The sequence below is a fragment of the Alternaria arbusti genome (genome assembly GCF_024043155.1).
Source record: "Alternaria arbusti strain BMP 1465 chromosome Unknown scaffold_22, whole genome shotgun sequence".
Classification (NCBI taxonomy): Eukaryota; Fungi; Ascomycota; class Dothideomycetes; order Pleosporales; family Pleosporaceae; genus Alternaria; species Alternaria arbusti.
This window is the reverse complement of record NW_026249962.1, coordinates 1-268,444: the sequence shown is the minus strand read 5'-3', so window position 1 is coordinate 268,444 and position 268,444 is coordinate 1. Positions and strand designations below refer to the sequence as shown.

Genomic DNA, 268,444 nt, shown 5'->3' with positions numbered 1-268,444 from the left:
GAAGCATTGACCAGGCTGCAGAAAGTGAGCCTGCCGTCTACATTAGCAGACTGAGCTGTAGCTTGTCCGCTTGCAACATTCTAGCCGACGGCTATGTAAAAAAGAAAGCGCAACGAGAGCTTAGGATGCGCAGTGCGGGTGTTTCCAATGCACGCGCATATAAACCACTCATTACGATCTTATCACTTCCTCTCTGTACTCCTTCTCACGAGATACCGAAAAACAAAATTTTGGAAGCTCCCATTGATGGCTGCTTTCGCCCTGCCAGCTTACTGGTTACCGGTGTCATGGCAGTCATTAAAATCAGAGTACGAACCACTTATCAATGAGACTGACGTCTTGCTCGAAGTCTTAAAAACAATGCCTGCTTCGTGATGTGCAGAAAGAAGTCCTAAAGTTCGGGATGGCTCCACACATCTTGTGTATATAAATTACAGCTTTCGACTTTTCTTCCGCTCCATACTTCTCCTTCTCAAACACCAAAAACCGATCTCAACTCGACCATGTCTGTCCTTTTCTCCTCGCAGAAAGATACCGGTTACGATTGTCACGACGAGCGCCAAAACACGATAGGAAAGAAGTTCACGGGTAGAAACGCTTTTTCGCCTAAGATCTCGGAAAAGGGAGACGATTGCTTCTATATCCATAGGCTGGCGTTGCTCTCAGCGATGGAGCTACGCATTTTGTGTATAAAATGTCAACTCCTGGCTTCTCTTCTACTCCACACTGCTTATTTTCCAAGTATCAGAACCCGAACCCCGAGCATGCTATGTCTGTTCTTTCCTCCTCCCCGAAAAATAACATGGCGCCGAATCTATGACCAGCGCCGAAACTTGAAAGCATAGTTCGCATGAGTAAAAAGACTCTAACGCTTGCAAATACGAAAAGCAGAAATGCAGGCTTCTATGTGGAGAATCTGGAGTTATTCGCTGAGATGAAGATGATGCCATCTGCGTATAAAACGCGAGATCCACGACTGTTATTGTTCTTCTCACTATCATTCGCACTCCTACTGCGAACTTCCAAAATGGCTCGCAGCAGATTTCATGGGTGTGCCCTTCTGTTCCAAAAAGACAAAGCAATCACTGACGACTGAAGTCGGAAGAGATTCAATTTATGAGCGAGATCATGGGTCCGGTCGATAACAGTCGCGAATTCGAAAAGCCAAACACTGCCCACGATGTGCTGAAACCATGTACAAAATCAGAAATGAGCACTGGGGAGTTGGCCAGCTCTGCGTATAAATACTCGGTCCTGGTACTTGTCTTCCTCTTTCTACCACTTTCAGTACTTCCCTCCGCCAAATTTCCAAAATGCATGGAGTTACTATACATGGCTGTGTGCTTCTCTTCCTTATCCAAAACCAATGTGATCGGAATTTATGGCCAGCATCAGAAACATAACCATGAGAGCCGAATGCATGAGGTGAGCGACTGGTTTTTAAAGTACCGAGATGAACGACCAAGTATCAAATGTGCGAACCAAAAGTACAAGAAGATTGTTGGCCATGAGCACTGGGCAGTACCGCGCCCGTTGTTTATATGAACGCTGCTGTGCAGCTTGTCTTCTTTACAACACCCGTCTACACTTCTTCCTGTCTTCTACCAAAATTAGCTGCGCGAGTATGAATGGCTGTGTTCGTTTTCGAAGGCCACTCTAGTACCTATGCATGATCGTCACAAAAGACGTTAGCAGCGCCTGCATGAGTGAGATCGCCTCCTTCTTCTCAACATCTCCAAACGCCCACCTTTTTGGCTATGCGGGAGCAAAAATGACTTCTCTCATTTCCATGAGCACTGAGTTGGTCCGCGCTGAGTATGCATATAAAGTCCGCTGTCGGCGCGTGCTCTTCACTACACCTATCCTTACCTCCTTCTTGTGCTTACCAAAACGTAGAGAAGTACGAGCGATGGCTGTGCCAGTCTTTCAAAATTCAATCACATGAACACATGATCAGCACTCGAAAGGTAGCTGCAAGTGTGGCATGAAAAAGACCGACCCCTCGCTTCTATCCTCCAAGACTTTCAACTCCGAAAGCACATGTGGACGCAAAGGCAGTATGATCTTCCGCGATGGGGATGACGTGGGGCCTTGGCGGATGTATATAAACACCTTCGGCGGCTCGTCTTCTTCTCGCATATTCCACACTTCTTTCTCTGTACTTTCAAAACGTCGGCCTTACAATACCATGGCTGTGCGACTCTTTCTCCTCTTTCGAGAACTAAAGTGAACGATGTCATGATCGGCATCCGAAACTAGGCAATGAGATTGCCATGAGATTGCCATGAGAGAGACTGACTTCTCGCGCCCACCCACCAAAAAGCATGGATATTAGCATACATGCACATCAAACATGCCGCATGATCTCTCTATGAGCGCCGCACCGGCTCCGAGCGGACGTGTATATATAAGCATCTACTGCGACTCATCTTCTTCTCTCAAACTCCGCACTTCTTCCTTTGGGCCTTCAAAAAGCGAAATGTTCAGATCTTATGGCTGTTCGCTCCTCCTCTGCTTTCCAAAAACCTGTCAGTTCGATGATCATGACCACTTGGGCGATCTTCGAAAAACGCCAGGCGTTCAAGACCATGAGCGCGCCGCTGTCTCTGTCGCAATAACATGACGAACACCGTCATGTCTGTTCTTCCCGACCTTGCTCGCAAAAGATCATAAAACTTTGCTCGTTGCTCTGTATGATCGTTCCTCCTCCGAGCTTCTCCTACCGACAGTTCAAAACTCTGAACACCATTACTATGACTTCCTCCGTCTTCCAAACCCCAACTTTATCCGCACATGATTTGCTCCAAAACTCGCATCCTCACAGCGGATGAGAAGAACTGGTCTTCTCCTCGCATCCGCCACCTACAAAAAACACGTATCTTCTCCAGCCACACTCAGATCGATCATACAATCGCTAGCTTAATGCTTCATGCTCGTCCCTCTTCCGTGCGTCTTCTGACGATATCAGCAAAAATAACAAAGCCGACCTCGAATGACTGTTTCTCTGCTCTCTCCCAAAAACCTGTTCTTTTCGGTTCCATGACTGAGCACCGAAAGCGATCGAGTATTTGGCAATGAAAAGGCTGCGGTGGTCGGCTCGTATTCTCATGTCCAAAAAGTCGACGTTTTTCTGTAGGATGATGTTCTAAAAGATTATCAAAATGCTGGTATAACACTCAGATGTCTGTTCCTCTTCTCCACTGCTTCAAGTACAAACTCAAAAAACGCGACAAGAAAGATAGGAATGGCTGCGTCTCTTCTTCCCCCAAAAATACGGAATTTCGGTGTGATGACCAGCACTCAAGTGTCCTCACCTTCGCCAAATGAAAGTCCTGCCGTCACCTTCTTCCCAATTCCCAACCTCCCAGACTCGAAAACGAGCAGAGAGTGACGCATGAGAAGAACCACTGTAAAAAACTATGGTGTTGCATGATATGTCCTTCTCCCGATCGATCAACTTCACATTGATTAAAAGCCACCAAAGGCACTTTTTCGTTTGCTCAACCACGTTCTGCCGACCTAGTACGAAACAACTCTTATGGTTTCCACAGTAAGCTTGGGTTTCCTCAGTTTCAAAATCGAAATGCAAGAGGCGATGAAAGAGGCTGGAAATGGATGTGTATGGAAGATAGTATATTTGTTTGCTGTCCTGCTATGGTATCCCTCTATACCCTGCTGCAGGCCGCCAGTCCAAGCTAAGCTCGTAGAGCAGTGTAGATAGCGCCATGTAGTTTAGCCTTGGAGTGAGGCTGTGTACATGAATGTGGGGCGGGGAGCGTCGGGGGTGCATGGTAGCTCGGCTGCTCCCGGTGTGCTCGAAGCTTGTGTGTATGTCGGGCCTCGTTCGTGGGGTCGACATATCGCGTGCGGAGTTCTCGGTGGTTGTGTGCGATGCTACCAAACATGTGGCTGAAGTGGAGGGTGACCGCTGCTCGATATCTTGTAGCTGTATCATTCAAGACACGTGGCCGACTTCCTAGATCCTCAATAAGCTGCATACTATGCTTTGAGCCCGAAGCTGCTCTCGCTATTGTTTGTCCAATTGAGGTATCGTGTTCATACTGGTAGAACCGCGGTGATGAAGGCCTCTAACCCCCGCTCGAACAGCTCATTCGCAACGCCAATGCCGCCAGGGTGCTCCGTTGGCGCAAGCGGGTTCTTGACCACGTATTCCACATACAGATTCGCCCAGATCTGGTGCAAATACTGTCTTAGGTTGATAACCTTTGTATCGGTGAGCATGACAAACTTCATGCGCGTAGGCGTCTCGTAGTAGTGTAGCTTGTACTCGCCGGTGCGATAGGAGAGAAATGTGTCGTCGGCACCACCTAGCTTGGTGACGAGGTTACGGAGGGAGAAGACCAGGCCAAAGACGAGCTTCTCGTCGTCGGAATGCGACATGCCTTTGCGAACGGCAGCAACCACGTCGCCATTACTCGCGATGGAGGCGCCAGACGGCGGGCGGGCGGCAGCTTTGGACGAGGACGAGGTTGGGCGGGCGGGCGTCCAGCGGCGCGAGTAGATGCACTCGGCTGCACGTGCGGTCAGCGCGTGTACAAAGCGGTGATCGCAACTTCACATGACGACTTACTGTGCCGATCGAAGATGTAGAAGCTGTAGAGGACCATTGCGGGAGTATGACGTCGTGGAGGATGCGACAATGGGGCGAGGTTATTGGTATGCGTGGTGTTATGCTTGTGGTGTTGGAGATAGGGAAGCGGGTGTGGTGACCGTGCCAATTGAGCGTCGCGATATGGCGGCCAAGATAGGAACGTGTTTATTGAGCTGTGCCCAGGAGTGTATACGCAATTCACTAGCCGAGTGGGTAACAGAGAGCCTAGACGGTGGGGACAGCGTGCGCCAAGTGCGGTGGGTGGATGGGGGTGATGTGATTGCCCGTCAACGGGTGAGGCTGAAAGAAATGTCAGGAAAGGCCCCCTCTCTGCTGCATCGCTCCCCTCTTAGTCGGGCCCCAGAGCAAAAGACATCCTGGGCTGTCGGAACGTCGTAGTCCAGCGCCCCGAACTTCCCCATATTATTTCTCCCTAGCCGTCTCCTAGGCCCGTGTCCATCTTATCAACTACGTACTTAGCATCTGCCGTGCCCTCGACTGCGAGGTAGTTATGTCACACCCGCCCACGCCCTCGTCCACACCTCCCCCCAAGCGCCCATCCGAGTCCGACCTGCGCATCTACACATCGCAACCCTCCCTAGAAGTCCCAGCTGTCAGCGAGGCCGGACGACCGCCCCCCGTCAAGTTTATGTGCGTGTTGCCCGGGGATATGCCATGGCTACCCCGCGGAGGTGCTGGTCCTGGCCGGAGCTGATGCTAGACAAGGTCAACACCCGCATACCAGAGCCCGTTACGACACCACAAGCGCGCCGCTTCCTCGACGAGACGTGTGAAGGTGCGACCCACTGAATGCAGAAGCTGCGACCCTGAGCCACCTCTAACAGCACAGGAAACATTCAATGCGCGCTCCGAGTACAGCAACAGCGAAGATGACGGCAGCGCCCAACACCGCATCAACCAGTACCTAGTCAAGCAGGAGATTGGCCGCGGCTCCTTTGGCGCCGTCCATCTCGCTGTCGACCAGTATGGCCAAGAATATGTGAGGATACCAGCTCTCTCGACATCTCCACCGGAAAGAGAAGGCACCACCCGGGCGCATGCCCCCAATAAGACGATGCGGGTTCCCTCGAGGTACAGGCATTGGCTCTCGCTGACGCATCAACGCGCAGGCTGTGAAGGAATTCTCCAAATCCCGACTGCGGAAACGCGCTCAGTCCAACCTCCTACGCCGACCGACCGCCGCGAAACGAATGCGCGCGCTCCCTGCTGGCATAGGCTTCAATTCACCGCTGCACCGGCATTCAGTTACCGAAGAGAACAATGCTTTCGAGCTGATCAAGGAAGAGATTGCCATCATGAAGAAGCTACACCACCCGAACCTGGTCACATTGATCGAGGTGCTGGACGACCCAGAGGAGGACTCGCTGTACATGGTCATGGAGATGTGCAAGAAAGGCGTCGTCATGCAAGTTGGTCTCGAGGAGCGCGCCGACCCCTACAGCGAAGAGCAGTGTCGGTGTTGGTTCAGAGACATGATACTGGGTCTTGAGTACCGTACGTGAAGTTAGATCATTCGCGAGACAATGCTAATATGTGTCAGTCCACGCCCAGGGTATTATCCATCGAGACATCAAGCCCGACAACTGCCTAATCACCGAAGAGGACGTGCTGAAGATTGTTGATTTCGGCGTCTCAGAAATGTTCGACAAGGAAGGCGAGATGAAGACGGCCAAGTCAGCGGGCTCGCCAGCGTTTATGCCGCCGGAGCTGTGCGTTGCCAAACATGGCCATGTTTCTGGAAGAGCCGCCGACATATGGTCCATGGGCTGCACATTATACTGTCTTCTTTTTGGCCGTATACCATTCGAAAAGCACGGTATGATCGAGCTTTACCAATCAATACGGATGGACCCATTGGAATTTGAGACTGAATGCAATCCCGAGCTGAAGGATCTTCTGGTGAGGCTCATGGACAAGGACCCCAAAAAGAGGATAACCATGGAAGAGATCAGAGTGAGTTGACTGCCCATCTTCATCGCGTAAGACTGACTTTCCAGGAACACCCGTGGGTCACGCGACAAGGGACGGACCCTTTGTTAGCAAAGTCGGAGAACGTCGCCATTATCATTGATCCGCCTACCGATGAGGAAGTCAATGCTGCCATCACGGGCAACATGGGTCACTTGGTAACAGTGGTAGGTGCACGTCTTCCCTATCGCATGCGAAAGCATTGGTATCAAAGTATCGTAGCCATTCTTGAGCTAACAACTGCATAGGTACGGGCAGTGAAGCGGTTCAAGCAGCTGCTCTTCAGACGGCGACCGGACCGCATAGAGAGTATACTGGGCAGTGCCTCGCGAATCGTTCAGCCGCCCATGTCCATGCGACCATCAGCACTACGCAAATCAAAATCACAAGACACACACGACCGCCGACCAGTTGAGAGCGCACTCTCCTCCGAGGGTGTACACCATCAGATCAAAATCGACGAAAAGGGCCAGAGACTTCCCCATAACATGGACGACATGGCATACACCAAACCTGGTCTCCGACCTGAGGTGGCAGGGAAGCGTTCAGCCAGCAAGGGATCTACTTCTGGCAGTCCGACGACGCCGACGGCTCCAGGTCTCAGTGAAGCCAAGATCATCCACGAGAACATGTCAATCCGGCCCGCGCCCATACATTCCATCTCAACTCCCGGGGGCCTCGCCCCCTCATCATCAGCGCCAACCACACCTCTCGGCAAAGGCCACGCACACAACCCACTAGAAGACACACTCTTCCTCAACATCGGCACAGGCGAAGACTTCCTCCCCGAACCCGAAGACGGCTGCATCGTCTCCGAATCCCCCTCCAACGTCGACATCAACGTCTACGAGACCGCCTACGAAGAAGAAGTCCAACGCATCATCGCCCAACGCCGCGAACAATTCGCCGCCGCCGCCTCCGCCGCCGCCCGTCGCCCCACCCTGTACCTTACCCGCCGCGTCGAAAACGTCAAATCCATCCGCGACAGCGACGCCATCTTCGACGAAGGCCAGGACTTGCGTCAGAATATCAAAGTCAGCCTCAAGTCTTTCGTTACTAAGACTAAAGAAGATATCGAAGCGAGAGGTGAACTGCAGAAGATCCAAGATGGCAAAGAGGGCAAGCTTAGTAGGACTATGCGCAATGTACGCGAGGCTAAGCGTCTTGTCGAGGAAGCAAGGGAGCGAGTTAAAACCGAAGAGAGGGATCGCGAGAGAGAGCGCAGTAGGAGTGCAACGCCAGTACTTCGGACTAATAGTTCGGCTAGTGTGCTTAGTCGGAGTGGGACGCCTGTGGGGAGTTGAGTGTGATATTTCAGTGTGAGTGAATGTGAAGGAGAGAGATGACGGAGTGTATTTGTGGGGGATGTGCGTGTTTCAATGGGCGTTTGGATGTATACATAAAGGGTTCTCTATTGTTTTTCTCCTTGAGGGGATGGGCCTGGTGCTCGAGATTATTCATACTGGTATTTGATGGAATGGATTTGTTGGATTGAAGATGTGAGGTGAGAACGGTGATGTCGTGAGGGCTCTTCAGTTCGTCGTCGCCTTTGCTAGTGTTGGATGCGAGGGTTTAAGCAGTAGTTTTGTTGTCGCCGGAATTGTGACTTGTGAGTAGCTCGTCGTCAATGGTCTTCCGGATGACCGCGGCAGCTAGATCGTAGAGTAGGTATGTTGGTGATGGATTCTTGATGTCGTTGATGGATGGTTCATAGCATCGGTGACGTCGGTTATCGTTGATCAATCGTTGCATGCCGTTGACGAATGGTTACTTTCATTGATTGATCGTGATCGCATACAATCCTGATATCGTTGGCGTCGTTGCTGGATCGTTACTTCCCTTAATCGATCGTGGATAGCGTTGGCGACGGTGACATCGTGAGCAGAGATGAGGAACTTGCCATGATATCTTCGCGTAATTAGGTCAGTAAGCTTTTAGCTTTGTTACTGTACTCCGGTCCGCTAACGATAGGAGAGTTCATGTCACTCTTAGACTCGGCGTAATTCAGAGCCCGCAGGCACAGCAACGTCATCACGTATTGAACCGGGTATCTTGAAACAACCATAGTCGAACAATCAAGGTAGTTGTAACTAAATTACTACTAGAAGACTGCGAACACAAGAACTGTCACTTTCATGTCTGCCTTGCGACGTGCAGGGCGCAACCTAGCTAGCCGAGAGATGTCCCTGAATCTAGCTGTTTTGGGATTAGTGACGAAGTACACAGCCTCACATCGTGCTGGGGAACCCAATCCTTCCCTTGACCGTCTCACGCTCCTGGATACGATTGCACGACAGCACGCGATCTTGGTGTTCACCTCTATGCTATCGAATCTTCGGAATCTCCCAGTGAGGTCTACAAAACACTGAAGTTTCACAGCGGAAGAACGTTCTGCAGGATGAAAGCGAAGAGGAGTTCTCTCCGTGCTTGCGCGCAGGTATTGGAATTTCCCGGGTGAACTACCTGTAGCTTGGGCACATGCATCCATGCAGCGAAGCGGCCAAGCGACGACGAACGAAGCTTAGCCCGGGGTAATTCCGCTCAGGCATCCCGCGACGCGTAGGTCTCGCCGAATATCTTTTGTTCGACGCTTCTCCCTTTTCTCGAGACGAATGCGAACTGCGGACCTGTGGGCTGCCTAACTACCTCCCTGGCCTCCCTTCGCCACCACCGTCCTCGCTTCTTCGACACCGAGTTGCGCATACGAATGCACTAACCGCGATCTCGCGTCGCCTTCGCTGGCATTGATACGAGATGGCGGCGTTGGGATACGATGATAAGAAGGCTTTGGCTGCGGAAGAGGAGGACATTAAAGTTGCGTGTACGTCTGTCAACTCGACGCAAGAATCGTTTTCGGAAGGAAAGACAGCAATACAGCAAGAACGCGTCAAGACCTGGGGTAATGATAGTGTGCATGAGGCAACATGCACACCGCGAGGTTGGCCGTCGAAACCGCGATGGAAAGTACGCTGGACCTGGATGTTGCACGACGCCTGTTTGACTATCTGGCACGCCACCAAATGGACCGCGCGGACGATTAAGAATGCACCACTATGGAAACACTTCCGGTGGTCGAAGAAGCAGTTCTACGCCTCTCTCCTCTTGCTCAGCTGGGTCATCCTGCCCGTATTTGCAGCAGGTACGGTGACACCGATAAGTCACATTTTCGCAGACAAGACTTTGTCATGCGGAAACACCATCGGCGGAGACCCTCAGAATGCAACGGTGACGGGAATAGAGAAACTCTTTACGCTGGACGCTACGTGGGGTCAATTCACCTTCTCACAGGCCAAGACGATAGACATACTCTGGGACTTGCTTATCGGGAAAGGCGCACAGGCATTGGCGTGGTGGGCCACGTACAATGTCTTCTGCGACGCGTTACTACGCGCGATCGAACGACATCCGGCGAGCTTCAGCATTTTCCAGAGGATGGCTATGGAAGGGCCCGGGTTGCACTGTCTATGGGCGTTGACGAAAGAGCTATGGACTGCGAAGAGTATACGGACGCGATTTTTGTTCTTCTACATGTTTTGGTCGACAGGTTACGTGCTTCTTGTACCCATTGTCCTCGGCGCCATGACAGGTTACGACAGCACTTCTATCGCGTGGCTCGACATCGACGGGTCGAACAACATCATCCCCGCTTCCCAATTATCAAATACGTGGGTTATCTTAGGCACGAAGAACGAGACGTGGAAGCAACCGGGCTGTGCGGACTACGATCTGCGCAGTGATTATGGCTACATTACGGATAAGAGACGCCAAAGTTGTACGTCGTCGTCCTCCACCTTACCCCTCACATACCCACACCCACCATCCAACCGCTCCCCCAATAATATTTCGACATACTAATACCAACGAAAATAGGTGACTGCAAATTCGCCAACGGCACCACTGTAACCGCCGCCGAACAAAGAGACCTCTGGCAGCACACCTCGTTCAATCAATACGACGATCTTTTGTTCAATTGCACCTTCGACTTCCCCAACAACACACAGACCTGGACGGAAGAAAAGGTCTACAATCAAGACTCCATCACTCATCTCTGCAACACCAGCGTCTCCGTCCCTGTGGGTGGCAAAACGTACAACGCCGACGACCTCGTCGGAGACTACGGGTACTGCTACAATAGCATAGGGTATCAGTACGACTCGCTCATCGGGAAAAGCCGCTGCCTCCCCGACACCGCCAATCCAACCTACCAATGGGGTTTCTCGACACTCATGGCTGGTTTGTTCATGTTTGTGACGAGTGCCTGGGTGTTTAGTATGTACGTGCTGTGGCAGGACGCACAATTTAATTCCACGCTTGTCAAGGAGGGCTACAGACTTACGCCGTTGCGCGCGGCGTTTGCGATGGCGGTCGCGGCGAGGCGGCGCACGGGATTAAGCGGGAAAGATCTCATTAGCGCGAAGAATAGGGCGTTGGGGAGGCAGTTGTATGGCAAGAAAGGTACGAGAGGCACGGTTGTGGATCATGGGCTCTTTTTGCAGGACCTTGAAGATACGGATACAGATACAGAGGGTGCGGCGAAGTCACCCATGTCACCAACACCCTTGTTATCAACGCCAAGTCCTACTTTCGCGTCGGCGGGCAAGGAGAAAGCGTGGATGGCTTCTCCGACTGAAGACATGGATATGGAGATTAGACCGCTGGCTAGGTCGGATACAGATCTTTCTGTCCACGTCCTCAGCGACGAGGAATTGCGGAAAAGATACCTACGCGGTGTGGAGGAGGCAAGGCTGAGTCGGAAGCCGCTGAGTCGGGAGGCGACGCTTGTGGGGGAGGGGCTGTGGGAACGAAATCATGAGGACGATACTCGGGATCGAGATGATGAACCGAGTGCTTCAGGCAACGGGTATCCGAGAGGAAAAGAAGGCGAGCCTGCGGACACTTCGAAAGATACAAGAGAAGGGAAGAGCGGGAAGGGTAGAGGATGGAGGAATAGGTTGAAGAAAGTCAGACGACCTGGTTGAGTAGCGATGGGAGATTTGATACGAAGTAATGCATAATATGAACAAACATATGATTGACATCCGGTCCATTCAACAGGAAAGGCGGTTCTCATCGCGGACACAGTCAACGTCTTGGACATGACATTAATTCGCCGCAGTTTTGCTCCGCTAGCCGACGTTGGGAACCTCTCTCCAGAGAAAGCTCAGAACATGGTCTCCCACGGATCCTGTTTTTGGTCTCCCAGCCTCTTCTCTCATAAGAGTGACCCCTTCTGCTTTGGTGTTGAGCCCACGCCGAATTGTAATAAGGAAGAGAGGAAAGGGCAGAAGAGAGGGTCTTTTATACCCTTCTCGCCCCGCCGTGAGCACCGCGGTCATACCGCCCTAAGGACTATGTTTCTGGTCTTCCGCCTCTCATAGCAATTTAACTTCTTCTTTTGGTATCATGTTTTCAGTAGCCATTCTCTTGAACAGTCGGAAGAACATATGATGCAGGCGTACAACTTTTGGTAGGCCAGGTCGGATCGAGTTGATCATGACGAGCAAGATATATTATTTCGGGAGGAATCGCATTTCATGTTTCTTCTTCAAGATCATGCAGATGATCGTTCAGAGTTTGGGTTGTAGCAAGGCAGCGAGAGGCGAGAAAGAGAACATGGTACCTCGAGGTAAGGTTTTTAGAAGTCGAAGCAAGTCAGACATGTAATGGATGGGATTCGATTTTTGGTCGTCTGCTTTCCATGATTCGAAATCGTCTGACTTTTGGTATTTTGGGTGAAGTAAAGGATGTGTATAGGAGGAGTATGAGGGACAGCAGAAGGAGGGCGCTTTATATGTTCTGGTCTTATGCTCTGTCCAGCGCTACTACGACACAACGCTAACACGCATGTCTCTATTTGAACGTGTGCCCTCGACGCGCACGCGAACATTGAAGTGTTCTTCGAGCATTTTTGACAGTCTGTCACATATACTATTTCCATGCTTCAGACGTATGCATAGGCCTACTTGCAGACGACAGAACACCAGAACATCATTTCTTCCAGAAACTTTTTTTGGCCACAGGCGCACAGGTCAGGACATGATCCGTCCGATATGGACTTTCTGGTTCGACCCGACTCAGATCATATGTTGGATCAGCGATGCCTTTGGTAATGTGTCCCGGAAAGGGTAGGTAGAGAGCAGGAAGAAGAAGCAGAAGAGAAGTGTTCTATACACGCCCTGCTCCCGCAGGGAACGGAGGACATGCGCTTTGACTCAACTTCTTTTAGAACTCGGTCTTCTCATCGCTTCTTTTGGTCTCGCTTTTGGTATCTTAAAAAGGAAGTTTTGTTGATGAAGCATGGAGTAGAAGCAGAGGAGGGTGTATTTTTATGCTTCGTAACCTGTTCCGAGAAACTCCGACATGACAGATGAAGAACATTGTTTTTCGAGCTCTCAACCTCTCATCCGACCAAACTATTCCAGTTTTTGCATTGAGTTTAAACGTAGATGTATGAGAGAAAAAGAGAAAAGCATAGCCAGAAAACAGAGTGTTTTATAGCCCAGCGCGACAAGCAGTGGTAAGAGTGAGTCTTTTAGTCGTCTGCTTCTTATGCACTGGTGGCTGAGCTTTTTTTAGTAGGTATCTCGGGTACAGAGTGTAGGAAAGCAGAGGAAAGAAGAGCATATGCTGAAGTGGATGCGGTTTTGTAGCTGGGCGCGGCGGGGAGCGGACATTGCTCTAGCTCTTGCGAGTTTTGATCTTTCACTTCTCATAGTTTCATTCTGAATTCCTTTCGGTCTTTTGCACGCAGTAATGGATGATGAAGAAGGCGTAGGAGGTATAGGAGAATAGCGGTATTCTAATATAGGTCGGGAGCAGTCGAAGCAGGCCAGCCATCAATGGCTTTATCGATCGTTGTGGTTCTCGCCAATCCTCATCCTGTCGTTTCTGGACATGTTTTGGTCCTTCAAATCAAGACAGAGCTTTATTGAGAGAATGGAGTGAGGGAGAGAAACGTTGGTCTTATAAACGTCTCTCGCTTAGCGCAGGGAGGACGCACATGTCCCGTTTGAGGTATTCATTTAGGCTCTCCACTTTTCATTTCGCGCAAGCATGGCGGATACAATCTCTTCCCCATGCACCTATACTTCGATCATTTGGATAGCTGCAAGTTCAAAGACGGACAGAAACATCAAGTTGAACCAGTGGTGATTATAAACATCGTTACACTCTTCCCTAATCTTTTCGCCAAATCCTTCAGGAATATGCGAACGTCAAATCGAATATTGAGAAAGAAGCGGAAGTCGCAGACATAACTGGGATAATCTTTGTTTTGGAACGGAAGAAGAGACCGTGTGCTTTAGAGTGCAAGAAAGTATCTCGGGATCGACGAACCTTTTATGCTTTTACAGTATGGTAGGCTGGGGGCAACGTCTCCACAAGCATAAGCGAGCGTTGAATGATTTTAGAGAAAGGGCGGAGAAGCAGACATCGTAATGTGCAATTTGGGATTTGGAAAAAGAGTGTAGAATTTAGAGTGCAGCAGGGTAAATTGTGTCTTTGAACTGGGACCTTAGACACGCTTTTATGAGAGCAACTCGATATACCCTGTTGTTCTAGCGACCAAAGACATAGTTAGGACACGTACGATTTTCGAGAGCCAAACTAGGTAGAGACATGCGATGAAGTCAAGGTAGTTTTGGAAGAGGGAGGGAGACGCAGACATCGCGGAGCTCCTGTACGTTTTTGGAAAACTCGAAAAAGCTTGTGAGATGTAGGAGAGAACAACGGTGAGGTGTGGAAGGGGTTTTATACACACACTTCCTGTAGTCGGGTGCAGCAAAGAAGATCATCAATGTAATCAAGCCCCATTTTTAATCTCTCTGCGCAATGTGACGATAGAGTTTCTAATCCATGTATCGATAGCCGTAACTTTTCGCTGTTCCCGAAAAAGAGGAAGTATTTGCATTTGTGGATCTGGAGTGCACATATCAACTGACGATTTTGGTTTTCTTTCTCTCTAGCCATGGCATAAGAGCGAGTACGTTTCGAGATAAGAAGGAGGCGCTCAGGACATGTACAGTTCCCAAATTCCTTTTCGATTCCAGCCCAGCATGTCAATGTAGTAGGAGAAGGACCCAAGAAGAGCGGTATATATATCTAGCCAGCGCCCCAAAATCATCATACATGCGTTTGTCGTTTTTGATGGGCCATATGAGCTTGCTGCAGGCCCTTCTATTCCAGGACCGTTGTAGACAACCCATGATCTTGACGGCCACCGAGTTTGGAGGACAGTGGCGGCTCATGAATTTCTCTTCGTGCTTCTTTGAGTGGAAAGCTTGATGAGTACTTGTTCAAAGACGACAAAGGCAGAACCATGAGTTCAAACTTATGACATTCGGAGTAGACCTTTGCACATAGTTGGGGACAGCGGCCTTTTTGGGGAGATAGATCGATCATGCATCACGCCCCTCCAGATTTGGAACCGAAAAGCGCAGGAGAGACAGCCATGGGGGTTACCCGCGGTCGATTTTGATATTTCAGAAGTGGAATTGTGTGATGAGAAGAAAGAAAGGAGCAGGAGGAACGAAGGCTTTTATATCCGCCATTTCTCGCTACATCAGAGCAGGGCCCGTGCACAAGGAGAGCTCGTCTCAAGCCAAAAGTCCAGAAGCCCCAGTATCTACCCCAACCTGGGCTGCGCTTCCGTAACATAGATTACAGGTTCGACAGCTGCATCTCCTCATGCTCAGCATCTTCTTTTTGGCATCGCTGCTCTAATCGCGTCTTTCAGCCACCCCGGCGATTCCTCCGCGTCCGATTTATCCCCGCTTGTTCTATTCTCAAACACCCTCCCCAACCACATGCCACGCTTCAACATCTTCTCTTGCTCTTCCTGCTCGTCACCCCCCAACCCAACACTTCCCTTCTCAACAACATCCTCAAGCCACGCCCTAAACCCCGGATAAACATACATAGCCGCCACCCCTCCACTAGCCCAAGTAACACACGTCCACTCCATCTGCTCCCACTCCTCTTCACTCCCGGCAAAATCCTTGATCGCAACTCTTACACTGTTCTTTTCGCGTTTACCCAGAGTCTCATCGTCCAGCATCTTCTTCACAGCCTGCTTTATCGGCACAATGGTAGAAGGCGGGAGAAGCCACGTATTATCAATCTCCTGCGTACCAATTTCCAATGCACGACCGATGAGGAAATGCTCTGTCACTTCATCGCAGGCGTAAGCCTTGGCTGTTGGGGCGGGGACGAAAGGCCATTTATCCCATCGAGTGGGTAGGTCGAGCGTGAGGTCAGTGAAGTAGTCTTCTTCTGCAGGGTCGAGCCAGCGTAGTTTGTCGATAGGATGCAGAGGCGTCTGAAGGTCGCCTAGTGGGTGCCCCCAAGGAGAACCAAAACCGTTGCTGATGTTGAGGAAGGTCTTGTAGTCGGCTGGCAAGGTGGTGTTGAGCCGTGTTTCGGCTTCTTCAATCTGCGAGTCGGTGGCTGGAGAGTGAAAGAGGGAGGTTTCAGGGGGCTCGGGATTGACTTTTCTGGCCCCGGCGTTGTATTTCGTGTTGTGTTCGGCTGCTACTAAAAGTTCTTGAATGGAGATGTTTGCTCCTGGTCTAGCTCGACCGTTCGTGAGTCGATCGGTCAAAGCGTTCTCGAAGTCCTTTGCAAAGGTTGCGAGCGCTGCTTCATCAATGTTGAGGTGCTGTCTCAGCGCTCCGCTTTTGTACAACTTCCATGCCTGCCTGGACTCCATCGCCGGCTGAATCTCGTACGAACGTTCTCCCAAACTGTGCGCTAGCCAACGTAGCAACTCATGGGATGGCTGGGTGCCCGACTGACGTAGTGATTCGTCCATCCCGGGCTGTTCATGGTTCGCTTCAGCCCATAAGACCAGGTCCAGCATGTTCACCAGCCCGCTTCTTACGTCTCGCATATTAGATGTCAGACGCCCAGTCTGAAAGTTATGGATGGAATTTATCGCCTTTCGAAGCATTCGAGGAGTAAGGCGTGGGTCATCAAGCGGATAGGTGTGGAGTGCTTTTGCCGGACCTAGCATCCCAGGCAAATCATAACATTTCGACGCAAACTCTTTCGCCATAAGTTGCAGCTCTTCCTGTACATCGTCTGGTTTTACTGTTCCGTCACTTCCCGTTCGAGGTTCGCCGTTGTTCGTCTTTGCTCGTCTGTCCCTCACAGCCCGGCGCACCTTATCTTCTTCTCCTTCAGGCCATGGTGCATCATCTCCCTTCGCACGCAGATCCCAGAGGAACCAAAGGGGCCGAAGGCTTCCGACTCGGTCGTGGTAGAAGTCATAGTTGTTGAGTCTGCCTATCAGGCGCGCTGCTACATCTGTGTAGCCTAGGAGAGCCAGCTCTGGAACGAAACGCGACGTGTATTCATACAGACTGCTATTGTCGCAACGTGATATAAGCGTTTTGAGAGCAGTGTTCGATGAGGAAGACATGTCGGTGTAGTGAGAATGATTCCTGACGCGTCAAAGATAGTCGCGTCGCTTGCGGAGGCGGGACTGACGTCATGTGGAGGATTAGGCAACCAACGACATCACGATGAAGGAGAACACATGAAAAGAACGGGCTTAGATGCAGATGAAATTCAATTGTATGGTATATATACCCGATCAAAGTCCGACAAGACTTGACCGTATGCGCGACGATACCTTCCATCGAAAACAAAACAACCGACCCACGCTTAGACCGAGACCACGACCTCAAGCTCAATCCGATATTCACCCCTTGTACGGCCCTTCTTTGAATTCGCGATGAAATCCACAACGAGCGAGGACGAAACCGATCGCGATCGAGGATGGTGAAGTCGAAAGCAACACTATACCGTGGTGGATGACGCCGGTGTCTCAAAGACAGTGACCAAATACCTAAGTAAGGGTTAGACAGTAGAAATGACAGTAGAAACGACTTGGGGTGCAAAAAATAGTAAGTGTGAACAGTATATATGTCGTTGTAAATAGCTGGAGACAAAAGAGACAGGGAAGGCTGACGGTGGAAATGAGTTGAGACACAAGGAAAGAAACGGTTGACGATGGAAAGGACTGGAAAAGCAAAAGAAACGCGGGAGAAACCTTACCATGGTAGCTAGAAGAGTCGCGTCAAGGTAGTGGTGGTGGTAGTGTAGTGGGTGCAGTCTGCGAACGAGTGGGGAGTAGAAGCGTTGGACTGCGGAGGTGGAGCGATATTGATATACGTGCGTTCGGTCTCCGGATCAACTTCCGACAGCGAGATAAGCGAGACTGGAAAATAGGCAGCAGTCCTATTGTTGGGTCTGAGCTGAAGTGAGAGTGAAGACGGAGCGCGCGCGCTGAAGAGCTGAGCACGGGCCAGAAAGCCGCCGGTGGAGGAGAGAAGAGCTCAAACTGGTACCGACATCAAATAGGAGAGCTAGACGTCCGGCCTGTCAGTGAGCAGACGAGTTAGTCCAAGCTGATAATGAGCCCCGTCACTTGGTGTATGGGGACAGCCTTGTAGTTACCAATTGTGATTACATATCCACGGGTATCATTAATTACAACCGCTCAACAAAACAAATGAAAGAACTCTTCACATCGACCTCTCTTGTATCCTCGCCCCTTGCTTCAACGGCGTCTCATCCCCAAACACACTCGGCGCGGGCGCGTCATTGCTACTCCTCGAGCTACCCTCTACAAAGTCTTTCCTGTCAACATAGTCTTTCCTATCTTCATGTGTGATGTGTAGATCCGTCGTACACTGGATACCACCCAGCTCCAGACTCTCATCACTATCAATCTTGCTCAGCCCCGCGCTGCGCATCTTTGTCGTGTTGCGTTTTGATCGGTTGGTCAGCTGGACCGAGTGCGGTTGGTGCGAGCGCGCGTTGGAGCGGGAGTGCGAGTCGGGACCGGAGGAGCTGTGGAATTCTTCGGGGTTCATGTCGTTTTGCGGCTTGCCTTGCGCGAGGCGGACGACGAGGGAGGCCATGGACATTTCGATGTTGAGCTTGACCATGTAGACGACGGGGTGGAATTGGACGTATACGACTTGGTTCTGGAGGAACATGAGACCGATGAGGAGGGCGTCCATGGCGATGGAAACAACCATTAGCTTGCCGTTAAAGCCTACCAGTGGCGCGTATTTGGTGAGACCGTGTTGTTCGACGAGGCGGATCTTGACGGTTCGCAGGAAGTACCAGTTCAGGCCTGCGTCGACGATTAGGATGAGCACCTTGCTGACCTTGTCCCAGACGTTGTTGATCTTGACGAAGGTTTCGCTGATTGGTGGGACGGTGTGCGATGGGATCCAAATACAGAAGACGGCGATGTTGATGCTGGTGATCAAGACTACTGTTCCCCATTTGAGGTTGCGGATGGTACTTCGGTGTTCTGCGATGAGGGCAATGCGGTTGATGATGATTTGCATGAGCAGTTGGATCTCCCATACCCAGAAGAATAGGATGAAGAATAGAACGGGGACACTGTAGTCTTTGTCAGCGTCGACTCTTTGTCGTGTACTGCAATGCCAGGGAACTCACGTCGGCCCGAGTACATCGTTCAAGAACAGCCATCCGATGATACCGATGATGACATTGACCAGAATCTCACCCCATATCATGTAAATGTAGGCTGATCGGAGAGGGCTGTGATTTCGCCGTGTCTGCTTGACGGCCTCCCATACTGTCAAGAACCCGAACCCAATCGTGAAGCCGGCAGCCAGAGCAGCAAGCTGGAAGTCCTGGACGGTAGCCGACATTGTGTGGTGTAAGTAACGCCGAGGTTGGGGAAGGAGAAGTCGGTCAGAAAGATCCTGATGTATAAGGGCTCAGGGTCTCCAAAACACCCATATATCGCTACTGATCCCGGAAAGGAGGCACGCCCGCTACAGAAAGCACGTTGCAAACTACCGATAAGTTCATCATGGGTGGCTGACTAGCAATAGGATGGCATTAGTGGACGGGACGGCATGCACCGTGGAGCTGTCAACTTAGCAAGCGGCTTGGGTTGTCCTGCCATGCTCTAGCTGCCAATCACCACGTGTAGATGCTACCCGCTAGTAATTGCAAGTGTTCCGAAGGACCCTCGCTTGCGTTTGCGAGTAGACGTGCATTACGGAGTGGACCGGCTTCCTAGCTTGGTATCAAGCAGCGGGACACTGCGCACTCTGGGCTCCGACGTTCAGAGCGCCACATGTAAGTTAGATCTGTCTCCTACCCGAAAGTAAGTGTCATCTTAAACCTTAAATTACACGGCTGACGTGTATCGTGGAACGTAACAAGAATATCGGGTTTTGTTAGTGTTGAAGACGATTACTATTCTAATCGGATAGTGGACGGTCGCCGACTTCATGACATGTAAGTGATGATGAACATAGATGTCGCGATAATACCTCCGAAGGCTGGGATACTAAAGATTTTCCCAAGGTTGCCTTCCTGCGTGGGGCCGCGGATCTTCAGCGCTCATGGAACTCGTCGACGCGAATGCATGAATGCGCGACATCCGACTCCACACCAAGACGCAGAATCTGCACCGCCACTTCGTCAGTCGACCTCTCAGACGGATGGACAACGCCCCTGCACTCCCACTTCCCTGCAATCACTGCAGAAAGCTGGGCGCTGCGGCTCAAGGTCTGCATTTGATATTCACCGGTGGTTGAAACGGAGTCGGTACACGTACAATGCTGATACCCGCATGAGACCACATCGATACATGGGGTCGACTCTGCTGGTGTATTCGGGGTACGATCGTAGCTTCCGTCGCTTCCCCTGATTACATGTGTGAGTATGACCGAGGAAGACCCGCAATTATTCAAGACGATGGTTGCAATTATTCCCGTCCAAGGTGATGCTGAGGTGTTGGTGGCCGACATTGACCGAATGGCAATGTGCAGAGTCATGGAACATCGTATGAGGATTCTGGCTCAGCTGACCATAATCTGCAACCCAACTCTTGTGAAAATACATCCACGTTCTGCAGGTCGCAAAAGAAAACCTATGTGGCGTTGTCTCTTGAGATCCAGTCTTCTGGAATTCTTCCTTTCCAATCGGTGCTTCTCCGGTTTCCGGCAATCTGGCCAAACGCGTCCCTGCCACACGGCTCGCGGTCCGTGCGCAAAGTCTGTCGCTACCCGCAGAGAGCGGGCTTCGAGAGGCCCGGACCAGATCTGGAGGATGAGCCGCATCTTAGATGGACCGAGGATGCGCTCGTATTGCGCAATTGATCTCATCGCGTCCACCTGTACTTGGGGTCCGTCGGAAGATGTGTCAAGGCCAAGGATCGCCACCAAGTCTGTTGATGGAGACAGGCATCAGCTAGTATTAGCAAAGTCGGCGAGCTGGAGCCTCGAGCCTGGCGTGGCGGATCAGCGGGCAGTCGAACTAGGCACGGGACAGTGGTGTGTAGCCTGAGAACGGCAGATTGCATATAGAGCGAAAGAGGAAGTACATACAGTATAAGGTTTATTTGACACTCAGATGCCGTGTTCGTTCTGCGCCTGTCACACCTAGTTCACGCCGTCGTCTATCGCTTCCTCACTCCCGTTGCCGTTCACAGCACACTGGTAAACTTGCGATCAGTCCTGCGCATCGATGCCGAACTCCTCTTGAACTTCGACTATCCGTACGCCCCGCTGATCCGCAATAAGGCCCATCAACCCCTGACCCACATCTTTCAGCTCGTTGTATTCGTGTAGTAATTTGATGTGCTCTTTCACGATTTTGTTTGCGGCTGCCATGACATCGGTCTCAGTAGGTTCATCGCTAGCATCGCCTGATTCGGCATCTGAAAGGGCATTCTCTTCCATCAGCACTTGGATCGCTGGAAGCGCACCGAGAGAAGCCAAGAGTGCAGCTTTTTGGGCTCTCAGATTGTCAAGAGTGATTTCCTGTGGTGTTCTCGATGGAGGTATTGGGATGGGTAATGACAAGCGTTGGGCGGCAGCGTGTGGTTGGGCATGGGTAGATAGTTGAGCGATTGGTGAACTAGCACCAAAACTTGAGCCTGCGCTCTCTCTCGGCAATGCCACTTCTTCTGCGGATGGTTGCTGGTCCGCGGATGTGCTTCGGGAAGTTTGTTCCTGGCCGATCTCAGAGCTAGATCCGTTTTCGATCATGGCAGCTTCGCTAGTGTTGATGTGCATTCGCGCATCAGGAGGCGTATCTTCAGTGTCTTGAGCCCTATGGAGCGTGGAGCTGGTGTAGTCGTCCGGCATGGTCGCAGCAGGACCTGCGTCGCCTGACGAGCCTAATGCAATCCTTGTCGTATTCGACTGCATGCTGGCGGCTGCTGAGGTCGGCCGAGATCGGTCCTAACATATGTGAGCGCGTGAACTTACAAAGTATTGATCTAGGACAGACTACGTTGTCGCTCATGTGTCCATCTACCGGATGATGCTTTACAGCTCGACCCGAATCATCTTTCGACTCACGAGGCAGACTGGCGAGTGTGACAGTACTTTGCGATTGACATGTTGACCCGTTTGGGAACTCAGAATCGACGCTGAACTCTGATGGAGCGAGAGCAGCAGCACCTGGTACCTTCAACGGCGCATCCGCCATTGTGGATTGAATAGCCTCAGCTACTTCCTGTTCGGCAGAAGATGGATTGGCATGGCTTACAAGTGGCTGCTGTTCGTCACCGCGGGCTGAGGGGTCAGATTCGACATCCTTGGCAACTGGATCCCCGTTTTCAGTTGGAACGACCATCACTTGAGGCCCATTTGACATGTCTCTGGTCGTCGATACTGGCTTTTGTGGATGTATTTGTGTGTGGAGTCCCAGACCGTGGCTGCCACCTTCGACAGTCGCTCCTTCCTCGTTTTGCGCTGCAGTGGTCTCATGGGGTATCATGTTAGTCTGATCAATTCTCGACGCGTCGACATGAACTGGAGAATTGATGGAATCGGCGCCCAAGACTTCAGTTGTGCTGGCATCGCGTTCGGCGAATGCTTGTTGGAGGCCATCTGCCTCGCGCGACGCGTCTTGTCGCTCTTGGTACGGAACATTGGACACTGCGCAATGCTTGTCGCCCGCTTCATCCGGAACAACACCAGGTGACGACGTCATCGGATCATCATCCGAGTCCGCGATTTCGGTGACGCCCTTCTCGAAAGTCATGTCGTGAATGGCGAGGCTGAGGCTGCAGGCCGACGATGGTGTCTGAGATGATGGTGTTGATCGCCCGGTCGGAGTGTGGCGGAAGCCAATGACGGTGGCGCCTTCTGTTCACGTAAGCACGAGATTGCGACAACGCCTGCAAGGGAAACAACGAACACACTCGCCTCCCCATTCGGTCCCACCTTAGCACGCGTCTGATGCTACTGTGAAACTCTCAACGCTGCAGATTCCACGATAATCACCTGCTCGTGGCGCCAGCTGCAGCGACCCGAATCTTATTCAGAAATACCGACGGCGAAATGGGCCTCCCTACAAGAGCGGCCCTTGCGGCGCTGCTTTACACCGCAGCAGTCACAGCTCACGACCACGATATGGATGCGATCCCAGATGGTGATGCCATATCACCTGACCCAATAGTGGGTTGACACTTCGACCGCCCTGGTTGAGGCAGCAAGACTGATGGTCGATGTAGGACTCAATACTATGGACGCACATCTTGATCCAAACGGTGGCTTGGGGCATCATCTTCCCCACTGGTATGGTATTAGGAGTAAGTTACCTCAAATCGAGAACCAAGAGTATGGGCTGACAGCAGGGCTAGATAATACGATCGAAATGGCACGTCCCGGTACAATCCCTCGGAACCGTCCTCGCAATCATCGGATACTTCCTCGGCCATAGACACAAGGGCAGGCAGTTCACCGACAACATCCACAGCCAGTTCGTTCCTATCATCATGCTCATGTTGGTATCCCAAGTCGCTATGGGGATCTACCTGAAGCTACACCTGGAGAAGGGCATCAATGGGAAGATACGGCGCGTGGTAGTGAAGGCGCACGGTGTTGTTGGAAAGGCTATGCCAGTGGTCACCTGGGTGCAGTTTCTCTTTGGAGGAATTACTGCCCTCGGCTTCTGCAGGGCGGACCACACCGGACAATGTCTGGCGCACTTCATTATGGGCAGCGCCTTCATCGCATACGGCATCATTCTCCTTATCCTACTTCTAGTCGGACAGATGTGGCTGCGGAGGACCGGAAGGAGCCAGGAGTTCTTCGATTCGCTCGTAATCGCCGCCTGGGGTTGCGTCAACACCTTTACCGAACACCGTTGGGGAGGACCATGGGTACACAACGACCTTCAGCACACATCTATGGGCATCGTATGGTGGGCTGCGGGCTTGGTCGGTGTCTGGCTCAGCCGCAAGCGCAATGGTCAACCGAAGCGCAACCTTATCCCCGGTATCATCATCCTGATGACCGGATGGGCCATGTCTGCGCACCCACAACATCTGCCAATTTCGACTATGATCCACACCATCTTCGGCTACACCCTCATGGCTGCAGGTGCCGCGCGCATCATTGAGATCTCATTCGTGCTCAAGGACCGCGCTTCTGTCGCAACCGATGGCTCGGACCCGAACAGCTTCCAGTACCTGACGCCGTTCCTGCTCATGGCTGGTGGGTTCATGTTCATGGGCGCCACCGAGGAGCAGATGAAGCTGCTGTCCGACGCGAACGTCACCCACGTATCCTACGTGCTTATCCTCTACAGCATCGCTTTCTTGCTATTCCTTTGTAAGTCTCTCCATATAGCTCACCACTATCTCAAGCTAATTCGTGTCTAGTCGTCAACATGCTCATCCACCTCTACGCCGTATACACTTGGGAACAAGACGACAAAGCCGATGCTGAAGCGCCCCTCACGAACGGTCATGCGAACGGACACATCAATGGATACACAAGGGTCGATCGTAGAGTGAGAGACGCCGAGGAGTTCGAATTGGAAGGTCTTGACTCAGACGACGACGATGAGGATTCATCGCGTCTGAACAAGGAGCATAGATCCCTGGCTGCGCAGCATTAAGCCGCTTTTCTTTCTCGTTGACATGGACGCATAGAGCATACAGGAATACACGCATAGAGCATACAGGAATACACGCATTTTATTTTGATAGGCGGATCAGTCCATGCAGTACATCGCCGCGGGATAGACCTTATGATAGGTGGCTGCATATGTGTCCTCCACCGATGAGTGTAAGATCGTTGTGAGTGGTTGCCCACTGCCAGCCTGGCATGCACGCGCTGCGCCTCGGCCTCAGCCTCCCTCATGCCCCCCTCCTTTCGTGTGCTTTCCTTTCTCTCTCCTTCCACCCACGTTCCGCGCACCGAGGTCTGCGATGGCAGACCCATTTTCTATCACCGGCAGCGCCGTCGGTGTCGTTTCCCTCGCCATCCAAGTCTGCAAAGGCCTGGAATGGTACTTCAGCGGCGTCAAAGAAGCGAAGAACAAGGCTGAACAAATCGCCGCGGAAATGGAGGAACTCGCGAACCTACTTGAACGACTTGAATCCGTTATCGGAAAAGTGGATTCATCCCAGTCGGTGTCAGCAACACGCACCGGCATCGTCTCGTGTGCGAACGCCATCGCGACTATCAGGAAGAAGCTTAAACCAGACGACCAAGCAGGAGACGGCGGGATCAAGTCCAACTTGAAGAGGTTGACGAAGCGGCTGGCTTTTCCGTTCAAGGAGACGGACATCAACTACTGGAAAGATGTTCTCAACACCATACAGCAAAGTTTACAGACTGCGCTACTCGCCCTTGTCATTGACCAACAGCGCTTGGCTTCTGAGAATGCTCGGTTGCATTACACCCAGCTATCCATGGACCAAAGCATACATCACTTCTCGAGTCTACAGCTGCAGCGCGATGTATTCGATGCGACAAGTCTTCAGCTCGCTGGACAATCGCACATGCTTGAATCGGGATTTTCAGCCACGTCGCACAGTCTTCAAAGTCTCCATACCGGTATACACAGTTTACAAGCAAAGCTCGACGAGATATCGCTCATGAAGGAGTCTACACTTCAAACCGACGTGAGGAATCTCAGATCGCTTCACCGGAAAGACCGAAGGATGAGACATCGATATGCAAAACTGCCATGTACATGCCGACCGCAAACCTCTGCGCTTGGCTATCGCACGGGACTGTTCGCTCTCACATGTACACGAACGTCTATGCACGACGCAGGGTGTCCTCAAGCTCCACTCCATAACGCGGTGACGGATCTGCAGCTTCAAGCTACATTGTGTAGTCTTCTTCTCGGGAAGAAAGTCTTGCTGTCGTTTCAACTATCTTATGGCGCTGGATTATCGACCAAGCAGAATCTGGAGTGTCATCGCGTTGTCGAATGGTCTCCTGCTTTCGAATTTGCCATGACAGTTGTCGAGTCTAGTATGAACATGCCAATGGATACTTTTCGGGGCGAGGTCGAGAAATTGTCTATGATGTTCCAGCTGAGACAAGCATCGCCACATGATCGACTAACAAATGGGACGACGCTTCTACATGTATGTATACAGCCCTTATCTTTACGCGATGCAAGCTGACCACCAGCATAGGAAGTTTGTAACAACATCGAGTTTTTGAATCCTTTCGGGAGCTTTGCCGACACCTTTGAGAACCTTGCTTATCTGTTCAAAATCCTCCTCCCACTAATGCCAAGCGAGGCTTTCGAGATAGACGACAATGGAGCGTAAGTATTCATTGACCCTTGTTCTATTTGAGATTAATCATCACTCGTCGTGCTATCATACCACCTCGAAATGTGACAACACTAAGCGTGAACAGTACATGCCTCGACACTCTCATAGGATGTCCCACCTCTGTCGACGACAGAGAAACCCACATAAGTCTCTTAAGATCACTATTTGAACAAGATCTGCAGATAACACGGTTTACCTACAGAGACGCAGCACGCAGAAGCCACGAAGGGGTAGCAGTCTTGGCCGGGATTCGCTACGAAAATTTCATCAATCCCTTACTAGATGACAGCGAGTTACTAGAGGCAGTTTTCATGAAGTCGGGCCACCGACTCCGTGGTTTCTTACACCAGCCCAGGGATTTGCACGCCCTAAATACCGAGACTCTCACCGACGCTCTGATCATGTCTACCATTACTGGTTGGGTGGATGGCTGCAAAATCTTGCTTCATGCCAATTTGATGGCACATCAGGAAGACCCAAGCTCTGTTGCGTGGAGCTCCGAGCAAACTTTACTCTCACTCTCAGCATCTACAAATCGACTGGACATGGTGCAATTCTGGTTGTCACAGAGGGAGATGTGCGACGAACAACAGCTCAATTTGATTGGCCACATTGAGGACGCGCTTTTTCCCGGTCCATGGCCGGGAACAGGATTTCCCTCTACGGACGTGATTCAGCTCGTGTTAAGCTATCTCATCAAGCAAGGGCACGAGGTCAAGGTACTGATGGAAATGCATGAACTTGAATATTGTTGTGAATGCGCCCGGACAAGCTTACCAGATACGCATCTGAGTTGCATGCTGACTGCACTAGTTACGGAGGGGGCTGGCGTGCCCCAACATTATTGGCCCAAACGAAAAAGCCTTTATTACATGCCACACATGTGGGAGTTCGACGAACTCAAATTGTTCGAGTCTTTTGAACTGGCCGGCATTGGTGATATCAGTCAAGAGAACTTCAAGTGTGGCAATGAGACAGCATGCTCTCCATTGGTGTATCTGGCCACGCAATGTTTGGAGACTATGAAGCGTAACAGGTCAGAGTGTTTGAGTGATCGTGACAGAACAGTCCGATGGCTTGTCTCAAGAGGCGCGGATCTGAGAGAGACATGGCCAGGAACGAACACCACCGTCGTACATTGTTTGGCCTGGCAATCTGCTGAACTTCTTGAGGTCGGACCCGCATATTCCGATGATCCTCCTAACATGAAAGACGTCTGGGCGTACGAAGATTATGAGGCTCTTGTAAAAGAGGATATACTTGACGAATGCGAGTGTGCATGTAGCAGGTCCGGGTGCGACTTTCTCTCATGTTTCTGGAAGGGGATACTCGCGAATTATTCTTTTTGTCGGCGGTTTCCTCTCATCTGCGAAAAGTTTCAGGACGCAACTCTGGTGAGGGATCTGGAATGTGTCAGGTTGTATGTAGTTGACGAGACGTACGAAGAGTTTCAATGTAGTGTCTTCATGAGGATACTACTTGATCTGACCCTATGGACTGACAGCGCGGCACGCACACTCGGTCTCTCTCGACTCATCCATGGTTATATCCGCCTCTTCGTGTTCTCATACCTAGAGATAAGACATACATGCTGCGACATCAATCGCATTCGTCACTGGGACGATCCTGATTACACCAAACGACCATACCCTCGGTATTCTCCTAAGGAGTTACGGCGCATAAACGAAGAGGACGCACATCTGCGCGCACGACTGGAAGAGCTTGTACCCGAGCTCATCTCTCAATACGACTCTTTCGGTGGACAGCTCCAGGACTTCGTCATCGACGTTCTCATTCCGACAATGCGCAGAACTGCGAAGGAGTTGAAAGAGGAAGACAAGACACTGTACGCGGCGGGGCGAAGAGAAATGGGTGTTGTAATGGATGAGTATGAAGATGAATCCGAAGAGGAGGGGAATGATGTGGACAAGGAAGAGGCCGACATCGAGGAAGAGTCGGACGACGAGTACTAAAATGATCTCATACACTGTTTCCTTCATCATAATTTGAGAGTGCGCAGGCGTTTGGATATGATCAGTAGAGTGCACACTTGGCTTCAGTCGCTTCAGCTATCACATAGGCACTGGCAAGAGCAACGCAACAATGAACAAAGTCTTTCCGTATATTATTAGATATTACAAAGTATCAGAGCCACTGTACCAGCTCCTCCTCGGCGCCACAAATCGTTCGTCGGGGTATAATGCACCAGAAATTCCACTTTTGTCGCTCGAAATTCACTTTTTGGTCGTCGTCGTGTCGTCGTTGGTATCCTCCTCTTTTCTTTCTCACTCTTCATCCATATCGCCATGTACTCTCGTTGTCGAAACACTATCTACAACGCCTTTCCGCCAGTAGTGTTCACCGCAGTCGCAGTGCCACATCCGTAGCTAGCCATGTACGCAGCGTTGACGCTCTTGTGGTGCTCAACAGCATGCCTCTTGACGCCCTCCCACATCTTCTTGATGCTGAGGTTAAGCTTGTGCTGTGTCTTCTCTTCTTGGTTAACGAAGTGGTGGGCGTCGTGTGCTGACTCGTGGGATTGGCGGCGAGACTGCGCGAAGGGTGTTGTGGGGGTGGAAGAAGATGGGGTTGAGGCGGAGGAGAGCGATAGAACGCGCGGGTGGCAGTCGAAGTTGTTCATTTTGGTGGTTGGTTGTTTGGTTTCAAGGTACCGAAGATGTGTGGAGAGTATGGTGGTCTTGAAGTTGAAGATGGAAGTGTAGTAGTAGACTTGATAATGGCTTGATGCTGATGCTGATGCTCCTCCACCTAACCCACCTCCCCACCCCTTATATACCCCATGGCACCACGAAGAAATTTTCCACCCTTTCCCACCACCACCCAAACGATCGTGAGATCTTGGACACACACACTCCACGTGCACCGTGACTGATTTTTCGCAAAGGTCGCACATGTGGGTCTAGCAAGGTAGCATCGCCTCGCGCTGGTTACCACCGAGTGTCTAGAAGCCACAGGAACGCACACCGGAAGACGTCATCATAATAACCCTTCGCATGTGCCCTGACTAAACCTCTTCAGACCAGAATCACCCCAAGAATAGCTAATGCGCATGGCATGATCTCCGTTAACCGCTTAGCTCCCGCGAGGCTCTCAGGAGAACGTGGTGAGAGGCGTTGTCGGCTGGCGTCGGCTCAGCCTCAACAGACTTTTTATACCGCAGGGTCCCACTGCGACAACCATCACGTTGTTGACTTTGACACACGAGTTACCTCTAAAGGCTATTTCGTGTGTCATAGTCGCTGTTTGCGCAAAATTGCATGTTTCGTCGTGCCTGGAAGAAAGAGAGGGATTGGTCGTTAGTTCAGCCACGCCATATCCTGTAGGGCGTGCGGCCCAACGAAGCTTGGTTGCGTGAGCTGGAATGTTCGCGATGGTGCACGTGGATTCGCGATTAATGGCGAGACTGATTTCCAGGTACTGAGCATTTGAATGCACAGACTCGAAGTACATTTGCGGAGTGGTGATGCGGAGGGCGGGTTGCGAATGTCTCGCGGGCGCTAGCAAGACGTGATGTTTGCCGTTTCCGTCGGATAGCCTTTCCGTTGGAAACATCGAGTATCGCCTCACCGATTTTTTCACACCTTGCAAAACTAGACGAAAGACTTGCCATTAATTCGAAGTTGCGGCGATTACGCCGCGGCGGTGCGACGTTTGGCGACATGCTGGCCTGATCATTCATTGGCTTCAAACGACTTTTGGGAGTAGTAATTTCTATTCCAAATCACTACGACTACGACCTAGCCGTATTCCTCAACGTCTTCTGTATACAAGCACAAAGCTCCGGTATCCTGAACGGTTTGCTTATCACATCGTCCATTCCCGCCTTCAACGCCACTTCTACCTGCTCGCTCCTCACATTAGCCGTCACCGCGATGACCGGCACGTGCGCTCTAACAACGCCTTCTTTCTGGAGCTCTCTAATGTTCCTAACACATGTCAACCCATCCATGACAGGCATCTCCCAGTCCATGAGGATGAGTGCGAGTGGCTTTCCAGAGCCATCGGAGATGCAGTACTTTGTTGTGCGCAGATAGTCAAGAGCTTCTCCACCATGATTCGCGACTGCGACCTGCATACCCGTGTTCCGTAGCTGCTTGGCCAGAACACGCTGGTTTACGAGGTTGTCTTCGACGATCAGAACGTGCAGGTCTTTGTTGGGTATGTCGTTCGCAGGAGCGGAGGCTTGGGGTGGTTCATCCGATTCGTTGCGCGATCGACTTGAAAGCAGCGTCTTTTGCGCACGTATGCTCAAGCTAACGGCCGCATCGCTTTCCGATCGGTTAAAGTTGGGGCGAATAGTGCTTCTGCGACTCTTCACGTAGAAGGAAAATGTGCTTCCGACGCCGGCTTTAGATGCGAAGCCGATAGCGCCGCCGTGCATCTCAGTAAGTTTTCGTGAGATGAAGAGACCCAGACCGGAGCCACCTAAGATAAGTCAGCAAGTCGTTCAATCGCCTTCAAGGTTCATAATCACCATAGTCGATATGTGTGCGCGGAGACGCTTGCGAAAAGCGTGCGAAAAGGAGCTGGTGTTCTTCGTCGCTCAAGCCACGACCCGTGTCCTGCACGGAGAAGATGATGTAGACCTTTCTGCGTTAGTGGAAGACCTGAGACATCGCCTTCAACATCAGCTTACTATCTCGCCCTTCTCCCAATCTGCTTGTAAAGTCGCTGCTTCTGATGTTTCCGAACTACGGGAGAATGGCACGCTGAAACTGTGGGTCGGCTGCTTCAGGGAGACGCCCAGACTGACCCTGATCTCGCGTATCTCCTCTAGTCGGGTGAATTTGATTGCATTGGTGATAAGGTTCTTACTTGTCAGCCGAAGCACCTCAATATGTCTCACGTACTTACGATAAGTATCTGTAAAACCCTTGTAGGGTCTAGCGAAACGAGATCAACCGCGACCTTTTTGCATGATTCTTCGAGCTGGAATCGCAAATCCACACCAGCTGACTTGGCTTCACCTTCGAACATTTTCACTGCGTCTCTCGCGATTGAGTCGAATTTGACGTCGACTGGGGTCATTACAAATAAACCCGAGTCCAGCTTAGACATGGTAAGCACGTCGTCCACAATCGTCTTCATGTGCTTCGAGCACTGGACAATGGTTTCGGCAGCGTCAACAGTAGTCTCCAATATGGTCTGATAGACCTTCTGATAATCTGTCGACTTGCTGAAGTTCTTGTGAGCCGAGATAATACTATCTGCACACTGGACGATCGCGGACAGAGGATTTCGCATCTCGTGTGATGTCGTGTCGATGAAGTTTTCCAGACTGCGCTTGGATTCTCGGGCCCTTGTTGCCTGGGTAGCCTGAAGTTTCTCTCCCCATTTTTGCTGACTGTTCAAAGCCTCAGTTAAGCATAGCGACATGAAGGAATGGCGTACCTGATGTCGGTACAGCAACCGATGATCTCTACTACTTCTCCATTTTCATCGAGCTCAGGGAAGATGGATGTGATAACCCACATTGGCTCCTGTTCGGGGAATGTATCATCCATATGCTGGGTAGGCGCATTCCACCTCTTCTTGAGACGCAACTCAAATGATCTGGTCATCGTAAGCTTTGTCGCACGTCATGACGTACCTATCACTTACTGATGCTGTTTGGTCTCGACAAGTTCCTCAAACTTTGCTTGTCCCATTTCGACGAAGTCATCGTCGATAAGCTTACTCCACGCGTCAGCGAGATCGGTTGCAGGATCCACTGGACCAAGCATCTCAAACCAAGCTTCGTTCCTGTACGAATAGACACCGTCCATTCCTATGAGAAAGATGCCAATATCGGCACGCTCTGCGAAGCGTTTGAACTTGGAGAAATTGCGCTCAGACTCCGCTTGGGACAGAGTCAACTGTTCCTTTAGCTGCGATTTCATTGCTTCCGCGTTTGCGATAGTCCGTTCTCGACGCCCAATGTCCTCTTCATGGAGTAAAATTGATGTTAAGCAGGTAGAAAGCAGGCGACTGGCGACCATTATGAATTGGAGATAATCTTCGTCAAATGGCCGACGGGGATTAAGCCCAATGACCATGAAGCCAAGAATATTGTCTTTTGAAGAAGTCGGATTTAGAGGGCAGATGGCTGCCGCTCGGCAGGGATCACCGAAGCCCTGCCACTCAACGTCCTTGACCAACGCTGCCGCCACAGGATCCTGATCGAACCGAATTATGATCGGCTTCCGGGCAGTAAGAGCTTGGCGAAAGTATGGAGTAAAGCCATGGTCTTGTTGGAAGTCTAGATGATCGGGACCTGCGGGCGACCCTTTCGGAAGACCGAATGAGCCACGAAGCTTGCAGTGTTGTTGATTCGTATCGGAAAAGCGCGTCCTACTCGATTCGGACCCATGCCCGTCTGCTTCAGCCGAATACAATAATGCGAACGGAATATCTTTATCGTTGCGGGATAGGACTTCGGTGGCGAGAACCCAGTAGGTATCCGTGTTGCGCGCCCGGGGTATCTCTTCGCTTAGCTCTAGGAGAACGCGCGAGCGTCTTTGTGCAATGACTTGTCTAGTCTACAGGACTGTCAGCAGGTTGCACTAATGGCTTCGCAGCTTCGAATATGGCTCCCAAGAGTTGCGACGGCATGCTAGTGGAAGGATCCATGCTTCCGTGAGTACCATCCTCATCCGTACGTAGCGTCAAATGCGCCACTGGAAGAGCAGGTGCCCAAAATATGCGCTGAAAGTGCGAGAGTTGCAACATACCGTTTCTACCAGGGGCTCATAATGCCCAACTGTGATACCCTCAGCATCTAATATGGGTATGAACTTTAAGGAGAAGTACGTCTCTTCCATGAAACCGCTGCGTACCATGTGTATCGAGGTGTTCGTCTTTTCCACGGTTTCTCCTGCGAGGTTGGTTTGTATGATGGGTTCAAAATACTGGTCCCAGACTGAAGCAAGCGCGACGCGAGCGCTGACTCCCATGCAAGGGTGGAAGCCACCCAACAGCTCTATCTCTGCTTCGTTGTAGATCATGATCAGATCCGGACCGTAGAAAACAACTGCTGGCCGTGGATCTTGCATGACAAGATTGGCAATACTGCGTAGCTGTGACGACCAGGAAGACATTGGGCCAAGAGGAGTGGAGGCCCAGTCAATGCTGCGCGCCCAGGCTGCATGTCGTGACAACCGCAGAGGAGGAAGTTCATCCGTCCAATCGAAGTTTGGTACTTTCGATTTAGAAGTTTTTCGAGTGAGAGTGGTCATTCCAGAGCCCTCACTGCCGGTGCATGTGGTCGCCAAGAGACCGCTTATGACATTCCAGCGGCCAGCCACATGGATCTTCATCCAGTTGAACCCATGATAAAGGAACGGCTTCTCCGATGTGTCGTGTGTCAAAGACCAGCTTCGAAATTTTGTAAATGGGGCATAGCCTTCTTCATTAGCAGAGTACGCACCACCATCTCGGCTTAGTAGTTGCAGTAGCCCTCCAGGGTCGGTGGCGGCCATGGCCGAATTCCAATACTCCAAATGGCATCCATTTTCGGACTTTGGGCTACCTGGCGATGTATCGATAACGAATGTAGGTCGTGGATCTTGGTCCAGCAAGTCCAGCATGCCGATGCGACGCAGGGATGACGTGCCATTCTGAGTTGGTTCGAGGGGTCGCTTCTCGCGTGCAGGCAAGGCCGTCATGATAGGCCGACTCTTGGCGTTGCATGTGGCCGTCTATCCTCCTCTTGCGCAGCCGCTATTGAAGATGATGTCGTGACAAACGTTGCTCTCGTCTCAGCCATGTGGAACGCTGTCATGGGATTCTGGGTGCGCTTGGAAAAGTGGAATTCGATCTGAGTGCCTAGGCCAGTCCTGTGGATCAGCCGCATGCCGCTGGCCGAAAATAGCGCCGATCCCGTGCGATACCCAGGTACCTAGAGATCGCTTCAGGCTCATGAATTTCGTCTCTCCATCATCACCTCCATCGCGAGCATAGATGTTCTCATCTACGCCCAGTCAGAAGGAGCTGCCAAGATGACGACAGGCTCTAAGCGATGATTCGTTATCCATCCATTCCTTCCAAGGTTGCCTCCGCCGCTTCTCAATCACTAGCTATCGCATCCGCAGCGTCTAGCCGTCGTTTCTGGCTGCACAAATTCCCGGTACAGATCTGAGAGTTAGAAGACGACCTCCTGGTACAGAGTAAGGTACTTGTATGAGGTGCGATGCGATGCGATGCGATGGCGAAGACAGCGCACCCGCGCGGCAGCCTTGCACTACACGAAACTAGAGACAACCGCAAATCGGCTGCGATGATACTGCTTCTCGGCATGGACTATGGACCTTATCAAGGCAACGACCTTCCATGCTTACCACCTTCATGCGGAGCCATTCCAACTTGGATAAACGAGCGTTGGTTATTACCGATTATATTTGATGGGCGTATTGCCATGATGCAAGGCTGCGCAGCCGTGGCCAATCACGAGATTTCGACACAGACATTACTGGCCAAAGCCCTTGGCGCATGTGCGACGACAGCTTGGAGTCCCATAGTGTCAGCATAAGATGGGGGGCGCTTCTCAGCCTTGCCCGTACCGTTGTTCAAGAACCCCACATGCCCGTGGTCTGCAAGTCTGTCGTCTTTTCACTTTACTTTTAAGCGTCTCTGTCTTCAAGTGGTCGTTATTACCTACAATTTGCCGTGAGGAAAAAGCCGTTGACGAGAGACGAATATGCCAATTGTATCAAGCAATACTTTCCTTTCGACTGTCACGATCTGTAGACCGACCACTCTGAGTGTCGTCTCGCCGTCATCACAAGCCCTAAAGCTTGTTAAAAGGGAGTTACTTTGGTCGCACAGCGAGGTTTTTGTAACGCCGTTCGGAACATTGTCAACACTCGAGCATCCGAACGTACCGGACCTGACAACGGTGCACACTCCAGCATCGTCATGCATCGATAGATGGATGGTACAGTCATCACAACAGTGTGGTGATGGAAGCAGTACAGGTGACACCGTCTGGTCTGTAAATCCTACACGCTCGATCGTGTCCGATCCATCGTACAATGGATGTCAGCTCTACGGCAATCCCACGTACAGTCCAGGAATTTGTCCGAGTGGGCAAACTATCGCTGAGGTGACCGCATACGAAAGTGGTGTGTCGAATGGAACCCGGACCTTTTGGAAAGCGAGTTGTTGCAGAAGGTATGGTGCTATCGCTACCTTAACGTCTGTCTCCGAGCTGATGTACCATGAACAGCGGCATGAGCTTTGGCTCTGAACTCGCTGATGTCTGCCTGTCCAGTTTCTCGACACCGTTTCGTGCTTATGCTGCCATCATAACAGCGCCCGCGTTTGATGGGGAAGAAGTCACACCAGTATACGAGTACACAACCACCTATGAGCCAAGCGGAAGTGTACGCGAGACATCGGTCATTTCAGATGTCACAACGCTTGCAACTGGTCTAGCCGTGGCCGATCCCGTCATAGTGAACTGGCAGATAGATGATGTTGACACATTTCCAAGCGAGTACGTCAAGTCTTTGGTTGCGAGGTATAGCGTACCCGCACCAGCCGGCACGTCCACACCCACAGTCAACGCATTGGAGCCAACAACCGTACCCGCACCATCATCATTACCCGATGGTCTCAGTACCGGTGCCAAGATAGGAATTGGATTAGGGGCGGCGGTTGCTGCCGCTCTCGTCGGAGGCTTGCTGATATTTTGGTGTCTACGACGACGTCGGGAAATTCATGCGAACGATGTTGTCATACCGGAGATGGAAGACCAGGACTTCACAAAGAGTCAGCGTAGGTGGTACCTGGGCGGTGGGTGGAGGAACGAAGCAGATGCCCAGGCGACCCAGAACGAGCTTGACTCAAAGCCAGTGCATGAGTTACATCAACCACCGGCTGAACTGGAGGCACACGAGCCTGCTGTCGAAGTCGCCAACGCTACGCTAGAGGTACAGAGAAACAGCCTAGAGGGCGTACGCAATGATGACGGTCCTCACGAGCGAGCGTGAACCTCACAAGATGCGAGAGGAAAGGGCAGTTGACGACGGCGATACGATTTCTTGAGGAACACGCACAGTCTTTCTTTTCCCCATTGGCGGGTCACATGTCGCAATCGACATTGTTCTGTATCAAGCGACCCATTCCTTAAGATCATGTCTCCCGCACTACGTACTCCCTTAGTTCTCGTCGCAGCTTCATACCATCCAGAACTACCTAGGTAATTTACAACTCGAGGGCATTTTGACAGCAATATGCAGCTCCAAGCAAGCAACGAACTAATCTCCGCCTCGGCATCACCCAATCTCCATCTCGGCCTCGCGTATCACCATGAAACAAGCTTCTATGAGCAGGGAGCGTTTCATGAATCCTTCATCACCAAGCCGCTCGCGCTAGACCCAGTGAGGCATCGTGTGGGCCAGACTAAGGCCGATTCGGGCTTGGTGTTGCCGACGCGAACGTTTCATAGCGGAATTTCCACCACCAAACGGCTGTCAAGCCCTCGGCGTCCTGTCAGAACTGTTCATTCTTGCGTGTACCGCTCGCGCGATACTCAATATGGGCGCGCGCGTTTCCAAAATATTGACATGCGATGCGTTCACGCCGTCTAGATGCCGAGTAATGATTTGCAGGTGTATGCGTTGAGTCAAGCAGCCTTCTTATATGGTCTGCTGCATCTTCTCCTGCTGATTTGTTCGTGTTGTTCATTCGCTCACTACTGTCATTCATTCATTGCTTTCGTAGCATTTACATTCGCTTTTCATCAACATACAGGCCGGTCTCTGTTTTTTACCTTCGAACAAATAGCTTCAAGATGTTTGCCAAGACTACTCTCATGAGCGCGATGCTCAGCGCTGCGTCTGCCGGTAAGCTATCTATATCCTCCATTAGTCCGAAAAATACTAAATGCGCATTTAGAGATGATCTGGGACGGTCGCTTCAACGACTATGCCTCCTCTGCCGACATCGCCAAGTGGTCCTTCTCCAACCCCGTCGGCGCCTACCAATACTACATTCACGGCTCCGGCCCCGTGACCGACTACGTCAACCTTGACACCACCTTCAAGAACCCCGCCGACACTGCTTCCAAGCAGGGTGTCAAGATCACCATCGACGAGACCGCGAAATGGAACGGCCAGACTATGCTGCGCACCGAACTCATCCCCGAGACCAAGGCAGCCATCAACAAGGGCAAGGTCTACTACCACTTCTCCATCAAGACTGCCGCCGAGAATGCCCCGATGGCCACCAACGAACACCAGATCGCTTTCTTCGAGTCTCATTTCACTGAGCTCAAGTACGGCGCCTCGGGCTCGTCCAACACCAACCTTCAATGGCACGTTGGAGGTGTCTCCAAGTGGGATGTTGAGCTCGTCGCCGACGAGTGGCACAACGTTGCGTACGAGATCGACTTCGATGCCGGCTCCGTTGCCTTCTGGCACTCGACTGGCAGCGACGAGTTGAAGCAGACGGCCGGACCCTTCGATGCGAGCACCTCGTCCGACGGTAAGGACTGGCATCTTGGTGTTCTGAGGCTGCCTGGTCAGGCCGACAAGGACGGTGCTGAGGATTGGTTCTTCAGCGGTGTATACATTGAGGATGGAGAGCTTACCACCAAGATTGGTGGTGGAGCTGCGGGTGCGGCTCCCGAGAAGCCTGTCCCCACTACCATGTCCAAGGTTGTCTCTTCTGCTGCGCCTGTTGCTACTTCTTCCAAGGCGGCTGCTAGCTCATCCGTTGCTGCCGCCGAGACTCCTGCTGCTTCTTCGAGCGCCGTCGTCTCTTCCTCCGCTGCTGCTTCTTCGGTTGCTGCCCCAGTCAAAACCCCGGCTGCGTCCTCTTCCGCCGCGGTTACCAGCGCTGCTCCTGTTGAAACTCCTGTCGCCTCTTCCACCTCATCTGCCGCCCCCGTAGCTAAGCCTACTGGCAGCGCTGGCTCTGACGCTGTCCTCCCCGAGGAGTTCACCATCGCTCAGTTCGTTGCTTGGCTCAAGGCCAAGACTGGCAAGAACTAAGCATGTGTCCAGCGTGAGTGCAGCTCCGAGTAGTCAGCCAATCGGCACCCCATACATTCTTGTAGATATTCTTTGTTCTTATTAGCTGTTGCAATACATTGTTCGCAGTCCTTATCTTGTATCTTGTGGGCCATGCTGGTGGGCATCCGTATCCGAGTGGTAGGTCGGCATGTTTCATAAAGACCCGTATACGTTTCCCTGCACTACTGCTTGTTCTCCTCACCTTGTGGTCCTCTTGCCTTACAGTCTTTTCTCTTTAACGTCGCCACTGCACCAGCACTTCCTTCGTGCGCGAATGCTCGAACGTCGGAGCACACTCTTTCATGACCCCCGCGAAGACACCACGTGGGTTTTGATCGACCAGGGTGATCTGCAACAACCTATATTAAGAATTGCGATTGCGGAGGGACGGAAGGCTTCCCGTATACCTTGTTCACGGTAGAGAGCAACGGCAAGACTCCAGCTGGCGCCGAGGGCCTCGATCTATAGACCACGATATCAGTTTCGAGTGTCGCCGAATTGCGCATACTTTCAGCAGACCGGAAGCGGTAGGTAGGGAAGTCAGCAGTTCCGAGCCGTTGCATCCGTCGAAGAGTGGTGGAAACCACAACCGCCGTTGCAACCGGAAATACTATGTAAGCCGGCTTCTACCATCTAGACACTTCCAAGGCCGTGTGGCGCTGCAGGCATTGGATTAGTATCCAGCGTTTCGACGTTCTGTCATCATCCGAGTATGAGGCCGAGTTGCTACGCTGCGAACGCGGCCCGACCTATTCATCCTGAGTTTGTTCTTGGGGCTGTGTTGCATCATCTCGTTCTGTTGCACATAGCCTTTTCTCAGTCGGATTCAAAGTATCTATAACACTGATACCTTCCTAAGGTACCTATCTAGGTAGATACGAAACATCCGCGACGATCTCTAGGTAAACGCGAACCAATTGCGATAACGTCCGCATTGACGATCGAATTTCTCGACCCCAGACCATCGATTTCCTGCAAGATGAGAGGGGAATTTGTAGGGACTCGCCGGGCTGTCAGTGAAGCTTGTCAGGCCCGCACAGGGTGCACACGAGGCCGTGCGCTATTTCCGAATCGAGTCGGGACATTTCAATCTTGGAAAGCCTCGAAGATGCTAGGCACAAGGTTTACGGCAAAACGCGACCTTAACAATACGAATGCGAAAGCTGCGAAAACAACCTTTGCGATGTGTGCTACCTCAGGCTGGGATCGACCATGGACAAACGTTGGGCGCGGCCGTTGCATGCCACGTGAATGCGTGGCGCATGCCAAGATAAGGTTTGCTAAACATGGTGCTACCAAGTCCCACGCACCCGGTCCTACCTGGGTGACGTCGGCCAAATGTAAGCATCCCAGCCTCATATTCGTTGCGACGTATCGCTCGTCGTACATCAGTCGCATCTCGAACGGCGCCTCTAACCCCTTCCCAGCTTACCTGGTCAATGCGCTTGCCTCATCTGGGACCAACGTCTCTCGAACAAGGCCCGATCAATACAGGCGAGACAAGGTGCGCAAAGACCTTCTGACAGCCTTGCAACGAATAATAAGCAGAGGATGGTGAAGAACAGGTCGTGATCCGACCCCGGGGAACGACGTAGGCGACTCTAGGGAGCCGGGACAATCATCCGCAACGTAGTCCAGACCCTCCGGTGGTCTCTAAGCCGAGCACACATTCTACAATGCAGTTTCACCGTCCGGAGTTACTTTGGGAAGACCATCTCAAGCGTCCGCTCATGCAGAATAGTAAACTCACTCACAGCTGCCGCTGGTCTCCGGGGCTAGAGCGATGCCAGTCGACATGTGTATATAAGCCTGGGGGAAAGATGTGTTTTCGAAGCATCAATCACGACGAGCTCATTACATTCAAACAATCTCCCCTCTTAACCCTGTCTCGTCATTACAAGTTTTCCTTCCTGTCACAATACACATCACAGCATCACGAGGATGTCTACTCGCACCATCATGAGTAGGCCGGCTAAGTTCCGCGCCCTTTGCCGGACATCAAACTCGCAGGCGAGCTCGGTCAGGAGGCTGGCAACTATGGCCGACTACAAGGCTGCCCAGTACAGCCACCCCATGGGCGCTATGCCACCGGGTCACAAGGCCGTTGTCGGCAATCTCCAGACATTCGAGCTCCCTGAGACTCTCAGTGGCAGTGCAGCAGACAAGGCACTTGGCAAGAGCATGATTGACGCCTGGAAGAGAGACGGCATCCTCCAGATCTCCATGGACCCCATCAACCGCAAACTCGCCGATGCAGCGTTTCTGTGCAGCAAGAAGTTCTTCGGCCTCGACTACAAGCAAAAGGCAGCTTGCTTGGACGACCAGTCGTTCGCTGGCTACATCGCTTCGGGAGAGGAGATCACAGACAACATCGCCGATTACAGCGAGATCTTCACTGTCACCAAAGAGCTCGCACTGACCGATCCCCGTGTTCAGCAGAAGTGGCCGTGCCACGGTCCCAACCCATGGCCGTTCACTCAGATGAAGACCATCATGCAAGCCTACATGGACTACCTTGGCGAGAGCGGGGAGAAGATGCTGTCGCTCATCGCCTGGGGTCTTGGATTGGAGGACGGCAATGCCCTAACCAGGTACACGCAAGATGGCTGGCACCACATGCGTGTTCTGCGCTTCCCCCAGACCGATAAGACCAACGGCAAGGGCAAGGCTGGTCGCGGTATTGGCTCGCACACTGACTACGGTCTGCTTGTCATCGCTGCCCAGGATGCCGTGGGTGGCCTGTTCATCCGCCCCCCGATCGAGGGCGAGGAGTATGCCAATTGGAAGACGACCGCAGCCGGCAAGCACGAGGACACTGACGGCTGGGTCTACGTCCCACCCACCCCCGACGTCTTCACCGTCTTCCCCGTAAGTCACTCCAACCACTCGTTCTTGAGTAAAGCTTTACTAACCACCATTCCAGGGCGACATGATGCAATACATCACCAACTCCTTCCTCCCCTCAACACCCCACAAAGTCGGCCTCAACACCCGCGAGCGCTTCGCCTTCGCCTACTTCCACGAGCCCAACTTCTCCGCCGTCATGAAGCCGCTTCCTGGCTTCGAGGCCGGTCAGGAGCCTACCGAGGGAATCCACTACGGCAGCCACTTCACCAACATGTTCATGCGCAACTACCCGCAAAGAATCACTGCCGACCGTATGAAGGCTGAGAACAGGATGGCGCTCTTGGACTCGCCTGACCTCCGCTGGAAGGACACACCGGCTATGGATGATGTAGTCCGCACTGTTCCTTACGAGGCGATCACCGAGACTGAGGTCAAGTCGATAAGTGAGAAGAAGATCGCGTCTCTCTAGATGTTTCCCTTGTTTGTCTTTCCTTTCCATTGTTTGTTTCTTTTGTACGCATGTGTATGCCTGGGATTAAGAGGGGCGCAAGTACTATGAGAGTACGCGGCGCAGCATCTGCTGAGGATAAATTGATACCAACTCGTCAGTTGCAATTTTGCGCATTGGGTAGCAAGGGGCACATAACGAAGTCCTGAAATACAACGGCATTAGCCTATGAAATCAAATCAAGTGTTATTCTTCCTGAAGCTCTTCCTTCCCGACTGGCTGATCATCGACAGCACCATTCTGATAGGCGGCCAACACCTCCACGGGCACCTTGCGCTGCCCAACCGGCAACACTAACTCCGTATCCAGCGCGTTTCGAATCAAAACTAGCGCGTCGTACAAACTTTGATACCTCGGTATAAGCAACTCAACATCTTCCTTGTTTGCCTTAAGAACCCAGATGTGCATGTACATCAGCACAAGCGCATGTGCTGGCGCGCTCATCGGCGTGGTAATACCTTGCTGTACAGTCTCGCTCCAGCCAAACGGCGCGACGGCTTTGAATTGACCGCTCATTGGCCTGTTGATTTCCAAGACGGTACCTGCTTTGCGGATCTTAGAGTCGCGGACTACGCGCTTGGATACGGAGCCGTTGGGATGTGCTAGAATTTCGCTGTCGCCATATTCGCCCATGCGCAGTGCCACGGTGTTTTCGGTCTCGTTGTAGTCAAACTCGAGGGTATTGTATGAGGGGATGAGGTCCAAGATTGGACTGGCGTCGCTGCGGACGATGTCGACGAACCTGTTGTGGAGTTTCCATGATGCGAGAGACGTGGATTCGGCCATGGTGAGCTTTGATTGGCGATGCGAGTACGAGTAGTTGCTGAGCAGTAGATGTCTTGTGCGATCAACTCGTTGTTTAGTGATCCAGGAACTAGAGCTCACTTTTGGAACTTTGTTCAGCCTTGATAGTGGAGTCGAAGCTACTAGGCAACAACGCGACTTAAGGTCACGGGATGTGTAGAGGTACTTATTGGAAGTTGGGAGAAGTACCAGTGAATGGCCGGATACGTAAATCGCCTACCCTGTGAGTAAATAGGACTGAATGGGGAATGGGAAGTACCACAGTAATTGATCATTAGAAGCATAGCCATCACGAGGTAGCTGAGAGAATAGGTAACTTGAAGTTGGTATGTCATTTCATATCGTTGGGGAGTTTTCTGGTGCACTCGTAACCCATGTCCTCCTTTGAAGTGTCTCATCAGGTTGCCGATACCGGGGACCCATACAAGGCCCACCAGACAGATCCCTTACTCTGATGAACGGGTTAGCGACGAGCATCACCGGCTTGATGGTTGCTGCATACCGTAGTGAAAGTTGCCATCGTTGTTGACGATGCGCTCGCCCAAGTTGATGTCGCGAGTCTCGGGGTTGCCATCAGCGTCGAAGAGGGTGGCACGGAGGACGGGGACGTCGCCATCTCCCTCCAGTGCGAACTCGATGTTCTCGGCAGAGTTGGCAAAGCCCTCGCCATCCCAGTGGAAGTTGCCTGATCAAATCAGATCGATACCAATACCGTGTCGAGGATGGATGTCATTCCTACCGTTGTCGTTGCCAATGCAGGTGTTGAGGTCGATCTCGGCGTCATTCCACTCGCCTTCGGCGGTCTGGAGACGAGCCTTCAATACATGGTTGTCCTCGATGCGAATGTCCTCAGCAGTGTGGTAGAAAGTCATTGTGGATGGTGTTTGGGAAGTAGCTGACTTGATGGAAGGAGTCAAATGAGGCTAGAAAGTGTTCAAGTGTGTGAGACGAAGAGTGAGGTTGATGAGAGCTCCACAGTGTGAGGAGGAAGCTGAGGGCTTTATGCAAGATCGTCGGCCGAGTACCGGCAGCCCCACGACGTGGACTGAAGTCACAGTGACCCATCTGCCAAGCCAACAAGCATTGCGTAGTCCAAATCCACCGCTTGTGCAACTCCATGGAGGTTCTAGAAAGCCATGGCCACCCTTGAGTCTTACCGTCTGCCCTTGAATTCTCTATGATGCCGTGCCGAGTGCCGGCTTGGAGGCGGTGACTGTTTACACGATATTGCCAGATTGGGCGAACCACGTAATTCATCGGGTTACACGCTGATCAGGAGCAGCTGCGTAGACAACCGCCAAGGCAGGGGAGGTTGCGTACAGCCATGTAGGCGCCCCGATTTGCGCCCCGTGGCTGTGTGTGAGTGGCTTTACAGCTGTGGCCTGACCGCAACGTGCATCACGAGTGGGTCTCGTGCATCGTTTGCCAATCAAGCCGTGCAGACGCGATCGTGGCTGTGCAGGCAGGAGAGGATGTTGCGTTCACGGAGTGGATGCTTGTATGATGATGGCGTCGCGGCTTTCGTCGTTTGCTCTTGGCAGGAATGTGAGGTGTGGTGTTGAGGATGAAGAAGGAAGGGCGTCTGACAAGGAGCAGGAGATTCAGGGTGCACGCTAACCCCGCGCTAAGTCCGCACGGGCCGGACCTTCCCCACCCCGTAATGCCAGTCGACTTCGTCCAATGTATCGTGCCGACAATTCATCGTTCCTTGACGCAGGCTTCACCGCTTTCTACCCAGTGCAACATTTCAACTATGTTTGATCTACTGATACGTGACGACCAGTCTCCCAAGCACCTACCTACACACATCGCCGTTCATGAACAGGCCGCTCTCCCCTTGCGTTGTCTTTTCCAGCAACGGGTTGAATGTTGAACAAGCCCTGTTCATCCTAAAACAAGGCGTCCGAAGCTTTCTGTATGCACAATGTAGGTTCTACTCACACAGCTTCATTGTGTGATGGCCATGTCATATTTCCAACCGATCTTTGCTCTTTCGAGAGAAGCAGTCAATATCCATCAAAACCGCAACTGGAACGGAAAATGCCTCAACGCCCTCACAGCAAATCTCTGCCAATGAAGTCGGGCCTAAAGGGTTTGAACAAGGTACTCAAAGCTGTAGGACTGACACCCGCGAGCACAACTGCTAATACCAAACCAACCACTCTGAAAGACCATGACCAGATCAAAGCAATCATAGAGCCCTTCAGACAGATTTGGATGACTGTTCTAGAGAATGTTGAACACGATTGCGTGAAGAACTTCTTTACTGCTCAGAAAGGCGACATCACCCACTACTATGTCACCATCGCAACAGATCCAAACGGGGACCCGACTACCGCAAAAGGCCGAGCAGCATTCCCATTAAGCGTGCCCTACGAGCTACAGATCGCTTTGGTGAAGCTCGACCAATGCGACAGGAGTGTCTTTTGTTTCCTATCCTGGATCCAGGAGGCGCTTCGACCCATAGGGGCAACGGCAGAATGGGTCATCCTCTACCCATCTCGACATACCAAAATACATGTCAGTTCCGACCCAGACCACAATGACGATGTCTTGCATTCGGTATTCGCCATCACAACCGCCAACCGCGAGCATTACTACGCTGACTTTACGCAAGAACAGTTTGGGTTTGATGCGACAGATTGGTTTGCCCAGAGAGAAGACTACCTTGCGAGACATGCGTATGGCATTGCGCGTATTTCCTCACATGAGGATGAGACTCACACAGGACAGCAAGCCTTTCACTCAAGGAAGGACTTCGAGCTTGGTATCTATATCTACGCCGCTTGCGAGGAGATCAGTTGGCCTGCTTATCGTAGGCTTCCGGTTGACGAGCGTGCGTCTTGGGTCGATGCTCACACGAGAAGGATTATTGAGGGGAACGATATCGATAAGCTTTGGAAGGAAGGATGGGTGAGCGACGACAACGATAAGGCTGACGATGCATGAACGAGGGCAGTGCGGTTGGTGAAGTAGATGCCAAGATTGTAAACGACGCTTAGATTGTCCAAAGGCAAGGATCAAATCCCCAGGGCGCAATAATAGACTCGGAACTTGATTGAACTTCTCCTTGATGCTCGCCTTCACGACGCAACTACGGTAGCGTATACCCACCATCAATTACCAAATTCGCCCCAGCTATTCGAGCATGTCAGCAACCTAGTATTCATATAGCAAAGAGAAGAGAGAAGACTTACTCATATAACTACTCGCCCCACTCGCCAAAAACACATACGCGCCCTTCAACTCCCCCGTCTCACACAACCTCCCCGCAGGCACCATACCCATCCACTTCTCCCTCCACTCCTTCGGATGCACATCCAGCATATCCGTCGCAATGAACCCGGGAGAAATACAATTAACGCGCGCAAAATCCACCCACTCGACACTTAAGCAGCGTGCTAGCTGCACAACACCCGCTTTCGACGCGTTGTACGCCGCCTGTTTCTGCGGGACGTTGACGAGGATGGCGGATACGCTAGCGGTGAAGATGAGGTTGCCGTGGCCTTGCTGCTTGAAGATTACGCCTGCGGCTTGCGCTGTGTAGAATGCGCCGTCGAGGTTTACGGCCATGATGTGGCGCCATTGGTCTTCGGTGTAGTCTTCGGCGGGGTGGTGTGTTGCGATGCCGGCGTTTGCGACGACGATGTCTAGACCGCCGAAGTCTTTTGCGATGGTGTTGATGACGCGGGTTATTTCTTCTTTGTTCTCGACGGACGCTTTGTAGGCTTGCACTCGCACGCCTGTTGCGGAGGCGATGGACGCGGCGATGGCGTCGGCGTCTTTGGTGCTGGAGTACAGGATGGCGACGTTTGCGCCGGCTTCTGCGAGGGCTTTGGAGGCTGCTAGGCCGATTCCGCGGACGCCGCCTGTTACGGCTGCGGTTTTACCTTTGAGTGAGAATTGGGATGTGACATGTTCGTCGGGATTGGAGGGTTGTGCGAGAGGCATTGTGGGCGATGGAAATCAAGGTGGAGAGTATGGAGGGTGCGTTGAGAGAAAAGGTTCGCAACCGAATCGGCGCGCCATGGCGATTTCGATTTTATCGGACGATGGCTATCGGAGTGGGTGTACCTGCTCGGAAAACATTCCTACATCATGTGGGTAGGGGTGGTGTCGTTTAGTGCATTGGGGATACACCCCGCACAGGTTGACGGTTGCCCTTGACCCCACGATCCCCGCACTTGCGCTTCGTCACACCCGACCTGTGTTCAGGTATACCGGTCACGGGCATACAAGATGGAGCTTTCGAACTCAAAGAGGCGCTGCAGTCGATTTGAAAAACAACATGTCTTCCGTAACCACCACTGAGAAGGTGAGATGACTGCAGCGCGCTTCTCCAGTCTGAAACTGATCCGTTCTTCAGAACCCAGCCTTCGTCCTTCGTGCCATCAAAGATGTCGCATTCGAGGACCGCGAAGTACCTAAGCTGCGCGACGAGCACGAAGTCCGCGTACACGTCGCACAAACAGGAATCTGTGGCAGCGATGTGCACTACTGGCAGCGCGGCCGCATCGGCGACTTTGTCCTGAACAGCCCCATCATCCTTGGTCACGAGAGCTCCGGAACGGTCGTAGAGGTTGGCACAGCCGTCAAGAACCTCTCAGTTGGAGATCGCGTTGCCATTGAACCTGGTGTGCCTTGCAGGCGATGCGACTACTGCCGATCTGGCTCATACAATCTCTGCAATGATACCATATTTGCGGCTACGCCACCTTGGGATGGAACACTTGCAAAGTACTACACTGTTGCCAGCGATTACTGCTACAAGATCCCAGACCATATGACCATGGAAGAAGCAGCAATGGTCGAACCAGTCTCAGTCGCAGTCCAGATCTGCAAGGTTGCGGATTTGCGCGCAAACCAGACTGTAGTCGTCTTCGGCGCGGGGCCCATCGGTGTACTGTCACAGGCAGTCGCAAAGGCTTCAGGCGCGAAGAAAGTCATTGCTGTCGACATCTCCCAGGCAAGACTGGATTTTGCCAAAGCATATGCGGCAGATGGCGTATTCTTGCCTCCAAGGGCCGACGAAGGAGCTGACCCCGTCGCTCATTCGGAAGGTATTGCTGCAGCCATCAAGGAGCAATTCAAACTGGGCGAGGGTGCAGACATCGTCCTGGAATGCACAGGTGCTGAACCGTGTATACAGGCCGGCATCAACGTGGCAAAGAAGGGCGGCACCTATGTCCAGGCGGGTATGGGCAAGGAAGTAAGTCTGCATTCAACCGTGTCTCGCTGTTCAGTTGCTGATGGAAACCTTTAGAACGTCGTGTTTCCCATCACGACGGCTTGCATCCGTGCATTGACCATCAAGGGCTCTATCCGCTACTCGGTCGGCTGCTACCCCAATGCGATAGACCTGGTGGCCACAGGCAAAGTGGATGTGAAGAAGCTCATCACGAACAGATTCAAGTTCGAGGATGCCGAGAAAGCTTTCGAGCTGGTAAAAGCTGCGCAGGAGGGCGTCTTCAAGGTCATTATAGAGGGTGTGCAATAGAGATGGGCGTGAATAGAATCGATATTTTGCATGCCATGTCCCCACTTTACGATGAGGGAAACCTGATGTGCCAATATCGGATAGCAATTTTGTCTCTTTCATACAGCCACAAAACCATGCGCCGAAAACAGGTTCAGGTGCTTGGAGTATTGTTGCGCGACACTTCGGAATCGAATGTTGCGTGGCCATACGGGAATAGTGCCATGAGCCGAAAGGCGGACAGAGTGCCGTCCATCAAGCAAATGCAGGCGCGGCACGATGCAAAGACGAGTCTGGAGTGTCAGGCACCCGATGGTCGACTGTGCCCCATAACGAGATTCCCCGGGCTAGGCTGATATGACGCAGTTAGCGTTGGGGTGACAGTCGACCGTCCACCCGACATGACTCGCGCACCACCCCATTCCATCCCGATCGTCGCTGCAACCCGCATTCCACTAGCATGAACCGGCGCTCAAAACCTGGGGTAACAAAGCCATGTGCCGGCTGTGGGCATACCCCGTAGCCGGGTCATGCCAAATCGTATATATACCCAAGATGTCGACGCGTGTTTCAAGCCTTCTTGCTGATTGATCAGAAGACTTCTCCCACCGTCATCGAGGTTGCAACCATGAAAGACGCAGATATCGTTGGGCATGCCATAGCGGAGGTACTGCCTCAGACCGACAAGTACTGGTTCCAGATCCCGCACTTGCGACGTTTGAACCTCATCTTGTTGGTACCTCTACTGTCCTCAGCTGTGGCAGGATACGATGGTGAGCAGAGCTTCGCGATGCTTTTGGATAGGAATGAATATCGCTGACACTCGACAGGCTCGTTGATGAATGGACTCCAGTCGCTCCCTCAATGGCAAGAATACTTTGGCCACCCTACCGGAGCGCTTCTTGGTCTCGTCAATGCGGCACAGTCTGCCGGCTCCGTAGTCGTGCTGCCGTTCGTCGGGGTGCTCTCTGATCGCTACGGCCGGCGCATAGTGTTGTTCAGTGGTCTCATCGGTGTGATCATTGCGACTATCATACAAGCAACGGCAACAACATTGGCGCAATTCGTCGTCTCACGAGCTGTCGTGGGCGCCGCGGGCATGTTCGTCGTCCAACCCTCCCCGATGTTAATCGCCGAGCTGGCCTATCCGACGCATCGAGGGAAATACACAAGTGCTTTCTGGACCATGTACTACCTCGGTGCTATTTTGGCCGCATGGACAACGTTTGGGACTCAGAACCACTCGGGGAATTGGAGCTGGAGGATACCGACGATCTTGCAAGCAGGATATCCACTAGTGCAGCTTGCATTCTTTTGGGCGTTGCCCGAATCACCCAGGTATGTATTTGAGCCCTGTACAGACCATCATAGATACTAAAGCGGTAACCAGATGGCTCGTAGCCAAAGAGCGACAAGGTGAAGCGCGGCAAATCCTTGCCCGATACCATTCTGGCGGTGACGAACATAGCCCGTTGGTTACCCGAGAGATGAGCGAGATCGTTTACGCTATCCAACAAGAGAGTGCAGCGAAATCGGTACAATGGAGTGCGCTTGTTGCCACTCCTGGCAATCGAAAGCGACTCTTCCTCGCCGTGTGTGTGGGAGGGTTTGCACAGTGGAATGGCATAGGGGTCGTGTCCTACTATCTCACCCTGGTGTTGAACTCAATCGGCATAACGGATCCATTTATGCAAACGCTCATCAATGGGCTGTTGCAGATCTTCAACTTCGCCGCAGCTGTAAGCGCGGCTCTTTTGGTCGACCGACTGGGACGGCGAACGCTTTTCCTCTGGAGTGGCATCGGCATGCTAATCTCGTACATTGTCTGGACAGCATGCTCGGCGATCAACAACGAGGACAACAACAAGGCGGCCGGATATGTCGTGGTGGTGTGCCTCTTCGTCTTTTATTTCCACTACGACATCGCATACACGCCGCTTTTGATGAGCTATCCGACTGAGATCTTTACCTACAGTCTCCGCTCAAAGGGTATCAGCTGCGAACTGCTCTCCATCTATGTTTCTTTGGTCATTCAAGCGTTCGTCAATCCTGTCGGCATGGAGAATCTGGGCTGGAAGTACTACATAGTCTTCTGCTGTTTGCTGGTGGTCTTCCTTGGGGTCACATACTTCTTCTTCCCAGAGACGAAGGGTCGGAGCTTGGAGGAGATTGCTGAGATCTTTGATGGACCTGGAGCGTCGCCTGATGCAAATCTCGTGGAAAAGGAAGAAAAGTTTGACAAGCAGCATATCGAGGTAGCCGGGGTATGTTAATTGGTAGTTTGTTGTAACCAATAGATTTGGCATGGTGTCTTGGTTCAGACAAAACCGTGCTTCAACCCCATGCAAATTGTGAATCGGAATAGACATTGGATCCGCTCGGTTGTGGCTGTCCTGTGTCATCGACGTCCGGAAGGAAGTCAGACCAGAGTCCCCCCTGCATCAGTACATCAGCCTCAGCATCATTGGCATTCGGCCACATCATGCTGTAGACGTTGTTGATCTGTGTCTGTGGGGACTCCTCGGTAGCATGCTCCAATAGGTCGCCAGCGGGAGTCGCGAGCACGTGTGCATCCTGCCCAGGAATCGCAGATTGCAGGAACGGGCCACAGAGACGTTGAAGTACATTCAGGCAATCCTGAGCACTCGGATTGATTGATGACAGTAGCTGCATAGTGTGCATTGTCCGCCTGATCTGCGCACGCCAACTTGCCGAGGAAGGTGAAGCAGGTTCGTTGCGCAAACACACGCAGGGTATGAGCGAAGCCTGGAACAAGAAGTACAATGCGTACCATGCAGACATCCGCATGGGCGGAGAGCTAGCCCAAAATGTACTGATTGCATCAATGCTCATCTCAGCTTCACGAAGACATCTGGCATATGCTTCTTGCACTGATGCCGGCACAGCATTATCCATGTTTTGCGATCTGGCTTGTAGAACACGGCGAATGACGTACGGTCGATACATGATGATCCTGAAGTTGCTCAGCCGCCACCACATGATAGCATGGCTAGTCGCGAATCGAGCGGGCACGGTCGCTCCACGGCGATACCAATCGGGCACTGATGACTGCCACCTGTCTATTACGGTATCATCAAGACGGATCAGCTCCGCAGCGGCTGGAAAGGGCATCGATATGACCTTCGTGTATATGTCATTCGTCAGAATGTGGAATTTGGACTGCATGATGACGGCACTGAACGTTGTGACGTGGTCCGCCTCGCTCGGAGAAGTGCGTGACAGATTAGTCAAAGCCCTGTCGGGAATGTTCAAGGGCAAATGAACTTCAACGTTCTTGTTGGGCCAGGCCAGAGGGCGACCAAATGTGACAGCTGCGCCAATATTGAAGACAAACATAGACCACCATACGCGCCGGCGGATCTCCATGTTGAGTGGGGAGATATCCCAATGATTGAACTCCTTGTGTAGTCCTAAACCAATGGCCATATGAAGGGCAAGACCAAGATAGTTGTACCCACTGTTTGGCTTGTTCCGTTTCTGCAGATAGTTGGACATGAGCGTGAGGGTTTGGACAAGGGTGATGTTGCCAACCTCCAAGCTCTCAATCGACAGATTGGACTTGGCAGCCATGAACAATCTCCTGTCTGTGTCGTCCGGGCCTGTCGCCGTTGTGAAATGGCCTATCGCAGCGATCATAAAAGCGAGCGCATGCCAGCTACGGCCGTTGGGGCGAGGAATGACCTGGGCGTATTGAGCACGGAAGGTGTGTTCCTCTATGATAGGATACGAGATGTGGTAGAGGCCGAAGTAACCGTTGATAGCGGCATCGAGGTCGACAGCGCCTAGATCAAGGCTATCCCATAGATCTGTGTACAGCCAGTGCCCATTGTCCGGTGTAGTCGTGCTGAAGCTGGACGTGGGTGGCGCTTTCCGCGAAGACTGCTGAGCGTCGGGAAGGAGCAGTCGCAACATGGCAGCACCTGACGCAACGCCTAGATAGCCTGCCTCGCTCTCATCTACAGTGAGCGAAGCCATGCCATCGACGACGCGCTCGTCTTCCCCGGGAGAAGTATGTGTATGTATGCTCCCGGCGTCTGTCTCGGCGGGACCGCTTTCCTGGGACTGTTCATCCCAACTGAAGTCAGCTGGTCCAGAAGGCGGCCCTTCGAGCGAGACTTCGATGGGCGGGTCGTCGGCTGCGTCACGTGTGTCGGCATTGTCTTCGTGGAGGGATGGCGCGTCGTCGCCCTGGGCGGTCTCGAGCTGTCGCAAACGCGCTTCGGCTGCTTGGACGCGTTGTTCTGCGCGGGCGAGTTGAGTCTGTGATCGACGAAGTTGCTCTTCAACTTGGGTGAGGTATTTGCGCGTCAATGGGGTCCTACTGTGTCGTTCGTAGAGACAGTGTCTCCTGTTTCTCTTGCAGGGCCCGCATTCTGGGAGCGTCTTGTCACATCGCGCTTTCCGTCGGCGGCATTCATTGCAGGCTTGGTCGCGGTCGTGGTCCCGGTCATCACGTGCGAGGCTTTCGGTGCTGTTCATATGCGTCTGGTCCACTCATGCTTGAGGGTGATGTTGTGCTGTGTTGGATTGCGACGGATGGAAGTCGCGGGGTTGAGCTCAGGGCTCACTGACTCGGTGACGGCGCCAGAGGCACCCACAGGCGAGTCATGCCAGATGGTCGTCGATATATCGACATCAGACACAAGCTTAATCTGAAGAGCACATACATCAGGTCGGGGTCTTTCACTTTCACTTTCACTGTCTTCCATTCTAGCCGTAAAAGTCACGCTAGTCATTTTTTTTCAAATGTTGGAAACTGACATCACCCCCAACTTACTGACACGACACCCGCCATGAGCCATTCTTTACCGCCCGCACCCATGGACTTCCGCTTCCTTGATCTACCCGCCGACATCAGGCTCATGGTTTACGAGTTCCTACCGACATGCCTTACGCACAAGGAGATCACCATCGAGACGGACAATGAGAGCGGACTTCTTAAGACGAAAACCACGAAAGTCAAGCTCATTAACATGTGGTATCCTACCACTGTACGCCTTATCTCCAAAATCATCCGAGAAGAAGCTACACCAATCATTGCGCGCACTGCGGCGAAGCGCAATAGCGCACTAGTAGTCGACGGCTTTTCCAAGGTGTCGCGATCGGGCCCTAAACTCATTGTCCTATGTGGAGATCTGGAAGTCATTGCGCGCAAGCAAGGACCTCTTGAGGCAGCTGAGGAGTTTCTGACCTGTTTTTTGGAGGCGCGCAGGACAGGATCTAGCTGCGTGACCGCTAGGCCCGAGAGTTCAGCTTCGGATCCAAATAGCTCGGCTATAATCAACTGGGCGCGTCAAGCTGGTTGGCATTTATCTCAAATGCGACCAAGAGCCAGAGCGATTGACATTGCCATTGACGCCGTGCATGTACTGTCGATGGGCCGTCAAGAAACCGTTGCTTCCTTGCTTCGATTTGAGGATGCAGCTGAGCGACCGTATCTGGCTCAACGACGCGACATCCGATTTAGAGTGTGTACAGCGCCTCTAATGTTTGCAGCTCATTCCGTGTCGCAGTATGTTCCATTGCGCGGCCCCTCTCCAGGTGGTAAATTCGGTTACTTTGTCGAGCACTTTGACCTTGAGTACGGAGAATGGATCGAAGCTTGGGTTCCGCAAGACTGCGTTTAGCAGGTCAAGGTATGTTTGTGCCGCGTAGTAGCTCTGTGGAATGAGGCTGACACAAGGTGCAGACAGGATATTCTGATTCTCTCTTACGTTCTAGTATCGCTATGTTAACCGACAAGCTTGAGGATGTAGCATAAATGTGATAGGATGTGGGATGACGCAGAACCTTTACTAGAGACTGTGCGCGTGTCAGTAGAGAGGAATATTGCTCAGCCACGCTGATTTGAAAGGGCAAAAGAATGAGCTGGACTTCAGATCAACATCTTGATGAGAATGACATGTATTGTAAACTGAGCAAGTAGGAGTAACTCAAAGTAGGGACGAAGAACGAAATAAACCCAACGATGCGATGCCGTGTTCCAAGCCAAAAGAGAATCTTCATCAGCGTAAATGCTGTCTGAGAAAGCGTAAACTCAAAGTAGGAGACTGACTAGTAGAAGAAAGTATCAAGAGACGTGTCAACGTTGCTTCCACAATCACCGGTTTTGATATACCGATACTTGTTCCACTCTTCTTCCTCAGGAACGCCACCATTCACCATGTAGTAATGGTACTCTATCGTTGTCAACGCGGGTACATCAATCTGCGCAGAGTAGTTGGCGGATTTGGATGCAATGCTACCCGTTCGCGTCAACATTCTGGCGTCCTTCGTCTTGCCATTGCCAAGCTCTGGGACATCACCAACAACGAATAACACGTTGGTAGATTCCGAGCGTACATGGAAAGTCACACGAGCGTGACAGTAACATTGAGACGACTCGAAGGTGTTGTTTAGCGGCTCGCCCCAACTGGGCCCTCTTACACCCGAGCGACGATTTGCGGCTGTGTAAAAGGCAGCATGTGACCATGTGAAATCGGATGGGTAAATTGTCTGGCCATTGTTTCTGTCGAATTGAGCTGGGAGTCGTCCATCTGGGGGAGTGTATTTTCGTACGACAGCCATATAGCTATCAGCATGGTCGAATACGGTAAAGAGGATCGCCTTGAAGTCGTTTTTGGATCGAGCGGTGTAGAAAGGACCATAGCCATAAGTACCGACACGGATCCCGGGTAATAGGTTTTGAAAGAAGGGCAGCGAGGTTTCATCGACAGTTATTTGTCCTTGGTCCAGCCACTGATCACAAGCTAAATACAGCTGTTCTGCCGCCGCGAGTGTGGTCAGGAACCATGGGTTACCACCGTGATCATCATCCTCAAGATATCTTCCAACCGCAACCCCTCGGTTTTGGGCAACGCCACTGCTGATGCCGTATAACGAGCGGAAAGCGTCAGTTACTGTTTTATGATTGACTAGAGCTCTAGAAGAGCATGGTTGAAAGGTACTGTCTGTGCACCCGGCCTGAGGATCGTACGTGTGAACAGAAGACAGGATAGTGCTTGCGTCAATGCCGCTTGGTTGACCCTTGTCGTTGAAATTTGCGTGCATGTAGTTGGTATCCCAGAACGTCTCCATGAAACACAGTATTTGTGGTGCGGCAGAAGCACAGCCGTCGCAGCGTCGATCCAAAGTCTTTGCCAGAGCCATGCCTTCGACAAGAGCGCGATGGGATGCTGAAAGGGTAAAGAAGGATGAGCCGTTTGTTTCTTCCCACAGATCGAAGCTGGTGTGGTTCCAGTACCGTGCAGTGTGTCTGAGATCATTCATGATGATCGGCCAAATCTCGAATTTGACTCTACTCAGATAGTACAAGGGGTATTTGGTCCCTTCTTCGGCTGCAAGCAGATGTTTGGCGTATATGATCAAAGCTGTAGCACGAAGTGCGGGACCATCTTGTTGAGGGCGATTCCACGCACCCGTGAAAGCAGTGCCGTTCGGGTAGAATTTGGGCTCACCAAGACCTCCAGACCAGGGACCACCAGAAGGGTTTGACATTAACTGTAGCATGTCTTGAGATTTCACATAATCGTCTATGTGATCCGAAATCTTTGGCTTGTCTGTCACGGATAGGCGTTCGATGAGAACTTTGAAGGTCAATGCAGCGGTCCTGGTCCACGTATACAAGTCTTTATCGTTAGCTTTCAATCGATCATTGTGGGTTCGAGGCATGTACAATTTGGATCTGACCGACTGGCAACTACCAGGCCATCGACGATGTTGTCCAGCATCCCTTGCAGCGAGATCTTCTGTTGAGCTTTGATGAAATCCTCCAGTGAACTCTCCCGCTGCTGGTGATCGATCGAATTGCCGTTCGCATTGACGAGGAGCGACGTGGCCGAAAGCACACAAAGCAGGAAAGCGGCCTTCATGTTGACCGTTGCAGTAGTAACAACACCACGGAGAAGAATGGTTCGTGCTGATGTTTTCCTAACAATTCCGATTCGTTATCGATGGCAGCGTTGAGATGTATGAGTGGGATGTTTCGGTGTGATGCGTCAACAAACAAGTCCAGCCTGCGGATGGCATCGACGCTCTCTGCGACAGCCTTTGCATCATTCATGCTTGCCAGGTCAGCCGTCGCTGTAGGCAAGAGCTGGGGAGTATGAGCCATCACTGCCATCGCGCCTCATAGTCGTGGAAGCCGCAGTGGGACACCATCAACGCGGGATTGAGCGAGCCAGTGTCGAAGACATTACTGCTGTAATGCGAAATGCCTTCGCCTTCATTTGAGTCTCGACGATGAGCAAGGGAAGAGTTATAGTGTGTTGAGATGAGTGGTGCTGGGGTGAAAGACGCGAAGGTTCGTGTCCAAGGTAGCTCGTGTCTTCGCTCCGACCAATGACGTCAGGTCATGGCGTTGACGCGTCTGCGTCGCGCGTGCCTTACTATCAACCTCTCCCACACCTTTACCAGCTACTCGACTGCGCAATTCGATACTGACACTCTTCCAGCCTCCATTAGACAGCTTTGGTTTCAGACAATGCATGTGGCAGCCGTGGAGATGTGTCGATCGTCCAGCGCGACACTCAACCTCTGCTTGACCATGTTTCATTGGTAACGGAGGCTGCATATAAACCAGCACTTCAACTTCTTTCAACAGCATCGAGGTGATACCGATGCGCAAACTATCCGTGGATATTCACATTGCCTTGACCACCACGTTCTGGTCACGGCAAAGACCCTGAGCGCACTAGGTGTGGCTACGCATCTACAGAAAATCATCAAGGTAGAAGTATGCAACATCCTAGCATCTAGTTATACAGTTTTGAAGGCACGTACACGACACGAATTCTAGTCATGTCTCGTAACTCCGCGTTCGGAGAGCAATGCAATAGTTTGGAACACACGTCGTTACCAGAATCCACCTCTCGACCCTGAAACCAACACTGTGGAACGAAAATGCCTCTGCTCGCTTGTACTGGTGAAAGACGATTTAATCACACTGTCTCACTCATCATTCATCACAAACTCCGCGTTCTTCTAATGGGACAGATAATCACTCGCCTCAAACCAGACCACAGAGTCCCACCTGGACAACATCAGCTACCACACCAACATATCCTACAGCCCGCGCATCCCAGCACAACCATGGGCCCAACAGAACCACCTCCCTCGCTCCCCTCGCCAGGAAAATCCACATCCTCACCGCCGTCCACCTCCATACCGCCAAAGCCCTTCCCCCTCCTCTCCCTCCCCAAAGAACTCCGACAAAAGATATTCACCCACCTCGTCCCCAGAACCCAACACCACACCATTCCCCTAAAATCCGGCCCACACCACCTCACCCTAGTAACCACAACAATCCCGGGCATCTCCCTCCTCGCCACAAACCACCAAATCCGTACCGAAGCATCCTACATCCTCTCCCCCCACCTCTCCTCCATAAAAAACTCCGCCCCCACAATAATAATCCATGCAGAACATATGCTGGGGGTGATAAACCTACACGACTCCTTCCGTTTCCAACGCACATTCTGGACCTTCCTGTTCCACCGCATAGAACCGCGGAATCGCGCTTTCACCACCCGCTCCATCCTCCACTACCGACAAGACAAAATCACGTCCTTGCAGCTAGCCAAGAAGCTCAAGATGTGGACCCTCACCACCTCCCCAGACCCAGATCTACGCGTTTTAGAAGCAGTAACAACATCCATCCTCCGCATCCTCACCTACCTCCCCACCGCAACACCCCCACCAACCCTGCACACCTACCCACCCCTCACCATCCTAATCGACATACCCGTCTCCTTCACCGGCGGCCCCATCACAGCAACCACCTCCCTCCCCCGCAGTATCGCGTATCGGATATTCTTCCCGCGTCATCCTTATCTGGCTCGCTCCCGGCCTGGCCACACGGACCTATCTTGGTTGCTGCAACGCATGGTGTGTCATGCGTGCTGGGCGTTTGCGTGCCGCCGCGCGACGACGGTGTGCTTGAGTATCAAGGTGAGGTTTTTGGACGGGGAAGGCGAGGTGTTAAGGGGTTGGGCTGGGGGCGCGGAGGGGTGGGGGATGAGGGAGGCTGTGGTGCATAAGAGTGTGCTTAAGGGGGTGAAGAGTGCGGGGATGAGGGGGAGGGGGGTTGTTTATTATGGGGGGTTGGGGCTGGGGCATTTGGTTTGAGGTGCACGGGCAGGATAGGATGGCGGGGAGGGGGTCACTTCGATGTTTCGGTCAGTGTGGAGAGATTGCTGGATTGATGGTTTTAAAGGAGATCCAAACTTGCATAATTAGGATGGGTATACGAACAGCCCAATCTACGTACGATTATTGCAATCTCAATCATAGTACAAAGCCGCCGGTTGTAACTACCTTCCAGCCACGCACGGGATGCGTATCTTCCAATTCTACACACCACCAGAGTACCTCTTTTGTCTTGTCGATTTGCCCACTCTCCTCGTAGGCTCTCGCCATCGCATACCATGCTTCAGAATAGTCCCAACCGGCACCAAGCTTGGTAAGTGTGGACAGTAAACCGAATGCGCGGTCGCGGGCCGCAAGGCGGGTCAGTGTCGGTGATGAGAGCTGGTTCTCTACCGACGGCGTGTGAGAGGTTAGGTATTGGGTCTTCGATGTTGACGTCTTTGTATGAATTGAAGAGGCCGATGACTGTAGCGGAGGGGAGATGGTGTCGGTGTTGGCAGGCTCCAGCGGTATGACCTCGCTGTAGACATCCAAAAGGATGTTTGAAAGACCGACGATGGCTTCAGGATGGTCTGGGAAGTGTTGTAGGGCGCGCTCAAAGTCTGCGCGAGCTTCATGCTTCATCGATTGGGCCACAAGCTGTTCTGCGCGCTGGAGCTATGTCAGTAGAGGTAAGATCGAAGATATTGGGAGACTTACAGCAGCGAAAACATCCGCCCACAACTCCTCCACACTCTTACCTCCACCCCACCCCTTGTCCGCGAGCGCCTTTGCTGTTGAGTGTTCCAATGAAACTTCTGCTTCAAACGTCTCGACTAGCTTCAATGCCTCAGCAACAGCTTCCCTAGCATCCTGGAACATGTGCGCTCTTGCATATAATCCAGAGATGAAGATCCATATGCTGACCAGCAACGAGACTTTCTGACGACGCTCTTGGATCTTAGAAAAGTGGGGATCCGCGGGTATGTAGTCAGCATGTGGCAGACGCGAAGGCAAGCGAGTATCCTGTCTGGGTGGTTGTTCTTCGTGACCCAAAGGCGGAGAGGAGTGATCTAGGTTATGGGCGACGGGTGGAAGTGGTGTGTCACCCTTTTCTATTGACTTTCCTGGAGAGCTGGGATTGGAAATGCGTCGAGGCGATTTTGAGTTTGCAGTGTTACTGCGTGCACGAGTGCTGTTTGGAACGTGTTCTGGAAGCGGTGGTACCTCTGGAACGGTGTCTTTGCCGGCCTGACCATCATCCTGCTTGTGGTGGTGGAACAGATGGTGTCGATGATGACCGTTAGTGGGAGCTGCGCCGTTGTCATCAGTGACTTGAATCGCAGGAGGCACTTCCGGTTGTGTCGTAGCTGTCTTGGAGCTGACCACAGATTTACTTCGATCAACATTTTCTTGCTGAGTCGTTCTGACTGACCCTCGTCCGCGGAAGATACTACCTCGTGTGCCCGAGGCGGTCTTTGGAGGCGCCAGCGACGCAGGTTCGGGTGGAGTCTTGACTTTGTCAGCTGCCGGATCGCCGAACAGTCGACCGTACAGTGCAAGGAGCTCGTCACATCCGTCAACCGCAGCGGTGGCACCATCGGTGATCTCGAGAAGCGACAGCTGCGTCATCTTGATCTGCAGTATGTTGCTCTTTTCGAAACGTTCCATGCGATCGACAATACCAGATTCTAGAGGTTCTTGACCAGCAGCCTCTTGGAGGTGTTCGCTTCTGAATGCGCCTGAGTCGCGGCCAAACAGGACCGCAGGATCGCCGAATTGCTCGAAAGCCGCCTCGCACGCCTTCTCAGCAGCGGTGAACTCAGATCGTGACGTCAAAAGCAGGGCAAGAAGATGCCACACGGGTATCAACTTGCGTTCGCGTCCATATTCAGTGGTGATGCCATCCGACAGAACTCCGTCTACACTGACCGTCGTGCCCTTTGTTGCTGGAGAAAGTGCACGCTTGGCGATTTTGATGGCACCGGGGATGTCCCTTGTTTCCGCGAGAACCAAAGCGAGGGCGTACAGAGCTTCCACATTATGTTCGTCACCGAGATTAGGTGAAAGCGACTTCCTGAGGTACTGCACAGCTTTGGCCTGGATCGTGGCCCGTGCCTCAACCTCGTAAGTGAGCCGTGCCCAGTGTGCTTGACTGATGCCAATGGCGCAATAGGCGGCAGCTAGGGCCGTGGGTTCGACGAAAGATGTGCTCGAAGCAATTGAGCGGGTATCAGACGTTGAGCGAAGGTGATCTGCCTGCTCTAACCAGTGCTCGATACTGTGAGCAATCTCGAGAGCCTTTTCGGCGTCATGCCTAGATCCCCATCGACAGAGCATCCTGATGGCCTCGGCGGAGGTCCTCAACACCGTGCTGTCGTCGTCAATGCCAGCCTCGAGTTCGCCTGACTTTTCCGATCGATCCTTGTTCCGCGTGATGATCTCGACATAGGAATCGTAGGCTTTGTATGCCAGTTCAGGCTCGGCTAGAGATGCGTGGACAACGAAGAGGTTGCGCAGGATCTGGGTCGAGTGGTACGTCTTGGTGGCTGCTCGATAAAGGATCTGGATGATATTAGTCATTGGATCTTCTCGGGGTAGATGAGTAACTTACATCAAGCACGCCTCGCGCGACACCCTCTTTCCCTCCTTCGCCTAGATCATCGTCGCTCCAGGTGGGACCGCAGAGGAGGCGCCAGTTGTCCATGACGGAATCCACCCACGTTTCGACTTCATGGTTGGTCTCGCTGGCTTTGGGAAAGTGTGTCTCTCGTATCAACAGGTTCTCGTAGACAGCCTCGACTCGTTTCAGCTCCGCCCGCTGCCGTAATCGCGCGTCTGACTGTGCGGTAGGCGTCGGCTTCTCTTGGATGATGGGTGTGGAATCGGGCTCGTAGGCGAGGTCATAGCGGAGGATCGTTGATAGCGAGTCGTAGTAGGCCTTCCACGCCAATCTTCGATACCGTGCTGAGTTACCCACGTCTGATGCGGCGTTCTTGGAAGTTGCGTCCCAGAACTTTGCCCAGTAGCGGTAGGTGCGCAGAGCTTCAGACGCGTTGATTCGCTCGCTGAGGCCCATGGACTGGTCGGACAGCTGACAGAGACGGACGAGAGACTGTTCTCCCCACATCTTGAACTGGGCCGATTCGGTGTTTGGGGTGGTCGTCGTGGACAGCCAGGGTATTATTGACGAGTAGATCGTGGCTGCCTCACCAATCGCACCTGTCTTCTCCAGCGCGGAGCCTAAATCAGGTCAGTCCCCGAGTCAGAATAGAGTTGCAGAATTATGCTGTACCCTTGAGATATGTGCCCTTGACCAGACACACCCGAGACCAGCCGCTCAAGGTGCCTGCTTCGCCCGATAGCTGGGTCGCGACTGCCCCAAAGTCCTGTGGAAGTCGCGCAACTGCCAGTCCCGGCTCGTCCAGCACGTAATGGGCCCAGCCGAGGCAGACGTTGGCCTGGAAAGCGTCTTGACCCTGCGTGCCATCTTCTTCAATCGTAGCGAGCAACGAGGGTATGATCTGTGACAGGCCGGTGGTGGAGGCGGCAGAGGAGGCGGTCGAGGGCCTCTTGGTGCTGTGTGCGGCTATCTGGGCGTCGGAGCGCGCTGTGAGGGTGAGGCCTTGGGTCGCCGTTAGCCCTCAGAAAGACCAAACAGAGAGGTTTGCTGACATCGTCGGTGCGGCGCATGCTTCTCGACCTTGCGACACAGCTCAGGCACGTCGGCCCATCGTCCGGCGCATCGAGCCTCGTCCAGCTGCTGTATGTAGCGCTTGGCCTTTTCGCTCTCAGGGGGGGTCTGTAGGTCCTGTAAGCTACCGTTGTTGAAGATGACGTTGCTTCGGCGCCAGGGGAGAGGGAGGACAGCAACCTCGACATACCACCATGGTGCTAAGAATATGCCTTTAGCTCTGGACAGGGTCGCGATGTCTGTAGAATCATGTTCGACGAGCAATACTGAATGCGACGACGCCGGCCATGGCTGTACACATGTCACTGACCGACTGCACAAGTCCCACTCTTCTGTGCAGTTGGCCCGCACATCCCTGCAGCTCTAGCGCGTGCGGTCCGACGCTAACTCCGGACCTTGAACTTTTTTCTACCAGCCATCGACAACAGCCATTCCGCTGACCAGAGACGGGCTGATCAAATCAATAACCAGAGGAATCGCCAGCACCATGGCGCCCATTGCTTCCGAACTGGCGACGCTGCGAGCGCTCAGTTTCCGCATCTCGTCCACGCCAACATCCCAGCTGCCCCAACACGTGCCTGCCATAGCTGCGTCATTAGCCAATTGCAGGGCCCTCCTCTCTTCGGCCCAGGCCTCAGGTACCAAAGCGACGTCCTCGGAAGCATCCGTCGCTATACACAAGTACCGCACTCTACTCACCACTCTGCTCCAAGACCGGACTCCCCAAGGAAGATGGTGTGCCATAGTCTTGATCAAGGCCACGATTGAAGTTGGGGGTTGGGAAACTCTGCAGAAGAGTTTGACATGGGTGCGTGGCCTTCTTGGATTCCTGAACAAGCCGGATTCGCCGTCGTCAAAGAAGCTCTGCATCATCACCTTGACGCGCATCTTCCTTCTGACCAGAGAGTACCCGACATTGATTCGCGAGATCACTACTCCGTCGCTATCACCTTTCGTCCAAGTCTGTCTACAGATAGCGAATGCCAAAGCTACCCCCGTCAGTCTGCTACAGATCGTCCTAGAAAGCTTCAACGAGCTGCTGCCCCGGCATCCTACCATCTTCCGGTCTTATCTAAAGCAACTTTACCCGCTTCTTGGACGTCTCATCGCACCCACGCCATCTGATAAACTCAGCCAAGAGCAGCGGCCTGGAGCCAGTCATGGGGCTTGCTCGGATATCGCAGCTGCGGCGCGCCAACTCTACGTCCAATTACCTTGCTGTGCACCAAAAGGAGCTTCGAGCGAAGAGTGGACAAAGGCTGTCAAGAACATCACAAACGTTACCCATCAGACAACAGACCGTGTGTTCCGCGCTGTGATCGAGGACTGGCAATCGACGGCACGTGAAGCAGCTCTTTCGAACGGTCACACACTGGATGACGAAGTTCAAAACCTGGAGCCTGGCTCAGATCTGTCCGCCTGGTCGGGAATGTTTGCTGGTGGCGAACGCTTGACAGGGCTGCTCTACATCATCAAGGAGTACATCGCAAGCCCCACAGCCAATACGGTGTATCTCAACGTTGGCATGATCGTGGACCTGCTCTCGAGAATGCTTTCCCTCACCATTCCCGTGGCAGCGAGCAAGAACTTCCAGAACACCGTACGTCTAAACGCCCAAGTCAGCAAGGACGAGCGTGAAAGCCTTTGGTTATTGTTGCCAGACGTACATGTCGCCGCGATTGAAGTGCTCCTTGCTTTAGCACACAGGTCCCAGAGCAGCACCTTGGCACTGGACCCTGCCATCATTGACCAACTTGTGTGGGTATTTAGTGCGGAAAAAGAGACAGCTCAGATTAGAACAGCATGCTACACGGCGATTGCTGCTTTATTGAGGAGATCTGGAGTTGCTCTCCACAAGACCACCATCGATTCCCTCGTACCTCTCATCCGCGCTTGCTGCGACGATCTACTACCGCCCGAGACCGCGGCGCCTACAAACCAGCAGACTCCCGGCCAGGCCAAGGCCAATGGCAACAGTCAGCCCCAGACCACTGCCAACGCCGACAGTTTCCTTGGCGCTGCGAAGAACGCCGGCGGCCCCAACGCTGGATTCCCTGGACTCCAACAAGCCGCACACGATCTGCTTCCGGTTCTACTTTCAAGCATCCCGGCTCAATATCTATCTGACTCAATGCGCGCTCGTCTGGACCGTACCGCGATTCTCACACAGCACAAGGAAGCCATGGTAGCTAGTGTGTTGAACCCACCACCAAGCAAGAAGTTTGGAAAGCCCGCAGCGAGCATACTACCACTCATGGCCCGATCATTTTCCGCCGAGATGGATGTAGAGGGTATGCTCAGACCAAGGATGCCAGTCATTCGCCTGGGTGGCAAGGATTTGGAGTTGAATGATGGCAACGATGAAGACGAAGAGATGGAGGTTGAGGATGAAGGAGTTGAAGAAGAAGAAGAAGAAGAGCAGCAAGCTCTGGAGCAGGCGGATGACCACTTCGCTGGACAAGAGTTGGACAATCTGTTGGAGACTGCTGGGCAATCAGATACGGCAGCGAAGGACTTTGCTATGGAAGACGCGCCAACACCCAGCAAACCTGACCTCTCAACTCCACGATCAGTTCGTAAGGGTACGCTTGCGCAACGCCCTACCATCCCCGAGCCTACCGCATTCAGCGAAACCAAGCGGCCGATAGGCGAAGATGGTCCTCTTTCGCCTTCGAAGCGAGCAAAGACTGGCGCAGACGAGCAACGCACGTCACACCCAATACCTCCTGCGCCAACAGCATCTGTATCCTTCAGAAAATCTACTCCCACTACGGAGGTAGCCGCTACGTCAGATTTCGCCGCTACCAGCACCGCCTCGGCTGTCCCTGACCTTCCCGAGCCAGGTGAAGGAGACCTCGACGACGAGGACAGTGACGATGACAAGATATCGCTTGTACTTGGAGTCGACACGGACGATGAGTCTGATTAGTGCTTGTGTGGAGACTGTAGTTGTATAGTCGCCTTGGCTTGCGCAGAATGTAGTGAAGTAGTAATAACAAGCGCAGTCCCTGCACGGACATATAGTTCGACCTCGCAGTGACCGGTGAAATCCTCATACTAGTCTCTACGGCCCGCGCCTTTCCCAATACCCTCCACCGCGACGCCCTCGTCTCCGTAGCCACAACACCGCCCACCGCCCGCCAACCCACCCGCAACAATGACACAACCCCCCCAACGCGCCCCAGCCAAACACACCGTCCCCAAGATCTCCGCCCCCAAACCACCCGCAGCCCCATCTGCCAAGCAACCCGCAAAGCCCAAGAAAGAAAAGCGATACCCCTTCGACTCGCACCAAGACGACATCGTAGTCAACACCACTGAACTCGATACCGCTCCCGGCTTCAGGAGAGGTATAGTGGACTACCGGCATAAACTCACGCTGAAGAAGACGTATGCGCATATCACGACGGACTATGCGGAGGATATGAAGATGACTATTCCGAAGGATGCGGTTACGCCGCTTGGGTCTGAGACATTTGGGGATGGGGATGGGGATGGGGATGACGATGAAGATGGAGACGAGGATGAGATGACCAGCGCCAACGCCAACAACCCCAAGTCCAAGCGCGACGAACGTACCTACGTGCCCGAAGTCAGCGACACGATCATCGACTACACCAAGCTGCCCAGACCGCGATGCAACCGCCCTAACTACGTGGAATATATCTACCGCGCTACAACCACCAACCCCGCTGTCTTCCTCGCTATCCTGCGTGTCGCAGAGAGGAATCTGCCGTTTATAAATTTCGACTCGGCGATTACGCATTTACCCAATTTACTGGCGAATGCGAGGCTTCCTGGTATACCGGCCCTCTTAGCTCTGTCGCTCGATCCAACCAAACCCTCCAAACCCTCCGCACCGTCCGAATCCCAAAACCAGCCGGGGAAAAAGAAAGCCAACCAGCCCGCTTTCACCGAAGACACACCCCACGAGAAGAAAGAGGCAGATATACCGATGACAATCCTCTTCCTACCGAACCTATACGAAGACGGGCGCCACGCGCTCGGGTACTACGCCCTCGCTCCTGAAGCAGACCCAGACACTAAACAACTTAACCCCGAAGACGTTGTGCAAATCCTCTTTACGCCGTGCGGCATAGCCGATTTGGTGGAAGCGAGATTACTGGAGTGGACGCCTATTGATCCTGATCTTAAAGCACGGGCTGATGAGAAGAAGGGTAAGAAGGGTGAGGAGATGAAAGGGGGGGATGGCGAGGGGGCTGGGGATGGGAAGGAGGGGGATACTGGCCATGTTGGAGACGAAGAAGAAGAGTTGACTGTTGAGTACATAGAGCATGTGGCTGCGAGGGGAGGAGAGTGGTTAGAGAGGGATGTAGTGGGGGATTGGGAGGAGTGGTGTAGGAGTTTTAGGGTTGCGAGGAGGGTTTGGGAGAAGGTGCTTAAGGGGGTTGTGGAAGTTAGGGAGGTGGAGGATGTGAAGGAGGAGGTTGTGGAATGAGGCTGGGATGTGTGGTTGTGGTGATTGGGCGAGCTGATGATGATTTGCATTTTCAGAAGGAGCTTTGGCGTTCACACTCCGCTGAGCAGTAGAGTTCTTCGAAGATGCGACTTCTTGTTAAGTCGCGATACGCGTACGTGTATGATGTGGTGATCAGTAGTACATATCGTATGAGCAGAATGTGAGATGGACTTCGTTGTACGATAAGCTTAATTCAATTGTGTAGCTATATGTCAATCATGTTCATTGGACGCCTTGATCTTTCTCTCTTTCCTTTCCTCTTTCGCAGGTGGTTCTTGATCTCGTTGGCGATGCGGTAGCCGTAGTGGCCCATCACCCACCCCTACAAGTGACGGTACTTGCTTCGCCCACATGTCTCGTATCCGCGTCGGAGGAGCACTTGACTCCTTGTTGTTCTTTAGCGTCACGAGCTTTGCATCGATGTTCAACTCAAAGCGACTTCTTCCAATGAATATCTCCCTAGAAACGGAAATCCAGGCCTTGAGACGAGCCGTTTCAATAACGCCGAGCAGGACGTTTTCTGACTCGTACAGCTGTTCAAGTGGGGTGGTCATGCAAGCATCTCTTGACTCAAACTCTAGGTCGACATCGGGAACTGTCCGTTCTTGTATCATACCATAGTCTCCGGGTTGTAGGTTTGCTGAGATGCTGCATTGAAGTATTCCGGGATGGTGCTGATTCCAGTCAACGCAAAACCGTCCAGCGTGTGTACTGGAGAATTCTATACTGCCGAGGCGGGATGTAGCGTCGGGCAGGTGCCCTGCGAGTAGAGGTGGTAATGAAGTGATCTGAAACTCCAGTTCGTGGAGGATGGGAGATATGTTGACGCGTATGGGGGCTTTCGCATGGCGCTGCTTTTGGTTGGTGGCCTTCTCGCCGACGAGGGTGATTCGAGCTCGCTTCATGTTGCTTGGATTGTATCGTAGTCTCTGGGGTAGCCACATTACTGCAATAATCAGCTGCTTTCTTCTAAGCATACGGGTTTCCAGGGTACGTACGTTCTTCGTCGTCCAGCTGGCGGCCGGTTATCAGTACAGCCTCCATGGGATGCTTTGACCCCAGCCGGAAAAGAGTGACATCATCAGGACTCCGACGGAATATCAACTTCTTCCTATGTACAGATGACAATGCTATGGCCGGTCTCATGTACGGATCTCCGTCTATCGAACAGTCCAAGATGCCAAGGTAATCATTGTGAAACATATAGATATTGTTTTCTTCCAGCGGACATATGAGCATCTCGATAGATAGTGTGGTCCCAGATAGACTCGTGTGCGTACCGCGAGTCGGCATGTGCATGTTCAGTATCTCATCGCGGAAAAACGTAGGGTGTGGTGCTAGTAACGGCGATTGTCCGGCAACTAGATCCCCTAATAGATCCGACCGGAAAGCCAATATGGAATGATCTGACGATATGCCAAGGATAGCTTTTTGTAGTCGGTAGAAAGCTTTCTTCCCTTCGCCGTATAACAGGGGCATGTTCACGTCGAATAGCCCCATCAGACAGTAGGCGATGTCTTCTTCTCGCGTCGTCTTTCGTTTGGAAGCCCATCTCATCCTTTGCGCCACGCTGAATCCGTCCAGCATCGATCGCACATCGTCTTCTTCAGTGCTTGTGCAACAATGACATTCGCTTTCTGTGATCATCTTCCTGGAATTTGAGGTGTTGTCAATTTCACCTGTAAACCTCATGACCAAATGACCCTTCTCCGTCGGTATTTGGAAGCTCTTCTGTCCACGATGTCTTCGCAACAATACCGATGCGTGGATGCCACTACTTTCCGACAGCTGTGCCGCAAGAGATATACGACTCCCAAGGAAATCCCAGTTCATATCATAGAAGTGCACGCGATCTGGGGCAATCATCTCCTGTAGTGTCCACCCTCGAGTGAGCCAGCGACATTCGGACAGCGAGCATTGATCTCCAGATTTGACATCGGAGATATATGCGTAGCAGATAACGGCATCGCGGTACCATCGAAACATTGAGTTGATAGCTTCCGAAAGCTCTGTGCTGCTGTCCTTGTTGATGTTGCATGTATCGATCCAGACGAAGTCGCATCCATCTTCCAAGGCCTGTTCGCATGTCTTCCCTATTTTGAAGTAGCCTTTCTTAGCACTCCATTTGGCCCTGGAAGTGTCACGCATGTCTTCAAAGCGCACCTCCCCGTCCCCCCATGTGTGCGATAAGATCGCGTACTTCGGCTTGATCGCGCCCAATACATCGTGGAATTCGTACGTCCTGGCGTTCAAAAGTCTCATGGGGGTCGTGATCTGATTGCGCCGCGCTTGTGCTACCTTGGGGGCGAAGAAAGTGGGGCTTCAGCTTGATCGAGTCCTGCCGTAGAGCGACCCTGTAAAAGCAAATGGTGATGTAAGAGTGTCTGCGAAGTCTGGGGGTAATGCCGAGGGTTTCGTCTGAACAGTATATCATTAATGCGAGGCCTGTGAATTAGACCAGATGCATGTAGTGGCGTGAAGACATGCTCGCTTCAGCTGCGCCCCTCACACGCATCCTGGAACGATCGCATGCAGATGACCTGCGAGGTTAGCGCCATGCAGACTCAACGAATCTTAGTGCCTGGCGTCATTGGGCAGGCACTCAGTCCTCTTCGATGAAGTGCGGGTGAAAAAAGATCCGTCCACGATTGTCGCATAGAATCTTTGGATGGATCGCGAGATCACGTGTGTAGAAAAAAAGGCCAATGCGATATTGAGGCAGCACAGCACATTGACTCAAAATTAGAAGACAAATGTGGCGTCGAATTCGGGGATGGTTGGGATGCAAGCAAACACGCAGAAGGAAGAGCATCGTGGAGGTTCGGAAGCTTCGGTGCTGGTGAGTTGCCGCTGCCGTGCGCGCGACGCGCAACGCTAGTCTCGTTTGGTGTGCCTAGCGCGACGCGCGCACGCGTTTTTGGGCGGCGGACACCTGGGCACCTACCCAGGCACAGTACTCACATTCCTGCACGACATCTCTCACACGAACCGCGCTTCTCCTGCTACAATGATGACTTGTGGACAGCTACAACATGCCCGGGTGTTCTCTATAACCAGTGGCAATGAAGGTGCATCCTGCCCTGGTGGCGTCGACTCTTCAAGGGACATCTGAACGCCATTCTGATGGTTTTCCCACCCTAATGTACACCTCCGGCGATCATCAGGAAGCAACAGCAGACCGCAGTCCGAGTCAAAAGCGCGTTTTCTTGTTTATCAAGCATCTTGGCGTCACATCGACCTCATCGGTTCTCGTCTTCAAGAATGATTGTATATATCTTGCTGGCTATCTTCATGTGCTTCTGGCATGATGTCGGCGGATTTTCAAATACCGAGTTTATCATACCGTTCTGGAAAGTTAAAGTGATGACATTGGGACAAGAGAAAGCAGAAATGGGAGGTGTAATACACACGAGACCCTTTCACTCTGTACTTACTACAGCTGCCAAGATCTGAACCGAATTCCCACCGCTGCACTCAACGTGGGCGGAAGCGTAGATTCCGGGTTCATTACCGCCTTTGGATCTGTCTTCCCTTGATTTCCTCGATGCATTCCACATCACTACACTCAATAAATTTCCCCCATTGGAACAAAGTGCATTCGGACGAGGACGATACACTAGAGCCACGATGTTGCTTATGATACTCTTTATCCTCTTTGCCTGGTGCGCCGTCGCGGTACTTCCTGTCTCTTTATCTTTCCTAACGTCGAAGCTAGCGCTCCCAACGGAGGCATGGGTTGGTTCGGCGATTCGTTGGTAATCCCACAACCTTTCCATCGTCAAGATAATAACACCCCTAGGTTTGGCGCCGACAAGAGCGGTCGCTGGCCGAAACACCCCGGTAACAGCGGCAAGACCGAAATCGCGTACTGCTACGAAAACAAGGCTGCCAAAGATGAGCTGGAAGGAGTAATAGCAGAGGGCTGGGGAGCGTGGCAGCGTTCTCTTGGTCGCTGGGGCAAGGAGAGCGGCCATTCACTGCTCTTTATACGGCGCCTTGTTCCTGGCCAAGACATCTACTGCTACCCGGCGAATGGCGATTGGAATCAGCTATTCCCAGCAGATACCGTCGTCATCAAGCGTGGTGCTCCAGGGGGTTGGGCAGCAGCGTCTTCTTTGGGATATAGGGCTGAAGGTTCACCTGGTCGTCATCAATTGAGTATCGGCAACGCGGAACAAGCACCGAACAGAGATCTGGCCTGGGGTAAGTTGAGAAGCGATTTTCGATTGTTCAGATCCGCTGACAGTTAGACAGTCGTAGCTCACGAGCTAGGTACAACTATTTCTCCTCCATAAGTATACAAGCGGTAACTAATCGTATCGTTCAGGCCACATCTTCGGCTTGATGCACGAGCACTCACGCGGAGACCGCGACGACCACGTCCAGTTCAACTGCGCCAGTCTCACAGGCTACCACGAAGCTCTCCAAAAGGCCACTGCCGACGGCTTTACCATAAACGAACTCTGTAACATCTTTAATGTTGCGAAGCACTACCAATTCGACGCTTCAGAGTACTACAAGTGGACGAACGACGGCTTGGCATACAGCGCGGAGTATGATTACGATTCAATCATGCACTACAGCTCATGGCAGAGCCACAACCCTGCTCTTGTTAATCAGGATCAGAACAACCCCGATAATTACCCTTTGGTTCGACTCACCGGTGGAAAGAATGGTCAGAAGTCGCTCCTTCCGCTGCCACGTCCGAGTGGGGAGTGGGGGATTTCTAGGCTGGATAAAGAGGCTATCAAACTGTTGTATCCGTGGGAGTAATCGGCCTTCCCGCACTGGACCAGTGATCTTTATGATACCGACGCACTGACGGCCATCATCGCTTTTGGATCGCTCGATCATTCTATTCCCACGACCGCGAATAGCTAGATAAAGACTTAGACGGGAGGTGTCCAAGAAAACTACTAAGTACACTTGGAAAGCTGCACTTGCTGTAGCCCAACTTTGAGCTCAAACTTCGTGTCTCACCATACGCTCCAGTCTCAGTCTTCGCCAGTGACGCGTTCAACCAGCAATACCTATATCATGCGTCGTAGGCAAACCATATGTTAGTCATGATCTGGCGTATTGAACTCAGAAATTGCAGTTCGTAGACAATCTTACACTTAACTTTGCCTAGGTAGTGAAAGAGCCTCCACCTAGGGTTCAAAAAGCGTTTGCCCGACAAGTCCAAAGCGCACAGACCAAGAAGTGGTGTCCCTAGTCGTTCATCGCGGGGCTAGCAGAACTATTGCAAAGACCTATACTTCTCTTATTCTCTTTCCCTTGCACCAGCGTTGTTTCCGCCGCGCTGACACCGCACTCAGTGCATTGGCCCACATCACCTTCGCTGCCTACCCAGGGACCTGCATCGACTATACATACTACTAGCCTCAACCCACCAGAAGCTCTACCACCGACAAATCCCAGAATCTACCTTCAGGAACTTAACTCAGCGCCCAGCCATGCTGCTCCTACTTCTTCTCTTCGCCTTCTTTGGGATCGTCTTTGCTGGGTTCGTCATCCATAATTCGATCTTGTGAACAACCTCGACACTTGCTAACTCTTGCAGACACCCTGTAATAGCGGAATCGAGGTGGCGTCGTGATGAATATACGGCAATGTTCACAATCTATTGGTGCTTCGAGAATGATCTCGCAGAGACAAAGATTACTGTGCAACGCATGGATCAGGCATGGCTCGTTTGGACCTCAGTCATGGGAACGGCTTCTCAAGAATCCGGGCACGCCTTGGAATTCAAACGCTGGAAGCATCCAATCAACAACAACTATCCCCATTGTTACGATGCCAACAACCAATGGACTAAGGGTATGCCTCGCGCGGCAGTGCGTATAAAACATGATCCTGCATTGGTGGGTGGGGCACATGCTCCGGCTGGTTACCAAGGCAGAGAAACGGGCGCACATTATCTAACCCAGGGGCCCGTGGATACACCGGGGCGAGAGCATCCGAACCCGGTCTGGCAGATAGCACACGAGCTGGGTCATGTGTTTGGCCTTCTTCACGAGCACCAACGACCGGATCGAGATATTTACGTTCAGTTCAGGCCTCAGCACCTCAACGGATTTGCAGCAGCTTGGCAGGCTGCTCAAGCCAACCACGTCACCTTTCAGCAACTGACGGAAGTGGATGGTGTCGGTGAACGATTCGGATGGGGCTTAGTCCGCTCATATCGAAGGATTGCAGCCGCTCCAGATTACCATTCGACCTACGACTACGCTTCCATCATGCACTACGATTCGATAGCGGGATTGCCGACGGTCAATTATCAGATTCCATATTCAACAACAGATCCTAACTCGTACCCATTGGCTCAAATAGGCATGGCAAATGCTCAAGGCGTAGCACCGCTCTTCCTTTTGCCCTTAAAGGGTCAGGTACCTGGGTTAGCTTACCATATTTCTCAGGGCGACGCTGCGGCCATCAAGTTTATGTATCCTCACTATTAATAGTGTCCGGTTGGCGGACGTTAAAATTTAGAGGCTTAGAAGTGGTTTCACTGCAACCCTGGTCGTCACGTTGCTGAACGAGGGCTTGCAGAGATGAATCAGTGTCAACAATATTTACCTATGATACCTGCACTCGCTACTCAGTGAACGTGAAGTTTACATTAGAGCGTGTCTTTCACTAGCCGTTGCCCCACTTTCGCTTGCCACAGCATTAACTACGACTATCACTGCTGTACTCGACACTCTCTAGCAGTTACCTCGAAGCCGCGCGCACTCACTTCCAAGGTCGACTCTACATCGAAACATGCATTCTCTTTCCCTTCTCCTTGCCTTTCTTGGACTCGTATGTGCGATCTCGGCGGAACTTCCCGATCCCTCGCCCGAACCCATCGACATCGCTCCGCCACTGGACACCGGCGGCCATGCTGGGTACGTCATGCGGATACTAAAGGCCTATCAGTTATTGACATCCCCAGGTTCCCCGTCGAAGATGCTCAAGGGCTTCGTTGGCCCCGGCGTCCGGATCGAAAGGTCTTGATTCACTGGTGCTTCAAAGACGCAGTCGCCGAGAACAGAATCGGTAAAACAATCGAGAATGCTTGGGCGACTTGGACACGCGGTATCGGATCTGCGGGAGCAGCGAACGGCCACAACCTCCATTTCGAACGCTGGAAATCACCCAAAGAGCTTTCCTACCCGTACTGCTACATGTTGCCGAACGTATGGGACCCACAGATACCGGAGGCAGCTGTGCAAGTGTACTGGATGGAAAATAGTCTCACGGTTGGCGCTGCGTCCGCTTCGACTGGCTACATAGCTAATGGCCCTCCCGGTCGACATAACCTTATGATATCTGGACAAGCGACAGACCGGGAAAAGGACTTCGCTGCAACACATGAGATGGGTCACGTTTTTGGCCTCCGCCACGAGCACGAGCGCTCCGACCGAGATCAGTTCAAATGACGCCATCTATGGAGCGGACCCTACAAACCCCTCGTTGTACCCGATGTACACAGTGGATGCGGCGGGCGCGACCAAATTCTTAAAACTCAGAGGCCACCACCCGTTCCCACTATTCATGGTATCCGCCGGGGACGTCTCGATGATACGTGCTATGTATCCGTTCTAGAAGGTGTCCGCGGCTGCTAGAGCGGATGGATATGACCTTATTCATCGTCGGTGGCGACAGGGTGGCCTGGACTATCAGTTGAGGCAGCGAGTAGATAGACATGATGATTCTTGAACGCAGTATCACACACGGACCTGGCCGCATCAAATACTCCAAGCGCTTCATCCTCCCCAATCATCAGTCTTGGCTACTCTCCACCCCCCGCAAACTCCTCCGTAAACCTCCTAGCCTGCTCATCAAAAACATCCTTCCTCTCCACATACTCCCTCCCCATACTCGGATAATACGCATCCTCCGCATCCGGACTATCCAAAAAAGATCGCAGACTCAACAATATTTTCGAAATCGTCAAAACAGGACACCAATCTTGTTGCAAGATGTTGATACATATATACCCATTGTCGCTATCGATGTTTGGGTGATAAACATGGGTGGTGAATGTTATAGTGGGTGGGTGGATCGGGTAATCCTCCGGAAACTCCACGGCGAGGTGGAAGGTGCCGGACTCGTAGGGTGTTTCTGGGGGGCCGCGGATTGTGGCGCGCCATGAGAAGAGGTTTGATGGGTCGATTGGATGGGCTGTGCAGCCTTCTATGGGGTCGTCGCGCAGGGATTGGTATTCTTTTTGGATGCGTTTGGTTGTATGTGGGTGTGCGGGCATCTTGGAATGCGATTTTACAAGACTGGTTTGCGTAAAGTTGGGGCAAACTCTGTGCGTTGTTTGGGAAATGGTGAGGATGAAGTGTAGCGGGTGGCGAGGGATGGTGTGGCTGATTTAGGCAGCAGCCAAGTGCTACGCCAATCAATTCTGTTAATTCCTCGGCTGGTCTTTCTGAAAGCACCTTATCGACCCAGCCATCACTATATGTTATCATACTCACTACACAGCTTCATCAACATAAGAGGGGCAACGTCAGGCTTTTGTGGGCTTTATTACGTCGCAATAGTTGAATCCGACAGTGCTGCTTTCTCCACACCGGTGGAGGACATGAGAGCAAACGCGCAAATTCTGAATGTCGCCAAACTCTGGCCCGAGAGGTGAAATGTCATTTCTTCCATGTGCTTCTCAGAAAACTATGAATACATTGAAGTTCTCTTTTGATCTCATGAAAAACTACTTCAAAAGGTTTGTAATACGGCGAAAAGCTAGGGAAAGACTTCATATACCCACAGCCCAGTGCAGGACAGCAACGCCATACGTACTAGCTGCGTTTCTTTTTTGAGAATCCAACCTAAGAGAGCAAAGATTTCATGCTTTCATTGTCGTGCGCTTTTGTTTCCACAGCCGCACTTCCGAGGAACATAGCTAGCGAATATGATAGTTTTGGAAGAAACATAAGATCTTTTGGACGTCTTTTGAGTTCCCAGTCCTTCATAATGGGAGAAGATGGGAGACTCTCAGGTCCGAGAAGGAGTGTTTATATATCAACTATAGAGGTGTACACGACGCGTAGTCGTCTATCGTGCTGTACTAAGATTTAGTGAAGCAAAGGATGAAAAAAACGACCGTTGCAGCAGACATGTAACCGTTAGCTGCACTCTTGTGCAGGCCTAGAGACATGTGTTCGTATAGCTAGTCTTTCTTCTTTTCCCACATGCAATTACTGGCACTTTTTGAACACGCTCTTCGCAAAAACGATATGCAGGGTGGAGAGATCCCAAATGCAGTCATGCGTTTGTACAATGCTCTTTTTTTTTGAGTACAGGGGAGCCGCGACGGCAGCTTTATAAACACAGTCAACTCGCTGCTGTTTCATACATATGTAGCAAATCCATTTCGCTCAGGCAGAGCATTGATAGAGTCTCATACCTCCAGCCTCCCATACGAGATGACATCCTCGATTTTTGGAAGCCCGGAGAAACGAGATCATTTCATAGTAAGTTGAAGCTTTGAGAGGTCGGACCAAGCCATGATTGAAGTTGAACATGGTTCTCGAAGGTGCTGCACAGAACATGGGCCAAACGGAACTTGGTTTTGAGAAACAAAAGTCCCACAAAGCATAATTCGTGGCCCTTGTTGTTTTGGTATATCTGTACGAGGAAGGCACAATGGAGAAAGAAGACTCTGATCGCGAGAGAAGGTATTTATATAGCCACCACCGGCCGCCAGATCCTAGATCCAAAAAGACGTGTTTTGGCCCTATGGTAAGTCGCGAGGTGTTCCAAAAGCTGACGTGATGAGTTTTGATGGGTCAAATAAGTATCCAGGACTGCTCAAAACATGTAGATGTGCCTGGCGTTTTTTTTCGCAGAAGAGGTTGAATACGACAAGGACGCCAATGTAGGCCAGCAACGCCATTCTTCTCTTCTTGTCCTACTTCGTTTTGGTAGCTCAAAGACATGTATTTTCCTGCGCTTCCTTTTGCTCACAGCGAGGAGACACACAATTATTCAGCCATCGTTGTTTTTGGACTGAACGACACGGCACATGCGAGTTTTGTTGATGAATTTTGGTGGAAATTTTGGAGTCGGGCGTGTACTCAGCACATAAACACAGTGTCGGTGAGTTTTGAAAGAGGTTCGAATTTCTGTGGTGATGATACGAAGTGCCGGAACGGAGACGTAGCTATGTTTTGTAGTGGTCTTCGGGAGAAACAGTCATCGTGAGTCTTCCAGCTTCTTTTGGAAAGACCAGCGACAGCACATAGTTGACTTTGCATCCGTTTTTGGAAAATAGAAGATTGGTGAAGTTGATGAAGCAATGATGGGGCGCGCTGAGGGCAGGTTTATATAGGCACTAGAAGACCAAATATTGCACGTGATGTCAGATTTCATGAGAGAGTAGCGAAGACATATCGAACAAAAGTGGCATACACCAGAATTCATGAGAATTTGGAGACCGTAGGTAATGTGACTTTATCGTTTTAGGGCAGCGCGCTTGCGTACAAAGGTGCTATAGGAATATTGATACGTCAAGACCTGCAATCCGAGCTCGAGTCCCAGGCACGCTTCTAGGAAACTGGAGCCTCCTGTTTTCGACAATTAGCTGGGCATCGACGCAGAACTGGGGGTTTACTTACCGCTTTCAACACCTCAAAGACATTCTCGGTCTCCAGGACTACAGGCTTGGGCTGCACACCATCCGCCCACTTCCTCTCCCACTCAACAGCGCCCTGGGTACCATTCACGCCATTCACAGGCCCGCCATCGCCCTTGTGCGACGATACACCACCATGTGCGTGCCCAGCACCGCCATTAGAGCCGTTCGCAGCATTTCCACCACCCAACCTCCTTCGGTCACTGCTGCTCTCCGAAGATGTCTGATCGCTTTGTAGATATCCCGATCTACCGCCTGTTAACTTGTACAACTTATCGCCAACGGGAGTGCCACGCTGAAGCTCCTCACCCTCATTGAACCTGCGTAGGATGATGTAGCCCACGAAGCCCCAGATGAAGATGAAGGTCGCTGAGCAGCTGGCGATGATGACGGTGGGGACGACGAAGAGGAGCGCGAAGCCGACGAGGAAGAAGGTGATGGCGATTGAGACGAGGAGGCCGAGGAAGAGGCAGGTTGATAGGGAGACGAGGAGGGTTGTTGTTGCGAAGGCGAGGAAGAGGGCCAGCGGGAGACCGGTCAATGCGGTTTGGGTGGTCAGGAAGGCCTGGAAAGTGTCATTGATGGGAGTCTTCAGACGCTATCGAACAACTTACGGCTACTTTGGGGTTCTCGTGAGCGTAGTCACGGGCTCTCTCAAGCATGTGCTCGCGCTGCTTGGGTGGCAGGACCTGGTTGGTGGTGGTCTCGATCTGGTCACCGACTCTTCGCGTGGTGTAATGGATCTTGTTTCCAAGGTTGTCGACCATGTCGCCAGCTGTCTGGAGGACGGTGGGCATGGTGAGGTTGGTGAAATAGGTGCGCTTGGTAGCAGTACAGGAGTCAATGAATCAATGGACGGTGATGATGGGTGAAGGAAGACGAAGGATGGAGATGGAGTTTGATTGTTTACTGTCTTAGGGCGACTGCATTGACTAGATACAAGGGACTCAATAGAGGGAAGCTCCGTGTGTGCCGTGGCCGCACTTGCGATGCGGATGCGGAAGTCTGGAACGCGTCAGTCGCGTGGACGTCATCGCGGATGCGCTAGGGCGGCTCGGGGTTAGCGCAGCTATCACCCCGGTCGCTCGGCTATGCCTGCTAGCTGACCGCCCAAAGTTCTGCCAATTCGCGATCGAACTTTTTGACACAACGCGACCCATGCTGCCATATCGGAACCGCAACGCCGACATGAGTGAAAAGAAGAGAAAGAGACAGGAGCAGAATGGCGAACGGCCAAAGAAGAAGACAGCTGTTGCGCCGACGGGAAATGTCCGTGTCAAGATGGTAGAGAATAAAGAGACACTGGGGCCACTTCTAGGTATGATAGCACCTCTTCAGGCTGTCGCATTGCGTCAAAATTCATCGCAAATGACGGGAGACCTTGGCATGATGTATGGATATGTTTTCTAACGCGCTCAAGCTGTCACACCCGGTCTCACCATCCCATCGAAGATATCCTTCAACCCGTACAAGCGCACCAAGATCCGACCACAAGGCGAGGAAACCGAAATGCTGTTCCAATCATCCGGCCACCCTCGCTTGGATTACATCGCACAGGAAGAGCATGACGGAAGCGCCGAGAGCCAGCTACAAGACTACATTGGCGTATTCGACCCTGCGACGAGCAAGCTACAAATCGTCCCAGTCAAGAGAGTTGTCGTACGAAGCACACTGCGAAGCGAAGCACAAGAAATGCGCGAAGAGCAAGAGGCATTGGACGCGGCACAAAACACTGTCATGGCGAAGAGAGCTGCACTCGCGGCAGAGTTCGGATCTAAGAAGTCGAGGAAGGCGCTTGAAGACCGGACGCTCAACGCCATCAAGAGCGGAACTGGTGCCGAGGACGCAGCCAGGACCGATGCAGTTGCAGAAAACGTTCTGCAGCAAATGGCCTCTGCGACAGCAGTCATGCCGAACAAGGACGATCTCGCAGCAGCCGTGGACAGCTCCAAGCCTCGCCCGACACCCAACCTTGCAGCTGAATACCCCGCCGATGTTTACCCTACGGATGTTGTGATTGGAAGCGATCTCATGACCATGCTCGATGTCCAGGACTGGGTTCAAAAATCATCAGTCGGCGAAGGAGTCAGCGTGGCCAGCAAATACGTTGCTAAGCGCATCGTAAAGCTCGCCAAGAACAAACAGATACAGAAGCTGAAGGCCCTGCGATTCATACTGCTTTGCATCAACTTCAACTCGGCGTTGATTGGAGGAGGTGGACCTCGGCCGAAGAAGATTCCCATGAAAGGGAAGTTGGAGGAAGCGATGGGTGAGGACACGCCTGCGGGTCAACTCATGGCCATCAGGAGGAAGTTTGCTCCCGAGGGGTAAGTCTATCAATGATTATTCCATGAAGGCTCGCTAACCTGTGCAGTTCCTTTGAGATGTCCCGCTGGCACGTCGATAACCTCATGACACACATTGCAGCGGCAGCACTCACAGTCGACGACTACGAAGTCGACGTGAACGACCTGCGAGAAGATCTGAAACTCGAGAACAAGGAGTACGTTCCCCAAGAACCACTCGACCTGACCCATGCTAACGCCACACAGGATCAAGCAATACTTCGCCGAACTCGGATGCAAGCTCAACGCCCCAACCCAAACCGACCTCACACGCATGAAGCTCACCAAAGCCGAAACCGCCAACCACTTCATCGCAAAGCTTAAGCTCCCATTGTCGTTCCCCAAAGTAGGCGGAGCACGAGCAAAAAGACGCACCTAGCCATGACGCGCATGTAATTACCGCCTAGATCCATACAGTTGTCCTCGGCACCAACCCAGCAATGATACCAGACCAGCAAGCATGCATGAAATCACATTCCACCTCCCCAAACCCATTACGTCCATGTCCAACCGTGCGGGTACCTTTAACATGTAGATCACGCGTGGAGGTACATGACAGCTGCATAACGCCATAGTCGGCCCAAGTAGCAAATCACAACCACGACCACCAGATCTCCACCCCACTTTCTGGCATGCGAAAGGTAGAATCGAGATCCACGGAAGCTACTCACTAGATACATCATCGACTTTGTCCGAATCGCGTATTTCTGCAATTGCGCTCCCACCACTTCCATATCATCATGACATCACCATCGTCACTTGCAACTCTGTGACGTACTCTTCGTGCATCCCCCATAAGCACGACCACTACCTTTCATATAAGAAACCCATTCTTTCTCACCACTGATTACCTATCAACAAACTTCAAATCATCAACTAAATGCCCAAATCCACCGGTCCCCTCCAAGAACAACTCGGCCTCGGCACAGCGAACCAATCCACACCCAACATGTCCGGAAACATGACCGACAACACTACAGCCGCGGCTGACAAGCTGGGCGCAAACAAGGGCACAAATGCAATTCCACAGTCAAACCCTAGTGTGATTAGCAGTGCGGGTGCTATTGGAAAGAACTGTATGTTGCTCTCTACCATCTTCATATATTTTGTAAAGAAACACATCGCTAACGCAATTGTGTATAGTCAACCCCGACGGCGCAATCGGCCAAATCGGCGAGAAAGTCGGTGGCCCATTTAGCAAGGACGGCGTAATTGGAAGCCAGTTCGACGCGAGCAAGAACGGAATCGCAGGGCATGTTGAGAGGGCTGTTGATGGACCGAGCAATCCAGCTGGGAGCTCGAAGTAAAACGAATTCATGACACGTAGAGGGAGGAATTGTATTATAGCCAAGAGGCATTGGACGAAATGATCGAATACTGTCATGATAAATGTCACCACGTGTTTCCTCCCAGTCCAGGTGATTCTGAATTACTTGAACGAATCGTTGTAGATGAACACTGATCGCCCGGAATTACTGGGCGTGGCAGGAAACAAGTTGTACAGGTGTTTAAACCTCGTCCATCAAGATAATACAGTCAGGTGCCAAAGCTTCTTTCCCACCGATCAAGCTATTTCCTGATTCGCTGAGCTAGTTGGCAGCATCGTTGCAGATGTTCCGAACTAGCTCAGCGGATCAAGAAATAGCTGGATCGGCGGGAAGAAATTGTGAAGATGTTTAGATCTCGTGTATCAAGACAGTGCAATCAAGTGCCAAAGCTCCAAATCCCACAATACCCAGCCTCAATGTGCAAACGCACGCGACATTTTCAGCCGCATACGTCTATTCCCCCAGTCTCCTCCCGGGACCCATTCCACCCCAAGCATTGCCTGTCGCCCTCGCCGCACTAGGCTGCGCAGCGCCTCCCCGTCCCTGCACAACATGCCCATATCCTCTGTTCTGCACGCTGCCCGGCGCAGCACCGAACCAGCGCTTCACCATCTCAGGTGTGCGAATGTAGTTTTTGCCACCGCCAAACGTAGGCCAGATCCTTGTCAGGAAGTCGTACAAGTGTGCGGCGAGGAGACCCATAAGCTGTCCGAGAGCGGCATCGGGACCGTCCATGACGAAGGCCATGAAGAGCATTGCGAAGGGCAGGTATTTGCTTTCGAAGGTGATGACGAAGAAGGATACGGAGCGGGTAGGATTATCTTGGGCGAACGTGTATGCGTAGGCGAGGGACAGCGACGGGAGGAAGGTGTATTGGTTTAGGATGCCACCTGCTGTTGCCTTTGCGCGGACTGTTAGCACAAGTCCATCCACAGCACACCGATATCAAGACGAGAAGATGCAGGTGAACAAAGCGGAACGAATCGCGAAAGTATGTAGGGAGCCAACACCGCCTTGCGAAATGGAGAGCATTCGCAAAGCTTTCTCAAGTGACAATCCCACCATGCCTACACACCACACAAGTCCCTTTATATGATTGCGAATGACGGAACCGCATGATGTGCAAGGGTATTCTTCCTCCGTTCCAGGAACCGCTTCAGCTAGGAATAACAGGCTGGGCGGGCAGATATGCGGAGGTGATTTTGACCGAAGTCGAGAGGTCGCAGACAGTTGTGTCGATGCGATGGAAGCTATGTACGCGCGTGTGCAGTGGGTACTTACGACAATGACGCTACCGAGGAACAAAGTGTACACGAAGAAGTCGCCTGGATCCTTGAAGCGAGGCGACTCCCGCTCGATGGAGCTGCCGTACTGGTATAGAAAGTAGGGGTCTAGCAGGATGCCGAACTTCGGTTTCGTAATCAGAAACGCTGTGAAGAGTCGCCAGAGCTGCGGGAGCATCGACACCGTGAAGACATATTGGCTGACGAAGATGTAGTGGTACAGGCTGAGAAGTCCGCTGTAGCCTGCAGCCGATACAACGACTGCTGCAGCTGTGATAGTCCTGTAGGGGTTGTTAGCGATTGTGCGACGTGTTGTTTGCGCGTAGCTGGGAGGGAGGTGAGAGCTGCTGACTGCGGTTGCCGAGCTCCTTGGAAGAGAGAAGCTTACCTAGAGACGGGCGGGAGCGTCCAAAAGACATCCATCGTTACGCGGAGCTATAGCCGTTGTATACGTGAAGTCGTAAAGTCGTGAGGTGTCGTGAACGAGGACCAGCTGGTGCTGCCTGGAGAAAGAGGAGCAGGCGAATTCGCAAGGTGGCTTAAAAGGCCGCGGCGTGGGTGGGGGCGCTATGCCCTTTCGCGCTCCACCACGTCATTGGCTGCCGGAGCTCTCCAGGGCTGGCTGCAGGAACACCGGATGGAAGCTTCACCTTCTAGAAACACAGCCATGATTGTCCTTTCATTATTACTTTACAATATCAAGTCAACAATGCAATCTCGCAGTGCATTGTTCCAGATCCATTTCACGATGGAGTGCAGCATTCCGCTCGTCATAACACGCCTGACAAGCCTTGTGATGAATATTATCCCATAGCACACCCTTTACAGCTACGAGACGGGCCTGCTTCTGCTGCTTGCACAAGCTACACACGAACTCCGTTACTTGCTCAAAGCGGAGCAGTATCCAACTCGTACGAAGTGCATACTGATGCGTAATTGTGCCGGACAAACCCCACGTGTCCGCTGTACGTAGGGTCGGGGGGTAAGTGTCGTCGGAGATATTTAGCAGGGTTTTGAATGCGGTAGGCATTCTAGGTGTATGTGTGTGTAGTTGGGATGCAGGGCGGATGTTGAGTGTGACACAAGGAGAGATGGAGAAGAATGATTCATATAGCGAGAAGCAGAAATACTTGTTTGCTATCCTCACCCGCACAAACACCAAACCTTCATTCCTGCAGATTCGCCCAATCATCCCGCACCTTAATTCCCCTTCCCGTTTGGTCCATGCACATCACTCTCAGCTCCCACCCCCGGCGTTCCCCTCTCCTCATAAGAATCCTCGTACCGCCTCCAGATCTCCATATCCCGGGCTACCCGCTTGTGGTGTCTGACGCGGTGTTGGTAGTTGATCATTCGCTTGTCGGCTTCCAGGTACCCGCCGAGTATCATGCCTGACATTTGTATGTATCTGGGTTGGGTTAGTGGGGTGGTTGATTGGATAGGATGAAAGAGGGAAAGAAGAAACATACGTCTTGAACTGAACAGTAAGGCCCTTGTATACAGGCGAAAAGGCATATGCGACACCGCCTGCCACGGCGAAGAAAGCACCCCACTGCGTTTTGAAGTCAGCCATCATACTACAAACCCATGTCACCCACGTTCTTCAACCCAATCCCGATCTTCCTCGTTCCTCTTCCACGAATCGCATGATTATTGCCAATCCACGGAAGAGCCAGTTCAATACAGACATGTACCAGCATACATGATAATGCGACGCACGCGACACCCTTCTCTTTTTACACAGCATCCCTAGCAAAACTCATGATCCAGAGTTACTCGTCAAATGCTAATACAACAGCGCGAAGAAAGAAAAAAAGCATACCTTCGTCCCCCCAATCGCCGCCCCCTTCGCCGCCTCCCAAGCCGCCTGATTCGTCTCGTCGTCCTTTGTCAAACTACCATGTTGTCGCACCATGATAGCGATTGCGTGCGCACGTGAATCCACAGAATCCACAACCTTAAGTAATCATCTGAGAGAGGTATAAAAGACAGGCCTTCTAGTCAATTGCGAAGGCCGGATATGAATGTGATTGATGATGTAGTTCGTTGAATCGGATTGGATGGTTCTGTGGAATTGGGAAAGGTCGCGGGTCGCAAGTCGCGAACGGAAAGAAGCACTTGGGAGGTGATGTCAGCCTACATTTTCGGCTGAAGCTCGGACGTGTGAGCTTGTTTAGTGGGGGTGGCATGTGGGGTACTGCAGATGTGCATTTCAGCTCACGATCGAGAACGCGTGTTCACCGCATTCGCAACTCCAACTTGCTACCCAAATAGTCATCTGAAAGTAACAAAAAAATCCTCGAACATCTTTGTTTATTCGCTTATCTATGGTATCACAGAACCTCCCCCCTTCCAACTCCCAACCGTTATCCAACTTTGATATGCATATTCCCTCGCCGCCATCATATTGTTGCATGCTGTTCAGAACAGAAAGAAATAAGAAGAAGAGGAGAAACAAAAACGCCGAATGAACCCCCCTTATCTTTGAGGGTCGCGTATGCAAAAGACCAAACGCGCTTTCTATATGTACATGGATGGGTGGACTCTCGCTCATTCGTGATCAAGAGGAGACCTGAAATGCAGAGAGAAGATATCCAGAATGGGAGGATGGGAGGATGGGAGGAGACGCGGGCGGGCTTCCACAGTCCTCATAGGCATCAATCACCTCGTCGGAAACGGAAAAGCCCTCCTATTCTCCCCAAAGCTCATCTCGAGCTCCTTCTCCAACGGCGTAACATCATAATCCACAACCTCGCTCCTCGGCGTCCCCGTACCCGGTGTATGCAATTCCGGAAGATAAAACTCGGGGGTATAAACACCCAGCTGGGGAACATCCTTCTCACCACTTGGCTTCGACTTCGGGCTATACATTTCCATTCCCATTCCTAGCTGGACGTCTTTCTCCCGTGTAGGCGTGCTTTCAATGGTGACTTTTTCGAGGATCTTGCCGAGGCTGTTTGCGGTGTCGGGCCGCTCAAAGTCTTCTTCGTCGACGTCCATGGCGGTGGGGATGCCGTGGGCGATGTTGTGGTTGCGTTGGAGGTATTGTTGTAGTCTGTATTCTTGGCGCGCCCAACTCTCGTCGACGAGGCCGAGCGCGGCTTTGATGTCTTGGTCCGAAAGGCCCATGGGGTAGTTTGGTTCTTTGGAGGACTTGCCGCTGACGACGCGGTTGGTGAGGCGGCTGCGGACGGAGCTGGATTTGGAGGACGTGGGGAGGGAGACGTCGTCGCGCATGGATTTTACTTGGTCTTCGGTTTGCTTGAGGGCCATTTGTCGCGATTCTTGCATCGTGGGGAGGAAGAGGAGGGTGGTGTTGCGGTGGAGGGCGTTGACGAGGTCGGTGAAGCCGGTTAGGGCTATGCCGTTGTCTTCGCAGTAGAGGTATTGGAGGGTCGTGTTTACTTTGAGCACGTCGGCGAGAGTGCTGGCGCCTTGTACGCCTAGCTTTTGGTCTGCTGCGGTTAGTCGTTTGTCACTTAGTATGGACGTATGTAAACTTACATCGGATGTACAAGGCGCGCAGGGTTTTGTTGCGCTGCAACCCCCGTAGTGCTCGGTTGATACCAACACCTAGCTTGGTTGTCTCTAGCCGGGAGTCTTCACCGGAAATGTCAAGCCATTCAAGACTGGTGTTATCAGCAAACATCTTCTCCATCGCCTGGCAAGTCTCTTCGGAGGCATCGCATGGTAAGGATGCTCGTGAGATATCAAGCTGCCGAATCGTGTTATTGGCGGCCAGCGCAAGTATCATCTTGCGGAAGTCGGCGTCCTCTTCGAACTCTAACAGGCGGAGGGTGAAGTTGGATGGGGCGAGACCTTTAGAGATCGCCTTGGTCAACTTATCCAGGTCTTCTTCGATGTTGTTCTCACTGACATCCAAATGTAACTCGCGAGCTTTTCCAGGATGCTCGGTCATTGAGTGCAAGAGGTAAGCAATATCACTTCCAGTCAAAAAGCAATGATCCAATCGTAGTTCACGGAGAGCTGACGATTGTTTGTAGTTGACAAGATAACTACGCGGTGGTTAGCAGGGATGGCAGCATGTTAAGTATGTAGAACTAACCCAGCTATTGCATCGACCATGGCGGAGTTGAGCGAGGTGCCGCTCAGTATCAACTCTTGTAATCTCCAGCCAGCAAAGGTTTCGACCGATATCAGCGACTCAAGGCCCGACGAGCGCGCAACATGCGAGAGGTTAAGTCTGGTGAGGTATCCAAAAACGCCAATTTGAGAATCGAACATGCTCGGTGATAATCTGAACGGGTTCGACGACAGATCCAAGGCTTCCAGGGTAGTTTCCTGCGCGCGGATCGCATCCAGAACCAGAGAAAGCGACCGATCCGTTAGACCACACCCACTCAGCTCAAGTCCGCGGAAGTGGCAAGCCCGCTCAACACCTGCCGCGACGAGGTAATCCAAATCTGTATCTCCAAGTTGTATTTTGTTCAATGCTATCCAATCGACATTGGTGGTCTGGTACTTGCACAGCGGAAACAGGGCTTCCACAATGCCGCAACCCTGATCTCTCGCACTGCCTCTAGATTCCCCGTGGTCTCTGGGTTTTCTTGAGATGCAGGAAGTAAAGTCCATTCTACGCAGCTTTCGGTTCGTCAAGGCAAGAGCGCGGATCTCTTGCACTAGTAGACAAGAGCGCTCCAGCTCTTCGATATCTAGCCGTGCATACGTGCCGCGTTTTGTCTTGAGGCAAAGGTGCTCAGCGCCGTTGGGATCTTTCAGTCCATTCAAGACATCCAATTTTACATCTTTAAATGAGATACCGCCAAAGGTCTCGTTGTAGCGCAAGGCACGCATGACCGCGAGCAGCTCGAGAGTATTATACTGGGCTCTGCGTAGTCCGACAGGTGGTAGGAGCTCGAATCGTGGCGCATCCTCGGCAGGGTAGGTAATCTGATAGCTGATGTTCTCTGGCTGTACATCGTAAGCAACGCAATATCCAATCAAGGTTCTGTCCAAAGAATCTTGGTCCATCGGATGTGGGCTTTCTTGTCGCGCGACGTCATGATACACCTCGTCTGGGACAAGGAAGTCAAAGGGTCGCGTCTCCCACTCAGGTCTGAGACTAGCTTCTATGGATCGCAGGCGAACAGCGATATCCCGCGAAGCTAATGATGCCAGATGGAGGACTTTGGGACGTTCAAGCGGCTTTCTGTGTGCTGTTAGCGGCATTCTCATAGCGCAGAAGGGTACCAACCGGAATGTTAACTGGAAGGTATCGTCGATTTCGGTCACGCATACTTCAGTCAGCGTTAGGATACCATGCGACGACTGGGTGTTGTGAGCGGCCAGTGATGGACTGGAAGACCGTTGTGAAGATGGTTTGAACAACGGAATAATGTGTACTTTGTGCACACCAATAGCAAGGAAACATACTGAAGCAGAAACTTTGGCAAGGTCATCAGTTGAGACTCTCGTCGTTGTCTTTCCTTGCGGTCGGAGAACGACTTTGTATATGGCGTAATGTGGAGGTACATAGTCGCGTTCTGCTTCCACGACACGCGCAGCCAGATGGGAGTTGTGCGCGGAGATGGGCTTCGCGTCAGACAGCCGTGCCCTATTCGCTGCTTCTCTGATGGCCTTAAGCCATGAAAACATCTCTTCAGGGTCCCCGAACTGCAGAGTCATGGATGAGGCGTTGTTCGTCTCGTCGTCTAAGTAATAGAGTTCCAGCGCAAAGTGCGGCCGACCGTCGTCGAGGTGGTATACGGCAACGATATGGCGTAGAGGTATGCCTTGGTGGCGGTCTCCAGACGATTCTGAAGCCATAGACTGAAGCTCGTGGGACGATCCGGTCGAGGGGCTGTGGCTGTGGCGGTAGTAGCTCATGCGGTTGTTCGGCGAAGGTATCCTGCGCTTGTTAGTCTTGGTATGAGCCACTGTCGACACTGGAACGCACCCAGGAAATGCTTCGATCGCTTTCGCGTGGTTCTTGAACCGGATGAGATGCTTCTCAGTCAGCACCAGGTATTCTCTCTTCTTCCTAAACATGGAGCTGCTCGTCTGGACCTCGCCATGTTGCAGCACCTGGCGATCGTGCACATCTTCCCATATGTATTCTCCAAAGCCAGTCGATGTTCGTGTTGATGTTGCCGAGAGAGGTTCGGGGTCGTCGTCTGCGGAGAGTTTGTAGCCGCGGAAGGAGCTGAAGACGGAGCTGGCGCGCTTCAGGCTGTTTTTCGAAAGACTTGGCCGCTGTCCATCTATCGTCTCCCTGACGTGACTACTGCCCGCTACCGTGCTGCCGTTGGTCGAGGCAGTCTCGGTGTACTGCGACACATCGGACAGGTTGGACATAAAGGACGCCGTGCGCCGCTTGCGCAGCAGATTCGAGGGCTGCGATTCATCTTTGTTGCTTTGCGACGCGAATGCATTAAGGGAGCCGCGACCAAAGATGCTCCGTCGTTTGTCTTTGGACATTCCGAGATTCCTGATCGGCGCGCGCAGCCCAGCACGAGCTCGGCGACACAACTATCGCATGCAGAGGGGCTCCTGGGGGAAGGAGGCAATTGTCGCGTCGGGAGATGGGTTCGGAAGAGCTGCGGTGGAAATTGGGGCAGAATAGCAGGGTTGGGCACAGAAAGGCGGTAGAGCCAATCACGGTGAGGGCGCAACGCGAGACAATGCGGAGGTCAACGGCGGAGCAATTAGGTGCAGCAGCAGATGCAGCAGGTGCAGAAGGCGGGCTCGGCTTGGGGCGGGAGGGGGTTGGCAGGCGTGCTGTAATCACGACGTCGCATCATTCCGTGGCATGAGGACTGAAGACGTGATTTCGCCGGCCGTCTGCAGTCTTGTATGGTGCCCGTTCTGCCAGTGCGTAGAGGCGACGGGCTGCTACACACCGGCCCGACAATCACACGGCGTTTGCAGGGAAATGACAGGACAAGATATACGCAGCGCAGTACGGGCGAGATACGACGAGTAGGGGTGGATTCCAGGTGGGTCTCTGGTATCTCGTCGCATTCCACGCGTCCACCCCCGGGCTTGTGCTGGACGCTCGCACGTGTACGTCACATGGTGATCGCAATGATCGCCCGGCGTTAACAAACGCCGACATATTTTCTGTGCAGTCGCGACCGAGCGTCACTTCCATCGTGTGTGCAACGCCACCCGCACGCCCACGCCGCCACGCCCCTCCAATGCTGCGTCGCCAGCTGTCGCCAGCCGCGCAATGGCACCGGACGCCCGTCTGCCTCTTCTGCGCTGCCCGCAGCCAAACACGACTGAAAAATACCCGAGCCGCCCCAACCAAATCCAAGCCAGTCGCTCTCAGGAAAATCACGCTTAAGAGGAAGGGAAAGAGCTCCGATAGCCAAGAAGAAACTGTCAAGGCGGAGGATGGATCCAAATCTCTCATCGAGGCCCTTCTGGGTGACAAGAGGGCGAGGAGGCAGAAACAGGACGAAGAACGAGAATCAATTCCCATCAGCGAAATGTTCCCCGACGACCTCAACTTCGAGGAGATCAAAGTCGGCAAGCCACCCGTGCCCATGCTATCGTATGGCCTCGACCGCGTCCTCTTCAACCCCGGTGTCTATCGCCTGCAGGACCCACGCTCGCGAGTGTACAACTTCGATCCCTACCTCGAGAAGATCATGCCGGCGAACGAATTCGATTTTGAAGCGCTGAGCGAATACAAGACCTCTTCCAAGGATGAGACTCTGCTAGCATTGACAAAGCAGGTTGGCACAAAGTTCACAGGCTCCACCTCGAGTATGTCGAGCATGCTCCAGCACTTCCACTACGTCCTCTCAAACTTCCGCAAACTGAACCACGGCATGCTCTCCCGCCAGTTTCCTGACCCTACGCCCAGATTCTCCCGAATCACGCTTGGCCCCAGTGCCGTCTTCCTCCGATACAGGGACGGTATCTATGCCTTGGACGCCGACAAGTCTTACGATAGCCCCAACATCATGAGCTGGCTGGGTCATTCGCTAGAGAAGCTCCTCACAACCGAACGCAGCGAATTCGAAAAGTTCCGAAGGTCCAACCCAGAAAAGGCAGCCGTCGAGAAGGAGGCTGGCCGATGCTACCACTACTCGAAGCAGGGTAATCTCCTGATGCGCTCGCAGCTGGATGCAATCGATCCGCGGTTACCTGGAACGGGTGTCTTTGACTTGAAGACGCGCGCCGTCATCTCGATCCGCATGAACCACAAGGAATACGAAGAGGGCGCTGGCTATCAGCTTCGTCACAATCTGGGCGAGTGGGAGTCGTTTGAGCGCGAGTTCTACGACATGACGCGCGCGACCATGCTAAAATACTCCCTGCAAGCCCGCATGGGACGCATGGACGGCATTTTCATCGCTTACCACAACATTGAGCGCATCTTCGGCTTTCAATACTTGAGTCTCTCCGACATGGATGCTGTCCTCCACGGCCAGCATGACACGGTGCTAGGAGACCAAGAATTCAAGCTGTCTTTAGGTCTCGTTGATGAAATCCTTACCAAGGCCACCGCTGCATTCCCTGAAACGGTAAGCTCCCATTTCACCACCAGAGGGTCTCCACTAACATTGAACAGTCTATTCGGTTACACTTTGAAGCGCGCGAAGGCAAGACGCCGTTCATGTACGTGTTTGCCGAGCCCGTCACCGAGGAGCAAGCAGACGAGATACAAAACGCTGGAGAGGCCGCTCAGCAAGAGTTTGCACGACGTGTTGTTGGTATTGGAAAGGACGACCCTGAGGCTCAAGCCGCTTGGCAAGAGGCTCAAGATGACGTTGACGAACAAATCGGTGCAGATCAGGCCCCACAAGAACCTACAGCACGTGAAAGCGAGCCTTTGACCAACATCGAAGAGTCTACTGACAACGTTGCCGAAGAAGCTGTCGAGGAGCAAGAGGAGATTGCGGAGCCTGCCGAAGGAGAAGAGGCCAGCGCAGAAGATACCGTGCAGCCCGCATCAGTCCCCAAGGGACCTTTGATGGGCTGGACCCTGACTGTCCGCAGTCAGGTCAACGGAGGCTATGTGGACCGACCAGAACAGCTGAGCGAGTACGACGACTGGAAACTTGAGTACCATCTGAAGGAAATACCCGCGGAAACACGTTGGAAGTTGTACTCAGCGCTGAAGGCGCGAAGACATGAGCTTATCGGGCAAGACGAGGAAGCGATCGATAAGAGTCTCAAGCACTACCGCGATGTCATCTCGCGTTACACCAACCGTGGACGCAAATGGAGGGAGGAGCAAGACAAGCTTAATGACGTGAAGGGCGTGCAGGTTTTCCGACCGCTTGGCCCTGGTTCAGACGCAGACATCGTGGCGCCAGGCCATGAAGCTATGAAAGAAACTGAAGCTTCTGACAAGACCGAGATCTCTCAAGAGCAGGCAGCGGAGGAGCCCTACAGTGAGGAATCCAAGCCAGATGAATTACTTTCCAAGGAAAAGAAGGAGGAAGTCTTAGATGGCTTGCCCTCGGTGCCGTCGTAAAGGTGATGGTTTGGGATCTGGCGTTCTTCCCCTCTCTGGGGTCTAGACGGTAAATGGTTACATGACTGAACGTTTTAAAATATAGATGTAAGAGTATATGTACAATCACAAGGATACGGAGGTGTCGATACCAGGAAATGAATAGAGAGGAACGAGTAACGTCTTTACTAAAATCCTACACATCACTCAATGCATTGTAAGATTCTCCAAAAAGTAATGTTATTTGACGCGGGGTGGTAGGCCAACCGTCGGCCATGAAGCCTGACCCCTGCTCCGCCGGCATTAGCGACATCATCGCTCCGCTGCCCGCATGCTCCTCCGCGAAGCTCGTTCTTCTAGAAGCTCCCCGCCATGCAGCCTCATCTATGAGCGCGACTGCCCTTCCTATACCCGACCGATACACGCCTGTCTGCTACACCTGAGCGGCTGCCGTTTGCTCGTCTTGGCACCTGCGCTGCCGTTTCCAACTCACTTGCGCCGGCTTGCTCGCCGCCCGCCCGCATCAAAGATCTCAACTGCGCCAACATTGCTATCACCACGCACGCTACACCACAAGCACAACAGCCATGTCGGACGCCCAAATAGAAGAAAATATCGACCTCCTCTTTAATTTCGGGGTAGAACAGCTTGACAGACAGGAAGCCAGGCAGCTCCTCGCGGTATGTCCAAATAGTCCGCAAGCTGTTTGCGCTTTGCGACAAACCTCTAACTACGTGTATAGAACCATGGCAACAATGTCGAGGCCGCCATGGACAAGTACTTCAGCAGTATGGACCAAGGAGGTATTTCTGCTTTGAAGACCCATCTGCGCAACTCACAGGCCAAGTGGGACGAGACTGCCTTTGCGGGGGCCGGCTACGGTATAGACGACACCAACGTTCCCAGTACGTCAGCTCAGGCTTGGAAGACTCCCTAGGATAACACGGCTGACAGTGGCGGATCTCAGCATTCAATATTGACTATGCTCCAGGTCTCGACAACTACCCCCATAGCAACGTCAATAGCAGAGCACCCACGCGCCCGCCTTCTCGAACCAGTGTCGCCTCCACACAAGCACAAGCCGGCGATGCGCCCATACAAAGTCAGTGCAACGAATGCGCCACGAGCATCCCCCCGCAAGTGCTGACAGACATTCAGGCATTGAGGGCCAGGAAATGGGAGTTACCGGCTCTTCTAACTTCAGACCGGCCACTGGAGACAACTACGATACCTCGCAATGGGCTCTAGTACCGACCACGACCGAAATCATTGCCGACCCCATCCCGAGTCAACGAAAGCGCGAAGAAGGGCAGCCCGCTATCCTGAAGCCGTCTCCAAACTTCAACTACCTTACCAACCTCATTCCTATACTCCACTCGATACCCCTGTTCCGAAATGCGCTGCTGTGCCCGGGCGTACTACAGAATGATTACTGGCAGGGCGACAATTGGTGGAAAGGCAATCCCACAGCGACCGCGCGCATCTTCGAAGATGGCACTGGACTTTCGGAAGCTTACAACCTCGAGATACTTCACGAGACACAGCGACTCATGGCATTTCTAGACAATACAGACCGTATTTACGGGTCGATCAACGGACTGCTCGAGTCGGAGGCTTGGAGAGAGCAGCCATCACTTGAAGACCCGGACGATGATTTGCTCAAGTTCCTGGTGACGTGGGGTTTCGCATTCCAGAGCCAGGTCCCGAATGCCGATTTGAACGGTCATCTTAAATCGACCTTCGACGTCGCTGGAACCACCCAGGAGAGCTTTGTGCTTGACGCCACCGTTACACGCAATAAACTTCGTCCCGACTTCAACTTATACGATGTCCTGGACGATTCACTCTTCGCATCGGCTGGAGCCAGTGCGCATATTCGCGAAGCTAGTAATGTGCTGATACTCCGCCTGAATTCCTCGAATACGGAGGCGTCTGATCTGGGATGCCGGATACCAGCCACCCTATACATCGATCGATACCTCGAGAAGAACAAGCATGTCATCGATAGTATGTATAGCGAGATCACGCAGCATGAGGAACAACTAGTCTCGCTCAAGACGCGGGTGGAGAGACTAAAGTACCACACCCCGAAGAAAGCAGGCGCAAAGAAGGTTGAGTCGCTGCAACTACTCAAAACAAGCATGGCTGCGTTTGAGCCTGAAAGTTCTGGTGTTTCTTCAAAGGATGCAGAAGTACTAGCCCAACTGCAGGATCTTTACAACAGCATCGAGAGCAAGCTTGCAACCTTGGAAGAGCAGACGGAACAAGCGCAGAAGGCGATCTTAGGCATCTCTGAGCGATTCAAGCCGCGCGTAGACGGTAGCGCTGACGAAGCCGCAACCACCGACGGCCATACCATGGACACTACAACTGAGATGACCGAGAAAGTGGAAGAGAAGGCCCCCGAGCCCGTTGAAATAGTCTACCCAGAAGGCCAGGCCCCGGAAGACGCCATGAAGCGCCCATACCAACTCTGGGGTGTAGCTACGCGTCGGGACGTAGTCTACGTCCGCCACCCGGACATCAAATCCGACATCCCCAACGCAACCCAATGGTGGCGCATGCAATACGACAGCGAATCCGCTAATCCCGTCATTCGCCGCGACCCCCTCTCCCTGCAAGAAGTCATCGAGCGCGCCACGACCGAAGCCGGCTCCGCCCTGCTCGTCTACGCGAACGAAGACGCTACCGCCGCCGAGCCCCTGCCGCTACCCAAACCCCTTCAAGATTTCGCGAAAAGGGATAATCTCAACTTCCTCCACGAGTTACAGGAGAATGCTACAGGATGGGAAGGCTATGGCGATTACGGCAATACAGCAACAGGCGGGTGGGACAACACCAACCCCCCTGCCTTTGAAGACAATGGTTGGAGTGAAATCAGCGCTAAAGAATTCAACAGCAGCAGCCGTCCGCGTAACGATTCAAACATGAGTTCCGCGACGCTTACCCCCAACACGGAAATCGACGATGACGCGCCTGTCACGCAGGAAATGGTCGAGACGAACCGCGGTGGTGGTGCTGGAACCATGAGCAGCGCCAGTAGCGAGACGGTTGGTCGCGGCGATGACCTCATGGATATTGACGCTGGAGGGAACGAGAAATTGCAGAGTCAAGTCAGGTTCTCGGATGTGGATATGGAGGATGTGGATAGTCAGGATAGGGCGAGGGTGCAGCGTGTGGATGTCTTGGAGAAAAAGGGCGGCTAGGCGGCGTCTGGTGAGCTGCTGGATAACTGGGATGATGACGATTGGTCGGAAGATGGGCAAGACGTCGATGGTGTGGTTAATCCGGACGAGGACGAGGACGATTGCGACATCCATACGTGGATGAGTCGGCCTTGAGAATGCGGATGCGGATGCATAGTACGGTATGTTTTTTGGAATGGGTCGCGCTATTAGCGGCATGATTGGATTCGGTGTTAAGAAGCGAGGGTGGTTATTCTTCGGGTGCTTGGTTTAGGGAGGTTGTGGATTGGCTGGTTAGGATGACTGGTCGCGTAGGATGTCCACATTCCATGGTTCCAGAAGTTGAGTTTTTGCATGCGCACATGTGATGAGGCTAAGCTGGCGAGTAATTAAACTGCGAAGTTCCCCCTTCTCTTGCTTTCTTGTTCATCACACTTACATCCTTTCTTTCTCAAAAAACCAGCGGGAGATTACCATGGCTTCTCTGCCCCTTTCGAAAAATACACACGAGAGCGATGCAACATGGCGGTACCTTCGCTGTGCAAACTCAAAACATCGATACGCATACTTCATGGACCTTGCCGTCCGGACACCAAAAGTATCTAACGATACACTGGATGGCCTCTGCCTTTCGAAACTTCGAAAACACGATTCAAGTAACACATGGGCTGAGCCTTTACACACCTTACCACGACATTGCTCGGTGTTGCCGTCCGACCTCAACGAGGGTGCGTGGCTGTCTGCCGAGCTCCAGCAGTTCATCTTCGAGCACTCATACCACTATGTGCTTGTTGGACTTCAAAAACAAGATTTGTTAAACTCATGTGCTAAGCTGAGCCTTTACACACCTCACCATGACATTGCGCGGTGTTCCTGTCCGAAAACAAGACTTCTGGAATTCATAGGCTGGGCTGAGCCCTTACACACCTCACCACGACATTGCTCAGTGTTCCCAATCGACCTTAATAAGGATGAGTAGCTGTCTGCCGAGCTCCAGCAGTTCATCTTCGAGCACTCATACCACTGGCGCCCACGTCGCCATCAAGGGTACAGCTCGATCTGTCCGGAAAAACAACTCCAAAATTCTGCATGGTTTCCTCCGCCGAAAAGTACAAGCATCTCACGAATGAGTCGAGATTCAAGGATGCACGGGTATATAAAACCTCGCTCGACGCCGCTGTTCTTGTCTTCTTCAACACACACTCCGGTTCTTATTTGCCAAAATTGGAATATGGGCTTCTAATGGCCGCTGCCTCTTCCTCCGAAAGTCCTACAGAAAGTTATGATGAGCGACCGCTCTTCCTGCCTTGTCTTCCAAGAAACACCAGAGAGCTCGTATGTGCGAGTGCGTCTCCAAAAATCCTCAATGGACTTTTCTATGTGCGGAGAAGACCTCTTGCTGCTAAAACAGCCCCAATACCCGTCATGGTGCCTGTCGTCCCGGCGCCTGGAGTCTACTTCGCATCTATCCGGCTCAAAACCGACAAGCCAATTCCGTATGTGTTCGGCAACACCTCAGAAGATACTGGAAAGAAGAAAAGTATGCGCAGTTGTCGCCATGGACTTTCGGTCTGGAAAAAGACTTTGAAATTCAACATGTGTCGGGCTCGACTGCCAGCTCAACAGTACACCCAGATCAAGAAGTCTTTCTTCCAGATCGTCATGCGCGAGTGGCCTTCTCAGCAGTACACCCAAATCAAGAAGTCTTTCTTCCAGCGCGGAGAAACCCGCTTCGACCTCGGCGGTGGTGTTGAGGCTTTCAAGGGTGTCTTCTTCTATCGACAACACACGATTCCAGCTATGTTTCACGAAAACAATGACAGTAGTGTATCATGGGGTCTGGTTCTTCTGAACGCAAGAGATTCGATCGATCCGACATGACCTTCCGACTCAAAACGTGACCAGATCTATTTATGACTGCGCTCCGACCCGGCGTACAAAAACACAAAGATCACTGACATTACCTGCTATGGAGGAAAACGCAAGTTCTCTTTCTCGACCCAAAAGATTTGGATATCAATGCTATGGTGTTCTGCTTTTGGTGGGACAGGTCGCCAACGGCACCTTCTGGCGTGCTCAAGAGCTCACCCGCGCTATTGGCCAAGTCTTCAACTGTAACCCGCCTCAGTTCGATGGCTTCCTGCGCTACTCAAAATATGAGGAAAGATATGCATGACTCTCTGGTCTGGAGGAATTAGGGTACTAGCGGATGCTAAGGTTCTGCCTCGACGGCTATAAAAGGGTCGCTGTGTTCACTTTGTAATATCAATATACTTTACCGGCTTTTCACGTACACCAAAACAAGAGGAAAATCGGGCTATGGTGTTCTGCTCTTCTCAAAAACACTACTGCAGACTTCGATGGCTTCTCGGCCTGGGACATTGGCACATTCAATAGACGACATAGTTCGAATTCAAATCATATCAAAAAACATCATCATCTTATTGCATGGCTACAATCCTATGTGATCTTTCCTCTTACCAAAAACCGAATGCCCTCACGGCATGAACTCCTGCTCTTCTCAAATGTTCTACCGCGCCGCTCCATGGCTTTTCGGACTGAAACAATGCTCAATACGGGGGATAGCAGAATCCGAACTCACACTCACATGTAAAGCCACAATTCTTCCTGTCTTCTTTCTACACTCTTGATACGTACTTTTACTTTTTATAATCTAAAAGCCCATGAGTTCCTGCCTATGGCTTCGCAGACTTCTCCCAAAAACCTGCGACGTGTTGAGTGATGACTGTCCGACCCGAAAGCCTCAAGAACCTTACCAATAACGAGGCTCCACTTCGGCCTCAAACATAAAGCCCGCCGTCTTCTCGCTCCCTCCCTTGACTGCCACTCCAAACTTCTGCTTTGTGTATACCAAAACTAAGGCGAGTGCCCGGCATGGTTTCGCGGAGTCCTTCCCAAAACAATCGCATCATTGTCCAATGACCTGTAAACACGCCACATGAAGCTCAGAGTACTGCCGAGCGGGGAAAGCCATCCTAATCCAAAAAGGCTGTTGAAGTGCCGAATGTTGTTGTGTGCCGACTGCTGAAATCGTGGAACCCGGAGCACATGAGGAATGCCTGTATCGAGGAGCGCATATACCGTATCCGCACCTCGTCGCTGATATAAAACCCTTCTTGTTCCTCGCTCTTCTCTTCTGCTACAACACACTTCTATTGTTTAAAATACCAAATTGGATCAGGAGATCATTGATGGCTCTCTGGTTTCTTCTTTTCCAAAACCACAATGGCGGACTACGATGACTTTGCGGTCGGCGAAAGACTTGGATATCTTTCAACCTTATCCATACTTTATACCAGATCCTAAAAACAGATTGATAAAGTACATGTCGATCGGTCAAAAGCAAGCAGCAAAAGTAACACTGTATACGGCGAGACGTGCCAGAAAAAGTTCCCAATACATCTCATGTGCGGTTGAAGTCGTCAAAGACTAACATTTTTAACATATGAGCGCGCAGCTGGGGGACTGTGGACATAAACTTCCTGTTTTCGCTGCCTGTTTCTTCTTTATCTACATATTTTTATTCCGCAGATCCAAAAAGACTGTGTTAGGACGCATGAGCACCGTCTCTGCCGTCTTCTAAAATGGTATGGAAACGATCCTATGGTGTGCTGTCGGAAGTCACCAAAAGTTTCATCATGAACACCCCATGAGCGGCCACCGGGAGGAGTGTATATACATCCATTATCTGCGCTGGCACTTTCCTCTTTACCTATCCATTCTTATTCCTCTTTTCTAAAAATGCACAAAATCAAACTATGGCCGCTCTTCTCTGCTTTCCTAAAAGAAACTCGATGCAAGACCATGCTGTGCTGCTGGAAGTCTCCAGAACGTCCTGAGCTATATCTATATAAGCGCGCAGTGGGCGGGGTATATATAAACCTTCCCCCTGCGCCGTCTCCTTCTTTCTCACCTATACATTGCCAATTCCGCATGTCGAAAAAGCTCTCGAGTCGGTCTTCATGGCGGCTGTCTCTTCCCTCTTCTGGAAAACAAAGGACATCAACGTATGGACCGCTTGCGAGCTTTGCTGCGATCAAAACGGGCGTTCCAGAATACGATGAAAGCGAAGAAGCTGTCCAAAAATGCTATGCGATGAACTCATGGCCAGAACTCCGGTCCTGGGGACTTCAAATACGGCTCCCTTCGCGACATATGAGTGCGTTGGGAGTGTTGAAAGACTACACAGATGTTTTGATGCTTGCCTCGTTCTGTGATTCGTTTGCTGTGGGTGTATAAAGCCTGGCTTAAAAATCATTCTCTCCTTCTTTAATCACCTACGCTGTTCTTCTTCAAATTAAAACTGCGGTCAGTTGATGTCATGTTCTTTTGTGTCTGGTCTCCTATAAGTAGCAGACAGCAACAATATGCGTGCGAAAGGTGTCGAAGGAGAGGTTTTTGGGGGCGCGAGCCTTCTACCAAGCTATTGCTGTCACTCAAAGGCTGGAGTCAGAAGTGATGTCGTTACCCTGCTTTGTTAGGGCTAGCATACAGGAAGACATCGAGAAGAACACGCGTGTATTGCCCGGGCTCAATCGAATGCTTGTATTACGTTGACCCGATCTAGCGTGAGGTCGTTCTCATCATCTCATCTAGCTCATTCCATCGTCATTACTACCGCACCCTCGCGTCCCTGTTAACCCTGCATCTCAATTCCTCCACTCCCATGGATTACCTCACCCGTACAATAACTGCCCAACGGACTAGCAAGATGCACATAACACGTCGCCATCTCGACGGGCATCCCCGGGCGATTCAGCGGGCAAGCGCCCACACCCAAGCTATCCATCGCATCAGCCGGGTTGTTCTTCGTCGCAGGCTGGAGCGGTGTCCAAATAATGCCCGGCGCAACAGCGTTAACACGGATACCATTTGGCGCTTGCTGCTGCGCAAGACCGCGGGTGAAAGTTACGATGGCGCCCTTTGTGGAGGCGTAGTCAAGAAGCATAGGGTTGGACATGTAAGATGCGACTGAGGCGCTGTTTACGATGCAGTCGCCGCGCTTCATATGCTTGAGCGCGTATTTTGACATGGCGAACATGGAGATGACGTTGGTGTGGAAGGTCTTTTCGGTTACGTCGAGGTCGATCTCGGTGATGTCTGTGCAGGCTTCTTGCATGGCGGCTGTTGTATCATTAGTTTGGATTGGTGATGCGAATGAAGTAACGTGATCTTACCATTGTTGACGAGGACGTTCAACTTGCCAAAGACCTTCATGTGCTGCTCAACGGCTTGCTCGCAGTTCTTCCTCTCCCGCAGGTTGAGTTGCATGAGGTTTGCTTTGCGGCCTGCTTCTTCAATCTTCTTCTTGACGTATTGCGCATCTTCCTCTTCTTCGGGCAAGTACACAATGCTTACATCTGCGCCTTCTCTTGCGAATAGGATCGCTACAGCGCGTCCGATACCAGAGTCTCCACCTGTGATCAACGCGGCCTTGCCTTGCATCAGACCACGGCCTTCATATTCCTTAAGGTAGGGTTTCTGGTTCTCATCCCAGAACTCGAGACGCGACCATTCTGCTTTTTGATCGGTCTTTGCGTCTAGACCAGGGCCACCTTCTTGGTTTTGAGGTGTGATCTCTGTGGCAGGGTATGCGGTAACTGGGCCCTTGTTGTCGCTCATCTTGAAGGTAGTGTGACTAAAGGTACGTGTAATTGGCCTGGATAGGGTAGAAGAGGTGATTGGCTTCCGGAAAACAAAGTTCGAAGATCTGATGATGGTTGTTTTGAACATCTCTGTCGATCGGGGGGTAGTAATTGTAGGGGCCAGTTTTGGTGGGGTTGGGATTTGATGTGATCGTCATCGAGCGTCATCGTTGGAATTCAACACCACGTCACGACGCTGAGTCTGGACTGAGGCTTTTGAAATTGTTCATTAACCGGTGCATAGAACTGCGATAACGAGCACACCAGGTGTGCATGGGTTTACCCATCTGATTGATGGATGTCGCGTTCTCTGCTCCAAACGCGTCTGAGCCGCTTCCCAGGTGTGCGTGCGTGCACAGATCATCCACGTCGGAAGAGCAACGACACGCTCACAATCGAGGAGAACCTTGGACGAACACCTGCTGAAGGGACGAGGGCCAAGAGTATCGGGTCCGGGACGTATAAGGATATAGTAACTGGAAGATACACCAGCGACCAATCTTAACTCCCGCATTCAAGCTTCTTTTGCGAAGCTACCTAGGTGATCAGGCCTGGAGCATCATTCTTGCCCCCAGCCTCCCGTCGGCAAGGGTGTAACGAAGGCTTGCACGTCCATGGAATGATGATAAGGTCTTGTTGATGCAGGTCGGTCACCGCAGCTCTTCGACTACCCGACGTCTCGCGTTCCAACCTGGGGGCCAAGCGTCCGCTAACTTTCACGCAAGCTGAATTTTCTCATGACCAGTCTGCGCAGTGGCAGGCCGACGACAGCATTTCGAAACTATGTGCCGCGCATTTCATGCTGCTTGAAGAGAACAGAGGAGAAGATGGAGAGTTTCAGGGTCTTGGAACCTTCGTCATGATTCCATTGGAAGGGGGCGCCAGGGCCCTTTCAGGATTAGTCCGACGACCTTACCCCACCGCCCCTGATCCGTGCCGCCTTCCGCTTCCCGTCTCATCTCACCGTTTGTTCTCCAAGTACTCTGCATCAACGCAGACCCAACCGCATTGTCTGTGATCTTTGTGAATACTTGGAAGTGCTTCTCGAACAACATTACTCTCTTTAATCGCCATGGACCCATCACTCGAAAGTGATGTACTAAACCGAAGATCGTTAATTCTAACGTACCGAAATTACAAAAACGACACGGAGTACATCGCTGGTTGGCTCGCATAGACATCGGAAAAATGCGGATACATCAGAGCTATCACCGAGCCTGAGCCTCAGCAGAAAGCGCCGCGGAAGAGGGGAAAGGCAGGCAAAGCTCGTAAGCCAGCCAAGAAGACGCCGGATCCTGTGACCCCAGCTCAATATCCCATACGCGTCTCCGAGTTTGTAGAGATGGCTGAACACATTGCTTCATTTGATCCCAAGATCGAAGTCCCAGCTGCGCTACAAAAAGTTTTTGACCGAGTGATCTTAGCTCGGAGCAAAGTGGCTAGTTGGTTCGAGAGAGGGCACTCGACCGATTACGTCAACAACCACAGGCACTCCTACTTTATCACCGTTCTGAAAAGGCGGCAAAACTGCTGAAGCCTCTGATACCAGAGACGCCAGTAGTTTCTGAGAACATCAAGCTACAAAACAGGTTCGCCGGGCTTACGGTCGAAGAGACGGACCCACTGGACGAACTCATCACCGAAGTTAAGGAGAAGTAATTGCCCAAAGTCGACCCTATCCCGATTGAGCAAGACGAGGAGAGTCTCGAGCACGACTTCTTCTTCGCTATCGCGACATTTCTTGAGGAGATCTACAACGTGCGAGCATGGATTGTGCGAGAGTGGGATGAATATCGGCAGACAGGTGAAGGTCTCACACGCGCGGCAGTGCTTTCCAATACGGCCGTCGATCTGGTGCGATCTGCTGAGAATCAATTCGATCAGATGCTCGTTCGTCCCAAGAAGTAAGGCTAAGTCATTGTAGTGCCCGTATACACAAGCTGACGGAGATGATTGGATACCCCGCCAAGGATTACCCTGTTTGGACTCTTCCGGCACTGCTTTACGCTCGCATGCACGATTTCTTTTACTACGGCGATGTCAAAGACAATGTCGATAAACTGGTCAAGCCGTCTATGAGAATCCAGACAAACGATTATTTGTGCGAGCAGGAAACATATTGCATGTAGCACTTCTGTAGCGGCCTAAAGGTATATTTGTTATCACAGACGGGCCCACTTCACACTCGACAATCTCACATAACGCGAGAGTCATTCGCTAGTGATGCAGACAAAATGGCGCTGGAGGTCTTTGAGACCCTGGAATGGGCTCAGTTCTTCGACGTCGCAAGTCATCCCCATCTGTCCCATTTCGCCGTTGACGAGACTGCTCGGGGTATCAAACACATGATAACTTTCAAAGAGATTCCTATATGGCTCACTGTAGCGGTACAGATGTTCTTTGACGTTGAGTCGGTGTTTCAAGAGGAGGGCACGCTTGCAGCGCCTTTCCGCGAGTACAAAGAGACCGTTCGTAAAGCCGCGAAGAATTCCTCCAAAATTGATCCTATCGAGCGGCCGTTCAAGGGGTCTGCGGATTCCGACAAAAAGATAGCCTCGATCTATCAGAACATGCGTAATATCTTGAGCGATCATCAAGACTACGCGATTCGTGATCGCTGGGGAAGATTCATCCAGAAGATCAAGGAGGACAAGCATGAGCCACTGAGTAAAACTGTAGACGAGCGGGATTACGGTACGTTTGGATCATATTGGTGTTACAAGAGGGCTAAAACTAACTTGCGACAGTCTTGAAAAGGCATCCGATCCGCTGCGGGCTTCTGAAGTACGAACTACAGCTACAGCTTAATCACAGAGCTTCCAAAATCGAGCAGATGGCGGGCGACATTCTTTACATGGCCTGGCTGTATGTTGCGGTAAGCCGGATACTGCACCCGGAGATGCCCCAATGGCCTGACATGGAATATCTACTCAACGGTCGACAAGACAAGCTGTTCTTCGGCGAATGGCCAAAGACTCTCGACGAAGTGGGTAAGAAGATTGATCTCGGACGCGGCTACTCCATTGCCAATAAGGCGAGCAATTGGCGTTCAAAGAAGGACACCTGGGACAACAAGCAACTGCGCCGACTCGACGACCCAACTGTGATCGGAGAACTGTTTTTGAAGCGGATGGGTGCGGAACCCAAATCAACAGCAGAAGCCCACGAATGGGTGATGAAGTTAGTCAGCCTGGTGTGCAAGCCAGAGTCGCAGAAGATCTTGGACAGACAAGAAAACTTACCCCAAGGTACTTACGAAACATCGGAGTTCTTGAAGTCCGTGGAAATGCAACGCAAGCCCTTAGCCTTGCTCGGAGAGATTCGCCAGTGGCTCCTAGCGGATGAAAACGACCTGCACTTCGACTGGTTCGGTATGTTGCATACCTGTACAAACATCTGGAAGACAATCATGCCGGCATTTCGCAAGAATCCCGTGTTTAAAGACGACCCTAACATCTACAACTGGAACGTTAATACTGTAATCACTGTACTCAAGACAGAATCTATCGCACAAGACATGGGTACGCCTATGCCAATCTTTGAGGTGGTTTGGGCAACTTTAAAGCAGTTCATCCAGGCCCCAGTATCAGAGGAGAGCGGCAGCAAAACATGGAAGGGCGATCTACATTTGGCCAAGCTTGTAGATGTTTGCAACCCTGCGATGACGTTGATGAACCCAGGGCCCGTCAGCTTCATGAGTCTCTACGCAAACTGGAGTGATGAAGACAAGAGAAACTCTCGTGTGGGCAGAGCAGTTTGGTATGCGATGCAGGCATTTGGTGCTAGGACCGGGAAGGAGAAGAATAAAAAAAGAGGGCGCGAAAGAAGAGACAGATGGTGAAGAGTCAGTCAGCGAGGTATCAGCCGCCGAGGAGCCTGTCAACGAGGAACCAGCCGACAAAGAGCCAGTGAACGATACACCCGCGGATGAGGACGAACCCAGCGAGCACTCAGGCAGCCAAGACGATGAGACGGCTGAAATCGACGAAGCAGCTTCGGATGCTGGTAGTGGCATCAGTATTCAGGAATTCTCTTTGGACCTTAACGCGCTAGCTAGCCAGTACAAGAACGGCGGCAACAATATCATCTTCATGGGCAACAAAATAAAAGCGCCGGTAGCCATCAGTCGCGCGCAGATGGGCCAGCTACGTACGGCACCCAATGGGGACTTCGTATTGCCCGGCGGACCCACAAGCCGGTCTTCTCGAGTACAAATGCTACCCCCACGGCAGTCGAAGCGTGTTCGTGGTGTTGGTGCAATAGCTACGACGGAAGATGCCCCCGATCTGTGTGCTTGCGGTCTCAGTCGGTACGGAGTGAGTGCAAGGCCGATACCGACAATGAACACCAAGGCAGCGAAAGTGGAGCACCAATGTATGGGAGCGCTATTCGAAGGGATCGACGTACCGGACCGTGACCTTGGTGACGCTATCAAGGTAACACGGCGCAAGATTTGGAGGTTCGCAAAATTGGAAAGAAAGAAGGCAGACTCGGAGCTCGTGGCACGGGACCGCGGAGGTAGCATAGCTAGTCAATGTATGTAGTCGACCACGATGTCTTCAGCACCTAGGTTTCCTGCTAGCGTTCGCTCCATGATACAAACAACCTTTTTCGAAACACGCTGTTACAGCAACGGCAGTGACGACATTGCGAACGTACCACGTACTGCTAGGTGCTCGCTGGAGATGCATCGCACCGGGCTTCCAACCTTCGACTTTCCTTGCACCTACAAAGGCTCACGGTAAGCAACCACGAGCACGACCTCAGCGCATACCAGAACGTTCGCCTTGGAATTTTGCAGCAAGGTGCAGATCAAAGCCAATGCAGTTGCACGATAGACGCTGGAAATGAAGTTCTCGCACAAAACCAATACCCGGGTGCGTGTTTTCGCTAACAGAGACATGCCGACGGACGATCAGGTAGGTTACCGCTGCTAATACCCATGGGATTGTTTCCGAAAAGCAATTTGAATGCAGGTTGCACGCGGCGCAGCTTCTCAAGATCATCAGGAACACTTCAATGCGTTGCTTTTGATGGACTATTGTACCATACTTGGACGATTGGGCAACAGCAACCCAGGAAATTGCATATGGCCTGCGCCACGAAATGACGCTGGAACAACACTCCAAGATCCCAGGCGTACAACATAGAGTTTCTGTTTTTACTGGCATTCCATGCGCTCGCTTGTTCAAACTGTCGAAAGGAATGGAAAACGACCTCAAGAGGTCGCTCTTGTCCAACTGTGGTGTCCGGAGAAGGTAGACAAAGCGGGCGCTTGATGGGCGTCTGCGATGTTACTAATCGTGCGACTACCATATTTGACTACTTTGTTTGGTAATCTCCATACGTCAGTAAGCTAATGTCGACGCCGCACACTCCCTACCGATAGTCGTCATGGCCGGTAAACTTCCAAGATGCGCTCGCATGCATCCGAATCCTCCGGATCAGACGGGCGCATAACTCAACGAGGAAGGTCAGGCCTTCTTCGTGGCGACATGTCGATCGTTGAGCGGAGAGCCAGCATCTGGACCAGAGTGGAGGAAAAGTACCAAGGCTTTCGGCAGTGCTCACGCGTGTCGCTCGTATTACCAGGGAGGCCGGAAAGCGATCAGTTGCTACGATTTCAAATGCCCGTTCGGTAAGAGTTCGCCAACCTGCGTTGTTTGAAACATAGCACGGCATTGTCTCAAACAACCAGACGTTTTCGTCGCAGGAGTGAACCAAAATTGCTGCATGCGCCGGTGATGTGTTGGGAAGCGATGGGTCTTGTCGATAGGCTGTTTATCGATAGCCCTCTGGCGGCTGAAACAGCGGCGTCGTGCGGCAGCGGAAGCCCCGTATTCACCCCTGCTGCCACGACACGCAGCCGAGGGGCGATCCGACCACGAGAAAAACAGCCCCAAGTCATTACGAACGAAAATCAACATGACATCACGCCTCTTGATTCGTTCTTTTGCGTGATGAGGTTGATCTCGGTGTTTTCCGAGATCCACCGTAAATCTTGAGACTTCGATGTCTGGGCTTCGAGAATACGAAATGTACGTATGCAAACTCCACATGAGGTTGGGAATGGCACAGCAGGCTGAGACACCGACAGCTGCGTGACAGGATTAGCACTATGCAATAAGAAGGGGCACAGGTCGTCATCTCTACGCCGTACGTAGGCGCGCAGATGACTACCAATGATAGTGGGTGTGTTCCTCTACACGCCGGGCGAACCCAGTTCGTGACTAAGAAACTAGTTCTTTCGTACCTACATTAGCGTCAGGCACACACTCCACCAGCTGAGCGCCGGCGCACCTCTTTGGTCAGCAGGCCGCCTGTCAGAGACAGCAGAAGCCACCGTGCAAACCCCTCACGGGCGTCGGGAAATGCGGGGCGAAAAGTAAGCGCCTCCGAAATGATGGCCTGGACATTCCGGGCATCTTGGCTGCTTCTGGAATGCTGGGTGGTGAGCATTCTTAAGGGCTGCTGCTCGCCCTTGCAGAGGGATATCCTTCACGCTCACAGCAAGCAAGTCACTCTCTCTTCAGTCATTCATTGACCAGTCATTCATTCTATAGCCCGGTGCTATCAACAAAACACTCATTCTTCTTCACATTCTTTACATATACCCACCAACAAAAATACCCAACGAACCGTTAAGCCTACGACCAACATCAACTCAACCATGTCTATGTCCAAGATCTTCCAAACTGGCGCTCTTGTAGCTGCCCTCATCGCTACCGTGGCCGGCCACACCTCTGTCGAGCAGTTCGAGGCTGGAGGCAAGACCTACCCCGGTTTCCGTCAGGCTTCCAAGCAGGATCCTGGTAACAAGTCGCCTGCTTGGTGGACCAACCAGGGCTGGGGATACCAGCCCATCTACGGCGACAAGCTGAGCCAGTACGTTTATACCAACCCTTGCTCTACTCTTTCGTACACGTACTGACCAAACTCCAGCCCCGACATCATTGCCCACAAGGATGCCTCCCCCTCCCCATACACCGTTGAAGCCCCCGCCGGCCAAGACGTAACCTTCCACTGGCACCACGAGGGCAGCTGCGGCTCCGGAGAGGAGGGCTGGGACTGCTCTCACCACGGCTGGACAGCCACCTACATGGCATCCTGCAACGGCGACTGCAAGAACGTCGACAAGACGAAGCTCGAGTTCTTCAAGATCCACCAAAGCGCCCTCCTCGACTACCGCAAGGGCCGCTACTCCTCCGGCCAAGCCCAAGGCCAGACCGGCTACTGGGGTACCGACGCCATCTTCTACGACAACGGAAACACCCAGAAGGTTACCATCCCTTCTGAGATCCCCAGTGGCAACTACGTCCTCAGGACTGAGGTTGTGTCTATCCACAACAACGGCGATGTTAGCCAGCGCCAGTTCTGGCCTCAGGCTTTCAACATCGAGGTCACTGGCGGTGATGACAGCAAGCAGGTCCCTGCTGGAAAGAAGGGTACCGAGCTGTACAAGGCTAGCGATGAGCTTCTCCAGTGGGACCTTTACTGGCACCAGGCCGGCGAGACCATCGAGGATGCGCCCGGTCCTAAGCTCGCTGCTGTCGCTTCCGTTCAGAAGCGTGCTCACGCTCGTGATTTCTCTGCTTAGGCAACCCTTTTTACACTTTCTTCTTCCTCTTCTTCTTTCTCCGTCTGATTAGGGATGGCTGGTCGCATGCTATATGGGTTAGCTGCGCGGATTACAAAATGGGTTATATGGGCATGGCTTCGGGGTTAGGCTTTCACGGACTGGGGCTGGGCTTTTTCTTCTTCTTGGGCATCAACTTTTGGGGACTGGGTCTTTTGATTAGGATGATGCTGCGACGACCTTTTATGATTCACTTCTTAGATACTCTCAGGCATTACTGCAATGCAAGTTTCGAGTACTGCGCTCAACCACACAACGATTCTGGTCTTCCTGATCCCGTGATTATTTCCTCTTTTGTGATACGTGGCTTGTAGCGGCCATTGACTCATAGTGTGAGCTAGGCGTGACCGTCGCTGTTCGACTTGGCTGAAAACTTCGGTTTGACTGGTCGAACGGCGGCTTCGCAATTCTCTGGAAATCTCAATTCTTCTTGACTAATCATCCACGGCAGAGTTCATGCAACACTCTGACGCGAACCACCCGATGCTTACAGGATATACACACGAATCGGGTTATCGTAGTACTCACTCGGAATCTTGACCCCCTCACGATCCATCCATCTAACACTCATGGTCCACGCGTGAAGCCGCATCATCATCGTCCACCAGACGTCTTCATACGAGATGTTCTTGTCCCTATTATGATGGTGGCTGTTCTCCATTTCCCTAACAAACTCTGGTACATTCTCGGTGTAAATGTAAGCGCGCTCCGTAAACACAGGATCCAGACCGGTGGGAAGCTGGTCACCTCTCCCTTTATTTTGCTGTGAGGCGGTGTTCCGCAAAGCTAGTTCGTAGCTTTGCACGTTGATGGAGATGTGGCAACGCACTGCGTGACTGTAGAGAGGGACATAGAGCCCACCTAGAGAGCGTTCGAGGTACGCGGTCGTGTCGATGAATGCTTTCTTGAAGAAGTCTAATTCTCGAGTGTCTGTCCTTTCAACCCGGTGTTCCCCCTCGAATTTCCAAGGGGCCAAGCCTTCCCAGCTTTCGTAGAATTGAAGTACATGTTTCTTGCGGTTTGACAACTGTGCCTCTTGCCTTTTGAGTAAAAACCTCCAGACGTTGCGTGACTCGGGTCTCTCGCCCATTGTGGTCAGCGGGAACGGAAACGGGTTGTCGATGGCGTTCAATGCAACGTTGTCTATGAGGGGCCATTTGCAGAACAGGCCAAGAATATCCGTAAACCCAGGAAGTCTGTGAGCGGGATCCTGATACGATATGCTTGCCTCCAGAGCCAGTTTCGCGGCGCCATGTATTCCCATGATGTCTAATGAGTGTCTGAGATCCGGCACGTCAGGCGTTTGTTTATTTCTGAGTAGTAGACCCTTGTCGCTGGCGATAATAGGAAGTATTCCACATGCCATCTAATCTTCGTCAGCCAGAGAGAACAGAGAGGCTATGGCCATAGGTGGCGGGACGTCGCACACATCTGATCCAACCACCAGCCCTTGAAGAAGACATTGGCGTTGGATGAGCCCAGCAAGGTCGTCGCGAGACCAACCTGAAGAAATGTATGCAATTTCACGTACCTGGTCTGCAGCCGTACTATTAATACGCCATTCGTGGTCCGGAAAGGGGTGAGGCCCAGTCGTGCTATATTCTACGACCAGTCCCATGCCGCGTACGATCGAAGTGGAGAAGCTTCGTCCGCTACCAGCTGCACGCATCTTGCCCTCGTCAATCCGGAAGTCTGACCAGGCCATGCCCAATCGATGAGCCATAGTGATCAAACATCCCACTGTGGTACTCGCGACTGGTCGCACGATATCTGGTGGCATGAAGTCCCAAGAACGTATTTTTCCTGCGAACAGGGGAACTCCAAGTCAGTGTAGGTTTTAACAATTTACGCAATCCCGAGACCTACTTGAGATACATATCAGCTTCAAATCGTTTGGCAATATGTCGTGTGGCTGATGCTGATAGCGGTCCATAACGGTTTGTCTCTGCTGAACGTGAGCATCTTCCAGTAGAGTTATCCAAGTGGGCACGTCATCGGCTGTATGCATCCACATGTGAGCTTCATTTCTAGCCGGCTAGTTGCTGGGAAGTTTACCATAAGCCTTTGACAGATAAGCGCTTCTGCAGAAGGTGCCCAATCGCGAGCCTTCCGTGCCCAAGAGCGGTGCCGATGTCAAATGAGGGACTAAATAGCGTGCCTTCTGCATGCGCCAATATATCGACTTAGGGTCCGGGAAAGTCGGTATGGGCCTGTTCTGATCGAGAAGGAAGGACTCGCGATGTCCGCAATGCCTCATCGTCGCCATTTCGAAGTGAGGGGTCGTCACGATGACTTCGTATCGGAACGAGCTCCTACTGAACTTAGCATCCCTAAAGTTGAGTTGGTCCCCTTATTTGAGAGTAGATCTCTCACCATCTGAACTTCAGTTGAACCAACTTGTACCAATCTCCTATCACAGAAGGCTGGCATCTACGGTACCCATCTGCCGTCGAAAAGAGCTGGGCGATGAGTTGGCCAGCTGCGATTACCAAGGCTGAGATCGCTATAGCCATAGCGGCTGTCGCCACGTTGGCTTCGTTAACCATATCGCGGTATTTTCGATCAGATATAGTGAGAAATTCGTCAAGTATGAGTAGGGGTAACTCCCACTGCGCGCATAGTTGAAATTGCGAAAGGTGAGCGTCGTAGAATGGTTACCTAAGCAGGCTTGAGGGCTGATGAGCTGAACCGTTAGCCTGCTCACTCATGCAAGCCTCTGCCTAAGTAAGGCGCGCCGCGTGTTTTGGACCCCATCTCATCTCATGGTAAGAAGGCGTCGATCTAGATACACCGTTCGAGGTCAACGCGAGTTTCTGTTTGGGGGCGAGAGCCGTCCTTGCAGGTTGCTAGGTAAGCGCCAGCACCCCGCTCCTGCCATCTCGTCCCACCTCAGCCCCGCCACTTCGATCCTCCGGCTAAGACAAGACGCCTTCCGAAGCCAGCGGGAGCCTGGAGAGCAGTGACTCTCCAGTTGTCTGATCTGAGCTCTTCGATTTGGAAGATTTTTGTGCGGATATAGTTTTCCAATTGTCAACCTCTGATAATCTTCGCCGCGGCAATGGTTTAAGGGTAAAATCCAAGCTTCCCACGCTTCATACGTAGCCTGCTTGGGCTCCGAGTTCGAGTCTCGGTTGCCGCAAACCTCATTTGTTTTTGCTTGCAATGTGTCCATGAAGTTTGCCGCTCTTCTAAACTTCCGCGGGTCAGAGTAGAGAGGCTTCTCTTTTTGCGCAGCGTCGCGATATGACATTGGTGCAGCGCGTCGAATCAGGAAGAACAGAGGGGATTGAGAAGTGACTTGAGAAGTAAGTACCGCAAACAATAATGTACGATAGGAGTTGAAGACGTGCGTGAGGCTAATGTGGGGTTCAGCAGCCGCCCGTAGCGCTGCGTCATCGTTCCCAAACACGATCCAGCAGCTCTCCAGCAACACCAAAGGCACCACCCCACCGACCCCTCAACCACCCGATATGGCTTCCAAGATCGAAAAGACGCTTGCGCGACAACGCGAAAAGTAACTCTAGACCTCATCATCGCGCAAAACGCAATGGCTAACCCCGCCCAGAATCGCAGAAGGCCAATTCTACGAAGCCCACCAACAACTCCGCGTAATCGCATCCCGCTACACAAAGGCCTCCGATTGGGCGTCCGCAACCTCCATCCTACACTCTGGCGCGCTGTCTCTCCTGCAGGCAGGTCAAGGCGGATCTGGCGGCGACCTATGCATATTCCTACTCGACGTATACAACAAGGGGGAGGTGAAGGTAGACGCAGAGAGCAAGGGACGACTACTAGGCCTTCTACGCGCCTTCCCCAAAGATGAGCCCACAAAGAAGAAGTTCGTAGGCGAGATGGTAGCATGGAGTAGTCGGTTCGGTGACTATCCCGCTGGCGACCCAGAGATACATCACGTTGCGGGAGGACTATACGCTGAAGGTATGCACACCACCCCTCCTACTCCCCAGTCCAACCCCAACCCCATTCCCACAAAACTATACTAACACCCCTCCCCACAGACCTCGAACCCTACGAAGCAGAACGCCACCTCCTCCTCGGCACCCAAGACTCCGCCTCAACCCTCTCGTCCCTCCACTACTCGTGGTACACCTCCGACGCACCCCACACCGCACCCCTCTACCTCGCGCGCGGCACCCTCCCGTACCTCCTCACAGGAAACCTGCGCGCAGCGAACAAACACTACCTCCTCTTCACCTCGTCCCTGCAACGCGCGCCGAACCCACCCACGCAGCCCGTTTCTACAAAAGCCTCGGATTTCACCGTATACCCCTCGCTACCTCTGCTCAATTTCCTGGGACTATTGTTGCTGAGTGTGGAGCGCGGGGACCCGAGTTTGTGGCGGCAGTTGAAGAGCCACTACGCGGGGGACCTGAAGGATGTGAATTGGGGGGAGGCGTTGGATCAGGTGGGCGAGATGTACTTTGGGATTAAGATTCCGAGGCAGGGGAACCCGATGTTTGATATGCTTGGGAGTATGTTTGGGGGTGGGATGGGTGGTGGTGGTGCGCCGGCGAAGAAGGCTGTTGGTGGGAGGCCGCCGGCTGCTGGGCTGGATTGAGTGGGTTGTACGGATACGGAGTGCTAGATGGAGAAGCTCTGCGCTTGCATTGTCTAGATTGAATGCGTTGCAGAGGCGGAGAGAAAGCTTTCTAGAGTTGGGCACGAGATACAGCAGAAGCGATACCATTTCACCAAACAAGGCTCAGAATCTGGAAGCGATTGATGTGTTCATTCAGTCATTTCAAAGCTTATGAGCTTTTGTCTATACCTACCATGTCCATCGAATACCCACTTCCTTCTTGCATCCAGGCGACCACCTTACATAGGCACAGTCTTCTCCTTGAACACAACGCCATACTGGTCCTCCAGCGTCTTCATCAACGGGCGGCAGATCTCGGGGCTCATAGGAGCAAGGATACCCTTCTCACTCAGCGTACCATCAAGCACCTGCTGCACAGCGACCGCGCAAGGAACACCCACAAGCTTAGCCATAGCGGAGTAACCCTTAGGGTCACCGTAGTCAGCCAGGGTGCAAGTACGAACAGCCTTGCTGCCGTCCTTGTTCTCAATCTCGAACCTATGCTGCAGCATAACCATGTCACGCTCGTCGTTCTCGTACTGCATCTTCTTCTCGAGGGTAGCGCAGAGGGTGTCAAGCGGGTTGCCGCGAGCCTCAATCTGCTCGTCGGAGATAAGCCCGATCCAGCGGAGACCAGTGATGATGCGATCCTTCTCTTCTGTGCTGGCGAACTTTGTCCGCGAGGAAATGGCCCAGATGAGGTCCTCGTCCTTGTCGCTGCTGGCGCCAATGATCTTGGCGGTTGCGTCGCGCCAGGTGCGCTTCTCGCCTTCCTTGAGGAAGTCCTTGGGGTCTTCGGACAGGAAGCCAATGTCGACGAGGCACTTGATGTATTCTGGGAAACCTTGGTAGCGCAGAGTGCCGCGGATGATGGTCTGGCACTCGGGGATGTTGTAGCGCTCCTTGTAGGGTGTGGAGTCGCGGTTGGGGTATGCGACGAAGGCGTAGCCGGGGTAGATGAAGTAGGGCTTTGCTTCGGCCATGAGCTCGGGGCCCTCGACGGACTTGACCTTACCGTCTTGGTAGAAGGCAGCCTGGTTTCGGAGCGCGAGGAGTACACCGCGGGACGACCAGGAGAACTTGTAGCCGAGCGGGTTGTCTGAGCACTCTGGTGCGGGGAGACCGCCACAGTATGACTTGAAGGAGAGGATCTTGCCACCGGCCTTGTGGACCTCGTCGATGGTGAGGACGGCGGAGAGATGGTCAACACCGGGGTCGACACCGATCTCGTTCATGACGGTGATGCCGGCCTCCTTGGCTTGGGCGTCGAGCTCCATCATCGCGGGCGAGACGTATGAGGTTGTGACGACGTTCTTCTTCTTGCGGATCGCCGACTTGATGACCGTCGCGTGGTATGTGTAGGGGATGAGGGAGATGACGACGTCGACCTTGGCGACTTCGGCGTCGAGGGCGTCGGCATCGTTGACGTCGAGCTGGGTGTTGTTAGCAGTGAGCTGTATATGTGTGGTGTATGTGTTCGTACGCTGATGGCGTTGGTGTTGGGAATGCCCTTAGCCAGGTCCTGAGCCTTCTGGAGGGTACGGCATGCTACTGTGACCTTGACGCCAGACTTCGCGAGCACGTCAACAGTTGGGCGTGTACTGTGATTTGTTAGTCTGTTGTAGATTGAGATGGTTGATAGATGGCTTACACGAAACCAGCACCGAGCAAGAGAGCGGTCCTGTCATCAATTAGCCAAATCCCACCACAGCAATTTCATGTGAGCACCTACTTTCCGCTGTATGCTCCAGCAGCCGCCCCGCTGACGTTGCCCATAAGGTTCTGTACTTTGTCTGCATCATCAATTAGCCAGGTTCTGTTGCGTCCATACTCTAGACTTACTTGTGATGGCCTCCATGATGTGTGATTTGGATGTAATTGCCAAGATGTGAAAAAGTTTGGGGCGAGATTATATCTTTGGCGTTGACTCCGGATCGGAATAGAGAGAAATCGGCGGGGTTACTCCGTCATCGCTCCTGAAAGTGGGGCATGCGCGGCGCGTCACGCTGGGGATCTTGGGCTTTGGCAGACCGATGGATGTTCCGAACTCAACCACATTTTGGACAGTTCACTTGGTAATGCGCGTGCGAGATTGAGCATAGCCTCTTGGAATTACCGTGGTTTACTTTCACTGTTGCCTGGGCGCGTTCTCCAGGAGTGTTTCGCGATGTACAGCGCGATAATGATCAACACGGTCAATTGCAAATTTCATCTTGCTAAGCAGCGTCCGGAATCTATATAAGCATCAGGCACGATTGTCGCAGTGCACCTATTCTCACGAGCCAGTTCTTCATCTCAATTTGACTTGCTGAAGATAGGATTGGACTGCAGAACATCTGGTCTGGGGCATCTCGAAAAGGGAAGTGGGTCAGCGAGCCGCGCCAAGTCAGCTATGCCGCATTCCCACTAGCACGGTTTCCGCGGACTTGCCAGGTACGCGTTTCATATGCGACGACGACGAGCACCACCATCCACAACTTTGTACCAGAACTGAACATAGCAACTTCCACTGTGGCCTAATACCGCGCTTACAACAGACGTGTTTTGTAACCACATACGACAACCAAAACCAGGCAACCGCCATCATGCCTTCAGCCGTGGACCCTGACGATGACCTATGGGTGGCCATCAAACAAGTAGATAATCCCGTATACATGTGCGCGTATTATGTATGCTGACAGAAACAGATCTCTCAGTCATCCGTGGGCTCAGACTACATCGACCAGCTGATCCCCATCATGAAAGATGCACGCTACTCAAATCAACTGCAAATCACATTCGATCGCTATGCCAACGATCGCGAGAGTGAGATTGAGCGCATATGCAATGCAAATCATCAAGACTTCGTCAGCTCGGTCGACTCACTACTCAGGATACGCGACCAGACCGTGCAGATGAGTGGTGAGATTCTGCAGCTTAACGAGTCGATCCAAGAGAGCATTGAGAAGCTGGCGGAGCAGAAGAAGGCGCTGGTTGATTCGCGAGGCGTGCGCCAAAATATCGATGAAGCGTCACAAGCGCTGAACGCGTGTCTAAACGTATTGCGCATTGCCAACTCGGTCCAGGACATGCTGAGGGAAAAGAACTACTACGCGGCGTTAAGAGCATTGGATGAGTTACAGACGATTCATTTGAAGGAGATCAATCGGTTCAAGATCGCGAATGTGATTGAGAAATCTATACCGCAAACCCAAGAGCAGATCAGAGAGGCAGTCAAGAATGACCTGAGTACGTGGCTCTACCGCATCCGCGAGTCGGCACAGTTTTTGGGCGAGGTTTCATTTTACTACACCGATGTACGGAGAACGCGCAACCAGGAACGCGCCGAAGCCGACACACGGTTTTCTAAGTTCAAACTGAACTCAGCAATCGAACTAGTGGCCGATGAGACCGACGAGTTCGACGTGCTGAACAACGAGGAGGCTGGAAACGAGACGGATTTCTCGCCTTTATTCGAAGCGATGCACATCAACGAGACGCTCGGCAAGAGCGAGCAGTTCAGAGCAGAGTACGCGTCAGATAGGCGGACGCAGAAGGATTTGATCATACCGAACAAGCTCGACCTACTAGATGAGGAGTGTAGTGACTTGAGCAGTTTGCTGGAGAGTATCGCAGGGTACGCGATTATCGAGAAAGCTACCATGTCTAAAACACTTAACCTACGGTCACAGGCTGATGTACGTAACTTTCGCTCATTCACGTGAAGCACTGCTGACGAGAGTATAGGTGGACGAGCTATGGGACTCGATGTGTCAAAGCGCGATCAATCTCATCACCAGCCAGCTTCATACCGTTGAGAACGACGAACTGCTCCTGAAGATCAAAGGTCGCATAGCGCTCTTCATGCTGACTATGGAGGTCCGTCACTCGTTCACAACTCTGCTAGTCCCTCTACTGACTGCCATAGAAATGGGGCTACTCCGTCTCCGCAATGAACGACCTCCTCCTCACCCTCTTCTCCAAATACTCCTCCCTCCTCAAAGCCCGCTTCAGCGAAGACTTCAGCGAGATCGTGCACACGGACGACTACATGCCCATGCCCATCAACTCGAGCGAAGAGTACGATAAGGTCGTCTCGGTATCCTGGTACAATCCTCCGGCATCCAACGAACCACTCACCTTCCCCTGCGTATTGCCCTTTTCGCAGATGTATCCGCTATGCTGCATCGATATCCGGAATTTCCTCAACCAGATCTACCTCTTCAGCGACGACTACTTCCAGAAAAGCAGTGTCATTGATGAAACGCTGAGGCAGAGTCTGGATGAGCTGCTGTGTGAGAAGGTCTGCGGGAGCTTGATTGAGAGGTTGAGTAGTCAGTATCCTGGTCAGATTGTGCAGATCTTGACCAACCTGGAACACTTCGAGAATGCCTGTGTTGAGCTGCAAGACCTGCTCTTTGAGGCGCGTTCGTCGCCCTCAGCAACAGGTCCTGTCGTCCTGGCCGCAACCGATCGTTTCGCCAAAGCCAAGAACACCGCCTCCAACCGAGTCTTCGAGCTCGTAAACAGCAAGATCGACGACTTGATCGAAACAGCAGAGTACGACTGGATGGCCACCAAGCCCGAGACCGAACCATCGACGTACATGTTAGAGCTGACTAGGTATCTCTCCAACATAATGTCCTCGGTCCTTCTTGCGCTCCCCACAGAGATCAAAGAGTTCATCTACTTCGACGCTCTATCGCACGCGTCAACCGCCATCCTCGACCTCCCTCTCGCCCAACACATCAAACGTATCTCCCCCGCTGCCGTCGCAACTCTCGCCAACGACACCGCGTTCCTCAGCCAATTCGTCAGCTCGCTCAACAATCCCATCTTAATGGAGAATCTAGACGAATTGACGCAGACAGTCGCGCTGATGGGCACAGATGATTCTCTGGAGTTCTTCGACATCGCGCAGAGGAACAAGAAGTACAGCAAGGTAGACCAGATGAAGGGCGCTATCCTGCTGGAGAAGGTGCAAGAAGGGGCGCAAGTCGCGGCACAGAGTCCAACTGTCGGCGGCAAGGAGCGTTTCGGTACGCTAGGTTCGAGATTTGGCATTAGATAGAGTGTAGCCTGTCAATCTTCACATACATTTCACATGACAAGAGCAACGCAACATGTGAGCCAGGAGGCATTCAATACGTTCTATCCCTTCATTCCAGCACGCCAAAACGCCGTGAAGATAGCCACGCCGGGCTTTCTGGTATCATCCCGTAAACTATTATACATAGATATTCAGCAAACCACCCTCGAACCCGACACACACCTCTATCTACTCGTCATCCTCCTCCTCATCCCGAGCGACAACAACCCCCTCATCCCACTCCTCCCCCTCATCCAACACCATACTAAACTCGCCCGCCAAAGCCAATTCATCGCTGGCGCTCAAAACGCCTTGAACATCGCCCGAAGCAATCTCTTCATACACGGCCGTAATGCCGGTAATCCGGCACACGCGCGCAACACTCGCCATCATGACGAGCCCCAGCATGGCAAAGGGGCCGACAGCAACAAGTTGGCTGAACGTGCTTCAAAAAAAGTTAGCACCCCGTTCATCGTTCATCGAAGCCGACTCAGCTCAAGCCATCAAAAACTTACTAATACCAGCCATGCACAGCACCCTTATCCCAAAACCTCAACCTGGCTTCCACTTTGCCCTCCCGCTCCTTGACCGGCCCCTTCTCCAGCTCCTGCAGCAGAAGCCCAATCTGCCGCCGGAAGCCGTGCAGGGATTTCCACCACGTGCAGCGCTGGTGCTGGTTTCGGTTTCGCGTGAAGATCTTGTTGAGGAGCGTGTGGATGTCGTGCAGCATTGCCATGTCGTGCGATGGTGCGTTCAGAAGCGCTGTGGCTGTGATGGTGGGTGGGGGGGAGGGGGTTGTGGGCATGGTTGGGTGGTGCGGGAGGGTGAATGTTGAGGTTGCCATTTTGGTGGTGGGGTTTGTAGATGAGTGACTTAAGGTAGGGGAGATAGAGACGCGTTGATGGCTTTGTAGGCGTGTTGTGGGGGTTTTGAGTCGCGTTGGCTGGGTGTAGGTGTCCGGGGTATGTGGACAGCCGCGGATATGGGGTATGTGCGTGCGCGAGACTGGGTATTGTATGCGCGGGAGGATGATGGCTTTAATTCCCGAAGGCAAGTAGCAGAGCGTAGAAGTATTGAGTCGCGGGTTGCGATACGATCTGGCGGTACTACGGTGGTGTTGGGAGTAATCGCAAAGGCAATGCGAGTACTGTCGTTGGAGAGGAAAATTTTTGCGCGCCGACTTTTGAGAAACCTAGCTACTCTACGACCATGAGACTGAAAACAAAAAGTGACGGTGAAGATGAAAAGCGGTGACGCGGATTTGCCCACGAGGTATAGCTAGGGGTCTATGCGAAAGGTCATAGGTCTTGGAGATTTCGGCGCGATGTTCCTGACTGACCGCGGTGTCAAATGACAAACGGCAAACGAGACAAGGCCTAGCTTAATCTAGGTAACACACACGTGCTCTGTGGTTGATGAAACTGCAAAGAGTGCGAATGTGAAGTAGGCGAACTTCATCTCGAGAAGTCCAAATGATCTTGACATGCTTATAGCTTTCGTCAATGAGGGGGTCAGGGATGCGGTGTGGCGCGAGAGTTCTAGCCACCAGGGACAATAGTTCTGCCAACCTTTGCTGATGAATATCGCGATGCTCGCTCTGGATGGCTCCTGAAGCTGTCCGAGGTGGGATGCAGGCCTAAAATGTGTCCTGTGCAACAGAGTCGGAAGCAACAAGCCTACGGGAGCGCGGAGTCTATGGATACGGCGAGGCGGAGGATGGGCGGGTGATGCGTTCTAGAGTCGTACAGCTTTTCAGCTAGATGTCTCAAGATAGGAGAAGTTGAAGATGATGTGCGTGGTTTTCCTCTCTATTCTCAGGTATGACCTGTCGCGTGCCGTGGATTCGACGGGGAGTCTTTGATCGTGTGGTCGAGGTAGGCGGAGATGGCGAGAGTCATTCGAGGGGCTCGCCGAGTCCCACGATATCCAGATCGGCCCTGAAGACTTCTGCAGCTGTAGTATGTTCTGATCTCGAGTATCGAATGAGTGCAGTCTTGCTGCAGTCTCCTCTGCCATGCTAAGCCTGCTGCATGTGGCTGCAAGCGTGCTTCGGGGATGCTGGTAGCCGTGCGGACCCCCTGGCTTGGTACGATATTGAGATTCTTTGTGGGGTAAGCTTCCAGCCTCCCTCCACGACGCTGCCTCAACCACACCACCACCACGATGATCCCCAACACCAAGCCGCGCTCGCTCAAATTTTCAGAGCTGGCAGAAGGCGCTCACATGACCAAGACAATGGGTCGATGAAGCTTCGCCGGCCGCGATGGTGATTGGGCTGAGCTCCTGCGACTCAATTCTCCCAAGCAGCCACCCGCGCCGCCTCCCACCACCCCACTCAGGCCATGACAAAGGTAGTAACAAGACGGCTATACTCCTGATGACCTCCGCGAGAGCTTCATGCCCCGTGCAGGTCTCTGTCGTGGGTGTTCTCACCGATAGCTTCGCTGGCGATGCGAGGCGGACTCCCGACGCAGCCTCTGACTCTGCTAACAAGCTACCACCATGGTGGGGGCGACACCAAGGTCTGTAGCAAGCCTTGCAGCTTCATCAGGCACTTGTACATAGTACAGTGGCTCCTGTCGTTGACTCGGTCTGCTGCAGGTTCGCCAGCGCATTGACGCTGACACCCAAGACAAACTCAAACCACAGCCCCTCTGACCACCGTCGACCGCAACGGAGACGACAAAGAGCATTGCCCCATCAGCTGGGCTGGCTTCGGCGAGCAGCATACTCTCCATCAATACCATGCCAGGCCTGGCCGGGGCGGCGCTGCCGGCGCATCGAAGCGGACCCCCGAAGCAATCGCATCTAGCCCCTCAACACCAACGACGAGATATTCGAACAAGGCAATACCCACACACAAGGATACTTTGGCGGGAGGCTGCATGCATGAGACTGCATTGCATCGAATGCGGCTCAGGCTGCTCCGCTGGCTACGAGGGGGCTTTTCGAAGGCAATCGCAACTCTGCCTTATTGTAGGTCGGCGACCACAATCGATGCGAGCCTCCTCACTGTACTATGTAGTGCGCCGTCGATCACACTCAAGGGAAGTTCCCTTCGGGCCGCTGCTCATATCAAAGTTCTTGGAGTCGACAGCTTCGTCGATCTTCTGAACCACACCTCCCCTTGAGTCAAGCACGACACCAGCGACACCAACGGTAAGCAGCGCGACAGCGCTCGCTCTGTAGTGATTCATGCTTGCAGATCGCAGCGCCTCGTCGCCTCGTCGTCTTGACTCATGCAGGAAGCCTCTTCGTCGCTGGTCCCACAACCCAAGGCGGGGCTGGCAAGAATCCGAAAGCGAAGCAAACGCCCCTTGTTGCACACGATGCCTCGACGCAACGAACGAATCGAAGACTCCGATCTACGTACGGCGCGCATGCCAGGCCCATAGGCGCATCATCCCGTCATTCAACATCTCGAACCGGTCGAAGTTTGGCGGGAGCGGAAACACCTATTTGCGACCAGACGGCCCGTCTGCGGCATCCACACGCATGATCTGTATGTACATTGGCAGATCGGCCCGTCTGTGGATTGGCATTTCGACCCACTTGATACGATATACGAGAAGAAGCAAGAAGACAATCTTTGCAACGCTGCATGCGAATGCGAAGGCGTGGAATATCTTGCAAGAGGGCACACCAGCAAGCATGCGCGCATCGGACCGCGGAATACCGCCGACAGTGGAGACAAGCCACCTTCGATGTGTATGCAAGACTTGACAAGTTCTGGAGTGCTTCGCTCTCGCTTTGGATTGAGAAGTCCTCGTCTCCACAACGGCATCATACGCTGCAGCACATACCGTACCGGATTAGAGCTGATCTGGCTTTGGCGATGCTGCCGCGCTGCAACAAGGACCATACACACATTTGTAGGTTACTCTTGGCATCCTGCGCGACGACGATGATGGAGCTGTTCATTTGCAGCGTTGGCGCGCGACGCACGACCATTTGCGCGTGACTTGTAGCTGGAGTCAAGATCCACGAGGAAGTTTCCCTGAGATGATCTTTTCGTTGTGCATCAGCAATCGTAGCATGATGGCAGGCCTGACGACAGCGAGCAAACGAAGGTGACCAGAAAGAGCAAGGAGCTGGGGTGGTCGCCATGCGTATTCTGACTGTGCTGAACTGCACTCGTCAACGTAGGCCTCGTCGACGCCGCTGCGAAAGAAAAGGAATTCCAGCAAAGCTGTGGGTGATCTGCTTTGGTTCAAAGTGGCTACGGTGATCTCCGGCCACTCGAACAGCAGCGTTCCCAGCTTCAGCGTCGGGTTCAACGCGTGATATGCTCGCTGTCGTATTGGTGTTGCACAATATTTCGACGACGATGAAAGGTATGTTTGATGAGTCCTTGGAGCTTCAAGGTCGGCAAACATCGTCAGTGATACATCCACCACAGGTATGGACTCCAGAATCAATGCACCTGCTGGCATAGACATGCTCAGGGCATGCTGCTCACCGACAGTCTCTTGCGATGTCATCAAACTCAGTCCGGCATAGTCACACCTCCAAGCTGTCAGGACGTCGTCGGACGACGGCCAGACTCTATCCCATACAGCACAGGGTCATCAGCAGGCGCCTCATTTGGCACTCTGAGCGCTCGGACTACTACTTATTGGAAGTGGTCGACCAGCAAGCTCGACGACAACGGATGCTTGTGCCCAAGAAGCCCTGGTCGCCTGTCTCAGCCGATTGTGACCTCATCTCTCTTTGCGTCTGTCAAGCAGGGCGAAGATACAGGCACACTAGCCATCGCCATCAGTCTCGACCAGCCGGCTTTGTTCGGACCCTATGGGCGTTGGTGCTGGCGCTGGCGTAGGTGCAGATGCAAGCCATGTCTCGTCTTCGACCTTGTCTACGGCTAAGGCATCCGAGTTAAGCTGAGGTTTCAAGCTGCCGCGGCCTCAAAGCTGTTGAGTACACAGGAAGCGGACTTGTGCGCAGTCCCCTGACCCTGGAAACGCCACGTCTGCAGGCTATAATAGCTTCAAGTCTACTCGACCCTGAAGTAGAAGCCGAAGCCATCCGGCTAGGAGTTGTCTCCGAAGAAGAAGGATCAAGACGTCCGCCACAAACTCGCTACCATGCGCGACATACGCCATTCCATTGTTTCGGTCCAGAGGCGTCTGCAGCTAAGATGGCGCTCGGTAGTGTACCTGTCTTGACTCAGGGGCTGGCTCGGTACAAGCTAGTCGGCGCCATTTTCGTCAGCCTGAACTTCAGACGACGCGGTCGAAGGATCAGGATGTCTCCCTTCCTGCACTCGTCGCGACCGACCTCCCGCGCGTTTCCGAATTATCGCTCAAGTCTTATCGCCGGAAGGGTGCCTCGTACGACTGGCCTTGGCCGTGGATGAAGTCGTGTCCGTCCTGGGAGATGTCGCCGCGGTGGCCTTCGCGCTCATCGCCGGGGTCAATGGAGAAGCTGAGCCGACCAACTCCATGATATCCTGTGTAGCTGTACCATTGTCGTCGGTCTTGCCCTATCTTGCAGCCTGCGAGAAGAGGTAGGGGCCCGAAAAGCTTGCGTCGTCGTCGGTCGCGCTCTGCTGATAGAAGAGTCGGTCGTGCTGCCCGCGTACATGGCTGCTCGCGATGTCAGTATGACCAGCACGTCGAAGGAGAAGGTACTGCACCTGTCCATGTATGCATCTCTCGCGCTGCACACTCCGCCGACGCCAGGTTGTGTCGCCGCGTCAATAGAGGTCGAGGAAAACAAGTCACCCCGCCCACCGCCGCCGCCGGTCTTCGTCCAGATTGTGCCGCGGGGGTCATCGCACGCGCGTGAGCCAAAGAGGAGGTGTTCGCTTCTTGCCCACTGTGCGATTGCCGTAGACATGTCGGTGGTCTTGTGTGTGGTGTGAGTCGGCTTGGTGCAGAAGAGGGCAACAAGCAAGCCCTTCGTGCGGAGCAAACGTATTTCGCCGCCACCACCGATAGTATACCGAGAATGTCTTCGTAGTACTGTCGGCCGTCGAGCGGTTAGCCACGAAAGACACGTAGGTGGCAAAGAGCGGTATGAGTTGTGTCGTCGTCGCCGCCGCTGGTGAGGCTGTGGGCGCCAGCTGCTACACCACCAACGGGCTTCATGATAGACTGCTGTGGCCCGTGCGCCCCACATTGAGATCCTGCGTCCTCGCGCCAGACGGCGACAAGGGGCTCAGGAGTGCTGCACGCAGTGGAGACAGCATGCCCGGGAGGAATGCAGTCAGCTCTGGCGAGCTCAAGACATTCCCGACATGTAGAGGCACAGCATACGACTGCAAACCTGTGGGGGATGAGTGGGCTTCACAGTGCACCAAGATACCTACGGATACGACAGCGAGATCATGGAGTTTGTGAAACCATAGGCAGGCAGATGCCGCAAGGCTGAGATATGATATCGTAAACTTTGAGAGGGGACGTAGTATCAAAGTTGAAGATGTTCATTCCATGTCTATACTGTAGGCATGCTGTGAGGCCAACGCCCGCCCCTGAGCCAGCCCCCTCGTGAGGGTCAGCAGACCCAGATGCTCTTTCCCCGCCAGCGTGCACCGTAGTGTCACGGATTACGTGTCATGAGAGAGAAGAGGGGTAGAGTTTCGCGTCGCTTCTTCCCTCTTCATTTTATTCTACTTCACTCTGAACTTTCGCTGTGGACAGCATTCGCCATGCCCCCTTCAGTATCGCTGGCGATGCATCACTACTATTGCATCTGCTGGTATTGATACGCCCCAATGTCGCAGTACGCGAGGGGAGTCAGTCGGTCACTGCCCTTTCGACGGCACCAAACCCAGGATGAGCACAACCGTGTCCGCCGTGAGCGCAAGCCTCATCATCGTCGACAAGTCGGTCTTTCCACAACACAACGCCAGTGACAAGACTTCTGAGCTACTAGGAGCTGTCTTCTGTCATCTCTTGTATTCAGTGAGCGGAATTTGGATGCGTTCGGATCCCTCGTTGCTACTTTCCGTCGCGACTTCCAGATGGGCCATCTCCGTCCCACCCTGAGCACATCACCATCGCACATACATGTGTACCCACTCCACATACCCCGGAAGTACATTCACACGCCTGGACTATGTCATCCACGAAGTATGTCTTCTCTTCCGACGTCGGCTATGCTTTCATCAACTTTACGTCTTTTTCCTCCTCCTCGAAAAGTTCAGCATCCTTACAGTACTGTAAACTACCTCTACGTCGAGGGCGGTCAAGATGCTGAGCATCTCAAGTTCCTGGTCCAGAACCAGATGAAGCGTTACTGCCATCACATCGGCAAGCAGACGTTCTAGACCTCCCTCCCCGAGCCGCTTGCCCATATTGTGGGCTACGACTTAATACCCACACCCTTCGCTTGATCATAAGATGCCCATCACGACGGTTTGGAGGCTCTTCTGGTCCCTTCCACGGCACCCAGGGCAACCGCAAGCGCTGGATGTAAACACCGAAGAGAAGGGCAAATTCTTGAGCATCGATGTTGGTGGCACGAACTTAAGAGTCGGCTTTGTTGAGCTAATCGGAGAGCCAGATGGCGGCATCACCGTCGTCAACTCACTGCTATCCCAATTGGCAAGCAGGCCGCGAAGAAGTTTCTTCCAGAGGCCCCGGCCTCAACCGTGTCCGCCGTGAGCGCATCCTCGACGGCAGCGATGTTCGAACCACCGTCATGCTACATTGTGGGCTATAACTTATACTCACGACCCTCTCTTGATCATTATATGCCCATCTCTTCGTTGGTAATCCCAACGCGCCACAGCAGGCAGGAGGGCAAGATTGGCAGAGCCATTTCCCCAAGCTTACGGGACTGACGGTGCGACTGAGCAGTTCGCTCAGCTTGCATTTACAGCAGACCGTTGCCATTCAAGGAACCCAGGACGGCCTGTCTGCACATCTTGCATCCCTCATCCCCCTTTGGCGGTACCAACCCAACGGTGTACTCTCCCGATGTCGACCGGATGTCCAATTGACACGTGGGGACTCCGGGGGGGATTCAACGCGGGATTGGATTCTCGCATAAGAGTGCAAGCGTTTGGCAGCGTCGGCTCAGTCGAGCGCAAGCCCCACCGCCATGTCTGAAGGAGGCCAAAGGCGGAGGCATCGTTGGCGCCGGGGTACTTGCAGGTATGACAGATGAGATAGTGTAAGAGTAAATGGGTCGACACTCTCCCATTACTTTCCGCAACTCTCAAGACCCTTCCTCGACATCTAAAAATGTCTCACCCTTCACCCAACTCCTCCTCGGCCAGTGGTCCTCCAGAATCTGGAAACCGCAGTCTGCATGCCGCCTTCCCAACCAGCTTGCTACGTCTGCATCACGCCTGCAGTACACACTATCAGAACGTGGGAAGCTTGCCCATCCCCTTCGACTCCATCCCCATGACGCACATTCAGCTGTACTTCGAGGAGCAGCCACCGTCGTCACTCACGCCCCACCCCCTGTAAACATCGCTTCCAAAAGAGTATGGCGTCGACTCCTCGTCGCCCAGCCCGTGGATCGGATAGCGACAACTGGCGCGGAGAGTCCGGGCAGATCGCTCTGCAGGCTAGCGATGGCCATTCCAGTTCCCCAGCTAGACACATCACGACCCTGCCCCGAAGAGCATTCTCGATCAGATCTGCTTCGGCACTTACGGCTTCTTATACCTCCGCATCGATTTCACTTCTCTGTCGGGCATTACAACCGATCATGATGACGAGCTCACTCACAACACTCTTTGTCGTGTCCAAGACATGAGACGATTGCCCGAGATGATCACTCAAGGCAATGAGTACCGCCGCCACTTCAGCACGTTCGACCGCAGCAGCAGCCCTCGTGACAACTACCAGACTGCTATGCACCACGCTCAGCAGCACGCCGCCCCACTTCAGCTCGGCGGCGGCGGCCACCGCGGCCCCATCCCCTTCGACTCGATTCCGATGACCCATATTCAGCTGTACGTACTGGGGTGCCACTACATGTACGAACGGCCTCTTCCTCGCCCGGACAACATTTCGAAGTTGCAGCGCTCCATGGAAAGTGTTTCAGCCACGACGATGCAGAGGACGCCGTACTGTCGCCCCCATCTCTCGGTCACCCGTGGTGAGACCGAGTTGATGTCAATGGGATCATCTCGGCTTCATCCTGGGTTACTAAGAGATGGGGGCGACAGTATGGTGTCTCTTGCATCGACGTGGCTGGAGCATTAACTATGGAAAGGCTGTACTTCATCTTCCGGTCATTGCGTACGGCAACAAGACCCATCTTCAGTCGGCATCACGCACGGCAATGTCAACGACTTCACGGTTACATCCAACAATCTCCTCATGTCAAAGTCACCAGGATCTGGCGGAGACAAACAAGCAGGTCATTGATCAAGCCATCATCACATCAAGTCACGAAGCAAGAGAAGGAACAAGTTTGGTGAGCAAAGCTCATGAAGTTTTGATTGGAAAGCAAGTATTAGGTACATTCAGGTTCATCAGTGGCATCCATCATCAGGTCAGATCTTCTTTCAATCCGCCAACCATCCACATCATGAACAAATCGCATCGAATCCGACCCAGAAGACATGCACCCGATACAGTGTGTCAATAGCCATACCGATCAAATCGTAAAGAAAAATCCTGGTCTGGCAAACATCTGGGAACAGATCGAAAACAAAGAAAGAAGCCGTGTACTTGTTGCGCAAGGTCTAGTCGGAAGAGACGTTGCGACCGTGTATGCGTCGGTGGGTAAACGGTATTTACATCCATCGCTTGCGGTTGCCCTGGGAGGGACCAGAGGAGCCTCCACGCCAGTTGTCGCTATCAGAACCACGTCCCGAACGACGCGGGGTACCGTTGCCGCTGCCGGAAGAACGAGCCATGGTCAGACGAATTGGCGCAAGATGGGGGTGCTCCTCGAAGTACAGCTGGATATGGGTCATCGGAATCGAGTCGAAGGGGATCGGGCCGCGGTGGCCGCCGCCGAAGACGTGCAAGTACCAGGCCTCGATCTTCTGCTTCTGAGCCTCCGTCAAACCGGCGAACTGGAGGGGCGCGGCGTGCTGCTGAGCGTGGTGCATAGCAGTCTGGTAGTTGTCGCGAGGGCTACCGCGGTCGAACGTGCTGAAGTGGTGGCGATACTCAGTACCGGATGAGTATGCTCGAGGAGCAAACAGACCAGTGCTACGAGCACTATCGATGGAGCGCTGCAACTTCGAGATGTTGTCGGGGCGGGGTAGAGGCAGCTCAGTACCGGCGTGGCGAATGGAGTTCATCATTTCGGCCTCATCCTGGGTGATAAAGAGGCGGGGACGACAATAGGGAGTCTCCTGCATAACAGAAGAGTTTCGGAACTTCTGAACAAGCGCCTCGCGTCCCTGGATTGTCGCATACGAGATCCCGAACTTCTTGTCGGAGATGAAACCAGGCCAGTAGCGGAACTCCATCTCGAGGAGCATGAGCATCCCACCGACATCCGTGAAGTTGATGAAGGCGTATCCGACGTTGGCACACTTCTTGAAATCGATGCGGAGGTATACGAAGTCGTAAGTGCCGAAGCAGATCTGATCCAGGATGTTCTTGAGCGTCATCTGTCAAAAGAGTTAGCAAGGCTTCGGGACAGACGTGGAAGGAAGGACTTACCCAGTCGCAATTTGCCGGGATGTTGCGGAGCATGACCGTGGTGCGAACATCGCTGCCGTCGAGGATGCGCTCACGACGGACACGGTTATGCTCATCATGGGGGTCTTCGTTGCGGAATTGACCGCGGTACGGGCGACGAGTATCGCCGCGATGTTGGAAGCGGTGAGAGCCCAGCGGACGCTCATCGACCCAGTCACCGACGTTGATGGTGGACCAGAAGTACGATCTCTGTGAGAAGGTTAGCAAGAACAGAAGAGTTGGAAGTGAGGTGCTTACATCAGCACCGAAGCCATAGACAGGCGTGCGGCGAAGAGACTGGATGGCGCGCTGTGCGGCATCGATGGAATCGAACTCGATCCGGAAGATCAGTCGCATCTCATCGTGAACAGTGTCGACGTGGACGACGTTGCGAACAATACCGAACTCCCTGGCGATGATGTCGACTTGGTTCTTGATGTCCTCGTAGTCCTCGGCGGTGAACTCCCACACAGCGTGCTCCGGGTTCGCATCGATGAACATTGACAAGAACATCTGGCCTTCGAACGGTTGGATATCGCGGATGTCCTTGGGCATGGAGCGCGCGAGGTCGTCCATAGTGGCGTAATGGGTGGCGAAGCCGGCCTGGATGAGTAGGTCCCGAGCTTCGATGGCGTCGGAAAGGCTGTCGAATCGAATGAAGATAGCGGCGTGAGGGTCTTGGAGGAAGATGGCCGAGTGCTTGAAGCAGTCGTACTACAAGAGGTTAGTGTGAAGCATGGTGGAGGAACGGGACGACACTTACGCGCTTCATCTGGTTCTGCACCAGGAACTTGAGATGCTCTGCATCATGGCCGCCTTCGACGTACAAGTACCGAGAGACGAAGGTGTTGACGAACTCATCAAGCTCATCGACGAAGGCACCCTCGACATACGCCGGCGGCTCAGGAAGAAATTTCTTGGCAGCCTGCTTGCCGATAGGGATTGCGGTCAGTTGACGACGGTGGTGAGGCTTGCGCTCGACATCCGGAGAGTATACAGTCGGGTTGGTGCCCTCGAAGGGGGATGAGGGAGGACCGTTGGCCGACGAGGAGTTTGGTGAAGGGTGAGACATCTTGAGGTGTCGATGAAGGGTCTTGGTATTGTACAAGAGGTGGATGTAATGAAGGCAAGAGATGGATGATTGGCAAAGCTCAAGCAAGGAGTCTGTCAATATCAGGTGTGGATGGGGATTTGGGTGGGTGTGAGTGGGCAAGAGATGGAAGGCGCGGGGGAAAGGCTGTTTATATACTGGCACTAGCGCCGAAGCTCCGGAGGTCAGGTGACGGCAGTATCTGAGGCCAGAGAACTCACCGTTCGGATTGGGAGCAAAAGAGTCAGAGAGAAGGTCGTGGTGAGGAAGTCGCGGCGAGGCCTGGCGGAGGAACTTGAAGGAAGCGATTCGGATATCCCACAACTCCAGGAGAACCACCAACCGGACGGGGCCAGACGAGCATGAGGAGATAGCGCTCGGCGAGCTCTACAACTTCTGTTTTTCAGGCATACGAGGCATCAATGGAGTTGGTGATGCATCGCAGCTGCAAGACGAAGCCTGAGGTTGAAGTTCCATCCCTCAACCGCTTTTGCACGTTATCTCGAGGACCCACTCAACGGTTCTAGCGTCGTCCAGGACGTCTGGCCGCGTAATAGCGGGCACCGGAGCGGCAGGACGACAGGAGTAGCAGGAGCGTGAAGGAGCGCCGGAGATGTGAAAGTGCGTGAGAATGGTGCAAGAAGAAGCCTGTGCAGCGAGTTGGAAGATGGATAGGAGTGCTGTGAGCTGCTTAAATGTCTACGTGGCATTGCCAAATCTCCCTCTCATCCACGTGGAAGTGAGAGAAATTGCCAGATTTCATTGACCGAAAGCTGGAGAACATCGTCAGACACGCCTTGGAAGCGTGTTGGTGGATCTCACGATGCCCGCGGGGAGCTCATGAGGCCGGCACATGCACATTGTCAGCTGGAAGCGTGTGCAACGAGCGGGTGGCGATCAAGAGCATGATTTCCAGACGCGTAAGCTTCTCCGCGTCATTCTGTTTGTTGAGGCAGCAGCGGCTGCTTGTGGCAGGCAGGAAACAAACACGGTCGTTCTAGGAAGGCACGCTGAAGCGGGGCGGAGAACAACTCCAAAGCTGAACATCGTGGAGACGGTGAGACCCCAGAAAACGTGGCATCGGGAACCAGCTTCTTGGGCAACATAACCTCACCCCTGATATTCAGCAGCTTCTTGTGAACCCAGAGGCCGCGGGGATGGTGCTGAGCCCACTGGACAGGCAGGCGCGATTCCAAGCATGCGAACAGCTTAACAGGGGCGCGGGCATGACAATTTGCATGATTGGGATTGAAGACCGCCACGGGAAGAGCACGAAAATTATCAGTAGAGACTCAGCATTCTGTGGTGACAGCTGCTCCTGAGCGCGCTTCGTGGCTGTCAAAACGGCAGGAGCTACCATTCGCAACTCCAGGCGTGCAGACAGCTTCGCGGGGGATGCGGACGTGATCGATTGCATCTCCGAGATTGAAGACGACGTTAAGCCCAACGAGAGGATCATCAAGAAGAACTCCGCATTACGTAGTAACCTGTGCTCTCGAGCGCGCCTCGTGACGGCTAAAGGGGCGGAGCCTGCCAGTCCACGACTCCAGGATTGCGGCCAGCTTCAAGGGGGCGCAGACATCGTCACTTGCACTGTCAGGAACAAAAAGTCTCCAAGGCGACCTCGAGCTTGTCAGCAGAAACTCAGCACTACATGTGGGCTCTGCTGTAGAAAGCGGTCCGCGACTGCCTCAAGGGCGGGGGCTACAGGCTCGCGACTCACGGCAGGAGCGACGACAACAAGGGGCAGAGCAAGATCCGGGCACGCAGACTGAGCGGTAACATTCACTGGACATTCACGAGCAAAGCGCTGCTCGAATGGCGACCCTCAACATGCTCTGCGAAAAGGAGGCCTCGGGGCCCTCGCGACATCCGCGACAACGAAACGAGCGGCCTGGGCGGACGTGAACAACTTCAGGCTCTACTTTGGCATCGCAAGAAACATCAAGTCACTCAAGAACATTGCATGACAAACTTGTGACTGCTCGTCGCGAGGCTGCGCGAATGGCCCCTTCAAGGTCCAGGGTCTGGCGGCCTGGCAGAGCGCGCAACGAGAACATCACGACCTTTGCGGCAGGCTGGCACGAGCGACTTCAAAAAGTACATCGGGAACGTCTTCTACTCCAGGTCTGTAGCTACTGCATTGCCCCTTTCCCTCAGACCAATTCCGTCATGTTGGCTGTCCGCGACCAAGTGCCCAACTCCACAAGGCAGGTCAGGGAAACCGCGCGACGGGACCATCACCACCCTCATCAGGAGACTATGCGACTCGGGAAGCCAGCAAGTACGCGGAGATCAGGAATTGGCCCTGGCCTGTAGCTACTGGACTGCCCCTTTTCCAGTTGAGTTGCGCCTGCCATGTCTGTTGTCCATTGTCCGTCAACCATCTCCGCCTCTCCTCAACTTCAGTATCAGTCCGACTACGCCGTCCGTCGCACGATAGCCTAGAGCTGCTGCCATTGGCGTCAGGGCGCAAGGCAAGAAGGATTGTCAGCCTCGTCGCTGGCGGACAGGGCGCTGCCTCCTCCGCTGTCCGACTCGACTGCGACATACCCCCAACCCAAGGGCTGGTAATTGAGTACAAGAACCTCCCCATTGTCTCGCCGTATAGTCTCCTTCCCATTGTGTGCCTCCACATGTCCCTGTTGTGCCTCCACCTTGTATACTCGGTCTCGTCGTACGGTCGGGGCGCTCGTCGCAGCGGCTTGAGGCGTATACGATCGTAGGTTAGGAGGAAGACGGCGGTGTCTCGGGGGAGGGCGGTAGCTACATCGCACTGTGTAAGCGCTCGTCGAAAGGCGTCGCCATAATGAGGGCGTCGGGGTAAAGTATGTACTTCACCCTCGTCGACGCATACCCCACTTCGGATATCCTACACCAAAACATTAGCTCGCCTCCCTCTCAATAGGAGCAGGCAGTCCTCCCAGCCTCGCTGAATACCGCCGTCACCGTCACTACGCGTAAAGCGCTCAACAATAGCGAAGCCAGACCGTCGCCAAACGCAGTCTTGGCACCCCCAAATCGCCCACATAAAAGCTCGAAAACCAGCTTCCCCAACACCCCAAACCAGCACCAACAAGCCCATCACCATCATCACAACAAGCTCAATTACTACTACCACCACCACTACTACTACCACTACAAACCCACCTCCCTCCTCACCCCCGCATCTCTATCAACCAAAGATGGAAAACTTCACCATCAACCTCTCCAACCTCCACGTCCCCTCCCTCGCGGAGTTCCCGCACCTACCGCCCGCCTCCGACTCCGTGGCGCAGAAGCGCCTCTACTGGTTCTTCCGCGGCCTCGAGGAGATGGCGAGCAAGCTGTACGAGCGCATCGAGATGTACCAGCACCTGGAGGAGACGCTGGGCGAGGAGGAGGAGGCGGAGCTCGAGGAGCTGAACAAAGGGGTTTTGGTGGTGTTGGCTGCGGTCAATTGGGCGGGCAGGCTGTATGGTGGGGATGAGTATGAGGATGCGGTTTGAGTGGTAAGTTTCATTGTGGGTGTCATGAATTGGTGCGGTTTTACTAATTCGGCTTCAGGTTTTGCGGAGTTTCGGGCGGCATTGGTGGGCGGGCGGGCGCGAGAGGGGAAGAGGCGTTTAGGAATGTGTTTTGATACCCAGGTTCTGTTTTTTTGGTGGGCGTTTAGGCTGGTGGTGGGATTGAGGAGGGGGGGTTAGTAGATGCGGCAGCTATGATGAGCGTAAGTCCGCGAATGAACTTGATTACTCTTGCATTTTGACTTGTCATTGATATCTTGTACCTGGGATGTATTCAATGTTTTTGCGTTGGACTATTGCTTGTTGTCGGATGCTACGTAGTCATCATGTACCATTGACACACTCGAGAACACCAGTCTGAGGACACCATGTCTTCGGCTACATGCTTCATAGTCCTACGAAGCTCCTCGAACCTCACACTGACTACCTCCCCGCGGCACGATCCACAAACTTCTATTACATAAGAATACATCGAAGGCATACAGGCCTCACTTAACGATTCGAAAGATATCAGTCCATTTCAGAGCAACTTCAATTCCAACAACCAGATACCAGGGTATCACAATCCAAACGCCTCCGTGTTCCCTCAAACCCCCAAATCCGCATGCCCATGTCCAAGAAGACCCCAGCTTACTTCCTACCCTCCCCGTCCCCCTCAAACATCCACCTATCATCCTCCAAACTAGCCACCTTCTTCTTCAGACTACTCTTCAACGCAGCCCGAATCTCTTCTTCCACAGCAACAGCATCCCACTGTGCGTTTGTCTTGCCGTAGAGTTGTATCATTTCGTTTTCTTGCTCTGTTCACATGCACATGTCAGCATTTCCTATACCCATTTCACACCAGTCTCCGTCTTCTCGATCGGAGAATGGGAATGGGAGTGGGATCAACATACCACCCTCCTCATCCCCCTCACTGCCCACACCCATTTCCCTGTACACAGGCGCCGGCGCTTTGACAATGTATTCACCGATGTCGTCGCGCTCGACGAACTCGTCTTCGGTGGGTTGCATGAAGATGTCTTGTTCTATTTCGCGGCTGTCGGGGCGGATGGAGGGTGCGGCTTGGTTCTGGCGTCGCGCGGGTTGTTGTTGCGGTTGTGCCTGTTGTTGTTGGGCGGTGTGGGCGGCGAAGATGTTGCGGCGGGTTGTTGGGGGGAGGCGGATTGCGCGGTTGTCCATGGTGGTTTGGTTGTATGGGGGTATGGGGTTGAACAGGTATTTTGTTCGGAGAGGTGTAGGGCGGGATGTTGAGTGAGGTTGGATGTCGATGGTGTTTTGGGTTTGGTGGGATGAATGGCGCGCCGTAGCTAGTCAGGTACAAGGGTTTGGTGGGGGCGGCTGGGGTTTGGCATTGCGACACTCCCGCGGCGAAACCTGAGGCGCGTCTTCGTGACACCCACAGCAAACAACTACATCATGGCTTCTACGGATCTTCCTGCGCAATCGCCAAGCCCACCGGCGGACACGAAGGACCGATCGCCGCCTCGGAAACGACCCAGAACTCGCGCGCCTCCGAAAGCAGCTGCTCCAGCCTCGACTACGGCGACGAATACAGACATGCCGACTGCTAAGAGCGCGGCTCCGGGGCCTGATACGCCAGTTCATCGGTTCTCGATACAGCCTGTCAACCGCTTCCGCGGTGCGTCGGCCAAGATAAAGCGCCCTCGCGAAGTCGCACATTTCTCATACGACGACAACCACGAGTACCAGCATGATGAGTCGGGCATCAACTACTACATACCACCTCCAATGGGCGCAGATCTGAAGGACGGCTTCGAGACGTTCAAACACTATGAAGACAAGGAAGATCCCCATCTGGACAGTCTGCTGAGGGCGCTCATGGAAGACAAGACGGGCAAGGAGGAAGTTAAAGCCGACTTCATGACCTGGCGAGGCATGATGACCAAGGTATGTTGAAGCAGGCCGGCACAAGACATAGTAAGGTAAGCGAATCCAGCTTTCTTACCTTGCTGCTGCTTTTCCTCAAGATCAATTCCTAACAACACCCAGATCATGACCGCCCCCTTCGACAACTTCGCCGAATTCAGCATGTTCGCAACCCGCCACAACAACACAATCTACATCGAAGAAGACTTCCCCTCCCGAGCCGCCGACCGCGCAGCAGAAAGCACGCGCCCACCTCCCCGTCACCAGCACCCCGACCAGCAATCGCGCGAAATGATGACATACTGGGGTTACAAATTTGAGAAACTCGCACTCATACCCACCCTACCTCAAAACACACCACGAGCAGAGATCGAGCGGTCCCAGAAAGGCGTCGTATCGAACCACGCGCAACACTGCTCCATCGTTCACACATCCTTCGGACCTCATAGCTTGATCCTAGGCGGTGAAGTCGACGGCCTTCTTGCACCCAAACCCACGAACCCGGATGAGCAGGTACAATGGGTCGAACTCAAAACAAGCGAAGAGCTCCCTCCCCCTCGCCAACAACAACACCGCGACATCCTCAAATTCGAACGCAAGCTCCTCAAATTCTGGGCCCAGTCTTTCTTGCTCGGCGTACCTAAAATCACCGTGGGCTTTCGGAGTAAAGCTGGCATTTTGAGAAGTCTGCAGACGTTTAATACGCATGAGATACCGGGTATGGTACGTCAGGGCACGAATTGCTGGGATGGCAATGTGTGTATTAATTTCGCGACGGAGTTCCTGGGATGGCTGAAAGGGGTTGTGGTGGGGGAGGGTGTTTGGAGTATTGTGCTGAGGAAGAAGAGTGGGGTTGTGGAGGTGAGGAGGGTGGGTGATGGGACGGGGGATATTGTTAGTAAGGAGTTCAAAGTGTTTAAGAGTAAGGGGTCTGAAGTTGGGCAGGACGGTGAAGAGGAAAGCGAGGCGCAAAAGGATGGAGATGCTGCGGAGCGCGTTGCGACATCTTGAATGCATGTCTCGCCTGTGGCTCTAGGAGACGTTTCGTGAATACGTTACTGTCCAATCTAAAGCGCGAAGTTGTTCATCCCATCACATGCAACAACGAATCCATGGTTGGCATGAGACATCCACCAGCACACAACCACCACGATCCCAAGTTTTAGCTTCGACTTTTCCCTTTTTATCCACAACCAGCCTGCATCGATCCCCAATCCACACTAGAACTCAGCTATCCCTCACCCACATCCAGAAACATCCAACACCAGACTACTCCATCCCCTCCAACCTTCGCACTTCGTCTCAGACAACCCCAAGTTACACCCCAAACCCCCACAATGCCACCCACCCACCCCACCTCCGCACAGCGTCCCCGTCTCCGTACCCGCCGCTTCATCCCCACCCCCTGCATCCACACCGAAGCCCGGCTACTCAACCCTGATATTTTGCAATTCGTGGACAAGGCATCATCAGCCCTCAGCATCGCACATGGAATAGCACAGCGCGTCCTCCAGCTTCAGCATATCGAAAACTTGTTTGAGCGGCGGGACAGAGCGGTGGAGACGCAGAGGGATTTGATGAGGTGGATAGACGGCGTTAAGGTTGAGAGGGAGAGGGAAGAGGCTAGACGGGTGTGTGATGAGGTGGAGGGTGAATGGGAGGACGCGGGGGAGGGGGAGGGGGGGTGCTGAGAGGGGGAGGGGGGTGTGTGAACGTTGGTTAGGTTGAGGGAGGGGAAGAGATGGGAGGGATGGTATTGTTGTATACTCATTCTCCTACTACTTCCAAGGTTCTTCGCCCTCCAGCTCATCGATGTATGTCTCATCATCCATAGGTTCCCCTTGCACCCATCGCGCTGCCCATCGTCCTGTCTCTTCTCCCACTCTTTGCGTCCTACTAGCCGGTACGACATTCATCCCATGATTCGCATCGGTTACAACGACAAGCTGCGATTTCGCCGTCAGCTTATCCCTCGTTTCGTTCAGCGTATCGATGGGACACATGGCGTCTTCGTCGCCACTGATGAAGAGTATGCGGACAGTCTTCGGTAGATCGAGCAGGATTTGGTCGCGCAGATCTTCTTTTGGGCCGAAGAGTGGGTAGGAAACGAGTATGAGCTGTAAGTTCAACGCTTCTGCTTCTTTGTCGTCTAGCGAGGCGAGATGTTCGGTAGCAGCGATGACAGCAGCGCGCGCACCCATACTTCGTCCGCCTAGTAACAGTGTTTTTGATCCAGCCGTGTTCTCTTTTGCTCCCTTTAGTGCAGTCGATTGACTGGAGTTCAGCTCATCAATACATGCGTGGAAGCCCTTGGTCCGCGCTTTGAGGTTCATGGAGCCTTGGAAAGCGAGAATGGGGAGAGAAGAAGAGTATCCGGTGCAGAAGTTTACTACGGCGTCGGCGGAGAGTGTGCCGCCCGCGCCGTGAGTGAATATTAGGGTTGGTGATGGGCTGGATGACGATGATGTTGGAGTGTATTGGTGGCATTCGATTGGTTTCTTGACGAGGTCGTGCGTGATGGTGAGGTTTGTACGATTCTGAGGTTCTTGGTCTTTCTCTTCATCGGGCTGCGCGTCTGGCTCTGGTTCCGCATCCTTTTGTGAACGCTTCTTAGGCTTGGGCGCGCGCGTTTCTTTCGACACGGTTGGTTCGGCCTCGGGCGAGTCGATTGGTGAGTCTGGTAAGTCCTCCGCATCTCTTGTGTTTGTTCTAGCAGATGAGCGCGTGACACGCCTCTTGGGATCGGGTGTCGACGCCGAATCAGAGGTCTTTTGGCGTTTTGGCGGCATGTCTGCGATGGCTTGGATGTGCGCACTTGTTCGATTGCGACTTTTCTGATATCGCTCTCAAGTTAGACCTATTGCCGCCGACTGAAAGAAAGATAGAGTGAGGTTCGTTTGATGAGGACAGTCGTGTCTACCTCAGGGCCTCGTTCGCGCGTTGGAAGTTGCTGTGACGTAAGCGACGTTCAGCCTCCCAGCCACTTCCCAACCCCTGCACTACCTCACGTAACTGTCCACATTGGGAAGCAGCCTATCAATTGAAGTAACGCAACTAGATACTGGAACATCCCTCCATCATGTATGAGATATTGCCTGTTTCCCTGCTATGCCCATCATCTGCCATATCCAGCGCGCGTGGATGTTGTCGCTGAGGGCTTCTCCCCATTGGCTCCATGACGCAGATCTTTGTACCAGTGTTCCTTCACCTTTCGTTCGACCCTGTTCGGAAACTCCTCCATGATCCGACTCCATGAAGCCCCGTCGCTCCTCATTCTTTTTAGACACCTATCCTCCTCAGATGTCCACCACGGTTCTATCTTCGTCTCAGGTGCTCCATGTCCGACATCTGATGTGCTGTCGTCGTCGTTCTCTTCTTCTGCAGCATCGACGTCGCCATGCGCAACCTCGTCTTCTTCCTCGGCATTGTCATCATCCTCGAAATGGCTTGTTGATGCTACTCGATTTCTCCAGGGCGACTCGCTCTGGAGAGCGTTGTAATGTGCTATTGCGTCAGTAAAATTTGTCGGCACGTCAGAATCGAGTATGAGAGGGTAGTCGATTATGTCATTCGTGACAGAACGAGCTTTCATCCGTGACACCTTGTCATGTGTGCTTGTATGAGTCTCAGGCACCGAGCTTGCCTCTTCGCTGCCTACTTGATCCGCCTCTTCTCTACCTCGTTTCTTCGAAAGCATATGCTCAAGTTCCATAAGAGACTCTGGCAGCCTTATCGCTGCAGCTCTCGTTAGAACCTTGATGTCGTCGATTATATCGCTCAGCGGAATCATATAAACGTCGCCAAAGATGTCATCAGCCACTACCTGGCCGTAGGCCGATATGGGCTCACTGGGTCCACCTATCCGACGACCAAGACTTCGGGTCCAACCGGAAGTGACCCATGTACCAGATGCACCGTCTTGTATACTTTCAGAGGGATCTGTTTGGAACAGAACGTCAGCAAAGCTTTTGGTAGCTTACATGCGGAGTCATTACCTAGTGTGAGTATGTGTGCCGAAACGAAGTTGTGGCCCGACGGCGTCAAAATGATTGAGATATGCCGGGAAATCGTGCACTGAAGCACATGCCCTTCATTGAAACGTATCTGAGCCGGCTGTAGGTGCATGTCTCCTATCGTACCGAGCACGACCGATCTATATCTGATTGCGGTGTAGAGCGATGCAACCTCATTAGCACGAATGCGTTCGATCAGTGCCCAATCTCTGTCTCGGGCCTCACGAGAAAACGTAGCCTCCGCTAATATCATGCCCGTCCACGCTGGTTCACCTCTGGGTCCAATGAAGCTTTCGAGAAGACTCTGGCCACGACCTTTGGCGCTGTACTCTGGGATGCTGGTGAGATCATCTTCCGAATCACTTGAATCTGGAGAGGGCATCGATCCATCCCATTGGTCGTCTGACAATGGAGTATCAATCGCTGTCTGCGGGAGTACATGGCCCGCTGTCAAGCCATAAGTGGTCTCTGTGCCGTCCAAGTTGGTGACTAGAATGTATCCTCCTATCGCAGCCGAAGATGAGATGCCTTCATGCTTTATGTCAACCTTGGACGAGGACTGGAAGCCGTGCGAAGTGCTGTCGTGGTCGGCAGTTGAAAGACCTGAGGGTGTTCCCACACGGCTAGCATATTCGTCAGCCTTAGGCCGAGGCGCATGACCGACCACCACCACCTGGAAGCTTTCACGGCCGGGTTCGTCAGATTGGCATAGACGTTGGGCCATGTCTTGCTTAAAGAACTTCTCCGCTCTCTTTCTAACAAGCTCTGGACATAGCACAACGATCCAAGGCCGAGATGAGCTCTGTTCGTGTCCCAGAAACATCAGCCGAATAGCCGTGGGTCGATGCTCATGCCGACTTCTGCGCAGATAGGTAGCCAAAGGGCCAGAAAGGCGATTCATGACGTCCTCAAAACGGCTCTGTACCTCTTCGCTTACCGTCCGTTGGAATATGTGCATGCCGTGAATTGTATGAGAATGAAGAGATCCTGCTTCTGATACAATACGGGGTTGTTGAGGAGGCATCGTCGAAGCGGAGCTATTCGGGGTGGGCGCTACCGCTTGGGCTGACAGAGCACTAGGGCTTCCTGGTGGGCTTCTGTAGCCAGAATCTGTAGCAGAATCATTCTTCAGAACTTGCGATTGAGGTGGTGTGGGCCGCGGGGTCTCCATGTTGTCGGCGTGAGCATTCCAGGCGTGGAAATTTCGATATGTGGTGATAACCGGCGTGAGAATGATCTTATGAGGCGGTACGAGAAGGCCGCATACTCCGCACATCTGCGTCGCGACCGGTGAGCCGGAAAGATCAACCGTGGGCTGTGTGCATGCGTATCAGCTACTCGAATGGGCGCCGCTTGATGATTGGGCGCGCTCAGGACGAGTATGCACGTTGCGGATTCAACGCCCAATGAAGCTGCAGCCACTGACCTTAGGCTATGCATCGTCCGCCACGCAGCGTGAGTACATATAAGCGCATAATACTGCCTTCGAGCAAGCATAGCTGAGTGCTTCAAGCCAAGCTCTCGTTCGTCTTTGCTTACATCATCATATGGCTGAGGGAGTCGACTTTTTCCCCTTGCGATTTACGACCGACAGTGATTTGCAGGAATTGGGCCGGTGTTTGTGGGGGTGGCGGCTGTGTGGCCGTTGTAAAGGAGAACCGACATGTTTCGACGCGCAATGTTCCTGGGGCCGAGCGAAGCGACAGGCTGCTTTTTGGGCTCGTTACAAAACCTTGACGGCAACATACGTACCTGAGCTATACACTCCGCACCCAGCATTGAGGTCGCACGGCGACCTTTTGGACCTGATTCAGCTTATCCAAAGTCAGCCTCATAGCACGCGAGAACAGTTGATCCAGCACCATTTTGTGGGGCAGCGAACCAGCGATGCAGAAGTTCCTGCTATATCGGATCAACATCGCGCTGTGGATCTTGCAGCCAGCATATTGTTCTTGGTTGATTGCGGGATTACGCGCGAGCATGCTAATCTTCTGGAGGAAGGTAGCTCATCACTGCCATGGCGAGATACAGTGTCAGCGCATGACTTTCTTCTAGAAGCCTTTCCAAAAAGGCCCAGTTCTTCGATCGCATCCGGGAAGGAAAGAGTTGACTGGCCAAGCGTAGCCGCTGCTGTGAGTGCGAAGCAGCTGCGGAAGATGCTTGAAGTTGGCCTAGAAGCAACAACCGATCTGCGAAGTCATCTACTACTAGATCGTGGAAGAGGTGTACTGAAGATCTTCCACTGTACGGCGATGCTGAAAGAAGCTCTGTTAGTATCTGGAAGTCAACCGACAGCGTGTATGCTACCGCGACAGCTCATCTTGGAGGTGTTCGACACCATACATAACGTCTTGTTTCCCTCAGATCGTGAGTCACAGGCGCTTCTGTCGTCGCTTATTGCGAAACACGGTTTCGACGATGATCTCCTGAGATTCGAATCCTGGGATCATTATGGGCATAACGACACGTTACTATCGTATCCATACTTTGGCAACCGACTGGTGGAGCTCTACGAGGAACTGCAGAATCCAAAACCTCGTACTCGATTGGAGAGCTGGTTTGAGCGAAAGAGCGGCGGAAGATATATGTTGATGGCAACGATGATCGGGGTCTTCATCGCGGTAATCATTGGAATCCTAGGTCTCGGGATCTCCGGTTTCCAGGCTTACGTGTCGTACCAGCAGTGGAAGCACCCTGTAAAGGATGCATGAATTGAAGACAAGTGTTTCGAACGCGCAACAAGCGGTAACGGGCCTGTGGAGGCTTTCCCCGATGGTTTTCGGTGATGACACGATGAAGAGAAATGGGATGGTGGGGAAAAATGGGTGGCAGGGAGGAACAAGCGAGATGGCAGCCGCGCCCGCGCACGCGAAGCGGCTCCTCAAGATAGCACGTTGATCGTACTACTGTACGACTCACGCACGACAACGACTCACATACTTCATGCATCATGCATCATACACCACTGCGTCCGATACTTCCCTTGAGTGACAAGTATACTGAGTAGCTCCTATCTTTACAACGTATACTATGACTCGGGAGCCGGTCGGGACCCAGGTGCGGAATGACATTTCCGCGAAACCACCGAGATCCATTAGATGTATAGTCATCCTCATTTTACAAATTGTCGGTCAATGACAAGTGTAACAGTGTTGCCAGAAATCCGGTTTGACTTTGTTGAAACTTCCTCAATCATGCGAGGTATCACTGATCAGCCCTTGGCCATCACATCTGGGCATCACCAAAGACACGAAGCCGGTTTCCTACGGTACTCTGTAGGGCTAGGTACGGTACTTTGTGAAAAGAAACTCTTCGTATTCGTCTCCACGATGCCCGTTAAAGCAAGATGTTTCATGGCGATCTCAATAGAGGAATGCAAAGTCCCGAAGCGGAGTCCCCATTACTCGCCGGCCTTCGTATCGCACCCTCGAGTCGCCCTCCAGCTCTATGCAACGCAAACTTCCATCTCCATAGGCGGGATAAAGATCCGACGAATAGGAAGTCTACCCACAAAGGTGACTCGCAGCGATGCGCCGGCACGAACAATTTACGTCTCAACTGCCATTGCCAAGCACTAGCACATAGGCGTCCAACTCCTCCCTTCCAACAACCCGCGCCATCTTCCCTCAATGTATATACATTTACCCGTCCTAAGGATCAAGATCCCACTCGGATCTATTCCAAGCCACCCCGTCCTGCACAGCATTCTCGCACAGAATGCCAGGTTCAGTAATCCCTTTGTTAACCCACAATGGCCCTTGCTGCTCGCTTCCAAGGTTCGCTACTGATTGGCCCGGCTACCGCAGCTCGCGAATCGAGATCCTTTCATCGATGTGCAATGCAGATAATGATAACGGCAGACGGGGCGTTGCGGCACCGGCTAGTCGAGATGTGATAGCGATGATGTGATGATGGTCGTTATTCATTAACGGAGGGTTCCCCGGCGAGCTGGGTTGGACTGCGCAGCGGCATGTGATGTTATGCCGTGTCTTTTAGCGTAGGAATGCGGCGTAGTGATGATTTTGTGATCATTCTTGAGGTGAGAATTCCATGTTCGGGTCGTTAAGAAGTCGATTTCTAGGATAGCCATGTAGTTATCGTGTTTCGAGGTTAGGTTTGCAGGAATAGTCGTACGATTGCGCAGCCCAAGCCGAACCGTTGAGAACAACGTATGATAATGCACCGGGTGGATGCATGCGATTTGTTGAGTGAGGTCATTGAAGCACAGTGTTGGATAATGTTATTGATTTATTTGATTCGTCGCGCGTATCCGCAGTGTTTAGGGTTAAGTGGTTGCTACTATGGAGCACTAGCTACATGCATCGGGTTATAGTTGTACAAGGGTATGGCGGTAATGGAGAAGCAGAACAACGCGAACAAGAAGAGATTCATGCAATGCAGTGCGACTAGGTATCGTAGACGACCATGCGGAATAGAGGAAATAAGGTGCTTTTGGTATTAGAGCCACCACAAGAGACAGAATGAATGAAACACGTATACAGAATTCCAGTAACATAAACAAGGAGAGCGAAAGATCCAACTCCGACTGTATCCATAAGGAAAGTGGGTAACCAGTTACCGCGGGGTGCCAACATGCAGGTATTGAACAAATACCGCCTTCGCCAAAGGAAATGTCGCTAAGGGGGTATCGCAACCAAATCATCCTCCATGAATGTCTCGTATATGCTCTGTAGATCGTGGGTATATCTCGATAAATGTGTGAAATGATGCAATGCGACGGCACCCTAATAACCATGGGGCGCGTTAGATGTGTACTTTTGCTCGGGGGCGTACTTCTGGTCCGTCACGTAATAAGAGTGAGGATGGGGAGCCGCAGGGAATTGCGGCGCGTTGAATGGCTGCACGGCCACAGGCGCTGAAGCCCTCCTTTGTTGGTCGGGTTGCGATCCGGGGACCTGAGCGTGATGAGGACCGACTGGCGAGTCTTGGGAGGGCAAGGCATGAGCGTCGAAACCCGCGGACTGAGGTAGAGCGTACGGAGCTGGTTGCGGCGTCTGGTATGCCGAGGTGGGCTGAGTATACGAGGTCGCTGATGTGGCCGACGGAGGGTCGAAAGAGTAGTGACGCGCAGACTGTGGTTGCGGCGCATAGTGCGAGGATGGAGCAGCGTGTGAGGAGTACTGCGAGCTTGCGGAATGTGGGGAAGAATATTGCTGGGGAGATGGCGGATGCGTGAAGTGCTGCGAGGGAGGCTGCTGGACGGAGTATTGATGTGCCGGTTGGTGGGCCGAGAATGGAGGCGCGGCATAATGTTGGGGGCTGTGGTGACTAGAGCCATACTGGGACACCTGAGGCCCATGCCAGTAGTCGGGAACTGTTAGGTGGAGAGGAGCATGTGTCTGGAGCTGGCCCTGTGCGCCGATTGACTGGGTAACAGCTCCAAGAACGTGGTGCTGGACATGGCTGGGCTGGATGTGGTGTGGGTAGCCAGCTACCAGGGGCATGTCTTTGCTCTCTTCATCTTCAAGACTGACCTTCCAGCCATTCAGAAGCTCCGGTCTTGGCTGAATGTCGGCTAGCTTTGGGTCCTGGAATGGCCGCTTCAACTTCCCGCTGACGACGTCCTCGAGACTGTAGTAGGAGATGACGTGGTGGTGGGTACCCTGGTACTTGACTGAGATAGTCTTCTTCATCAGACCGCCCTCCTTGAACTCATAGCTGTCGATGAGGGAGCCACAGAATCGTCGCTGTTGGTCGGGCGTCAAGCTTTGGGCGAAGTTGGCGTAAACCTTGTTCATGGAGTCGACATCGCCTGGCAGGGACGCGTCGAAGGCTGAGTTCTCGTATTCGTCCTCGGAGTTCTCCAACACTTCACCAGTCTTGGACCTCATTGGGCCGTTGTTCTCCTTGCGCTTCCTCTTGGTACCGCACGATGGGTTGAGGGCCGACTTCTTCTCTTCAGGCTTCAAAGCTCGCACCAGCTGGCGATATATGAGGCAGTTGTTCATCACCCGACTTGGGGACCAGTGCACAGCATCGGTCCATCGTTTGATACCGGAAGCGTTCTCCTCGTACACCAAGACGGTTCCAGAAGTGAGCATCTCTGCGCGTTCCTTATCATGCGGCCTGCGGCTGATATGGCTGAGACGGCCTTGAAGTGCGGCCTCCACAACGGTCATGGCATCTTTGGTGGTATCGAGGAATCCCTGCCACGTAGGCTTAAAAGCCGGTTGTGCTTTGACCATGTTACCTGTAACCTGGGGCCTTGGTGGTGGTGGTGTGCTAGTTGCGGTCGAGAGGACGCGAGATGTAGCGATAGACTGATTGCGAGATGGTTGACGAACTTGCTGTTGCATCGAGGGTGTGAAGCTGGCGTACATGGAAGGATCGAACATATTCGAGTACGCAGGTTGTTGAGCGGTCGGTTGTTGAGGCCAGTTCCACGAATCTGTGTCTCCATAGCCCTCCACCTTTTGCACGCCACCTAGGGACATATCATGTCCAAAGGGAGGCATCGTCAGAGTCGATGCCCGGATACCTTGCAACATGGGGAAAAGTAGTGTTGGATAGTTTCGACTCCGTTAATGGATTGGCTTATTGAAGCTGGTCCGGAAAGTAGAAGCTGGTTAAGCACTTATAACAGCAAAATCATCCGCTGTAGCTGGTTAGCGCATGGAATCAAGCTTGATTGAACAAGAACTTACCAGTGTCGATGTTGCAATAAATGAGTGTTGTCGAGAGTGGATGCGAACGGTGTTGATGATGTTGGATGGGCGGGACGAAAGGCGGGGCAGGTGCGTTGACGATGCAGATGGATAGCTGTGCCGACTGCAGTCTGTGATCTCGCTTACAGAGAGGAGAATTATGCGTTGGTCGTTATGATGGGTTGCAGCGGGAGTGGAGGAACTGTATAAAGGGTCAGAAATTGTTTGGATAGTCTCCAAGCCACATGGTGGTAGAGGGGCGGGACTGTGCACGTACTGGCGCTGCAGATGCAAACAACGATACGGAGAATGTAGCTCGCCGACAGGAGGTACCAGAGAGTGGTCCAGGGAACGGGTACAACTATGTATAATTGGGGGTTAATATCGATGCGTCGGCGAATTGCGAAGCAACCAGGATGTTAGGGTAGGCAGGCCCTGGGACGATAATAGGGAGTGGAGGTAATAGTAGCAACGGCGGCATCAGCCAGCGGACATGGACATGGCTCCTTGGGATTTGACGCTATCCAGCCTATGACAGCTAGGATGGGCTGTCGGAGATAATTGGCGACTCCTGGCAATGACTCTGATGGATGGGGCAGGTCAAGCGTGAGGGAATATGCACGACTTGCGACAGAGCACGAAGGCAATACGTCGTGATGGAGTGCCTGGGAGGGAAACGCTTGTCTCCGGCGGCCATGACACACTGCGAGACTGGCCGCTAGGAAGGCTTTACCTGGTTAGGATGGCAGACAGTTGATGGCCACAGTAGCGCAGCGATCGCCCCCTGCCTCGCGCACTGCTAGGCCCTGGACGGAGACACTGGACATGTGAGGCAGTCCTGCTGGGGATGTTCGCCTCCAGCCATCCGCCAGTTCGTGGGTCTGGCCCATGAGACGATCAACGCACACAAGCAGCCTTCCCTGCGCCCACTCCACCGTCGCCCACCGCACCATTGCCAGCTAAACTAGTGCGCCATGACTCCGCAGCTGCCAGGGCCTGACGTTAGGACAGCGTAAGCTTCATGTTCCTGGACGGCGGCCGCTGGTGAGGCAGCACGCGAAACTCTTTTCATCCCGCAACGTCCTGGACCCAGAAACGGCCGTCCGAATGCATTGAGGAGGAGTATCGGGTCAGCATGAGCAATGCGGGCCTTCCGCGTGGCTTCAGCAGGCCCGAAGTCGGTCGGATGCTGAGGAAGCGGTGCGGAGATGGCCAAGAGAGCAGGATGCAGCCGGAACAAGGCACAGCGCAGACGTCCAGCATGGCGACTGGGATGCGATTATGCGAATCCGAAAGAGACTAAGCGTCATGAGCAGAGTGGCCAAGGACCACGCACACTGGTCTAATCATCGCGGATCCGGGACGGTGCGCTATGTTTCACACGGTCGCGTCTGCTCTGTGGCCCTGCCCAGCAGCCCCAGCTGTTGTCGACCAACCCCTACATCAAAGGTTCGCTGCGACCATGCAAACGTCAACGCCGCACCACCGTCGGTTGGGGTACCCAGGGCGATGAAAAATCTCCCGAGAATTGCGCATCTCCGCGCGCGTTGCGTTGGGTATGGCTCAGTCGTCGCACATTCGCCTTGCGTCCGCGAAGGGCATCGCTTGATCAAGTGACGACCGAACGCAGCCTAGCGTGCACGTGCCGGTATGATGTCCTTCCCCTCATCCTGGAGAGAATCATGCACGCCCATCACACTCCATCTGAAAAATTGCACCGCTCAGCACGCCGTGACCTGCGAACTTCTCCAATAGTCTGTGTGAGATGCGTCTACCGTAAGCCTGAGATTTGCAGCTATGTTTTCTTCCACACAAGCACCCACCGTGGAGTTGTGGGGTCACGGCTTCCGCTGCCACCCATTCATACGCCTCAGAATCCGCTGCTTCGACTGCGATGCGATGCGACTGCATTTGGAGACGTCTTCAGGCGGTTTGACGCGGGGCTGGCAATGACGACAATGCAGCCGATACGTGACGACCAAGCGGGTCCTGGTGCATTCGCAGCAACAGAACTGCATAGCCTACTGCAGAGGCACCTCGGTGACTGACGCGCTATCCTTGCCCTGAGGGCCAGGGATAGAGCCGCGTCTGCTCTCCCCAGACGTGCGCTTCAGCCTTGATCGTCCCTTGCAAGCTCACCAGGTGAGTTATCATCTAGTCAGGAACGTCATCTATAGCCGATGATGTGCGGTGTGCCGATTAGCCAGACACTGGACGGCGCTATCAATTCCGGTCCGCAGCCAGGCTTGTGAGGCGCGAGTCAGTGCTGTCCTGCAAGTCACGCACTTCGCCCTTTTCGGCCGGGCGGCATTGCAGATATCATCCTCGTTCGGTTAGGGTGGGCATCACTTGTCTCCGTGCGTTAGCATCGCTCTCTTTGGAGGCTTGCTGACACCGCGCCTGACAGCAACCAGGTTTCAACGGCTATCGCTAGATGCTAGGAGGTCGCATTGAGGAGACGACTGCATTCTGGCCACGCCCGAGAGGAATCGACTAGACATGTGCTAGCTGTCCGCTGGCCTCCAGTGTCTATCACCGACAATTGATAGCTGGGGGACGCATGTTCGCCAATTGTGGCGCGCCCCTCCAACGCATTGCTCAGACTGGGAACATCGTTGCTTTGCAAGCTCTTAAACAAAGCAAATATAGGTCCCGGACATATATACAACCAGCATCGACTCAGGCCGCACGTTCGCAGTCGGTCGTTGATCAGTGAGTCCACTCTCAACCTGGAATCAGGTCATCAGGTTATCGTAGACTGTACTAACCTAGTCCTCCTTGTCCTGTTCGCGTTTCAATTGCAATAGCGCTGACCTGGATTAGTTTTTTTACTCTCCAATACACGTGCTCATTCGTGTCGCTATGGTCTGATTTTCTCGCAACGAGACCTATCGCGTCCACTGCTAACCGCGCTATTCTTACTGCTATGACCAGAAGTTCAGCTGCGCCCACGAATCGTCAAGTCATGACAAGACATGTACCTTGTCGCTTTCGAGGCAGGCTCTTGTGGATAGCTCATTGAGTCTGCGCCAGCGTCTCGCCTGCCCCGGATTGTTCCCGAGGCGCAGGTGGCAGCGAGTGTGACTTCAGTTGCGCGGGTAGGCGAAAGTCGGCTACGATCAGCACAACTTGGATGATGTGATGTCTTTGCACATCAACCGCGACGCGCTAAACACACAGCAGGGTCTTGTTGCGTACGGTACGATCACGGCTCAGTCGCAAATACCGCATCGATCCTACTTTTGGAGTGGACACGATGACTGCGATGGTGCCATGTAACATTCTGCAGCATCTGCTCGACCATCACACCGACGCGCAAATGCACAGCGGCGTCACGATAATCCTTCCATGTAGCCTGTATCACGTGTCGATATCAGCCTCGGTTTTCATCGCCCGTTCCGGCACCGAACGGCGTCGCGGTTGGAAAGGAAAAAGCGACTCAACGTCTCCTTGTCGCGAACGCCAACTTGAGTCAGCATGCTCAAAGTCCAGATCCTGTTTCGTTAACGTTGAGAAAGCCGGCATGCCTTCGACCTGGGAGAAACATCATGACGATCAAGCCCTCCCGGCGTTCAGTCTACCTAGGATCACCCCCGACATGTTCTATTGACTGATAGTGTACCTTGGCGCTATCCGCGGCGAGATCCACCCTCAGCATCCATTTACTCCTCGTGTTGGGCATTTTCGCAGGTCGGCAAGCTCCATTAGACCTACTTCCACACTGCACAGGTGCGCAAATGGGTGCACATGACGGGGATGATCTACACCGGAAGATGAGGTCCCTGGACGATCCTGGAGATCCGGATCGTACGGATATTTCCTGCTAGCAATGCGCTAAGCGGCTATCTTCCGCGGAGCGCAATGAATGCGAACATCGTGTGCGGCGAACTCCTCCCCAGGGACCAGAGGGAAAGCTTGTTTCGGGGCTACCTCGGCCAATGTCGAGTCCTCATTTGTCAAGCGTCGTGGAGGGGTCCGGCCCGCGCAGCTGTAGTCGAAAATGTAAGTGCGGGCGCCACGTGAACTTGGTTGCACACCCAACCTGCAGTTTTATTCTCCTGAGATTAACTCCAGCGCAGGACTTATTCGCCCCGTTGCAGTAGCATCCGGAGCATTAATCGATGTTTCATCCATGACCCTGCCTGGGCGCTGTAGGCGGACGTTCAAGCGGACGGCACCCACGACTATCGACTCGCCGGACTTGTAACTAAGGACATCGTCTGTTGCACAGTTTCGTGGCACCTGACATTCCCGTAACTCCCGCTGTTGGCTTCATACGACGTTACCTGTCTCGTCGCTTGCACCTCGGCACAACATCCAGGAACATCACTTCACCCATCATGCGTCACAAACGGCGGCGCTGTTTCTTTATCGTGTGGCTTCAAGCACGCCGTCGGTACCCTTAAACATCACGGCTTTCATCCGCCATGGCGTATTGCGATTGGCCAGCTAGCTGCTAGCACATCAATAGATCGTCTAACATTGCCGTAGAACAACGCCACCACACACCGTCAGTTTTCGATTGTGCTGTCAGTTTGGGCCAAGATATGGGCTTGCCAAAGTTGCCCGGGAGGTCATACTGTAACCCCAACTGAGAAAGCACCCTCACCCTGTCAATGACTCAACGATGCCTGAGGGCTGGACTTTCTCTCAGCGGCGCCTGCAACGTCACTGTCTAGTTACCTCATACCTTCTGGATCTACTGGAGGCGACTAGCCATGTGCTACGTTCTCGTGTTCAACAGTTTCACTAACCGGCTGTATCCTTAACTTTGTCGCCCTGATGTTCAGCCTCGTGGTTTTTGAACGAATGAGCTCCGGCGGGGATATAATCCGAATGTTGAATTAATCCTATTCGCACAATGGACTCTCGATTATCGACGAAATTTCCTGCAGTATGGTACGACTTTGCACCAGCACTGTTTCAGCCCACTGCCAGTTGGTAGCCGCATTGAATTGCATGCTCCACTGTCTCTAACGTCGAACCAGACTCGTGTGCTGCAAGTGCAATACATTGCGGAATGACGTGCGTTAGAAACCTTCCTGGCGCAGAACTTCGTGTAGCAGGATAGACGAATCCACTCAACAAGATCGGAGACATCTGCCAAACCCGGCGAATTTTCGAGACAGACATCAAGTCCGCATTCGTACGTACAAGCGCGGCAAGATCACGCACTTGAGCTGTCAGCTTTTCACTACTGTACTATGACCGTTGCTTCACTACTGCTCCGCCGTTGAAGATGTCGGCCTAGACTAAGTAGCCCAGGAACATGCCCTTCTGACGAAGTTTGTTCAGCCACCAGTCCACAGCCCCTCCAAAAAAGTGAGCTCGTCACAGAGGTTCGCTCACGCCCGCACCGCAAACGCAAGGGACACGCTGTTTCACCAGGCGGGCCACTCCGTATTCAAAAATCCTTCAGGGCGTCTAGACACGGATCCGCGAGGTCTTCCCGACTACCTCTACTCCAAGGCCCTTATGCGGTTGACGTTGTGTGCGCGGATCAAGAGACAGCCTTAGCGGGCCTTTCCGCCCTGGATGCTCATCACGGTCTCACCACGTTCATCCGTGTATTTCTTCATGTTGGTTTGAACTAACTAGGAAACTTGGTTGTTTCAGACATCTTTGCCACGTGGGATGAAGGTGGAAATTGCGGGGAGCTGGGTCGGACAGAGCGAAACTGACTCATTCAGCAATGACATCCACACACTTCCAGCGGAGCAGTTGGCCGATGACGATGGTAGTCTGCTACCGATCATTTTCGGCTTGGCGAAAGACGAAGAACATCCGATTCGGACGACTGTGGTGCGGTACTAAGCTACAACGCCACGACGAATCTCGATGACAGCCCTAAAATCTAGGCACGCTACATCGTATTATGCAACACCAAGCTGCACCGCTCACGATGCGTCGATATGAGGAAACATCCGCGAGCTGCACGGCAATACGCTCTCGCATATACACACCAATCAGGAAGCTGCCAGCAATCTTATCTCCACGAAGCTCTATTCTGTCCTCTCGATCGCTGCAAGGGGTCTGGTCCGGTAGGTTTGATCGAAGCCGAAAGTTTGACCACTGCAGGCATTGCATGATCGAACACTTCGGTGCGGACCGTTTGTCTGGACAGGACATCCGCAAGTTACGTGTCAACCTTACCACCCACCATGCTGCACAGCTCGCAATCCTGCAGGTAATTAAAGTCTTTAATGATGCCATGATGATCACTACGCAACATTTAGCGGCGCCGTTGGTCTGCTCTTTGAAACAACTCCGATGCTGCAAGATGTGCAGGAGCGATCTGGGCACCTAGATGAGAGAGCTGGATATCGATACCCTGCGCGTGCGTCTCCCCCAACGAAACGCTTGCAGAAATGATTGGGCACCAGTGCGACATACCATCAGATACCCCATTGCCTCTTGGAGTAATGCCGGGACATCCTCATCTCCCATTCCAAGCTTGTGGATGCCCCAATGTGGTCGAGCAAACAACGAGCATCCTTACATATCATGCCCAACAACGCCCAACAGGGCCAGCACGTTGGAACTTGTTGAGAAGAGTCACAAAACCGGTTGCAGTCGTGAGGGGTGGCACCCGCACTGGTTGTTTAGGGCTGACTGTGTAGCACTCGTTTCGTTCATGATCAGCAGATAAACGGTTGCTGATCTCGCCGAGAGAAGGACCGAAGAAGCCGTTGGATTGACATGGGGAGGCTTCGCGCCGTCCACGGTTTTTTGGCTTATCTCGGGGGATCTGTGACTGGGGTTTTGCAAGATTGTCTCTGGTCGCGATCTCTGCGGTGTTACTTTTTGGGGTAATGGCGCTGTTGGAGCTCGCACAATGCACGCAATCGGGACGTTGTGGTCAGTCAGCCAATACAGGGGATGAGGCAATAAATAGTGATGCTGAATGCGGGTGCATGGAGCAGTGCTTGAGCCGCGTCGTTCATGCTGGGTTGAGCGGCTCCAGCTGCAATGAATGGCTGACGAACCCCGCAAGGGAATGCGCGTTCGCTCTTACAGGCGCTGGACGCGCACTGCAACGTCTCCCGGGAAGCTGCCTTCGCAATGTGGCATCCATTTGCCCGCGATAGCGTAGTCCCTTTGGGAGTTCCGTTCCTCTGGAGCCTCATTCTTTTTCGAACCGCTCTCCTCCGTTGGCATGCTAACTGCCGTGTTCGCCCAAAGTCTGACATAAGATCAATGTGAGCATGATCAGTGCACGTGGGAGGTGGCAATCGCCCCTTTTCGCATCCCTTTCACAGTGCATGGCGAGATTGAATACGTGTGGTTGCGAGAGACGTAGCGTATTGATATTGGGCATTTGTACATAGTGAGTGTTGGTGGCGATACATGTCCGCAGCAAGTAAAATGGATGACGAGATTACCAAGGCGAGGGCACTTTCGACCCTTCGCCCAAAACGTCGGTTGATGCGACGGATGAGCTTCCTGGCCTTCCTAGCATTCTGCCATGCGCTTCTAGGAGTTTCTCCTGACAGAAGGCGATGAGCCTCTGGCGAAACTCAGGATTGTAATGTGTGCATAGCTCGTAGTGATCACAGTCGGCTACCATCATCTGTTCGTTTGGCAAGCCAATCTTGGCTAATTCGTAGGTAACGATCTATAGCATATGTTAGAATCATATATGGCCAATATACATTGTTCGTGGTGTGATGTGTAATCTTCTTATGACATACCACATATTTTTCCGCTTTCCATCTTCGTCCAAGTAACTTGTGCTCTTCCACTTGCATTGCCTTGCTCTCTCGGCCATCCCAAATTGATAACACAGGCAGGTCAGGACGGTGTGCACGGATATACGTGTCGAACTCTTCAGAGAGTAGGCGGAGATACACATTTTGGAGATCTAGATCCAGCAGCTTCCTATCGATGCTTTTTGTCCTTCTCGAAGTAGGTGGTCTTGTCACGAGGCCCATGATGTTCTCATGATCTGCTATATTCTCGGACGTAAGATGGGGTGTTCCAAGAAAGATGACGCCGACTGTGTTGTTGACGAGATTCTGATGCCATTGGGACGGAAAGCCTCGGAGCTCAGGACTACTAGACTTCCAGAAGAACTGGCCATCGTCAGCTTCATCTCTTCTTGATCCTTGGTTTAATAAACTCACATCTTTGATGAATATGCCTCCGATACCGTGGCCCAGAAAAACCATGGGTATGGACATTGCCTTCGTCTATCATCAATTAAGGCTCCGGCCTCTGTAGCATGGCGACTTACATTATTTTCTTCGCGATATTCGTAGATCAGCTGCATCATGGCGTGCGAACTGTCCCTGACTTGAGTCCACCGATTGAAGTCTTTCCCATTGACTGGTAAGCCATGTTCAAGTACGAGGACTTGTATATTCATGTAGTGTTTGGTGAGATCGCGCACAAGTGGCTCATCGCTAAAGCCATCTATACTCCAAATCTCGACGGCAGGATCACCCGTGCCTGGTACGATAACGACACTACACTTATGTTAACAGAAAGATCTCTCGTTCCAGGCCTCACTTACAATGCGTCAGGCTCCATCGTATGCGTGAGGTCGTTTGGCAAGCCCAGAGGCCTCAGCGTGCAGGCTTTTTGACGAATAATGGACGGATCTTTTGACCACGCCGGACTCATGGGGCTGGCACTGGCACTGTCTAAAGACAACTGAGAGAACGGCATCGCCCTAGTCCAATGGCCGCTAGGCGCCCTTGGGGATGTGTCTGATGTTGGCTGTGATGGTGATGCATTTGATAGGGTTGTGCCAGGTGAAAGAGTGAAGTCATCGACGGTTATCGGCCTATCGAAATACTCTTCAGTCTCTTGAAGGGAGTCTGTACTGTCCAGATCAGAGCGCAGTGTTACTGATCTCGTCGCATATGGTGGTGTCGCGCTGCCGGATCGGCGCTCTTCTTCCGAACTTCTGGGACTTCTCACACTTTCCACTCTTCCTGGGAGCGTTGAGGTATTGGCCTGGTTCAGAGTTGAGCCATCCAGTGACTCTTGAGACTGTGAAGGCTTCTTCTGTACCGTACTGTCAGTCGCTAGGTCGAAAGTAGATGAGTCTTTGGCAGGTGGTGATGGTTGCTCTACTAGGGTCGTAAGACCAAGAGCATTTCCGTGTGACTCTAGATCTACAGCATCGGCACCGCGTCGTGAAGATGCGGGGAATCGATCTTTGGCTGCAGTTCTGACAGAGTCGAGGGCTTTGAACACTATAGTAGACCTTTCCGCATCGCTCCAGGCCAGGGATGCCGCAGATGCGACAGTAGACGCTGTCTGCTGCGCCATGTTACGGAAAAAGTTAGTCGCGTTCTTGCCTTGTTCGTGTAGTGTAGAAGCTGGTCTATGCGATGTCAGCATGTTGGTTCTCTAAAACGAAAGAACGCCTGATCTCTTACCTCCGCGATTCAATCGAGTCTCTTTGAGTAGCCTCTTGTGCTTTAAGCCAGGGATCTTGGAGAGCTTCGGATGCTGTGGGACGGTTCTCAGGAATGACTTGCAAAAGTCTCTCCAGTAAGTCGCATCCTTTCCGTGAGATACTTTGCGCTTGCAGCACATGGTAAGGGAAAGGCGTTTTCCCCTCGACGTAGGACCCCAGATCTTTTGCGAAAGGCTCGCTGCCAGTGAGAGCCTGGAAAACTAGTGCACCCAAAGCCCATATATCTACGGCATCCGTGTATGATTTGCGTCCAGCGAGGGCCTTCCAATTAACGTGACCTTTTCTCATGATGACTTCGGGTGCCATGAAGCCATCTGTACCAGTATATGTACTGAGTGAAGCCGCGTCCTGCATACGCTTGCTGACTCCAAAATCGCCAAGCTTGACCCACCAGTTAGGGCTGCGCTCTTTGATCAGCACATTTTGTGGCTTCAGATCACGATGAACGAAGCCGTGGTCGTGCATACTCTTCAGTCCGTCTAATATCTGATGAGCAACGCATTGGGCTTCATGCTCTAGTAGTGGGCCGAACTCGTCAAAATGGCGGCTTAGATCGCCGTGGGGAAGATATTCCATCGAGATATATACGTGTTTGTCATCTTCGTACCATCCAAGCGACTTGACGAACGAATAGTTGAACTGTATTCATGGGCATGTCAGCCCCTCATAACCTGCTGGGCGGTGGCTTGAAACCGAATTGGAATTACTCACCTTGTCCTGAGAGAATTTCGCTATCGCATCCAGCTCATGGCTGTAGTCGACTGCAGACCTCTTCTCAATTTGCTTGACGGCTCGTTTGTCTGTGTCTTTGTCGCCGCCTCCTACCAGCTTCTGCAGCCAAACAGTCCCGAACGATCCCCGACCAAGTTCTTTGGACTGCTCCCACTTCTGCTTCTTCTTATTCTTTCCGAGAAGAGGAGTCGTATCCGGCGTCCGAACATGATGGATCGTGAATCCTTTCTTAAAGATCGTGTCCAGTTTGGAATCGGCCACTAACTCCGGCACTAGCTCCATAGCTCCGATATGCGTGGAAAGTGGGGCAGTCAAAGGGGAGGGAAGTAGCGAAGGCCTTGGAAGAACTAAACACAACACACAACACACGACAAAACCGGTATACGAGCAGCGCTGGAGCAATGCTGCGTGCGGAAGGTGAGAGAGGTGTGATGTATTTCGGAAGCAGCAGCAGCGTCATGATCCAACCCCAGCCTACCCCGCCGATGTACCCAGGTGGCACGGCAGGCACTGCCTATTCGCCCCCCAACTGCGCATAGGTGGTAGAGATCGACCCTGTACCTCTTCTCGTATGTATATTAACCAGCCTTGCGCCGTCATACACAGCCTGTTCTGCGTCTATTTGCAGCTTTGTCGGCCCCTCACTCTCAGCCACTGACGATTATCGCTACCCGTTTCGTCTGATCCTTGACAATACCCCTCCAATCTAGGCATTCCCTTTGCCCGTACCCTACAGTGCATCTGCTGTTACTCGCTTCTTTCTATAACTCTTCTTTGTTGATCGCGACCCTCAAGTCGACTCACGACAGTCTCGTAAGACTTCGCAATGTCGGTTGAAGTGGCCCTGGCAGTCGTCGCGACTGTTGACCTGGCAATAAAGTGAGTGTCTCACTTTCAATGCAACCTCCTACTAAAACTTGTCTCAGATATGGCGAACGCCTTGTCGACCTGTACAATAGCTACCGAAATGCCTCGGACGAGATCAAGGAGCGAGTGCTATTGATGAGGAACAGCTGGTTCCGAATACAGACCCAACTCCGATATCTCGAAAGGATCAAGACCATACAGGGTGAAGAGTTCAAGATCATGCAAGATCAGACGCTCAGAGTGCTGCAGATCAAGTTGGAGGCTGCGGTGGGTGAAGTGCAAAACCTTGAGAAGAAGCGAGACACCGCCACCACCACCAAAACGGCTGGTGCTACGACGAAGGAGACGAAATATCATAATTGGAAGTATCCTTTCGTCAAAAAGAGCCTCGATGCCGCCATAAGCGAACTGCAAAAGTGGCAGCAGGCTTTTGATCCATCCTGGTATCTAGCCCTGATGATGTCTAACCGGCTGATAGACAGCCATTTGCAGGACTTCTCCAAGAGCGATTCTGAGCTGCCACCAGTTGATCGCAATGTCATTTATTCTGCGATAGGAGTTCGCGAATCACTCAAACCAGAATCAGGCACCGGAGAGAAGAAGAAGGTGTTTCTACCAGACAACGCGACTTCGGGCTTTGTGCGCACGCCAATCTCATACTCAACAGCATTCTTGTGTCAAACGCCAGACAAAAGCCAAACCTTCATATTGGACTCCGTTCCAAGTCAACAAGGCATCAAGCCCGACATTCAAGTCGCAGACGTACGCGATCTCGCTCGCAAGCTAAATGGAGCAGACGCGCTTTCATTTGGCCTGCTCAGATGCTTTGGTGTCGCCAAAGTATGCAAAGATCGCAGAACCACCACGGCTTACGATTTCGTGTTCTATATCCCGTCCTCGGTGCGATCACCACAGAGTCTCCGCAACATATTGATCGAAGCAAAACCCAACGTCAGTCTCAGCACGCGCTTTCGCCTCGCACTTCAGCTCGCACGATCTGTTACCTTTGTCCACACTTACAAATTCGTGCACAAAGGCATCAGACCCGAAACAATTCTAGTCTTCGATGCTGAGAAGTCCGAGTACACACACTCATTCTTGGTTGGTTTCGAGAAATTTCGCGCGGCGGACGGAAGAACTGTGATGGCCGGCGACGCCGCCTGGGAGAAGGATCTGTACCGCCACCCGGAGCGACAAGGACTAAGACCAGAAAGCGAATACACGATGCAGCATGACATTTATAGCCTCGGTATGTGCTTACTGGAGATAGGCATGTGGCGCACGCTTGTCACATACAGCAGCACGAAAGAAGCAAGTCCGTCGCAACTCTTGCCGCCGCCGGGCTATACCGAGAAGAAGGAAGTGACCAAAGCTGCATCGCTCAAGGAAACGCTCGTCGGGATTGCGCAGCGCGAATTACCCAGCTGCATGGGCGACAAGTATACGGATATTGTCGTGACCTGTCTGAGATGTTTGGACGAAGACAATCCCGAATTTGGCGACAAGACCCAGTTCGAAGACGAGGATGGCATAACCATTGGGGTGCGCTACATTCAGAAGGTTAGCAACAAGACCCTCGCACAACTGGTACAGTACTAACTAGATGGTCAGATCCTGCTTGGACTGAGTAACATCTCGGTCTAGATGGTCATGACACGCGACCCTCACAGCCAAGAAACGTTGCAAAATCCCGTTCGGAATGCGACGCATAGATACCGTAGTGCGAGACAATATCACCGCCATCACCTCAGTCCTTCTCCCGTGTGGAATCCATGAGCTGAAATAGCGCCACGTGATCAACGACGTGTTCCTCCAGCTGTTGCTTCTCTTAACGTGCGTCGTCGTTCAACCACTTGACGCTTCTAGTCACCGCCCTTTAGGAACCCTCTTTCACCGCTTTGACATGATCAAAGTGAACGCGCCCGCGCATAAGAGGGGGTCTGCCGTGCATGCTGTTGAGCGATTGAAGTGTGCAAATAGCTTTGTTGCTTGAAGCAGGTGCGGAAACTCTATGTCAAGTGCCTAATGCTATGTCAAGACAAAAAAACAGGGTTGGTGTCTAAATCTCGGTCGAGTCAGTGCAGAGGAAGGACGTTCGATGGCGACCATTGTCACTGGTTATCCACCTCACAATGTACCTTACCGAGGTTCCTCGCGAGGAGACGATTAGAGCTTGAGCGCGGAAGACAGGAGAAGAAGTTCGATGGCGCTTCTACCTCCGAGATCCGATCGATATACTAAAAACAGAGCATAAACATACAACAGCGGGGATACCTTGGTACTTACCTACCCAAATACGAAATACGCCGGTACGATGCCGGGCTTTCAACCTTTTGCATTGACGATATTCTCGAATTGGTCGTCCAAGCAATGCAGCAGCACTGCCAGCAGCTGCTGAAATCCACCTTTACGAGTGGAAGTAACATCGTCTTGCGATCTTCCATCGTATTCGACTGGACGCGACCACGTCTGTCTCCCAACGCGAATGTCTACACCGTTAGTTTCAAAGGGCATATCCTCGGCATGAATGTTTTCTGGAGACGACATTGCTGTATCTATTTTGAGCGCATGCCGGCCGAGGCCGCCACCAATCAGAGCTCGATAAGGGGCTGCGCTTTACCACTTTCGGATACATGCCAAGGACTTCGGCCCTATGCCGTGGCAATTATGCGTCATTTCCGCCCAAAATCTTCTAGACGGTCATGGGATGGGGGCGCGCCACAGCCGGTGCTTGCCATTGCAGGGTCACAAAACTGGGGATACGATAATTACCCGACTGGATGAAGTCATAGCGTTGCACTTTGGTCGTCGGCGCCGAGGGTGGGCATTGTTCAGCCTCGTTGAGCACCGGCATGATGTAGGACAAGGGGAGGAAATACGAGATGGCATTTGGATATAAGAGAGATGGGATGCTGCTCTCTCTAAGCCATCATCCAAACATCATCTCATCAACACTACACTAATACTTAATCATCACAACTACCACTTCCACACTCCAACAACACCACCTTAAACCATCAACATGAAGTTCACCGCCGCCGCCGCCATCGCCTCCATGGCCGCCATCTCCTCCGCCCTTCCCCAGGCCTCCGTCTTCCCTCGCCCCGAGGCCGGCGATGTCTTCCGCCTGATGTCTCTCCGCTCTGCCACCCCCATCCAGTACGGCGCCGTCCAGGCCGCCAACGGCAGCCTCCTCATCAACACTCCCTCCGAGAACAACAAGACCTGCGCCATCAACGGCGACCGCGAGAACGTCACCAACGGCATCAACTACGCCTCCTTCACCCTCGACGAGGAGACCGGCAGCGTCTACATCTACACCTTCAACCCCCCTCTCCAGCTCTACGTCGACCGCAGCGGCATGGGCCAGGGCAACGTCCGCTACTCCACTGGTGTCCAGCCCATTGGCAAGAACCAGGAGCGCGGCCCCTTCAAGATCGACGACGACGGTAACCTCGTCTTCGCTGCTGGCGGTCTTTCCGGCGATGTTGGCTTCCAGGCTTGCCCTGGTGCTGTTGGCGGTGGCTGGAAGGTCTGGCTCTCTGGTGTTGACAAGCCTGCTGGTTCCGAGGGCTGCACTCCCTTCACCATGAAGGCGCTCAAGGAGGAGACCACCTACAAGTGCCTCTACTCTTCTTAGATGCTTAATGCTGAGCTGGTGGAGATCGTTCGACATTGTACATATTACCATCGCATTTGAGCGTTTGCATAGCTTCTTGTTTATAGACCGATAGAATTGGAAATGATAATGTTATCCATACACCTTCATACACACACCGCGTTCCTTTTTGCTGTACTTCATGACTTTTAATCGGAAGCTTCAGTCCTGGAGAGATGCTGACAGCGGCTCGGTGTAACACGGCCGGACTCAATGGTAGTCGGAGCGCTACTCGGAGTCTCTAAGATTACCCCTTCAAGGATGGCAATACTCACTGGACCATGGAGCGACCGGAACGATATGGAAAGAAGGCATGCAATGGAATCTTACGCGAACACATGAGACTAGTCATATCAAACAAGTGAAAAAGACTGAACAGGTCTAGAGACTACATCGACATAAGAACATGCAAAGCAGGTGACCTAACGTCGATGTAGGCTCCAGGATGTTTGGTTGTTTTCTGGGTTGACGTGTGACTGCCGGATTTAGGAAGTGTCTTAACCTAGCGTGAGTCACTTTCCTCTCATCCAAGGATGCCCAAGCAACTCCTTCGCGGTCCACCGATCCTCCGGCCTCCACTGCAACATGCACCTCACAAACCGCAGAAACTCCTCTTTCTCTTCCCCATGCAGATTCTCTTCAGATCCCTCCAACGACAAGCCTTGCGGTATGTCAATCTCGGTTATCCAGTTACCTTCACCATCGAAGAATTCTTTACTCCGCGCTCCTCTCTCTAGCATGTCTATTGGCGGCGGACCGAGCATCGCGACTACCTCCGCGAGATGAACTCTAGTCAGGTATCGCTTTTCGGTTGGATCGATGCCGTGAAAGAGGTGTTTGTCCTCGTACAAGTCCCAAATCTGTGTGCACCTCCGTCAATGTCTAGTTTCGCAGTTCTCAAGCTTGAGACGGTACATACCATCGCTCCCACGTTCCAGATGTCAGCAGAATAACCCCATTCTGTTTTCAGCATCACCTCTGGACAGCGGTAGACGTCTGGTTGCGCATCGTGAATCTGGGGTTTGTCGCCACGGACTGCAGAGCCGAAGTCTCCAAGGACAACACGACCGTATTCTTTCGGTAATCCGAATTGGCGTGTCGCGTAGATTGGTTTGCCGTCTACGACTTTGCGCGGCGAGGGACTTGTCATCTCGGCGTCGACAAAGGCTTTCAAGAGGCCCTGATCCTCGATTTCTATGAGGATGTTGTCGGCTTTTACGTCTACGTTCTTGTCAACAGAATGACAGGAAGGTATCTTTTAGGTATTCCGTACCTGTATGTACGACCTTGGCTTCTGTGTGGAGGTAATCGAGAGCGAGGAACACTTGCGACAACCCAGCTCTCAGCAGCTCGTCCGTGAAGCGGTGCGCGGGATTCCTATTCAAGAGGTCCTTGAAGCTATCCCACATTGGTTTCTGCACAAGACAACGATGATCGCCACCTTTTCGGGGTATGGTAAATAAGTCGAGGGCTGTCCGGACGTGATGGTATCCTGGGTGCGAAGCATTGCCTTTGCTTAAGATGTTGTACATGTTGTGCTCGTCCTCGTCCATTCCCTCTCTTGTGAAGACTTTCAAGGTCGTATAGGCATGGCGGCTGGCTTGCTGTCAGCATGGATAGCTAGCATAATCGCCGAATGCTAACTTGCTGTAGATCACGAGCCAGCCAAACAGTTGACGTAACACCGAAACCAAGTTTGCCTACTACTTGGTACTTTGACGCGAAGACGTCTCCTATGTTGACAGGATAGTAGAAGCCCCTGTGGAACTCCTCAAGCTGTTCCTCTTCGAGCAGTACCGCGTCACTGATGACTTCGAAACCAGATGTTGGAAACTTGAGTTGGGGCCATGGTTGCCTTCGAAAGAGCGACTTCGCGAGTTTGAACATGACAGGGTAAAATTCATCAGCTTGGTAAACTTCTGAGCTCCACCCTGACCTTGCGGGCTGCTTTGAAGCAAAGATGGAAGCAAAAAGTATGCAATAGGTCGAGAGGTTGCCCACAATACAGTTATTACAAGGTTAAGAGCGACAACGTAAGAGCTGTTGGAATTTGGAAGGGCCTATTGTGAAGAAGTGACATAGCTCTCTAAGGGTAGCAGAGGCTGTCTGTCATGTTCCTGGGTGGTAGGCTCGCCGTCTCTGGGGTGCCTCTGGTCATTGAACCTGGGTGCAAAAAATGGCAAAAAAAGTGCAAAAACATACAACAGCGGGGATTCGCTAGTGGTCACCCACCTAACTACTAATCCGCCGGTATCATGCTTGTATATGGCTGAGCGGACGGGAAGCCTAATTTTCATGATCCTATGGTCGTATGTGAAAGAACAGGTGGGTGGTGGGTATTATATACCCAGCTGACAGCAGACCACTCAACGAACAAGAGGAACACCAAAAGGCGATCCTACTAGCGTGGTATTGTGTTCCAAGCCGGGGTTGTGGGTCGTGGGGCCTTGGTGTTTAGCGGGTGCTGAGTTTGACATGCATGCGTTGGAGCTAAGTGGGCTTTTGTCGGCGGGACCAAGGAACTGAACTGGACATGTCAGCGGTGCTGTCTGCACGCTTCTTCATTCGATGCTGCTACTAGCTGCTAGATCATAGGACTGCGATATGTTGTAGTCGACTGTTGGTTTTGAGACTTTGAGATGGTGGTAACTGGGATACAGGTTCGTGTGTAGTGAGCGCGGTGCGTGGAGACTTCAATTCGTACTATGGCGGATGTCCTATTCGCTGGCCATAGTTCTTCAATATTTCCATCTCTTGAATTCAAGGCCCGCTTGGGTTGTTGGTGATATAGTGGTTGCGAAGCAGAGGCCATTGGGTATCTATGTAGGCAGCACGCGTCCCGCCACCTTTCTTTTTCACAACTTACACCGCCAGTACTACAACTGTTGCCTGTGACCGACGATGAACATCAAAGATCGATGCGATAATGGATTGACGTTGCGCGCAATTCGAGATGGTCGCGCACGTGATTTGGTGTCCTGATCTTGGGAGGCAGCTGCGAACCTGTTCGCCGGGATGGTGATCGGACAAAGACCGGCCCATCGGTTCGCGATGTTTTCGGCAGTGTCGCATGCGCCCATGGTCCACGAGGCAGCCACACAGCCTCTATGCTGTACTCCGGTGTAGGCTCGACTACGCTGCGCTCAGTCGGATCATCGGTATCGTGGCATAGTCTATTACCACATACTGGAGGTTAGTCGGTTGGGTAGCTCGCGGCGTTATCGGGAGTAGGGCTAGTAAGCAGCAATGATTATATCATACCGACGGCCCGAGCTCTCATGTCAAAAGTGCCCTCGCGTCGCAACCGCCTAGACACCTTCTCGCCGCCTTCGACGTCCTGATCTGCCCAGACTCTGCGATAACCAGAGCCACGGCAATCACAAGCACCATCCGATCGATGCAGGGCCAACAACAGACGCCCTTCCTCCCCAGCATACCGCTTGCGCACGGCTATCTGACGGCCTCGAAGCACCACCGCCAGCCATTATGCGGTAATAGCGAGGGCTGGGGCCCAATCAGCCCCATACGATATGACTTCACTCCGTGCTTCTTGGACGTGTGGATAGCGGTGGTCGCGGCGTTTGGAATCGTGGGCGGAGTAGGCGCGTTGTGGTATCTCTACAGGAAATGCCCACCGCAGCCTGTGAAGCGCAATTGGCACTTTTACGCGAAGCTGGTATGTTCGAGACTATGGGTTCATCTAGGTGTTAGATTGAGTAGTAGCTAACAATTTGCGCCACCAGACGTCACTCGGCGCCCTCATTGCCACCACAGCAGTCCAGGCAGCCCTCCAGATCGAATACTACAAGGACGTATGGGCCGGCGACTTCCGTTTCTGGACATCGATAATCACCGTCGTCTCTCTCGGCTTCATATTCCACATCCAATACATCGAACACTGGCGGTCGCGAAATGCCAACGGCGTGGTCCTCTTCTACTGGCTCTTCCTGCTCATTGCATACGCCGTCAAGCTCCGCTCCCTCGTCTCCCAGCAGGTACATCGCGAACATGTGGCATACTTCGCAGTCTTCTGCGCCAGTGTGGGATTGGCTGGGCTCTCATTCGTATTGGAATGGCTGGTCCCGAAGCGCATGAGCGACTACGACATGCTTGGAGACGACGATGAATGTCCATACGAATACGCAGATGTCTTCTCCGTCTTGACATTTGGCTGGATGACACCGATGATGAAGCAAGGATACAAGACTTTCCTCACTCAGGACAGCCTGTGGAACCTGCGAAAGCGCGACACGACCCGACACACCTCGCAGACGTTTGAGGATGCCTGGAAATATGAGATGGAGAAGAAGCGCCCTTCGTTGTGGCTGGCCATGTTCCGCTCATTCGGCGGTCCCTACTTCCGCGGCGCTGCCATCAAGACCATAAGCGACGTCCTGAACTTCGCTCAGCCCCAGTTGCTGAGGCTCCTGATCACTTTCGTCGATTCGTACCGCGCCAACTACCCCGGAGAGCCCCAGCCTCTCATTCGTGGTGCGGCTATCGCGCTTGCCATGTTCGCCGTATCCGTTTCCCAGACTGCCTGCCTCCACCAATACTTCCAGCGCTCTTTCGAGACCGGTATGCGCATCAAGTCTTCGCTCACGGCTGCTATCTACTCCAAGTCTACCCGTCTATCCAACGAGGGTCGCGCGTCCAAGTCGACTGGTGATATCGTCAACTACATGGCCGTGGATACACAGCGTCTTCAAGATCTTGCGCAATACGGACAACAACTCTGGTCTGCTCCCTTCCAAATCATCCTGTGCATGCTATCGTTGTATCAATTGCTTGGTGTCAGTTGTTTCGCAGGTGTTGCCGCCATGTTCGTCATGATTCCTATCAACGGTGTGATTGCACGATGGATGAAGACTCTGCAGAAGGAACAGATGAAGAACAAGGATTCGCGTACCAAACTGATTTCTGAGATTCTCAACAACATGAAGTCGATCAAGCTCTACGCTTGGACGACTGCCTTTGCCAACCGCTTGAACACCATCCGAAACGACCAGGAACTCAAGACCTTGCGCAAGATTGGTGCTACCCAGGCGTTCTCCACATTTACTTGGTCTACAACTCCGTTCTTGGTGTCGTGCTCAACCTTTGGTGTCTTCGTCTGGACGCAGAACCGTGCTCTGACAACTGACATTGTCTTCCCTGCTCTTACGCTCTTCAACCTCCTCACTTTCCCACTTGCCATCCTCCCTATGGTTATCACCGCCATCGTTGAGGCTAGTGTAGCTGTTGGCCGTATTACTGGCTACCTGACTGCCGATGAGTTGCAGGAGGATGCCGTTATCCGCGAAGACGCTGTGACTGAGAATGGCGACGAGTCGGTGCGCATCCGCGATGCTAGCTTCACTTGGGACAAGAACGCTGAGCGCCGTGCTCTCCATGACATCAACTTCACCGCGCACAAGGGAGACCTCGCGTGTATTGTCGGTCGCGTCGGTGCAGGCAAATCATCGCTTCTTCAAGCAGTTCTCGGTGATCTGTGGAAGATACACGGAGAGGTCGTTCTACGCGGAAAGACTGCGTATGTTCCACAGTCAGCTTGGGTCATGAACGCTTCCGTTCGCGAGAACATCGTATTTGGTCATCGCTGGGATCCTCAGTTCTACGAGAAGACCGTCAATGCCTGTGCACTACGAGACGACTTTGGCTCCCTTCCCGATGGCGACCAGACCGAGGTCGGTGAACGAGGTATCTCACTTTCAGGTGGTCAAAAGGCCCGACTAACGCTTGCTCGTGCTGTGTATGCTCGTGCGGACATCTATCTTCTCGACGACTGCCTATCCGCTGTTGACCAGCACGTTGGACGTCATCTCATCGACAACGTACTCGGGCCCAAGGGTTTACTTGCGGGCAAGACCAGGATTCTAGCAACCAACTCCATCCCCGTTCTGATGGAAGCCGACATGATCCTGCTACTGCGCGAAGGAAAGATTCTAGAGAGAGGCAGCTACGGACAACTAATGGCCATGAAGGGTGAAATCGCTCAGCTTATCAAGACATCTCAGAACGAAGATCAAGGAGAAGACGACAGCACTCGCACATCCGACAGCATTATGAGCGACGAAGATTCTACAGTTTACGGTGGTAGTCCCACTGGCGAAGACGACGAGGAGGATCAAGCCGAAGCTGAGGCCGCCCAGGAGGGTGGCGCAACTCTCGCTCCTTTGAGGGTCGGAGGCGGTACGGGCCGCAAGTCGAGCTTCCAGACCCTTCGTCGAGCCAGCACTGCCAGTTTCAAGGGACCTCGTGGCAAGATGAATGATGAAGAGGGCGGTGGGCTCAAGAGCAAGCAGACCAAGGAGTTCTCTGAGCAAGGCAAGGTCAAGTGGTCCGTTTACGGCGAATATGCAAAGACAAGCAATCTTGCAGCTGTCGCCATATATCTGATGCTCCTTTTGGGTGCTCAAACATCATCAATCGGTAAGTCGCACAGCCTTGAATGCTTCTACGTGGTCCTTGGCCTTCGAGTAGCACGCTATTGGCTCATCACTTTTTCGTCTTTTGAGGTTGACGCTAACATCATGCAGGCGCAAGCGTGTGGCTCAAGCATTGGTCAGAGATCAACCAGCATTACGGCGGGAACCCTCATGTGGGGAAATACATCGGCATCTACTTTGCGTTTGGCGTGGGATCTGCTGCCCTGGTCGTGGTGCAGACGTTGATCCTCTGGATTTTCTGCTCCATCGAAGCTAGTAGGAAGCTACACGAGCGGATGGCGTTTGCCATCTTCCGCTCGCCAATGAGCTTCTTTGAGACTACACCTGCAGGACGCATACTCAATCGATTTTCGAGGTAAGTCATTGCCGCGGTCCGGTCCACGTCTGCCGTTACCTTTTTCATGCACTCTCCTCGCCGAACACGTTTGACCTGTTCACCCACTTCCTCGCCGAACATGGGTCGGTGGGGGAGGCGGAGGGGCGGTGGTGGAGGTCATCTTAATCAGTCTAACCGTCGCCCACTGCCTCGCCGAGCATGACCCTGGACCCATACGTTTACTTCACCGACACTGGCTAACTTATTTGACAGTGACATCTACCGAGTCGACGAAGTTCTAGCGTGAGTCCATCTCTTGAGTCGTCTGCCGGTGGCTTTCTAACATGTGCCTCTAGTCGAACGTTCAACATGCTCTTCGTCAATTCCGCCCGAGGTATGCAGCCACCCCACACTCAACCCGTTTTGTGTAACACTTGACTGACTGACTGATGCAGCCGGCTTCACCCTTGTCGTCATTTCCTGGTCGACCCCGGCCTTCGTTGCGCTTATCCTTCCGCTCGGCGCACTCTACCTTTACATCCAGCGATATTACCTGCGCACATCACGGGAGCTCAAGCGCCTCGACAGCGTTAGCCGCAGCCCAATCTATGCCCATTTCCAGGAGAGTCTCAGCGGCATGAGCACAATCCGCGCGTACAACCAGCAGAAGCGTTTCGAGATGGAGAATGAGTGGCGTGTCGATGCCAATCTGCGTGCATACTATCCTTCCATTAGCGCCAACCGATGGCTGGCTGTTCGCCTAGAATTCCTTGGCTCAGTCATCATCTTGGCTGCTGCGGGTCTCGCCATCGTGTCCGTCGCTAGCCACAGCGGCTTATCGGCTGGTACAGTGGGTCTGGCCATGTCGTATGCGCTTCAGATCACTCAAAGTCTCAACTGGATCGTTCGCCAGACTGTTGAAGTGGAGACCAACATCGTTTCTGTGGAACGTGTGCTTGAGTATGCCGCGCTACCCAGCGAGGCGCCTGAGATCATCTCCAAGAACAGGCCGCCAATCAGCTGGCCGTCCCAGGGCGCTGTCACTTTCGACAACTACAGCACCCGATACCGGCCTGGTCTTGACTTGGTGCTGAAGAACGTCAATCTCTCTATCAAGCCAAAGGAGAAGATTGGTGTCGTTGGACGAACAGGCGCTGGCAAGAGTTCACTTACCCTTGCGCTTTTCCGCATCATCGAACCTGCGGAGGGTAATGTAAGCATCGACAATCTCAACACCAGCACTATCGGTCTACTCGATCTCCGTAGGCGCTTGGCCATCATTCCACAAGATGCAGCGCTCTTCGAAGGTACGGTGCGCGACAACCTCGATCCAGGCCATGTCCACGACGACACCGAGCTCTGGAGTGTACTAGGTAAGTCCGCTCCAAACTACCCCACTCGATATGCAACTAACCATTGCCACAGACCACGCCCGTCTCAAAGACCACATCTCCTCCATGCCCGGCAAACTCGACGCCACCATCAACGAAGGCGGCTCCAACCTCTCCTCCGGTCAACGCCAGCTCGTCTCTCTCGCCCGCGCCCTCCTCACTCCCTCGAACATCCTCGTCCTGGACGAAGCAACCGCCGCCGTCGACGTCGAAACAGACGCCATGCTGCAAACCACGCTTCGCACCAGCATGTTCAACAACCGCACAATCATCACTATCGCGCATCGCATCAACACCATTTTGGACTCGGATAGAATTATCGTGCTGGACAAGGGCGAGGTCAAGGAGTTTGATAGCCCGGCGGAGTTGGTCAGACGGAAGGGTCTGTTTTATGAGTTGGTTAAGGAGGCGGGGTTGTTGAATGCGTTGGATATGAGTCAGTCGTAAGGGGAGGGTGACTGACGAAGATATAAGAGGTGTGTGGAGGACGTTGACACATCAGTATCTCTAGAGATTTTCGCAGAATAGATACGTTGGAGTTTTACCGTTTTCATAGCATGGCGAGGCGTTGTGGTGAGCGGAAAACTTTGAGCAGTGATGGAGGTAGAGGGGAAAAGTAGTTTCGCGATTTACTCGCAGGTGGTTGATGAAGTTCAAGTGGAAACGTGTATAGAATTTTAATACTGGGTCTAACATGCATCTGCTTTTGATTTTCTTACCTCTGAGCCAAGATGATAGTCTTGCAGTGCCAAGACACGGTTATCCATATGGTGATTGTCAGTGGACATGAATTCTCTATAGACATCATCAGACAAGTATGGCAATGCGTCACTACAGCCAGGAACACCGAAGTGAACGTGTGACGCGAGAGGACCAGAAGGTATCGCGATGTATATATTGCAGCGCTATTCCACCAAGTCTGGTCTCGAGGAGTAGGTGGAAGCAAAAGCCGTTGGACGCGGCTACAGTAACCGCACTCTGACCACGGCGACCAGAACCATGTGATCATCATTTATTGAACCCATACACCGGGTTTTCATCTTGCATCATATCTACGTTTCTGCATCAGTCGCCATCCAGTATCAGCAGTCTGGCATTAACCTTCGGAAGCAAACGTTTCACCACCCAACCCCAACCTTACACCCTCATCATCGCTGTGTACCTTGACCTGGCGGTGAATGCGCTGCAGCACCACAACTCCACGTTCCAGAAGCTCACCCATCCAGCCCGGCTCCAGTCCCGCTACCCCTGCGCCTTCGATACGAAACCACATTCCGGCGTTGCGTCACGCACGCATTGACAGCCTCTGCACGTCCATCCATCCAACTTCGTAACTCGACGCGAAGAACGGGCTCGAAGCGATGTCCACCCGCCCACAGTTTACCCCCTGCTTACACGAGGGACAGGAGGGAAAACCCAAGTTGCAAGGTAAGTAAGGTAAGCATACGTGACACGACAGCCGTGGACAACTAAACGCGGTTCACCACCTTCCGCTTCTTGCGGGTGGCGCATATATGCCGGAGCCTAACATTGTTAAGGAGAAGGCGGGATTGGTGCATGTTACTGGGTGGACGGTGCGGAAACGGAAGCTGGACGTGGGTGGTGCATGTAACGGGTGTAGACTTGCATGCAGATAGTGTGCGTTTAGTTTAGCCCAGCGGCCCGTTGCCGTATTAGAAGGAGGTTGTGCAACGGGGTGACACGTTATCTCCGCTTTGCTAGTGCTAGGGCGGTGTGGCGCTCGGGAGAGAGGGAAGTCTGGGTCTGGGTCTGGGTCTGGTTTGGGGACGTCGATACGATTTGATCTGCTAGAGGTTGGCTTGTTTAGATCTGGCTGGCTGTTGGCGGTGAGGTAGGTCAGTGGTGGAAAATTGGGGGTAGAACAGCAGGAGGGGAGTTGCATGTTGCGGCGATGTGCAGGAATTTTGTTCAGCATTGTTCCAGTGCGCACGCAGTAGCGAGATATGGACGTTTTGTCTAACTTGTTCTGGGCGTTCTCGCAGTCAGATCGATCAGATACTGAGTCAGACTGAACTCAATCTCACGCCAACAGCCTGGTAAGCGGATGAGCGGTGCGGGCCTGAGCGACATCGTAACGGGATCTGTGAAGGATTCCTTTGTACATCGTCTAGAACAGTCTGGCCGTGGCGCTCAAGTGGACGTAGGAATCGGTAGTCGAAGACCCTTTGGCTGCTTGAGCGGCAATGTATCTTTGGTTCGGGGATGCGGGAAGGTTGTCTCTGACCTCCACTGCCCCTCCGCCTCATGCGATGGCTGGCGGAAATGCGGTAAGCGAGGTTGGCGAGCAAGGACGATCCCGAGGATCAACGAAACCCACAGAACGGCGAGGTCTAGCCATCCTTGGTGTTCCGAAAAGCGCCATCGTCGAAGTGTGTGCTAGCGTACTTCCTCACGTGGGATGTGTAAAGGTGGAAGGTGGGGTTGAGTCCTGACACGTCCACAACCAATATATAATCGGATGTGGATTTCGGTATCTGATACAGTGACGATGGCAGTGTGCAGGTGTTCGATGCCCAACAGATCTCCCATGGAACCACGCATCGGAGATTCGAGGCCTCCAGATACGATTTGCTGATTTGCATGATGGAATCCCACGGCACGACCCCGTGTCCGTTATGCAGCATGCTTTAGCGTTAGTGTGTATACATCCTTGTGGAGACATCGACCCCTGTTCGCGCCTAACACTCGTCATCTTTTCGGCATCGTGTCGACTGAGAGTGAAGGCAGGTGCGGACGGGGAAGCGGGAGTCATGCACAAGACGTCTCCGCAAGCCCAATTCAGATGCAAAGGCCTGATGAGGCCTCAATCCCTTAACACCTGCGGTAGCCCTCGAGTCGACATCCGCGGGGTGGCCAGATCATGCGATGTCTTCTCTCGTTTGCTGAAATGCCGGGGTGTTGTCGTCGCCAAGTGGATGCTGTGAGGTTACGTGCAGTAGATAGGAGTCGAAAAGTGCAGGGCTCAGTTGTCATAGCAGAATAAGGCCTGCTTTATAACCTGAGAGCCCGGTCAATACATTCGGTCCTATTGTTGCTGTCAGTATCACGTTCTTGTATTTGCATTTTATCCTTGGAACGTGGCTCTTTTTGGGTTTGCACCATTGGCACACAATCATTGGAAGACCGGTCAGGCTTGTGTGCCACCCTCCTCCGATTCCGCACCCAGCCTTTTTCGGCTAGCCACCTTATCCAAGTCTCGTTGCTGTGAGTTAAGGCTCGTGACGAGTCGTACCTCCCATTGCTTTTGGATATAGCAGAGGCTTTTCGTTGGCATCCAACTCGGCATCGAGCTCTGGCTTATCTCGGATCTGCAGCGGAAGAGGGGCATCTTGCGTTCATCCAAAGACTGGGGTTCCTCTAGAACTTGCTCTTTCAGGTAAGCACTGCCAGCGCAAAAGGTTAAGCGAAGTGTGCGCACTTCAAAACTGTACTCGACTAGTCTATGTAGATGATCTTGGTCATTTCGTCAAGCAATACTGCCTCATTCGGTCGCTCCAGGGTCATGGCTCCTGTAGAGTATAAGATGCTGACTGACCGATGTGTAGCCTGTTCGTACTTTCGAGCTTTCCTCGGGCGCCATAAGACGGAAAAATACACCCATACGATACAAAGGCGATCCATCGATCAGTTCGCGGGATTCGCTAGCTGCAGCTCCATAGCTACCGATGGCGATGTTCCGGGCCGTGGACCCATTGGCTCCTCACGCGAAGGACCGGCGACCAATACGGAAGGACGATGGCGGCGCCATGGCGGTAGACCGATTTGGGGAAAACGCGTGGGCGATGGTTCACGCTGGTGATGTGAAGGAGCAGTCGTCGGTGAGTACGGTTTCTTTTTGCGTTCGGGGGCACTGTAGATAAGGTTTCGGGTCCTCCCTCCACATGAGCCGCTGGCGCGACGATTAGCGGCCGCCTTGGCCCAAATAACCGGACCCGGCAGGCGCGTGGCATCATAGACGGCAATAGCGACGAGCACATATGCTGACTTCTTCAGGCAACATCCTCGCACGCTGTCGAAGCCACCATCAAGAAGGACGAACCAGAGGAGCCTGTTGCCGTCCCTACACCTATCGGCTGCTGGAAGGTCATCTCGCCTGAGGGCCGAGAGGAACACGTCTTTAGGCCCATCCCTGGCTTCGAACACCTGTGCAACGGCCCAGCAAAATCGCAGGGAGTAGCCCGTCTGGCAGATCCGCCCAAAGCCATTCCTACACCAGTCTACCAGTCTGCCGTGGTCCAGGTACCGGGTAAGATCGAATGCCTGCTCTGTATGCGCCCCCGCTAACAGGCCCAGCTACGTCGGGAGATGTTCAGCCCAAGAGCCGGAAGAGAGCTCGGTCGCGCGCAGGGGAACCGCGTCCAGGAGCAGCTCAGCACTTCAGTGAAGATGGAGACGACGAGCAGTACGACGATAGAGATGTCCCTGTGGCAACACAGAAGTCTTACACCTTCTACATTGGCGATGTCAAACCGTTGATGGGCTTCTTCCACCGAAGACTCGATGAGCTCACCATGAAACCAGTGCGGCCCATCGTCACGGCTTGGGTCAAGCAACTAGAGCCTAAGCGTCTCAGCCTGTACGGGCCCTACCACAAGAAGCTGCCCAAGGAGCAGCCCTCTGAATGCACCCCACCTTGGTGGCCCCACGATGTGCCCTACGAAGAGCCTTCGCATCTGGATAAGGCGGGTAAGCTATCACATCTGCCTGTGCAAGTGAGCGACAGCTAATTCTCTTCAGGCCTTTTGAAACTTGCAGTCGATCTCATGCTTCAGCACCGCAAAATCGACGAGGCCAAGCGTAGAAGTCCATGGGTCGCCAAGCTCAAACACGCCGCGCAGTATGCCGTTGAGACCACGCCGCCAGACCAGTTCTCCTCGTCGAAAGGATCCAGATTCAGTGAGCGGATGCAAGGCCGAGCCCTATCCGAGATTCTACCGAACCTCTTCGATATTGCGCAATTATACGAAGATCACATCTTCAACTACAACCTCTTCGAAGGCACAAACAACCAAGACCCCCGCAGAGGGACGCATGTGACTTGGCAGCCATTAACGAGACCGCCACGCCAGCAACCCGTACCTAGGAAGCGCTTCCGACGGGCCAGGGCTACTCCGCCTCCGAGGATAGAGCCCGACGCCGATGTATCTGGCAACGAGACCGAGGTTGACAACACCGCGACTGAGTCGCACCTGCCACGGGAGGAGAAAGCTCGGCGACCTCTGACATCCCAACAGCAAGCGCAAGCCCCCGTTCGAGGACCGGCAATATCTCAACCACAACACATGCATCCATGCAGCTCTACTACGACGCCCAACACCTCTTTTGGTCAGTCGATGCACTCTCTTCATCTAGATGAGGACATGGACCTAGACGTCAAGGTGGCCAACCACACACCGTTTCATAACCAGTCCCGCGGTCAGAGCGACTTGCAATGCAGCCAGCCAATGCAGTATTGTACTAGTCATTCGGGCTACCACCATGTACCGCAGTCACGACAGGTTCCTGGCTCAAACAACGTAGTTCCAGTGTCTGCATCAGCATACCACCAGCCATTCACCATGTTCGACACACCGTACCAAGACGAGAGTACCGCTTTCAGTAGCAATACCGGATATCCTTACGAGTATGACATGTTTGTCCCGTCGTTCTTCGACGGCCTACCGCACTTGTCCAGCATCAGCTGTGAGTCGGAAGGCTCTCATCATTAATCGCCTGCGATTTAGCGTGCATTCTTTCGTTTTGCTTACGTGCTCGAATCTATTTCGGTTCATCTTTATGTTTTTCTTTCTTCGGAACGACTCCCGATTGCGACGATCTCATTACTCATTGCTCATTACTCATTTTCTATCATGTCGCATTTGTCAAGCTCCGTTCCAGCACAGCGACTGGGCACCTCCCATGCTGGATGCCTCGGCACACTCGCTGGAATATGCTTTGGTGCATTTTCTTGATTTTGCATTCTACATGGTCCATGTCTTGCAATATACCCCATACGACGTCACGCCGCCCACGACTGCATTGCAACGACGCTGGTACAAAAGTTCATGGCTGTTTAGTGGAGGAAGTAATTGGATAGGGAACGGATTGCCTATGTTTGGGACTGTTCTTGCTGAAAGGCGTTGTATAAAACCTGGGGGGTAGCTGGTCTTTCAAGAAGTGGATGGAGATGGGTGACCGTCAGTATTGCGGAGGCGAGGCGGTCAAACCCACGTAGAGGTAAATACGGGGAGAAAAGACATGTAAGTATCGCATGTCGATAGTTACGCATTTCGGATATGTTAGATATCAATCAAGATATCGAATCTACTAGCTTCTGAAGGCTAAGCGTGATGTTATGAGTGAATTGAGGTGTTGATGTTGCAAGCAAGGGTGAAAGTGGAAGCGGCGACTCGGGCACCAGCCACACGTCGTGTGCCAAGGCGCTAGGACCGCGTCACAGGCCCGGGCTCTGAGCTCATCCGTGGCTCTCTTGTTCGCGACACGGATGGGCCTTTGATGCTTTCTCGCAGCGCCCGCCAGTCGCACTCAACCCGACTCGGCCACCAGCGCAACCGACCCGACTACCGATCTCTCGCCGCACCCGGAACCTCACTGTCGCATTCGCCATTGACCCTGGCTGATCGCGCACTAACACCCTCGTGACAGAGTCGCGACTATGGCGACACCGCGAGGTGGGAGAGGCGCCAGCGGAGGCGATCGAGGACGCGGTCCCAAAGGCGGCAACAACTCGAATGCGAATCGCGCACGCGGCAGGAACAATGCGCAGAACGAAGAGCGACCGGCGCAAGGTCTATACAAAGGCGGGCAGGGACGCCAGAAGAACGACTCCGGCAATTCGTAAGTCGACATACTCCCTCTGACGTTGGCACAGGGCGCGGGCGGACCGAGGGCGCCATCACCAGGATGCATACTACACCACCGCCGTCGTTGCGATCTATACTAGACGAGGGCCTCCATGGCCGCTCGCGGCCTATTCTAACTAAATACCTATAGGAACGCTTCCACTTCGAATCCGTTCGGCGGGAATTCTGCGCCATCCTTTGCACCCCACGAATACCAGAAGCGACTGCAACACGTAAGGACTACATACATCGTGTCTTTTAGTCAATACTGACAGGCACAGATCAAAGCGGAGCGCCCCAAGATCCGCGAGAAGTTCGTCCGCGATGGTCTCATGAACCCTGAAGGCCAGATGCGCCTGATCGACTCCGTCAAGCTGTACGGTCTTTGCCAGGAAATGTGCCCGGAATACGAGCGCGTGCGTCGCATAGTCGAACTCGACGTCAAGGCCCCCGAATGCACACCCGAGACCCAACACCTACCCTCCCGTAGCCAGCGCATCGCAGATGAGTCGCGCATGGTCAAGGCATACGCGCGGTCAGCGGCAGGCATGGACGTAGAGCTGGTCTCAGAGATTCGGTCGCCAGCCACCTGCTTGGTAAGTTAGCGGAACTCTCTACATGATCGTGATTTAATATCCGCAGAAAACCCTCAAGTACCTGTACGGCCGCCTAGACGAAGACGATTTCCAGTTCCTCCACTCATGGCTTTGGGATCGCACACGAGCCGTTCGAAAGGACCTCCGCACACAACGTATCGAGAACAGGGCCGACATCGCGGTACTACTCACCTCGCTCGAGTACAGCGCCCGCTTCTACATGTTGTCGGCTCATCACATGGCGCGGAGTACCAAGGACGATTACTCGCATCAACAAGATGTCGAGCAGCTGAATCAGACCCTCATCTCACTGAAGGAGCGATACGCCGACAATCGACGCGCCAACATCATATCAGAGTGCGAAGCCGAGTTCTGGGCATATCGCCTCATCCTGGCTCCCATCTACGCCAACACCCAGCTCGAGAACGAACTCCATCGTCTACCTAGCGATTTACGGAACAACCCACGGGTCCAAACCGCTCTCGAGATCTTCCGCCTCCTCAAGTCCATCCTCATTCACAGGAATTACGACAACTGGGTACAATGCCAGTCGAATTGGAAGCGGTTTTGGGAGTTGATCAAGTCGCCCCGGGTATCATATCTCATGGCATGTGCGGCCGCTATATCCTTCAACAGGGTCCGTCACGTTGCACTGGATGTAGTCTGGCGTTGCTACCGAGTCGGTCTCTACAGGCATCAGGTTTCCGTCGAATTCTGGACAACCGACAGGCTGAGAGAAGTACTCGGCATGGACACTGAAGACGAGGCCGTCGAGTTTTGCGAGGCGCACGGTTTTGTCTTCGAATTCAACGAGCAAGGACAGCGCTTCATGGATATCAAACAGAAGCATTACGACAGGAAAGCGAATGTCCTCGCCAAAGCCGATATCAAGCCTCAGTTCTTCTCCGCAACTATCGTCGAGGCCAAGCGATGTGGTCGTCCCTTGTCGACTGTCATCGCAGGCATGACTGTACAGGAAGCCAGGAAGGGCGGGCTGTCTGCCACGCAAGCTCAACAAATGGAAGACCAGACGTCGTTGTTCATTCCAGAGACCACCAGTGTCTTCAAACAGCAACCTTCCGACGCAACACCATCTGCTGGTGGCTTCGGCTTCAACGCGACCGCATCTCCCTTTCAGCCGAATGGCAATTCCACGACAACTCCAAATCCATTCGCGAAAGCCGTCCAGCCTGGCCTATTCGATCCTTCCAAGAACAGCATTCAGTTTGGACAGCCGGCGGACGCGAAGGCCAATCCATTCCTGCGCAAGGACACCAACTCATTCCAGTCGACACCGACTGCACCATCATCAAACCCTTTCCTAAAGAACAGCACTGCGCAACCGGAATCTACGACGCCACAGACTGCCGCAAATCCCTTCTTGAAGTTCAACAATGCTGCGAAGGCCGAGCCAACCACTACACCGACTCCCGCGAATCCTTTCCTGAAGAACAACACCGCGCAGCCTCAGTCTACAACAACCCAAGCTCCAGCGAACCTCTTCAACCCAATAGTTTCGAAAACACCTTCTCAGGTGAAAGCTGAAGCTGAATTCCAGAAAGGATTCCATTGGGGAGAAGAGCCTCCGGCTACGACTACACCCAAAGCAGCTTCTGCTTTCAACTTTACTGGATCTTCGTTCAATGCTACACCCTCGCAAGAAACCCCACAACAGTCCTTCACCCCATCAGGAACACCGCCTCCGACGGATACTTCTCCACACGAAGATGAAGCACAGAAGGCAGAGCAGGTGAAGAAGGAGGCAGCTGAGAAGCAACGGAAACTGGACGAAGCACGCCGACGTGTACAGGAAGCCCAACGAGCAAAGCAAGCGAAGGAAGCAGAGCAGAAGCGTGAGGCCGAGGCTGCGGAAGCTGCGGCTGCGCGACAGCGGCAAGAACAGGCTGATCGAGAGCGCAAGGCACGCGAGCAGCAAGAAGAGTTGGCTCGACAGGCGAGATTCCGTCAAGTACAAGAGGAGGAAGCACGGCAAACACGGATACGAGAGAAGGACTCGGCATTGCATGCGCTCACGGCGGATGTTATGTTTCACCCCCAGGAGGGATTGCTGATGCAATTTGTCGAAAACGCTGCTATGAATTTAGCAAAGGAAGCTGCAATCACTGTAGAGATGGAGAGGAGAGTGGCGATGGTAGATCAGAAGCATCAGAGATATCTAGATGAGTTGAAGCGGGCAGGCTTGGCCAAGATGATGTTGGCGGTGCAAAAGAAGAAGAAATTACAAAAGGCACGAGAGAGGAGGAGGCGACTGAAAGAGCAGCGAGCAAAGGCGGAGGCCGGACCAGACGAACAACCGGCAGACGCGCCTGCACCGGTACAGCCGGCAACATCGAACGGTAAGATGACAGTAGTACCACCAGAGGGGCGATCGGTGTCTCAGCAACCTTCGAATTCTCGGCGCGCCAAGCGAACGCAACAGCGACACCAGGCTCAGAGCTCGGACACGAATGGTGTGAACGTTGCCAAATCGGTGCCGGTCAACAACCCATCTCCTGAGTCTACCTTTGACAAGAGCACAAGCAACGCCAGCACATCAATCACCGCATACTCCCAGGCATATCAGCAAGCCGTTGCGAATGCGCCAGTAGACCGGACCGAGACGGACTGGTTCAGGTTGCGCGCTATGGGCATCGATCCGAGCAAGCACCGGAAGCGCAGCTTCGACTTTGGTTCATCAGACGAAGAGAAGCCCAAGCTCATCGAGCCCAAGCGACCCAAGTTGTCACCAGCGTCGCCTGCACCGGAGCAACATGAGCAGTCAGCACCGAGAACTATGCTCGAAGAACAGCGCGCTCGTGCTGATGCCATCAAGGAGTCCTTTAGGCAGTCAACATCCACTACATCACCGTCTCACTCCTTCAACGGCGCAATGTCGTTTAGCGGACGGTCTTCATTTAACGATTCCACGAACGATCTGATTGCAAGGGCGCGACGGACGCTGGCAGATTCAAGAGCTGAGATGCCGCCTCCTTCTTTCACCCCAGGCAAGTCGTATCGATCAGGATCATTTGATGCAAAAGCAAGCCAGCTCATCGCACGGGCTAGGGGTCTTGCATCTCCCGCGGCCACTTCATCAAATGTCCAACACGACTGGAGTCGCAGCGTGCCCAACCTTGGACTCTCGGCATCTCAGAGCCGACAGTCCACATACGGCACATCGACATACGGCAGCACCCTCCGCACTAGCACATCCACCAAGAACCGTCCAGCATACTGGGAACGTACAAGTCGCTTCGTACCACGCCATCTCTACGGCCAAGGCGCGGAAGCCGTACGCGCATACCGAATCGAACAGGGTCTCAGCAAATCACCCGCTAGCACCCGACCCGCCAGCACAGAGCCACTGGATATCTCGTCACCAATACCCACACAGCTTTCTTTCGTCCAGCAGACTTCTTCTCAACCGGCGAGCTACAAGCAAGACCAGTTCACTAGCGATTTTGCATTGATGAACGGCGCACACGTCATCGATGTCGATGCTCAGGATGAGCACGCCATCATGACCGACAACGAAGAGGACGTCCAGTCTTATGACCACTTTGGCACTACATCGTCTTATCCCGAAGCCCAGTTTACTCCCTCCGAAGCCCAACCCTTCCAGCAACAGCAAGAGCAGCAGGAAGAGTACTACGACCGCGACCAAGACGCAGACTCTGAGATGCAGGACGGCGACGACGAAGAATTGCTCGATTACGACGAAGACTCCGATCTCGATGAGGAAGACGAGATTGAAGAAGATGAGGATGCAGAGTCCTTCGACGAAGAAGACGAGGACGAAGACGAAGATGAAGACGATGGTAGTGAGAACGGCAGTGACGAAGGCGGCGGTGCAGCAGACCCCGGTGCAAACGGCAAACCAGGTGCAACGGAAGACGATGCCATTGAACTCTCGGATTAGTCGTCTGATGCTTCCGTCCCCGCATCCTGGCCTTGCCTTCACTATTGAACTGCGCGTCACACAAACGAACAGGAGGAACGAAGTCAGAAATATTGGAGGAAGGGGTTGTATCATATAAAGATTTTGTATGCATAGCGAGGGCGTTTCTTGGGTTTTTATCTGCTTCAAACACGAAAGTACTGCATAGCATGGTGTGGAAATGGATTGGGTTGGATTGGACTGCACTGGGTATGGTGTCATGATACCCAATGGGCGTATGTATGGTATGGGTGGTGGAGAATAAGGAAATGCAGAAAGTTGGAAAGCACCGTATGGTGTGTGAGATGTACAAAACATGTGTTATGATGTGTTTGATTGCGCTTTGTTTTGTGGCTTTGGATGTGATGATTCAATGGAGGGTGCGTGATGTGTTGGTGATGTGTGTTGGTTTTGGTTGCGGTCGTTGTTCTGGGGCTTGGTTGGGGGTTTTGTGTATATTCTACTCGTTGTAGGATGGATCTGCGGATTGTTGTGATGGCAGTGCAGGTAGGCGTTCTTCTTCGAATCTTTACAATTCGCCCGGGGCTACACTTGCGCCGGACCGTTCCTGTAAAGAGATGTCCTCTTCATCGTACATGAAACACCTCCTCTGATCCGCCCCGAGCCTTGTGTAACTGCACTGCTTCGCCGTCCATAATGCCATGCACGTATGCCGCACCAAGTAGCCAATAACCGTCGCTTTTCTTTCGCAGGATGAAAGGCTTTCTTCCTCCTCTTAGGACTACAACGACATCTCCGGGTTGCATGCAACGAGGTCCTATACCCACGCGCCCAGCCCCGGTAACGAAGAAACGGCGGTCAATACAATAGTCAATGCGAGAAGCGTTGTACATCGACTTTATCTCTTCCAGATCAAAGCTTCTTCTCACCCTGACGCCATCTGAGGCTCTATCATTTTCGTTTAACGCCAAGCTCTTGAGATAATCTAGAAGGTCCTGCACATTACTCGACTGTGCGAGCCTTCCATCCCAGGTCTCGCCACTCACAAGAGTAAAAGCCGTGGCTAGATAGAGCTCTTCCGGACTCGCGACGTTGCAATAGCGCAAGACTATTCCCTTGACAGAGATCAGCCACTGATGGAACTCTTCGTTACTCTCCCAGGTACTTCTCCGGCACGGGGTGGTCGTTTGATATACTTCATCAACCACTATTCCTTGGAGAAGTAGCACTTCTTCGCCAAGAGAAACATCATCAAGTAAAGACGGCGCCTTAAGACCACCACTAGCATTAAAACGATTAGGTAGAACTGGAGCGTCCCAAGCTCCTCGTTGCACATCTGCGCGAATGACCCAGGTCGGAAACGATTGGCAATCGTCTAAGTCGTCGAAGTGGTGATTGATCAGGTGAAAAGCGTCCAAATCGCCGCATTGACACAAAGAATACCGTGTAGCATCTCGCAATACGCTAGAAAGCGATTTTGCATAGTCAACCTCAAGTAATGCCGCTTGACTGTTTTCTAGGGAGGTGTCTTTGTCCAGTAAGCCCAGAATCGCAAAGATGCTATCTTTTGGCTCCGTCTTTTCGAATTGTCGAATGGCCACGAACATGTTGGTTATATATTTGCGCCTCGAAGGAAAACGACGGTCGGGGTAGAGGATCTCGAACATCATCGACGCACAGCGTAGGCCAACGCCATTGAGAAGACCATCAGGAATGAATCGATATCTGTACATGAGCCATATTGCAGCTCGTACTGTATCGAGAAGATCGAAAGCATAAGTGCCCCAATGGCAGGTATTGGATGATGCAAGGACCACTTCTTGGAGCACCCACAGACGTCTATAATCACTGATTTTAGCTTGACGTAGGATAGTTGGCGTGCAGTCTTACCTGAACCAGTGGTGACTGAAAAGAGCTTCGAGAGCTTCAAAGTCAACACTCGCGCTGAACGGTTCATTTGAGCTAACCCAGGCGCACGTTTCATTGCGGATGATTTCCAACACTTGGTTGAAGTCTGCAGTTGCGATACGCATGTCGTTCATAACGTCTTGGAGAGCCTTCATGGCTCTCTCAGCCATATCGACGTCATCTTCCCCGAGGTAAATGAGGTTGTGCTTCGCGGCACTGTAAACGGTCGCCATAAAGGCTACTTGGGCGCTGCGTTCTGTCGTCGATGACTGATCGATACATATGGCATCAATCCAGAGTACTCGCGGTCGGTCATTAAGTCGCATGCGTTTGATAGCGGCCTCTGAGCTTGCTGGCACGCGTATCCGATGTCCGTTGAGCCTCATGATAGACCGAGCTCGAGGAGGCCCCCAGCAGTATGAGATAGTCTCATAGACTGGCACAGGATTGTCGAGAAGCGAGATGCGTTTCATCGTACACTTGACGATGCCGCGGCCGCGGCTAGGCGCGACTTCCAGGACGCGTATCTCTCCGTGCGATAATGGGAGAGCTTCGTATGGCGACTGGGACCTGAAAGTAGCGTTCTTCGACATGGTTGCCCCCATTGTGTCGTTGGTATGACCACACGCTCATGGTAAGGTGCACGAAATGTTGGGGCGAGAATGTAGGCTGAGAGGTAGCAGGTTTTCTTGAGCCGACCGATCAGGCTGAAGATGAATTGCTCGGATGACACCCTGACCTGGAGGCTGAAGTTCTTGGCTTCTTCCTACCAATCGCGCAACATCTCCAACCAGTCCAGTGACAGCGGGGCAAGCCACAACAAGCAGTTGTCAGCTCATGACGCTCCATGAAATTCAATCCAGCTCCGTTTAGGGCAGCCGTAGGCATTCCCGTTGCGATGGCCGAGGCCTTTCAGGGTTGATCTTCGACGAGACGCGACTGGCACTACCTGGCCCTGGAGGCACCCGTGGACGACGGTCGACCAAAGACGCTAGTCCGTGGATGGCCTAGTCAATTGCGGGGCATCTTCGGGACCCGCTGCCATCAGCCACTGTTACCATACCACGGCTGGACACGTCTTAGTGCTCTTTTGAAAACGTCTTGCCCTCCAGATAGATCACGTACTATGGCTACACGACTTTGGATATGGCTCTTCACGACCTGGGCGTTCGCTGCTGCAGCGGCCACCACGACGAGGCTGAAGTACATCATGTATCTGACAGGGTAAAGCCAAAGCCTGCGAGTACGACATGAAACGACATCGCTGATGGTTATTAGGCAACACAACGTGGTGCCGGAGCGGGATCTGGTGTCAAACATTACTGATGTGGCCCTCGCCTTCATGCGATCTGATACCTTCAACAACCCAGAGCAAGATGAATGGCCGCTCTTTACCACTATTGAAGACGTTCGGCCCAAGTTTGCTGATGGCACGATCATCCAAGTTGCGATTGGCGGATGGGGTGACACAGATGGCTTCTCGGCAGCGGCCAGAACAGAGGAAAGCCGGAAGCTATTCGCTAGCAACGTCAAAGCCATGCTCGACGCGACCGGTGCTGACGGTGCGTTGCATCCTATGGTCTCCGCCGCGGATGTAGATGCTGATCAGAACAGGCATCGACATGGATTGGGAATACCCAGGCGGCAACGGCGAAGACTACAAAACACCTGGCCATCTCAACTCCAATAAAGCTTGGGAGATAGTTGCTTACCCCAAGCTACTAGCGGAAATCCGCTCAGCAGTAGGGCCTGATAAGACCATCTCAGCAGCCGTTCCCGGTCTACCACGCGACATGCTAGCCTTCACACCTTCCACGATCCCCGCCATCATGGAATCAGTCGATTACCTGAGCATTATGACATACGACATGTTCAACCGTCGCGATAACGTAACGAAGCACCACACTGGCATTCAGAACTCGCTCGAAGTCATCGATGCATACCTCGACGCCGGCGTACCGCCTGAGAAGGCGAACTTGGGACTGGCATTCTACATCAAATGGTACAAGACCGCTGCGAATGCGACATGCAGTATCAACCCCATCGGCTGCGCGACAGAACTTATGGAAGACCCCGTTACAGGCGCCGACCTGGGTAAAGCTGGCGCATTCTCATGGCACGATTCCGTTCCCGAAGAACTGTCCGCATCATATGAGCGTGCGATGGAGAAGGGCGTGTATGATGATGTTGGCGGTGGACAGTACTACTGGGATGCTGATGAGAACTTGTTCTGGACCTGGGATACGCCTGAGGCTATTAAGCGAAAGATGCAGATCATCATGAAGGATAAGGGGCTTGGTGGTGTGTTCGCATGGGGATTGGGAGAAGATGCACCAAAGTTCGAGCATTTGAAGGCAAGTAATGAGGCGGTGGCGGCGTTGGACGGATGCAAGAAAGGGCGCAGAGAGACGTCTGGTGAGAGAAGTGAGCTTTAGTTATCGATGGAGGATGCGTGCAGAATTGTGGGAATTCCTCAGATTGCGCTAGCTTGTGATAGGATTAGCTCCAGCTTTCGGCGAAACCTCGGGCGGGAAACGTAATAGCCGGCCTTCGCCGCTGCCATCCTAACTTCGAAGTGACGATACCTCAACACACTATAGTACAATGTGACCTCCTTCCAAACAGTATCACCCTATCAACCTCTCAAATTCAATCACCCTACCTCCTTCGTGATCGGCCCCAAGAAGCTTGCCGCCAACCGTGCCCATCCATCTCCTCAACCACGTCGCCATCGCTTCCTGCCGTAATATCCTCCAGCTTGCGCTTCCTGATGGTTAACGAGGAATAGCCTGCTTGCTCGTTTCCGTGTACTTGGGATCTGCTATTTGCCACAATGATACTGTCGTTGGCATCCCCGATGACGCTGTCGACTTCTTCTGCAACGCTGGCGGCGTCGTCTCCGAAGACGCTGTCGATGGTGTCTGGTATCTCTTCTAGAACGAGGACTGCGGGTTGGTGCGTGGCGCTTGGGATATCTGGCTGCTCTTGGATGTCTTCATCGGGAAGCATGATATCCTCTTCGTCTTCGCTGTCTGGAACTTCGAAGTCATGGGAAACTCCAGTTATCTTTGCAAGAGCCTCACGACCTATCGGAAGTCTCACGATGAGTGATGGTTTTATGGCTGTCGCTGTGCTGGGCGTCGGCTCATGCTGTATTTTGCTCATCCATTCCAGGGTAATGTTGATATAATCCAGGGCGGCAATCATACAGGCGTCAAATCGACGCCATCGGATGGCACAGTTGCTCAACCCTGCTATCAGCGCGTAGTAGGCGATGACTGCGCAAATCATACCGCGCCCATCCTTGACACCTTCGTCTGTTTCTTGATGTAGGAGACAGAACGGTGATTTGAGATGATTCGCTTTTCGCAATAACGACGAAGCAGATCGCGGATATAGTTGAGCCGTTTCCGCGCCGTTCGAATGAACCTGCACCTCGTCGCGAAACACGATCGATGGCTCACTTCCATTGCTATCGAGGAGTATGTACGCCCACACGGGAACTGTTATACCATCACTCTGCTTTCGGTCCCCGAGTGAGGCTTTCAAAGCTTTGCGTCCCTGTAGAATTGCCTGGTCGAATGTGGGTGTGGCAGGAGAGAGCACTTCCTCTATGACTGTGAACAAGCCGCGGCGCACTAGCGTGGCGTTCAGTCTGTTGATGCAGCGTTGCCATCGTAGGGGCAGTGTCGCTTGAGTCTCCTTTGCAGTTGTCATTGGCAGGCGATGCAGTACTATTGTTGAACTTTGAGATCTGGGAAGGCGAGAGCAAATGCAAAATCAGAGCCGACTGAACGCTAGTGGTATAATCGACGCACAGATCAGGCCTACAAATTCCGTAGGAGATGGGTCGTCATACATGTAACTAGAAGACCTCACAGCGCTGATGCGCTGACTGCGACATGCTCAACGGTGTGTGTGGTAATGGAAAGCTCCCAGGTACTCAGGTACTGATAGAGTATGTTCGCAGAGTTGCACCAGCATGAACTGTACCCAGGAGGTACTCAATGTCGTCTACAGAAACAAAAGCTCAAATCAAATACAGCGAATACCTCCCGGGTACCTCATGGCTGGGCCACGCCTTCTCCATCGAAAGCGCGCTAGAGCCACGCTAACCCCATTCATACAATGCAAACGCCGCGATCAACACAAAACAAGACGCGACAACCAACTCAGCTACCTTACACCGAAAGCACCTGCTTCAATCTCAGCACTGGTCCAAATGACTCTGCAGAACCAAGTAGGTGCAGCCGATACGGCCCTTGCCGCAACCCAAGCCCGTGTCCCACTTCTTCATCATCTCCCTGTCGCCAAGGTTCGGCTTGCTGCATTCGATGACCACAAGAGTGAGCGTCCGAATAAGATGCCGTTTCGTATGTTCTTCGGTACCATCAAGGACGGGAAGGATAAAGATTGCGAGGTGTGGATTCTGCTACAGAACGATCACCCCGATGGCCGCTCCCCCGATCAACGCTTCAACATCTTCGACCGTCTCAACAAGCTCCGGGGGGCTATGAGCGCGGAGGAAGCGGTGAAGTTAGTCATTCCTGCTGTATGAGCTAATGTAGAACACGTACTGACCTCTTCAGGCACACTCATGCGGCAGCTGCGTTCAAATGCTTCAAGAAAGCGGGCGTTATCGACCCGGATCAGCTACGCGCTGTGATCAAGTACTACTTCATCTTCAAGGGAGTTAATAAACCAGTGCCATGGATAGTCGGTGATTACTTCATCAATTCGCTGACTGCGGCATGCAAGGTGGCTGGAGAATACGCTGTAAAGTTGGCTGCGAACAGTGAGAAGGAGAAGTCACGCGCCTCCACTGCGCAAAACGCGTACGGTATCAAGCCCTCTGTCTCCAAGCCTAGGCCAGAAGCAGATGGCTCGGTGGTGAGGACGCGCGTTTCGTCCGCTCAGAACGTGGACGGTGCCAGGCGTTCGGTCTCTCAGTCTGGATCAAGAGCGGGCTCGGTGGTGAAGGTGAACGGCCAGCCTGCAGTGGTCAGCCCCCCCGTCAAACTGGCCAAGGCTAGACGCACTCCGCAGCCTACCCCTCAGCGCGCTCCTACGGTCTCTATGATTCCCGCAGTACCAAAAGAACCGAGCTTGTTTATCCCCGAAGGCGAGACTCTCAAAAGGGCTCGCACCATGACCCCGGACCTACCCAGGAAGCGAGTGACTACGAGCACACCACCACCGCTATCGACTCCTCCGGTGGCTACAGCACAGCCCTCTTCTACCGCAATCGTCAACAAAGCCCAAGGTTTCCTCATCCACTCGGACCCTGTTGAGGTAGACAACAGCGACGCCATGGACACTTCGCGTACCTCATCAACACGCCGGGAGTCTGCAGAGGCACTTGTAAGTTTCACCTGATCATCTAGATACCCTTGTAGACTAACAGGCTGCCAGACCGAGAAGAGCCCCAACTCGCAATCATCCATTGACTTCCCCGACTTCGCCGACGCCTATCGTAACGCACTCGACAAGAAGAGCAGGTGCAAGGAAAACATTATGATCAACCAGGAGAAGCTAGGGGATGTGCGCGATGAGATCAAAGCTCTTGAGACTCAGCTAGCCGACATGCAGGTGGAGGGTCGGGAGCTGAAGGAAGAGAACCGGCGCATTGGAGTCGAAATGAAGCATCTTCGGTCGTCACTCACCCCGAAGGAGCGCGAAATCTTCATCCTTGGAGGTGAGATCGTGAAGAGAGCGTCGAGGTGGGCGAAGAAAGGTGCAAATTCTGAGACCGACAGCAGGGAGGAAGACTAGTTTACGCTGTGCTTAGTACGGCGTTGATAGCTTGGACGGTGACGTTCTTGATACCGTGATAGCAGCGGCAGTAGCAGGACGATGACTGATCGTATGACGTTTGCAGACTACGGAGACTCTAGGAGTTGCTGTAATCACGTAGCTATCGTATTGTATTCCACACGGTAGTGTGTTTCAAAACTGTCCTACATCATTCATGCGTCCAATCTACAGCGCCACAACGCTCGCGTTCCATCTTCAAGCTCCTCCTCCAGCTCCTGACACCAGGCTTCCAAAGGTCTGGACTAGTAGGTCTGCTTGGTGTCTGAAGCGCAGATCTTGGCTTCGCGTCGCTGAGTGTTGCCAGACAGCTCATCTGCATGCTTACTCCGCAACTTCGCCTTTCGCTATTCGATGCTTGTCAATCATCAGGAGTATATGGGCATTGTGACGCCTCAATGACGTCTAAGGAAGAATTTGTTGATAGCGCGATGCTCCGACCTATTCGATAGTTGGTCCTCGTCATGGAGCGAGTTTCGCACTGCCGGTCGGTGCAGGCTTTCGTTTCGGCAGCGAGGGTGGTGGTGTGTAATGACGAGGACAGGCGTGTGGTCGAGTAGTTTTATACGCGTTGCTTCCCGTGACTCGCATGAGTGCGCAATGTGATAGTTTGGCTGCCGTCCACTAGTACTGCGATGTTACGTAGCGACGTGCCAGCCACGACGTCCGCAACCCAAATGATACCCACGCGACGAGATTTGCGCGAATAGACGAAGTCCCGAAGTAAAGTCTGAGAGAACTGGTGGCCGGTATTGCGATGTTCTTCGCGCCTGGGTACCAATCGCAGAGGGTTGGAGTTCCTATCTGGCAACTTGTCGTCGTAGGCTGGCTTGCGTGACTACTCGTAGAGCGACGCATCCACTTCCATCCAAATGCTTCGTTCCAGAAGATGGCAGTACGTCGACATCAGGCCATGAATCGGCTTTGAGCTCAATCGCGTCTCGCAATCTTTCTTGCGGTGTCGCGGGCACCCAGCTCGTAGGCCTCTTCTCTCGACAACACACTCCAATGTCGGTCCTTCGCGACCTTGGCTTGATGTCTCTCAGCGATGAGCAACTCTACAGCTTCCGCCTCTATATTGATTTGTTTCTCAATCTCTGACCTCTTCCGCTTCAGGTCCTCTATTCGGTTATTATGGCGCTTTAGGTTGGTGCAGGCGGTCTCCTCCCGGTCTTGAAGATCAAAGTAGCGGTCGATTCGATCGATTGGGTCCATTGGGTCGAGTGGTTCGATCAATGTAGCACCACTAAATCTTCGTAATTCATCATCGCGCTGCATGCTGTTAGGTGACGTTTATTACAGCGGATTCTTTCGTAACATACCTTCGCGTCGTAGTCGGTAGTGCTGCATGGTGAGGGTAGCTGATGGACTGATATCGTTGACTTTGAGCGGGCTCTTTGACTTGAAACGACCTCTAAAGGTTGTTGAAGTTCAACCAGGGCTTCTGGTGATTGTTCTCGACCAAGATATTCGGGGACACGAACTCGTAATTTGACGATCTTGGATGGAGCCTCATTACCGAGCATGGCTCTGAGTAGTCGGTTTTGTTCAAACGTGAGTTTCGGTTGGTATCTCTTCGTCAACTTTTTTCTCGCGAAATAGTATGTGGCCAAGGCCTCCAGCTTCTCCGGGGTTGTGGCAAGCTTGAACCAGGCACAGGGTTTCGCTTCCTCTAGAGCCTCTTCAACGGTGATGACTTGAGGCTTGGCGTCACCCTCGGGGTAGTAGATCTGCCAGATAAGGGACGTCGTAGCTTTGTCTAAGTAAATCCAGACATCGGCTTTCTCTCCTGTTCCACGGATCTCGCCATATAGCAGCGCTGTCTTCACAGTATTTGGTATCTCGTTTTGTCTCATCCAATTGAGATCATTGAATGAGAAGCCGTCGGAAGAGTCCATAGTTTGTTTGTTGGGTTGCGAAGGGCTATGCGGGCTCTGAATAAGTACGGGAAGCGTGTGGGAGGGTTAGAGTATAATGTTGTCTTGATATCAGAGCTTCGATTACAATAAGATATATTGAAAAGTACAAGATAAAAATCGTGTCAATCGTTGTTCAGACCGCTTTTTACTCGGCGCGCTGTGGGTCGTTCACAGGGTTCGGGTATGCGTGACGTGGTTGGCGTGAACGCAATTCCACGTGGGCCACAGATATCAATAAGACCCAGGTTTACGAAGCGGGTTGAGGTGGTAATCGCTCGCGAGGGCAGGACGCGACGCGAATTTACGTTGGGGAGCCAAGAGTTTTACCGTTGGCGCATTTACTGATTACGTCATGCGTCATCGAACTTGCGGGGGCCACTAGCTGATTCAGGACTCCTGAAACTCAATTCACAGCTCCTTCAGTTTCTCCCCCTTTCCATCGACATATTGCCAATTAATTTGAATCAAAGCAGTGAGAGTGTTGTAGACAGTCCATCTGTTACCAGTTCTACTTCTGTACACACGATCAATTCGTCTCTACTGGTAACTTGAGCTACCTGGGTATCCTCCTCGGGCCACGTCCATCTGCAGCTAGTCATCCCTTGCTCCTCCCAGGTCATGCGAAAAGAACGCAGGATCTAACCCCGCCATATCTCTAACCAACCATCAAACAAGCAATTATCAGCACCTCCAAGCAGTGCGTTGGGGATAGGTTCGTGCCTTCCGGAGACTACTCCCGCCGTTGACGCTTAGTTTCCATCCTCCGTCCAGCTTCAAACCCAAAGTCCAGATGCTCATCTTTATCTAGCTGAATCTGCAGCTGCTTCTTCTCCGCTCGCACGCGATCTTTCTCTTCTTTTAAGTCGCCCTTTCGGTTGCAGATCGTGTTGATGTCCGCTTGTAGCCCCGCTACTTGGTCCGCAATACGTACACGCTCCGTCTCCATGTCGCTGATCCTACTATCAAGATCTTCTTCCCGGGCTTTGAGCGCAATGTATTGATCCATCATCGTCTCGCGGTCGATGTCGTTCGGGCGCGCGCCGTCGGCTGGTTGTACTTGATCTGCTTCGTTGTTGTTACTAACGGAAAGGTCTCGCATCTCTTCATCTTCAGGGCGCTCGTGAAGGGAAGGCTGAACCGACGCGAGGAACGGGGAAGGTGGTCGGGAATAGGATGAGAAGTTGCTAGATCCCTCGCGAGGAGCGCTGCGCTTATCTGTCTCAGGCCGAGGGTCGAGATTTGAGCCCGAACTGTGCCGGCGCTTGCGAGTGTCCATACTTCTCATGCTCTTGGGACGGGATGGCGCGCGCGACACCGGTCTTGATGGCGCTAATGAAGCTGCATACGAAGGTTCTCGTGGGTCTTGGAATTGCGAAAGAACGCTCTGATCGCGACCTCCAGTAGGCATGACCGACGAACGCCGGCTTGCTGCCTTGTTGGCTTGCGTCTCGTTGTATATGGCTTTGTAATGCTGACACACGCGCATAAGGGCCTCTTTGAACGGGCCAGACGACACCGGATGCTGCAGTTGCATATCGATACCTCTACGGATAAAGAAGTACTTCGCGATAGCTGCGACCGCATCGTAGTCTTTCGCATGCTTGAAAGGCGCTGAAGCCAATGCGACGTTCTGGACTGAACCCGGACGCACGCCCGCCTCATGGCCTTTGGCGCCTTCGATGGTCTGGAAGGTTATCATCCGGTAGTCGTGGTGGCTCTTCTTCTTGTTGTGGTAGTTGAGGGTCCAGTAGATCCAGAGCGAGCCTTTGCTCTCCATCATGTCGCCATAGAGGAGTCGCTCGGGCGCTGCTTCGGCGATCTCGTTCTGCGGCTCGAAAGTGGCGCGCTTGTAGGGGAGAAAGTTGAGGAGAGGCGCGTCGTCCCCAAGGTCGCGCTTGAGTTTGGCGTAGGAAGGGCTGTCGTCAGGTTGGGGTGATGGAGCGAACATAGTGGTGAGAGTCGCAATGTCTTTGATGGGTTTGCACGCTTGGGTGTGGTAAAGCTGAGCGTGCGGATGCAGATGCGGTGCCTACTGCAATGGTTAAACGAGGCAGTCATATACTCAGCGAGGTGCGCTAATTACGAGAGTGTATTAGTTGCTTCTGGATCATTCACTACCTGATAATTGTCCATTGCTGTTGAATCATTGGAAGGTAGGTCAACGGCATAACGAGGAGTCTCTGTTCTGTCCAATCCTGGCCTACGGCTGAAATCGGTACCTCGGAAGTATACAGTACATTTACAAGTTATACAAGTAAGACACTAAGTAGCCTCCAGGGTAGGCTATGTTGCCCAATTGTTCAAGGTGTGACTGACAATACAGGACGTCGATACCTTCATCAAGCGACTCTAACCGAGCTTTCGGCGCTTCTCCTCTCGCTCCATCTCCCCGCCCAACTTGAATGCATCCACGGCACTCATGCCCTTCAGCACTTGATCCCGGCGAGCATGAATCTTGGCCTCTTTTTCTGCATTGGCGCGACGCCGCTGTTCCAACTGCTGCTGTTCCCCTTCGATCTCTTGGCGCGCGACATCCAACTCCATTTGCTCGATTTCCAGCGCTTTGTTGGCACTCTGGAGCTTCAGTTCGTCTTCGCGGACCGCGAGAAGGGCATCGAGTTGCTGGAAGTTGTCATTGAGAGTCTGATGAAGTTAGTTTTGGCCACGAACGAAAAGGACCGGCCTACTTACTGGAGCGGGAGAGGTCTCGGGTGTGATCGTCGAGCTCGGTTCTACGGGCTGCTGAGTAGGCTCGGAGAGGTCTTCTGGGAAATCGCTGAGGACACTGTCATCGTCCTCCACAAGTGTCACTGATGGTGAGCGCATGTGTGCCGACATCTCGTTCGCTTCCTCTTTGAACTCGTTACAAACAACCCTCATACTGTCGATTAGAGTCCGGTTGACCGGTATGGTTATCTCCAACTCGGTGCTTCCTGTCTTGGCCTCCCTTGCAACAAGGGCCTCCAGGTAGTAGTACTTCGCCAGCGCTACGTGCTTTCCTCTCGCTGCCTTCTTGGGGTTGCAGAATGCGACGACGAGTGCGGAGACCGTGGTGCTGATGTTGCTATCGTCATGCTTTACAAAAGCACCCGTATCGGGATGGATGGAGTGGAACTGAACTTCAGCATGCCGTCCTTCCTTGGTCGGTGGGTAAAGAAGCACCCAGACGTCTTGTTGCTTCTTGCTGCGCTTGTCGATAATATAGCCGAACAGAATCTTGAAGGAGATGGCGCGTGGATCATAACACTGTGGGGATGTGACTATTTGGTCGTAAGGCGCGTGGTCGAGCAAGCTAGCCCCGATTACCGTGTAGAGCAGGGTTAGGTTGATCTTAGCGACAGACATCTTTGGCGTGGTCACCGAATACGAGGTGTCGTCTTTGACGAGATCGGTTTGGGTCTGTAGAGCCAGGGGACTACAACCGGTGTGGCAATTGTGTGGGTCGTAGGCGGAAGTACGTGTATACTGCAACAAGAGTTAGTCACGGTCGTTGTTTTGATGGACGCGTTCTGTTTACGTGACGTGGACTGCCTATCTAGGTAGCAAACGCTCGACTCAGACGCGCTAAGGTGCAAAGACGCGGTGAAGACGAGATAAGGACAACGGGAAATTGGTACGAAACACGTGTTACACTGCTAGTATCTTGTTACACACCTCATATCAAATTAAATACAGCGTGATGTCCAAGAAGCCAAAGACCATGCCCACAGCACCTGCTCTCTCGCCACCCTGACAAGCAACGTCTTGTGCAAGCCCAGTCATCCTCCTTCAAATCGACTCAAAGACTCCTCTTCCCATACGAATACAGTTGTCACTACAACAATCTCAAAACCCTCGACTTGTTGCTATCGTTAGCACCATTCTCCTCGTCCTTCCAGCGCATCATCTCCTCGTCTTCAAACCGGTTCTCCTTCTCTTCACGGCGCTTCGCTTCTACCATCTCCGCCTTCACACTTGTTTGAAGCTGTCGAAGTTTCTTCAGTTGGATATAGTGATCACCGATGTCATTAAGTGTCTTTTCGATGCGAGAATCGATAACCTTCTTTTGACGCTGAAGCAGGGAAGGCGACACGATCCGATCGAAAGTCGAGCTGGAGCGGCGGCTGGCGATTGGGTTACGAGACCGCTCTGCTTTCCTCGATGTGCGGCGCTCACGACGATCTTTGTCTACACCCGGAAGAGAAGCAGTCGCAGTACGGAACGCTCTCCACTCTACATCGTGCCGATGGTTATCAGGGAGTGGCTCTGTCATCGCGAGGTGCGTCAAGCTCGCGCACTCTTCATCGGGCTTTGAGGCGTATTGATCCGAGAACGAGTAAATGGAGTTGTCTGTACCACTAAACAAGCTGCCCTGGTCGCGGTTCGAAAAATGGTCCATGTTTTTGTAAACAGAGTACACCGAGCTTTGCGGCGACGATCCTCGCAGCGGCCAGTCGATTTCATCCGATATGGATTCGTTGGTCTTCAACTCCCGCCTTTTTCCTGATCGTGCCTTGGTAGGTAGAGCATTCGGATGCAGTTTTAGCTCTTCAGTCATTGTTTTCAACCACGAGGAGATGGCATTGCGCGGAGGAGTCGAGCTGCGAACTGAAACTTCTTCGTGCGGACTACGGGGACGTGATAGGGCTGATCGATCGTTGCGGAAGAAGGCAGTGATAGGTTTGCGCCCTCGTTGAGCTGAAATATGCAAAGATGTCTCGGCTGCGAAGCCTGACATTCGAGAAGCTTGATTCTTGTGTCTCAACCGCAGCAGACTGGAAGACTCATCGTCTGCATTGCTATTGTCGCTCTTGCCAGGGTTAGATTCGGACGCATCGATGCTGACCTGCGGAAACTGCTGGACCTTTGCTACACCCAGCTCTTTCTCATAACCTGGGGGACGCCGTCGATCAAACTTGGTGGGATATCGTGGAGGCGGCTCCTCGTGGTATGTATATCCCTCAGTGGAATGCGTCGGTGTCCGAAGATCTGGTACATAATGTAGGCATAAGCTGGTCAGGTGCTGGACGAAGGACCTGTTCAATGGGATGAAGTCATGGTGAAAGTTCTCCACTCCCGCCTCCACCGCCAACAGGAAGTAGTACTTAACCACGGCATACAGTTCGTCTTTCGTTGCAGCTTGTTTGAAGGGAAGTTTGGTTGCGACCCTCTGCTCAAATATGGCCTCATACCATGTGACTTCCACAACGTTATGTCCTCCATGTACTCCATGTCCGTGTCTTTCATCGACCTCCATGATGAACTTGGGGCCGATTGAGGAATTCGCATTCGGACTGAGGTACGCATACACAGGGTTGCCCCACTTCTTTAGAGACCTTTCAGTGTAGGTTCCAAGTAGCAAGCGCAGATTTGCTATAGACGATGGCTTGCTATGTCTTGAGAAATCGATGTCGCTCAAACCGGGAAGCTTTGCAAGGAGAGCGGCCGAAATGTGCTTTCGGAGTGCAGCGATTACACCAGGACCTGCAGGGATAGTCTCGAAGTGATTGACAGAGTCCATGTCAGGTAAAGAAGTTTCCTTGGACAAAGGTGTAAATTCCTCATCCGATTGCGAGTCTCCGTCCTTTCGTATGAAGCAAGTGTCTTGTCGAACTTGATGAGCTATGCGATGCGAACGAAGAACTGGCCTATAGCCCACGTCCTCGTCAGGATATATGAGGTGATCGAGAGACACATCGCCGGCGCCCGGTGGGCGATCAGAGTGGCGATTGTCGAAATCTCCATTCTGACGTTTGTTGTAGTCGGAGCTGGTTGCATGCAGAGGCTTCCGACGTATTGGTCTGACTGGCTCGGAGCCAGAACTGCTGGCTATCTCTGGAAGTCGTCCTGGTGTGCTGGAAGGAGACATCGAGGCTGGAACGCGTATGCGCAGTGATACGGACGAATTTGATTTGCTGTAATCTGCAGAAATTTGGTGGAGGGGCGTCTGGTTTGGGGTTCGAGATAAGATATCGCCAGTAGCAATGACGTTGTAGTTTCGCCGTCAAGGATGGGCTGGAGGGTACGAGCTGAGAAGGAGGCTTCTGGGCCTAATAACCGTTGAAGAGATTTCCTTATGGCTTCCGGGAAGAGGTGTAAGGATAACAGCGAACAGTCAGGCTTAGTATCGGGGTGTGCGACAGGTTTCTGGCGAGTCGGAAACGCTGTTGACTTTACGTTATCAGCTTGACTTACAACACGAGAGAGAAAGAGGGTTTATATAAGGAACGAAGAGTCTAAGCCAAGTGCGAAAGACGCCTTCATTGAGCTGGAAACGGCGAGAGTCGCCACACAGAAATCCCTTCGTTTCCACTTTCGGGTCGCACCCCAAGTCTCGAGTGCGGGGGAGAAGCCCTACAAGGTCCGTGTTACTCATACTAGACTGAACCCCACGGGTGCCTAGAGCTGCGTCAAAAAGCTCACGCGAACTTGCAATGCAATGCTAGTCCGCGTCTCGCGGAGTATTCTCGACACTGCTGCCATGAGTCACAAGTTAATCAGGACCTTTGATGACGTGGTTAATCCGGAGGTGTCGAAGACAATAAAATGGAAAGAAGATCCGTACTTCGAATTGGGAACGCGAGAGACCATACTGTGAAGAGTGCAAGTTCCAAAAAGCTCGTCATTCGATGCAGCGTTGTGCACACGCAGGATACCTGGGTGAAAAGAGCTTCCATCGTGTGCGTCTCCTGGGACAAGGTACGCTTCACGTTTTCCTTAAAGATGGAGATTCTTCCATACCCTTGAAGGACATATTAGACCTCCGCTGAGACAGCGAGTGTTTGCAGACCAGTGTCTTTCCGTAGGAACGCTCGCAGTATCCAAGCGTTTAGTGCGTGCTGTGACGACAACCTTAGCTTCTAGGAATAACTCTTTCAAGGAGCAAATTCGACTTGAGGTCTCTCTTCTGCTCATGTGTAATGAGCCTTCATATCGTGTAGTTCTCAACAGCCCATGTCGTGATTTCGCCATGGTACTGATCTATTTGATAAACGCTCAAATGACTAGGATGGCGAAGAGTAACCGGTGTTGCGCGGCGACATGGAAACACACCTCGAGCTGTTGGAGGAGAGTAAGAAGCCCCGCATAGCGACGATTGAATGCAGAGTGTGAGTTTCGTTGGGGGCTGGGGAAGGTCCATCCCTGGATTAGATCAGTCCCCTGGCACGTGGACCTCCTGAAATCGATGACGCGCAGCGCCTTTCCTTTTACGCACTAGCTCGTTCCGGCTGCTTTCCGCCGTCCGGAATCGACATCCTGCCTGCGCCAACCCGATTGTTATTGTTCCTTTCATGAGGCACTAGCTCATACATTCCGTCTGTACACATCGCAATGGCAATTTCGGAAGGTTATAGATCGTATATCTGGTAATAAGTCGCTATAGACGCCGCGTACGTATCACATATTCACCTTCCAACAACGCCTCCTGCAGCTTCCCTCTGAAACCCCTTCTACCCAAAGCATGCACCGGCCGCACCGAACCGCAATCAGACGACTGCAATCTCCGCATGAAGCTTCTCGTCCTTTTCCATAGCCGCCGATGCCGCTGCCGGATCTTGCAATGCATGCGGTACCAATTGATCGCCAAACAGCTCGTCCATCTGCTCCAAGGTCTTGCCTTTGGTCTCTGGATAGAAGAACCAATAGCACAAGAAAGCAACAATGTTGAAGCAGAAGAAGACGTAAAAGTACTTGAACTCAATCGTGCTGAGTGCTTGGGGAGAGAACTGGGCGAAGATGAGATTCACAACCCAGTTTGTAAAAGTCGTGATGGCGTTGCCAAGGGCGCGGCATTCAATGGGGAAAATCTCTGCAGGGTAAACCCACGAGATGATACCAAGAGGTGTGTAAAAGAAGGAGAAGAGAAAGTTCATGGCCACCATACTGCGCAGCTGCGCACCATTGTTGGGGTCGAAGTATTGCCCTTGTACTGCGTTGACGAGAAGAGCAGCCGCCAGGCCCGCTGCCGATATGAGAAGGGGCTTGATACGTCCAAACTTGTCGACTAGCGCCAGTCCGATGGTACACCACACGATCGACAGAGCACCGCTGATACCAATGATCATGAGCGACTCTTGTGTCGATATCCCCAGGATCTCGTAGATGCGCGGGCCGTAGTAGTTGATAACGTTGATACCGGAAAGCGGACCAAATGCTTGCACACCACAACCCAGCAAGAGACGCTTGCGCCAGGAGGTTTTCGTAATGATCGAGAGCCAACTGATATTGCCCAGAGCGCGGTCTGCGATGATGACATCACGGATTTCGCGGAACTCTAGATCGATTGTCTCAGCGTCATGGCCCCTTCGGAGCTTGTTGAGCGAGGCCATGGCATCTTCATGTCGATCTTTCTCCATGAGCCAACGAGGAGACTCCTGCAGGAAGAAAATGCCAGCAAGCAAGACGAGACCAGGTACATTCTGGAATGCGAGAGGAAAGCGCCCTGAGACATGTTAGCAGGAAAAGACAGCGACTCATGTCTAGGTCGACTTACATGAGAACTGAGTGCTGTTGAAGGAGCAGCCATATCCGAGCCATTGAGCGACGAAGAATCCCCAGCTCAGCATCCACTGCAGCAAACCAGAGAGAGTGCCACGATACTTTGCCTCGGACAGCTCACCAGCGTACATAGGGATGGTCGAAGTGAGCTGACCTACTGCGACTCCGCCGATGAAGCGACCGATGATGAGCATAGCCATGTTCACAGCCCCTGCTTGAAGAGAACTACCCAGAATGGAGATGACCGCTCCTACGAAGATAGTCCAGCGACGGCCTAGCACATCCGCGAACAACATGTTGAAGATGGTCCCGGCGATGGCACCACCTTGAAAGGCGGACACAATACCACCGACAACATCGTCCGAAGGGTCGTTAAAGTACTCTTTGAAGGTAGGAAGGGCGATGGTCGAGGTGATGATACCAGAGTCATATCCGAAAAGGAAACCTGTAGATGAATCAGTACACAGCTTGTGGACTCGTGCGCTTGCCAGGTGGGAATCCTACCTCCAGTCGCCAGAAAGATTGCGCTAAAGACCGTGACAGCGACTCCCATCTTGAGCGATGATGTGAGATAGTGTGTGGGGAAGTGGATCTATCGCCATGCGACACCACGGCTTATGTATCAACGGACTGTGGTTCCATTTCGCGTCCCTTGTTACCCCGGACTCTACTGCCCCGAAGTCAGCATTGGCTGACACGCGCATGTGTCCATGCACGGATCATGGAGACTGTACAAGGGGCCTAGAATGCTTGTCACGCTCTACTGCCGTCGCCAAAGCTCGGGCTAGATGGAACAACAGCATAGATCTCGCAAGATTTCCTAGCTAACACATGATGCTGCCCTCTACGTGATTTCATCAGCACTTCGAATTCCAAAGCTTGCAACTACTATCATAAGGTACGATACCTTTGTTGAGCTTTTGCTACGATGCTAGAGGTCGTGCTCGCAAGTCGTCAAGATATCGGAGAAGGATTGTTACGAACGGTAAGGCCCTGCGCTACGGGTCGGGTTAAGATCGAACTGCAGGCCAAGCTGCGATGTCTTGGTGGGGTCCCCGCATTCGCGCTCGGCATCGAATCACATGTCCGGAGGCGAATCTCCACTTCGGGACCACGTCGGGACAAGACCGTGTCAAACACTCATGTCACGCCTAACAGGCTATCGGTCGGTGGTCTCGCAGCCAATTCACCCGAATTTCGCAGCATCTTGTTACGACGCGTACTCTGAACGATGAGTTGAAGTTGTAAATGATTAGTTGAACCCTCTCGCAATAACAGCCACCAACCCTCCACCTTTCCGATAACCTATGCTACACGACATTGTGGTTGCTCAAGCAAGCCAACCTTACGAACGCAAGCCATCTCAATTCCGCAATCGCTCAGTATGGTTCTAGAAGTCACGCGATGCGGAATACACGGCTTCCACGAGGTGCTCGGTATCGACACAGACAAAATCCGCTTCTTTTGGGTTCTTCATTCGGATCGCGAAGACAGTCGCCAGATAGCATATCGCGTTGAAGTCTTCACGACACCAGGACTGTGGGATAAAATAGTATGGAATTCCGGAAAGGTGGAAAGCGGTAGGCAACGCAACATACTCTGTGCACCTGACGGAGGTTTCGGATCGGCAACCTTCCACTACTGGAGAGTCACAGTGTGGGATTCTGACGGCGGTGTCACGGTTGGTAAAGCAAATGAGTTCTTCACTGCATACCCCAGATGTTCTGGTCTACTGCCGCCATACAGCATGAACCAGACCTACATGCCGCACACCAGCCTTATCTTCCGTACATGGTTTGAAGATGAGCCGAATCGATGGAAGGGCGTCTGGATCGGCGACAACGGAGACAAGCCGCTATATGTACGCAAGGCGCTACATCTCGACCGGAAGCCGTCTCGCGCCATTGCGTTCGCATCGGGTCTTGGCCATTTCAACTTCGTGTGTAATGGCAATCCCGCAGCGGCGAACGGCCATGTCCTAGATCCTGGCTGGACAAATTACCATCGCACGGTGCAGTTTGTCGCATACGACTTGTCCAAAATATTAACCCAGGGCGAGAACGTGCTTGGCGCCCATATTGGCAATGGCTTCTACGCGGGTGACCAGGGCGACGACCGATTCTTCTGGCCCTGCTATGAAGACAACACATACGTTCGATATGGCAATGAGCTTTGCTTCTTCATGGAGCTGCATCTGTTCTACCCCGACCGTAGCCACGAGATCGTCACTACAGGCCCAGATTGGAGTGTCCGTAAGAGTGCGACCACACTAGCAAACATATACTCTTCCGAAACCAAAGACTTGCGCGCCTATCCTACCGGATGGGATGCGCCGGGCTTCGTGGAGGACGAGCAGTGGAAGCCTGCGACGCCGGTGACAGGCCCGAGGGGGAAATTGAAGTACCAAAGTCAACCGCCCGTTGTGTTGCATGAGACCTTCGAACCGCGATCGAAAAAGACTGTTGAACCTGGTGTCGTTATGTTTGACTTTGGACAGAACATGACGAACATGGTTAAGATACAAGTCAGCGGTCCGGCAGGCTCGGAAGTCATCATTCGTTTCTCCGAGACGATTGGTGAGGATGGCAAGGTACTCATGCCCGATCCACTCTTCAAGCAGTTCGAGACAGGCGTGTTCTGCAAGTTCACTCTTGCTGGCATGGGAGTCGAAACATGGGAGCCAGACTTCTGCTTCACAAGTGCACGCTATATCCAGGTCGAGGGTGCCTCGCTAGAAGAGGGCCAGGGGCTACCAGTCGTGCACTCATTGGTGAGCAGGCACGTATCGTCTGCCGCACGTCGTCTCGGCTACGTGAAGACGGATAAGGAAGATGTCAATCAGCTCATCAATATGTGTTACTGGTCTTTCGTCAGCAACCTCTTCAGCTACCACACTGACTGTCCTCAACTAGAGAAATTCGGCTGGCTCGAAGTAACACACCTTCTCGCACCAGCCACGCAGTACATCCGTGACATGGAGTCACTCTATTCCAAGATACTCGATGACATAGTCGACGCACAAGAGCCGAACGGTCTTTGCCCTACCATGGCACCCGAGATTAGATACATGTGCGGCCCCCTACACGACACGATCACCTGGGGCGGCGCCGTCGCCTTACTCCCAGAGATACTGCGCTTCTACTACGACTCCACTCACGTCTTCGAGAAACTATTCGACCCCTGCGTCCGCTACATGGAATACATCAAGACCAAAGAGCGCGACGGTGGACTCATCGAACACGGCCTGGGTGACTGGGGCCGCGACATCGCCTTCGGCAACAACCAAGCCAACATCGAAACAGCCATCTACTACCGCTGCCTCCGCAACATCCAACGCATGGCGCACGAACTCCGCAAACCAGATGCCGAGCAGCGATTCCGCGAATGGGCCGACCGCATCTACCGCGTATACAACGAGCGGCTCCTCATCACAAATAAGAAAGAGTATCCCTACGCGTTCTACACATCCCGCGACAACCCCCCAACCCACGACCGCAACATGGTCGCGCAAGCCTTCGCCCTCCAATTCGACCTCGTCCCCAGCGCCCACACCACCGACATCCAAACCGCCTTCCTCGCCGACTGCGCCGCCGCAGGCAACCGCATCCAAGCCGGCGAGATCGGCCTAAAATACCTCTTCAACACGCTCTCCGACCTAAACCGACCAGACATAATCTTGGAAATGGCGCGCCAGGAAGAACATCCAAGTTATTTACGGTTTATACGGCGGGGCGAAACGACGTTGAATGAGTTCTGGCAGGATAATTGTAGGAGCAAGTGTCATGATATGCTGGGCACGATATATGAGTGGTTTTATGAGGGCGTGTTGGGGGTGAAGGCGGAGATGGAGGCATATAGGACGTGGAGGGTTAGGCCGCCGTTGGGGAGTGAGTTTGGGGTTGTGGAGGGGAGGGTGGAGTGTCCGTATGGGGGGATTGAGGTTAGGTATGAGAGGAGGGATGGTGGTGGTGGGGGCGAGGAGGTGAAGATGGAGGTCACTGTGCCGACTAGTACGACGGGGTATTTGCTGTTGCCGAGAGAGGAGAGTAGTGTCGTTGTGAGGAGACTTGGTGAGGGTGGGTATGAAGTAAAGAGGAGCGGGATGAGGATAGCGCTTAAGCCGGGTAAGTATGAGTTGGTTTTGCAGGTATAATACTACATCGTAGATTACATATATAGCTTAGTAATTGTCAAGCATGATGGGGCATCATATGATTTCAATGTGCCAGCAAACTACTATGATGTTGAAAATATAGTGGCACGTACAAGCCAGTACAAGCCAATACATCCCAAACCGCCACCCTCTACCAAAGCTGGCACGTAGGCTCCTTCACCTTGCACTGGAAGCTCTCCCTGAACTCCCTCGAGTTCGCCATGGTACCCAGAATGCGCGCCCACTTAAGCGCATGAGGATCGGTGTACACACGGTTAATGGCCGTATCCTTACGGGTCTTGCCACACCACCAGTTGCTGTAGCTGACGAAGAACATCTGCTCTTGCGAGAAGTGGTCTAAACCAGGAAGGTTCTGGTTGGGCGTCTCGGCCGAGCGGCGCTTCCAAGCCTGGAAAGACGCGGAGAGGCCACCGGCATCGGCAATGTTCTCGCCGAGAGTGAGCTTGCCGTTGACGTGCAGAGGCTTGTCGTCGGGGCCGGGAACGGTGAAGTTGGAGTATTGGTCAACAAAGCATTTGACCTTCTGCTCGAAGGCCTCTACTGTTGAGTTCGACCACCAGTCGGTGAGGTTGCCGTTCTGGTCGTAGTGCCGACCAGTGCTGTCGAAAGCGTGACTGAGTTCGTGACCAGCAACGGAGCCGAAAGCACCGTAGGACATGTACGCGGGCACATTGACGTCGAAGACTGGGAACTGCATGATGCCAGCAGGGAAGACGATCTCGTTGCCGGGAGGGTTGTAGTAGGCGTTAACTGTTGGGACAGACATATCCCACTGATCACGATCCACAGGCTTTCCAAGGGCGGACCACTCTTCTTTGACCTCAAAGCGACGCATGGCAAGTGCATTGGCGAAGAATGCGTCCGATGAAACGTTGACGGTCTCGTAGTACTCCTCAAGCGTAGGCGGGTCCATGATGTTCGGGCTCTTGGTGGGATAGCCTATCTTCTGGACGATGTTGTGCACCTTCTCGACAGCCTTCTTCGCAGTATCCTTGTCCATCCATTCAGCAGCGTTCAACTTCTTGGCGAACTCGGTCTTAATGTCTGTGATGATGGTATCGCCGAACTTCTTCGCCTCGGCGGAGAAGGCCTTCTCTACGAAGAAGCGGCTCAAGATCCAGCCCAATCCGTTATCGACGTGGCTGACACATGATCGCCATCGCTCAGGGGCGGAGTCAGGGTCTTTGCCTGCGAGGACATTAACAAACCGACGGTAAGGCTTGACAGCATCCGCATCGACGTAAGCAGAGAGAGACTGGACGGCCTTCCAAATGAAGTAGGCCTGAAGAACATCCTCGGATGTAGCTGCGAGGATTACTGACAGCTCCTTCAGATAGTTCGGGGTCGTGACAATGACGCGTTTGATGTCGCTGCCCTCTGGAGCCTGGCCTGCGAGAAGCGCCTTCAGCTCGATCTCGGGAGCGATCGCAGCCGCGTCGTCGATCGAGAACGGGTTGTAAGACTTCGTGACATCTTCGCGGTCTTCTTCGCTCGGAGATGCTGCCGCGAGTTTCTTTTCCAGATCAATGATACCCTCAAATACAGCCTTGTCCTGGTCGGGGTACATCGCGCTAAGAACTTCAACAGCGACACCACGGTATTTCTCAACGAGTTTCTCGTCTTCGTAGCGCTCCTTGGAAGGTAGTCCGAAGTTGTACGGGGCACCAACAGACACGACGACAGTGTCGGGGTCGGTGTCGTCGGCACCTGTACCAGTTGAAACAAGACCAGTGATGCCGTACTTGGCCAGAAGAAGGATGGTGTCCTTGATCGAGTTGGAGTCCGAAGCGATGGCAGAGCACGTCTTCTTAATCTCGTCAAGGACCTGCTTCAAAGGCCCAGCGCCAATGCTCTTGATCTTGTCTTCGTTGAGGCACGCGTCGTAAGCCGCTCTCATCTTGTCAAAGTTCTCCTCATCGGCGGATTTAGCAGTTGACATCAGCTGCATGGGTGAGAAGTAAGAATGCTACAGAAAGGTTAGTTAGGGTTGATCTAAATAGTAAGGTTGCACTTACCTCGGAGTCTTTGGGGTAAGGAGCTTCGAGAATGTGGCGAAGCAGCATCTGTGAGTTCTCCGACATGATTGTGCCGGTAAAGGCATCACCCTGGTCAGCTCGCAAGTCATGGCGGTCTCTCCAGCCACCGCAGACGAGCTCTTCGAAGTCATCGCATGGGTCAAGCTCCTTGTACTGAGGTGATAGGTTGTAGAGAACCTCTGAGGCCGCATGCACACAAGCTGGAGTCAGACATAGCTCGCTCTCCTCTGGATAGTCGCCGGTCGGCTCATAGTCGACTGGACATCGGTTAGTCGCGAACAAGTTGAACGTGCGATACACATACCCTGCGGAATTCCATAGAGTATGAGTGTAGCTGTGGCGGCGATGGCAAACAGTCTTCCTACCGCTTGACGTTTGAAGTAGCGTTGCACGTGGCTTGGCTGCACGGGTGCAGACGCGTCCGACGCGACGAGCGGTGTTTTCTCAGCAGCCATATTGAATCGCTGAGCTGACAGTATCGAGCTGGAAATTGATGAGAGTATTGATGATGCCAGCCAGCTGAACACCGTGATGATGGATGATGAAGAAGAAGAGCGGAGGGAGGCGGAGGCGATAGAGTTGGCCAGAAGCGGAGTCCGGGGTGCAGCTGACGCATGTTGGCGCGGGACGCGCTAGCACGTGCGGGACCTTGCAGATTCCATGACTCGTGCATCCCCGACGTCATCCGACACTCTATCACCTGCCACCTTCACTTGTCATCTTGTATATGCATGCAGCGACGTTGTTTACTCGTGCATCAGCATCTTGCTATTCCCACCTCCTAGATTAAGCATATTACACCTCCACCAGAGCATGCATCGTGCACAGCAAGGCAGATGATCGGCGCACCTTCGGCTCTGGCCCGGTCAGCTCAGTTTATCGATTCGGTCCCCAGCCCCCATCACCGACTCTTGTGCAGCGGCATGAGCTGACTTCGATCCAAGCTTGGGATCAATCACCCTCGGTACAGTTGTCCTGGTAACAACGATGATCACACATTCCAATCGCTGCTCAGATATGCGGTATGATACGAAGAGTGGTACGAGTAATTTGCGCAAACCATCCCGACTACTATTCTGATATGGAACAAAGTTTAGTACATCTCAACCACGCGCAACGTCAAATATATACAAGAAGGGCTTCCATCGCAGGCCAACTACGATCGACAATCTACTCTCCAGAAGGTCCAGCAAGTGTGGCGCCTGGCCTGATAGGAGTTCCAAAGTTCGGTGTGCCATCGGCGTTCCAGTTAACCTTCTGCGCCATCGTGTACCTGTTGCCGTCGCAGGCGCCAGTCTGAATAGCAGTAGCATGGTAAACGTTCCATATCTCTGTGCCATCGGGACTGGTGAAGAAACTACATCGTGGTCAGCATGGATATCGCGCGGTATCGACTGGTCAACATACCCGTTGTGACCTGGCCCGTAGTTGCCGTTGGCATTGGTGAAGACAGGCCCATCGCTCTTCTTCCAGCTCGCACTGAGCGCCGGGTCACCAGAGCCATTCCAGGTGAGCAGACCCAAGCTGTAGTTGGGTGTCCAACAGAAGCTTGCCGAGTAGGCGATGTAGGTCTTGCCGCCGTGGTACATAGCAACTGGGCCTTCTTGCACAGGGCTACCATTGGTTTCCCACGACTCAGTAGGTGTAGAGAGAATCTTGGTAGCACCGAGTTTACCAGGCGAGGTCATGGGTGCGATGCAAAGTGATTGAAGGGCGCCGGAGAAGCAAGACCAGGTGAAGTAGTTGCCCCATTTGCTGAAACGAACGATTGAGCCATCGATACCCCATACGTTTGTTAGTTGAGAGAGGTAGGTGTATGTCCCGAATGGGTCCGCACCACCTGCGACTGTTAGATTACTCATCATCTATACGATGAAACATTCTCACCTTTGAGCACATAAGGGCGCTGGAGATCCAGGTTGTCGGTACCACTGCGGCCGGCAGTATAGTAGATGTACCAAGCACCATCGAGGTAGTGCAGCTCTGGTGCCCACATGTTGCAGCACCGGTCTGGGTTGGTGTCAGTCCAAACAACCTTCGTCTCTCCTGTCTTCAGGCCTCCAAGCGTCTTCGCCCTTGTGATTGACAGGTTCGTCCATGTTGTCGTCATCATGTAGTAGTAGCCATTTGTGTAGGCAATGTGAGGGTCTGAGCCATCCGTTTGCTTGAGTGGGTTGCTGAAGCTTGCTGCGCTGACGAGAGAAGAGAGTGCGAGCACACATGTGCTAAGTGACTGGAAGAACTTCATGGCGGTAAAGAGAGAGGATGAAACCTGCAGTCGAACTGGTGGTTTTCAGTGTGTTCGTAGCAGTCTATCTTATAAGAGATCTGACATCGCACTTGGTCTTGAGCCGCAACGAGATTGAAGGCATGCGCCACAAGCTCAGTTCTTCCGTCCACGACCTACATTTTGTGATCATCCGGCTTTCCACGAATGACCACCATGACTGCTCAGAAGCCAAGATATCTCTAGCGGAGATCCGGGGTGCAGCGCAAAAACTAGAAAGGACTAGAGGAGCGGACCGCTGGGCTCAATGTCTGTGGAAGGCTCCGATTGGTGCAAATGAGTATGCGCATCGGGCAGCCCTCCGCCCCACATGTGGTCCTTCCTCATATGGACTACGAGACTCCTATCACGTGTGTACGACTGATGCCATGTGGGGATGGAAGTGCTGTGTAGTTGTCGCGAGAAGTACACGAAAGGGTGTCGGGGATTTGAAGCTGCGTTGTGACGCCTGTGCCAGCCAATGAGCCGTCGGGTGCCGATGTGCCGAGGTTCTTTCCCGTTTTGCACCAAATTCATCATCTCCTGCCTGCCATCTAACCCCGTCCACCCCATACTCTAGCCATTGACACTGGCACTCTTTGGCATACCGACGCCCACTGCGGCTGTCGCGCCAGCATCGACAGGCAAAACCGCACCCGTTATCCATCTCGCATGATCTGAACTCAGAAAGGTTACAGCGCATGCTGCATCCCATCCGTTGCCTTCCGTACCCAGCAGACTTCTTCTCTTTCGCGCTTCTCGGGCTTCTTCGCTCATGCCACCTGCGTACATCATGGGTGTGTACAACATCTATATTGTGTCAATTTGTTGTTGTGCAGCAGGAATGAAGAACGTACGCCCGGGCAGACACAGTTCACCCTGATGCCATCGGCTGCATGATGCGCAGCCATCGCCCTTGTCATATTCACCACCGCGCCTTTGCTGGTCGGATACAACAGATGCGGTGTGCCGCCCTTTAGTCCAGCGACTGAACCCATGTTGACGATGCTAGCTTTCATCTCGCCGTCATTCTTCTGCATAGCCGGTATGCAGTACTTCGCCATCTGCACCATACTGCTCACATTGATCTCAAGTCCCTTCGCCCAAGCTTCCATGTCGACATCAACCGCCGTTCCTGATGCACCGCTGACACCGACGTTGTTCACCAGTATGTCCAGCTTGCCGAACTCTTGCATTGCTTTGGCTACTGCAGCCTCGCAGTCATTGGCCTTGGTGACATCGGCTTGAATCGCGATGGCTCTTCCGCGATGCAGTTTTGAGGCTGCCATTTCCGCAGTCTTCTGAGCCCACTCCATGTTCAGATCCAAACAGAGGACATGGCAGCCCTCATCGGCGAGCATGATCGATATCGCACGCCCGTTTCCAATTCCATCACCATCGCAACCTGCTCCAGTCACGATGGCGACTTTGCCTTTGAGTCCGCGTGTGGGAGGTTCAGAGGACACTGTAGCCATCTTGTTGGACTCAGGTATATGACGTTATTCCGGCTGGTGTTCGCAGATGACAATTTGGCTTATTCAGTTCAGAAGCAAACGCACGTAGTTATCTCCGAGCCAAGGGTTCCAAAGTCGAAGCGACTAGGTTAATGGTGGTGCGCCGACAACAAGCAGCTCCAAAAAGGCAAACATGGTGTTGGTGGCATGCATGTGAGGACCTCGGTACATTGCGGGGTGACGCTAGCGACCGGGCGCAGATATGACGAAAGGGACTTGACGCGTCAATGCTAGGCTCGTACGAAGTTTGGCTACATCTCGGACACATATCGCTTCAAGCCCTCCACTCAAGGCAGCAAATCTGTTCTCATCAAATCGACAATGGACTTCTCTCAGTACGGCGGACCATCCGATGAATGGTTGGCAGTGGAAAAGACACTGCCCGCCCGGACTTTCGACATCTCGCTGGATCCAATCGTTCTGCGTAATGCGGTCAATTCTGAGCGAGAAGCACGCTCTGCAGAGGTGAAGCAATTGTTCGCACCACATGTCCAGACCAAAGATCACGCCATTCCGACCCGCGATGGCTCAACCATTGAAGCTCGAACCTATCGATCCGCGAAGAGGGATGCATCCGAGAAGCTTCCTGTATACCTGTACTTCCACGGTGGAGGCTTCATCTTCGGTAACACGTTTGGCTTGTGATGTATCAAGGTCTGTTGGCTGACGATAAGACAGGATCGCTGAGTAGCGAGGACCCGCTATGTGCGCAAACCGCGATCAAGACTGGGGCTCTGGTGCTGAATGTCAACTACCGCCATACACCAGAACACATCTTCCCAACCGCCTGGAATGACACTCATGACGCATTCGTCTGGCTGCACAAGAACATCGACATGCTCGGAGGCGATCCATCTCAAGTCGTCGTCGGTGGCATCTCAGCAGGCGGCAACCTAGCTGCTTCCCTGACTCTAGAGCAGCACCTTGGAAAGAGCGAAGACATCGCAGGTCTGCCCACAATAGCCGGCCAGATCCTAATCATCCCAATGCTCGCCCACCCAGCCACCTACGACCAAGGGCCAGGCAAGCTACTCAACCCCTCAACCTCATCCTACGTTGAGAACGAAGATGCACCGGTTTTGCCGAAGAAAACCATCGACTTCTTTACCAAGCTGCTGAAGATCGGGGATGTAGATCTCAAAGACACAAAGATGAATGTTGTCAATGCGACGGAAGAGGAGGTCAAGGGTTTTCCTCCTACGGTGTTTGGTATTGCGGGCTTGGACCCCCTACGTGATGAGGCACTGTTGTTTTCAAAGAAGCTGTCAGAGGCTAATGTGCCGACTTCTACTACGCTTTTCAAGGGCGTGCCGCATGGCCATAGGCGGTTTGGGAAAGCGTTGAAGGCGTCTGAGCATTGGGATCAGTGTGTTGATGATGGCATACTTTGGGTGCTTTCGAAGCCGAAGGCTACGGGGAAGTTCGACGTGAGAGTACCGTAGTGCTCACGCGACTACAGGAGGACTGCTATACCTAGTCGGGATGATTTCATGTTGTACGTGCCGTGTGTGCCCGCCATTGGTCTCGTATAGGCGTCCAATGAGCTCGAACCGCTTAGCTAAGAGGCACAAGACACGTCGCACTTACCCTTGCCCAGCCTCGACCTTCTCAGTAATACGAACGCGTGCCACCCGATAATCATTGTTATCTACATACTAGCGACGCTAGTCACACATAAATGCGGCTCCTTCATATCGAGTCCAATAATCCCCGCGATCCTACCCTACAGATCTCGTTCTCGGAGTTTGTAGGAAGCAACGTCCCCCCATACGCGATCCTTTCGCACCGATGGCGCGAGCAAGAAGTTCTGTACGACGACATGGCAGCCACGAACCGCAGTGTTGCACGGAGCAAGAAAGGTTACGCGAAGCTTGAGATGACGTGCCGACTTGCGCTTGAACACGGGCTTAGCTATGTCTGGAGCGATACTTGCTGCATCGACAAGAGTTCCAGTGCCGAACTATCAGAAGCCATCAACTCGATGTACAGTTACTACACCCATTCAAAGTGGTGCATTGCATACTTGGACGATGTGGAGCTCGGTGAAGATCAAATTCTCTCCAGATCAGCTTGGTTTTCAAGAGGGTGGACTCTGCAAGAGCTAATCGCCCCGCTCAAGTTGACTTTCTACGCAAAGAGCTGGAAAAAGATCGGCACAAAAGCTGATTCGTGCCATCAAGTCTCTATAGCCTCCAACATTGCTGTGGAGGTCCTGAGAGACCGCGAAGCCATCAGTGCTATGGGCGTATCGGAGAAGATGTCGTGGGCGGCGAGCAGAGTCACAACGCGACCGGAAGACGAAGCGTACTCCCTAATGGGTATCTTTGGTGTGAATATGGCAACTTTGTACGGAGAGGGTAGAAGCAGCGCTTTCAGGCGACTACAACTCGAGATCCTGCGGACAAGTACTGACCATTCTCTTTTCGCCTGGGAGTCAGAGACAGTCAACGGCGACATGCTAGCGCCAAGTGTGTCGTGCTTCTCTAACGGAGCAAGCTACGAACCATGCGAGTATCCACCCGGTCTGATTGATCGTCTAGACCCGATGCCAAATTACGACATGACAAACGCGGGACTCCGCATACAGCTGCCTTTGAGACGTGAGCCAGAGCGCATAGGGCTATACTCTGCATTTCTGGCATGCAGGCGCAAGTTTGCCCCTGAGTTCCCTGTTGCCATATACATCAGCCGATTCGGCGGGTCTTTAAATTTCCCTCGCTTTTGTAGGGAAGTCCTGTATGGTGAAACTCTGCACCTTGAACAGCGACTGGGGTTCCAGAATGAATTACTGTATGACTTTGGGTCTAAGCCAATATGGATTGCAGGTGAGAACCATCTACCAAGACAGCCCTTTGAGGTTGCATACCCGCTCATGTATCCAGACTGGTAGTAATCGCTAGTGGTCTCTGCGGCTGGGGTCGCGGTGGTGAATAGTGTACGTTTCGTTACTGAAAGCTCCATCACGTCGTCAATATGAAACTGATGTGGAAGCCGTAATTCAGTGCACCTATATAGTTGTCTACGATCTGAGTGCGCTTAGTGATTAGCAACAAACTCTAACACACCCTTCACAAATGCCTCGGGATTCTCTTCCGCAATGTAATGCGCCGCCTCCTCAATCGTCACCATCTCCGCACCTTTATGATACTCCTTCGCCATACCCTCCGCAGCCTGTGCCAGCATAAACTTCTCCCCGTTCATGAGTAGTGACGGTACCTTCACTTTCCCGTGTTCAGCAACCCAATTCCTATTCTCCTCTGCATCCTTCTCAAACGCGCGGTAAACCTCCAAGCCCGCCCGGATAGCACCGGGTTGCGAGTACGCAAGCGCGTAATGCTCAAGATCGGCGGGCGAAATAGCCGCACTGTTATACGAAATCTTATCGAAGAAGTGCTTGAGATACTCCCGCTCTTTGCCCGCGATCAGGAATTCTGGGAGATCCGGCACTTGGTGAAACACAAAGTGGAAGACGTCTGGTGTGCCTTTGACGTTCTCGTAGCACGAAGTACCGGGTAGCGGACATTCACCCCAGATGACACTAGCGACATCATCGGGATAGCGCGATGCATAAGCGAACGCAATCATACCACCGATGTCATGTCCCACAACATGAATCTTCTCCTTGATACCGAAGTGCTCTTGAACCAAGATGTGCAAGTCCTCCGCCATCTGCGTCTTCTGGTAGCCCGTCAAGGGTTTAGAAGATTGTCCTGCGCCACGGTAGTCGGGCGCGATGACGCGATAGCCGGCCTCTGATAGCGGCGTGATCACATGCCGGAACTGGTATGATGTCTGAGGAAAGCCGTGGATGAGGAGTATGACGCCTTTGTTTCTCGCTAAACGTGGTGGTGCGCATTCGATGTAGTTTAGACGAATCTGTTCGTTGGATGTCGTGGTGATTGACGCGATTCGTTGACGCCAGCGCGAGCTGTCGATAGCTGGGGATTGCGGAGAGGCCATGATGAATTGATGGTTGAGAAATACCGGGTTTAGTAGGGGATAAAGAGGAAATTACACGTATCCGTTGAAATGCATGCTCTCATGAGAGGCCGTGAGTTGATTTGTAAGGCATGACGCTCTTGCAGCGTCATACCCAGCCTCAAAGCGTGCGGAGTAGAGTTGTAAATATTATTGATATTCTCCTTCACCCCATTCGACGACTTCTTCCTAGAAAGTCGGTAAGCTCCTTGGCTTATAGATGTCTTCCTTAGGTCGAAGCACCATGGCGATTCAGGCGTTGTCCTTGGAGTGATGGTCTTGGAAGCTGTTCCGTTTCAGGCCTAGCTCCTCCAGTGTTGATATCTCGACAATGATCTCGTTATACAGAATGGCCATTGCAATGATACCTGAATTTTGAAATGCTTTGTCCGATGGATAATTGTCTACGTCGCGCAGTCTATTGGCCGTTTGCTGTTGGTCTGTCAGACTTCTACTGCGCCATTGGGGAGTGGCGCTTGATGCCAGTTTCGCGGCGACGGCGACGGCGACTTGGAGTGTGCAGTAGTTCGTCCGGTAACGCATCTCTTATCTCCTGGAAGGTATATCCACTATCCGGGTTTGATGAGCGGCTCCATCTCTCTTCATGTCTCGAATATCTTGAGTCAGGCCGAACGCTATCCTCTGCGCGATTCAGTCAGGATGCCGAATTACATGAGCATGGAACCCAAGAGGGTAAAGAGTAGATTTAACAGAAAGAAGCATTGACGCCTTGTGGGAGCAAGAATGAAGGATCGGGATTAATGGAACATCTGAAGATGCGCATGCGACACGCTAGAAGGGTTGCCCCACCCTTTGCCGTCTTTGCCTGAGATCCGCCTGAGGACCCTTGTCGACATGACCAATGAAACCGCGCTTGGGTTGATGCCATTCTGCCGGAGACGTGCAGCTGCGGTAACGTCTGTCGCATGTCGTTCCTGTATCAACGCCAACTGTATCAGGCCAGTAACATGGCGAAATTCACCCCCGCAATGCCGCAACTTTCCTCAGGTGCGAAAAGCAACCGGCGCGTATCGTAGTAATCAGGACGGCGACATGGCGATATATAAGGTCGCAGGGGATGGCGATGCATCCAGCAGTAAACCCATCATACCCTCTTACGCCTTAAAATAACCAGAACCGACAATGCCGACACACGGAGAGAGGAACCTCGAGCTCGGGAACCAGGCGTATGCTGCTTCCTTCGACCAGGGCCATCTAGCATTACCACCCAGTCAAAGATACACCATCGGTAAGCATCTGCAACCACATTTCCAGCCGTCGGCCGCTAACATGACGCGTCAGTAACATGTATGGACGCGCGCATCGACCCAACTGCCGCCTTTGGCATCCCTCTCGGGGCCGCCCACGTAATCCGCAACGCCGGCGGCTGTGTACACGACGCGTTCCGATCCATCGTCATATCGCAACAACTGCTTGGAACAAGAGAAGTCATCGTCGTAAAGCACACCGGATGCGGCATGCTCACATTCGACAACCCGACTGCGAAAGCCGTGGTTATGAAGAAGAGGGGAGAGATAGCCGCGAGAGAGGTGGAGACCCTCGACTTCCGGCCATTTCGTGATCTGGAGATTCAAGTCAAGAAGGATATACAATGGCTCAGAATCAAAGCGATCGAGGAGAACATTCGGTTCAGTGGGTGGATCTACGATGTCGAGACGGGGAAGACGACGAGAGTGGTGTGAGCTGATTGGAGGATTTGATTGAGCTTGCGATATACCCATAATAATGTAACAACATCTTGTGAGCCTTGCCTGTCAACGTACACACCAGCCCAGGTGTAACTATCGTGATGTGGAGTTGTCGGTATTACCTGGCGCCTGCCCAGGTGTGTAACAGTCAATACCTTTCCTCTTATGAGCTAGCGGCGTGGCAGCCTAACGCCCTGTCAGCTTCCACGACGCCCTTTATCTCTGCGCTCATGCAACAACAAACCTCAGTTTCATTGCATTCACTCATTCACACGCACTTCAAGCAGCCAAATACACTGATCGACCATGAGCTCCAAAAACGCGTCGCTTGAGGGCTTACCAGATGAGCTGGTGCAGGAGATAATCACACATCTCGACGCCATTCGCTCTTACGACACGCTCTTCAGGTACACCGAACACCAGAAGAACGTGGCGATAGAGGCAAACCGTCAATCCGACAATCATATCCGCAGGCTAGCCTTGCACAGTCTCTGTCTGACATCTCGTTGTCTAAGGCGAATGGCTACCCCAATCCTGTACGCCTCGTTCATAGGGACCGCCGCCGAGCATGGCACCAAACCTCTCCAATTGTTTCGCGAAAGAATCTTAGACTCCTCTGGCTCGGGTGAGGAACTTAACAAGTATCTGAAGTACGTGGAGATTCGACGCATGGACAAGAAGTGCCAGAACGACAGCACACCTCCGCACACCATTGCACGACATTACCTTACCATGCTAGCCGACATTGTCAAACAGGCGGTCAACCTACAACACTTGTCGATTGAGAATATAGAAGACCATGAGCGATCCTTCTGGAGACACTTTGTCCCTGGACGGGAAACAACGCTTTCGCCTACGCCCAATCCAGGAGCCGAACATGTTTTTAGCAAGCTTCAAACATTGTGCGTCAATACGACTCTCCAGCACTACGGACTCGACGCCGAAACCATTTCGTTTGATCAAATTTGTTCCGTGGTATCGACGGCGCCTATGCTCACCGACTTCCGAGCGCGTAGCGTCGTGGCACGATCGCCAGCATCGATGCCTCAGCTTGGCTCATGGAAAACGCTGCAGCGTCTCGAAATCACCGCATGTCGCCTCGAGATAGACGCGATGGCCAGTATTCTATCGGCATGCGAAGGTTTAAGACATGTTGTCTGTACATGGATGCCTATGGAGGATTTTGAAGGGTCGCCATCCGACCTGTACGCCAGCCTTTTACGTCACGCTGATACGCTTGAATCCCTACATCTTGATATTCGTGAAATCATGTTCCGATCAGAGGAGGAGGCCTCGGACTCTGATTTAGACGAAGATTACGTGGAGATGGTACCGCTCAACCCTCTCGGTACTCTTCGACCATTCGAACGTTTGAGCAAGTTGGTTATATCTCAGAACTGCTTGCTCGGTGCTTCTGCTCCGTATGCTGATTTTTCGAGGAACGCGCTCCCAATAGCCGAGCTGCTATCACCGTCCCTCACAAGCTTCACGATGCTGATTGGTGTTGAAAGCCGATATCGGGTAGGATACAAGAGCTTGGATAAATCGACTGTCCTTCGGGATTTCATCGCGGAATGCAGGACGTTTGATCTGAGCTTAGAAGATGTGAGTTTCCAAGCTGAGTTCGAGTTGTCTGCGGCGCCCAAGACTACGAAGGCGTTCCTTGACATTGGTGTGCGTTATGAGCAAGTATTAGAGCGGTACTGGGTCCACGAAGCCTTCAGGTAGAGGTTGTCGAGTGGCTATGCGCTTTGCGTATTGTAAATCGTTGATCATGCGATAGTCGGTGACAACATCGGGTACCAAAGGACGCGACAAGCGCACTAGGGAGCATCAAACGACACTGTCAAACGCAAACACCAGGTCATATAAGCCTATTTCCTCCTGGTAGTCAAGGTCCGGTGACATTGCGCGACGCTGATACGGGACATTCATTGGAAGAGCGCATGTGGATCTGCCTCAATCGCACCGCCGTCGACCTGACGACAGGATCCTGCCTTTACTTACTTTAGTAATGGCCATTGCGGCCATGAACCTTCACGTACTAGCGCCCCTCACCGGGCGATTGTATATCCATATAAGTCAGTATATCTACCGCTTTAGACTTACGTCTATCTACTCTCTACTCTGTTTCGGCATCGACTTCGATACCACCTGCACAACTTCTTCTTATTTGATTACTGCCTGAGCCAATGGTACTATAGCGGCCTGGTTCATCGCAAGGATACAGAGCAATCGGTTTCAACAACATCGTCGAAGCGATACAGCACTCCTGCAGCCCAAACTGCCGCCGTATCGGTCACAGGCCTTCAGCATGGCGACTTCCAGCGACCAAGCCACTCACCTAGACATCGCGGCGCCCTCAGACGGCAAGACAGCTGCTTCTCATGTAGAGACAATTGAGGGAAAGGTTTGCAGTCAAGAGAACACATTGGACTTCGATCCTTCGCCTGCCGTGTCCAAAACGTCTGCGCCCGAGGTCGAGAAGCCAATTAGTACCCAAGACCAAGTCGTTATCAAGGATTCGGCTGATGTCAAGACACCTACCCTTGGTTCTCCCTTCCCCTCGCCTAAACTTGTTGCAGAGGACAGCAAAAGCATTGCCTCTCTTGAGGACGGAGAGATCATAGAGCAAGACCTTGACGGCGCAGTCGGAGCGAGCTCTGTGACTGTGCAAGAGCAACAAGAGCAACAAGAGCAGATTGATGATAAGGAGAAGACTAAGCTTGGTTTGTCTCACTATCATCACCAAAGTCATCTGCTAATGTAAAGAAAAGCATCTCCAGTTCCCAAGAAGGAAGTTCCTATGGCATCGCCCCCTGGACTACGTGTCGACGCCACCAAGACCGACTTTGACATCGGAACCGAGGACAGCGACTTCAAGACCGACACAGACGCGAACACCGAGGCGCCGAAGCCTTCGAGGCCAGCTCATAGTCTACCTCCACACATGCGTCCTGACTTCCAGTCGCCTCCATCCCGCCTCTTCGGCCTTGCAGATCCGAGGGTAGGCAGTCCCACAAGCCTTTGGATGTATGCAAAACTGACCTATACAGCAGATGATGTCGCCAAACGAGGTCAATCGATTCAACGACGCTCCGCGCGCCCCTCGCTCCCACTTCAATTCCCACGGATCCCGAGGAGGCGACCACGGCGATCGCGAACAAGTCGTCCGCATGAACGCACAGCTCATGAAGCTAAAGAATGAACTCGATGCCGAGCGCAATAAGGGCGTGCGTCTCCGCAAGTCTATCGAAGCTGAACAGCAACAGAGAGTCGAAGCAGCCTCATCCGTCATGTTGACGAACCTCCTCCGCGACCAAGCCACAATCCTCACGCTCAAGTCCAAAGTCGAAGCCCGAGAGCGTGACCTCGATGAACGGGAACAGAAGATCACACAATTCGAAGTCTATCTTTCTGAAGGCCAGAAACAGCTCATGAACGCGTTAGAAGAGAACGGCGATAGACCGATGAGTGCCGTGCAGATGGAGCACGCTCGCCGCGAAGCCGATCTCAGCGCGCAGAGGGCCATGGCTGACATGAACGGTAAACTCAACATCAAGATCGAAGCCCTCCGTCTCCGCGAAGCAGCTCAACAGATGCGCGAGCAAAACTGGAAAGCTATCGCCCGCGAGCAACTTGAAGCTGAATTCGCTGACAACTCCATCACTCATGAGAAGGCTGATGAGATTGCGGAGGAGGCGTACAACGATGGGTTTGGTGCGGGTAAAGAGGCGGGTCGTAAGGAAGCACTCAAGAAGTCTCACCAGCGCGGTTTCCTAGAGGGATATGGTGCTTGCCATCGTACGCAGGTCACTTTGAGTAAAGTACGCCAGGGCCTGATTGCGCGGGATGATCCTGAGTTGGACTTCCTGTATGACGCCAATCATCCTCATAACCTTTGGAACATCGGGGAGATGGTTGGACGCCTGCAGCGAGACGACAAGATCGCGCAGCGAAAGGAGGATGTGAAGAAAGAACCTCCAGTCGAGAAGAAGACTCCTGCGCCTGTCCAGGAAGATGATGACGCCGAAGAAACCTCCAGGATGAATCGCAAGGTCGACGGTCGTATGAACGGCGGTCTTTCCAGTGGCCACACCAACGGCCCCAACAGCAATCACACCAACGGCAACATCAACGGACACAACAATGGTACCATGATCCACAAGCGCGAAGAACCAGCCATCAAGATGCCTCCACCCCGCCCGACCTTCGCCGCCGAACTCCGCGGCCCCTCGCTCACGCATAACGGACACATTGTTCTTGCTAACAACGTCGCGTCGCCTGCAGCCAAGGAGACTGGTCGTCCGATTATCAAGTATGAGGATGAGGGCGTGAATCTGATTGATCTTATGTAGCGGGGCGTATGCCTGGTATGAAGAGTCGGGTGAGCATGGGCAAGGATGTGGTTTTATGAGTTGATGGGGCTTGACTATGGAGATGAGCGGAGGCAGGAGATCGATCTAAAAGCTTGCGTCTATATTATTGATATGGGATTGAATGACAGTGTTCGGGTTTCCGACATATGGGATGATAGTAGGGATATATATGATTGATTTAGAATATGTATGCGAGAAGTGATACAAGACAAGATACTTTCCCGTTCTTTAACTTGCAGGCGATCGTGTTGACGACTACAGTATGCTTTTCTCTATCCCTTCCTCTCTAGTAAGACCATGTTGAATCTCTCCCGCCCGTCTATCCGTTATACTTTTACAACCGTCTGTCACACTTTTGAGAACTCCAATCTACCGTCTACACCGCCCTCAATCCTGCATAACACTCCACCCCTCCCCCCTACCCCTTCCACCAAATCCCCTCCCACCCCTAACAACACGCCCATGCCCCCCTTCCCCCAACATCTTCCCCTGCGGCGCATCAACCTTTCCAAACTGCTCCGCCTTCTCCTGTGCCTCCGCCGTCAACTGCGGTCCATTGCTCTTCGCCTCCTTCTCCTCGTCCCCTCCATCAGCACCAACACCCTCCCCATCCTTAGCAGGCCACTTCTTCGCAAAATCCTGCGCCCCACCCCCCACAGCCCTCATCTCTTCATCCACCACCCCATCCTCCCTCGCCGCATACTTTCCCACAATCTGCAGCAACTCTTTTTCTCCCTGGCCCTCCCTCTGCTTCTTCCACGTCTCAAACTCATCCCACCACCACCCATGCGTCACACCGTCTTTACCCAAGTATCCCGCTTTGCCTTCTTCGTCCAGCCGCGCCACCCACGGCTTATCCACGATATAGTGCAGCACAGCGACCTGATCGTCGCGCCAAATATTCTCATGCCAGTACCGCCACGTCTTCAGCGCATTCGTTTTCCAGCTCAAACTGCTCCAGCGCCCGTCGAAGGCTTCGTTGAGGAAATCCTGGTCGGGGAATTTCATAGCGCGGAGTTTGGTGTTGCCCAATTCCTCGAACTTGCTCAATACGAAAGAAGACAGTTCCTTGCTAGGACGGTACAAAAACGTCCCAGAGTTGAAGTTCGATAATGTGTATGGTTCCGGCTTCACCTCCGCTAGCTGATCCGGTGCGGTGAGTTTGGCAATCGCGCAGTTCTCTGGGTTCCATTCCGCGGGGGCCCAGGAATCGTGGTCGAGGTTGCAGACGCAGGTGTGTACGGCCATTGTACGCATGCCATCACCGCCAGTGAGATACGCGTCGTTTTCTTCGTTGAAGATCAAGGGCGAAGGGTTCGAGAAGATCATCATATCAGCGTCTAACCAACAAATCCTCTCAAAACCCCCTCCAGGCATATCCCACAAATCGAACACACGCAGTTTCGTCCATGTATCGATGAAGCGCTCGGCGACCATGCCGTGTTCAGTTCCATCTTCTGGCAGGCGGAGGTGTTCCACGGGGTGCAGGATTATGTTTGAGTAAGCGGCTTCGGCTTTGAAGGCGTTGATGCAGGTTTCTGGTAAGGTTTCCGGGGTGTAGGTTATTATGAGCGGGGTGGAAGGGGAGTGTTTGTGCAGGGTGTAGGCGAGGAGGATTGCGCCGGCTAGGTAGCTGGGGCGGGTGAGGAGGGTTACGTAGGCGTTTTTGCTTTGGGGGGCAGTTTGTTGGTCTGCCATTGTGAGTACCGGAGAGGCTCTGCGACGATGATTGTGTCTTGGTATTGGTGGTTCAGGGGGATACCGGCAGGGATATCGTAAGGTACATGTGGTTGAGAGGTGTTCACAGGTCCCACTATGGCTCTGACGTCACGACTCAACAATCCGAGGCCGGAAGGCACAACGCGTGTTATCGGAATTGAGATGAACAGAATCTTGTGAGGAATGAAGAACGGGGAATATTAGTGTTACAGGTTCAAATTACGGGTATCTCAAGAATCCTACGTCGCGACGGCCACTTTTACATGCAACAATCGTACAATCCCCTAAAACTGCTTCCCATCCTCTTTCGCCAGCGCCTTGCCCCAGGCGCTCTCGAACGGATCGTCTGACTTGATCTCTTGTACATCCTGTAAAGCTGCAACCTCAGGCACCACGCTCGGCGCTGTTAGCTCGACAGGAGCAGGAGCAGATTGACTCAACACAGCAGCAGCCTCTGGGCTTTCGTACTCGAAATTGCTGGAGTAGACGACAGCAGCGAACGCTTCAAGACCACCGACAGCTTCGATAGCAGCGAGGTACTCGTTATTAGCTCCGGTGCCGATGCTGTGCGCTTGTCTACAGAATACGGCTAAGCTGTTCGCAACCTTGGCCTTGATGTCGTGTCCAACAATCTCCTGCACACGAGCGTGGTTGTCAGAGATGGGCGGGATCTTGTAGGAGAGCTGTGAAATCTTGACGTCGACGAGGTGGGAGAAGGCAGCGTCGAGGAGCTGTGTGAGGACATGTGTGAAAGCAGGCGAGTCGATGAGGTCAGAGGTTTCGTCGATAAGGCGACGGAGAGAGTTTGTTGTTGTGGGCGATGTGGACTCGGAGGACGAGGTCATGCCGGATTCGCGGAGGACGTAGTCTTCCTGGTCTTGCGGTGGGAGGAGGAAGGTGAGCCACTTGCATGTTCTGTGAGGGGTTAGCGGGTGTCATTTGAGATGAGATGGGGGTCCTACCTTCGCTCTTCCTCTGTTGCACCTTCGACCCTCTTGCGCACTTCCAGGGTAAGTTCTGACAGTCTCTCCAAGGTCATCTCTTCTCTTGGGTTCACGAGCCCGAAGACGTCCTTGACTACGGTCCGTACTTTCTCGATAAGCTCTATGCATCCCTTATGCAGCAGCCACCAGCTCAAGCTAAGATATCGGCGATTGGTCTCGAAGTCGTTGCCATATGCTTGCTCGAAGTTGTCGTCGTCGTTGTTCTCCAAGTTGATCCTCGCGCCTTCGGTGGTCGACTGCGGCGCGGCTAACGACACGACGGAGGCGAGGTAGTTTCGGCGGCCGAGGAGATTTAGTTGAATGCGAGTGAGAAGCGTGAGGAGAGAGAGGGTGTAGATAAGGGTGAAGGCGCGTGTTATTGCTGGTCGCGTCAGTATGTCAAGTCTCAACGCCGACATGACGGTACTCACAGCTGATCTTCATCTCGCTCCATAGCTGCGCCTTGCTCTTCTTGCTCTTCCTGTCTTCCCTGACCTCTGGGATGGCATCGGTAGGGCCCGTGCTGCTTTCTCCCTCCGTAGCGATCTGGCTGGCATGGATGAAGCTATCCGTCTGGAGACTCGAGCTCCGAGCGTCATCCTCAGTCGTGTCTGCTACACTCGGGGGCGCTGAACTGGCAATCTCACTGGGTCCGACACTCCGCGATAGGCGCTCTGCCTTTTGTCTCTGCAGCTCCTCCAGCACCTGTTCGACGGGAATGGCATCCAGTATGTTCTCGGTCGCGGTGGGCAGGATGGCGAGGACGGTGAAGGTGCAGTCTTCCTGGTTCTGCTCGAAGCGGCGGCGTAGACTGCATTGTCGTTAGAGCATGTCATGTGATGGATACGGTGTAGGCGGACTTCTCTTTGGCGATGCGATCATCGCTCATGCGCTGCCTCGCCTCCCCGAGCTTGCCCAGGACATACTGCCCCGCCAGATAACCCGCGCCGAGCACTCCGGCGCCGATGGCAAAGTTTGTGCGGTTGCGTCTGAGCCAGCGACGCGTGCCTTGTATCATGGTGATGGTTGAGAGGGCTATGCAGCCCGCGTACTCGGGGGTGGAGCAGGCGTCGCGTGTGGGGAATCTCGGAACACGACCAGAGATAACGCTGCGTTCCGGGAGGTCACGGGTGCGTCGATGCGGCTATGCGTAGCGTGAGGGTCGTCGTAGTCCAATTAATCGTGTAGCGGTAACGTGTATGCCAGATGTGCAGTCGTGAAAGAGCAATGTTGGCGTTCAGCTTCCAGCGCATGCGAGGTTGGTGTCCGGTTGCACCAAGCCTTCGTGATTGGGCCGAGGTCCATTGCCCTTTCGGGATAGGAAGCCCTGGCCGCTTTCCCCCCAGAATGTTGTCATCACCAAACCACTTTCAGTAATCCGAGTCCCACACATGCTGCATCACCCAAGCTGTACTTGATCACGAGATTATCCTAATCAACAAATGTCTTTAGCCACTCAGGTCAGGTTTTCAAGGAACAGTTGCATTTCGAACTGGATAAATACAGTAGCAATGCATTTCCCCTCTGCCATGGCTCATTGTAGCCTGTGTTCGGTCCATCACGATCACAAGCTCCAGCGTCCGCAGCGAATGTATTGAGTTGAAAAATCGAAAAAGAATCAACTTAATACATCAAATCGTAAGGCGTGTCGTATAATCGTTATCGTTAAAACGTATGATGCGTTGATCAAGCGAGCGTTGTCGCTGTTGGTGTCGTTACTGTTGTCTCGGGAGTATCAGGAGAAGAAGTCGTGCTCGTGATTGGAGATGATGCCTCGGAGCTGGGTGGCGTGGCTGATGCTGGTGTTCTGCCAAGACTGTCAGAAATTGTGCGCAGTATGAAGTGTTGTTTTGTTCGCTTGGCCGTGAGAAAGAAGAAGCCGGTCTGGACGTTTGCTAGGTATATCCAGCGACATGACAAAGGAGACCGTGGGCGGACGTGGGGTAACGTCCTACCAAAATGAAGACAAGGCGCATTCCACAGCGAGCATGCAAACCGTATACTAGTAGTACTAAGCCTACTAGTCACGACGCCAACACGACGCTGGACCAAAGCCTAAAGGAGATGCCGGTCGGCCATATATCATTTGAGAGAAGGAAAGATGGTGAACGGAAAGGGAATGGACGGAGATCGACTGATGCAAGCATCTTCGTTGTCGCGTTAGCTGCTTACTTTTAGTGCATGAACGTACCCGTGTGAAACGAGAATACAAAATCCTCTGCATGACAGCATTCCCCCCTCTCCCCCTCAGTTTCTGGTAATTAAGGCGGGAGTAGTAAACCTTGGTCAGGCTAATACAATCTCCGCTAGCCGCTCCTGTCCTTTTAGAGGAACGATGGAGCTGGATATGCTGGTCGTCGAGATTCTGCCCGTGGGTTGAGAGCCAGGGAGTCGATCCTGCAGTAGACATGACAAACAAAGGAAGCTTCTTGCATGACAAGAAGCATGCGCAAGATGAAAAGCTGTGTAGAGCACAGGCTCTATACGAAATCCGGCTCCACGGCTCGGTTAAGTACAACCATAGAGTATTTGGATCTCTTGGTGGCCACAAGTTCCCAGGTTATTGGATGAGGTATCGAGAGCCTTTGAGGCGTGGTGATAAGTCGGGTCGATCCTCATCATGGCTTGATGAATGGCAGGAAACTCTAGATACTCGTAGAAGGTCACCTGGGGTTAGCCTCACCAGATAAGTAGTCCATGGATTGGTTCCACGACGGATCAAACATATTCGGTGGATACTGTACCTCTCTTGGAGAGAGGCCTGAAAAGGTTGAGAACGAAGATGGGGCCCCATTCTGATCCAGTGGATTGTTGTAGCCACAATGATTGGCCTGGAATGTCTGTGGCTCAACGAATGAGGTTTGGTTGCTCCATTGATCGTCCTGGCTGGTTTGTGGAGCCTCTGTGTACGGTCCAGTCATGTGGGAAGTTACGTACCCCGACATCCCTGATTGACTGTCCTCCTGCATCCCGTGTACCTCCTGAGTCCATTGCGGGCTGCCGGGTACTGTGTTCGACTGTGTCGTTGGTGTTGTTCGAAGAGGCGTGCGTTGCTGCTGCGAAAGCTCTTGGGTCTGCTGGTGAGTGCGAGCAGGTTCTTCAGCGTTGAAGGCGGTCATCGACTCTGGGAGTGTTGCGTCAAGTCTTGCAACAATGTCTTAGTATCCTGCCCGCGAACGCTGACTCCTATCACAATCTCTTACCTCTGCGAAACGGCCTTTTCCTCCTGCAAGGGTTTTGCCATCGATACTAGCTTTCCGATGACATGGGTACACTACATCTTGTTAAATCTGCCCTATTATCGCATCAAATCGTCTCATACCTTGCCCTTTTGTCGCTTGCACTTATCACAAGCACCGACCTTTCTCGTAGTCTTGTAAGCAGATCGTTCGGCAGGCGTCATCTTGCGCTTCTTTTTCGGCTGCGTTGCAAATCCATCCACAATACTGAATACGTGTTGTTGGCCAACCCCGATCTGTGGTATATGGTCATCTAAGTGTACAGGAGAGCGATACGAGCTGCTCCGTGACAGCGAAGGTGAGACGCTTCTTCGATGCGTAAGCGCCGCCAGTTCTTCGACACCTGGCCTAGAAGCATCAAGTGCTGATAGTGCCTGGGTCTCATATGATGTTCCTGTTATCGACTCTGTTGATTCATGTTGCATCGACTCCAGTTCGAGCCTCAGGAAATCTATGGCGGCCATATGTTTGCGCTGCCGCAAAGTCTTGCACTGTGGGTACTGTTCTTTCAGGAGCTCGTGTAGGGCATCTGAGTCAACTGGCTGAGTAAATTTCATGCCTGCCCATGGCGGACTCGCGTCGCTCGTAGGCTGTGATCGCTTGATGGGTCTCATTCTTGTTCTCAGCTACGTTCAGTATTAGCGGCATGCAGGCATAATAATCTTTGTGTGACCATACTTGAAAGGGATGATCATGATTTGAAAGTCGGGGTTATGATTATGGTGGGTTTGAAGAGGAAACCGGGTGTGTAAGTAGCAGGCCGGTGTGGCCAGGGTGTGTAGCGTCCAGATCCCCAGGCCACGACAAGGTATATAGAGGAGATGCGGATAGTCGCACGGTGTCTGAACACAGTCAATTGGTTATTGGCCGGCCATGACGGCGTCCTGAATAGGCCAAAAGAGCCTACTTGCCGATACCCGTCCGGGTGTATATATCGCACTGCCTATGACAGGCTTGCTCATAATTCGTGCGGGAGTCGGCATCGCAAGACACCCTCACCGTGTAACTCTCGTGGCGCCGAGTAGCGGGCGCAGTAAGATGGAGGACTCTCGCTTCCAGAATGAGGCGCGGTTTATTGGTCACAAGAGCTTCAGCCTGCTGTCATCTTGGGCACTCCAACTTCGATGTTGGGCAGCGATGCAGACTCTGTGATCAATAGAGACGATGCCCGCTTCTCAATGGTAGTTGCAGTGCTCGTATACATATAGCGTGATTGATGCGTCGTGATGCGTGTGAATCCCGCGGGAACGCCTTGAAAGTCGGGGACGCGTCATAGCCCTCTAGTCAGCCTTCAAGAGCAATATGGTAATGTAACGTGAGAGCACCGAGAGGATGCGATTGTCGATATCAAGAGTGAGGCATGTAGCTAGTGGCTGGTAGCTGGTGACATGGAGCATGGAACGATCGGAGGGGCTGACTGGAAGGCATGGAAGGAACGACAGGGGAAGACGACACTAGTGCAAGATCGGCTAGCCTCAAATCGAGCAGCAACACACCAGATGACCCCGGGAAGCCTCTTGCCGTTTTCCACCACGCAACGAGCAACCATCTTTATGATTATTGCTGCGCAGTGCATATCAGCGGTTTGATTCGAGTCATTGTCTGAGTCTTCCCACAGTAACAACATCCGCGCGTTGCTCACAGCGACAGTAGCCACAATGTGCTCCGGACGCTAATCATGGGTCACCCGCGGTCTGAGTGATAGCCAAATGGGTGCAGCAGATTCGCGAGAGCAGAGTACTGGTTGCGAGCTTCAAAGAGTCTTTGCCATGTACAAATTGAGCGATCGACCCTTCTACTGGACGCGTAGACGTGCGTAAAGTCAAACAGTTTGCGGTAGGGGAACTTAGGAGAAGCTATGTTTGTCTACCAGTGTTAGCAACAGAGTAATTAATGTAGCCTGCAGGATAACATCTAGCCAGCGCTCGCGACGATGAATAAGCTGCTTCCGATATAGGCTCCTTCATGCAGGGTTGGGCACATGTCGGCAGTCACAGCGCAAGGCCATTGCGAGAAAGTGCGCGTTGACAATAGAAAACCGTGGCATTAGTAAGAAAGCTACATAAGATTATATACCCATGACTGCTTTTGCGTAGCGTTAGTGGCGCTATAGATTAGTTAAAGATCAAGAACATGAAACCATCAAGCGTAGTGCGAGAGCTTTCTTCGCTTTCCCACGACATGAGCTGCACTGCGCACACTTGACGCGTCATCGTAAGCCCGCACATCGTAGGTCGGTAGTTCATTGTCCGACGAGTAGGTATGCTGACGAATGAACTCGGGCGGCGTCTCATATACGAGTATTGAATCGTGGCCTTGATCCCCAGCCCATTGTCGTTGATGATAGACCTCAAGGGGCGTCTCGCTTACCAGAACGGAATCATGATCTGGGGGTGGCGGTAGATACTCGAAGTGTTCTTGCTGTGAGTCGTCGTTCGTAACACCGTTCAAGCTCGCTTCGGAACCCTCGTGGTCATCATCTGCATCTTCACGTGAACGATACACACCTGTTCCAGTCGCGCTTGTGACCGAGAGTGATTGACGCTGTCCGTTCTGATCGAATGGGTCACTGTTGTCGTATGATGGAGCCTGCAATTGACTAGCGAACTGGGCTGCTTCAAGGTCTTGCATGATGGACGGCAATGGGGTATTTGCACGCCAGCGCTGGAACGAATGCTTCCGCAGCGTGTCTGTAGGCTGGCGAAGAGCGAAGTAGCGTGAAGTCGTTGCTGAAACCCGACTTTCGCCGACCATGCCAGCAGCGACACTGTTCACCATAGACTTGGGAATCATCTCGACCAGATCATGGCTCGTTTCGCGAGGTTCCCAATCTACAATGGAGTCCGTATACATTACCTCAAGGTCTTCGTGGTAGGAAGAGAACCAATCATGCGCAAGAGCTTCCGACGCTGTCATTCGGTCCTGTTCCTTGAGTATAAGCAAATTCTTGACAAAGTCTTTCGGTCGGTCGCCGACGCCGCCCCATGATGGATGATGCGGATCGTCCAGGTGACTTAGGTCACAGATTGCTGCAAGACCCATGATCACAGCTTGAGGATTCGTGTGGTACTCCGGGTGTCTGCGATCAGTGAATATTGTGTCTCCAGTAAATAGTGTAGCTGCAATCGTGCCGATGGACCACATGTCGACAGATCTTGAGTAGCCGTGCTCGGCTGGAGTGGCCCTATTGCGTTTGTGAATCTCAGGTGCCATGTACTCCAAGGTACCCACGAGCGAGAACATCCGTTGGTACTTGTCGGCCTTCGCCGGATTTTGGCTGCTTTTCCCTGGGAGAAACCTAGCACTGCCAAAGTCGGTGATGACGACGCGAGCGCTGTCCTCGAGAGACGACATGAGTATGTTGTCCGGCTTTAGATCTCGGTGTACGATGTCTTGGTCGTGAAGGTACTTGATCCCCTTCAATATCTGGTAGATGATAGTGGCGGCCTGCAGACTGTCTATTTGGCCCTCCTTGTACTCGATAAAGGAGAATAAGTCGCCGCCTGTGACGAGCTCTTCGAAGATGTAGATAGTATTGTTACTCCGAAAGACCTTTTCGATGGTGATGATGTTCGGATGGCTGAGGTCTTTGAGAATGTCAAACTCGCGGAAACAGTTGGTGACCCTGGTCGGCAGTTGCTGCTTCACTGACTTAGGATGCTTCGCTCGCTTCCCGGTAGGAAGACGTGAGTTCGACAACGCCAAGGTGTCATACATGTTGTCTAGTCGAACGATCTTGCACGCAAGTTGTCGCTGTGTCTCTTGATTGATGCCTACAAGGACTTTGCCGTTACCACCTTCGCCGAGCAAGCGACCGGTGAGGAGGTAACGCGAAGTAAACGTCTGTCTCTCTCGCTCCTGGATGCCAGTCAACTTCACAAGCTCGACCGGCGTACTCGAGCAGTAGATCAACGTGACGGTTTCTGAGATGCGAAGCTCATCCCCTTCCTCTAGGAGGAAGGTACTCTTGGGACCCATCAGGATACCGGCGTCTTGGGACGCCGTGTACTCCGAGTTGCTCTTTTTGAGGTGAGTGCCGTTGGTCGAGAGATCAGTTGCATATACAAATGGTGCAATCTTGGCGATTGGGTTTTGTTCGTACAGAATGCAATGGATGCGAAGATGCTTTCTTGAAATGGTGAGGTCATCGGCCCACGAGTAACGACTGTGGTAAGGATTAGAACAAACTCACAACACAGCGAGGAAGACAGTGCTCTAACCAGAGCTCTGGATCCCTCCCGAGATTGAACTGCTCATTCCCGCACACTTCGATCCTGCCTCCGTGCGTTCCTGCATGCGTTAGTCTGTTGATCATGAATCGAAGGACATCGACTCACCATAAGCACTATCACCTCCGACCTTGATCTGCAGCCATGCCACTGCTTCACCTGCCATCGTAAAACACTCCTCCGCCGCCGATAACACTGCCCTGGAATGATGTTGGTAGTGACGCGACTGAGGTTTGACGTAAGGCAGGTGACGCGGCGCGCGTGAACGCTTGGCGCCTGCCTCAGGGCTGGGCGCTAAGCCGTTCTAGCTAAGCGAGCCCCGCACCCACCTAGGTATTTCGACTCGCTGAGCTCCTACCTTTGTTCTACACTCACGACACTCATCTCGACAGCAATGTAAGTTCTATATCCTAGGCCATGGCGGCGCTGGCGACACTCAATTGACCGCAATGGTTGCTCTTCGAGTGTCCTTGCACCCGCCGGCGCCTCTACACTCTCAAGTGCAGCCGCTGACCTCATACCACAGCCCGCCGACAAGATGAGAGCCAAATGGAGGAAGAAGCGCGTTCGCCGTCTCAAGCGCAAGAGAAGAAAGACTAGGGCTCGTTCGTAAGTTCTAGCACATCACCACCGCCTGCTCACTCGCGTCTAACAAACCCCCAGCAAATAAACGTCTCGCCCCTCAATCTCAGCATCACCCACCTCAGTTCTGAACGAAAATGATCACTGAACGACACGTTTTCTATGCACAACCTTCCGACCGGTTCGCAACTCACTCTACTCCACCGCGCGATTCGGCCCTCAAGCTACGTCACACGGCGGACTGCGGCACGCGAGCTTTCAACTACTACTTCGGGAGGTGACGACTGTGCTGGACTGAGGAATGTTATGGAATGCTGGTCAATCGCCTGAATGGCACATTGGGGTTCTCCGGGAGTTTACTTGAACACGATTACGACGGTCACTCTAACACCGGCTCGCTACCTCTTGTGGAGGCTTGCCTTTGACTGACACGTCGCCATGTGGACATGCGATAACGGAATCAAAAATGCTTCACGACAATATTGCTTCCTTTGTGCGTGATGTAACTTGCTATGACATGATGCGAGGGCCTTGATATGATGCAATGTGCGCGAACCATGTCTTAACCGACAACTGTGTAAATAGACCACGCCGACGATACTGATACTCGCTCCACACGCCTGAGGTTCTAGACTTCTCACTTGAACCCTTGCATAAGTATACTCCAAGGTGATGGACAACATCAGAAGAGTTGAGGTTCATTGCGCCACCATCTCAACCGTTATATTGCGTCATCACGCTTTCAGTAGACTACCAATAAACAATAATCACCAAGTCCATGCGCATACTCAAGATACCAATATATTCATTCAAGTCCAAGTCCACGGATTTACCAATCCATGTGATCTCATTACTCCTACACCAAGCCAAGAAGATCGAAAGTCGAAATAACAAAGTCCAGCTAATATCATAAACCCCATCCCCACCTATCCAAAAACCCCATCTAATAAACCCATAACCATTACCCTGTCCCAATCTCCCATAGCTCCCTCCGTCATACCGACGAAACCGAAACACACATCAAGCCCAATCCCTCATCTCCCTACCCACCCTCTCAAACTCACCCCCTCGCTTCTTATCCCGCTGCTGATGTACTTCGCGTACGACATGCACACTCCTTCCGTGTCCGTGTCCCTCATTGTTCATCCCAGCGGAAGGAGGAGAGGAGGATATGTCTTCGGCCCAGGCGCGGGTGTGGACGCCGGAGGGGAGAGTTGGGGTCGGGGGTTTGGTTGGGTTTGTGTTTGTATCGCCGGTAGTGGTTGCGTCGGTGGTGGAAGGGTTGGTACGATCGGTGGGGTTGGTGGATGGATTGGAAGATTTGGAGTTGATCTCGGTGATGTTACGGTAGGAGAACAAGGGGAGGAGAGGCCCGTTTAGAGAGGGGCGGGTGAAGTAGCGGGAGAAGAATGTGGGGCGGGGAGGTGTTGGGGATGCTGATGGAGATGGTGAGGTACAGTGGTTGTGCTTTTGTGAAGCCATGTCTTGATCGTTCTTCTGCGAGATCAAGGTATCTTGCGTTGTGACGCTGTGTAAGCGGGGGATGGAGTCGAGAGCGACGGGATTGTTGTATGTAGACGCGGTCCAGGTATCGTTCTTGAAATCCGCGCTCGTCGATGTCGACTGTGTAGAGTCCGAAGCACCGAACCACGACATCTTCTTTGCTTTGCTGGAAAAGTATGTAGTCCAGCTACGAGGAGCGGAGAAACTGGTGGGTCTCCTCCTGCTGGCCGATCCGGGTAGTAGGCTAGGCCATATCTTGCCAGCTCCAATAAAGACCAATAGTCCTCTGTAATGAGCATTTGCATCGACTCCCGTGCCGAGGAAGCCGAAGATGATGAATCCCGTGGCGATCTGAACCCACTTCTCGATACTGATCTTACCCAGCCCGGGCTCCCTTGTAATTCTGTTCCATCTCTCAGGATCATGGACTCTATCCCAAGAGTAACGGTCGTGGAGTCTTCCGGCCATCTGGATGAGGAGTACGATGGTGTAGATCAGATAGAAGGAGATGACGATGAGGCTGAGCAGGAAGAGGCGGATGAAGCGTGAGGACGTGGTATTTCGCGCTGCAACAAGGCGGTGAAACTCGCGTCGGTATCGGTAAAGACGCCAGATAAGTAGGGCTGTTGCGTAATTAGTAAGGTGACTTGAGGGAGGAAGTAGATGCGACTTACCAGCCCAGTAGGAGTCGATCACAATGCCAACGGCTGACCACATGAAACTAATGACCATGCTAGGCCATGAAGCATCGTGGACAGACCAACACCCAGCAATACCGACGATTGCATAGCGATTGTACTGGGTGACATAGTAAATGCCCATCAGTAACAACGGCACGCCCCAACACCAAAAGACTTCCCAGATCTTCGCTTTGACTTTGCTCTTATGGCTGGTCGACACAGTAATATTGCGTGTATCCATAACGTTGGCGAGCTTGCGTAATACCAGGGCTAACGAGGCGGTCAATCCCACATAGCTACCGACCTGGAGCCGGATCTGAATGTCGCACAGGATCGCACCGTCCCACCATTCGGTCAGGTTGTCGCGGGGCCAGATGAGTGGGTTGATGCAGTTGAAGAGGTTGTGAAGGACAATCCACAAGATGAGTGACCCGGCTGCGACGTTGGCTTGACGGAAATGCCAGATCATTGGTGCAACGCAGAGGAGGAAGGCTGGAAAGGAGAGGGTGATGAAGAGGATGGCCTGGGTGGAGACGGGTGCGTTCATTTCCTCCATGGTGATGTTGGTGCTGTATTCATACGTCCCCGCCGCATCTCCAGTCCAGTAAGCTTCGTAGGAGTGTGTGTTGGTTGCCATAGAAGTAGATGTCAAAGACATAGCAGTAGATGTCATTGCCATAGCAGCAGATGTCATTGACATGGTAGCGGATGTCAAGAGGAGGGAGCAACCAATGAAGATGGGCAGTTATCTTCGATGCTGCAAAGCGGCAGATCTGAATCCAGTCCAGGAATGTAGCCGTTGATAAAGTGGAACTCGAGCTGTCGATTGTGCTATCTCTAGGATAGTGTCAGGTAGTGTTGATGGGTTTAGATATGGAAAAGATTATGATTAGAAAGAAAAGCAACGGAAGAGATAGACAGGCGGCAAGCAGCCTCGAAAGCCCCATCACTCCCGTCGATACCGAGTATATGGAAATTCTCAATAGAGCAAATGCGTGTCTCAAGCTTCAATAAGGCTCAATAGGACTTACGTTCACTTGAGTGGTGAAAACGAGTATGCCGTTAGAATAGCATATCCGCAGACGCTCTCGCCCACGTCAATCACAGTCTGTTTGAAACGGGCTGACCCGTCGCAGGGACAGGGCGCTGCCTGGTACCCGTGATATTCGGTTGCGGCGGTATGGTTGTGGTAGTGGAAGTGAGACTTTTGCCCGTCCGCATTTGGGTCTGAATAGAAAAAGACGACTTCTGAATAGAAGACCAACGAGAAAGAGACGAGACATGTCTGTGATAAGTAGCAGCGCAATCAGAGAGGGAATCATGGGGAGACGAGGTGCTAAGTCCCCGCTGCTGCGGCATGGTCGCAGGTCGGGTTGTACGTGGCGGGTTTAGCCAGATTATCCTACCCACCCGCTTCGAGCATCCAGGAACCGGTATTTACCTGCCCGGTTTGGTGGGCATCTGTTACATTGTCGGAGTCCGAACAAGTGCGTTGGGACGATGGGGTACTCTACGGCAGATGGCTGCGTCCCAGTATGAAGCATCGGGGACCATCAAGTGGCGAGATTTTGTATTGATCGAATGGAAGATAGTCCATGAGGCATGTGCGAGCCTTTGCAGCGCTTGGTCGTCTCCTCGGTCATGGTGTAGGCGGAGTTACACAGCAGGAGAAGCCTGCACACGTGTGGCATGGTCGTCACGGTCTGAATGGCCGTGAATGCGGGATGCGCACGGGATACCTGTTGGTGTCGAGATGGTGTTCGCAGTGAATCGCTTGCAAACCATGGGAAGCTAGGCCATAGCGCATGTGTGAAGAAGCTCGGAGAGGGTCCCAGCTCTACAATTGACCGCATCGAGACATGACGTAAGACGAACGACTCGCCGAGGCGTCTTCCACTACGGCACACGACCGTCGCGTTAGTACGTGTGAGCGTCACCAGAGCCTCAGCAATGCTTCCGCGGCGCCTGCAACCATCGCGATCAGGTGACTCGCATCTCTACCACATTGCGCCTTCTTGAAGCGGCGTCTAGGCATCCATTGGCAACGACGTCGTCCACGTTGCTTCTTCAATCCCGACGTCTCAACCGGTACTTGCCATGGACGGTGCGCCGGTCGACAGTCCCAGCATCCACCCTCAACTTCGCCAGAGGATGCTGAACCGCGCTACCACCTTCGCTGAGGGTGCGCGACCTTCTACTCCCCCTACAGCCGCCCCTCGACGCCGCAGCTCCCTCGTCTCCGACCTCTCCGACTCGCGCTATTCCTTGCGGTCTTCCAGCGACAATCTTCTGAGAGCGGGTGGGAAGAATGATATGGGCCGACATGCATCTCCAGACGAGCCGTCACGATGGATTGCGCTGCCTGTGGTCGCCGCCGTGGTCCCTGCCATCATTGGATTGACGGTAGAGAACGGCGCAGATGTCGCGACAGACGTCTTGATATTGGTACTGGCGGGATGGTTCCTCCATTGGAGCGTCAAGGTGCCATGGTAGGTTGTAGCAAGCATGGCTGAGAATCACAGCTGACGCGATGCAGGGACTGGTACCACGAGGCACAGCAACGACGATACTTGAACGACGACACGGATGACGCGACATACGACGACACGATACATGAGGAGGAAGAGGATGCGCCAGATGTTGCAGAAGAGCAAGCAGGCGAGACGCAGGACTCAAAGGTCAACACCACTACCGATGCGCCTGTCTCGCGAGCGCAGAAGGAGGCTCGTGAAGCGCTGAAGCGGTCGGAGATGCTGGCCTTCATCGGCTGCTTCCTAGGTCCCCTCCTCGGCGCCCTCCTCATGCACACCATCCGAGGCCAGCTCATGCGCGCCGAAGGCATAGTATCCGACGCGAACCTCAGCATCTTCCTCCTCATCGCCGAGATACCCCCCGTAAATCGCCTCATCAAGATGCGAACAGAGCGAATCCTCCACCTGCAGCGCATCGTCCGAGAAGCCCCCAGAGAGCCCGTTCGATCAGCCGACACCCAACAGCTCTCACAGCGAATAGCGGAACTAGAAGGACGGATCGATGGCCCCCCACCCGCCAACAACAACGAGGTAGACGTAGAGAAACTCAGCGCCGAAGTCCGCCAAACAACACAACTCCAACTCGACGCGCTGAACCGCGCAGTTAGGCGCTACGAAAAACGTCACATGGCGCAGTCCCTACAGATCGAAGCGCGCTTCCAAGACCTAGAAGCTAGATTGGGAGATACACTCGCCCTGGCTGCCGCAGCTGCCAGAACCGGTCAGCGGCCTGGCGTGATTGCCATGACGCTGAGCTGGATAGCCGGTACTATTAGCTACATGCTGCAGATGACTTGGGACATCGCCATGTACCCCTTCCGCACAGCAGCGGTAGCAGTTTCAGTAGCTAAATCGCTGTTTGTACGGGATGAGCGGCAGGCGAAACGGAGGGTGAAGGGAGGGCAGGTAAATGGGCATACGGGTATGTCGACGAGTCGGATGCAAGCGAAACCTGTGCGGTAGTCTACTCAGTTCTATTAATACTTTAATACCATTCTCACTCCCATCCTATCACCTTGCTATCTGTGCATAAACTGGGTTGTACAGTATGTTATCGCGATGTTCGACATGGTCGTGCTGCGAGGTCACCGCCGATACCGGACGCGATATCAGTCTCCATCGTCGCAACCGCACGACATCCGGAGTCTTCCGAAAGAGTAACCCGAAAATGCAGGTACGAACGTTACTTCGGAGATAATAAATGCCTGTACACCAACCACAGCAGAGCGACTAACGTCCTTTCCAAGTTAGCATGGCCGTGTTGTATACCCCGCCCCCACTTTGATACGTGCGAGGGGAGAAACACGAGGGAGTACTGCCGTGGCCGATGGGGGATGTAACGTGGTAATCGCATGCTTACTACTACTACCTCTGTACGCCTCGTTCTGTTTGACTCATCTTCGATTTTCACCTCCTGATTCTACATTTTCTAGATACCCGACTGTTTGTGAAGAAGCCGTTCCGCGACGTTCAAGCAGCGTGTTGGCAAAGAAGAAAGAGCAAGGACACAAGAAACTGTAACAAGCCACAACCATGTATCCAAAATCAGACGTCACAGTCGACGCCACGAAGTTCGATCGCAGCGGCATCGACAAACAAACCCTGGAGTTCAACGAGAAGTTGATTAAGATCTGGGCGGATGGACCGCGGTGGTATGAGGTATGTCTCCAGTTTCCATCTCCGTCCCATTCCCTCCCTATGCCATCCCCTCCCCACCCAGTCTTATATCCTTCAACCCTGTGCCAACGTAAAAATGTACAGGTCGGCGCAGCAGCGTACCGCCAGATGCGCTGGGAAGGCAAAACCCCCTTACCCAAACCCGTCGTACTTCCCGAAGGTTTCAACGGCACGCTCCCTTCTCGAGACGCAGGAAGGGAGATACCGTATAGGGTGTTTAAACCGAGTGGAGGGGTGAGCAGGGGGATTCATATGCATATTCATGGTGGGGGGTGGGTGTTGATGAGTGAAGCTTAGTAAGTTGATTTTCTGGTTCGTGTCCAGTGGTAGGATTTGGGTGGATGGGTGGATAGAGACGGGAGGGGAAGGGAGGGAAAGGGGAATATGGGTATTGGGATTGGTAATAAGGCTGACATGAACAACAGCCAAGACCCATACCTAAAATACATGACCGACCACTTCGAAGTAACAGTCGTATCAATCGGATACCGGCTCGCGCCCGAAGACCCCTGGCCCGCTGGCGCAGAAGACTGCTATGACGCTGCGGAATGGCTGGTGAAGAACGGTCCGGAGGTGTTTGGTGGGGAATTGATGTTTACGGGTGGTGAGGTATGTGTCTTTCCCTCCCCCTCCTTTCTGCTTTCATTACCTCCCCTACACTACCCCCTTCCTTCTCTCTTTGCACACATACCCGACCCCATACTAACACCCCCCTAGTCCGCAGGCGGCCACCTCGCCTGCCTCGTCGCCTTCCACCTCCTAAAAACGCTCCCCACATTCTCCTTCCGCGGCCTCCTCCTCCACTTCGGCTGCTACGACATGTCCTCCTTCCTGCCCCACGTCCTGCACCACGAATCATCCCTCGTAATCGACTACGACGTGATGAAATCCTACATCGACGCCTTGCTCCCCAACACCACGGAAGCGGAGCGCCGCGATCCGTCGATATCACCGTTTTGGCAGGATCTGAGGGGAATGAAACTGCCGCCGGCGCTGTTTACGTGTGGGAGTGAGGATCCGTTGTTGGATGATAGTGTGTTGATGGGGGCGAAGTGGGGGATGTGGGGGGCGGAGAGTGTGGTTAAGATTTATAGGGGGGCGCCGCATGGGTTTATTGGGTTTCCGCCGGGGACTATTAAGGCGGTGCAGGAGGTGCTTGATGATACTGAGGCGTTTGTTAGGGCGAAGATGGGGGTGTAAGCCGAGGATCTGTCTTCCGCAAGAAGCGCTACACCAGGTTCAACCACCTGAAATGCTTATCTCGCAGGAAGCTCATCTGGAACTCTTCCCATGCCGCCTCTTCCACACGCGTCTTTTTATTTCGTGTGACGTGTCTTCGTACACTCTTAGGCGGAAACACGCAGTTGTAATTGAGCACATAGCCACTGCCAATGAACCGAAACACCGGCAGTTGCGTATCATCAAGATGCCCGACTTTTCGAAGTATAAATACGACTAGAGACTCTCTCCACACCTGAACTTCTGGATGCTCATCAGACCCATCAAGCAATACAATTTGGTCACCGATCTCCATATTCTTGTTACCAATCCCCACAGAGTAAACCTGTGTTCTTGGGTCCTGGAAACAAAAGAACTCGTTGGTTGCTAATCGCCGAACCAGTTTGTGCACAATCTCTTGAACCCTGACTGAAGGCGCTATAGTATTGCATGCTGAGCCAGCTTTCTCGGAGAAGACTGCCATCTCTGCCAAGTGCTGCTCAAGTCTTATAATGTCTTCATTGCTGACCAAGGGGAAAGACACCTTGATCATGTCAATGAGAATACTCCTAGTACCTAACACGTTCTGTGATAACTTCGATGGCAGACCAGATAGATGCAAGGAACGTCTCGGGTTCTGGAGTAACATATGCAACTGCGATAGCTGCGCCAAGAACGAAGTTTGATCATCTGCTGGCGTTCTTGAAGTCTTGAGCTGGACGGTACAAAGATCTTTTAACCCAACATCTTGCGTAGATCCTCTGTGGTTGAATCCCATACGAAGACCCATGGTATGCACTTTCATGTCGGGATATTCAAGGTACTGTGGGTTACGTGAGAGATTTGAACCTATACGCCACTTATCTCGGGGTAAGACTCGCCAATCTGGTGCCCAGGAAGCCAAATCGGTCGGCTGCGGAGAGTGCTGGCGGGAAAGCAAAGCTTCCCACATCTTTCCGTGCGTCCTGGGTCTCTCCCAGCAACTCAGTGCGAAGGCTTGGTAAGTGCCGTATACATCCAGCGAGCAATCGATATTCATGGAGACTCGTTCGTCTGTTCCTGATGTAGAGCCGATTGCTTGGGATGAGTGTCGTACATCTGTTGCCATGCTATACAAGGCGAGTATTCGATCCCGGGGATCTGTGCATCCGTATAACCTGAAACCTTCTACTAGGCTTAGGATTTGGGTGGCGCCTTCAGATGTGGATGATGGCGCCTGACGAGAAGCTTTACCAAAGAGCGAATGGCGGTTCCAGAGTTTCCCCATCTCGTCAAGGACCGCCATTCTTGATTCGTGGAGTTCATTGACTCGAATGTGTCTCTGCAAGACAGATAGCGCAACCACGAGTCGGGAGAAAGTAAGCTCCATGCTGCCACAGATCAAGTGAATGTCCAAATTGAAGACGACTTCCTGTACTATCCAAAGTCTGTTGAACCATGGCAGACTCAGAAATCGCAGGACGTCGGAGAAGCCATCATGTAGAGCCTCAAGTTGAATCGTGGATGCTCGAGAAAGCCGGTTCAGTTCCCGCATGCCTTGTTGCTCGACCGTAGTATCTCCACCCGGGTCAAGCCAAGCCATGACTCTTCGAGCACCTCGGAAGATCTGAACCATCAAAGGGATTTGCACTGCCTTTTCCTCATTGTCGACCTGGTTGATACTCGCAGCGTCAGCCCAAAGAAGTCGATCCCGGTCGGCTCGGCGCAGATATCTCAGAGCGCGGTCAAGATTCTCTGTGACGAAGACTTGAGTACCGTCATCGACATGTAGAGCGAAAGCCAGAATTGGTTGCCCCCATGTGTACGATACGGCTTCGTAACGCCCTTCGACATCTTCCAGAGTCGACGAGCAAAAGTTGATCCGCAGGGGTGCGTCTTTGGACATGGCTGGGTGCAGAGTAATCAGCCTGATGTGCTCTGGGCTCTCGAGTGCTGCGTAGGAGTGTCTGCGGACACTGGGGTCATTTGTAAGAGCCATGAAGCCGGGCGATCCTAGAGAAGAGGGTACAATAAGAAACCCGAATGAAGAATGTATGGTAGGAGAAATGGTTTGGCAGGCTGTAGCAGGCCTCACAAACGACGTACGTAGTGCGAGGCTGATTAACCGGTGTAGCTGAGCCAATCACCGCATTGGCGTGCAGGATCCCATGGCGGCATGATAACGTGATTAGCGACTCATCACCTACATGCGACTGCATATAATTTGTTCAACACGGGAGACGCATTCATCTTTCGTGGTGCTGGTGGTGGTGTTGAGTCGGGATGAAAGCACGCTGAACGGAGGTTGATCCCTGACTAGCTCAAACGTCATACACCGCACGGCCTATCTCGCAGGCCCAAGGCGACGCGACAAGAAAACTTCGTGTCGCACGAACTCACCATGGCCCAATAGCCCACCACTCGCAACACCAAAAGTCGCCATGGCCGACAACGAGAGCCCCGAGAGGCGGCGGCCGCGCCGGATGAGCGCCATGTACCGCCGTGGCTCCCACTTGAGCGAGTACGTGTGACGGCCAGCTCAGCGTCGGGCGCGACTAATTGACTTTCTCAGGGCAAGCTTCATGGAAGATGTCGAGATGGCGCAAGATGAGGTATTCGAACTCGCGCCCATGCCTCCTTCCCGTCCTGCCTACAACCCCCGTGGAAGGAAGCCTGGCCAGCAGCTGACGCCCACAATCCAGGTCTTCTCCGGCCCCATGAGCGAGAGCGTCCCCACGAGCGTCTCTGGATTCCGCCACCGCCGGTCGCGCGCCGATTCGAGTGCGAGTTTGACGAGTTTCGCATTCTACGATGAAGAGCAGGATTCACAGGGTGAGGACGAGGATAGCGCGATTTTGGAGGACGGCGAGAGCACGTACAACAACGGCTATACCGTGTCAGAGCTGGAGGACCTCGAAGCGGGGATATCGTCGGAAACATCGCATTCACCGTCACCATCGCGGCGGAAGTCAAGTGGCAGCAGGAAGTCATCCGAGCGGCCGCTGTTGCGCAGGCACTCTTCGACAGGCAGCGCAGGCTCGGGCATTGACTGGAGAGGGCGCAGGTCCAACCAGAAGATCTACATTATGACCGAGGACCTCACCATTGTCATCGCCGGCTTCAGAACATCGCCCATTGGCTACGCGCTCTATGCGCTTCTCTGCTTCGTGACGCTAGGTCTCGGCTGGCTCCTGTTCAGATGGTTACCAAGATGGAGGGTCGCAATAACAGGAAAGAGCTCACCACTGAAGGAGTGCGACTGGATAGTCACAGAGAATCAGTGGGGCGAGTTTGCGGTGCAGCATGTCAGCAAGCAAACCTACGGCCGGTCGCTTTCGACTGTGTTCGGCGACCCTGAAAAGGGACGGCCACGGGAATGGGATGAGGAAGACGACCCGCTCATCGGCGAGCTTAGGTGCCTGGACTACCGATACATCCGCTTCGTGTATCACCCCATCAAGGACAAGTTCGTCCTCGCAAACACCTGGACAGATCCCACCTGGACCGAAGTCTCAGCTCTCCGCGAGGGTCTCGACAATGATGAGCGCGACTACCGCGAGCTGGTCTTTGGAAAGAACGTCATCGATATCGCCGAGAAGACTATCGGTCAGCTCCTAGTCGATGAAGTCTTTCATCCTTTCTACGTCTTCCAGATCGCCAGTCTGATCCTCTGGTCCATGGACGAGTACTACTACTACGCATGCGCCATCTTCATCATCTCGGCCGTCAGTATCGTCACCACACTGGTCGAGACAAAGGCATCCATGAAGAGACTGCGCGAGGTGTCAAAGTTCGAATGCGAAGTGCGCGTACTGCGCAGCGGTTTCTGGACCCACATCGACTCGGCAGAGCTTGTACCGGGAGATGTCTACGAAGTCACCGATCCTTCCCTTGCGCTGTTCCCCTGTGACAGTCTATTGCTCTCTGGCGACTGCATCGTAAATGAGAGTATGTTGACTGGCGAGTCGATTCCTGTTTCCAAGGTACCCATGTCGAACCACGCTCTAGACCTCCTAGATCTCAGCGCTTCGGCCGTCCATCCTGAAGTTGCACGACACATGCTGTTCAGCGGAACCAAGATCATTCGCGCTCGCAGACCACATGAAGACCACGTTGATGACGAAGCTGCTGCATTGGCTATGGTTGTGCGCACTGGTTTTAACACCACCAAGGGCGCACTCGTCCGTTCAATGCTCTTCCCCAAGCCATCAGGGTTCAAGTTCTACCGCGACTCTTTCCGATACATCTCCGTCATGGCATTCATTGCTATGATCGGCTTCGTCGCATCTTTCATCAACTTTGTGCATCTAGGCCTTGCATGGCATCTGATTGTCGTACGAGCTCTCGATCTGATCACCATTGTCGTTCCTCCTGCTCTCCCAGCCACGCTCACCATCGGTACCAGCTTCGCCCTATCGCGCTTAAAACAGAAACAGATTTTCTGTATCAGTCCACAGCGTGTCAACGTAGGTGGCAAGCTGGATGTCGTCTGCTTTGACAAGACTGGAACTCTTACCGAGGAAGGTCTTGATGTTCTTGGAGTCCGCGTAGTCGAGCGACCAAGGAACAGGTTCAGTGAGCTGCTTCCAGATGCCTATGACATCCTGCCCGCATCACAGCACGACCGCGACCCGACAGTTGAGTACCTCGCACACAAGACGATTCTATACACCATGGCCACTTGTCATTCACTCCGTAAGATCGATGATGAGCTAGTAGGTGACCCGCTTGATGTCAAGATGTTCGACTTTACCGGCTGGAGCTACGAAGAGGGAGAACAGAAAGCTGGCAACGCTGGTGACGACGACCCCGAGCAAAAGCTTTCGCCATCTGTTGCCCGACCGCCACCAGGCCGCGAATACGATGTTGACGATGTTGAAGATGAAGCCAACAGGAAGCAAGTCGAGCTTGGCGTACTTAAGGCTTTCGAATTCGTGTCTCAACTACGACGAGCTAGTGTCATCGTTCGCCAGTTTGGTTCAAAGAGCGGACAAGTATACGTCAAGGGTGCACCTGAAGTCATGAAAGAGATCTGCCGACCTGACAGCTTTCCTACCGACTACGAGGAGCTTCTCGCCTTCTACACCCACCGCGGATTCCGTGTCATTGCCTGCGCTACCAAATCGATCCCCAAGCTCAACTGGCTCAAGACTCAGAAGATGAAGCGTGAGGAAGCAGAGAGCGACCTGGACTTTGTTGGTTTCATCATCTTCGAGAACAAGCTCAAGGACAGCACCGCTCCTGTCATCGAAGAGCTCGAACGCGCAAACATCCGCAAGGTCATGTGCACTGGTGACAACATTCTCACAGCTATCAGTGTGGCTCGCGAGTGTGGACTGATCAACAAGACTGCTCACTGCTTTGTGCCTCACTTCGAAGAGGGTGATTCTCGGACGGCACTATCGAAGCTCAGCTGGGAAAGTGTGGATGACCCGGTCTTCAAGCTTGACGATAATACCCTCAAACCCCTGCCGCCGCCACCTGAAGCCGACGTATCCCTTCCCTACGACATTTCCAACCTCCGCAACTACAGCTTAGCCGTCAGCGGCGACGTATTCCGCTGGATCGTCGACTTTGCCTCCGAATCTGTCCTCCGCGAAATGCTCGTCTGCGGCCAAGTCTTCGCCCGCATGTCCCCCGACGAAAAGCACGAACTCGTCGAAAAGCTCCAATCAATCGACTACTGCGTCGGCTTCTGCGGCGACGGCGCCAATGACTGCGGTGCCCTCAAAGCAGCCGACGTGGGCATCTCCCTCTCTGAAGCCGAAGCCTCGGTTGCCGCGCCATTTACCTCCCGCCAATTCGACATTTCCTGCGTCCTGCAAGTCATCAAAGAAGGTCGCGCCGCCCTCGTCACCAGCTTCAGTTGTTTCAAATACATGTCGCTCTACAGCGCCATCCAATTCTGCTCTGTATCCTTCCTCTACGCTAGCGCGAGTAACCTCGGCGACTTCCAATTCCTCTTCATCGACCTGCTGCTCATCCTGCCCATCGCCATCTTCATGGGCTGGTCCGGCGCCTACCCGATCCTCAGCCGCAAACGTCCGACCGCCAACCTCGTATCACGAAAGGTGCTTACGCCGCTACTGGGCCAAATGGTCCTATGTATCCTCGTCCAATTCATAGCCTTCCACTACGTCCAGAAACAGGAATGGTACATGCCCCCCGTCTTGGACCCCAACCACAGCAACAGCTTGAACAGCCAAAACACGGCCTTGTTCCTAACAAGTTGCTTCCAATACATCTTCTCCGCCGTCGTCCTCAGCGTCGGGAAACCCTACCGCGAACCCATGGGCCGCAACTTGCCTTTTATCACCACCATCTTCGTTACCCTCGCCATTACGCTGTATATGCTGTTTGACCCCGCCGCGTGGGTCATGTCGGCGATGGAGTTGACGTTTTTGGATACCCCGTTCAAGGTTTTCATCTTAGCGCTGGGGCTGGGCAACTTTGCGGCGGCGTATGTGGGGGAGAATATGCTGTTCCCTGGGTTGAGCAAGTGGATTGGGGTTGCGAAGGTGAAGTTTGGGGGGAGCGGCATGCAGAAGAAGAGGAAGGAGTATAAGGTTATTGCTGAGGGGATGAGGATGTGAGTTGGAGGGGCTGGGGGTGGCGGATGGGGTGGCGGATGGGGTGGGAGGGTTTAGGGAAGGGATGTGTATATATTGGGGCTGGGGTTTGGATAGATAAGGAAAATGTTATGATATTTTGATGAGGGGTGTTCTTGACTTGACTGCAATGTAGACATCCTTGCTCTCCGTGCGTTGTGCTGTTCCTGCGCCGATGTTCCTCTCCTGGAAATCACGGTGAAGGCGCGAGCTTTAGTTACCTGGGTTACCATCCCGCGCAGCGTAATCTCACTCTCACTTTTCCTCGTCTCGATTTTCGCTAGTTTATCAGTCGCTCAGACCTTTTTTGACACTGCTATCTCACCTGGTTCCTACTCTCTATCTACTCGACCCCCTCATACTCCGTCGCTCAGCAATTCGCGTAACGGAACCGCCAGCTCTTCATCAAACCACTTTCCACAACCATACCATCTTCAACAGCGATCATGCCCCCGAAGAAGAAGGTCGTAGATGAAGCTGCCGAGACCGGCGGCGACGGTGTAAGTACGATCCAGCACCACACTCATTCCCACGGAGACTAACACTCACACAGGCATTCCGCTGGACCCCCGAGAACGAGCGCGCAGTGCGTCATCCCCTCAAACCACACCCCCAAACTCCTCTAACACAACCCGCAGCTCTTCGTCCTAATCATTGAACGCCAACTCACCACAGACGACTATCACAAGATCGTCGAAGCTCTTCCACGTAAGTACGCCCATTACCTCCTCACTACTTCCCAAAGATAGCACGCTAACCACACATACCCACAGCCGGCGCAAACTACAACGGCGTCCGCCAGCGCATCTCCAAGTTACGCAAGGAGCAGCGCGAGCGCTTCACCGAACTCGGTTGGGACATGCCAGATGGTGTTGCGACCAAGACACCTACCAAGGCTGCGGCTAAGACTGGTACACCGAAGAAGAGGGCTGCAGGTGGTGCGGAGAAGGGCGAGGAGCTTGGTGGTGCTGAGGGAGAGACTGAGTCACCTGCGAAGAAGCCGCGTGCGAGGAAGGGCAAGAAGGAGGTTGTTAAGAAGGAGGTCGAGGAGGATGACGGACTTGGTGGTGAGATGGAGGTGGAGGATGGCGGTGTCAAGGAGGAGTTGGTTGGAGATGATTTGTAGATATTCTGAGATACTGAGCTGTCAAGCAGAGGCGCGACTATTCGGTTTCTACGTACGACTTCATTAGGATCGACAGCCAGAGATGATTACTTCAATCATGGGTATTCTAGCAATGTAGAATCATAGGCACATATCAGTGGAATTTGATCTTCCTGCAAAACAAGATGGCCAGTGTTAATCTCCCGTGTCTCTTCTCTGTGAGTAGAATGCAAAGGTGAAGGTGACTGTTTCCTCAAAGAGGAAATCAAGCAGAATCTCACTCTCACCTCTCCTCTCCCCTCTTTCTACTTTGAGCACCAGCCAGACTCCAAATCTCCCACTCGAGACACGTACAAATCCCTCACTCCCACTCGTCTCTCAACTTGATTTCTCTCCCGCTCTTCCTCTCTCTTACACAATCTACCTCACCACACCAAATCAACACCTAATCCCAGCCCCCCCAAAACAACCAACAACCTTGGAACTTACCAACCATGCCACCCAAGAAGAAGACCACAGTAGCCGAAGGCGGCGAGGCAAAAGGCGGCGTACGTTTCTTCCCCCTCCAGTATTTACCTAATGAGCCAACAACTAACACTTATCCCAGGCGTTCCGCTGGACGCTCGAGAACGAGAAGAAGGTAAGCCTCCGCTCAAAATGCCTGATGACTGGTAGATCGGGACTAACAGCTTCCTTTCCATATAGCTCCTCATCCTGACACAAGGACGCTACCTCACAGCCGAAGACTACGAGCGTATTGTCGGCGTATTTCCTGGTTGGTTTTTTCCTATATTCTTTCCCACTTTCCCACTTTCCCATCTTCTCCCTCCAACATCCTCCATCCCCTTCCCTCTCCCGACTCCATCCCAAAGCACCCAACTAACCCCCCACCCCACAGGAACATCCATCAAAGGCGTCCAAGTCCGCGTCTCCCTCCTCCGCGTCGAACAACGCAAGCTCTACGAAGAATACGGCTGGACACTGCCCGAAGGCGGCGCTAAAGCAAAGACGCCCGTTACTACTCCGCGCAAGACACCTCTTAGCAAGAAACGTGGCGCTGGTGTTGTCGAGGGCGATGGTGATGGCTTGGAGGACGGAGGTGAAGAGGCAGCTACGCCGAGTAAGAAACCGAGGGGTAAGAAGGGGGCTGGCAAGGCTAAGGGCAAGAAAGAGGAGAGTGTTGAGGACGCGGTTGAAGAAGATGGTAGTGAGGAAGGTGGTGGTGGAAAGAGTGTTGGTGTCAAAGAGGAGGTTCTTGATGAGGAGCTTGATGAGATGGTCTAGGCTGTCTTGCCTTCTCTCCCCCATCCACCTCACTATCTCTGTTTCTTTCTCCCGTTCTCTAGTTCAGGGGAAATCACTGGTTCTGGCTCCGTTGCGCATGCAAGTTCGCATGCTACATCAGACATCGAGTGGAACACACACGGTCTAACGACAGTACTGGGGTTTTGGTACGCGAGACAGACTTGCTTCTGCCGGATTTACTTTGGTGGTGGATATGCGCTGAGCACTTGACTTGATCGTCTATCTTGAGCGAGAAAATTTCATTGATGATACAATCCTCTTGCATCCGTTCATGCTTGTGCTGTTTGACGTATTTGAAGAGTGAGGTGTGTTTGGGAGAAGATGGATGCAAACATGGCTTAGAGAATGTTAAACTGCAGATCAAAAGCGCAAGAACTATCTCCGCAAGTTATCGAACTGTTCATATACGCAGATGAACACCATAAGAAAGGGAGGAAATAAGTGCTTCATTTATGCCACACATAACTAGAATTGTAGGTATCAAACGCCGTACGCCATGTCCTTGTCCCAATAACCGTTATCAGCGCCACACAATGCTGCTCCGAGGAACATCCGATTTACAAACCCCATCAGCACCACCAGCTCGGGTATCTACCTTATTTGTCGCCCTTCTTCTTGCGCAGAGACTGCCCAGACCCTTCGAAGTGCTTCGAATCTTTCTGCTCGCCTTCCTCTTCCTTGCCCTTTAGTGGCTTGATCTCGTACCCGAAGAACAGTTTGTTGGGTGGTAGTCTGAGCGGCTGCGGGCCGTTGGTGCGTCGTACTGTTGGGGGCGGGTTTGATGACTGTCCTGCGATGGGGGTGGAGGCTTGCGGGGTGGGCGCCTTGCTGCCCTTCTTGAGCAGCTTGTGGCCGGTGGTGAGGAAATTTGAGGAAGTGGCCTTGGCTCCGTTGGCTGCGGCCGCCGATGATGGTGCGATGGCAGCGTAGTTGATAGCATCTGCCATGGTGCCTTGAGCGTGTAGTGTGCCGCCTTTGCCGCTCATGACGCCCTTTCCACTGCGCGGTGTGCTTGTGCCGCTGTTCCTTTGGGGCTCTTGGTAGCCTACTGGGGGAGCGAAGTCGACTGACAGATCGGTCTCGATGGTGCAGACGGCCTTGCTTGGGTGTTCTGGCTTGGCCTCCAACACTGCTATGCTATACACGTTGTCGTTGTATGAAAAGGTGAATATGTCGCCGACCGTAAGGCAGGAGAAGTTGCGGAACGCGTTTTCGAGTACGGCCTTGGGATCGGAGATTTCGAGGAAAGAGGAGTCTTGTGGTTGCAGCTTGATAAAGGTGCCGAGAGGGATGTCGGTTGACTTGACTTGTAGCAGGTCACCGGGCTCCAGGTGGAGTGTCTCCATAAGCCAATATGGCAGGTAGATCTTGCCCTCTTCTGCGATGAATTCTAGCACACCTGCGTGTGTCTTCTTTCCGTCCGCCTTGCCGTTTATGAGCTCGAAGAGCATGGGGTATGTGATGTGCAGCCTGGTGAGCTTGTCGAGAGCACTCGGAGGGAGGAACACTTTGCCGCCGTGGTTTGCCTCGTGGCGCTCCGGGCCAGGCAACATGACGATGGGATAGCATCGAAAGTACTCATCGAAGCGTCGAGGAGCGCCGCCGCGACGTGCGGCGAGGGACTGGTACATGGCCATGGGATCGTCTTGGTCGTAAAAGTTGGGGTTGAACTGTAGTGGTGAGTGTAGGACAAAGAAGGTGGTGGGGTCGCTCTTACCATTTTGAGTGTGCGGAATCAGTGAGTCAGAGGGTCTTCCGGTGGGGAGTGAATGGGTCAGGAATTGTTAGGTAACGGCGGGCAGGTGGTGGAAGTGATATGTCTTCGATGAGAGAGGCCTGAGATGACGACCGTGGTTGGTAGCAGTACAGCGGGCCGTTTGAGCCAGTAGGAAGTCCGCTAAACTCCGATTAGCGCGTCATGGCCCAAGCTTCAAATTAATCGCGTCCGACGTCACTGCCTGGCCGCCTGGATTCACATATCGCCAAACCTCGACGCCGCAAGACCGCGCAACGTTGCTAATCGTCATGGCCAGCTCTAGTGGAACATACAATCCCGCGCGACCGAAGCGCGCTGGCGAGCAATTCACGCGAACCCACCACATGGACGCCGACGAACATTCCACCAAGAAACCCCGCTTTGACCCGCGCAACCCCTCCACGCTGGCTCCGGATGCAGACGACGAAGAAGATCCTGCTCTCGAGGCTGACGTGATAGGAAAAAGCGCAGGCATCAAGCGGAACGCAGTCAACATCGACGGCTACGACTCAGACAGCTCCACGGAGAACTTCGAGGCGCGCGCAGAAGCCCGACCCAACAAGGACGAGCCGCCCAAAACCGAGGACGATGACGACGACATGTTCGCCGAGGATGACAAGGACGATGATATGGACGAGGGGTTGCGGAGAGATCAGACCAAGAAGAAGAAGTTGCGCTTCCTGGACGACGCCGAGATCGAGGGCCAGGAAGCGAACAGCAAGTCTGGGGGTCACGTAGCCGTGGACTTCACCAAGGGCCCGAAGAGCAGAACAGAAGAAGTGGAGAGCAGTAGCGATGAGGGAGATGACGAGTTGCGCGACCACGTTCCCTCCGACGTCGACGAGGAGATAGGTGCAGGTGGCAAGAAGAAGCATGCGCCTAAGCTGGATGCTTTCAACATGAGCGCCGAGCAGGAAGAGGGTCGTTTTGACGAAGCAGGAAACTTTGTGCGCAAGGCTTTTGACCCTGAAGCTGCCCAAGACTCGTGGTTGGACGGCATATCGAAGAAGGACATCAAAAAGGCAAAGGAGGCGCAAGACAAGCTGGATGCCGAGCGAAAGGCACGAGAACGAGCCGAAGACTCCATCGTGACCAGCGACGTTCTATCGACCCTTATCACGCACCTGGACGTTGGCGAGACGCCCATGGAGGCTCTCGTCCGATACGGCAAGGCAGCACCGAAGAAGCCAGCCAAGAACTGGGCCAAGAAGAAGAAGAGCCAGGCTATGGAGGTCGATTCAGATCCATCGCAGGATGCTGCGGCGATCCAGGCAAAGGAGGTGATTGATTCTATAACCGAATGCGCCAGTCGGCTGTCTGATCGCGGCGTCGAGGATATTTACGAACTCCCCCGCGAATCCATCATGCGGCAGTACAAGCGTGAGACTGGAGAGGACTGGAAGAACCCGAACCCGGAGACAGTGCAGTGGGAATTCCACTGGCTCAACGCACCAGAAGGTGAGATTAATGGGCCATACGACCAGGCGACCATGCAAGCGTGGGAAGCAAGTGGGCAGTTTGCAGCGGGAGCCGAATTCCGACGCGTCGGCGAGACTGAATTCTCGCGGCTGCTCGACTTTGAGGACTGAAGGGGCATGCAATTGATGTAAGCACAGCCACGATGTCTGTCGCGTAACCAGTCCGCAGAAAAGGGATGATGGCGAGACGTCGCGCCTGAGAGTGGTGTTCGGCCCAGTGGCCGGATTCACATGATCAGCTATGCATGCAGGCTAAGCGATCCTACAAACCACATCTGCTGTGCTCAGCCAGTCGGAAACTTGATAAAAGCGGGAAGCCGTCCCTGATCGTCTTCCATGGCCGAGTATATGCCTAGCTCTCAGATGGTCTGTCAAATGAGATGAGTGAGTGTGCTGTGCGGCGTGGACTGCGCAGCGTGGATGAGGATTATACAGAGTTATGTGTAGACCACAATAGAATATGAACAAGCAGTGTCAAGCGATGGCAGTGAATATGCAGCCTTATTCCAGTTGCACATCTGGGGTGCAGCACGATGAACCGTACCAGGGGAGATTACCGGTGGCAGGGTGCAGCTGACGACGTCGCGTGTGCTCATCATGCACCCCGAGCGTCTCGGAGGATTCTGGCCAAAGGAGCAGGTCCCTCGAGTTCACGACGGGGCAGATTTGGCCTGTCTCGACGCCGTTGACAGCAGACACTTCTGGCAGGCGTTGATGGAAGGGAAAAGCAGAGTTGGTGTTGTTCCACGTTATTGGCAGGGAGCTAACGCTACGGCCCGCCACCTGGCGACTTCCAGAACGCCGGGCCATCCCTCTGTCGCCCTTTTGTGAGGCTGGCCCGTCTAGGGAGGGCGATGATGTGGCGCGTGGGCAGACATGGTGGGCATGAGTAATGGGAGGTGTTGGGCTCTGGCCAGGGCATCTGTGCGGACGAGGGTATTTTAAGAGAGATGTCATGGTAGAGGGCGGCGAAGAGGTAGCGGCCTCAGACGGCGGGAGGAACAAGCCGTATACACAACTTAATACCAAACACGACCTAGGCAGAGTGCAGCGGGAGATGGTTTACGATGGGCGTCAGCCAATCAAGATGGATAAGTCGCTGACTCCTGACCTGGCCAGCCGTTCGCTGCGCGCGAGACTATTGAAACAGCTGCCCTCTGTCGTCGCGGGCACGTGTGCAGCCGTCTCCCCGCGCCGTTAGTGGGTGTCAGGACAACTTTTGCTTCCAAGCGGCGGGCATCGTCGTCGCATCCAGCCAGCTACGCATCCACCCTGTCGCGTGTTAGCGATATTGAAGCCCTCTGACGTCTGCTAGCCTGTTGTTCGCGTCCCACCGAAAAGTGCGGCTCGAAAGGGGACGACTGCGCTGGGTCCGCCAGGCATCCCTGATTATTACCATCGCCAGCCAACCTCGACCACGCAAGCTCGAGCTCACACCGACCCCTTTTCTCCTCCGATCCGACCTGACCTGTTTGCGACGGCCGCCTTCCGCTCATTTCACGACATTACGAGCTTGGACCACGTGCTACTCTTACCTCCGCTGTTAATTTTCTTGCTCTGCACCCAAACACCGCCCCGGCCCTCCCTCGCCGCACACATATAATGTACTCGTCGGCGTACGACCAGTCGACGTCGCGCTCGCCCATTGCCCAACGGAACCAGCCCCACTCTGGCACCCTGCACCGAATGCCCTCTCGCCAGTTCGACGCCTACCAGCAGGTCCAGCAGCCCAACGCCATGTACGCGCAAGACGACCACCAGCAGAGGTACGACCAGCCGCGCAACTACGAGCGCCTCAACCAGACCATGCACGCCGGCGCCTACGGCTACGACATGGGCGCGCCCCAAGGCTGGAACACCAACGCCTTCTCCCAGAACCAGGGCCTGGGCTCGCTCGGGGGCGCCCAGCAGGCCCGCATCAAGTCGCAGCAGCGCGGCGGAGGGCGGAGCGCACTGCCATCGGTAAGAACATTCGATACTCGATAGATGAATGGAGTCAATACTGACTTTATAGGGATGGATGGACCAGCAGCCCCAAGGCCTGCCTAGCTTTGCCCTGGGCAACAACAACCTCGGCGCCATGCAGAACACGAGCTACGGCCACGACGTCGACGAAGAGCTCATCCCCACCGCCATCGTCATCAAGAACATCCCCTTTGCCGTCAAGAAGGAGCAGCTCGTCTCCCTCATGACGGAACTGCGCCTACCCCTGCCCTATGCTTTCAACTACCACTTCGACAACGGCGTCTTCAGGGGTCTGGCCTTTGCCAACTTCACCACCGCCGAGGAGACGGCCGCCGTCATCGAGTCGATGAACCACTTTGAGCTCAACGGCCGGAAGCTGCGTGTCGAGTACAAGAAGATGCTGCCATTGGCCGAGCGGGAGCGTATTGAGCGGGAGAAGCGTGAACGCCGTGGACAGCTCGAGGAGCAGCACCGGCCCCTCGGCGGCGGTCTGCAATCACAGGCTTCGTTTGGCTCCCTTGCCTCGCACATGCCCGCTACATCGCCATCGCCAGTTTCCGCCATGCGAGCTGGATCGGCATCAAAGACTGTTGGTATGTTGGGGGCGGAACATATGACGGGAACATTGCTAACACCTATTTAGATGTCGACCTCAACGACCCCCAAGTGCTCCAATTCTACACGCAGTTGCTTTTGTTCAAGGAGACCAAGGAGCGCGACAGCATGACGTTCCCCCCGAATCTGGCGCCTCTCCAACGCCGTACCGTCCACACTCTAGCTCATCAGCTAGGTCTCGCGCATGTGTCCAAGGGCACCGGCGAACAGCGACAGGTGCACATTTTCAAGGTCCACGACAACCAGGGCCTTAGCCCCCCGATGCCGCAGATGCCCAGCAACCACATGGAGCAGCCTCGCCGCAACCTCAACCGCGCAGCGACCACCGACTTTAGCGATGTGCGCGCCGAGGGTGGATTCTACAACGCCTTCAACAGGCAACCATCAGGTCTTCTCGGATTCCCCGACTCGCCCGGCGGCCTGAACGCAGTGCCCAACCTCCGCGGCGCCAAGTCCTACGCCGACCTCCGCTCCTACACGCCTTCGCCCGCGCCCTCGACCGCCAGCCACCCCATCGGCCGCCCAGGCGGCATCTCGCTTGAAGGACTCGGCTACAGCGGTAGTTCTACCAACCCCAACGGCACCCCCACGACGGGCTCCATGTCGCAACGCGACGACAGCCTGCTCGAGCGCGAAATGAACCGAATGCAACTCAGCTCAGGCTACCCGCAAAACAGCAGCCCGCGTGCTCTGCGCCAAATGACGTCTTGGGATGCGCCTGGCCCCATTGGCGGCCACCGCTCCTTTAGCACAAACTACGATGACCGTCCGTCGCGCCAACCCCGTGGACCCCTCCCTGAGCGCGGCCAGGGCTTCGGCCGCCCCCGCCAAAACGGCCATCAGAACCGCAACAGCGATGAGCTGTCGAGTCAATCCAACGTCGAAATCCTCGTAGGCCAATAGCTTAATCACGCAACGACGAAAATGAATGTCGACGCACGTATCCTCACTCCTTCTATCACCAACGAAACGTGCGATGGCGCCACCCCATGAACGACACGAACGTCCTTTAACGGCCTTTGAACCGCCCTCGGCCCTCGCTACACTACCCCAAACCCTGGATTGAACCTTTACGATGCATACGAAGAATGATGCTACGAAACGGTAGAAAGATAAGACATTAGTATAACACCAAGAAGATCCAGAATTTTCCCCCCATGCGGGCTCGCTGCCCCGAAATATTTCCCACTCTCCCACATCCATTCCTTCAGTTCCCAGACTTGGCATTTCGGGGGGTTGCAAAGCAAAAAAGCATATTTATCAATCATGAACATTTGGGATTTCATGTCGTTGTAGTTTGCTGTTGTCGTTTTTTTTTGTATCTCACACATCTTCTTTTTGCCTTGGGCTGGAGATTGATGATCTCAAAACAGATAGTTGCGCTTGAGTGTGTCGCCTTTTTCTTGTCTGTCGTTTCCCCTGCTCCTCTCAGTTTTTCGATTCGCGATTCTTTATTATTATAGTCTTTTGGATAGTGCTGGCCCCCAGGTGGTGCGACAGGATTGTAATGGAAGGTGTGCAATTTTTGATCTGATCTTTTGTGTTTTCTGCTTCTGTGGCTCCGTCCTTCGTGTATCAACTGTGGTTCTGTACCCGAGATTTCGGCAATATGCATAGACTTTGATCCGACTACATGGTTACTAACCAAGGTTCCGGTGCTGCCGATAACGATTGTCCAGGCCGTTGCTCCAAATACGTCTTTGATTTCATCTTGCGGCTATTCTCGAAGTGTGTTGGAGTGTTACTCATCGCTGATATAAGCTAGTGACTGGGTGGGTAGTGCAGGAGGTGAATGTATCTGCTTTTTCTGCTCGTTACGTCGCATACCTAGGTAGCATGCTCGTGCGTGTTGCGACAAAATAGCAGGCGGAAGAGTGATTTGCCATGCTGCTGTCCCCGCTGGTTGCTACTTGTCACGTTCTAGACTCGGTGTCTGGAGTCGGGGTTCCTAGTTAGTATTATTACAAATTGGTGCAAGGACTTTGTCCCGACTACATGGAAACCTCAAAGCCAGAGTATCGCTCATGTCCGATACACCACTCTGTGTATCATGTTGCTCGGGCCACTCGCTTCCGCTCTCCGGCCAATCCGAACTCACACATCTCACTTCTCCGGAGATGCCTTCCCATCCACAGCACTACCGCGTGGCACATGACTTTATACCCTGGCTGTTGAGTCGATCTGACACCACGTTACTTATCTTGCAACGTACGAGTCAACAAACATTATACCAAATCAGGTGATATCTGGAACGTTCCATGGGAAGTCCCTGGTATGAAGGAGTGCCATGCCGGGATGGGTCATGATGGGATGCACTGTTGATCGGAGGATTATAGGAGATCTGTCGTAAAGCAGGGGAGGTCAAGGCACGGATGGGTGGGGGAGGGGGTGAAGGTCTCTTGTTGGACGTCGTAAGCTTGGTCGGGTGGGGGCGGCGGAGGGGAGGCAGAGGGGAGGTAGTGGCCGTCTCATTCAGATATGAGCTGCGATGGTCAACTGCTTGCACTGCCAAAGATCCCGACAAGATGCACTGTCGATCAGATGATGTATGAGGCATCTGCTCTCAAGAATTCCTAGGTAGGAATCCGAGGCGTGGTTGAATACTGTAGAGCAAGTGTACAGAAGCCAGAACCATTCAGCGTTTGAGCCCCTGGCATGATAGACCACCGGCGGCAGGATGGATCTCGATGAGTGGCGCTGTTGATCGGAGAATAATATGGGAAATCTGTAGTAAAGCATGGGAATTCCAGGCGAAATGCCATCGTTCCACCTCAAACGGGCCGAATGCAAATCATGCCGGCTGTCATGGGTCGACGTGGCTGGGGGGCGGGATGACAGAGTTTTGACGCCCTTATGTCGTTGCAAAACTGGTGTTGAGAGATGCAAATGAATATGAATAGCATGCTGTAAGTCGTGTCGAAAAGTGGACGTTAGCATTACTACTACTGACAGGACCCAGACGATGTCGCGAGTCATGCTAGCGCGAGGCTAAGCGAATGACGCTGGCGGTGCGGTGAAGTCTACTGATCTCATCGTGAGCGTTCGTACGCGACAGTGCCGACGCTGCCTTGCACGCCATCCAACCGCCCGCCTCCAGGCTTCCGCCGCATCTGAACACGTTGCGCATACCCTTCGACAGCGCCATCGCCTGCCCGCCCACCCATTGGTCGCCGGTACCCCGGATTTCTCCACCAAAACTTAAACGACCCGACTCATCTTGCTCCGCCGAATGTCTGCCTCGCGGCGCCCTTCTTGATCACGACGCCGCTGCCTTCCAGAACCACCTTCCAGGCGTTTGTATTTGCGCCCTTTGCTGGAACGCCCCCCGATTCTTTGTGCGAGTCAACGAACTGTTTCGAACAATCACCCCGTGGTGTAGTAAAACTGCGACAACAAGACAACAATCTGGACTGCGCCGCTACATAATCGTGACGGAATCGCGCGACCTAGGGCCTACGATTAAACTCCATCATTGACTTGGAGTGTCTGTTCGCACTTCCACGGCTTCGCCTCTGCACGGAATTGACAAGGCTGATAGCCGCGCTCGAGGACCCGCGAAGAATCTTTCAGGCCGGCGGGATCACCGGATACACACAGCGGACGCACCCATCAAACATCTCCCTCGCTCCAGCCACACGAGGCGCGCGAGCACTCATGTCGAACCGCAAGCGGCGCGCGCCGGGTGCTTCACCACAGGCTCCCACTCAGCCGTACCAGCACGACATCCCCGCGACCGACTCATACATGAACTGGAACGACCCTACGGCTGGCGCAGACATGAACTTCACCGACCCGCCGCTGTACGACTACAACGGCCAGAGCATGGGCGGAGGCCATAGCCGCGTTGTGTCGCTCGATGGATACAACGACGGCGCGGAAATGGCGGGGCAATTGGTACGGCGAAACACAAACCAGCAACTTGCACCTGCGCCACGGCGGAATCAATGGGATGGATTTGCCAGTCCGACGCAACAGTGGGAGACGGTGGATGACGATGAGGAGCTGGAGCAGAAGGCGGCTATTGCCAAGAAGGATGCACAGGCGAGGCGGAAACAGATCCCGCCGTTTGTGCAGAAGTTGAGCAGGTGAGTATCTTTGTAGACTGTACCTGGAATAGCGACTGACCTTGACAGTTTCCTCGATAACAACAAAAACGAAAACCTCATTCGCTGGTCGGACGACGGCAACTCCTTCATCGTGCTTGACGAGGACGAATTTGCGAGGACCCTGATACCCGAGCTCTTCAAGCACAATAACTACGCGTCCTTCGTACGACAACTGAACATGTACGGTTTCCACAAGAAGGTGGGACTCTCGGACAATTCGATGAAAGCCAGCGAGACAAAAGCGAAAGCACCTAGCGAGTACTACAACAAGTACTTCAAGCGCGGTCGACAAGAGTTATTATGGCTGATCCAGAAGCCGAAGAATCCTGTTACCGGACCGAAGCGGAAACGGGATGAAGAAAACAAGGGCGATAGCGACGAAGACCGCAAGTACATTCAAGATACAGGGGGCGGAGGCTATGTTGAAGAAGTGGCCGTCAGAGGAAACGAGCAGATGGCCATGATCCCGCGATCCGAGTACAACAGCCTGCGGGTTGAAGTCAGGGAACTCCAGCAACAGCAAAAGCTCATCTCCAATGTCCTTACCCAGATCAAACGCCAGAATGAGGAGTTGTACTCACGAGCGACATCCTTCCAAGCGCTGCACGACCGCCACGAGAACTCTATCAATGCCATTTTGACATTCCTCGCCACTTTCTATAATAGGAGTCTAGAGGGTAACGCGAATATGAATCTTGCAGACATGTTCCCCGCGGCACGACAACAACATCACGGCAATGTCGTCGACGTCGACGACTATCCCATGCAGGAAGCACAAAAGTCACCGCAATTGCAGAGGAACAAGAAACCGCTTGCAATTCTACCAGCGCCAGCCCCGAACCAGGACTACCTCGCTCCAACGACGACAGGCCGCGCCACGACCATGAGCCCAACAGCCCGGCCACTCGCTAGTCCCATCACACGGCCTGGCAGTCGACAATCAGTGTTCAGGCCCTCAGTATCGATGAATCGCCAGCAGTCCCAGTCGTCACCATTTTCCCAACAAGCCAGAGACAGCATAACCCCCTCCCAAGTCAAACCCGACCCCGCCTCCAACCTAAACCCACTAGCCGACAACTCCGCCATCATGTCCGCCATCCAAAATGCCAATGCCACAGCAACCAACCACTCGGGCACTTCGCAACCCCCACCCTCAGACTTCGACTACGCCGCCGCTTTATCAAATTACCAAACCCAAGACGGCCACGTCCCTCTCACCCCGCAACAACGCAACGATGTCCTCTCCCAGATCGTAAACAACACGTCTGCCCAAAACACAAACAACGCGCTTACCAACCCGCATCCGCCTGAAATGGACCGCTTGCTGGGCGATCTAGCGCAGTACCAAGCGACGCAGCAACAACTAGAGATGCTACAAAAGTTGTCTGACCAGCAAAACAGCAAGATCCAACACATCCACGAACGTATCCTACCACTTTCGCCCACAGGTCAGATCTCCGGACTTGGCGAGGGCAACGATGGGTATTTCGGTAGCGCAACCGGCGACGACGGCGGCCTAGGCGAACCCGGTGGTTTCGACCTCAACATGGGCCACTTCGTCAACGACGACGATTTCTTCACCGCAGACGCGAATCCCCCCGATCAAAAAGCTACGAACGGGATTAACGGCATTAACAACAATACCAACGGCGGGGGCCTACCTGATTTCACATTCGATGCCAGTACGCCGTTTGATGTTGATCCCGCGAACGGCGATGCTGGTTTCGATTTTGCGGATGAAGCGAATGGGATTGGTGGAGAGGATCCTGGGTTGCTCGGTGTGGATGATGCGACGGGTGCGAATGGGAATGTGAACGGCGTGGGCAAGATTGAGAGTGCAGGGAGTGGGGGGAGTAGTAATAGTACTAGTCCCGCGGCGACGGTGGAGGAGGTGGAGGATGAGACGAGGAGGGGAACGGGAGGTGGGAGTGCGAGTGCGAAGAGGAGGAGGCGGTAGACGGGTGGATATGAGAGATTGTACAAAGACGAAGTGGAGCAGAGACGGGATGGGATGTTGTATTTGATTTGCGGAGGATTACGACAGTCACGACTGGATCGAGTGTTTTATCAGCCACGCGCTTTTCGCTGGCATTTTTTCTTACGGCTGTGTTCTTGTTTGCATGCACATGTCGTGTTTTTCTTCTTTCTCTTCTATTCGTAGTAAGGAGAAGGAATGTTAGATACCCCACTTCTTCACATGTTCGCGTTTGCTGGTGTTGTTGGAGATGTGGTGATTTACTGAGAGGTTCTCTCAAGTCCTGCCTCAATTCCTTGCTGAAGTCGATCGGGGTGTAGAGATGATTCATCATTATGTGTGCCCGACTATATAGGTGTAGACTGGCTGTTACCCAGCAAATCGCGCCCCGCCGTATCTCTATACCTACCCCATTCGAGATCTAGCCACTCTTGCTGTCCAAGTCCTTCAAACAAACCCATGACCTTCTCGCTGGGTCTCCAGTCGCCAACCTGCCACTGCACCACCGGTGGTCTTGGTGCTGCAGCAGCATCGCCGTTCTTCTGCGTCTCACTACCACGCCCAGCAATGAACTTGACACCCCATCTATGCCCCTTCTTCATCCTTAAACCATAATCCTCTATTTCCCTTTCGTCCGAGGGGTGCCACCATAAGTGCGTAAACATCTCCGCGTCCTCAAGATCCGGCATATTGTCGCGAGTCAGCGACTTCGCAAACGCCGCAAGCAGCGGCTCGATGCGCTCTCTGCAAGGCTGGACGCGGAACATGTTTACATTGTATTCGGGCCCATCGGTGACTTCGTAATCATACTGACCACGAAGATCCCCGCATTCCTCCTCGTCGATCTCGCGGGGGTAATTTTCAGTGTCTGAGATCTTGTACCCTCCTTGTTCAGAGTCGTGGGGGTCCTCGCCTCGGGGGCCGATGAAGTACCACCGCCCGTCTGGACGCAGGGAATGGAATTCGAGTCTGAAGCGCTGCATTTGTGACCATTGCTGCGGGGTTGGTGCGTCGGGAATGGGGAAGAGGTCGGGAGTGACCATGGCACGAATGTCGAATTTGCTTAGTTGTGTACCGAGTCTGCGCAGACCGATGGAGACTGGGTCTTTGTCTGCGGGGTGGATCAGGTTGGGCCGGGCTATCGACTGGTCGTGCTTGGGGAGTGAGGAGAAAGGGTAGAAGTGCAGTGCGGCTCTTGTCAAGCTGGTGGGGATCCTTTTGCCGCAGAGGTGCTCCTCCTGGTCTATGATGGCAGCGCCGAACTCGTGACGGGCGTCTCGTAAGGGACCTTCCCACGGCCAGGTCCAATGCTCGCGCATCACCTTGCTCGAAAGGGCGGAAGGCATGGGTCTCTCCCATAACCAGCGGGCAGTCCATTCTTGGATAGCTGGCAGGTGGACGAGGCATTGCAGTGGTACGAGGGGAGATAGAGGCCGTATGTCTCTTGCGGTATCGGCGTCGGAGCCGCACGCTGACCTGATGGATAGGCTGCCTATGAAGGGTAGATCTGGTAGTGTCTCCGGGTTGTGCAGCTGTAGCCGGCGCGAGTGGTGTCTGTGGTGGTAGCATACCAGATATTCTAGGTCGTCTGTGTCGTACTTTTGTGTCTCGATTTCGAGACTGAGGGCGATGCTGGCTGGCGGGTCTTCAGCTGCTTTATACGCAGCGGCACTCTGCGAGTAAAGGGTATGGATGCGTGCTGATACGTGGGCGCTGATGGCGAGGGTCTCCTCTGCAGGTTCATGGCATGGTAGTGGTGGGTCTGCTTGTTCATCGACAAGGATGAGCGGTAATGGGAGATCGTATTGCAGAACCCCGTATTTGGCGTTGAGGGCTGCTTTGGTCTGTTCGAAGAGATCACGTTGACAATCGGGGTCCGTCTCCCGGAGCGGCATATTGGTTCATGACTTACTATGCTACTACGATGTTGCGTGATAGGCTCTGCCTAGGCCCCGCCTCTAGTCTCTCCCACCTGCAGGTTGTTAGAGACGCAGACGCACGTGGGGTGCTCCGCACTGCACTTGATCTCACACGTCGCTGCACTCGACTCTGCCACGACTTACGTTCCTCCTGCGGCTTAATGTGCATGACTCGGCCGCCCGTTTGCGTGTCCGGCCCGTTCAGACGGGTAGGCGTCAGTCACTCATAGTAGGCCAGACGGGTAGCCGTGATGACGGGAGTGGTGACGGGAATGGTGACGGGAGTGCGAAGATATAGATAGCAACATGGCTGTTCGGGGCCGGCATCGCACACCATGAGCGCAACACTTGCACCCCCCAGCGTCGACGTTGGCACCCTGTCGCCCGCGCCCGCATCCGCCAAGTCACGTGCCTTCACAGCCACGAAGAAACAGTCCCCAACCGCCCTAGTCTCGCTGCTATCCGGTGCCGTCGCGGGCGGCGTCGAGGCCACAGCAACCTATCCCTTCGAGTTTGCCAAGACGCGCGCCCAACTGCAGGCCGGCAGCGGTGGCTCCAAGAACCCCTTCGCCGTGGTCGCTCACGTCGCACGCACCCATGGCGTCGGCGCCATCTACACAGGCTGCTCCACGCTGATAGTAGGCACCGCCTTCAAAGCTGGCGTGCGCTTCCTCTCCTTCGACTCTATCCGCAACCACCTTGCCGATGAACATGGCGTGCTGTCTCCCGCGCGCGGCGTGCTGGCCGGAATGCTAGCCGGCAGCGTCGAGAGCATCGTCGCCGTTACGCCCACGGAGCGCGTCAAGACGGCCCTGATCGACAACGCGAAGAGCACCAGTGCCGCGCGCTATCGCGGGGGCCTCCACGCCACCCAAATGATCCTCCACACTCACGGCCTGCCTGGCCTGTACCGCGGACTCGTCTCCACCACGATGAAGCAGTCAGCCACCTCTGCCGTCCGTATGGGCTCCTACAATGTCTTGAAGGATGTCGCCCGCCAGAAGAACTTGCCGCAGAATAGCTTCGTCACGTTCGGGCTGGGTGCCATAGCCGGCACCGTTACTGTCTATGCAACACAGCCTTTCGATACCATCAAGACGCGCGCCCAGAGCGCACAAGGCGCGAGTACAATGGAGGCCTTTTGGAGCGTTATGCAACACGCTGGTGTTCGCGGGTTCTGGAGTGGAAGTACCATGCGACTGGGTCGATTGGTCTTCAGTGGCGGCATAGTTTTCACTGTATATGAGAAGCTCGCAGCTCTTATGACTCCGTCATCGTTATAGAGATCGGGTGTTTTTAGTGGCGTTGAATGATATCCTCATGAATTTGGCTTGACTCCATGTCGTCAAGTATTACGATAAATTACTATTACTGCCATCATTGTCTCTATCAAACCGCGTGCCACTGAACCCTAGCCGAAGACTACATGTGACATTATAATCAATCAACTGTGTATAGACGCGCTATGCTGCATAGCTCTAATGGCTTTCAAGAGAGTACATATTTGCGCTGTGTTGTATTGTGATGGTAGATCAAAGTAATCCTGACTGTGCACCATCCGACGTGCTAGGGTGGGGCAGTTTGGGCGCCTTATCTGATCCGACAACCGACGGGCTGGTACAACGTCGTTCATCGCACGTGGTCAACGGCGCATCTTCTGCTCTGCAATCTCCCGCGGCAATGTCATGCGAGGGCGACCTCACGAAAATCGCAGTCTACAGTCCAGCCGCGGGACGGCATGGGCTACACATCCCGCGGCAACGCATGCGGCTTCGACTTACCCGCGGGAAGGAATCTTGGAAGGGCTCGCTTCGAGGCATGGCGTGTCAACAACGCTCCGAGATCCTTCGCGTACCGGCGTCCCCTCGCTCTAGCTTCTTGGAACCAGCCTTAGTTGCCAAACGGGGACTGACAGTGGCGCATATCCACTGCCATGGTTCGCCGTTTCCTGGGGCCCCGCATTCCCCAGGCCTGCTCGCATTCTTAGCCTCCTCTCTAGACCCTTGGTATGCTTGCTAGACGCCTTTGGCAACTGAATCCGTGAGATAGCCCGCGGCCAATCGTGCAAAGGCTTTTCAAATGGCCGATTGTCTATATAACGACGAGGTGGGTGTCGTGAAGATGCATCATCAATTCACAGCTCGGTCATCGACGCACTCGACCCAGCAACATGACGAACACCGACGAGAAGATGACGAGCATCGACGAGAAGATGGCAGGTGCTGAGTTCAAGGAGGTAGCTCCAGAATCTGGACCCATCACACCGCAGCAGATTCAGGCTCGCTTCGAAACATTGAGAGATTTGAGCCAGGAACAAATGGATGCGTTGAACAAGAGACTTGTCAAACGACTTGATTGGAGACTGATGCCATGCATCACACTCATGTTTCTTATGAAGTAAGTTTTTTGAAGCGTGGTCTTGCACCATCGGGCTTACCAAACCTAGCTACCTCGATCGCATCAACGTGTCGAACGCACGTCTGGCTGGGCTACAGAAGGACTTGCACATGAGCGACACTATTTGGAATACGGGTATAGTATGTTCTTCCCACCACCCCAAGCTTACCCCTACACCTACGATGTTGAGAGCTTACGCTAACTTTGTACCTCTACCTACAGTCAACCTTCTACGTCGGCTATCTTGTTGGCCAACTTCCCGGTAACCTATGGCTTGCAAAGGCGGACCCAAGATGGCTTTTACCGTCCATGATGATGGCATGGAGTACAGCCACAATCTGCATGCCGGCCATGACTAGTGGAGCTGGCTTCGCCGTATGTCGCTTCTTCATCGGCTTGTCTGAAGCACCTTTCTTCCCGGGTATCACGCTGAGTATGTTCTCGTACATCAGGCCCATATCCAACGAGCTAGAACTGACACGAAACAGTGACATCGTCGTGGTACACCAAAGAGGAGAACCCCATGCGCATGGCTATCTGGCATGCCGGAAATACCATGTCGAATATCTTGTCTGGGTTCTTGGCTGCCGGTATCTTGACAAACATGGACGAGGTTCTCGGTCTCCACGCTTGGCAATGGTTCTTCATCATCGAGGGCGCTGCATCTATTGTCGTGGCCGCCGGTGCCTACTTCCTGCTTCCATCGTGGCCGCACAACACCAAATGGCTGACCCCAGAAGAGAGCGAAATGGCCATGTACCGCGTTCAAGTGTCCAACGGCGGCCATGACGAGGGCGTCGGCGGCACATGGGATGGTGTCAAAGCCGCAGCCGCAGATCCATTTACCTGGTACTTCTGCTTGATGCACTTCGCCCTCGTAACAGCGCAAAGCTTCAAGGACTTCCTGCCATCGGTACGTCCCCATGTCCAGCACCACTGTGCTACTTATTCCCCGCGTGCTAACCCCAAGAAAACAGATCATGAAGACATTCCACTTCTCCGAACTGACCACCTACCTCGTCCAAGCCCCTCCCTACGCCATCGCCTATGCCTTCGCCTGCGGAATGGCATACACATCCGGCCGCTTCCAAGAATCCTACTACCACATCGTGCTCCCCATCCTCATGTCCGCAGTCGGCTGCGCCGCACTCATCGGCACCCTCAACATCGGCGCCCGCTACGTCGGTCTCATCCTGCTCATCAGCGGCACCTACTCCGGCCTCAACCTGCAATTGAGCTGGGAGACGACGCTTGTCCCCGCGCCTAGGAGCAAGAAGGCGGCGCTCATTGCGATTGCGAATTGCATTAGTCAGACTAGTCATTGGTTTAGCCCGTACTTCTTTCCGACGAGTCAGGAGCCATTTTATCGGTTGGGTGGGGGGTTGATTCTGTTTGGGTGTGCGGCTTGTGTTGTTAGTGCTACGCTGGTTAAGATGAGGGCGAAGAGTTTGAATAGGAGGTTGGATGAGGCGGAGGGGTGGAGTGAGCATACGGGTGTTGAGAGGGGGTGGCGGCATGTGTACTAGTTGGCTGGGGGAGGAAGAGCAGCTGGTCTGAGATGACAGGATGGGGTTTACGAATTTACGAATAGATGTTTCTGTAATTTATCCGCTTCTCGAGTATTTAGTCGCAAAAGCAATAGTTGAACGTACGTACATACTTCGCAGATCAGCAGGCAAGGTTTGCTCTATAAGTCCCCGTACCGACTACATCAATGCTATTGTTGACAACTCTTTTACTAGATATACCGTGGATAGTAATGCCAGTTTCTAGCCCTCCTGGCGACTACAGAACGCGGAGAGGAGGGCATCGCTGCTTCCTCCATTACTAACTGCTTCCCAGCTGCATCCTCCAGAAGCTTCTAGCAACTGATGACGCGGCGGAGGTAGACACGGTATCTCAGGATTATAGATGAAGAACAATGTGATGGATGACCTCGGAAGTGTTGGAGTTACCAAGGTAGTTCTTCGCTTAGTAAGAGAAGTTAGGGCTGACGTCGGGTGGTCAGTGCTTCATGCCACTTCCGTCGCGTCTGACATCGTGACCCCCTGCACACACACGACACCACGAAGCTTGTTGCTCATCCACAAGGATGCTAATCGAGAGACGTACGAATCCTTCTTGCCACTACGCCGCATGCATCCGCACGCCGCGCACTTTGGGCACTGGAATGTCTGAGTTAGCATCGGCACTTTCCTGTGGTAACGAGAGAAGCATCGCTGTCAGCCCGTGCTCACAGCACGGATGCCGCCGGTAGCGCACATCCGTTGCTGCCTTCTGGTCTTCTAATCTCAGCTCTGCTCCCTCCGGACGAACCACAAGCCCCAGCCGTCCTGTGACCGCGAAGCCATGTGCTCTGGTGAGACATCACCAGGATCACAGCAGGCGTCCCTGGACTGTCATTCGGTAGCCAAGAAGTATACCTGGACGTAAACTACGAGGCTTTGCTCTGTGGCTTCGTGTCTGCCGTCCTCCTCCTTGCTCGTATGCGGGTGTCTGCGGCCGGTGGAAGAGTATCACGGCACCAATGAGACTGTTTCCCACTACTATCTTTGATGATTTGACAACGCTGATCAGCTTTTTTTGACATGGCCGCTAAGCGCATCAGAGGAAGAACAACCGTTATGCTTCACACCAGGCAAGGATCATATCCCACTAGTCCCGGGCTTCGAGACGGTGCCTACAGAGCAGGCTCGTCGCGGATGTTGCGATCTGTTCAGAGGGTCAACAATTCCCTTTATATGCCGTCGTTGCGATATCTTGGAGTACTCATGTATCTTTTCGTTCCCTTCCACATACCTCGCGCGAACTTATTTCAAGACGACACTGCCATCGGTCCGAACACCAGCCCCACAGTATGTGTATTCGAGTAGTCGAGAAGTTTCCTGTTTGCGGATGTATCTACCACACGCATTCGGTGGATCGATGCGCTTACTATGGACGACATCCTGTGGTTGACAGAGTTGTCTGGGTTGGGGCTGCTTGTCAGCATCACAAGACGTGCTGATATCAGGTACCTGCATGGCTTCATTTGGGCCTGGTGTCTCGGTTCACTCGCTGCCAACTGACGATGTCATGACTATGGTCAATACCTCTCATATCAAAGCGATGATATCCTGGGTTAGGACCAACTTCGGTCATCAAGTCGGAAGCTTTTGCACAAAGACAGGCAATAGGATATTGGCAAGATTTGATATGTATGTTTGTGGTCGGATTCAGAGGACTATCTACTAATAGATAGGCGCAGACTACGGCTAAACTGACGATAATCGCCCTCTGGCCGTGACAAAAGTCCACCGAAACGGACGTCTGAGTACGGTCAACCTCCAACCCATGTTTGATCGCAACCGCTCCGCCATTGATGGAGCCATGCCACACCATCGTGGACAGCACCATTCTCATTCCAACTTGAAACGCCGTCAGAACTGCCACTACACGTGTACGCCATTCATCATATCGACTGCTATACTGCTTTCCGGATGTCAACGCAGTATAAAGACCACCGAAACAATCGTCCAAGAAGTATTCCAAGATGAACGCGGCCAGGTGGTGGAATGACTCCATCACTCACTGCTGCACAATGTTCTGGCGTTTGGGATACCTCTCCTCGTCCTGCCGGGTCGGACTGGTGACGACACCCTCCCTCCTCCCACGTTCTTCGCGCCTCCCCGTACGACTGGACTCGCTACCGGCTGATGACGCAGGACGAGACCGACCGCGGTTGTGAAATGATCGGATACTCTGCATAATCCTTTTAGACGCACGATCCTTCTCCCGAGGCAGACATTCTCCGGCGTCGCTGGTCTCTGATAGTCCAGGCAGAGCGGGCGGGATGGAAACACTCCTCTTGGTCTTTGCAGCACTGCCGCTGTATACTGAGGATGATCGCGACGTAACGTGTTGACGTGGTCTCGGCTGCTCGACGAGAGGGGTGTACTCTTCAGTCACGTAAAGTGCTGTCCCAACGCTCATGCTACGCGCTCTGGGCGGACTCTCCACAATGGTATCAAGGCTGGTTGAGGTGCGGTGCTGCTCAGACTGGACTGGAAACGGCTCATCCACGGGCACATCGGATGTGTCGTCATCCACCATCAGTGCCTTTCTCGCGAGCTCTTCGAGATGTTCTTCTGCCGTCATTCTTCCCAGGACCTTTCCTTGGGCCTGTCCAAGGTAGCGCGTCGGCAGTAAACGCACCGTCGAGATGGAGGTTCCTACAGCACGCCTCACGCACTCGAGGCGCTCGATATCGCGTCTCAGCTCCTGCTGCCCGAGGAGCAAGTACTGCATCGTGTCGACATTGGATATCATTCGCGGATGATATGATCCACACGACATATTTCCCGGTGCCTGGAGATTGTGGCCGTAGTGGCACCTGAGTGCATCGACGACGTGTGGCTCTTTCCTCAAGATCCTGTCTTCTTCCAGCGCGGCCTCGAGCACCGCTCTATTTCTGTCGTAGTGCATACCTCTTGCTTTGAGCGAGTCGTCTTTGAGTGGCAGGTCTTTGCTCATACTAGCCATCTCAACAGCTCGAAGCTCGTGGTACTTGGACCGGTACGTCCAGGGCGTGAAGATGCTTGGCGAAGGCAGCTTGTTCCTCAGTCGGTCGTGTAGCGGCAACGTGACGTACTCGCAGTGGTCACAGGCGGGCGGCGGAGATGCGTCGGCATCTGGGTCATCGATACAAATTGCTCGCTTCCTGCGATCCTCATTCAAGACCTCGGTGTTGTCGAAGAATCCGCCTTCGACTTTGTGCTTGGGGTACACGCTGTTGATGAGGACCTGCATGACTTTGTCTCTGTTGGCTTTTCGCTCCGAGAACTCGGTTGGCTCGCTGTGTTCGTCGCGGGCGGGCATCTTGCTGCGGTGGTAGTCCATGTTGTCGGAGGGGTAGCCTAGGACTGTGAGACGGCGTTTGTCAGTATTGTCACACTGGAAGTATACATGGAGGAGGGACGCGAGAGAGAGCGTACCTTGCTTCTTCTCCCGAAGCGCATCATCACCCGCCTCGTTCACATGGGCCAACACATCATCCCAATACTCCCTCGCCTCCTCTTCTTGCCCGGCATCGGGCGACGCGAGCCAGGAATCAGATGGCGCGACAGAGGGGCTGACTGCAACGACACCATCCTTCTCTCCGTCCAGAAGCTTCTTCGCATCACGTCGATTGCCCGCTTCGAAACCTGGAGGAAACACACCCGGAGGCCAGGCCACAGATGGTATCCTCGACAACACAGCATCGTCCTCCTCTTCTTCTACCGTATCACGTATCATAGTCTGACTGCGTCCCCGCCTCTCCCCCAAATCCTCACTCTCTTCTTCCATCGGCTCAGCACCGCCCTCATCATCCCCAACGCAAAACTTCTTCGTAGCAGCATCATAATACTTGCCAAACCCCATCAACGTCGGATCCACAGACGTGCTCCGCCCCTTTGCCGCACCGCGCGTGGGTGAGCGCGCAGACGCGGTGCGTGCTTCGTAGGACGCGATGCGGGAAGAGAGGAGGTTGCTCGTGCTTGTGCTGGGGCTTGGGTTCGGAGTGGGCTTGACATTGACGGTTCTAGGGAGACGGGAGGGCGTTGGTGGAGATGGAGAGGATGGCGCTGCGTGCTTTGCTTTGGACGCGGAGGTGTTGGAGGGTTTGTTGGTGGTGGTGTTGGTTTCCTTGCCGGTGCTGGAGAAGGGAGGGGGTGGCGAGGATGTGGGTGTTTCGGGTGCGTCATGGAAGTGGGAGGGTGTGGGGATGGAGTTTGAAGACGAGGATGGAGATGGCCATGGGGAGGGAGTGTAAGTGTAGTTGGTGGTGTTGGCGTTGGGTAGACCAGGTGAGGATGCGGATGGTGTGGCGGGGAATGCGAAGTCTTCCTCTGCGGCGGCTCGGAACTTGGATGTGTTGCGTCGGGGCATGGTTGCTCGCTCACTGACTCACGAGTGAGTGCAGTGCTTGTGACGAGAGAAGTGGTAGGGTGATGTGACACGATGTCTCGTCGTCTCCTATCCCGTTGTGCTGTAGGGTACAAAAGATAGGAGTTCAGTGTTGGCTACTGAGATGAAGAAGGAGGAAACGTCTCCCCTCAGTACTATGACAGTGCAGACGACGTCTTTACACCCCTCTCATCAACCCCCCAATAGATCATCCTCACCTCATTCCTTACACATCGACCGCCTGCTTTGAGTATCAGGGTACTATACTGATGTCGAGAACAGCTAAATCCTCCGGATCAGGGTCTTGACGCTGTAATCACGCACCTCAACACCCCTTCACACAAACTAACCGACCTCTCATACTTATACTCCGCAGCACAATCCCACTATGAAAAAATACAGGGAAACTGGCGTTAAGAAGAGAAAAAAGTGGAAAGACAGTTCAACAAGGAAAGTAAGCAGATCAGGCGTGAAGTTAGAAGGATCTTTGCGCAGATACGGCTTCTTCATGTCAGTGCAAGTACCCGAATTTCGCAGACAAACAAGGGTTCACTCACGGCCATACTTCCACGCTGTTCATACATCACCCAGACCCTTGACTTTACCCACCATTCGTCTCCACGCCTTTCCCCCACATCGAATCCCAAAACAGGAGGCAAAGCACAACCAACTGCATACTCATAATCGCCGCAAATATATCGAATAAATATATACACCAAGAAATGCTACCACTATGGGGTATTGAACTATACGGAAACCAAGAAAAAAAAGCCCGTAAACTCGTGAATAGCCCGCTTTCGTATGCTTCTTGCCAGAACACGCCTTTGGAACTCCCCATAACACCCTTCTCATAGCCCTGGGAACCAAAACAATTCGTACGATCCCTGAAAACACATGTAGCCAAAGCCCAACGCCGAAGCTCGTCCATCTTTTCCCATCTTCTCACCATTCTCACCACCTTCCAGACAGCAGACTTCAGTCTTTTCCACTCCACTCCCCATCCCCTCATACCAGGCGTAAAGCCATCACCACCACCGCACATCCACCTCCATCTAATAAACCTCCCCATGTTCCTCCTTCGGCTTATACATGATCGTCGTCAAGAACTATCCACAAATTAGCATGCATCCCCATCATCCACTTCCCCCCCAAACACGCAATTCCACATACCTTCTGTTTATACCTCGTAGTAGCACTCGTAGCCAAAATATTATCCTTAATACTGCTCGTCGCCAGATGATTCAGCACAGTATGATTCGGATGAATCAACACACTGCTATCATCCTTCATCGGCGTCGTGCCGTTCAATATACTCTTACCGAGGAAACCAGGAAGGGAGGGCGGCGCAGGCAGATTGTTCGTCATGGCGTTTGCGCGCGCGAAACGGGATGATTCCTCAGGCGCATCGAGATCGAGGAGGTAGCGGGGGATGTTTTGGTGGTATTTCTTTGTTGGTTCTGGGACGGGGGGGTTGGCGGGTTCGATTG

The 268,444-nt window shown here is 53.1% G+C and overlaps 96 protein-coding genes and 1 non-coding gene across 97 annotated transcripts; 51 read left to right on the top strand and 46 right to left on the bottom strand.

Annotated features, from left to right (window-relative positions):
* Window positions 1-4,056: 4,056 nt before the first annotated feature.
* On the bottom strand, window positions 4,057-4,628 carry J4E86_010501 (uncharacterized protein; the record flags this gene model as incomplete). Its single annotated transcript, XM_051450999.1, has 2 exons — window positions 4,057-4,532; window positions 4,592-4,628. 2 exons carry the CDS (start codon window positions 4,626-4,628, stop codon window positions 4,057-4,059), a joined length of 513 nt encoding a protein of 170 aa, XP_051297896.1.
* Window positions 4,629-5,123: 495 nt separating this feature from the next.
* J4E86_010500 (uncharacterized protein) lies at window positions 5,124-7,905 on the top strand (the record flags this gene model as incomplete). Its single annotated transcript, XM_051450998.1, has 7 exons — window positions 5,124-5,263; window positions 5,339-5,408; window positions 5,463-5,612; window positions 5,743-6,127; window positions 6,174-6,586; window positions 6,631-6,768; window positions 6,850-7,905. The coding sequence occupies 7 exons, from the start codon at window positions 5,124-5,126 to the stop codon at window positions 7,903-7,905; spliced, it is 2,352 nt and encodes a 783-aa protein (XP_051297895.1).
* A 1,450-nt stretch (window positions 7,906-9,355) lies between these two features.
* On the top strand, window positions 9,356-10,904 carry J4E86_010499 (uncharacterized protein; the record flags this gene model as incomplete). Its single annotated transcript, XM_051450997.1, has 3 exons — window positions 9,356-10,373; window positions 10,472-10,870; window positions 10,891-10,904. The coding sequence occupies 3 exons, from the start codon at window positions 9,356-9,358 to the stop codon at window positions 10,902-10,904; spliced, it is 1,431 nt and encodes a 476-aa protein (XP_051297894.1).
* A 4,386-nt stretch (window positions 10,905-15,290) lies between these two features.
* J4E86_010498 (uncharacterized protein) lies at window positions 15,291-17,018 on the bottom strand (the record flags this gene model as incomplete). Its single annotated transcript, XM_051450996.1, has 1 exon — window positions 15,291-17,018. The coding sequence occupies one exon, from the start codon at window positions 17,016-17,018 to the stop codon at window positions 15,291-15,293; it is 1,728 nt and encodes a 575-aa protein (XP_051297893.1).
* Window positions 17,019-18,126: 1,108 nt separating this feature from the next.
* Window positions 18,127-19,293, bottom strand: J4E86_010497 (uncharacterized protein; the record flags this gene model as incomplete). Its single annotated transcript, XM_051450995.1, has 2 exons — window positions 18,127-19,018; window positions 19,076-19,293. The coding sequence occupies 2 exons, from the start codon at window positions 19,291-19,293 to the stop codon at window positions 18,127-18,129; spliced, it is 1,110 nt and encodes a 369-aa protein (XP_051297892.1).
* Window positions 19,294-21,108: 1,815 nt separating this feature from the next.
* On the bottom strand, window positions 21,109-22,651 carry J4E86_010496 (uncharacterized protein; the record flags this gene model as incomplete). Its single annotated transcript, XM_051450994.1, has 2 exons — window positions 21,109-21,843; window positions 21,893-22,651. 2 exons carry the CDS (start codon window positions 22,649-22,651, stop codon window positions 21,109-21,111), a joined length of 1,494 nt encoding a protein of 497 aa, XP_051297891.1.
* Window positions 22,652-22,950: 299 nt separating this feature from the next.
* On the top strand, window positions 22,951-24,514 carry J4E86_010495 (uncharacterized protein; the record flags this gene model as incomplete). Its single annotated transcript, XM_051450993.1, has 4 exons — window positions 22,951-23,067; window positions 23,124-23,201; window positions 23,253-24,225; window positions 24,276-24,514. 4 exons carry the CDS (start codon window positions 22,951-22,953, stop codon window positions 24,512-24,514), a joined length of 1,407 nt encoding a protein of 468 aa, XP_051297890.1.
* Window positions 24,515-24,827: 313 nt separating this feature from the next.
* J4E86_010494 (uncharacterized protein) lies at window positions 24,828-26,189 on the top strand (the record flags this gene model as incomplete). The annotated part of the gene is made up of 2 exons (XM_051450992.1): window positions 24,828-26,000; window positions 26,052-26,189. The coding sequence occupies 2 exons, from the start codon at window positions 24,828-24,830 to the stop codon at window positions 26,187-26,189; spliced, it is 1,311 nt and encodes a 436-aa protein (XP_051297889.1).
* Window positions 26,190-27,076: 887 nt separating this feature from the next.
* Window positions 27,077-28,168, top strand: J4E86_010493 (uncharacterized protein; the record flags this gene model as incomplete). Its single annotated transcript, XM_051450991.1, has 2 exons — window positions 27,077-27,468; window positions 27,655-28,168. 2 exons carry the CDS (start codon window positions 27,077-27,079, stop codon window positions 28,166-28,168), a joined length of 906 nt encoding a protein of 301 aa, XP_051297888.1.
* A 261-nt stretch (window positions 28,169-28,429) lies between these two features.
* On the bottom strand, window positions 28,430-28,836 carry J4E86_010492 (uncharacterized protein; the record flags this gene model as incomplete). The annotated part of the gene is made up of 2 exons (XM_051450990.1): window positions 28,430-28,475; window positions 28,532-28,836. 2 exons carry the CDS (start codon window positions 28,834-28,836, stop codon window positions 28,430-28,432), a joined length of 351 nt encoding a protein of 116 aa, XP_051297887.1.
* A 1,110-nt stretch (window positions 28,837-29,946) lies between these two features.
* On the bottom strand, window positions 29,947-33,292 carry J4E86_010491 (uncharacterized protein; the record flags this gene model as incomplete). Its single annotated transcript, XM_051450989.1, has 7 exons — window positions 29,947-30,641; window positions 30,691-30,802; window positions 30,853-31,026; window positions 31,071-31,560; window positions 31,608-31,769; window positions 31,818-32,734; window positions 32,927-33,292. The coding sequence occupies 7 exons, from the start codon at window positions 33,290-33,292 to the stop codon at window positions 29,947-29,949; spliced, it is 2,916 nt and encodes a 971-aa protein (XP_051297886.1).
* Window positions 33,293-35,410: 2,118 nt separating this feature from the next.
* Window positions 35,411-36,184, top strand: J4E86_010490 (uncharacterized protein; the record flags this gene model as incomplete). Its single annotated transcript, XM_051450988.1, has 1 exon — window positions 35,411-36,184. The coding sequence occupies one exon, from the start codon at window positions 35,411-35,413 to the stop codon at window positions 36,182-36,184; it is 774 nt and encodes a 257-aa protein (XP_051297885.1).
* Window positions 36,185-36,987: 803 nt separating this feature from the next.
* Window positions 36,988-38,188, top strand: J4E86_010489 (uncharacterized protein; the record flags this gene model as incomplete). The annotated part of the gene is made up of 2 exons (XM_051450987.1): window positions 36,988-37,039; window positions 37,092-38,188. The coding sequence occupies 2 exons, from the start codon at window positions 36,988-36,990 to the stop codon at window positions 38,186-38,188; spliced, it is 1,149 nt and encodes a 382-aa protein (XP_051297884.1).
* Window positions 38,189-40,150: 1,962 nt separating this feature from the next.
* Window positions 40,151-41,525, top strand: J4E86_010488 (uncharacterized protein; the record flags this gene model as incomplete). Its single annotated transcript, XM_051450986.1, has 2 exons — window positions 40,151-41,077; window positions 41,133-41,525. 2 exons carry the CDS (start codon window positions 40,151-40,153, stop codon window positions 41,523-41,525), a joined length of 1,320 nt encoding a protein of 439 aa, XP_051297883.1.
* Window positions 41,526-41,750: 225 nt separating this feature from the next.
* J4E86_010487 (uncharacterized protein) lies at window positions 41,751-42,350 on the bottom strand (the record flags this gene model as incomplete). The annotated part of the gene is made up of 1 exon (XM_051450985.1): window positions 41,751-42,350. One exon carries the CDS (start codon window positions 42,348-42,350, stop codon window positions 41,751-41,753), a length of 600 nt encoding a protein of 199 aa, XP_051297882.1.
* Window positions 42,351-42,844: 494 nt separating this feature from the next.
* J4E86_010486 (uncharacterized protein) lies at window positions 42,845-43,240 on the bottom strand (the record flags this gene model as incomplete). Its single annotated transcript, XM_051450984.1, has 2 exons — window positions 42,845-43,053; window positions 43,108-43,240. The coding sequence occupies 2 exons, from the start codon at window positions 43,238-43,240 to the stop codon at window positions 42,845-42,847; spliced, it is 342 nt and encodes a 113-aa protein (XP_051297881.1).
* Window positions 43,241-44,441: 1,201 nt separating this feature from the next.
* J4E86_010485 (uncharacterized protein) lies at window positions 44,442-45,317 on the top strand (the record flags this gene model as incomplete). The annotated part of the gene is made up of 1 exon (XM_051450983.1): window positions 44,442-45,317. The coding sequence occupies one exon, from the start codon at window positions 44,442-44,444 to the stop codon at window positions 45,315-45,317; it is 876 nt and encodes a 291-aa protein (XP_051297880.1).
* Window positions 45,318-45,484: 167 nt separating this feature from the next.
* Window positions 45,485-46,319, bottom strand: J4E86_010484 (uncharacterized protein; the record flags this gene model as incomplete). Its single annotated transcript, XM_051450982.1, has 2 exons — window positions 45,485-45,506; window positions 45,604-46,319. 2 exons carry the CDS (start codon window positions 46,317-46,319, stop codon window positions 45,485-45,487), a joined length of 738 nt encoding a protein of 245 aa, XP_051297879.1.
* A 337-nt stretch (window positions 46,320-46,656) lies between these two features.
* Window positions 46,657-47,865, top strand: J4E86_010483 (uncharacterized protein; the record flags this gene model as incomplete). Its single annotated transcript, XM_051450981.1, has 3 exons — window positions 46,657-46,683; window positions 46,735-47,577; window positions 47,632-47,865. 3 exons carry the CDS (start codon window positions 46,657-46,659, stop codon window positions 47,863-47,865), a joined length of 1,104 nt encoding a protein of 367 aa, XP_051297878.1.
* Window positions 47,866-48,472: 607 nt separating this feature from the next.
* J4E86_010482 (uncharacterized protein) lies at window positions 48,473-50,117 on the top strand (the record flags this gene model as incomplete). The annotated part of the gene is made up of 3 exons (XM_051450980.1): window positions 48,473-48,617; window positions 48,675-49,182; window positions 49,235-50,117. The coding sequence occupies 3 exons, from the start codon at window positions 48,473-48,475 to the stop codon at window positions 50,115-50,117; spliced, it is 1,536 nt and encodes a 511-aa protein (XP_051297877.1).
* Window positions 50,118-50,178: 61 nt separating this feature from the next.
* On the bottom strand, window positions 50,179-52,344 carry J4E86_010481 (uncharacterized protein; the record flags this gene model as incomplete). The annotated part of the gene is made up of 1 exon (XM_051450979.1): window positions 50,179-52,344. One exon carries the CDS (start codon window positions 52,342-52,344, stop codon window positions 50,179-50,181), a length of 2,166 nt encoding a protein of 721 aa, XP_051297876.1.
* A 341-nt stretch (window positions 52,345-52,685) lies between these two features.
* Window positions 52,686-53,492, top strand: J4E86_010480 (uncharacterized protein; the record flags this gene model as incomplete). Its single annotated transcript, XM_051450978.1, has 1 exon — window positions 52,686-53,492. The coding sequence occupies one exon, from the start codon at window positions 52,686-52,688 to the stop codon at window positions 53,490-53,492; it is 807 nt and encodes a 268-aa protein (XP_051297875.1).
* Window positions 53,493-53,919: 427 nt separating this feature from the next.
* J4E86_010479 (uncharacterized protein) lies at window positions 53,920-55,736 on the bottom strand (the record flags this gene model as incomplete). Its single annotated transcript, XM_051450977.1, has 3 exons — window positions 53,920-54,787; window positions 54,842-55,474; window positions 55,555-55,736. The coding sequence occupies 3 exons, from the start codon at window positions 55,734-55,736 to the stop codon at window positions 53,920-53,922; spliced, it is 1,683 nt and encodes a 560-aa protein (XP_051297874.1).
* Window positions 55,737-58,149: 2,413 nt separating this feature from the next.
* J4E86_010478 (uncharacterized protein) lies at window positions 58,150-61,880 on the bottom strand (the record flags this gene model as incomplete). The annotated part of the gene is made up of 6 exons (XM_051450976.1): window positions 58,150-58,662; window positions 58,711-60,555; window positions 60,605-61,233; window positions 61,286-61,615; window positions 61,666-61,801; window positions 61,875-61,880. The coding sequence occupies 6 exons, from the start codon at window positions 61,878-61,880 to the stop codon at window positions 58,150-58,152; spliced, it is 3,459 nt and encodes a 1,152-aa protein (XP_051297873.1).
* A 291-nt stretch (window positions 61,881-62,171) lies between these two features.
* Window positions 62,172-64,613, top strand: J4E86_010477 (uncharacterized protein; the record flags this gene model as incomplete). The annotated part of the gene is made up of 1 exon (XM_051450975.1): window positions 62,172-64,613. One exon carries the CDS (start codon window positions 62,172-62,174, stop codon window positions 64,611-64,613), a length of 2,442 nt encoding a protein of 813 aa, XP_051297872.1.
* A 228-nt stretch (window positions 64,614-64,841) lies between these two features.
* J4E86_010476 (uncharacterized protein) lies at window positions 64,842-66,143 on the top strand (the record flags this gene model as incomplete). Its single annotated transcript, XM_051450974.1, has 1 exon — window positions 64,842-66,143. One exon carries the CDS (start codon window positions 64,842-64,844, stop codon window positions 66,141-66,143), a length of 1,302 nt encoding a protein of 433 aa, XP_051297871.1.
* A 233-nt stretch (window positions 66,144-66,376) lies between these two features.
* On the bottom strand, window positions 66,377-67,208 carry J4E86_010475 (uncharacterized protein; the record flags this gene model as incomplete). Its single annotated transcript, XM_051450973.1, has 2 exons — window positions 66,377-67,110; window positions 67,163-67,208. The coding sequence occupies 2 exons, from the start codon at window positions 67,206-67,208 to the stop codon at window positions 66,377-66,379; spliced, it is 780 nt and encodes a 259-aa protein (XP_051297870.1).
* A 2,583-nt stretch (window positions 67,209-69,791) lies between these two features.
* J4E86_010474 (uncharacterized protein) lies at window positions 69,792-70,937 on the top strand (the record flags this gene model as incomplete). Its single annotated transcript, XM_051450972.1, has 3 exons — window positions 69,792-69,826; window positions 69,964-70,367; window positions 70,492-70,937. The coding sequence occupies 3 exons, from the start codon at window positions 69,792-69,794 to the stop codon at window positions 70,935-70,937; spliced, it is 885 nt and encodes a 294-aa protein (XP_051297869.1).
* Window positions 70,938-72,929: 1,992 nt separating this feature from the next.
* On the top strand, window positions 72,930-73,588 carry J4E86_010473 (uncharacterized protein; the record flags this gene model as incomplete). The annotated part of the gene is made up of 2 exons (XM_051450971.1): window positions 72,930-73,054; window positions 73,102-73,588. 2 exons carry the CDS (start codon window positions 72,930-72,932, stop codon window positions 73,586-73,588), a joined length of 612 nt encoding a protein of 203 aa, XP_051297868.1.
* Window positions 73,589-76,705: 3,117 nt separating this feature from the next.
* J4E86_010472 (uncharacterized protein) lies at window positions 76,706-77,588 on the bottom strand (the record flags this gene model as incomplete). The annotated part of the gene is made up of 3 exons (XM_051450970.1): window positions 76,706-76,723; window positions 76,775-77,356; window positions 77,406-77,588. 3 exons carry the CDS (start codon window positions 77,586-77,588, stop codon window positions 76,706-76,708), a joined length of 783 nt encoding a protein of 260 aa, XP_051297867.1.
* Window positions 77,589-77,979: 391 nt separating this feature from the next.
* Window positions 77,980-79,515, top strand: J4E86_010471 (uncharacterized protein; the record flags this gene model as incomplete). Its single annotated transcript, XM_051450969.1, has 4 exons — window positions 77,980-78,109; window positions 78,212-79,118; window positions 79,166-79,294; window positions 79,344-79,515. 4 exons carry the CDS (start codon window positions 77,980-77,982, stop codon window positions 79,513-79,515), a joined length of 1,338 nt encoding a protein of 445 aa, XP_051297866.1.
* Window positions 79,516-80,016: 501 nt separating this feature from the next.
* J4E86_010470 (uncharacterized protein) lies at window positions 80,017-80,443 on the top strand (the record flags this gene model as incomplete). Its single annotated transcript, XM_051450968.1, has 2 exons — window positions 80,017-80,212; window positions 80,280-80,443. The coding sequence occupies 2 exons, from the start codon at window positions 80,017-80,019 to the stop codon at window positions 80,441-80,443; spliced, it is 360 nt and encodes a 119-aa protein (XP_051297865.1).
* Window positions 80,444-80,917: 474 nt separating this feature from the next.
* J4E86_010469 (uncharacterized protein) lies at window positions 80,918-82,170 on the bottom strand (the record flags this gene model as incomplete). Its single annotated transcript, XM_051450967.1, has 3 exons — window positions 80,918-81,364; window positions 81,746-82,028; window positions 82,136-82,170. The coding sequence occupies 3 exons, from the start codon at window positions 82,168-82,170 to the stop codon at window positions 80,918-80,920; spliced, it is 765 nt and encodes a 254-aa protein (XP_051297864.1).
* Window positions 82,171-82,947: 777 nt separating this feature from the next.
* J4E86_010468 (uncharacterized protein) lies at window positions 82,948-83,662 on the bottom strand (the record flags this gene model as incomplete). The annotated part of the gene is made up of 3 exons (XM_051450966.1): window positions 82,948-83,155; window positions 83,217-83,299; window positions 83,570-83,662. The coding sequence occupies 3 exons, from the start codon at window positions 83,660-83,662 to the stop codon at window positions 82,948-82,950; spliced, it is 384 nt and encodes a 127-aa protein (XP_051297863.1).
* A 746-nt stretch (window positions 83,663-84,408) lies between these two features.
* J4E86_010467 (uncharacterized protein) lies at window positions 84,409-88,185 on the bottom strand (the record flags this gene model as incomplete). Its single annotated transcript, XM_051450965.1, has 5 exons — window positions 84,409-85,202; window positions 85,252-85,763; window positions 85,814-86,917; window positions 86,963-87,616; window positions 87,665-88,185. The coding sequence occupies 5 exons, from the start codon at window positions 88,183-88,185 to the stop codon at window positions 84,409-84,411; spliced, it is 3,585 nt and encodes a 1,194-aa protein (XP_051297862.1).
* A 719-nt stretch (window positions 88,186-88,904) lies between these two features.
* Window positions 88,905-91,198, top strand: J4E86_010466 (uncharacterized protein; the record flags this gene model as incomplete). Its single annotated transcript, XM_051450964.1, has 2 exons — window positions 88,905-90,242; window positions 90,290-91,198. 2 exons carry the CDS (start codon window positions 88,905-88,907, stop codon window positions 91,196-91,198), a joined length of 2,247 nt encoding a protein of 748 aa, XP_051297861.1.
* Window positions 91,199-91,764: 566 nt separating this feature from the next.
* J4E86_010465 (uncharacterized protein) lies at window positions 91,765-94,383 on the top strand (the record flags this gene model as incomplete). The annotated part of the gene is made up of 4 exons (XM_051450963.1): window positions 91,765-91,857; window positions 91,920-92,082; window positions 92,169-92,279; window positions 92,336-94,383. 4 exons carry the CDS (start codon window positions 91,765-91,767, stop codon window positions 94,381-94,383), a joined length of 2,415 nt encoding a protein of 804 aa, XP_051297860.1.
* A 1,404-nt stretch (window positions 94,384-95,787) lies between these two features.
* Window positions 95,788-96,243, top strand: J4E86_010464 (uncharacterized protein; the record flags this gene model as incomplete). Its single annotated transcript, XM_051450962.1, has 2 exons — window positions 95,788-95,902; window positions 95,981-96,243. 2 exons carry the CDS (start codon window positions 95,788-95,790, stop codon window positions 96,241-96,243), a joined length of 378 nt encoding a protein of 125 aa, XP_051297859.1.
* Window positions 96,244-99,019: 2,776 nt separating this feature from the next.
* Window positions 99,020-100,005, bottom strand: J4E86_010463 (uncharacterized protein; the record flags this gene model as incomplete). The annotated part of the gene is made up of 2 exons (XM_051450961.1): window positions 99,020-99,507; window positions 99,561-100,005. 2 exons carry the CDS (start codon window positions 100,003-100,005, stop codon window positions 99,020-99,022), a joined length of 933 nt encoding a protein of 310 aa, XP_051297858.1.
* A 1,095-nt stretch (window positions 100,006-101,100) lies between these two features.
* Window positions 101,101-101,687, top strand: J4E86_010462 (uncharacterized protein; the record flags this gene model as incomplete). The annotated part of the gene is made up of 3 exons (XM_051450960.1): window positions 101,101-101,124; window positions 101,206-101,430; window positions 101,517-101,687. 3 exons carry the CDS (start codon window positions 101,101-101,103, stop codon window positions 101,685-101,687), a joined length of 420 nt encoding a protein of 139 aa, XP_051297857.1.
* A 575-nt stretch (window positions 101,688-102,262) lies between these two features.
* J4E86_010461 (uncharacterized protein) lies at window positions 102,263-104,572 on the top strand (the record flags this gene model as incomplete). The annotated part of the gene is given in 3 exon segments (XM_051450959.1): window positions 102,263-102,722; window positions 102,776-103,787; window positions 103,801-104,572. 3 exon segments carry the CDS (start codon window positions 102,263-102,265, stop codon window positions 104,570-104,572), a joined length of 2,244 nt encoding a protein of 747 aa, XP_051297856.1.
* A 2,126-nt stretch (window positions 104,573-106,698) lies between these two features.
* On the top strand, window positions 106,699-107,625 carry J4E86_010460 (uncharacterized protein; the record flags this gene model as incomplete). The annotated part of the gene is made up of 2 exons (XM_051450958.1): window positions 106,699-106,913; window positions 106,971-107,625. 2 exons carry the CDS (start codon window positions 106,699-106,701, stop codon window positions 107,623-107,625), a joined length of 870 nt encoding a protein of 289 aa, XP_051297855.1.
* Window positions 107,626-108,151: 526 nt separating this feature from the next.
* On the bottom strand, window positions 108,152-108,928 carry J4E86_010459 (uncharacterized protein; the record flags this gene model as incomplete). Its single annotated transcript, XM_051450957.1, has 1 exon — window positions 108,152-108,928. The coding sequence occupies one exon, from the start codon at window positions 108,926-108,928 to the stop codon at window positions 108,152-108,154; it is 777 nt and encodes a 258-aa protein (XP_051297854.1).
* Window positions 108,929-110,716: 1,788 nt separating this feature from the next.
* J4E86_010458 lies at window positions 110,717-110,803 on the top strand. Its single transcript has one exon. It is a non-coding gene; the product is annotated as a tRNA-Gly (tRNA).
* Window positions 110,804-111,134: 331 nt separating this feature from the next.
* On the top strand, window positions 111,135-112,240 carry J4E86_010457 (uncharacterized protein; the record flags this gene model as incomplete). Its single annotated transcript, XM_051450956.1, has 3 exons — window positions 111,135-111,178; window positions 111,230-111,600; window positions 111,681-112,240. The coding sequence occupies 3 exons, from the start codon at window positions 111,135-111,137 to the stop codon at window positions 112,238-112,240; spliced, it is 975 nt and encodes a 324-aa protein (XP_051297853.1).
* Window positions 112,241-112,500: 260 nt separating this feature from the next.
* On the bottom strand, window positions 112,501-114,119 carry LYS3 (Saccharopine dehydrogenase [NADP(+), L-glutamate-forming]; the record flags this gene model as incomplete). The annotated part of the gene is made up of 5 exons (XM_051450955.1): window positions 112,501-113,694; window positions 113,745-113,862; window positions 113,913-113,942; window positions 113,994-114,054; window positions 114,104-114,119. 5 exons carry the CDS (start codon window positions 114,117-114,119, stop codon window positions 112,501-112,503), a joined length of 1,419 nt encoding a protein of 472 aa, XP_051297852.1.
* Window positions 114,120-114,846: 727 nt separating this feature from the next.
* Window positions 114,847-117,311, top strand: J4E86_010455 (uncharacterized protein; the record flags this gene model as incomplete). Its single annotated transcript, XM_051450954.1, has 4 exons — window positions 114,847-114,897; window positions 114,949-115,938; window positions 115,988-116,119; window positions 116,169-117,311. The coding sequence occupies 4 exons, from the start codon at window positions 114,847-114,849 to the stop codon at window positions 117,309-117,311; spliced, it is 2,316 nt and encodes a 771-aa protein (XP_051297851.1).
* A 207-nt stretch (window positions 117,312-117,518) lies between these two features.
* On the bottom strand, window positions 117,519-118,134 carry J4E86_010454 (uncharacterized protein; the record flags this gene model as incomplete). Its single annotated transcript, XM_051450953.1, has 2 exons — window positions 117,519-117,774; window positions 117,845-118,134. 2 exons carry the CDS (start codon window positions 118,132-118,134, stop codon window positions 117,519-117,521), a joined length of 546 nt encoding a protein of 181 aa, XP_051297850.1.
* An 8,895-nt stretch (window positions 118,135-127,029) lies between these two features.
* Window positions 127,030-129,002, bottom strand: J4E86_010453 (uncharacterized protein; the record flags this gene model as incomplete). The annotated part of the gene is made up of 4 exons (XM_051450952.1): window positions 127,030-127,860; window positions 127,913-128,140; window positions 128,189-128,644; window positions 128,694-129,002. The coding sequence occupies 4 exons, from the start codon at window positions 129,000-129,002 to the stop codon at window positions 127,030-127,032; spliced, it is 1,824 nt and encodes a 607-aa protein (XP_051297849.1).
* Window positions 129,003-132,205: 3,203 nt separating this feature from the next.
* J4E86_010452 (uncharacterized protein) lies at window positions 132,206-132,629 on the top strand (the record flags this gene model as incomplete). Its single annotated transcript, XM_051450951.1, has 2 exons — window positions 132,206-132,502; window positions 132,567-132,629. The coding sequence occupies 2 exons, from the start codon at window positions 132,206-132,208 to the stop codon at window positions 132,627-132,629; spliced, it is 360 nt and encodes a 119-aa protein (XP_051297848.1).
* A 527-nt stretch (window positions 132,630-133,156) lies between these two features.
* J4E86_010451 (uncharacterized protein) lies at window positions 133,157-133,708 on the bottom strand (the record flags this gene model as incomplete). The annotated part of the gene is made up of 2 exons (XM_051450950.1): window positions 133,157-133,326; window positions 133,423-133,708. 2 exons carry the CDS (start codon window positions 133,706-133,708, stop codon window positions 133,157-133,159), a joined length of 456 nt encoding a protein of 151 aa, XP_051297847.1.
* Window positions 133,709-133,945: 237 nt separating this feature from the next.
* Window positions 133,946-135,427, top strand: J4E86_010450 (uncharacterized protein; the record flags this gene model as incomplete). The annotated part of the gene is made up of 2 exons (XM_051450949.1): window positions 133,946-134,437; window positions 134,540-135,427. The coding sequence occupies 2 exons, from the start codon at window positions 133,946-133,948 to the stop codon at window positions 135,425-135,427; spliced, it is 1,380 nt and encodes a 459-aa protein (XP_051297846.1).
* A 767-nt stretch (window positions 135,428-136,194) lies between these two features.
* On the bottom strand, window positions 136,195-137,205 carry J4E86_010449 (uncharacterized protein; the record flags this gene model as incomplete). Its single annotated transcript, XM_051450948.1, has 1 exon — window positions 136,195-137,205. The coding sequence occupies one exon, from the start codon at window positions 137,203-137,205 to the stop codon at window positions 136,195-136,197; it is 1,011 nt and encodes a 336-aa protein (XP_051297845.1).
* A 326-nt stretch (window positions 137,206-137,531) lies between these two features.
* On the bottom strand, window positions 137,532-139,153 carry J4E86_010448 (uncharacterized protein; the record flags this gene model as incomplete). Its single annotated transcript, XM_051450947.1, has 2 exons — window positions 137,532-138,355; window positions 138,556-139,153. 2 exons carry the CDS (start codon window positions 139,151-139,153, stop codon window positions 137,532-137,534), a joined length of 1,422 nt encoding a protein of 473 aa, XP_051297844.1.
* Window positions 139,154-143,174: 4,021 nt separating this feature from the next.
* Window positions 143,175-144,905, bottom strand: J4E86_010447 (uncharacterized protein; the record flags this gene model as incomplete). The annotated part of the gene is made up of 1 exon (XM_051450946.1): window positions 143,175-144,905. One exon carries the CDS (start codon window positions 144,903-144,905, stop codon window positions 143,175-143,177), a length of 1,731 nt encoding a protein of 576 aa, XP_051297843.1.
* A 7,567-nt stretch (window positions 144,906-152,472) lies between these two features.
* On the bottom strand, window positions 152,473-153,623 carry J4E86_010446 (uncharacterized protein; the record flags this gene model as incomplete). The annotated part of the gene is made up of 5 exons (XM_051450945.1): window positions 152,473-152,709; window positions 152,786-153,166; window positions 153,218-153,283; window positions 153,328-153,559; window positions 153,607-153,623. The coding sequence occupies 5 exons, from the start codon at window positions 153,621-153,623 to the stop codon at window positions 152,473-152,475; spliced, it is 933 nt and encodes a 310-aa protein (XP_051297842.1).
* A 304-nt stretch (window positions 153,624-153,927) lies between these two features.
* On the bottom strand, window positions 153,928-155,535 carry J4E86_010445 (uncharacterized protein; the record flags this gene model as incomplete). Its single annotated transcript, XM_051450944.1, is given in 4 exon segments — window positions 153,928-154,103; window positions 154,115-154,425; window positions 154,481-155,160; window positions 155,233-155,535. 4 exon segments carry the CDS (start codon window positions 155,533-155,535, stop codon window positions 153,928-153,930), a joined length of 1,470 nt encoding a protein of 489 aa, XP_051297841.1.
* Window positions 155,536-156,079: 544 nt separating this feature from the next.
* J4E86_010444 (uncharacterized protein) lies at window positions 156,080-157,719 on the top strand (the record flags this gene model as incomplete). The annotated part of the gene is made up of 2 exons (XM_051450943.1): window positions 156,080-156,132; window positions 156,180-157,719. 2 exons carry the CDS (start codon window positions 156,080-156,082, stop codon window positions 157,717-157,719), a joined length of 1,593 nt encoding a protein of 530 aa, XP_051297840.1.
* Window positions 157,720-159,142: 1,423 nt separating this feature from the next.
* On the top strand, window positions 159,143-159,760 carry J4E86_010443 (uncharacterized protein; the record flags this gene model as incomplete). The annotated part of the gene is made up of 1 exon (XM_051450942.1): window positions 159,143-159,760. One exon carries the CDS (start codon window positions 159,143-159,145, stop codon window positions 159,758-159,760), a length of 618 nt encoding a protein of 205 aa, XP_051297839.1.
* A 530-nt stretch (window positions 159,761-160,290) lies between these two features.
* Window positions 160,291-161,665, bottom strand: J4E86_010442 (uncharacterized protein; the record flags this gene model as incomplete). The annotated part of the gene is made up of 4 exons (XM_051450941.1): window positions 160,291-160,638; window positions 160,698-160,999; window positions 161,052-161,374; window positions 161,427-161,665. 4 exons carry the CDS (start codon window positions 161,663-161,665, stop codon window positions 160,291-160,293), a joined length of 1,212 nt encoding a protein of 403 aa, XP_051297838.1.
* A 1,510-nt stretch (window positions 161,666-163,175) lies between these two features.
* J4E86_010441 (uncharacterized protein) lies at window positions 163,176-168,381 on the top strand (the record flags this gene model as incomplete). The annotated part of the gene is made up of 7 exons (XM_051450940.1): window positions 163,176-163,454; window positions 163,522-166,210; window positions 166,318-166,582; window positions 166,817-166,846; window positions 166,900-166,937; window positions 166,999-167,916; window positions 167,969-168,381. 7 exons carry the CDS (start codon window positions 163,176-163,178, stop codon window positions 168,379-168,381), a joined length of 4,632 nt encoding a protein of 1,543 aa, XP_051297837.1.
* Window positions 168,382-171,701: 3,320 nt separating this feature from the next.
* On the top strand, window positions 171,702-173,663 carry J4E86_010440 (uncharacterized protein; the record flags this gene model as incomplete). The annotated part of the gene is made up of 4 exons (XM_051450939.1): window positions 171,702-171,773; window positions 171,949-172,201; window positions 172,249-172,641; window positions 172,693-173,663. 4 exons carry the CDS (start codon window positions 171,702-171,704, stop codon window positions 173,661-173,663), a joined length of 1,689 nt encoding a protein of 562 aa, XP_051297836.1.
* Window positions 173,664-174,610: 947 nt separating this feature from the next.
* J4E86_010439 (uncharacterized protein) lies at window positions 174,611-179,312 on the top strand (the record flags this gene model as incomplete). The annotated part of the gene is made up of 4 exons (XM_051450938.1): window positions 174,611-174,792; window positions 174,949-175,030; window positions 175,079-175,393; window positions 175,440-179,312. The coding sequence occupies 4 exons, from the start codon at window positions 174,611-174,613 to the stop codon at window positions 179,310-179,312; spliced, it is 4,452 nt and encodes a 1,483-aa protein (XP_051297835.1).
* A 1,865-nt stretch (window positions 179,313-181,177) lies between these two features.
* J4E86_010438 (uncharacterized protein) lies at window positions 181,178-181,792 on the bottom strand (the record flags this gene model as incomplete). Its single annotated transcript, XM_051450937.1, has 1 exon — window positions 181,178-181,792. One exon carries the CDS (start codon window positions 181,790-181,792, stop codon window positions 181,178-181,180), a length of 615 nt encoding a protein of 204 aa, XP_051297834.1.
* Window positions 181,793-182,466: 674 nt separating this feature from the next.
* Window positions 182,467-183,634, top strand: J4E86_010437 (uncharacterized protein; the record flags this gene model as incomplete). The annotated part of the gene is made up of 2 exons (XM_051450936.1): window positions 182,467-182,761; window positions 182,814-183,634. 2 exons carry the CDS (start codon window positions 182,467-182,469, stop codon window positions 183,632-183,634), a joined length of 1,116 nt encoding a protein of 371 aa, XP_051297833.1.
* A 223-nt stretch (window positions 183,635-183,857) lies between these two features.
* J4E86_010436 (uncharacterized protein) lies at window positions 183,858-184,916 on the bottom strand (the record flags this gene model as incomplete). Its single annotated transcript, XM_051450935.1, has 1 exon — window positions 183,858-184,916. The coding sequence occupies one exon, from the start codon at window positions 184,914-184,916 to the stop codon at window positions 183,858-183,860; it is 1,059 nt and encodes a 352-aa protein (XP_051297832.1).
* Window positions 184,917-185,421: 505 nt separating this feature from the next.
* On the top strand, window positions 185,422-186,971 carry J4E86_010435 (uncharacterized protein; the record flags this gene model as incomplete). Its single annotated transcript, XM_051450934.1, has 3 exons — window positions 185,422-185,735; window positions 185,789-186,560; window positions 186,612-186,971. 3 exons carry the CDS (start codon window positions 185,422-185,424, stop codon window positions 186,969-186,971), a joined length of 1,446 nt encoding a protein of 481 aa, XP_051297831.1.
* Window positions 186,972-187,940: 969 nt separating this feature from the next.
* On the bottom strand, window positions 187,941-188,908 carry J4E86_010434 (uncharacterized protein; the record flags this gene model as incomplete). The annotated part of the gene is made up of 2 exons (XM_051450933.1): window positions 187,941-188,282; window positions 188,333-188,908. The coding sequence occupies 2 exons, from the start codon at window positions 188,906-188,908 to the stop codon at window positions 187,941-187,943; spliced, it is 918 nt and encodes a 305-aa protein (XP_051297830.1).
* A 751-nt stretch (window positions 188,909-189,659) lies between these two features.
* J4E86_010433 (uncharacterized protein) lies at window positions 189,660-190,877 on the bottom strand (the record flags this gene model as incomplete). Its single annotated transcript, XM_051450932.1, has 1 exon — window positions 189,660-190,877. One exon carries the CDS (start codon window positions 190,875-190,877, stop codon window positions 189,660-189,662), a length of 1,218 nt encoding a protein of 405 aa, XP_051297829.1.
* A 401-nt stretch (window positions 190,878-191,278) lies between these two features.
* J4E86_010432 (uncharacterized protein) lies at window positions 191,279-192,274 on the bottom strand (the record flags this gene model as incomplete). The annotated part of the gene is made up of 2 exons (XM_051450931.1): window positions 191,279-191,572; window positions 191,621-192,274. The coding sequence occupies 2 exons, from the start codon at window positions 192,272-192,274 to the stop codon at window positions 191,279-191,281; spliced, it is 948 nt and encodes a 315-aa protein (XP_051297828.1).
* Window positions 192,275-192,743: 469 nt separating this feature from the next.
* On the bottom strand, window positions 192,744-194,429 carry J4E86_010431 (uncharacterized protein; the record flags this gene model as incomplete). Its single annotated transcript, XM_051450930.1, has 1 exon — window positions 192,744-194,429. One exon carries the CDS (start codon window positions 194,427-194,429, stop codon window positions 192,744-192,746), a length of 1,686 nt encoding a protein of 561 aa, XP_051297827.1.
* A 1,966-nt stretch (window positions 194,430-196,395) lies between these two features.
* On the bottom strand, window positions 196,396-197,960 carry J4E86_010430 (uncharacterized protein; the record flags this gene model as incomplete). Its single annotated transcript, XM_051450929.1, has 3 exons — window positions 196,396-197,351; window positions 197,403-197,852; window positions 197,912-197,960. 3 exons carry the CDS (start codon window positions 197,958-197,960, stop codon window positions 196,396-196,398), a joined length of 1,455 nt encoding a protein of 484 aa, XP_051297826.1.
* An 831-nt stretch (window positions 197,961-198,791) lies between these two features.
* J4E86_010429 (uncharacterized protein) lies at window positions 198,792-201,560 on the top strand (the record flags this gene model as incomplete). Its single annotated transcript, XM_051450928.1, has 1 exon — window positions 198,792-201,560. The coding sequence occupies one exon, from the start codon at window positions 198,792-198,794 to the stop codon at window positions 201,558-201,560; it is 2,769 nt and encodes a 922-aa protein (XP_051297825.1).
* Window positions 201,561-201,711: 151 nt separating this feature from the next.
* Window positions 201,712-204,072, bottom strand: J4E86_010428 (uncharacterized protein; the record flags this gene model as incomplete). Its single annotated transcript, XM_051450927.1, has 3 exons — window positions 201,712-203,547; window positions 203,597-203,874; window positions 203,922-204,072. 3 exons carry the CDS (start codon window positions 204,070-204,072, stop codon window positions 201,712-201,714), a joined length of 2,265 nt encoding a protein of 754 aa, XP_051297824.1.
* Window positions 204,073-204,787: 715 nt separating this feature from the next.
* On the bottom strand, window positions 204,788-205,865 carry J4E86_010427 (uncharacterized protein; the record flags this gene model as incomplete). Its single annotated transcript, XM_051450926.1, has 3 exons — window positions 204,788-204,974; window positions 205,025-205,457; window positions 205,505-205,865. The coding sequence occupies 3 exons, from the start codon at window positions 205,863-205,865 to the stop codon at window positions 204,788-204,790; spliced, it is 981 nt and encodes a 326-aa protein (XP_051297823.1).
* Window positions 205,866-206,459: 594 nt separating this feature from the next.
* Window positions 206,460-207,358, bottom strand: J4E86_010426 (uncharacterized protein; the record flags this gene model as incomplete). Its single annotated transcript, XM_051450925.1, has 2 exons — window positions 206,460-206,693; window positions 206,762-207,358. 2 exons carry the CDS (start codon window positions 207,356-207,358, stop codon window positions 206,460-206,462), a joined length of 831 nt encoding a protein of 276 aa, XP_051297822.1.
* A 360-nt stretch (window positions 207,359-207,718) lies between these two features.
* On the top strand, window positions 207,719-210,287 carry J4E86_010425 (uncharacterized protein; the record flags this gene model as incomplete). The annotated part of the gene is made up of 5 exons (XM_051450924.1): window positions 207,719-208,022; window positions 208,076-208,824; window positions 209,127-209,865; window positions 209,938-209,997; window positions 210,223-210,287. 5 exons carry the CDS (start codon window positions 207,719-207,721, stop codon window positions 210,285-210,287), a joined length of 1,917 nt encoding a protein of 638 aa, XP_051297821.1.
* A 146-nt stretch (window positions 210,288-210,433) lies between these two features.
* Window positions 210,434-211,357, bottom strand: J4E86_010424 (uncharacterized protein; the record flags this gene model as incomplete). Its single annotated transcript, XM_051450923.1, has 1 exon — window positions 210,434-211,357. The coding sequence occupies one exon, from the start codon at window positions 211,355-211,357 to the stop codon at window positions 210,434-210,436; it is 924 nt and encodes a 307-aa protein (XP_051297820.1).
* Window positions 211,358-212,518: 1,161 nt separating this feature from the next.
* Window positions 212,519-213,078, top strand: J4E86_010423 (uncharacterized protein; the record flags this gene model as incomplete). The annotated part of the gene is made up of 2 exons (XM_051450922.1): window positions 212,519-212,624; window positions 212,678-213,078. The coding sequence occupies 2 exons, from the start codon at window positions 212,519-212,521 to the stop codon at window positions 213,076-213,078; spliced, it is 507 nt and encodes a 168-aa protein (XP_051297819.1).
* A 312-nt stretch (window positions 213,079-213,390) lies between these two features.
* J4E86_010422 (uncharacterized protein) lies at window positions 213,391-214,812 on the top strand (the record flags this gene model as incomplete). Its single annotated transcript, XM_051450921.1, has 1 exon — window positions 213,391-214,812. One exon carries the CDS (start codon window positions 213,391-213,393, stop codon window positions 214,810-214,812), a length of 1,422 nt encoding a protein of 473 aa, XP_051297818.1.
* A 586-nt stretch (window positions 214,813-215,398) lies between these two features.
* J4E86_010421 (uncharacterized protein) lies at window positions 215,399-217,442 on the top strand (the record flags this gene model as incomplete). The annotated part of the gene is made up of 3 exons (XM_051450920.1): window positions 215,399-215,813; window positions 215,871-216,091; window positions 216,141-217,442. The coding sequence occupies 3 exons, from the start codon at window positions 215,399-215,401 to the stop codon at window positions 217,440-217,442; spliced, it is 1,938 nt and encodes a 645-aa protein (XP_051297817.1).
* A 2,024-nt stretch (window positions 217,443-219,466) lies between these two features.
* Window positions 219,467-221,183, bottom strand: J4E86_010420 (uncharacterized protein; the record flags this gene model as incomplete). Its single annotated transcript, XM_051450919.1, has 4 exons — window positions 219,467-220,097; window positions 220,145-220,547; window positions 220,597-220,976; window positions 221,026-221,183. The coding sequence occupies 4 exons, from the start codon at window positions 221,181-221,183 to the stop codon at window positions 219,467-219,469; spliced, it is 1,572 nt and encodes a 523-aa protein (XP_051297816.1).
* A 4,363-nt stretch (window positions 221,184-225,546) lies between these two features.
* J4E86_010419 (uncharacterized protein) lies at window positions 225,547-227,799 on the bottom strand (the record flags this gene model as incomplete). The annotated part of the gene is made up of 3 exons (XM_051450918.1): window positions 225,547-227,569; window positions 227,625-227,694; window positions 227,742-227,799. The coding sequence occupies 3 exons, from the start codon at window positions 227,797-227,799 to the stop codon at window positions 225,547-225,549; spliced, it is 2,151 nt and encodes a 716-aa protein (XP_051297815.1).
* A 1,436-nt stretch (window positions 227,800-229,235) lies between these two features.
* On the bottom strand, window positions 229,236-230,954 carry J4E86_010418 (uncharacterized protein; the record flags this gene model as incomplete). The annotated part of the gene is made up of 2 exons (XM_051450917.1): window positions 229,236-230,341; window positions 230,393-230,954. 2 exons carry the CDS (start codon window positions 230,952-230,954, stop codon window positions 229,236-229,238), a joined length of 1,668 nt encoding a protein of 555 aa, XP_051297814.1.
* Window positions 230,955-232,495: 1,541 nt separating this feature from the next.
* J4E86_010417 (uncharacterized protein) lies at window positions 232,496-233,892 on the top strand (the record flags this gene model as incomplete). Its single annotated transcript, XM_051450916.1, has 2 exons — window positions 232,496-232,887; window positions 232,935-233,892. The coding sequence occupies 2 exons, from the start codon at window positions 232,496-232,498 to the stop codon at window positions 233,890-233,892; spliced, it is 1,350 nt and encodes a 449-aa protein (XP_051297813.1).
* Window positions 233,893-234,462: 570 nt separating this feature from the next.
* J4E86_010416 (uncharacterized protein) lies at window positions 234,463-235,806 on the top strand (the record flags this gene model as incomplete). The annotated part of the gene is made up of 4 exons (XM_051450915.1): window positions 234,463-234,588; window positions 234,691-234,840; window positions 234,937-235,215; window positions 235,324-235,806. The coding sequence occupies 4 exons, from the start codon at window positions 234,463-234,465 to the stop codon at window positions 235,804-235,806; spliced, it is 1,038 nt and encodes a 345-aa protein (XP_051297812.1).
* A 2,438-nt stretch (window positions 235,807-238,244) lies between these two features.
* On the top strand, window positions 238,245-242,396 carry J4E86_010415 (uncharacterized protein; the record flags this gene model as incomplete). Its single annotated transcript, XM_051450914.1, has 2 exons — window positions 238,245-238,324; window positions 238,376-242,396. 2 exons carry the CDS (start codon window positions 238,245-238,247, stop codon window positions 242,394-242,396), a joined length of 4,101 nt encoding a protein of 1,366 aa, XP_051297811.1.
* Window positions 242,397-242,857: 461 nt separating this feature from the next.
* On the top strand, window positions 242,858-243,537 carry J4E86_010414 (uncharacterized protein; the record flags this gene model as incomplete). The annotated part of the gene is made up of 4 exons (XM_051450913.1): window positions 242,858-242,911; window positions 242,965-242,997; window positions 243,050-243,119; window positions 243,185-243,537. The coding sequence occupies 4 exons, from the start codon at window positions 242,858-242,860 to the stop codon at window positions 243,535-243,537; spliced, it is 510 nt and encodes a 169-aa protein (XP_051297810.1).
* Window positions 243,538-244,010: 473 nt separating this feature from the next.
* Window positions 244,011-244,800, top strand: J4E86_010413 (uncharacterized protein; the record flags this gene model as incomplete). The annotated part of the gene is made up of 4 exons (XM_051450912.1): window positions 244,011-244,064; window positions 244,124-244,156; window positions 244,222-244,291; window positions 244,415-244,800. 4 exons carry the CDS (start codon window positions 244,011-244,013, stop codon window positions 244,798-244,800), a joined length of 543 nt encoding a protein of 180 aa, XP_051297809.1.
* A 617-nt stretch (window positions 244,801-245,417) lies between these two features.
* On the bottom strand, window positions 245,418-246,541 carry J4E86_010412 (uncharacterized protein; the record flags this gene model as incomplete). Its single annotated transcript, XM_051450911.1, has 2 exons — window positions 245,418-246,491; window positions 246,539-246,541. 2 exons carry the CDS (start codon window positions 246,539-246,541, stop codon window positions 245,418-245,420), a joined length of 1,077 nt encoding a protein of 358 aa, XP_051297808.1.
* A 305-nt stretch (window positions 246,542-246,846) lies between these two features.
* Window positions 246,847-248,166, top strand: J4E86_010411 (uncharacterized protein; the record flags this gene model as incomplete). The annotated part of the gene is made up of 1 exon (XM_051450910.1): window positions 246,847-248,166. The coding sequence occupies one exon, from the start codon at window positions 246,847-246,849 to the stop codon at window positions 248,164-248,166; it is 1,320 nt and encodes a 439-aa protein (XP_051297807.1).
* Window positions 248,167-249,657: 1,491 nt separating this feature from the next.
* Window positions 249,658-251,538, top strand: J4E86_010410 (uncharacterized protein; the record flags this gene model as incomplete). Its single annotated transcript, XM_051450909.1, has 3 exons — window positions 249,658-250,017; window positions 250,070-250,613; window positions 250,664-251,538. 3 exons carry the CDS (start codon window positions 249,658-249,660, stop codon window positions 251,536-251,538), a joined length of 1,779 nt encoding a protein of 592 aa, XP_051297806.1.
* Window positions 251,539-254,289: 2,751 nt separating this feature from the next.
* On the top strand, window positions 254,290-256,698 carry J4E86_010409 (uncharacterized protein; the record flags this gene model as incomplete). Its single annotated transcript, XM_051450908.1, has 2 exons — window positions 254,290-254,720; window positions 254,769-256,698. 2 exons carry the CDS (start codon window positions 254,290-254,292, stop codon window positions 256,696-256,698), a joined length of 2,361 nt encoding a protein of 786 aa, XP_051297805.1.
* Window positions 256,699-257,063: 365 nt separating this feature from the next.
* On the bottom strand, window positions 257,064-258,611 carry J4E86_010408 (uncharacterized protein; the record flags this gene model as incomplete). Its single annotated transcript, XM_051450907.1, has 1 exon — window positions 257,064-258,611. One exon carries the CDS (start codon window positions 258,609-258,611, stop codon window positions 257,064-257,066), a length of 1,548 nt encoding a protein of 515 aa, XP_051297804.1.
* A 359-nt stretch (window positions 258,612-258,970) lies between these two features.
* Window positions 258,971-259,918, top strand: J4E86_010407 (uncharacterized protein; the record flags this gene model as incomplete). The annotated part of the gene is made up of 1 exon (XM_051450906.1): window positions 258,971-259,918. The coding sequence occupies one exon, from the start codon at window positions 258,971-258,973 to the stop codon at window positions 259,916-259,918; it is 948 nt and encodes a 315-aa protein (XP_051297803.1).
* Window positions 259,919-260,805: 887 nt separating this feature from the next.
* On the top strand, window positions 260,806-262,558 carry J4E86_010406 (uncharacterized protein; the record flags this gene model as incomplete). Its single annotated transcript, XM_051450905.1, has 5 exons — window positions 260,806-261,032; window positions 261,082-261,172; window positions 261,255-261,465; window positions 261,521-261,945; window positions 262,010-262,558. The coding sequence occupies 5 exons, from the start codon at window positions 260,806-260,808 to the stop codon at window positions 262,556-262,558; spliced, it is 1,503 nt and encodes a 500-aa protein (XP_051297802.1).
* Window positions 262,559-264,599: 2,041 nt separating this feature from the next.
* Window positions 264,600-266,939, bottom strand: J4E86_010405 (uncharacterized protein; the record flags this gene model as incomplete). Its single annotated transcript, XM_051450904.1, has 2 exons — window positions 264,600-265,933; window positions 266,006-266,939. The coding sequence occupies 2 exons, from the start codon at window positions 266,937-266,939 to the stop codon at window positions 264,600-264,602; spliced, it is 2,268 nt and encodes a 755-aa protein (XP_051297801.1).
* Window positions 266,940-268,444: the final 1,505 nt, after the last annotated feature.